Genomic DNA, 288,358 nt, shown 5'->3' with positions numbered 1-288,358 from the left:
AAAATAAATGTGTACAATATTATATACATTTGTTTAGTACAATATAAATTAAGAATTTTCCATAATATTATTGCACATATTATTAATGAACAAAAAAATTATTATTGTATCTCTCTTTGACTTTCGTCTTATGATAAATTACTCTAATCATGTCCACCATTATGTGTAAGTGTGTTACCATATTCAACGTGTTACCTGTTTCTTCAATTTAATTTTTGTCGCACTCAAAATCTAAAATCTTAAACTATGTTTGGCAAAATTGAGGGGAGAAAAAGGAAAAAGAAAATAAGAGAGGGGAAGAAGAGGAAATGGAACAGAAGTGAAAAATTCTATCTTTCATGATTTCACTTTTATAATTAAAAATCAAAATTTAAACTTTCTATTTCATTCACTCTCCATTTCTTCCTATTTGGAAGGAAAGTTAATAGTGGGTATGGAGGGAAACAAAATCCTTCCATTTCCTTTCTCTCCTCTTTAATTCCACCCATCCAAACAAGGGAAAAGTTTCTTTTCCCTTGCTTTTCCCACACTCCCTTTCCCTTCCACCTCTCTTCCTTTGAACCAAACATAAGTGTAAAAGTCTGACACAAGTACCAAGATTCTTATAGCTTAGTAGCACCATCTAATTCTCCTAGAAGAACTTGTCTTTGAATCTCCATCCCCTAGTTGTTATTATTAAAAAAACATTAGACAAAATTGACAAGGTAGTTTTCCTAAGTAGTATGGACACAAACACTGTCACAAAACACAACGACATGGCAATTCTTGAAAATTAGAACATGGCATGGTGGGTATGCGACATTAATTAATTAGTTAATATATATATTTAGGTATATTTTATTTATTTAGAGACATATTTTATGTTCATTTTCCCAACATAATAAGGACATACATGCAGAAGTATCACTAACGTGTCTAACATGGACATGCCAAGGGATTTGAAGTGTTCGTGCTTCTTAGCCTCTTGTCTGTTGCAATTTGCCGGCTCTTACTTTGTAATCATTATGATACTTAAGTCGTATTAGCCCACTTCAAATATGTCATAAAGTTTTCTAAGTATATGATCAATTGGAGTGGTTGGCTGTGTTTTAGATATCATTTAGAATTTAGCAAAAAGTCCATAAAGTTCTACTGTGTACCTAACAACTGTGAAAGAATTTGAATCTTTCAAGGCTCTGATTATTGTTTACCTTTGCATTTTGTTACAGGTAAAGTAGCTGATTTCAGTAATGCTGACATCGCTGTGGATGATTATCACCGTTATAATGTAAATCTACTCGATCCATTTTTGGTTCTTTTACTAGGTGAAATAATACTGGTTTGTTAGGATTCATCCCATGATAGCCAATCATGCTCATACATGGTTATGCACATTCAATGAGGGATTAGTCACTAGAGGATATAAGACTGATTTATGACCTTCTAGGATGATATATATCCTCTGTTTATATCATAAGAATGTTCTGATTTGAACTCAAATATATTGGCACATCATATGTCTCACTCAGTCTAGGACAACCTTGAATGTGCAAATGGTCAGAAACTAGACTTGAAAGAAGTGTGTGCATGCTTGCTTAATTTTTCAATTAGCCACATGAATGCTTCTGAGGCATATTTCAAGTACATTTTTTTTTATAAGTTGCTTAAAACGCAACCAAACCCGGTTTAGAAACGATTTTTTTTTTACTTGTTTCTTCTTGATAAAATGCACACATTTGTAAATTTTTTGTTTTTTGCAAACAGGAAGATATACAACTTATGAAGGACATGGGAATGGATGCCTATAGGTTTTCAATTGCTTGGTCTCGGATTTTTCCTAGTAAGTCTTCTTTGGAATCAACATCAGTGCTCATCTAGAACTAATTCATCAAGCAAATAAAGCCTTCAATTAACAGTTACAGTGCTTAAATAAAAGTAATCTTTGGATTGGAGATGGTTCAAAAATAAATTAGCTTACATGAAATGCAGGCTACAAGTGTCATATATCACTCAATCACACCATGCTTTAAACAATTTTTTTTATGAAAGAAATTAACTGCTTTATGCTTTGTCCATCTTTAATATGGTAGAATGTCCTGCCTACACTCATATCAAAAGATAGAAGTTAACCTTAGGTGCTTAGTCTCATGTGGATTATTTTATTACTTCCAAAGCATTGTGTAACTTGACCCAATGTTGGGAAATTTCAAAACAATTGTGTATTTATTTTTTATAATATAACCATTCAAGATCTTATTTATGTTTCACAATAGTTTTCTCTACAACCTTATTTAAGAGTAGAATTAAAAATGAAAGTTCTTATTGTGAGTTCCTTTCAATCAGATGGAAGTGGTGAAATCAACCAAAAAGGAGTTGATCACTATAACAACCTCATCAATGCTTTACTAGCCAAAGGTAAGCTTACATATCTATAAATTAGGCTAGCATTGATCTACACTATCAAGTCAAATTGAAACCCCTCTTTCTAAGGGTGAAGACCTTATTTTGAAACCTGAAACCAATTTGAAGACTGTAACCATTAGATTGCTTATAGCAACTTTTTTTTTTTTTTTTGATAAACTTGTTGATAGCAACTTTAATCATATCCAGTATACATTCCTATGGAGCTATGCTTATGCAATATAAGACAACATGTGTAGGAATTGAACCATATGTGACCCTCTACCATTGGGATCTTCCTCAAGCACTAGAAGATAAATACCAGGGATGGTTGAACCCACAAATCATGTAATTGATCCTACTTTTGTACTTTTCTCTCCTTTTTTTTTTTTTTTTTTTTTTTTTGGTAAATTTGAATAGTTTATATGCTGGTAGTTCAAGTAACTAATCATAGTTGGTTACAGAAAGGACTTTGCAACGTATGCCGAGACATGCTTTCAGAAATTTGGTGACAGGGTGAAGCACTGGATCACATTCAATGAGCCTCATACATTTACTGTCCAAGGGTACGACGTCGGCCTCCAAGCACCAGGGCGATGCTCTATCTTACTTCACATATTTTGTAGGGCAGGAAACTCTGCAACCGAGCCTTACATTGTTGCCCACAATGTTCTCCTTTCTCATGCTACTGTGGCAGATATATACAGGAAAAAGTACAAGGTATGATGACCGATACTATTTCAAATCAACATAACAAGGATGAAACATTATATGAAACACTCATTGGTACTTGGTGTACACTAACATATATAATCATGCTTGTATATGTCTGTGCATGCACTTATACATTGCTTGGCAACATTTATGATTAACTAGATATAAACAACACTGATTGATTCTTCCTTTTCCATTGTGCAGCAAAAACAACGTGGATCACTTGGAATAGCTTTTGATGTTATGTGGTTTGAACCAGCAACAAACTCCATAGATGACATTGAAGCTGCTCAAAGAGCCCAAGATTTTCAGCTCGGCTGGTAACTTTTAACTTTTATTTAGCTACACATTTTGGTTCAAAGAGTGCTTAGGAAGAGAAAAATAGGGTTTTTTTTTTTTTTTTTTTAAAAAACTATTATACTAGCATAATCATTGATTGTTTACTACTTATTCCAACAAATAGCTTCTGTTATCACCAGCAATTATGTTTTGATGTATTTTAGAGTGATGATATTATTACCATAATTTATACTACATAAATCTTGCAAACAAGTGTTAATAAATAAATAAAAGTAATTCAGAAAATTATTTATTATGTTGTTGATGTAGCATCAATCACATCAATTGTAGCATTAATTTGTAAGCCTTTTATGGTTTTCCTAGATTTTAAATTATGTTGTTACTTAGTGGAATTGTTACATTATATTTGCAGGTTTATTGAGCCTTTGATCTTTGGGGATTATCCTAGCTCGATGAGAAGTAGGGTAGGAAACCGGTTGCCAAAATTTTCTAAATCCGAGGTAGCTCTTCTCAAGGGTTCTTTGGATTTTGTTGGCATTAATTACTATACAACATTTTATGCAAGAAAGAATTCAAGTGATTCACTCGTTAAAATACTAAACGACTCCATTGCAGACTCTGGTGCAATTACCCTACGTAAGTTAATGGTGATTCCTTTCTAAAATTGCATAAACTTTAGTAATATTGTTTGGAAAACTTACCTAGTTAGAGATAATGATCTATTTGTTTTAACTCCGTATTCTACTTTTGTCATATTGGTTTTTGACTTTGTTTTCAGCATTCAAAGATGGGAAAGCTATTGGAGACAGGGTAAGTGTATCTAAAGCAACATATAAGTTTATATATAAGAGTGATGTTAATGATATTACAATATGATTAAATTCTAAATCGTACAAACTTATGTAGTGATGTGTCACCAATCACAAAAAAGTACTTATGAAATTTATTTATTTTGTTGTTGAAGTGGCACTAATTTCATTATTGTCACGTCAATTTATAAGTTTTTTGTACTAAAATTGATTATAGGTTTAACATTTTCTATATTCTAAGAAAGAAGGTGGCATGACATGATAGAGGGCCAAACAACACCAATCTAGCTTACATTGACCTTTTTTTTTCTTGGACTAGCTAGATTTTGGTGAGAGAGTGGAAAAATATAATGCCTCTGTAGGTCATGCAAGCATTGTGATTATGGTATAATTTGTCTACCTAAATATATATTGTTATCCCATAACAAATTGCAGGCAAGTTCTATTTGGTTGTACATAGTACCTGAAGGGATCAGAAAGTTAATGAACTACATCAAGCAAAAGTATGGGAACCCTCTGGTTATTATCACTGAAAATGGTAATCCTCTAAAAGACTCGAAGTTTTCATACCCTGTAAACTAAGTTGTCACATCTTAAACAGCATTTGAGGCAAATTCTGTGTTTTCAAAAGCAAATAACTCAGTACACTATTTCGATAATGGATTAAAAATAAAATAATTGTTTGGATTCTTGTTCAATTTTTTCAATAGTTATTCTATTTAACCTTGCTGATTTGTATACAAGTACTTATGATTTATTTCATAAATGAACACATTTCAATGGATATCCTAAACAATGAATCTCATGAAATAAAAATTTATCAGCAGTTAAGATGGCATGTTGTGATTGGTGTGCAATAAAAAGGAGTGTTAGTGGTGAGATCATGTGCAAGTGGTGTTGCACCAATCACAACTTGTAGCCTTTGTAATTTGTGAAAAAAAAAAATTTGTGAACCTTTTTGTGTTTCTAGCATTGCTTTATTCCAAAATGCGATTGAAATATCACCATCTGTAGTTTGAACATATTTATCCGCATCAATGTGCTATAGATATGATTAAAATCTCAATCTAAATCTTGTTTATCATGGTTGTATAGGGATGGATGATCCAAACAACTCACTTATCTCCATTAAAGATGCTCTAAAGGATGAGAAAAGGATCAAATATCACAATGAGCATCTAACCAACTTGCTAGCTGCAATCAAGTATGTAATAGTGTCTTCTATCAAGCAGGCACATATTCACTAGCCATTGTTGATAAGATCTAAATGATTACTTTGTTGATACTTGCAGGAATGATGGTTGCAATGTGAGAGGGTATTTTGCATGGTCTTTAATGGATAACTGGGAGTGGGCAGCTGGATATACTTCAAGATTTGGTCTCTATTTTGTTGATTATAAAGACAAGCTCAAGAGATATCCAAAGGACTCTGTTACATGGTTCAAGCAGTTCTTGACTTCAACATAAAGATGGAGAAAAATGAAGGTGCAGCAACCGGACTCTTCCAAATCAATGCATTGCATGCTGAATGTACAATTAGTGTCTGAAAGCATATTCTTACTTGTTCCATCCTGTTTTTTTTAGGCAGCTCATCCTAAGATATAAAGAAAATGTGTCCTTCATGTATTGATTTGAACATGTTTATTTCCAATAATCCAAAGAAATATGAAACTCTGGCTTACTTTGCCATTGGCCGCGAAATGAAATTGTTTTTCTTGCACTTTTCTTCTTCATTAGCAAAAAATTACACAACTTTTAGCACACAAAAATTACATCACTATTGACCCTCCTAGAAAAAATTCCTGGAGTTGCCACTGCTAAACTGCACCAGGGGCAACATTAGTTGTTGTATGGTTTCTCAAGTATCATTGTTCACAATTTATAGTTTAGTATTTACTATTGTTGAGGCCAATTGTTATGTGGTATGGCCATTCATACTTTCTAAAATCAATTTCCCAAGCCCAAAATCTAGGAAGAATTAAAAATCTTAAATTAGTTTACACATGGATTATTATCTAAATCACTGTGTAATAAGTTAAAGGAGATTAAAAAAAAAAAATTTGTTTGAAGACTTTGTTATTGTCAAAATGATTTAAATCTTTAATAGGTCTTTTTGTATTTTTAGAATTAAAACAGTAGACTAGGATCTTTCCTAGTCCTATGGTTACTTCTAAACCTTTTATCTAGGCTCTGGGATAATCCTAAGCCATGGGTTTTAGTTCCTAGTGATATCTCAAGAGATCTTTATTGATTATAAAAATTTAGAATAATACTTGAAAATTTCATTAGAGATATCTTGGCTTAAATTCCATAAATATTGATCTAGATATTGGGAAAAATATCAAAAAACTTAAAATTATCAATATAATGTAAGTTTTTTTTTTTTTTTTTTTAAAGAAAAAATATATAATGTAAGTTATTATATATAAACAGAAATGAGTTCCAGTTAGCTCATCTGGTAAAGTTTCTGATGATTGAATAAGAGATTTGACATAAACTATTGTTACTCTAATTATAACAAGTCATATTAACTTTTAAAGTATAAATTACTACAAAAAATAATTTTACTTATTCTTCTTCTTTTTTTATTTAGATTGTATGGGGGGCAAGATTCAAACTATAGATATGGGTACCATAAAAGAAGTCATTATCACTGAGCTATCACTTGAACCCCTCATTTGAAATTGCTCATAGTACAAAAAACTTAGGCACTAAATACCAAATTCAACAAACAATATTTTTCACACCTAAAGCTTTCATTTACAACACACAAAATTAAAATCTTTTTCAAACGTTGTAAAGGTCTCTTGTAAGCTGTAACTAACACCCTAGAATTGATCTTCCTTCTTTACTTCTTTTTGGTCATCCAAATAGGATTGGTAATGTGGCAAAAAGCCAACAGGGATCTGAGGATGTATCACAAACAAAACTGTTTTCACAACAAATTTCACACTTGCTGAATTAGCAAGTTATTGATTCTAATTGCTTACACAACTTTATTATCTAATATTAACAACTTGCCACCTTAAATAATCGTGAAATTTATTATAATTTTATCGTTCCTCTAGACTTATTGTTATTCAGTACTCTAAAAAATAGAACGATATGATACATTCTCCTTTCACATAAATGATAAGTCCACTAGTTAAATTCATAACTTGTAATGAGATCCATCGTTCATACAAGAATAAGAGTTTGCTTCGAACCACAAAAGCTCTATTATATTTATGCGATCCTAATTTTGAAACTTCTTTAGGACCACTTTCAAGAGATTCCTCCCTATAATAACCTAGTTTTAGCATGTGTTTGCGTACAGAGTTTTCCGCATTTTGCATTTTTTTAGTGGATCACATGGGTACTGTTCACGGACCACCAAGAACTGAAAATGCAGCCATGGGTTTTGCTACAGTGTTTTGCCTTTAAAAAATTATTTTGCTACAGTGTTTTCAGTTTTCAGCAAATAAGCGGTATCCAAACAAACCCTTAGTGTGTTTGGAATAGAAGGACAATTATATACTTGAAGAAACCACTAAAGCTCATTTATATTTATGAGATCCTAGAATTGAAACCTTTTTAGGACCACTTTCAGGAGATTCCTCAATGTAATAACCTAGTCTTAGTGTGTGTGGAACAGGATGACAATTACATACTCGAGGTATATATACCATTTTTTTTTTTTTTTAACTTGGCCACTATCGTATCATTATGAATGAATGTGGGCCATCACCCATACCAGGCCCATCAACAGCCCATCCTTCCAGTCTTTCATTTTCCTCTAAACCCTCAGTTCCACTGCGAGGGTTTTCGATTTTCCATTTTCACCGGACAAAGAAGATCACCATCCATCGTTGCTTTTTGCTCCCAAACTCGGTAACTAAATTCTCAATTTCATAGCTTCTTCTCTCTATTCCAAACCTAACTTATTCACATTCAATGCTCAACAATCATTCTCTGGTCATGTTTGGTTGTGCGGTTCAAACACACATTTTTACATTTTAAACAACTTTACCCACTTTTTCACCACATCTATATCAAAAACACTAAAAAAAAAATTTTGCAACGTGGGAGCATCCGATTGGTTGATTTGAAATGCTCAAACAACGTTGACTTGAAATCAAACGGTTCTCACTTTGCCACTGCAACTGCCAAATTTCATGGCAGCTCAATTGGGTTTTCAAATGCTCGCTTTTTAGGTTCCCTCTCCAAATTCGTATGTATTCTCACTCATTGTACTCTAATGTACTACCATCTTCAGCCTGATTATGTTTTTTTTTTTTTTTTAGTTTTGATTTATTTATTTATATATTTACTAGTGTACTAATTAGTGTTATATAAGCTAAGAATCATGGGCACGTTGAAAAAATTGGACACTCTTGTAATTGGGTTTAATCCAAATTAAATGGTTGTTAAATGTTAATTTGGAAAAATTTGTGATTTGGTTAAATCTGTCTCAGTAGTTATAATGCTTTGTTAATTTTTTTTTTGCTGATTTTGCTTAACATTTCTGTTGAAAATGCAGAAATTCTCTCTAAGTAATTCAACTACTTGAGTAAAAGTATCGTCTTTGGTACCTCGCTCATTGAAAGGGGTTTCGTTTTTTGGCGGGTCAAGTGTATTTGAAGGAAAAGAAAAGCAGACGAGACTCATTGAGTATAACTACTTAACTAGCACACACGAGAATTTGAATAGATGATATTCAAAAGAGAATTACCATCATATCAGCTAAAATAGGTAGATTCTGGTAGAATGGTATTAAAAAAATCCCGAGTTGTGATTTATTACATTATATCAAATAAAGAACACATTCCTATTTTCTATTGGCTAAAGACAGATTCAGAGACTACAGGGTCTTAGCGTCCATCAAGGATAAAACAGAAGGAAGAGAACATAAAACCCAACTCTAGAAAAAAGTAAAATTTGATTATCAAAAAAAAAAAAAAGAACTGTCTTAATAGTATTTAGTATCAGCCAATTTGGATATTTAGTATGGTTGATTAGTTGTTATAGGTTTAATTATGAGTAAAATATTGCTAAATGTTGGTGAACGCATAGAGGTTTGAAGCAACATTGTGCGTCTTTGTCAATCAATACATGTGTCAAACGTTTCTTTGATCTTGATGTTTTCGAGCTTCTTGTGATCATGAGATAATTGTTTCTCGTGAAAGCTTTTGTGTGGCATGTCGAGTGAAATTTTGTTGGTTATGATAATAAAGTGAGCTTGATGTGTGGAATAATGAGCGTGGATGGCACCCAATCTTTCAATTAGTGTGGAATTGAGTTCCAATAGGCATATGTACTGTTTTGGGGGTTAAGTGGTTGATTGTCTGAAGATTCATATCTTGTCTCTTGGATGCAATATGAAGATGCTACCAAAGAGCTCTAGCTCAAATCACTCTTCCCCTTGTAAGAGCAAGGTGGAGGGTGAAGTAATGATAATAATACACTGGGTGCATGTGTGAATACCACTATTAAAAAAAAAAAAATACAGAAAAGGCAATATAGAGATGCTTCAGGCAAGTATGTTACTGTTAACAGCTGCAAAAGTGACTGATAATAAATTATGATCTTTGTTAATGCTATTCCCGAAGATTTTCGGAGTTGTGTTCACCGGTTATTTGTCTTTTACTCCACCTCTGTGACTTTGAAATCTAGAGAATTGATACCAGCTGAACTTCTTTCACTTAACTTGCATTTTATGCTTACCAATTTGTGGGAAAATTAATTATTAACCAATGAGCTCTATGTGTTTCATACTTTGAATTAGAAAGGTGCAGTTGGGCGATTACTCTTCATGGTTTACATTGTTTAACATTTATTTGTGGAGGAAATTTTTTTTGGTGAATTATTAGCTATTATTTTTTCTCAAATCAAGACATCTTTGTATGATGTTTACAAATTTGTTCTTGCAGACAAGAATCGGCTCCCAAGCAGCTGTGGCAACACCATCTAATAATGGCATACCTTCAGTATCAGTGCAAGCAGAAGTTCTAGGCCAGGATTGTTACATTGGGCAGCTGTGCTACCTCCTTTCACTAGCAGATGCATTACAACGGTTGAAAATACTGTTGAATCGGCTTCACAGGATTCTTCTGCATCTATACCTGATGCAACTCCCAGGATCAAATTTAAGAGGCTCGATAAAACTGCCAAGCACATAATGCAGGCACGCATCTTTGTGTTGCTATTAGAGTAATCAATAGTATCATCTTCTTTTCCTCAATTTGATAATAATTGGTATTGTACTTCACAGATTTTAGATAAGGAAGCTGTAGAGGAAGTCAGGGAGAACCGAGAAATACCTGATATAAAACCTGGTTATATTGTGCAACTCAAAGTGGTATAGCAAATTCATTTTAAGAGGATGTTGTTGCTATTTTTATGTCGGTTAAGTAAATTTGTTCATTATGATCCTTCATATGAACAGGTAGTACCTGAGAACAAGTGACGTGTTTCAGTTCTGAAAGGCATTGTTAAAGCAAGACGTAATGCTGGTTTAAATACTACATTCAGATTAAGGAGGCTAGTGGCTGGGGTTGGAGTTGAATCTCTCTTCCCGCTGTAAGTATTTTGAGGTTCCTTTTTGCTCTTTAAAGTAAATATGGCCCTTTGATAAGCATTGGCCTTGCTGCTTTTGACTGGAAAAGTAACTTCCTGTTTTTTGCCGTGTGGCTTGGCAGCAACGTTAGATAGAGCCAGTAGTCGTCCACAGAAGCCTTCTCATCATTTTGTCAACATTAAATAGTTCCAGTAGTCATTTTTATATGCATAATACGTTGTTAATCAAATCTTGAAATACCACAGACGAGAGGATTATATTGAACTTGTGTATCTTAGACTTCCAAGTTCCAATATAATGATTGGCAATGTAATAAGTTGTTTCACTTTTATCTTTTCAATTAAGAGAAAAGGGGGTTGGAGGGGGTGGTGGGGGGAGTCATGCACAGATGTGGAGTCAATAATAAAAGCAGTAATCTGTAAAATTATTCTTTTAATAAGTGGATGTGGGGGAAAAGATTGGTGTTGTTTTTAACAAATCTTGTTGATAAAAGCATTAGCAGTTCTGCTGTTTTTAACAGATCTTGTTGGTACAAGTATTAGCAATTCTGTTGCCACAATATGAAGTGGATTCACATTCACTTGCGGTAAAGAAAAAATAAAAGAACAATTTATAAGTTTCTTGTCTAAATTCTGCACAGGTGTATTTTCTTAGTAACAACATTGTTTACCCAATTTGAAATTATGTGGTTGAATATGGATGTAAATAAACTATAATCAAATTTGAAACTAAGGTCAAACTTTTGGAGTTTCTTTACTAATTACCTCCTTATGCATCACATATATGGTTTTAGCTATCCTTATCGTTTGTTGTAATGTATGACAGATATTCACCTAACATAAACGAGATAAAGGTGCTGGACAAGAAGAAAATGAGAAGGGCCAAGCTTTACTATCTCAGGGACAAAATGAATGCACTTAAGAAGCAATAGTTGATAGCCATGCCAGTTGGAGATCAAAAATATTTTTCGAGAAAAATGGTAGGTTTGTTAACAATGTGATTCTGTTTTCTATTTATTAAGTCAGCTTTACCTACAGGATCTTGTTAAATGTTGAGGTCTGTGGAAGAAATGAGGGCTTCAAAGAAATACTGAGGAAATTGGCAATGCTATTAAATTTTTAATGTTCACAGCTATGTACGGGGGTTAAGCAATGTTGTGAATCTGTGCATCTTTTTAAAGGGTGCAGTGCTGGTGTTTCTGTACCAAATATAAAACGGACATCGTTGCCTTGGGGTCTGCTGTACTATTGATGGTTCTTAATAGAGGCAGTGGGGAAGAGCAAATAAATTGATCTATGCTGATATCTCTGTGATCATTAGCTTGATATCCTCATTAAGGTGGAAATACATGTTCAGTAGGTTGGTGTGCAATTTGGAAGTTACTCTATGCAGCATATTTTTTCATAGTTATGCACTATGGCTATGATTTGAATTATTTTTGTAAAATCACGTGGTTATACAAGTTAGTGCATGTTTGGAACAAATGGAGACAAAAGGAGAGGAGAGTAGAGAGGAAGATGTTCGGAATATGCTAAAATTTAGTATATTCCGATCACCTTTCCTTTTTCCCCCATCTCCCTTTGTCCAAACATAATGTTAGGCTTAACTTTATGAACTTTGCTAAAGACACTGAAAACTTAAACAAAAAATTTCATACCACTCTCACAGTTCACTTCACTTGGATCTACCACAATGTACAAGCAGAAAAAAGGTCTGAAATTTTTCTATGATTTCAGGGATATAGACTTTTCTCTTCTTTTAATCGTGGGATTTTCTCAAACTGTTTATCGTTGTTCTTTATTTTTATTTTTTTGGGCTTAAAAATAAAAGAGATGTGATATATATGGAACACGTTCTCTTTTGTCCTGAGGCAATGAAATTTTTCATGGGCTTGGTTTCAATGTTTGGCTTGGAAGTGGAAGTTTTATCTTATTTCAGGTGGTTCTCTCAAGTACTTCTTGTACCCCTTAAATAATTCAAGGATTATAGAATTTCAGTTAATATTATTTTATTAGATGTGAATTATGACAAATTCACCGATTAATTACGTTTTCTTCTTATATCCTCCATACTTGCAAAATTTTCAAAAAAATCAAAGACAAATAATTATGTCATGAATTAAATAGGGAGAAAATTGTTATCCCTAATCTGAAATGATTGTGTTGGAATCTTTGTAGGATTGGCTTTATTTTGACAATAACTTATGCTATTGAGCCAAAAAAAAAAATGTATAATTTTTTTATTATAGATAAAAATAAACTCACACAATAACGTTCTTTCATATGAATCGCCACATTTGTAGCGTATCAAATTTGACTATCAAATCAAACCTCACGAGATGCTTTCACACACCTCAAAGCATTGGAATGGTGTAGTGTCCACCGATGAATTGAGTGAACTAACTGGCATTTCATCAAAAAGCAGTCGGCAGAACAAAACCCGTTTCTAACTTATTCACAAAAGCACACATGTATAAACAAAAATAGAAAAGAAAAAGGAATTGCCAAATGCTAACGGTGTCTTTTTATGTCTTGGATAAGCACAAGAAAGGCACATGAGGTTGCTCACTTTTATAGAAACAATCGCCTAGCTATCTCGGAAAAGGCTTCGTAACTGAACACCTAGCTCTCAAAAAAATCACGCAGAGTATGTTGGTTTAAAAGTGATTAGATTAGACTGATAGATAAGGAATAAGCATCATTCATGAATTATATGCCAATATCATTTTCACTCAATTCATTCATTTCCTATACAAATCTAAGTAATAATGACATTTGTTTCCGTATATTAGAATTGTAGATCATTACAAGAAATCCAAAACTAGAAATAATCTATTTTACCTCTAAGCATACGCATCTGCCACATATATATGAGCTTAATCAGACTGTAGTGTGTGACTAAGATTGGTTATACTCACCTAATAAGAAGGGAAATGCATGGGCTATTTATATAAAAATAGGGAATCTAGCTAAAGGAGTCAATACCGTACCAGAAGTCGTTTTGGTTTGGTTATTGGAACAAAATATTTAGGTACCTGTTCATACCGATGTACCGTTTCGAAGTTACCGCTAATAATAATAATAATAATAATATTCTTAGAGTCTATACCTTTTATGTTGTTTATGACCTATAGAATTTGTTAATACATTTTAAGAATAGTTAAATTTTCATTTATGACCCATGTAATTTATTAAGTAGAGTAAATTAAAACTAAATGCCACTAGGAGTTGACACTTGCCCATCTAAGCAATTGACAAAAAAAAAAAGTAATTGAAAATTTGAAAGAGCAAAATAAGGGGAATAAGGGAGTGTTTGGTTTATTAATTTCCATAACTCATATTTCTGTTTTCATAACTCATAACTCAAAAATGGTGAGACTCATAGTTAGAAGTCCGTTTGGCACCACTATAACTCTATTTTCATTACTTAATTCTCTGATTTTTTAGTTATAAGTTATGGAAACTGAAAACACATTTTTGCTGTTTTTAGTTTTCATAATTCATAACTCAATGGCATTTTCGTAAATAATACTACGTGGAGGGACCCACTATCAGACTTTAGCCACAACTTTTGACCATTTTTTTTCTTTCTTCACTGGGTTGCCTTTCTTCATCTTCTGTTTCTTCATTGGGTTGTGTTCCAGACTTTAGCTGGCTTCTTCTTCTTCTTCTTTCTTTTTTTCTTTTTTTTTTTTCACTGGGTTCGGTGATTTGATCTGGGTTTTTCTTTTTTTCTTTTTTCACTGGGTTCGGTGATCTAATCTGGTTTTTTTTTTTTTTTTTTTCATTCAATATCATCGAACCGAACCCAATGAAGAAAAAAAAAACCTGCATAGTGTGACAGGTATTGGGACCCACAAACAGTGTGAAAAATATTAAGTAATGACAAGTGAGTGATGGTACCAAACAGATAGGGTATTTTGAATGATAAGTGATGAGTAATGAATGATGAGTAACAAAAATTAAGTGAAGAAAATTATCAAAACCAAACATAGCCTAAACATTCAACAAAAAGAGAAAAATAATAATAATAATAATAATAAGCATTAAGTCTAAGGAGAAGAGATAAGGAACAAGGAGTCACGTGAGTTTTGGAAAAAGCAAATAAAATAAAAGCGTTTTAAACTTTTGGCGGAGAAACCAAGAGAAAATAAGGTGAGCAGCACCACAGCTTGACTGGTACAAGTACAACATCAAAGTTAAACATAAAACATTCAAAGCCTGTGTACTGTGTAGAGAAAGAATTCAAGCAGAGCAGACGAAGGGAGATTACAGTGGCTCAAAAGAAGATCTAAGTGGCTAAAACGAAGAAGAAGATGATTTTGTTGATGATCTGGCATGGTGATGCTTCAATGATGGCTACAAAGTTTTTTCAAAAAAACCCATTTAAATTTGTACCGGCCGGAAATGCAAATCCCGCCGATCGAAAAGCTCCGAAATCCGCCGGAACAGTCGAAACGAGCCGGTACACCCCGGTATTTGGAGCGGTACAATTCAGCCTTGTTTCGGTACCGGAACGGAATATTTCGGCGGTACCGGCCGGTACGGTACACAATCGTCTTCCCTGCAATACAATTATACAAACACAGTCACTGTGACTAAGATTGGTTATATACTCACCTAACAAGAAAAGGAAATGCATGGGCTATTTATATAAAAACAGAGAAACACAGTCACTGTGACTAAGATTGGTCATATACTCACCTAACAAGAAAAGGAAATGTATGGGCTATTTATATAAAAACAGAGAATCCAGCTGCACTCAATTCAATTATACAAACACAGTCTCATTCCTTTTTTTTGGTTAGAGGATATTGACAGAATGACAAGCCCCATTATTCATGAATTATAAGGTATGTGATTTATGCGATTGCAAGACTCAAGGATTATGAGAAGAAGAATATAAGAAAATACTTAAGTATTTTTGGAGTATAGTGAAATGATGCTCTCTCTTTTCACATTTATGATGAACTTATTATGAATTTAATGAGTGGATCTTACCATAAATGTGAAATGAGAACACATTATTCACCGTGCTTCCGAGATACCTAAGAATTACTCGAGAATATATATGCATGTATTAGATAATTATTATTTGTTAATTGAGAATTCACTTTAGATGCAAAGTTTCAGCAAGTAAACAGTGAACAAAGGCCACTATTAGAGGAATATGCAATGCACGCTCCAAAATTGTTGAGTGGAATGAAAAATCAGACTTATTATGCGTTATTTGAATTGAATGAGATTTATTTTGGTCAATTTATACAGTTGTACCTTAAAAAAAATGTGAAACAGGACCATAATTAACTTAATGATGAGAATTCTTTGCGGTTATTATGGTCAGCCAACGTGAATAAGATACATTAAACAAAAAGAAACATGATAATATTAGTAACGCACCAATGACATCAGTGATCAGAACATAGATGAAAGCAAAGCAAAAGGGTATCGAAAAGCAATCCCATGGATAATGCTTGTTTATGGTGCAAAAACGTGTGAACTCAGGACCTAAAAAAACCAAAGCCACATGATGCACCACTTTAACACCATCATTTTTTTAGCTTTTACTCAATGACCGTATAATCTAAAACATTCTCTTCTCTCACTGTTTTACTCTTCCAATCCCTCTCTATCTATCTCCTTTAAATACAATCCAACCAAGTCTTAGTCTTAATACAAGTTGCAATACTTTCGTCTCTTTCTTCTTCCATATATCTCTCTGTCTCTCTTTCTTTTCTTTCTGTGAATCCAAACAAGTCTTAGTCCTCAGTACAGAAAATTATCTTCCTTTCTCTCTCATATCTAACAAGAATTCATTGAACAAACTATGAGGCTGAGAAGAATAGGCATTGCTTTGGTTACACTCGTGATGGTTTGTAGAATCCACATATGTTTGTCAGAGAATATTACCAGAGGAAGCTTTCCAAAGGGTTTCGTTTTTGGGACTGCCTCTTCTGCTTTCCAGGTTGGTCATGACCCCATTAACCAAGACCTTCTATTTATTTATTATTGATATCAATGATATTTTATCAGTTATGTCTGTGATATGCTTTTTGGGCCCCTCTAATGCAAGCTTTTTCTCTAGGAGAAGAGTCAAACAAAACTCACACAATTTTGTTTCCTTTTGTGGACATCAAAATTCAAAACAACTTCTTTTGTGTCCTGTTTGCACGTGAATATGAATATTTTGGTGAATTTCTTAAAAAGTACAGAAACACCAAAAAATTTTCATAATTTATTAAGGCTAGAAAGTTGTTGTTGGAACAATAATTTTTCCATAATAAACCTGTTACGTACTGTTAGGGATATTTGGGTTAGTGCAGATTACAAGGTGGGTTGTTGAATGATTGTAATGCAATTGTATCGTAGTTTCAGTGTCAATATTGTATAGTGTATTGAGATTGTGGTATACAAGTAAGTTAGTGAGGACAAGTGGCAGGGTAGTTATGACAGGGTGGCAAGTTAGGGAGTAAGAAGTTAGTTAGGAAATTGGGTTTAGTTGAAGTAATGGTTAGTTGGAGTAGTACCAGACACGGGGTTCGGAAGGCAAGGCATTAGTCAAGGGTATAAAGGAAAAGGTTGTACAGAAATATCAATAAGATGATTGTTCCCAATTTACATTCTCTTTATGTGTGTTTCCTTCTCTGTTATTTTCTCTTTTCCATTGGAGGACCAGCTGACCTTGAATCCAGCTAGAGAAACCATATCCATCCATTCCACTCATAACAAGTACTAACATTGTTATTGTGCACCAGTGCACAATAAGCACCCCAATAGAGTTACTGTTTTCTTAAAGCTGTTTTCCATGTATGAGAAAGTGCACTACAGCCACTCAACCACGATAAGAAAAGAAAGCCCGTTTGGTAGCCCATTTCAAGCAATTTTTTTGAGCATTTTAAACACACTTATACATTTTTTCACTCACAAGTATATCAAAAACATCCAAACAACATTATTCAAACTCCTCTACCAAACACCCAAAAACAGTGAAAAGTGTTGTGCTTAGTTCTTCATTTTTCTTTTTCTTTCTAAAAAATATTTGATTCTTAACTTATCTCGATCTTTCTTCATGAGTATCTGAAAAGTACTGGGTAATTTTTTTTTTTTTCTCTATCTAATATATTTGTCTCTGTCAAAAAAAATAAGAGCATATTTATCATTCCAACTTATTTCGCTTATGAAGAGGCGGGGATAGGCGACAAACTCCTTAAGATTCAAGAATACAGGGGAACCAATTATTCTGTCTATTTTTTAGAGAGATGCTACATTTACAATATATTTATAATATTTTTATAACAAATCACAAGTGATTAGTTGTTATTGGTTTAAATTTGAAACTAACACTAAGATTATTTTTTTGCCTCAACAATAACAACTAATAACAACCTGCCACTTAGGATTTGTTGTAAAAATGTTGTAAACATATCATTTCTCATTTTTTGGGTCAAAAAAATAAGGGAAATAACTAAAAATATACTTTTTTGACTTTTAAGCTTTAGATGTGGCGACTGAGTGAGCGAATGACTTGCATTTACAATCATTTGAGGAAATTCCAATAAAATCTATTTGTTCCTCAAAATTATATAGAAACTAGTAACAGTAGTTCTCTCTCTCCCCCCCCCCCCCCCCCCACCAAAAAAAAAAAGCTAATCTTTTATAAATTCACAAATATTCTTATTTCTTAGTCCATCATGGGACTATATAACCTCACGACACAAACATAACGACTAACCTTTACAATAATAATAATAATAATTATTGAGTACTCTCAGAGTACCGTAAATATGTACTCCCCCTCTCACATTACTGTGGGACTCATAATTTATATAAGGTGAGAGAGTACGCATTTATAGTACTTTCAGATTATTCAATATTTTTCCTAATAATAATAATTTCCTTCAAGTTTCATCTTTTTAAATAGATCCTTAGGTGAGTTACTCAACTCAATACCTTTTTTAATTATTTTTTGTCTTTCCTTTTTTATCCTTAGTAATGTTAGACTCACAAAGTTTTTCACAATGACTAATTTGGCAAGTGATTATCTTGTATTTTTATTTTTTGTCATATTTGCATTAGTTCGTGTAAAAATTTCAATTTATTTTAGTATAAGAACTTACTTTATTTTATTTTATATATACTTACTTTTCAAAACACTCAACATCAGTTTATCTATTTTACATTTCATTTCATTAAAATACTATTTCCTTTCTCGAGGCTACCTTTTCAAGGCCACGGCCACCATGGCTTGGCCTTGACTACTTACCCATGGGAGCTGCCATGGCCTTGGGAGCATGCATGCGGGCATGCCATGGCCTTGGCAGCCAAAGCCCAAGCAGCCTCCTTGGGCATGCTACCAACGCCATAGCATGACAGGTAATTTTTTATTATTATCCCAAATCATTTCTCTTTCTTCCTCTTTCATGGTCAAACCAAAACAAGTACAAAGAATTATTAAAATATTCATTTGCAAAGCTATAGTAATTATGTAAATTTACACATCTACTATAGCACAACTTTATTTTTCCACAACAATACATAAACTGGTGTGGGAGATTTTGGGAGTTAGTGAAAATGTGGGGTTTATTCTATTTTTATAAGGACTGATGTAAATGTTTTAAGGTTAGAGGAAAAAAAATTACAATTATTAACTTGACAATTTTCAATTGGAGTAATATTACTTTTACATGAGGTCACTGACACAACTTTTATTATCACTTTAGTAACAATCACAACATATCACCTCTTATTAGGAAAAAAAAAAGTGAAATATTTTGTGTTTTTAAACTTATTAATTTTATGGAGGCCAGTTCACTCATCATTGTAGATTTGACTTGGTGGAAACTAGCACATCTGTTTGGCAAGTCGAGAGAACAAGATGAAAATTATTGCATTTAGAATATTAATAAGATTCCCTTTTTATTTTTCTCATTAGTGTTAATGTCATGTTAGAACTTTCAGCTTAAATTAAAAGAGAAATGCTATGTCTACAACATTTCTACAATATTTTTACAACAAATCCTAAGTGGCAAGTTGTTACTGGTTGTTTTTGTTGGGGCAAAAAAGTAATCTTAGTGTTAGTTTTAAATTTGAACCAATAACAACTAACCACCCATGATTTGTTGTAAAAATGTTGTAAAAATATTGTAGACGTAGCATCTCTCAAATTAAAAATAGCATTATTATTGCTGGATTCTCTTTTTCTTCATTGGTTTATTCGCCTACGCCAAAAACCAAGAAGTGCATGTGATGTGATTTGATCATATAATCCATATTTATGCTGTTTTCTAAGAATTGCCCTCTGATCTATGCAGTATGAAGGAGCCGTGAAAGAGGACGGGAGGGGACCCACTGTTTGGGACACTTTTTCACATACTTTTGGTAAATATATATATTTTGGGTACAAAGTAAATCTAACATTATTAAAATTCTTAATTTTCATTTGAAAAATATAATCCCAACAAAAACAATATTAGGAAAATTCTTAGTTTATATTGTATTAGCAATGTAAGATTTACATTAAAAATGTGTATAATATTATACACATTTGTTCAATACAATATAAATTAAGAATTTTCCGTAATATTATTGCGTATATTAACAATGAAAAAAAAATTATCATTGTATCTCTCTTTGACTTTCATCTTATGATGAATTACTCAAATCATGTCTGCCATTATCTGTTAGTGTGCTGCCATATTCAAAGTGTCACCTGTTTCTTCAATTTAATTTTTTTCGCACTCAAAATCTAAAATCTTACACTATGTTTGGCAAAATTGAGGGGGAGAAAAAGGAAAAAGAAAATAAGAGAGGGGAAGAAGAGGAAATAGAGCAGAAGTGAAAAATTTTATCTTTCATGATTTCACTTTTATAATTAAAAATCAAAATTTAAACTTTATATTTCACTCACTCTCCATTTCTTCCTATTTAGAAGGAAAGTTAATAGTGGGTATGGAGGGAAACAAAATCCTTCAAATTCCTTTCTCTCCTCTTCAATTCCACCCATCCACACCCCCTTTCCCTTCCACCTCTCTTTCTTTGAACCAAACATAAGTGTAAAAGTAAGACACAAGTACCAAGATTCTTATAGCTTAGTAGCACTATCTAATTCTCTTAGAAAAACTTGTATTTGAATCTCCATCCCCCAGTTGTTATAAGCAAAAAAAAAAAAAAACACTAGACAAAAATGACTAGATAGTTTTCCTAAGTAGTATGGACACCAACACTAACACAAGATGCAACGACATGGAAATTCTTGAAAATTAGAACATAACATGGTGGGAATGCGACAATTAATTAATTAGTTAAAATATATCTTTAGGTATATTTTATTTATTTAGAGACATATTTTATATTCATTTTAAGTTTTCTAAATAAATAACAAGCATTAAAATATTTAAAACAAATCTCAAATTAAGGAACTTTTAAATAAATAAATTTTGTTCCCAACATAACAAGGACACGCATGCAGAAGTATCATTAACATGTCTAACATGGACACACCAAGGGATTTGAAGTGTTTGTGCTTCTTAGCCTCTTGTCTGTAGCAATTTTCTGGCTCTTACTTTGTAATCATTATGATACTTAAGTCCTATTAGCCCACTTCAAATATGTCAAAGTTTTCTAGGCTTTTGGCAATCAAACCATCATTCAGTATATGACCAATTGGAGTGGTTGGCTGTGTTTTAAATACCATTTAAAATTTAGCAGGAAAGTCCATAAAGTTCTACTGTGTACCTAACAACTGTGAAAGAATTGAGTTTTTCAAGGCTTTGATTATTGTTTACCTTTGCATTCTGTTACAGGTAAAGTAGCTGATTTCAGTAATGCCGACGTTGCTGTGGATGATTATCACCGTTATAATGTAAATCTACTCGATCCATTTTTGGTTCTTTTACTAAGTGAAATAATACTGGTTTGTTAGGATTCATCCCTTGATAGCCAATCATGCTCATACATGGTCATCCACATTCAATGAGGGATTAGTCATTAGATGATATAAGACTGATTTTTGGCCTTCTAGGATGATATCCTCTGCTTATACCATAAGAGTGTTCTGATTTGAACACAAATATATTGGCACATCATATGTCTCACTCAGTCTAGGACAACCTTGAATGTGCAAATGGTCAGAAACTAGACTTGAAAGAAGTGTATGCATGCTTGCTTAATTTTTGAATTAGCCATAGGAATGCTTCTGAGGCATATTTCAAGTACATTTTTTTGAATGAGTTGCTTTAAACATAGCCAAACCTAGTTTAGAAATGATTTTTTACTTGTATTCTCTTGATAGAAGGTACACATTTTTAAAATTTTTTGTTTTTTGCAAACAGGAAGATATACAACTTATGAAGGATATGGGAATGGATGCCTATAGGTTTTCAATTGCTTGGTCTCGAATTTTTCCTAGTAAGTCTTCTTTGGAATCAGCATTAGTGCTCATCTAGAACTAATTCATCAAGCAAATAAAGCCTTCAATCAACAGTTACAATGCTTAAATAAAAGTGATCTTTGGATTGGGGATGGTTCAAAAATAAATTACTTACATGAAATGCAGGCTACAGGTGTCATATATCACTCAATCACACCATGCTTTAAACAATTTTTTTATGAAAGAAATTAACTGCTTTATGCTTTGTCCTTCTTTGATATGGTAGAATGTCCTACCTGCACTCATATCAGAAGATAGAAGTTAACCTTAGGTTCCTAGTCTCATGTGGATTATTTTATTACTTCCTAAGCATTGTTTAACTTGACCCAATGTTGGGAAATTTCAAAACAACTGTGTATTTATTTTTTATAATATAGCTATTCAACATCTTATTTATTTTTCAAAATAGTTTCTCTACAACTTTATTTATGAGTAGAATTAAGAATGACAATTCTTATTGTGAGTTCCTGTCTATTAGATGGAAGTGGTGAAATCAATCAGAAAGGAGTTGATCACTATAACAACCTCATCAATGCTTTACTAGCCAAAGGTAAGCTTACATATCTATAAATTAGGCTAGCATTGATTTACACTATCAAGTCAAATCAAAACCCTTATTTCTATGGGTGAAGACCATATTTTGAAACCTGAAACCAATTTGAAGGCTGTAACCATCAGATTGTTGATAATAACTTTTTTTTTTTTTTATAAACTTGATGATAGCATTAAAAATGTCAGGCACATATCCGTTATACATTCCTATGGAGCTATGCTTATGCAATATAAGACAACATGTGCAGGAATTGAACCATATGTGACCCTCTACCATTGGGATCTTCCTCAAGCACTAGAAGATAAATACCAGGGATGGTTGAACCCCCAAATCATGTAATTGATCCTACTTTTGTACTTTTCTCTCCTTTTTTTTTTTTTTTTTTTTGTGAATTTGAATAGTTTATATGCTGGCAGTTCAAGTAACTAATCATAGTTGGTTACAGAAAGGACTTTGCAATGTATGCCGAGACATGCTTTCAGAAATTTGGTGACAGGGTGAAGCACTGGATCACATTCAATGAGCCTCATACATTTACTGTCCAAGGGTACGACGTCGGCCTCCAGGCACCAGGGCGGTGCTCTATCTTACTTCATGTATTTTGTAGGGCAGGAAACTCTGCAACCGAGCCTTACATTGTTGCCCACAATATTCTCCTTTCTCATGCTACTGTGGCAAATGCATACAAGAAAAAGTACAAGGTATGATGACTAATACTATTTCAAATCAACATAAGAAGGATGAAACATTATATGAAATAGTCATTGGTACTTGGTGTACACTAACATATGTAATCATGCTTGTATATGTCTGTGCATGCACTTATACATTGCTTGGCAGCATTCATGATTAACTAGATATAAACAACACTGCTTGATTCTTCCTTGTCCATTGTGCAGCAAAAACAGCGTGGGTCACTTGGAATAGCTTTTGATGTTATGTGGTTTGAACCAGCAACAAACTCCACAGATGACATTGAAGCTGCTCAAAGAGCCCAAGATTTTCAGCTTGGCTGGTAACTTTTAACTTTTATTCAGCTACACATTTTGGTTCAAAGAATGCTTAACAAAGAGAAAAATAAGGGTTTTAATTTTTTTTTTTTTTAAAAACACTATTATACTGGCATAATCGTTAATTGTTTACTACTTATTCCAACAAATAGCTTCTGCTATCACCAGCAATTATGTTTTGATGTAGTTTAGAGTGATGGTACTATTACTACAATTTATATTACGTAAATCTTGCAAACAAGTTTTAATAAATAAATAAAAATAATTTAGAAATTTATTTATTATGTTGTTGATGTAGCATCAATCACATCAATTGTAGTATTAATTTGTAAGCCTTTTATGGTTTTCCTAGATTTTAAATTATGTTGTTACTTAGTAGAATTGTTACATTATATTTGTAGGTTTATTGAGCCTTTGATCTTAGGGGATTATCCAAGCTCAATGAGAAGTAGGGTAGGAAACCGGTTGCCAGAATTTTCTAAATCCGAGGCAGCTCTTCTCAAGGGTTCTTTGGATTTTGTTGGCATTAATTACTATACAACATTTTATGCAAGAAAGAATTCAAGTGATTTACTCGGTAAAATACTAAACGACTCCATTGCAGACTCTGGTGCAATTACCCTACGTAAGTTAATGGTGATTCCTTTCTAAAATTGCATAAATTTTAGTAATATTGTTTGGAAAAATTACCTAGTTAGAGATAATGATCTATTTGTTTTAACTTTGTATTCTACTTTTGTCATATCGGTTTTTGTCTTTGTTTTCAGCATTCAAAGATGGGAAAGCTATTGGAGACAGGGTAAGTGTATCTAAAGCAACATATAAGTTTATATATAAGAGTGATATTAAGGATATTACAAATATGATTAAATTCTAAATCGAACAAACTGATGTAGTGATGTGCCACCAATCACAAAAGGATACTTATGAAATTTATTTATATTGTTGTTGAAGTGGCACTAATTTCATTTATTGTCACGTCAATTTATAAGTTTTTTGTACTAAAATTGATTATAGGTTTAACATTTTCTATATTCTAGGAAAGAAGGTAGCATGACATGATAGAGGGCCAACCAACACCAATCTAGCTTACATTGACCTTTTTTTTTTTTTTGGACTCGCTAGATTTTGGTGAGAGAGTTTTTTTTTTTTTTTTTTTTTTGGGTACTAAAATTAATTATAAATTGCAGGCAAGTTCTATTTGGTTGTACATAGTACCTGAAGGGATCAGAAAGTTAATGAACTACATCAAGCAAAAGTATGGGAACCCTCTAGTTATTATAACTGAAAATGGTAATCCTTTAAAAGACTCGAAGTTTTCATACCCTATAAACTAAGTTGTCACATTTTAAACAGTATTTGAGGTAAATTCTGTGTTTTCAAAAGCAACTAACTCAGTGCACTATTTCTATAATGGATTAAAAATAAAAGAATTGTTCAGATTTTTGTTCAATTTTTTCAATAGTTATTCCATTTAACCTTGTTGATTTGTATACAAGTACTTATTATTTATTTCATAAATGAACACATTTCAATGGATATCCTAAACAATGGGTCTCATTAAACAAAAATTTATCAGCAGTTAAGATGGCATGTTGTGATTGGTGTGTAATAAAAAGTAGTATTAGTGGTGAGATCATGTGCAAGTGATGTTGCACCAATCACAACTTGCAACCTTTGTAAGTTGTGAAAAAAAAATTGTGAACCTTCTTGTGTTTCTAGCATTGCTTTATTCTAAAATGTGATTCAATTATCAATATCTATAGTTTGAACATATTTATCCGCATCAATGTGCTACAGATATGATTAAAATCTCAATCTAAATCTTGTTTATCATGGTTGTATAGGGATGGATGATCCAAACAACTCATTTATCTCCATTAAAGATGCTCTAAAGGATGAGAAAAGGGTCAAATATCACAATGACCATCTAACCAACTTGCTAGTTGCAATCAAGTATGTAATAGTGTCTTCTATCAAGCAAGCACATATTCACTAGTCATTGTTGATAAGATCTATAATGGTTTGCTTTGTTGATACATGTAGGAATGATGGTTGCAATGTGAGAGGGTATTTTGCATGGTCTTTAATGGATAACTGGGAATGGGCAGCTGGATATACTTCAAGATTTGGTCTCTATTTTGTTGATTATAAAGACAAGCTCAAGAGATATCCAAAGGACTCTGTTACATGGTTCAAGCAGTTCTTGACTTCAACATAAAGATGGAGAAAAATGAAGGTGCAGCAACCGGGCTCTTCCAAATCAATGCATTGCATGTTGAATGTACAAGCAATGTCTGAAACCTTATTCTTACTTGTTCCATCTTGTTATTTTTTGAGGCATTTCATCCTAAGATATAAAGAAAATGTGTCCTTCATGTATTGATTTGAATATGTTTATTTCCAATAATCCATAGAAATAAGAAACTCTGGCTTACTTTACCATTAGCCGCAAAATGAAATTGTTTTTCCTGCACTTTTCTTCTTCATTAACAAAAAATTACACAACTTTTAGCACACAAAAATTACTACACTATTGACCCCCCTAGAAAAAAAAATCCTGGAGCCACCACTGTTAAATTGCACCTAGGGCAGCATTTGTTTTTGTATAGTTTCTTAAATATCATTGTTCACAATTTATAGTTCAGTATTTGCCATTGTTGAGGCCAATTTGTTATGTGGTATGGCCATTCATATTTTCTAAAATCAATTTCCCAAGCCCCGAACCTAGGAAGAATTAAAAATCTTAAATTGGGGGTTTCCGCAAGGTTGGGTGAAATGGTTAAGTAGAGTTATTGATAACGCATTTTACCCAATTCTGTTCTTTGATTATTTGAAATCGGCTTTCCTAGGTTTAGGTGGTAGTGTACCGAGAATCCTAGCCATAATAGTTTTGACAATTGTCCTTACTTATATGAACTATAGGGGATTGTCTATTGTGGGATGGCTGCTTGTAATTTTAGGGATTTCCTCACTTCTTCCTTTTGTGGTTATGGGGATTGTTGCATATCCGAAGCTAGAGCCTTCTAGATGGTTAGAGGTAAATCTACATGAAGTGGATTGGAATTTGTATTTGCACACTCTATTCTGGAATCTAAATTATTGAGACTCAATAAGCACAGTTATTGGTGAGGTGAACAACCCAAAGAAAACTCTTCCAAAGGCTTTGATTTATACTTTGATATTGGTGGTGCTTGGTTATTTCTTCCCTATTTTTATTGGTTTTGTTCCAGTCAATGATGAGTTATGGTCTAAGGGTTATTTCTCTAAAATTGCTAAAATTCTTCGGGGAAATTCATTGAGATGGTGGATCCATGCCGCTTTAGCAATGTCAAATATGGGCATATTTCTAGCTGAGATGAGCAATGACTGTAGCTTTTGGGTATGGCAGAATGGGGAATGTTGCCTAAGTTCTTTAGTAAGAGGTCTCACTGTGGAACTCCTATGATTGAAATTTTGATTTCAGCTTCTAGTGTGCTATTATTGTCATTGTTTAGCTTCCAAGAGATTGTAGCAGCAAAGAATATCCTATATTGTTTTGGAACAGTTGTAGAGTTCATCTCATTTGTATGGTTAAGAGTTAAACATCCTAGTACATCTCGGCCTTACAAGATACCTGTAGGAATAGTTGTAGCCATTATTATGTGTATTCCTCCTACCATATTGATCTGCGTTGGGTTGACCTTTTCCTCAAGCAAGGTGTTATTTTTATGTCTTTACACTATCATGGTTGGGCTTGTGATGTAGTCGTGTCTCAAATATATTGAGAAAAAGGGATGGATCAAGTTCTCCATCAATTCTAACCTCCCAGATCTTTCCGAAATTTTCATGCCATAATGATTAGGTTGATAGAGAGATTTAGAATGATTGTTTTGGTTTGGCCATTATTTTCTTTCTTTGGTTAGCATCCATCATAGGTAAGTAATGTTTGTCATCTTGCAATATTGAACTGATATGTTACTATCTATTCTTTATGTATTGCCAAATTTGGTTAAACATTTTGAATGTGCAGTTAAGTGGGTTTTTACCTTTACTTTGCCTGAAAATCTTCCTTTGCTTATGTTTTGTTTTCTGGTTCATGAATTGTTGTCACCTTGAAATTTTCAAGCCCATCCTTGTCCTTGATTTTAGATTCATTCAGCAAGATTTGGAAGATATATGGTCCTCCTTTGATCACTCAAACCATGAACCAGTCAACTGCTCTTGTTTAGGATATGTATTAGTTTGTTGAATAAATTGAGTTTGCATGTGTAGTTGAGTAGGTTTTTACCTTTATTTTGCATGAAAATCTTCCTTTGATTATGTTTTGTTTTCTGGTTCATGAATTTCTGTCACCTTGAAATTTTCAAGCACATCCTTGTCCTTGATATTAGATTTATTCAACAAGATTTGGAAGACATATGGTCCTCCTTTGATCACTCAAACCATGAACCAGTCAACTGCTCTTGTTTAGGATATGTATTAGTTTGTAAAATAAAATATGTTTGCTTGATAGTACTGACTTAACAGGAGTGGTTGGCTGTAACAAGCATCGGCTTTGTCAGGGTGCCAGACAGTTCCTAGCCATCCTGAGGACCAGATTGCCCACTTTCTCCGATATTCAACATTTGAAACTAACAAGTTGGTGCTTGTTATAGCCAACCGCTCCTGTTAGGTCAGCACTATCAAGCAAATACAATTTATTCTACAAATTAAAACATATCCTGAACAAGAGCAGTTGATTGGTTCATGGTTTGAGTGATCAAAGGAGGACCATATGTCTTCCAAATCTTGCTGAATAAATCTAATATCAAGGACAAGGATGTGCTTGAAAATTTCAAGGTGACAACAATTGATGAACCAAAAAATAAAACATAATCAAATGAAGTTTTTCATACAAAGTAAAGGTAAAAACCCACTTAACTGCACATTCAGTACTATCAAGCAAACTCAATTTATTCATGATGGTGTATTATAAAATAAGAAACTTCAAGCTCGTCCATGAAGGTCGTCCATGGCAATAATAAAGTGGACTGGGTAGAACCCTCATCCGTGACAAGGTTGTCCATCCAAAAAGATGCTTGGACGACCACCACATTCCTATTTCAGAGTTTACCAAGTAAAAATTTGGGTTCATCACTACAAACTGTTTCCAATGACAGTTATGGAAAACAAGACTAAAAAATATAACTTCTGTAGCAATTATAGAAGTTGACTCCAAATCTTTCGAGCTCCTCAATGATAGGAGAAGTTACTGGACAAGTAACTGCCTCAAGGACATGTTATATAAGCACTCATCTCAGACAAACAAAAAAAAGTATTTTCCCTTTATACAATTTCCATAAGTTTGGAGTTCTAAATTTTGAAGAGAGAAACTAACTTCATCATCGGAGGGTTTGTAGCCAGTTAACCCCAGTCTCTTTTGATTCTCTGTTTTCTCTTTTTTGGGTCCTTCAGAAACATTAACATCCACGCCATCCAGTCTACTGGTTTTCTGAGCATTATCAATTCAACAAACTAATACATATCCTGAACAAGAGCAGTTGACTGGTTCATGGTTTGAGTGATCAAAGGAGGACCATATGTCTTCCAAATCTTGCTGAATGAATCTAAAATCAAGGACAAGGATGGGCTTGAAAATTTCAAGGTGACAACAATTCATGAACCAGAAAAAAAACATAATCAAAGGAAGATTTTCATGCAAAGTAAAGGTAAAAACCCACTTAACTGCACATTCAGAATGTTTAACTAAATTTGGCATTACCTAAAGAATAGATAGTAACATATTAGTTCAATATTGCAGGATGACAAACATTACTTACCTATGATGCTAACTAAAGAAAGAAAATAATGCCAAACCAAAACAGTCATTCTAAATCTCTCTATCAACTTGATCATTGTGGCATGAGAATTTTGGAAAGATCTAGGAGGTTAGAATTGATGGAGAACTTGATCCATCCCTTTTTCTCAATATATTTGAGACACAGCTGCATCACAAGCCCAACCATGATAGTGTAAAGACATAAAAATAATACCTTGCTTGTGGAAAAGGCCAACACAATGCAGATCAATATGGTAGGAGGAATACACATAAAAATGGCTCCAATTGTTCCCACAAGTATCTTGTAAGGCCGAGATGTACTGGGATGTTTGACTCTTAACCATACAAATGAGATAAACTCTAAAACTGTTCCAAAACAGTATAGGATATTCTTTGCTGCTATAATCTCTTGGAAGCTAAACAATGACAATAATAGCACACTAGAAGTTGAAATCAAAATTCCAGTCATAGGAGTTCCATGGCAAGACCTCTTACCAAAGAACTCAGGCAGCATCCCCCGTTCTGCCATACCCAAAAGCTGGAAAGAGTCACTACTCATCTCAGCTGGAAACATGCCCATATTTGACATTGCTGAAGTGGCATGGATCCACCATCTCAATGAATTTCCTCGAAGAATTTTAGCAATTTTAGAGAAATACCCCTTAGTCCATAACTCATCATTGATTGGAACAGAACCAGTACCAATCAAAATAGGGAAGAAATAACCAAGCACCACCTATATCAAAGTATAAGTCAAAGCCTTCGGAAGAGTTTTCTTTGGGTTGTTCACCTCACCAATAACTGTGTTTATTGAGTCCCAATAATTTAGATTCCAAAATAGAGTGTGCAAATACAAATTCCAATCCACTTCATGTAGATTGATCTCTAACCATTTGGAAGGCTCTAGCTTCGGATATGTGACAATCCCCATCACCACAAAAGGAAGAAGTGAGGAAATCCCTAAAATTACAGCAAGCCATCCCACAATAGACAATCCCCTATAGTTCATATAAGTAAGGACAACTGTCAAAACTATTAGGGCTAGGATTCTTAGTACACCACCACCTAAAACTGGGAAAGCCGACTTCAAATAATCAAGGAATAGAACCGAGTAAAGTGCGTTATCAATTACTATTGGATTATTATCTAAATCACTGTATAATAAGTTAAAGGAGATTCTTAAAAAATAAAATAAAATAAAAAAATTGCTTGAAGACTTTGTCATTGTCAAAATGATTTAAATCTTCAATAGGTCTTTTTGTAATTTTAGAATTAAAACAATAGACTAGGATCTTTCCTAGTCCTATGGTTACTTCTAAACCTTTTATTTAGGCTCTGGGATAATCCTAAGCCATGGCTTTTAGTTCCCAGTGATATCTCAAGAGATCTTTACTGATTATAAAAATTTAGAATAATACTTGAAAATTTCATTAGAGATATCTTGGCTTAAATACCATAAATATTGATCTAGATATTGGGAAAAATATCAAAAAACTTAAAATTATCGATATAATGTAAGTTTTTTTTTTTTTTTTTGGAAACAATATATAATGTAAGTTATAATATATAAATAGAAATGGGTTCCAATTAACTCAACTGGTAAAGTTTCTAATAATTGAATAAGAGATCTATGGTTCAATCTCCGCTTACAACAAAAATCGATTGGTATATAAACAGAAAAATTATAAATATATATTAAAAAAGGGAAAAAAAATCAATAAGTCTTCACATCTGTTGACATAAACTATTGTTACTCCAATTATAACAAGTCATATTAACTTTTAAAGTATAAATTACCACAAAAAATATTGGTCATCGTTATTTATTCTTCTTCTCTTTTTATTTAGATTCTATGGGAGGCAAGATTCAAACTATAGATATAGGTACCATAAAAAAAGTCATTATCACTGGGCTATTACTTCAACCCCTCATTTGAAATTGCTCATAGTACATAAAACTTAGGCACTAAATACCAAAATCAACAAACAACATTTTTCACACCTAAAGCTTTCATCTACAACCTAGAAAGCACGGACGCGGCTGGGAGGGTGCCGCACTCGCGTCCAACGCGGCCCGACGCGGGACGCGGCGTTCGACGCGGTTGCCCGCACGTCGGTGTCGCGTTTGAGTTTTTTTTTTTTTTTTTCTCAGATTCGGGCCGACTCGGCTTGATTCGCGCAGACGCAGCTCGATTCGCGCCGAATCAGCTTCGATTCGCTCCGAACCGGGCTAATTCAGGCAAAATCGGGCCGTATTGGGTCGTATCGACCAGCAACCGATACAGCCGATACGGCCGAAACATGCCGGAAAAGGCCGAAAAAGGCCGAAATCTGCCTTGAATCTGGTCGAAAAATCCGAAATTCTCACCTCAGAGGCATATTAATGTGTTTCTTGCCTTCTTCTTTCTTTGTTTTGTGAATCAAAGCATAGTAATGTGTTTTTTAAAAATATTTTAATAGTAAAAATATATAGAAAATATAAATAAAAATATTTTTAATAATTTTTTAATCGCCGAGTCCTGCCGCACCCGCACCCTACTTTTTCAAAAATTGCCGAGTCCCGCACCCGCACCCAAGTCCCGAAACGCACCCGTGCTACATAGTCTACAACACACAAAATTAAAATCTTTTTCAAACATTGTAAAGGTCTCTTGTAAGCTGTAACTAACACCCTAGCATCGATCATCCTTCTTTTTGGTCATCCAAATAGGATTGGTAACGTGGCAAAAAGCCAACAGGGATCCAAGGATGTATCACAAACAAAACTGTTTTCACAACAAATTTCACACTTGCTAAATTAGCAAGTTATTGATTCTAATAAATAGATTCACGACTTACACAACTTCATTATCTAATATTAACAACTTATCACCTTAAATAATTGTGAAATTTATTATAATTTTATTGTGCCTCTAGACTTATTGTTATTCAATACTCTCAAAATAGAACGATGTGATACATTCTCCTTTCACATGAATGGTAAGTCCACTAATTAAATTCATAACTTGTAATGAGATCTATCGTTCATACAACTAGTCGCTAACCCATACGATGCACGGGAAAGCAATTGACTATGAAAAAAAAAATTCAACAATGAGTAAAGAATTTAAATTTATCTCATCATAGTCATAAGAGTAGTTTTAGGACCATATTATTTTACAACTTTTTGACACAACTTTGACGTGACAGTGGTAGAATGTTGTTTATGCACGAAAAATTATTTATAATAAAATTTAAGAAATTTAGAAATAGAAAATTGGGTCAATAATATGCATATTATAGACATTTTGCTAGTTAGTATTTAACTGCTATGCTTTTCTCAATCCTACTTAATCGTAGTAATAACAATATAAACAATTCAAAATATGAAACAATATTAAAATTATAACACCTAATTCTATTATCTTTTATGTTGAATCCGAACAATTAATCAATCAACCAAAAATCATAGCTTTAATTAAGAAAACAAAAAATCACATGAACCCAAATAAAAAGCATTTAAGGTAAAGAATTAAGATCAATCTACTGAGACGCAAATACCAAAAACCCCAAGACTTAAAACTTCGAAATTTATAGAATCCCCAAATTCTACTTCAAAATCAAATAAAACCCTTCAAATTCAAAAAATTTATATATATCATACCAAATAAAAATTCTAAACATAACAAAAGAATAAGATAGAAAGAAAAACTCAACAATAAGTCACATGGATGAAGAAAAACAGCACTAGCAATAGCCAGGGAATGTACCTACCACAGTCACCAATATGTCAAGTGATGAGCTACTCAATCTTCCTCATCCTCAAATCGCGATGTGTCATCTGAAACCTTCACCTCTATGTCTACCTCCATCTCTGTCTCTGCTGACTCCTTGCTCTCCAAATCCTCATTTGGTTGAGCAGATCCATCGTCTTTTCATCCAAAACGAAAAAAGAAAAAAAAAAGAACAGATGTCATAATATATCAAAGCTCAAAGCCTGTACCATAGAAGTTCACCAATAACAATTGGAACTGTTCTCTGATGATGTAATAAATGTAGAAAAATTGTCACATATCTTAAATCTCCAAACCAGATTAAAGAGTAGCAATGACATTTTACACATCGAACAAAAGACCCAAAAAATTGAAGCCACAAATTAGAAACACATACCTACGATGGTAGACTTGGCTTGGCAGCAGGCTGAGGGGCTATAGTGGCACCGTTCAGTTTGGAGTTTGGACTGAAGGTTTGTTTTCTCGATCTGGTTTATATGGTCAGGTTGTTGAAGGATACTTAGGGTTTGTTTTCTCGTCTGGGGTGTATATATGTGTATATATATATGGGTAAATTCCACTAATCACCCTTGAGGTTTGGGTTAATACAAATCAGGTCCATGAGATTTCAAAATTAACCACTTTAGTCCCTAAAGACAATTTTTTCCCTAAACACCGTTAGCCTCTGTTAGCTTCTCTCTTCTCTCTCTTCACGGTAGCCTCTGTTAGCTCATCTTTCTCTCTCTCTCTCTCTCCCCCTCCTGTGAAAATGCAAACTGAGCAAAGACAAACCCAAATCCAAAAAACCCAGCAAACCCTCACTTTTTTTTGTTGAGAGCAGAGGCCCTTCAATGTCCAATGCCTCCATCCCCTTACCCTCTCAAGCCTCACCACATATCAACCCCTCTCTCTCTCCCTAAATAAAAATTGATCAAAAAAAAAAAAAACAGAGCAAGAGAAAGAGAGAAAAAAAATGAAGCAGAGTTCACCTGAGGCGGTCTCATCGTCATCCTCTGCATTCGTCCAATCATCGTCATCCCTTGCCATAACCACCACCTCAGCTACAAAACCCTAAATCCAAAAAAACCCAACAAACCCACCACGACACCACCATATCTTAACCCACAACCACCATTGGCCAGAAAACTCAACCAAATCCACAGCAACAAAACCCAAATCCTTCAACAAAACTTAAATCCAAAAAACTTGTAGTAAACCCACCACTCCATCGGAACCCACAACCACCCCCACTGCAAATCGAACTCAGGCCACAGATCCATTACTTGAGACCACAACCACCACCTCACCACCATCACTACAAAGCCCACAACCACAAACCAAAACCATAAACCACCGTAGACCCACGCTCTGTGGAGACCATCGCCTTCAAGAATGTCGCTACGGTGTTAGGCTCGATGGAGAGTGGTGTGGAGGACCTAACTTGGCTGAACAAATTTGGAAAATTTGTGAAGGGACGGCGGATAAGAGAGGAGAGGTTGAACGAGAGAAAGAGAGAAACAGAGGGATGAGAGGGAGAAAGAAAAATAAGTAACAGAAGTTAACTCCGTTAGGATAAAATTTCCTTAGGTACTAAAGTGGACAATTTTAAAATCTCATAGACCTGGTTGGATATTAGCCCAAACCTCAAGGGTTGATAGTAGAATTTATCCTATATATATATATATATATATTATAATGATGAGTTTGAGTAAATGATAATGATTTATTTTTTAAATATTGTGGTGACGTTGTGAAAGCTTTAAAGCTTCGGTTTTATATAATATATATATATATATATATATATAAATATATATATATATATATATATATTTATATTTATATATATATAAAATAAGAGTTTGCTTCGAACCACTAAAGCTCTTTTATATTTATGAGATCTTCAATTTAAAATTTTCTTTGGACCACTTTTAGAATTTTTTTTTCATAATAACGTAGTCTTAGTGTGTGGAACAAGTGGACAATTATATAGAGGTCTATATATATATATATATATATATATATATATATATTTTTTTTTTTTTAAAAAAATTTATTTATTTACTTGGCCACTATTGTATCATTATGAATGAATGTGGGCCATCACCCATACCAGGCCCATCAAGAGCCCATCCTTCCAGTCTTTCATTTTCCTCTAAACCCTCAGTTCCACTCCGAGGGTTTTCCATTTTCCATTTTCACCGGACGAAGAAGAGCACCATCCATTGTTGCTTTTGCTCAGGGGTGGCCCTAGACATTTTAAGGCCTAAGGCGAGAACTAAAAATATGGCCTTTTTTATACTTATATATTAATTAAATTAATGTTTATTTAATATTTTTATATTATATTTTTCATCATTATTTTCATTTTGTTCTAAATTATTTTGAGGTTCATTATCAAGATTTGTTGTATTGCAAAATTGAACATCATTTTCTTCTAAATTATTTTGGTGAATTTCTTGTTCATTTGTGATATTTTCATCTAAATTTTGTGTTATATTTTGTTTATTACTAATAACAAATTTATTCATTGATCCTTTTTGAGACTCAATTAATTTTTTTTTTTTCTTTTTTTAAGTTTTTCATATCCAGATGCATATTTTTTAGTAGACATTTCTAATCAAACAATATATTTATAAAGACTAAAATAAAAAATAACTTTCAAGTGTAGAGCAAATGAGAAATAGAACTTGATTTATATAAAATGTATTGTTGTAGTTTCACTGAACAATAACAAGTTTTTAGCAATCTCAACCTGCATAAATTAAAAAAAAAAATTAAGCACAAGCATAACAAAAATTTAAGTACAACCATAACACTGACACAAAACTTATTAATAAGACCCACCCAAAAAAAAACAAAAAAAACACAAAACAAATCCTATCTATAACCCAAAAAAAAAAATGCAGGCTTTTAAAAAAAAAAAAAAAAAAACTTGAAGGCCCAAAGTTAAAGCCCAATCCATGGAGGGTCCAGGCAGCCATGATGATAAACTGATAAGTGATAAACAAAGTTACAAAAGCAGCCAGGGACAGGGAGGGCCCAAATAAACAAAGTAATCTTAAGTTCTTAACAAAAAAAATGGCCCAAATATTTATAATTTTACACCTGATTCCTGAACCTCAGAACCTGATACGGTGAGGTGAGGTGAGGTGAGCAGTTGAGACTTGAGAGAGGCGGAGAGCAGAGAATCAGAGAGAGGCTGAGGCTTGAGCCTTGAGCTGTTGTCTGTTGAGCGAACAGTGGAGACTGGAGACTAGAGAGAGGCGGAGAGCAGAGACTAGAGAGAAAGGTAAATTTTTTAGGGTTTTGATTTGTCATTGTTTTGTGGTTAATCTCTTAGACCGGATTTGTAGTTTATCTGGTTGTTTTTTGGTCAATGATTTTGTTTAGAACCAATGTTTAATAGGATTTACCAAAATTTTTGTTTTTTTGGTTAAAAATTATTTTTGTAATCAACAATCATTCTCTTAATCTTCACGAATGCAGATTTTTTTTTTTTTTTGAAAGAACAATGCAATCTCTACGTGGGAGCATCCGATTGGTCCGGAGGCATTGCTCAAACAACGTTGATTTGAAATCAAACGGTTCTCACTTTGCCACTGCCACTGCCAAATTTCATGGCAGCTCAATTGGGTTTTCAAATCCTCGCTTTTTAGGGTCCCTCTCCAAATTTGTATGTGTTCTCACTCATTGTACCCTAATGTACTACCATCTTCAGCATGTTTATGTTTTTTTTTTTTTAGTTTTGATTTATTTATTTATATATTTATTAGTGTTATATAAGCTAAGAATCATGGGCACGTTGAAAAAATTGGACACTCTTGTAATTGGGTTTAATCCAAGTTAAATGGTTGTTAAATGTTAAGTTGGAAAAATTTGTGATTTGGTTAAATCTGTCTCAGTAGTTATAATGCTTTGTTAATTTTTATTTGGTGATTTTGCTTAACATTTTCACTCTATTGGATATTTTGTCAGTTGAAAAAACATTTCTGTTAACTTGCATTTTCCGTCGTACCAAGCACCAGAAAATGCAGAAATTCTCTAAGTAACTCAACTACTTGAGCAAAAGTAAAAGTATCGTCTTTGGAACCTTGCTCGTTGAAAGGGATTTCGTTTTTTGGGGGGTCAAGTGTATTTGAAGGAAAAGAAAAGCAGATGAGACTCATTGAGTATGACTACTTAACTAGCACACACAAGAATTTGAATAGATGATATTCAGAAGAGAATTACCATCATATCAGCTAAAATAGGTAGAATGGTACTAAAAAAATCCTGAGTTGGGATCGATTGTTTGTGCTAAAAAATCCTGTGGAGCACCTGCTAATTTTTTGTCCGGTAGCTCATTCTTTGTGGATGTATATGCTTCAGTTGTTTGGGATAGATTGGGTCATGCCAGGTTCAACTGCAGACTTATTACTTTGTTGGTATCATTGGCTTGGGAAGCATAATTCTAATATTTGGAATTGGTTTTAGGCTATTTAATGTGGACTATTTGGATTAAATGGAATCGGCGTTCTTTTGAGGATACTGGGAAATATTTGGCTCAGTTGTTAGGTTTATGCCAATAGACCCTCTTTAATTGGTCTCGGTGTTGGGGTCTCTTGGATTTTTCTACACTTATGGATTTTCTTTTGTCTCTTAGAAGAGCTTAGTGGTTGCTTGTTACTTTTTTATTCTTTTTACTCTTTGTTCACTACCGTGAACTCTATGTATTTTTCCTACTATTCCTTTTTCAATAATATTTTCTTCTTACTTATCAAAAAAAAAAAAAAAATCCTGAGTTGTGATTTATTACATTATATCAAATAAAGAACATATTCCAATTTTCTATTAGCTGAAGACAGATTCAGAGACTACAGGGTCTTGGAGTCCATCAAGGATAAAACAGAAGGAAGAGAACATAAAATCCAACTCTAGAAAACAGTAAAATTTGATTATCAAAAAAAAAAAAAAAGAAAAAAAAAACTGTCTTAATAGTATTTAGTATCAGCCAATTTGGATATTTAGTGTGGTTGATTAGTTGTTATAGGTTTAATTATGAGTAAAATTTTGCTAAATGTTGGGGAACTTATAGAGGTTTGAAGCAACATTGTGTTATGCGTCTTTGTCAATCAATACATGTGTCAAACGTTTCTTTGATCTTGATGTTGTCGAGCTTGATAATAAAGTGAAATTTGTTGGTTATGATAATAAAGTGAGCTTGATGTGTGGAATAATGAGTGTGGATGGCCACCAATCTTTCAATTAGTGTGGAATTGAGTTCCAATAGGCATATGTACTGTTTTGGGGGTTAAGTGGTTGATTGTCTGAAGATCCATATCTTGTCTCTTAGATGCAATATGAAGATGCTACCAATGAGCTCTAGCTCAAATCACTCTTCCTCTTGTAAAAGCAAGGTGGAGGGTGAAGTAATGATAATAATACACTGGGTGCATGTGTAATTACCAATATTTAAAAAAGAAGGAAAAAAAAAAGGCAATATAGAGATGCTTCAGGCAAGTATGTTACTGTTAACAGCTGCAAAAGTGACTGATAATAAATTATGATCTTTGTTAATGCTATTCCCGAAGATTTTTGGAGTTGTGTTCACAGGTTATTTGTCTTTTACTCCACCTCTGTGACTTTGAAATCTAGAGAATTGATACCAGCAGAACTTCTTTCACTTAACATGCATTTTATGCTTACCAATTTTTGGGAAAATTAATTATTAGCCAATGAGCTTTATGCGTTTCATACTTTGAATTAGAAAGGTGCAGTTGGGCGATTACACTTCACGGTTTACATTGTTTAACATTTATTTGTGGAGGGAATTTTTTTTGGTGAATTATTAGCTATTATTTTTTCTCAAATCAAGACATCTTTGTATGATGTTTACAAATTTGTTCTTGCAGACAAGAATTGGCACCCAAGCAGCTATGGCAACACTATCTAATAATGGCATACCTTCAGTATCAGTGTCAAGCAGAAGTTCTAGGCCAGGTTTGTTACATTGGGCAGCTGTGCTACCTCCTTTCACTAGCAGATGCATTACAACAGTTGAAAATACTGTTGAATCAGTTTCACAGGATTCTTCTGCATCTATCCCTGAAGTAACACCTAGGATCAAATTTAAGAGGCTCGATAAAACTGCCAAGCACATAATGCAGGCACGCATCTTTGTGTTGCTATTATAGTAATCAATAGTATCATCGTCTTTTCCTCAATTTGATAATAATTGGTATTGTACTTCACAGATTTTAGATAAGGAAGCTGTAGAGGAAGTCAGGGAGAACCGAGAAATACCTGATATAAAACCTGGTTATATTGTGCAACTCAAAGTGGTATAGCAAATTCTTTTTAAGAGGATGTTGTTGCTATTGTTATGTCGGTTAAGTAAATTTGTTCATTATGATCCTTCATATGAACAGGTAGTACCTGAGAACAAGCGACGTGTTTCGGTTCTGAAAGGCATTGTTATAGCAAGGCGTAATGCTGGTTTAAATACTACATTCAGATTAAGGAGGCTAGTGGCTGGGGTTGGAGTTGAATCTCTCTTCCCGCTGTAAGTATTTTGAGGTTCCTTTTTGCTCTTTTAAGTAAAAATGGCCCTTTAATAAGCATTGGCCTTGCTGCTTTTAACTGGAAAAGTAACTTCCTGGTTTTTGCCGTGTGGCTTCGCAGCAACATTTGATAGTGCCAGTAGTCATTCCACAGAAGCCTTCTCATCATTTTGCCAACATTAAATAGTGCCAGTAGTCATTTTTATATGCATAATATGTTGTTAATCAAATCTTGAAATACCACAGACGAGGGGATTCTATTGAACTTGTGTATCTTAGACTTCCAAGTTCCAATATAATGATTGGCAATGTAATAAGTTGTTTCACTTTTATCTTTTCAATTAAGAGAAAAGGGGGTTGGAGGGGGGTGGGGGGAGTCATGCACAGATGTGGAGTCAATAATAAAAGCAGTAATCTGTAAAATTATTCTTTTAATAAGTGGACGTGGGGGAAAAGATTGGTGTTGTTTTTAACAAATCTTGTTGATACAAGTATTAGCAGTTCTGTTGCCACAATATGAAGTGGATTCACATTCACTTGCTGTAAAGAAAAAATAAAAGAACAATTTATAAGTTTCTTATCTAAATTCTGCACAGGTGTATTTTCCTAGTAACAACATTGTTTACCCAATTTGAAATTATGCGGTTGAATATGGATGTAAATAAACTATAATCAAATTTGAAACTAAGGTCAAACTTTTGGAGTTTGTTAACTAATTACCTCCTTATGCATCACATATATGGTTTTAGCTATCCTCATCATTTGTTGTAATGTATGACAGATATTCACCTAACATAAAGGAGATAAAGGTGCTGGACAAGAAGAAAGTGAGAAGGGCCAAGCTTTACTATCTCAGGGACAAAATGAATGCACTTAAGAAGCAATAGTTGATAGCCAGTTGGAGATCAAAAATATTTTTCAAGAAAAATGGTAGGTTTGTTAACAATGTGATTTTGTTTTCTATTTATTAAGTCAGCTTTAGCCACAGGATCTTGTTAAATGTTGAGGTCTGTGGAAGAAATGAGTGCTTCAAAGAAATACTGAGGAAATTGGCAATGCTGATAAATTTTTAATGTTCACAGCTATGTACTGGGGTTAAGCAATGTTATGAATCTGTGCATCTTTTTAAAGGGTGCAGTGCTGGTGTTTCTGTACCAAATATAAAACGGACATCGTTGCCATGGGTCTGCTGTACTATTGATGGTTCTTAATAGAGGCAGTGGGGGGAAGAGCAAATAAATTGATCTATGCTGATATGTCTGTGATCATTAGCTTGATTTCCTCATTAAGGTGGAAATACATGTTTGGTAGGTTGGTGTGCAATTTGGAAGTTACCCTATGCAGCAAATTTTTTCATGGTTATGCACTATGACTATGATTTGAATTATTTTTGCAAAATCATGCGATTATTCAAGTTAGGGCATGCTTGGAACGAATGGAGATGAAAGGAGAGGAGAGTAGAGAGGAAGATGTTCAGTATATGCTAAAATTTAGTACATTCCGGTCACCTTTCCCTTTTCCCCCATCTCCCTTTGTCCCAACATAGTATTAGGCTTAACTTTATGAGCTTTGCTAAAGACACCGAAAACTTAAACAAAAAATTTCATACCAATCTCACAGTTTACTTCACTTGGATCTACCACAATGCACAAGTAGTGAAAAGGTCTGAAATTTTTCTATGATTTCAGTGATATAGACTTTTCTCTTCATTTAATCGTGGGATTTTCTCAGACTGTTTATAGTTGTTCTTTATTTTTATTTTTTTGGGCCAGAAAATAAAAGAGATGTGTTATATATGGAACATGTTCTCTTTTTTCTTGAGCCAGTGAAATTTTTCATTGGCTTGGTTTCAACGTTTGGCTTGGAAGTGGAAGTTTTATCTTATTTCAGGTGGTTCTCTCAAGTACTTCCTGTACCCCTTAAAATAATTCAAGGGTTTCATGTTTTTTGTTTGACAGATGATACAGAGAATCTTGATTGAAATTGTTGAACTTTTTAACAAGTTAGGCCTCTAGTTGAAAATAATTCAAGGGTTTCATGTTTTTTTGTTTGACAGATGATACAGAGAATCTTGATTGAAATTGTTGAACTTTGTAACAAGTTAGGCCTCTAGTTGAAACTTAACTTTCTTTGATCATATCATATGTTGAGCAGAATCAAATCTATTTAACCACTACTCACTAATCAAGCTTATAACATACGCACTTGCATCCATGCGGATTAGAATCTTTGTAGTGTAATTTCTACCATAAAATTCTTAAATAGTGATTATGAATCATATAAATTTTGTCACAGATTATTAATAAATAGATGCGAAAATAATAATGGATCAAACATTTACCCTTAAAATTTATGAACTCTCATCCATACACAGATTAACGCCTATGTAGTATTAATTCCACTAAATTACTTCAATAAAACTTCAATGAGAATACATATATAATAATAACTTCAGGAACCTTGAAGTAATTATCCTAATTAGTGGCACCCGTTACACAATCAACACATTAACCACTAAAGGTTATCAACATATTGTAATTATCCCTTTAAAAAAAAATACAACTTGGATTTATAGGATTTGTATGCTTTTCAAAAGCAAACTGTTGAATTGCACCAAGCTGAGATTTGATCTAGCTTGTAATTCGTTTATAATGATGATCTTTCTTTTCTTTGTCATATAAAAAACTGATTCACGCCGCAGATAACGCAGCAAGTTTTTTTGTGTGTGTTTATATGTGAAGAAAATTCCGTATTCCATTTTTTGATTTTTCTCCTTTCTTAGACTTTCGTGTGTGATTTTTAGGCAGCTGATCCCTCCATTCTCTTGCACTGAAATTGACAAAAAAGTGAACAAAACTTTGAATCGAATAACACAAATTTGTCTGTATGTGACCCACAAATTGAACAAACTAGGGGCCTTCTATGAGGTAGGTAGTGCATCATTTGTGATAAGGACCTGTACAGTACCAAATTGGGAAGACAACAAAAATTATATTTCATATTCCACATGTAGGGACACAAAATCTTCAACGGCCCAGCGACGATGTTGGGCTTGCACCCGGAAGGTCCCTCATAATAGTATTTGTAGAGAGTGGGGTTAAAAGGCCAGCGTTGGATCACAGGATGACATTTCGGGCCGGACTTTAGATAAACCAACATGAGATAAAGCTTTGGGCTGGATATTCAGACCCTTCAATCTTGTATTTAGGAGGATCTGGCTCCTCGGATCGTGTCCGAGGAGCGATGGTGTTGTCCCCGGTTGCCCGTTGGAGGGTTTTTAGGTGGTGTCCGGCGTATATTCTCCAGACATTCTCTTTCATCAAGTCTTTTTTCAGAAGCTCCATGGGACCCCCCCTCTTTGGTCACATAACATTCTCTTTTATACTAACCTACGTTCGTTGTCCTTCGTCCACGTGTAGGGTCGATCTCTCCTGGACAGATATCTGTCCCATCAGTCTAGTCCAAAAATTGCTGGAGATGATCCATAAAGCCTAAGATCCCGGCTCTGTTAGGGGCAGTGTCATGTCAGGGAAGGGTATTAAAGACAACTTCCCCAGGATATTTTCTGATCTTTCTAGTGTACTCGTGTTTCATTCCTATCCCTGAGATTTTGGGCCTGCCGAGGACGAAACCGTCCTCGGCTATGTCTTCGGGCTATTTCTATGTTTCCTAGTTTCGAGCTTGGGCCCTGGCCTCCTTCAGTTTAAGACCGGTGGGCTTCCTATAAGCGTGTGGGCCGGACCCATAAATTATTGGACCCCACATTAGCCCCTCAAAATCCTGCTGTCCAACATCATGGTAGGGCAGGTGGATTTTGATGATGTCAAGCCCTTATTGCCGTTCACTTTCTTCGGATCTTGATCAACTCTGGCGACTCTTCCCCTCCACAAGGAACGCACCAGTCTACGAGGCGTTTTTCCTGGATTTACGCACGTTGCCGTTATGCTGCGTGGTTATCTGCAACGTGTCTTTAATGCCTTCCCATTTACGAGGCTTCCCAGATGCGACGGTTACTGATGGTGTGGGAGGATGAAGCGGCGCGTTATACTCTGGATTCCCCTGGGGATCTGAGCGCGTTGCATACCCCCTTCTTCGTTCCCTATATAAAGAGAGAAGAATGAGGGTGACACTCTCATATCTGAATCCCTCACGTTCTTCTCAGAATCCACTTCCTCCATCCGGTTACTCCCTATTCCATAATACTTCTCTCATAGTAATCCACCATGAACAGATCTTTCTTTTCCCAGAAATACCATGTCCTGATAAAACTTGAGATGGCCCGGTCGGGGCAAGGATGGCGGAGGCTTAAGATTTGCCTCCCCATTCTTTTAGCCAAAATCCGAAGCAGGGACTCGTCACACCCCATTTCTGGTGTGACTGAGTCGAAAACCTCCCTTGTCATCTCCATCCGCTCTCTCATGAGCATACCTAATATGGCTCCCCTTCTCCCTCTTTTGCTCCTTTTACTTTCTTTTCATTGCTTCCCTCTTCTTCTCCTCCTTCCCGCTCATGTCCTCCATCTTCTTTTTCCCTTGCATTCTTCAGTGACAAGAGCTTGCTGAAGTGCTTCCATGTCTTCTAATTCTTCTTCCTTCTCCTTCATTATTTTTGTATAAGGATCTTCTCCTGATATGAACAGTTCTGAGGCATAGATTTCAGAGAGACTTTGAAGGCGAGTTCAGAAGACACTTGATGGTTTACTTATTTGTGTTACGGATGTTGTTACTGTTTTAGCAGCTCAATTTTTTTTGTATAGGCTTGTTTAAGCCCTTCCTTGTATGTTGTAACAATTTTTCATATTAATAAAAGTGATTGTTACTCTATTTCGTATGTTTTGTCTATATATTTTAACAAATGTGAAAGCGCTGCTCGGCATAATAGTATAGCATTTGAATCAATAATAACTAAGGCCAAGGTAATCGTTCCTAAAAAGATGCCACGATAACTTTAACAAAATTATTATTCAACATGGCAATCCGACCAGTGAGGAATGAGACTTATCTTAAAATTGGCCGTGATGTGTATTAAATGCTCCGATAAGATGTGAGAAGTAGCTATCCGAGGACGTGTTACCCACCGGATGAATGGCCTTTTTAGGTTGACGATCATTAGGTTGTTCTGCTATTTTCATGATACGCGAGACTTAACCCTTTCCAGTATTTAAGCCGAGAAATTTCTTCATTCGGGCAGTTGATTTCCCAATCAGCCTGAGTCCGAGGACTTTGCAAAACCTGGGTTTTGTTCAAGACTTATGCGTTTTATCCTATGTACTTGACTTTTTCCCTTTAGGCTTGAGTCCGAGACTTGGGTCTTTATCGGTACTAGGTTTTCCCTTTTAGCTTGGATCCGAGGACCATGCAAGCCTTAGGTTCTGTCCGAGACCGATGTCTGCACCAGTACTTGGTTTTCCCTTTTAGCTTGAGTCCGAGGACCATGCAAGCCTTAGGTTCTGTCCGAGACCGATGTCTGCACCAGTACTTGGTTTTCCCTTTTAGCTTGAGTCCGAGGACCATGCAAGCCTTAGGTTCTATCCGAGACCGATGTCTGCACCAGTACTTGGTTTTCCCTTTTAGCTTGAGTCCGAGGACCATGCAAGCCTTAGGTTCTGTCCGAGACCGATGTCTGCACCAGTACTTGGTTTTCCCTTTTAGCTTGAGTCCGAGGACCATGCAAGCCTTAGGTTCTGTCCAAGACTTTGAGTTCAGATTTTCCCTTTCATTGAGCATTTCCCGAGGTGCCAAACAGGGTGTCAATGGGCCTTCACGCAAAGCGGGCCTGGGTCGCGAATTCAATGAGCCCGCGGATTAAGAGATATTTCTGCAACCTCTGGCCATGCAGTACTTTTCTGACGCCCCAAAGATCGAGGCGCGCCTTTACGAGGCTCCTTCAGTCTTTTGGCTGCAGTTGACGTTGGAAGTTGAGCCAAGACCACTTTGTTTGTAGCGCTCCTTGGGACGCCGCGTGAGTTGACTGCCACTATCTTGTCTTTTCAAATAAATAGGAGGGAGAGAGGGCTACTTTATATATACACCCAGCCTTTTAGTTTTCTCCCGCATCACGCTTCCCATACCCGGAGCTCTCCTTTCTTGGCATAACATGTCGAAAGCGAGGGTTGGGAAGAAAGAACTTCCTCCGCCGCAGGAGCGCCATGTCTTCATGAGGCTTATAACAGTAAGGTATGGGCACAAGAAGCACAAGTTCAGGAGAGTACTCCATCTCCACCGAGGGGGAAAGGAATCTTCCCCTCTTTTAGTCAAAATCCGAAGCAGGTTCTGTCCATGCCAGAGTTTTGGTGCGGCAGAAGAAGGGTTTTCCTCCATCAGCGCCTCTGCTTTGCGGTAGGCGTATATTTAGAGAAAGCCCCACCACCTCCAACTCCCTGCACCTTTTCTTCGACGGTGTCAGGTTCAAGTTGGGTCTTTTTGGCTGCCTGAGTTATGGGTAGGTAAGGGTGCGGGGGAAGAATAAGGTCTCGGAGCTGTAGCCAACCTTTCCTCCAACATACCTCCTCGGCTTTCTCCAGCTTTCTTGTATTTTTTTTTTTTTTTTTTTTTTTTTTTTTTTTTTTCTTGTGTAGTAAGCTCTGACGTAGGCTGACTCCAGCTTTTCGTTTGTACACTGTACTATTTCTTCATCGTAATGAAAATGGAAATTGATTTACATGTTTTAAGCGTTGATCTAGTGGGCCACACAACTTTGTGAACGAATGTGCTCCATGTATGTGTTGCTTTGAGAATATTTGTGATAAAGCTACTTTGAAGCATAATCTAATCAACTCTCATCTGACAGCACTATCAAGAATTATATCGATAACTTGTAATAAATCAAACTTAAGAAACTAACAGGGATATCAGTTGGATATTCTGTGATAAGCGCGTGAATATCGTCCAAGGCTGATGATTTATAAATATTCCATCCGAGCAATCGACTGGGAGTTAGGGAACTCTGATGGCGCCTTTGTGTACTTGGTTTCCCCACAGGCTTGGGTCCGAGGACCATGCAAGGCCTTGGTTCTGTCCATTACTTGTAAGATCTCTTTTTTGTACTTGGTTTCCCCACAGGCTTGGGTCCGAGGACCATGCAAGGCCTTGGTTCTGTCCATTACTTGTAAGATCTCTTTTTTTGTACTTGGTTTCCCCATAGGCTTGGGTCCGAGGACCATGCAAGGCCTTGGTTCTGTCCATTACTTGTAAGATCTCTTTTTTTGTACTTGGTTTCCCCACAGGCTTGGGTCCGAGGACCATGCAAGGCCTTGGTTCTGTCCATTACTTGTAAGATCTCTTTTTTGTACTTGGTTTCCCCACAGGCTTGGGTCCGAGGACCATGCAAGGCCTTGGTTCTGTCCATTACTTGTAAGATCTCTTTTTTTTGTACTTGGTTTCCCCACAGGCTTGGGTCCGAGGACCATGCAAGGCCTTGGTTCTGTCCATTACTTGTAAGATCTCTTTTTTGTACTTGGTTTCCCCACAGGCTTGGGTCCGAGGACCATGCAAGGCCTTGGTTCTGTCCATTACTTGTAAGATCTCTTTTTTGTACTTGGTTTCCTCACAGGCTTGGGTCCGAGGACCATGCAAGGCCTTGGTTCTGTCCATTACTTGTAAGATCTCTTTTTTGTACTTGGTTTCCCCACAGGCTTGGGTCCAAGGACCATGCAAGGCCTTGGTTCTGTCCATTACTTGTAAGATCTCTTTTTTTTGTACTTGGTTTCCCCACAGGCTTGGGTCCGAGGACCATGCAAGGCCTTGGTTCTGTCCATTACTTGTAAGATCTTTTTTTTGTACTTGGTTTCCCCACAGGCTTGGGTCCGAGGACCATGCAAGGCCTTGGTTCTGTCCATTACTTGTAAGATCTCTTTTTTGTACTTGGTTTCCCCACAGGCTTGGGTCCGAGGACCATGCAAGGCCTTGATTCTGTCCATTACTTGTAAGATCTCTTTTTTTTGTACTTGGTTTCCCCACAGGCTTGGGTCCGAGGACCATGCAAGGCCTTGGTTCTGTCCATTACTCGCTGGAGATCAGCCCCTAGACCATGGCGGGGGGGGGATTTGGCCTGAAGCCGGAAGCCCCTAGAGCTGTCCGCGCTGTTGACATTGCAGGGCGTAGCCCCTAGCAAAAATTCGGGTCGGAGCAACGACGGCATGTCGCCGGAGATGGAGGGAATCCCACAAACCTCAGCTGGCTAGAGAGTTGACTCAAACACCTCCTACGCCAACGCGCAAGCCTTTTCCCACAGACGGCGCCAATTGTAGGGACACAAAATCTTCAACGGCCCAGCGACGATGTTGGGCTTGCACGCGGAAGGTCCCTCACAATAGTATTTGTAGAGAGTGGGGTTAAAAGGCCAGCGTTGGATCACAGGATGACATTTCGGGCCGGACTTTAGATGAACCAACATGAGATAAAGCTTTGGGCTGGATATTCAGACCCTTCAATCTTGTATTTAGGAGGATCTGGCTCCTCGGATCGTGTCCGAGGAGCGATGGTGTTGTCCCCGGTTGCCCGTCGGAGGGTTTTTAGGTGGTGTCCGGCGTATATTCTCCAGACATTCTCTTTCATCAAGTCTTTTTTCAGAAGCTCCATGGGACCCCCCTCTTTGGTCACATAACATTCTCTTTTATACTAGCCTACGTTCGTTGTCCTTCGTCCACGTGTAGGGTCGATCTCTCCTGGACAGATATCTGTCCCATCAGTCTAGTCCAAAAATTGCTGGAGATGATCCATAAAGCCTAAGATCCCGGCTCTGTTAGGGGCAGTGTCATGTCAGGGAAGGGTATTAAAGACAACTTCCCCAGGATATTTTCTGATCTTTCTAGCGTACTCGTGTTTCATTCCTATCCCTGAGATTTTGGGCCTGCCGAGGACGAAACCGTCCTCGGCTATGTCTTCGGGCTATTTCTATGTTTCCTAGTTTCGAGCTTGGGCCCTGGCCTCCTTCAGTTTAAGACCGGTGGGCTTCCTATAAGCGTGTGGGCCGGACCCATAAATTATTGGACCCCACACCACAATTTAGGGGTGAGTTTTTATTTCGATTCTAAATTTTAATAGATTTTGAATCAAGCCCTACACATTTAAAAAACTTTCTTTGTGTGTGTGATTACAACAAGTGAGGAAAATTATTTGAATTGAGGTTCTCTCTATAGAAATTAGACAATGTCACTAAGTCATAAGGTTATTGACAAAGTCTTATAAAACTTAATTGCAAATATTGCATTAGTTTTAATTTCTCCATGTTGTAAAAGCTTTTTAAAGAAGTGACAGTCATAAACAACTTCAAAAATGGTCATAAGATGATAAGAGATTCAACAAGATTTTCTAACAAAAGAGACTCAAACAATTATTTATTTAATTTCATTTACTTGATCCAAGCCTTTTCCGATTCCACAAATGGTGAGTAATAAATAAATCCTAGAAGTACAAAACTATAACTTGCTCTATTGTGGACCAGTTTCATTAAATGGAATTTAAGAATTGAAGTCTTTCAAAGCCGCAAAACATAAATTCAGGCATATGTGGAGAAATGGTAAGATTCACACGATGGACAAGTGACGTGGTCCATTAAATTATTAAAAGACTCATACCTGTTTAAAATTATTAAGTTAGAAAAAAATTTTAAACAGAAACTAATTACTGACTCAGCAATTTTAAACAAATAAGAATTTTTTAATGAAATGGTGGACAAATAACATAGTCCACCAGAAAACTGTATAATTTCTCGCATGTTGTTGTAGTTGCCATTGCCCTAATGTCTTTTTTAAATAAATAAAAAAATATATAAAAAAAAAAAAATTGATAGGCATTGCCTTAATGTCAATATGGCATTAAATTAATTCGGATGTGTGATGTGAGAGTGATGCCATTGTATGACTTATTTGAATGGTTTACCTTGGGAGTTGGGAATCACAATATACCGCTTATCCTGACAGCCTGATACTAACGTAGTACATAGTAATTTAATATGATACATAGTACATACAATTTTTTAAGCAAATGGTACAATACTTCTTTTAATTTGCAATAATTTTATTTTATAAGATATGTAGGTGTATTTAGATATTGTTTATTTTGTTAAAGTTGAAAAATTATTATTGAAAGTACTGTAGATAAAGGTAAAAATTAATTAAAATAATATAATGAGGCCCATAAATAGTGTCAAAAAGTATATTTAAGCTTACAAATAATAGCAAAAATAAACTAAATAATGAAATAATTTTAATTTTTTATTTCAATCCAAACGCACACATAAAATATACAGAGAATTGAATAGTTAATCAATACGTAAGATATAGAATTACAATATCCCAATTTATTTAATGAATAGTTAAGTAGTGGGTTACTTTATTAACGTTTTACCGTATAAACTAAAATGTCTATCTCCGCATTATCTTCCTTGAGAAAGAGATATCATAAAGTCACCAATATGGAGAAAAGTTGAATGTGAAATTACTAGTATGAACAAAGTTTTCCTTCGGATTATTATGTGACAATTCATAAACTATTAATATGTGTTAAATTACATGACTTATTAAATATGACATAAGACTAAACCTTCGTTTGGATAGCATTTGCATTTTCTCACAGTTGGCATTTAGCGTTTTTGTGTGTCCCATGCATTGTTTATGGGACCTGAAAATATGGATTTCAACAAATTTTTATTTAAAATTAAGTTCCACAGCATTATTCACATATTTAAAATTATTTTGCTATAGTATTTTTAGTTTTCAACAATAAGATGTATTCAAACAGACCCTAAAAGAACACATGAATAATTATTTGAATCGTTTCACAGCTAATTGGAGAAATTTTTGCCGAAAGCAATTTGGAGGCCAACCATTATTATGATGTTTTGCTTCTCTTTTAAGTTATGATAATAAGAACTCGTTTGGTTATTAAAGATAGTCTGGTTATTTCTCAAAAAAAAAAAAAAAAAATAGTTTGGTTATCATGAAAACAGAAAGAAAAAAAAATGATGTAATGACAAATCATCAATGCTGTGATAGGACGAAATTTTTTTTTTTTTTTTTCATGGGATGGAATGATAAAATTGCTAGTTTTAATCAAATTAAGTATTATAAGATTTGAACCTTTCGTAACGATTGCATAGTACGCATAGGTAATAATAAACAATATTTACGGGTTATCATGTTACACAGTTATGTACAGTGAGAATTATTCATTATGAATAAAATTTCAGAAAAAGTCTAAGATTACAAAAATTTTCATAATTTATTATTACAACTGTGATATGATAGAGTGTAATTGATGAAAAAATAATAATAAATCCATATATAAATGATGACTAGCCACTCACGGTTTATCTTGTCCTAAAACTACTCTAAAATATTATGCAAAAATCATAAATTCTTTGAACTGTTGAGATTCCGTGGGTAAGGACACAAGCGGGCCTTTAAATTTAAAGCCTCCTTTATAATCAATTTATTAGTGGTAATGAACTTGTAGTGTCTCTTTACCAAAAAAAAAAAAAATCTTGTAGTGTCTAACACGTCTCCCAAATAATATCTATAAACTATAGTTTTTTTTTTTTAATGAATATAAACTATAGTATTATGAATTTGCATGAATATAATTCCTATAATATTGTTCAACCATACCATCATGCATCATTGAACTCAATTTATTCCAATTTAAATTCTCTAAAATGTTGTGCATATACTATTTTCTATTTTGTTATGGCTTTCATCTCACTCAATCCCTCTGTCCATGTGGACCAGAGCAACTTTTCTGCCATTTAAAGCTTTCTATACACCTTTTCATGATTAATATTTAAAATAAACATTGACATTTTATGAGAAACCCGGAAAACTTTTTTATGTGTATTTATGTTTGAGTTGCTTTGCATTTCAGAAAAGTGTTTTGTCGGTGCACTATTATTATAATCTCTTGGTTGGTAAAATACTATAGTTTTGGCATTAGTATTTTTCTTTCTTTCACCCTTAGATTAGAAATGAAAAAGAAACAAGTGAATCATTTTCATAACAAAAGAGAAAGTTGAATATAGAAAAATAAGCTAGGCATGGTAAAACACTTTCTTTATGATTTTTTTTTTTTTTGAGCTTATTATACTTAGAAAAATAAATTAGTCAAGACTTATACTCCGATTGTTTTGACATTAACTTTTTTTTAAAAAGTTATTTCATTTTTTTTATGGTTGGTTGCCACCTTAAAATAAGTTAGAAATTTATATCTTAACTTATCTTATTTAGTTTGGCGTGAGATAGAAATGTTTTCCGTAAAATTTTTATCAAAAAACAACTTTATCTCATGCCAAGTTAAGTAAAAAAAAGTCAATAAATAATTTTACTCTGATCTTTTTTTTTTATGATATTACCAATTATTAAAAAAATGTGAAAAATTATTTCACATAAGGTTCTACATCAAAACAAATTATATATAAAAGAGTAAGGCTTTAAAAGCTAAGAGCCCGTTTGGTCATGAAGTTCAAAAATTGTTGTTTAAAATGATGTGATTCTGTGTTTTTAGTGTTTATAAAACAAAAAAATGTGTTTGGTACCATGATTTAAATAACATGTTTCAGTGTTCAAAAAACATAAAAATGTGTTTGGTATGTGTGTGTTTGATTTTAAAAAAAGCTGACACATGTACAAAATATCAATTTTTTTTAAAAAAAAAAATTCAGGAGAGAGAATACATCTTATATTCCTGTTGCTCCTCTGTGTTTGTTCCTTCTTGTTCCCTTCTTTTCTCTGAGAGCAAAAAACGAAACCCACGCTCTTCATCTCTATCGACGCAGCCCCTTGATCCATGGCTGGACTTCACGTTCCTCGGATCTCCTTTCCACCTTTAGCACTCCAAGACCCAGTAATGAATCGAGCAAGGGGTTAATGTGAGCAAGGGGTAGAAGACGCTTGTTGGGATGGAATTATAATTCTGAGCAAGGGGTTAATGTGATTGATTAAGGTTGGTGATGTGGTGTAAGCTGAGTGTGTAGAAGACACTTTTGGATGGGTCGGGAGGATTTTTAATGGCGTTGGGTTGAGTAATCAACGGCATGGTGATCTGTTGTGAGGGAGAGACCTTTGACTACGGTCAGATAGGTCGGTGAGGGGAGTTATGGCGGTGGGTGAGATTAATGCCGCTAGGTTAAGCTTTGACTGTGTGGGTGAGATGAGATCTTGGTAGGTGTAGATGGATTTGGTGCTCAGAGGGTAGAGGATATCTATGAGAGGAAGAGAGGAGACAATACACAGAGATGTCTGACAATGTGGGTCCATACAGTGTTCAAAATAATTACCTAATTGCCACTGAACACTAGTGTTTGTTGTTTTAAAACAAGCCGGAGGTGATTTCAAAACCATCATTTTGAAAACCGGATTTTGAACAATGTTTTCCAAACAATCCTGAACACAAATGGATGACCAAACGCATTTTGTTTTTGTTTTTGGACACTAGTGTTCAATGTTTAAACACTAAACATTAATGTTTAAAATGGATGACCAAACGGCCTCTAACCTCTTAAATAAACTAAGAAAAGTAGTCAAACATTTTAGACTTTTATAGATTATGCAAAATTGTGTATTTCATCACCCATTAAAGTCTTCTTGAGCTTTTAAAGTAATTTGGTCTTTAAAAGTTAGAGTCCTATTTATTCATTATGAAATGAGTGAATTGAAAATTTTCATACCATCAAAAGTCTAAACTATCATTAAAAAAATAAAAAGTGTTATATCCACAACATTTTTACAACAAATTCTAGGTAACAGATTGTTCTAGGTTTTTAAGTTGAACTCATCACTAAAATTACTTTCTTACCCACCAGTAATAACTTGTAACAAATAATTTGTTGTGAAAGTGTTGTAAAAATTAATTTTGTGGATGTAGCATTTCTCTTTAAAAAAAATATGAGTTAATGTTCCTTAATTTAAGTGTTAGTAATGTAGTTACTCAAAAAAAAGTTTTTTTTTTTTTAAAGAGTTTCAACCTATGGTGTCCGCTCTTAATAATAGCTCTTTTTCATCAAATTAAGATATCAATCAGTTTTTGGTGTAGGCGAGAATTGAACTTTAAATCTCTTATTCAACCATCAAAAACTTTACCAGTTGAGCTAACTGAAAAAAAAAAAAAGTGTTAGTAATGTCTCTTCTAAAAAAAAATATATGAGTCAATATTTCTTAATTTAAGTGCTTGTAATGTCTTTCTCAAAAAAAAAAAAAAAAAAAGAAAGTGCTTGTAATGTCTCTCCTTAAAAAAAAAGAAAGTGTAAGTGATGTAATAAAATTCATTTAACTCAGTTAAAAAAAAAATTCATTTTAACTCGTTTTATAATAGAATGAGTATGATTATATGTAATATTATGGTCATTCAACGTCACAACACACATTTATTATTATTATTATTATTATCATCGTTTATTTTTAGTTTAATACATTTATGATTTTAACCATTCATTTATTATTATGAAATATATATTAAATAAAGTAATACCTTGTATTAATGGTTAACATTAACTAAGTATGGAGTGACATCTATTAAAAAAAAAAGAACTATATAAGTATGGTACATATATAAAAATGTGAGCAAGGTATAATTTTTCATGATATTAGGAATAAATTATTTCACGCAACTGATATATTTGATAATTACATATATCATATGCATCGAATAATTGTTACATGTTAAGAATTCTTTATTAATGTTATCTTAACAATTCTAAAGAATATCACACAAATCAATTATCCTTTCTTGCCTTAAAAAATGAAAAAAAAAAAAAAATCAATTATCCTTCCCTATTTAGAATTATGTATTTTTAAACAACAAACTAAAATTATGTAAGATTTAAAATTTATTCAATAAATTTTCACCATGAACTGTGAAATGACCGTTATGATTTTCATTTACAAATATTTTAAAAATAATTAAAAAAATTGTTATTCTAAACTAAAAATCAACTGGTTGGTGGTTAGTTGTAAGATCATGATTGGTGAGTGGCAAAATTGAAAACGTGTTGAACAGAATGGTCTAAATCTAAAGAAACGGTAGTGTGTTTTTATTTTTAATTTTTTTTAATTTTTTTATAATTTTTTAAGAAACAAGCACCTTGGTGGGGTATATATATGGAAGGCAAGGTCTTCCATTTTCCTCAGTCTTCTGCAGAAGAAAGAGATTTCTTTCCTTCATTTTTCTTCTGCATCATCAGATCTTCTATTTTTCTTTGCACAAAATCCAGTGATCATTAGAAAAGGTAATCCATTTTTCCCTATACTCAATTGGGTTGTGCTCTATTTGTGTTTAGCTGATGTGGGTTGTGCTTGATTTGGGTTATGAATTATGCTTTCAGTTTCTTTGTCAAATGCTTAAATTATGCATTTTTGGTTGTGGGTTTATTTTGTTTTTATGTTTTGGTGGGTTGAACTATTTGTTTATGGACAGATCTGCTGGTCTTGTCATGTTTTTAGTGTAGATCTGATCGATTGGGATTTTTGATTTTGTGGTATGTTATTTTTTGAGCTGTGAGAGACCCAAATCATATGAAATGAGCCTTTGCATTTCAATTGCATGTGTATAATACTGTAATCTCTTTTGCCTCTACTTGAAGTTCTGGATCTTCAACTTTTATAGTGCTATTCACTTTGGAGTCCATAGATCTGATTTCTATGTGTATGAGTCGATTTCAGTTTCAATTTTATCATTATAAAATGCAGAATTGACTCTCATTTTAATGAGTAATGCGATATCACTCTTGAACTGATCATGAATTTTGGTGTATATATGGTTCTCGTTTGATACAGCTTATTTTCAGCTTTTCGAAAATGATTTTGTTTTAAAAACTGTACCTTGAAAAAGGAAGCTTTAAAAAAGTTGAACTTTTATGATTAAAGATTGTTTGGGAATGATTGGTTAACTGTTTGGATGGTTTTTGTTCTCTTAAAATCTACCCCTGATTGTATGGTCAAGTATAGGAGTGATAGTTGCTTCAGACATCAAATGCTTAGAAATGTCTTATCTTTTAGGTATCATTCATTGGTCTGTTGAGGATCCATATCTGAATCCAAATTTTTTGGGACTTAAGACTTGGTTGTTGTTGTAGGCTGTTGAAAACAAACAAAAATGGTGAAGATTTGCTGCATTGGAGCTGGGTATGTCGGTGGGCCTACCATGGCTGTGATTGCACTTAAGTGCCCTGCAATTGAAGTAGCCGTGGTTGATATATCAGTATCACGAATTAATGCCTGGAACAGTGATACTCTTCCCATCTATGAGCCTGGCCTTGATGAAGTAGTGAAGCAGTGCAGAGGAAAGAACCTCTTCTTCTCCACTGATGTGGAGAAACATGTTTTCGAGGCTGATATAGTCTTTGTTTCAGTTAACACCCCTACCAAGACCCAGGGTCTTGGAGCTGGCAAAGCAGCTGATCTGACCTACTGGGAGAGCGCTGCTCGAATGATTGCTGACGTATCGAAATCTGACAAAATTGTGGTTGAGAAATCAACAGTCCCAGTGAAAACTGCTGAGGCAATAGAAAAGATCCTGACCCACAATAGCAAGAAGATCAACTTCCAAATCCTTTCCAACCCAGAATTTCTTGCCGAGGGAACTGCAATTAAAGACCTTTTCAATCCTGATAGAGTCCTCATTGGAGGTAGGGAGACCCCAGATGGGCAAAAGGCGATACAAGCATTGAAAGATGTTTATGCCCATTGGGTCCCTGTGGATCGTATAATTTGCACTAATCTTTGGTCTGCTGAGCTTTCTAAGCTTGCTGCCAATGCCTTCTTGGCACAGAGGATCTCTTCTGTGAATGCCATGTCAGCACTTTGTGAGGCAACCGGTGCAGATGTCACCCAAGTGTCCCATGCTGTTGGCAAGGACACAAGAATTGGTCCCAAGTTCTTGAATGCTAGTGTTGGTTTTGGTGGGTCTTGCTTCCAGAAGGACATCTTGAACTTGGTCTATATCTGTGAGTGCAATGGCCTTCCTGATGTAGCAAATTACTGGAAACAGGTTATTAAGGTGAATGACTACCAGAAGACAAGGTTTGTGAACCGCGTGGTTGCCTCAATGTTCAACACAGTCTCCGGTAAGAAGATTGCAATTCTGGGCTTTGCTTTCAAGAAGGACACTGGTGATACCAGGGAGACCCCAGCTATTGATGTGTGTAAAGGGCTGTTGGGGGACAAAGCTAAATTGAGCATATACGACCCACAGGTGACTGGGGATCAGATCCAGAGGGATCTTGCAATGAAGAAGTTTGATTGGGACCATCCAGTTCATCTTCAGCCACTGAGCCCTACTTCCGTCAAGGAAGTCAGTGTCGTTTGGGACGCTTACGAGGCAACTAAGGATGCACATGGTATCTGCATTATGACTGAGTGGGATGAGTTTAAGACGCTTGATTACCAGAAGATTTATGATAATATGCAGAAGCCTGCATTTGTGTTTGATGGCCGGAATATTGTGGATGTGGAGAAGCTGAGGGAAATTGGGTTTATCGTTTACTCCATTGGTAAGCCACTGGACCCATGGCTGAAGGACATGCCTGCCGTGGCATAAAAATGAGAAGCATAATTTCTGTTGGCTTGTGGTGAGCAGGGAATTAATTTGTGAGAGAGGATGCATCGTCCTACCAAATTTTACCTTTTTCTAGAGTTGGGTTTTATGTTCTCTTCCTTCTGTTTTATCCTTGATGGACTCGAAGACCCTGTAGTCTTTGAATCTGTCTTTAGCTAATAGAAAATTGGAATATGTTCTTTATTTGATATAATGTAATAAATCACAACTCAGGATTTTTTAATACCATTCTACCTATTTTAGCTGATATGATGGTAATTCTCTTTTGAATATCATCTATTTAAATTCTTGTGTGTGCTAGTTAAGTAGTTACACTCAATAAGTCTCATCTGCATTTCTTTTCCTTCAAATAAACTTTGACCCCCTAAAAAAAAACCCCCCTTTCTATGAGCAAAGTTCCAAAGATGATACTTTTACTTTTACTCAAGTAGTTGAGTAAGCTAGAGAATTTTCAGGACGTTTTTATTAAAACTTTTTCTTCATTTTCTGGTGCTTGGCAAGACGGAAAATGGAAGTTAACAGAAATGTTTTTTCGACAGACAAAAAATCCAGTAGAGTGGAAGTGCTTTTTGGCTCATTTTTAAGGGTAATTATTGGGTATTCTCGAAGTATTATAAATACGTACTCCCTTCTTACTTCCGAAATACCATAAATGCGTACTTACTTCTTTCCAATTTTTAAGGTCAAATAAACAAACACTACAAAACAAGTCAGTTTTTTAATATTTTCTGTTAACACAGATGGAGCATTAATTTGTCCATAAGGGGGAAGATGGGAGATTTTCAGGAAATGCCACACCATCACTGATTGCTTGTTTGGAACTTCTAGAATATGAAATGAGCTAAGCCCCCGAATAAAATTACATATGGGATGTATGTTTTGAGGCCTCAGGAGTTGACCAGTCACCCTACCTTCTTGCTGTTTACTGAAACCAGTCAAGTGGGCGAGTTGTATTAATGTACAATCCACATACAGAAACAGGAAAAAAAAATAATACCAAACCAAGCAAACACATAAACTGCCTCTTTCTGTGTGAGCACTAGCAAGAAATTGGGTAACTTGTCTTCCTCAGGAGTTGGTGAAGAACTGAATTTTGCCACCAGGTATCTACCTCTGGCCACTGCTCCAGTCTCTTCAGTTTTATGTGAATTCTTCTTGTTTCCTTCATCTGTTTAATGTTCATGAATAGAATATTAAAAATAAAAAAAATAAAAAATAAAAACCAAGAAGAAGAAGAGGTGGCTGCCCTAACTAAAGAGTTTGTTGGAAATGCCCTCTGATAAGTTAACTATGCATAAACCCTTCTTGGATCTCCTCTCTTCCTACTGGTGATTGCTAGAGGATTGGCACTTTTCATGTTGGCCTAGTCCCTGGTAGGACTTCGAGAAATGACACTATTAATGCCACGAATTAAAATAAGGGATAAAACTTAGATATGAATTCTTTAAGGATTACCTTAGATTCTCCAATTAAATTCAACCATATATATGGCTTATTAGCCAAGGTAGAACAACTAGCTTATTATCTTTAGCTAAACTTCTATGTGTATAGTTACACCTTTCAAGGTCACATGATTGATTTTAATTGGGAAACTTACGGTATAATACTTAAGAAATTGTATTTAAGTTTTACGATACCTAACTAATTGATTAAGGGAATTGTGATTTACTTAAAGTTAAAGCAACATTTCAGGCTTCAGATTGGCATACTTCATTTTTAAATTGACACATGAAGGAATTTTGTTTATTTTGTCCTGCCCAAATTAGTGTTTTCCTCATCAACAGTTCAAACTCCTCATTTGCTTCTTCAACTAGTGGAATTTGGAACACTGAAACCCAATTATTGTTAGTCCAAAGATAAGGAAGAGCTTTCTGTTATGAACTACTGTTAAGATGAGCAAGTACTTTGAAATCTCAGTTTGAATGATTTAATTATTCTCTCTGATATGTATTTTAGTCAATGTTAGTAATCTATGTTGCAACTTTACAACTCGATAGACAACAAACTAAGCCTTTTTCATTATTTGGGTTTCGTTTAATTGATTTGTTGATTCGCTGAAAGTGAGTAAAAGAACAGTTATATATAGAGAGGAAAAAAAAAAAAAAAAAAAAGCTTTAAAATTTTGATATGTTGTACTGTGCATTTGAGGGAAAAGCGAGGCCTTCTAGAAGGTCAATATTTCGCACGAGACTGGGTTTTGGAACATCATTGCTAGTCAATTTTAGACTACGGCAAAGTTGAAAACAAACAATGGGCTATGTTCTACCAAACAATGGGCCGTGTATGTGAAGACGAAGATAAACTTAGCTTCTGTTTTAAAGTTTATGCATAAGACTTCTGGTTAAAAATCATTTTGCCCCATCTATTAATAGAAAATTAAAAAAAAAAAAAGGAAATTGGGGAAAAAAAAAAGTTCCAATGTGCTTTGCTCTTTAAATCATCTTCTTTCACTCAAGCTTTCTCAACTTAAGTGTGTGAGTAAAGAGTAAGGTTGTGTGTTCAAAACTTACATGCTTGTTTAATAAACGAGTCTAACCCAAACAAAAAAAAATTAAAAAGTTCATGAATAGGCTTGTAAATATTGGCACTCAATACAAAACAAGCCGAGCCTAAACTTTTTTATGGGCTTAGTAATAAACTTGATTTGAGCTGGATAAATAAACACATATTTAACTAAGACTTTAATTAATTGGAAGTTTGGACCACTTTTCCAAACCAAATAGTCTTGATAATGTATTTATGTTGGATTTCAACCTTAAAAGTTTGACAATGAGCTCGTGTTTAGCTTGACTAATTAATCAAGCTGGGCCAAGCGAGTTCAAGCTTTTAGACTTTTTGATGAGATTAAGTTTGAATATTATTTATAGGCTTGATTTGAACTTGAGTCGAATTTGAACATTTTACTTTAGTTGTTGAACCAAGTTTAAACATTCACTACTTGACAAAATTCGGGTTATTTATATACTTAAAGAGCAGCTTAATGAATCAGAAAGTGAAAGAAAATACGTCATCATATTCATTGGATTTGAAAGGTGAAAATTGAAAATTAGCTTAGTTGGTAAAAAAGCATGTTTGTGATACACATATTAATTGAAAATCATATATAATTAATTAATAAAAATATAGTCTTTGATTTTGAGAATTAACTTATTTAGAAATTAAGAATACAATCGTCTACCAACCACTTCTTCCGAATCTCAAAAAAGTGAGTTTTATGCCACAAAAATTACTATATTTTATATTACATAGATTAAATATGACTAATATGAGTTACACCAAGAACTTATTTTGTTTGAATTTTTTTGTTAAATAAATATTTTATTGATCAACTAAAAACAGAGAACAACCAAAAGAATTGGGCTTGAGACTATCTCTATCCAAAGCCTAGACAATTCGAGACGATAAGAAGGAAAAGAGAATTAGCTCAGTTTATAACAAAAGGGTAGTCCATTGAGCTAAAAGATGGACAGTCACATTACTCTGTTTATACACAAAAGAAAAATTTACGATTGTGTTTGGCATTCACTGAAAAAGCCAGTTTTTTTACTATTCAACTTTTTTTTTCTACTATTTATAGGTTCCATTGTACTTTTAGTAATATTTATGGGTCCCACTATACTATTTCAGTTAGCTTTTAGATTTGCCTACAGTACTTTAGTAAAAAAATTTCAATTCCAGCTAAATAGACGGTTCTCAAAGTGAATGCTGCATTTAGAAAAGATATTAAGAATATCCCCCGTTATAGCTTTGCCGTGTGATTGGATAATCTTCAATTATCAGTTATTTAATTATTAGAAGGATTTGTTTATTCTTAATTTTTTTAATTAAAAAAAAAAGAAAAAAAGAAAAAGAAAAGAAGCTAGGTAAATGAGGACTTCATGGTAATTTCCAAAGGAGGCCGGTTTTGTCTATTATATAGGGGCCTGGCCAGTGAGTGCTATCGGGTATATGAACTAAACCCGGTTTTCTCAAATACTTCGAATTCGAACCGTCCCGTGTACGAACAAACAAAAAAATACACGTTTTCGTACATATTCTTCGATTTTCTTCGACATCGATCAATCGCAAACTACTTTCGATTCTCCTCTAGATCTAGCTCTGCTTTTCCTCTTATTTAACCTCAATAATCTTCGAATCAAATCCCTAATCTGTTTAATTCTTTCAATCCTCTATCGATTGATCCCCAAATCATCTCCACCCGTTGATTTTACTCAATTCTAGGGTTAGGGTTTCGATTCGGTCCCTTAGACCCCTCGAATCCTCTGAAGCTTTGTTCTTTCTTGTCTAATTTCGGGTTTCGTTCAATTCCCCTCTCTAATTCAGTCCTAATTTTGTAGGTATTCTCTCCCGGTTTGAATTTTCTAGGGTTTCGAATCGTTCGGTTTGGGTTTGTTCTTGTTTTCTGTAAATTTCAAGAGGGGTTTGATTGCTTTTCTGGTGCTTGATTGTTTCGTGCTATTTTTGTCCTTGATTTGGGGTTTTGATAGGCGATTCAGGTGCGTAATTGCTTCGTCTAGGGTTAGGGTTTCAGAAAAATTTGGGGGTTTTCTATTTGGTGGAATTAAATTGGGGATACGTATAGCCTTGTAGGGATATCATCTTTGGCGTGTGATTCAGTGAATATTTCATCCGAATTAAGGCTTCTAGGGTTTTGATTTTGATCTTCCTCTCTTCTCTTTCCTCTTTTGTGGTCCTTCGAAGTTTGAATTCAAGGAATTCGAGAGGTAAAAAGGAAATAATGTTGTTATGATTGTTACTGCATTGATAACCATATGTTTACTTATAAATGTCAATTTTTTAGTATTTAATTTATTTATATTGGGATTTTTACATGTTGGATTCCATTGCTAGCTATTTTTAATAGACATGATTGAATTTGAACTTCCATTCCATGATCATTATTTTTTATTGTCAGCACAAGACACCAATAGGACATTTTAATGTAGTTGGGATTCATTCCCCACCCATAAGGTAGTTTATCATTTGAGCTATTTAGAGCTCACTACCGCCAATAACTCTGTGGCATTGTTATATTGCTCAATTCTCTCCGTGTATAGAACTTGCATTCGTGTCCCCACTCCCCCCACCTGTTGTAAGAAAAAAAAAGGAACCCACTACAATTGTTCTCTTGTAGGTAGCTCACTTACTATTTCAATAAAGGACTACCTATTGAAACCTTTAATAACTGAAATGGGTAAATCAATTTGCTTATTATTATTGGTTTTCTCCATGTGTGTAGAAACTGTAAAACATGTAATAGTATCTGTATCTACAATCATAACTCATTGTTATCATTTTAGGAACATTTTTTTTCCTTGTTATGTATGTGTGTAAGCTCTAACAGAAAATTATACGTGGCTCTGTGCTTCATTCATTTTGAGGTTTTATATATACATATGCAAATAGATACAAACGCATACACACACACATCAGATACATTTGAATGATCTTCTTGATTGTTTTGCACCTTCAAATTTAACTCTTAGTTGTTCTTCTTTCAGGTTAACATGGGATTTAAAAGGTCTTTTGATGACGAGGAGTTCCCAGAGCTTCCTTGTAAGCACCCAAGGAAGCCTGATTATAGAAATACACGGACTCCATTTGCTGAACTTGTTCCTTGTAACAATGCCTACAATGCCCCACAAGAACCTATTTCTTCAGGTAAAAATAGGCGATCTGTAATCTTTTAGCTTGCACTGGCAAAGCTGGTATCATGTGCCATTAACCAGACTGAACCATCTTTATTTGCAAAATGTTTGTTGATGTTCAATATATTCTGCATAAAACAGGTGAGGTTGTGGATGGCTTTCATAAATTTCAGTGGCATGAGGAAAATGGAAAAGACACTGTTACTAAAGTTTCAAATTTAGGTGACAAGGATCTTGAGACTAATGAACCCTTGTCGTCGTTCTCCATCTGTTCTAATGAAGAAGATGATGGGTCTGGGGCATCAGCCTACTCATATCTTTCTCCAGAATATTTCGAAGTAGATTTCCCAAGGAGAACGTTAGTTCCATTTGAGGATGTCTCGTCTTCTTACTTGGATCGTTATCCTAGAAAACAAGTTCCTCTTGGTTCAGATCATCAAGCCAGTATTCCATTGTGGGGCAAGCATATAAATAAGAACAAGTTAGATCTGACAGAAAATTGTAATTCCAGCAGTAGCGATGGTGGCAGCAGTGAGGAGAAGCTGATGGGAACTTGTGTTATCCCAATGCCTGATATGTCAACAGACAAGGGCTACTATGCTGGATGTGGCAGGACAGCCTGTGACTGTCTGGATTCTGGCTCTGTTAGATGTGTTCGCCAGCATGTCAATGAAGCTCGGGAAGAACTAAGAAAAACCCTTGGGCATGATAAGTTTGTGAATTTGGGGTTTTCTGACATGGGAGAGGAGGTGGCACACAAATGGACTGAAGAAGAAGAGGAGATTTTTCATGAGGTTGTTTACTCCAATCCTGTATCCCTGTGTAGGAATTTTTGGAAGAAACTGTCATCGGTGTTTCCTTCTCGAAGCAAAAAGGAGCTTGTAAGCTATTATTTCAATGTGTTCATGCTTTGGAGACGTGCTGCTCAGAACAGATCTACTTTTCTGGACATAGACAGTGATGATGATGAATGGCATGGAAGTAATAGAGGCTCCCATGAGGTTGGGAATTCAGAAGAAGATGAAGACTCTGCTATTATCTCTCTTGCTGATCAAGATAATCAGGTAGATTCTTCTGAAGAAGATGATTGTAGTAGTGATGATGATGATGATGATAACGATGGTGATGATGATTGCAATGATGACAGTGGCAAGGGACATGGTAGAGAAGATGTCCTTGAAGAAGATGGTGGTGTGGATATTTTGCCAGAAGCACCAGTTTTGAAATTGCATGATGAGAACAAATTTGACCAGTTAGTTCAGCACATGGATAATACTCCTGGGAGTGATCAGGAGGATCTCTATGCCCAAGATGACTCATGCTTGTCATTTGATTGTCAAGCCAATATGAGTAGTTCCTGTGGTTCTGTTAACAATGGAGCTGCTTTACAGGTGCGTGGCATTAATAGTGAGCATGGAAAACGCAGTGAAGCCGATTGGTGTAGCGATGCGGGTCAATTCTATTTACTCGAGCCCTGTGATGCTAAAGTTTGGGATGCCAGGTGTACGTCAACTTCTTTAAAAAATTTTGATATTTTATCCCCATGGAACATGATCGAAGAGGTTTTTGGGGAAGGCACTTCGGATAACAAGAAGAGGGATGACTAAAAGGCATCAACTAGTGGCTCTTTGAGATAGTTGTATCAATTTCTTTGTACATATCTTATCTGGGTTTTTTTTACAAGGGCCAAAATTTTTGAGGCTTTGGCAGTTGTAACTGTCATGCAAGAACAGTTCTTCTAAAAGCCTTGGATATTCTGTTTTTCCATTTTCCTTGTGTACATTCTTTGGAAATCTCTTATTTATGAGCATATTAAAATGCTCTGGAGCAAACATGCTTTTTGTAAGTTGCTATGCTCTTGTATATTTAATATTTTATTCAGTTCCCACCATTTTATTGGGGTCGGAAACCAATTTAGCTCTCTCTAATTTCACATTGTAACTTTATATAACTTTAACCACAATTCCACCGCATATATCTATCATTGGCTGAGTACTGTGATCAACTGCCAGAAGCATTACATAAACTTTTACCATCAGAACAAATGCAGAGGTAAACATAGGACATAAGTCATGCTTCTGTAAGATGATCATAGTGCTCAGCCGGTTTAAATCTTCATATGGCTCAACTTTATATTGCAACTGGATAGCCAAATGTATGCAACACTAATACAACCTCAATTGCATCTCTCCCCCCCTTTTTTAAGCTTCTGAAGTTTAAAGGAAATGTGTAATCTTGCTCATCCTACCAACTACTAAGTTTTAAAGCTCTTTAAATTGAATTAACAAAGTAATGTCATGGCTCAAGCCTGCTTCAACAGTAAATTTAAGTGGACTGCTGTTTCACACTCTATCCGAGGTCTTCCCTGTCGAGATTAAAAAAATAAGAACTGATTACAACAACCAAAATAGAGGCAGAGTTCACTGCTCAGCCGGCACTTATTATGCCTTTGAAATGTGTCTGCATTGTTCGAAGTTCGAACAGGTATCTTCATTTATCAACACACCCTCTATCATGCGCTATGAATTGATTATAATAGCTTAATGAATATCTTATTCAAAGTCAATGCCTTCAATTATGATTAAGTTTATTAGTTAAATTGTCACATTTTGGTCAGCTAGTACAAAGACAATTGGTTAATTACTCAAAAAATAAATAAATAAAAAACCGCTTGAAGCTAACCAGCCATACCTGAAAGAACAAGAAAAAAGAAGAAGTGTTTTTATGAGACTTACCTAGAGAAAAACAATTATGTGTTTATAGATTGGGAACGAAGAAAGCAAGTAATTTTTTGGGTAATTACATTTTATTACCCTAAATTATACCCCAAATTACATTTTGCACCCTAAACTTTTAGAATGTACGGTTATCACTCTCAACTATAGTCCGTGTTACACTTTGCACCCTATTGTTAATTTTGCTGGATGAAAAACCAAACTTTTATAATTTCTTCTTTATTTTTAAGGGATTGAGAAGAGAGATAATTAAGTTTTTTCACATGGTGCTATCCAAGATAACGGTAGAATTGATGGTAGGGTGTAAAGTATAACACGAGATATAGTTTAGAGTGTAAACTGTGCATTCTAAAAGTTTAGGGTGCAAAGTGTAATTGAGAGTATAGTTTAGGGAGATAAAATGAAATTTCTCCCAATTTTTCCTTCAAACGGGATAAGAATGTATCTCTTATAACAAATATACCAAGTCATTCATACTTTAATTCAATAAGTAAATAGCACGTGGAAGGTTAGTGGATTAATTTTGACAAAAGGATTATAAAATTAATTCACATGACATTCATTTATTGGGTTGGTATATGGATAACTTCGTATATCTATTACAAAAGATACTTTCTTAAAAAAACATAAAAGAAAGCTACCAAAAGATACCAAAACTAGATTAAATTTCTTCACCCAATTTATTATACCTTCTTAATCAAATTATGTTCATAGTATCACATGAAAAATGAATCCCACCAAGGAAAGCGCATTATGCTTAACACTGAACAGAAAACACCTAAAATTAAACTCAACAATGTGCAAATAGTAAGTACTTTTTGTTCTAAATTAAGCATGGGATGACACTTTGGATTATGCCCAAACTCTTTTCCCCATGAGGAGAGTCACACATGCCACTGAATTATGACACCCTTTCCAGTTTCCACACTCAACAAAAGACTTATTAGGAGATCAATTAGCTCAAGCTACATTCAGAGATCTAAGTTGTTCTCATTGTTAATAAAAAAGGTAAGGTAAGTCCATTTTTTTTTTGTTAATTCTTGAGCACTCTAGCCAATGAGAAACCAATGAATCTAATACCTCATAGCCAAACTATGAACCAGTCTTTGCAGTTTACATTGCCTTCACTCCTTTTTCGTTTTTCCTTTTGCCATGTGACTACATATCCTTTAAATGAACTTGTCAATAAAATATTTTACAGAGATTCAATTTGATATATAAAACACAATTAAGATAAAGCTTTGAAAGAATTCGAAGGACCTTCATCAACAGTGACTGTCCTGTTTCAATGTATTACTCCAATTTTCAGCTATGGCTACTGAAATGGTTTCATTCATATTTCCCAGATCTGTTCCAATTATAGATAATATGTAAGGCAAAAATGGGAAAATGTTAAAGATTAATATCCACCTCCATATATGCAAAAAGTTCATGATACTATTCATTCATCCATTATTTAGGTGAATCTTTAGTCTTTGTTGTTTTTGTTGGTGCGCATTCTAGAAAATGCAAATAAGGGAAATTGAATAAAGAGAATCAAAATAGAATAATGCCAAGAATTTTTTTTTTCATAATAATTCAATTTATGAGTTGTGTGATATGAGAAACATCACTATCATATGGGTCTGATACTTATTAGTACTAATAAGAAGAACTAAAATCATGTGTTCTTGTGGGTTCCAGTTAGCTCAACTGGTAAAATCTCTAATGGTTGTATAAGAGATCTGGGGTTCAATCCGCACCTACACCAAAAACTGATTGGTGTCTTGGTCTGATGATAAAGAGTTATTATTAGGAGCGGACGACATAGGTTGAAACTCTCTAAAAAAAAAAAAAAAAAAAAAATCATGTGTTCCATTTTAAGTATTCTACTTTATTCTCCACCAATTGTAGTATGTCATGTGTTTGATTTCCCCCCCCCCCTATTTTATACTTTGGTTATTTTCAAAGGAAAATAACTGGTAATTGATAGATTACAAAATGGAGAATGGAAAGTAGACACGTATGATTTATATACTTAAGTAATGTCTTAACTTTTGTTTAAATTATTTCACTCCTTGCGCATGAGACACCCTGACAACCTTATTGACATATAGTATAGTAGATGAAATTTAGAACCTCCATATTCACAACGGGGTTTCAAAACCCAACACTTAAGTTTCCTTGAAAAGATGAAATAAAATATTTTTATTCCAATTACAATATACTATCTCAACAGTGACAGAAAAAAAAAATGTGTCTTTGTAAATATATATTTTTTCTTGGGTGGAGCTTGTGTCCAGTGGCACTAGCCATTGGACACGTTGCAATGCGGACACATGTTTAAGACTGAACACATGTTCGTATTCTATCAACTCCAGTGACCACTGGGCACAAGCCTAACTCTTTTTTCTTTGAATGCTTCATTTTTTTTTCTTTTTTTTCTGAATGCCTTGTGTCTTTTTATATTCATTCTACATTTATTGATCAGGATATAGTAACATCTGCCTAAATAAATATCATTTTCAATGGGGACCAGAAGAGGAGGGGGAGCTAAAAAACAATAACGGTTGGAGATATCAATCTTATTATATTCTGACCCTTCACTTTGTGTGAGCTTACAAGCAAGACAAAGCCAAGGCATAGTTTGGATGTTTCAGTTTCAGTTTGCCATATCTAGTACTCCTGTTTCCTTGGGATCCTGAAAACACCCCCACAAATCCTGACCGTTCAATCCTATCAGCTAAAGTCTCTCACCCGAGTACACGTGCTGCCTATCTTTTATACCCTTTTTTAGTCTTTTGCTACCATGCATGGAATTCTCCTCCAACTACAACACAAACAAAAAGAGAGAGAAAGAGAAAGAGTCATAGTTTTGCTTTGATTGTTCTTCATAGGCCTCTTCATCGCCATCATTAGCGAGGCCCAGTTTTGAATTATCTTTTCAAAACCCCATTAAATTTGTTTTGAACATTCAAAGAGTGAGAGAGAGAATAATGGAAAATGGAATTTAAAGGGACCCCTTTGTTTGGTTTGGATCTCGTACTTCACCGAACTGTCACATCTGACCCCTTTCTGATTCTTTGCTTATCATCACCACCAGAGAAAAAGCAAGAAACTTCCTGATCTGTTGCTGAACTTCTCGATCTGGGTGTGCTTCTTCTTACTGCTTATTCTTTTGCTTAAGATCATGGAATGTAGCAATAGCATTCTTGTGGATTTGAGGTAATAATACTTATATAGTTTCCTGGTTTTGTTTTTGCCCATCTTTTGGTTTTTACTGGTCAGATATAAAATCAATGGAAGAAGATCAGCAAAAGAAGTTTGTATGCAAGTTTTGCGCCAGGAGGTTTTCGTGTGGGAAGGCCTTAGGTGGTCACATCAGGACCCACATGAATAAGAATTCAGCTGAAGAAGAAGACGAAGTAGAAGTGGAAGCTGATGGTAATGTTAATGCTAATAATGTGGTAAAGTTTCAATCTTTGAATGGTGGAAGGAGGAGCAAGAGAGATTTGTCAGGGTTTGAAGCTGATGGTTTGGATTCTGGTTATGGTCTTAGAGAGAACCCCAGGAAAACTTGGAGGTTTGTGGATTCAAGTAGTGCTACTTTATTGCAGGAAAGGGTGTGTAAAGAATGTGGCAAAGGTTTTCAATCTTTGAAAGCTCTCTGTGGTCACATGGCTTGTCACTCGGATAAAGAGAAGCTGATTAGCAAATTTGAGGACAATTCATTGATGGATAGTCACTCAGACACTGAGACATCGGGTCCAACACAACTTAGGAGATCGAAAAGAATGAGGTACAAGGCTGTTGATGCTTACCCTTCTGGTTATACTATGGCAAATGGTTCTTCATCTGTGTCTGGGATTGAACAAGAACAGGAAGAGGTGGCTATGTGTTTGATGATGTTGTCTAGGGACTCTGGTCAAAGAAATGGTTTGAATTCTTTGGCAGAGTCTTCGGATAACAATTCAGTGGTTTTAGAGGCCAAATCATGTTCTATTGATGTGAAAATGAAAATTACCATGAAGAATAGTAGGGATTGTGCCTCTAACATTAATGAGATTGTGAAGCTTAAGAAGCAAATAGACAAGAAGTTGAAAACTTCTGAGATTAGTCTTTCTGACAATTCTGATTCTGGGTATTTTAGGAATGGACCCAAAAAGGCTGAATCAGATGTTTCTGTTGATGGGTCTTATTGGGGTGACGGATTTAAGAAGCCTAAAGTGTATTATGGATCTGGGATTGGGGGCTTTGATTCTGAATTGGGTAAAAGTTCAAGCTTTGAATTAAGGAAGGAGTTGATCAATGATGAAGGATATGGTCCAGTTGGTACGGAGTGTGATTTAAGAATGAAAGCTAAAAATGATTCTTTCAATGCTGAATTTTCAAAGGGCTCCAACAAGAAGATAAAAAATGATTCTTCCAAAGTTAAAGGTAGCAAGAATGCTCATAAGAGAGGCAAATATGAGTGCTTGAATTGTAACATGAGCTTCCACTCTCATAGGGCTCTCGGGGGACACAGAGCTAGCCATACAAAGAGCAATGGCTACTGTGAGGCTATATATGAGAGCGGCGAAAATAGCACAGGCACTGGTTCTCTTGCTGTTCCAAAACCTCAGAGTAAACATGTTGAGTCCTACAGTGTGAAAACCTCAACTAGTCAGAGTTTCTCTGGCCATTCTAAGAAAAGAATGGGGCCAAGGAAAAGCAAGGGGCATGAATGTCCAATCTGCTTCAGGGTTTTCCGGTCGGGCCAAGCTTTGGGCGGTCACAAGAGGTCCCATTTTATTGGAGGTTCTGAAGAAAGAACTTTGGTCCTCAAGCAAGAGCTCCCTGAGTTTCATGGTCTAATTGATCTTAATCTTCCTGCTCCCACTGATGAAGAGGCAAATGGGGATGATGCCCAGTTCATGCCATGGTAGGTTGCAAGCAGAAACAAGCAATGAGTTGCTGGTGGGTAACATTGATTTATATATTTTTATTTATTTTTATCAAACCTCCATGAGATGCAAGAGATGCAAAGGTGTACAGACAAGTTGGCCAATTTCTTTTCCTTTTTCACTTTGCTTCAGATTCAAGAATGTTCGGTTGAGGTAAATGTTCCATTGCTGCTCCTGGCCTGTACACAGCAGTCTTTCTTGCATTTGAAGTTCTTCATTTCTTTTAAGTTTATTCGTCTATTTCATTTGCAAACTGCCATATGTGCACCAAATTAGTTCTATATTTCTTCTTTAGTATAACATCTTCCCTGAAAACTACTTCAACTAGTGGCTTTAAACTGTGATTTTGGTCCCAATTTTGTCTTTGTGGAGACCCTGAATAAAGCTGTCTCTCTTTGCTACATTGGATGAGTAAAAATCACAACATTTTTCTTATTAAGCTTTCTTATCAAATTTTGTTGCCTTTGGACATGGACCAATGTGATATTCGATGGGGTGGGTTGAGGTAGGTCTTGGTTTCAAATGTTACCATTGAAAATTTTCTAATATCAGTCCCCAGCACATATGATTACTCGAACAAAATTCACTGTTGAAGCACTTTCTTATTTAAAATAGAGAATCGAGGACCACCTGCTTTTGAGGGGGCCTTATGATAAAGTTCCATTCTAAAGGTTGGAGGGAAGTTTCCTTTTGAAGTTCCAAGCCGAAATACTGTTTATTCACATTCATATAATACTATGTTAATTTTCTGTAAAGCTCCTAATCATTCTTCCCTGAAGTTGTGCATTTGGATTGGCTTTTGTTGAGAACCTATATGCTTTTTTTTGCTGAAAGTTGGCAAAATATAATTGTATCTGGAAAAAACCAAGGCCTTAAAAATCTGCATATAAGTAAATAAGCAACAAAAAAAGGAAGCTAAAAGTAAAAAATTTAGTCCACACAGATTAATGCATGTAAGACCTACTCTGATTGGTAGTATTTCTTTACCACAAAATTCTTTTGGGTTAGTGTTCTCTACCATAGAATATGGCATAGGGTCAACCCAATGAATTCTATTTATTCCGGACAAGGGCTACAATTTAGTCCCCTTTGCGAAACAGGATGGCTTTATTGTTAAAGATTCTCCATTTCACTAATTTTATAGGTCGGCAATGAAAGGGAATATATTGAGTGGTTGAGTAAAATTCTCGAGCTCAAAGATTGGTTAGGGATAATTAGTTTGTGGAATTATTAGGATTTAAAGTCGATGTACTTTTTATCATTCAGCGTGAAAGTGTAGATTGAAGTGGTTGTGTCGTCACCTACCATTAAAAACAATGCTATTTATATAACAATACTATGGACATAACTTTGTTTACAACTTACTAATGTAGCAAGTTGTGATCAAACTAGTATTACTTTCTCGTGGATCTATTAGTATCGTTATTTTTTATTATGTATCAATTACAACAAATCACGTAAACGATTGTGAAAATTCTCTCTTTAGCTTGACAGGGTGGGAGAATTTGTTTTTTGTTTTTTCCTTTATTTCCTTTACATTTGTTGCCGATTCCATACTTATTATCCTTTTGGGTGTGTGAGGGGACAACTTTGTTTGACATGTTATGGGCTCAAGTAAGCTTCTATATAAGGCCGAATCAAGAAGCACTCAAGGAGAATCAAACTCCTATGGGATAGAGAGAATTATGAATATGGGTTGGAGTCAGCTTGCATCATATTGAATCAAGGACCACTTGTGAATGAGCGACTCTTACGCAAACTGATTGAATTGGTTTGTGGAATTTTTCAATTGGCTTATATTGTCTTTTATTTTTAATAAATTCTTTCTTTTATTTTTTCTTTCTTTCTCTTTTTACTCAAACCTTAATTTCCTTGTGAAAAGGGGGACAAAGCAATTTAAAAAGAACTTTGTTGGGTCTGCCATTATCCTATCACATGTCCAAGCCCATTACTATTTTTTGACAAAAGTGGTGCTTGGATTAAAGAGGTTAAAGTTATATTTCAAATAAGTTTGAATGTCTAACAAGGCTTTGCCTTAACTTCTTCAAAAAAAGGCTTTGCCTTAACTAAACAAACATATTGTTTTAACATATGCAGAGTTAAACTTTAGTGTCTTGTAAAGCAAATAGGAAAGCCACAAGGATTACACTAAGGGAGTGAGTGAGGACTACTATTTGCAATGACAATAGAGACTTTAGTGCTAGGTAATATCTATGATATGTTTCCTAGCAAATAAGGTAGTTTGTTTCTAATTTTCCATTTTTTTTTTTGGCTTGGAATATACTCATCCTCATGCTCTAGCCTGCATTTTGCAATGTGGATTACAGAGTTCAAATAGTTTGTATATATATATATATATATAATGGGTGAATTGATGTGCTCATATTAATGAGACAAAATTTAATACTTGAGTAATATTCATTGGGGTATAATTATTAATTTGTGGTTCTAATTAGGCCAGCTAATAAAGTGCTTTGTCCTCAAATAAGAAATACATGTTCAAATTTTGGCTATACAAAAAAAGATACTAATCGGTATTTTGGGCTAATTGTAAAAAATAATCATTATTAAATACACCTCATAAATTTTAAATTCTATCTTATATATAAAATTAATTTTTTAATACTAATTTTATCAATCAAATATCTGGTTAGTACAAAATATTTGAAAGAACTACAGTAATTTGTTGTCAACAATTTATGACCTTTTTGGTGGCACAAACTTTTTCACGAGTAATGTGTTGTACTTTTTCCTCATACCAAATGCATTGTTAATTTCCTTTACCGGGCACCTGTTTGTTTATACAATGGATCTTAGCTTTTTAGTTTGTTCACTATCGATAGAAACAAGTATCGATCGCTATCGATACTTGTTTCTATCGATAGAAACAAGTGTTCACTTCATGGAGTAGTACACCTAACGCTAACATTACTTCATGGTATTTCTTTCCATTATTACCATAGTATATTCTTTATTAGCATGAAAATGCAATTATACTGGTCATCTATTTTTTTTTTTAAGGTGAGAAATCTTCATTAAAAAAAATATAGATGTTTGACATGTAATCCTTTTCTTTTTCAGTGTGATTGACATCTAATCCAGATAGTAATTTGATCTATCATGATAAGGCAATCTTGGAATTGTCAATTATGGACTGGACCTTACTTATTTGGGCATCACCTATCATTTTCCTTCCCTAAAATAAATCTAACAATGCTAAATTTATTTTTATGACTAATAGATAATAAGAATGGAGTTGGCTTGAACCTCCAGTGCACTGTATGTTGTATCCGTTGTGATGGCAACATGTGATAAAAAATGGATATATGTTATTATTTTAATGAGTCCAGTGTACTAAATCACTAGATCCAATCTTTGCTTAATAAAAATGATATTAATGATGAAAACTCATCTATACTATTGATAACAAGATTTTCTTGTTTGAGCTTGACTTTTTAACTGTCCCAAATTGCCATCACATGCATAACAGTTAAAAACTTAACAAATTGTAATTAATGGAGACAAGTCATATTTCTAATTTTCAAAATCCTTGATTTTAGATAAACTTCTTTTCTCCCTCTACACATATTCAAATTGAACATTCATCTGTTAGTTGAGTTCCTACTTGGGTTTCTTATCCTTTTTTTTTTTCTTTTTGAATCTCAAACTTATCGAAAAGTATTTGCATTTGTATGGCTTTTGTTGCTTTGTGATAATGGTTTCTTGGGGTTCTTGGTTTAATTCTGTTTTGAAACAAATTGGAATTAAGTTATATGCTGACAATTGGATATTTTTTATGTGGGCGTCTCTCTTAACATGTATTCCTTTTTTTTTTTTCTTGTTGTTGTATTTATGTGTGTTTTATGTTGTAGTTATTAGGATTTTTTATTGAATGGCTGGTTATTAGGAAGTTTGTTTCCCTTTTTTTCCCATTCTTTTGTGGGTATCTTTTACATGTCACTATGTAGTAGATGTTTTTGCTTTTGCATGGAGTTGGATTTAATTTTCAATTCATAAGGTAGTAAGGAATGCTTCAACCACAGCTGGCGAAGAAGGAAGTTGGACTCTTTCTGTCATGGCACCAATAACATTTCCTGAGTGGTCTCGCACAACAGCACCCAAACCAGCAACTCCGATCTTAGAGAAAGTGGCCCCATCAAAATTGACCTTGTACAATGGAAAGTTTGGAGGGGTCCAAAGAACAAGACTTACAGGCATCAGAAGGCTGTGCACTTTGCTCCCATTGACCTTCTTGAACTCATGGAGGAACTTCTCTGCCTTCTTTCGAATCTAATTAACCACAATGGAAGCCTCACCAACCCGAATTGAATTTCTTCTAGACTAGATAAACCAGAAGATCAGTGCCATAAGATTAATGTCTAGCTTATCCCTCATTTTCATTAACATTTCCCACAAATCAGCAAACACCACAAACTTGTACCTGAGTAGTTTAGTAGCCACTTCATTCGTCTCCCAAATCAAAGTGAGTGAGGCACAACCCCATAATGCATGTACAACATCTTCACATTCAGATTTGCAGCTCGCACAAAGGACTGAACCAACAACATTTCATTGCCAAAGGTTGCAAAGAGTAGGGAGAGAATTATGTGAGGCCTACCAAATCGTATGCTTAACTTTATGGGAAACAAGGAGTTTATAAGCACTACGCATTGAGAATTCACCTTGAGGGGTTGGGAGCCAAACCTACTTGTTAGGCATAACTCGGTAGCTTAGTAGAATCCCGAGGATAAGGCTTGCTTCTTGGGGGATGAACTCTGCTTTACCAAATCAACTTTCCAGGAATGGGACTCAGCATTTATCAGATCACTGACTCTAGCGTTTTGAGGTAGATTTAAAATAGGAGATACTATTTTTGGGCACAAAACCTTTGGCAGCCACCTATCCTTTCTGATCTGGATAGTCTTCCCATCCCCAACTCTCCAAACTGAACCCATTTCAATAACATGTCTTGCTTGGTAGAGGCTTTTCCAAGCATAGGACCCCTTATTTGCTAAAACACACTCCATGATGGAACAATGGGGAAAAAACTTTGCTTTGAACACCCTATGAAATAAGGAATTTTCCTGGGTATTGAGACGCCATACTTACTTGGTTAGAAGGGAATCGTTGAACTTGCTTAATTCTTGGAACCCCATACCACCTTCATTCTTTGGGAGACAGAGCTTCTCCCAACTAACCCAATGGATCTTCCTCTGCTCGCCCCTGTAACCCCACTAGAACTTCCTAATTAAGGTTTCAATCTCCTTGATAAGACCCTTGGGCAACTTAAAGCAAGACATTGTGTAAATCGGGATTGCTTGAATCACCACCTTGATAAGCATTTCCCTCCCCGCTTGAGACAACAACTTCTCCTTCCACCCCTTTGGTTTCTTCCAGATTTTTTCCTTTATATTGCTAAAGGACATCTTTTTATGCCTACCAATAAGGGACAGCAGCCCAAGGTACTGTTCATATGTCTGGATTACAGGTACCCCCAAGAAAGCTTGAATTGCTTGTTTGGACTAGGCTGAGGTGTTTAAGCTAAAGAAAATATTCGTTTTCCCCCTATTGATATTCTACCCCGATGCTTGTTCATATAGGTGCAGGATTGATTGAATTTTGACACATTCCGAGATTGTAGCTTGACAGAAAACCAAGCTATCATCAGCAAAGAGTAGATGAGACACATGTGGCCCAGCTGCACACAGAGACACACCCATTATTTTCCCATCTGATTCTGCCTTCTTGAGAAGGGCATGAAAGCCCTCTGTAACCAGTAAGAACAAATACGAGGAAAGGGGGTCTCCTTGTTGGAGACCCCTTCCCGAAGTGATAAGTCCATGAGGTTGTCCATTTAATATTATTGAATATGTCACAAACCGAATGCACATGGATATGAGACAGATAAATTTTTGGTTGAAACCCATCTTCACCATAATTTGCTCAGGAAAAGTCCATTCAACCCGGTCGTACGCTTTGCTTTTATCAAGCTTCAGAGCCATGAAACCCAATTTACCCGTTCTCTTTGACTTCAGGTAGTGAAGCATCTCATGTGCAATAAGGATATTGTCGGTGACGATCCTTTCCGACATAAAAGCACTTTGGGTTTCCGATATAACCTGGGGAAGAAGTGGTTTCAAGCAATTTGCAAGAATCTTTGCAATGAGTTTGTATAGAACATTACTTAAGCTTATGGGGGGAAATCAGTAACCCGACAACCACTCTTTACTTTAGGAATAAGAGTTAAGAACGTATGGTTAGGAATGTCAGGAAGGATACCTGAGTTGAGAACCGAGAGCACCGCATTCGAGACCTCGGACCCCACCTTATCCCAGAATTGTTTATAGAATAAAGGAAGTAACCCATCCGAACCTAGAGCTGTATTGGATTCCATCTATTGAATGGCAACCCTTACTTCACTTGCTTTAAAAGGTCCATCCAAGTCCTCATTCATGGTTAAGCTGACTCTTGGTTCAACCCCACTCAAAACCGGGTCTAGAGACAGGAGGTTTGAGGAAGTAAACAAACTTGAGAAGTAATTAACAATCATATCACTAACTCTGCCCTCATTTTCAATCCAATCACCAACTTCGTTCTCTAAGCTTGCTATGAAATTTCTCTCATTCCTTTCCAAGGATTGGCAATGGAAATATTTTGTATTTTGATCACCATACTTTAGCCAGTCCGACTTAGCTCTTTGATTCCACATACATTCCTCCAGCTTCATCAAATTTTCAATCTCCTCACTCAGGGACTTCACTCTGTCATGGTCTCCTCCCACCATAGACGAAGCCTCAGCTTTCACCAATTGCTTTCTTTTTTGAGCCAATAAAATGCGGACAATTCCAAAAACCTTCTTATTCCAAGTCCACAAAAGGGATTGACAGTTACTAACCTTCAACAGGACATTCTCCATTGGACCACTCGTTAAGCCTATATCCCAGGCAGAGTGGACTACTCCCTTACAACGCTCATCATTTAACCACATGGACTCGAACATGAAGGGTTTGTTTGGCCTATAGAAACGGTTCTGAGCATCATTAGTACATAACCAAATCAAATTGTGATCAGAGGAAGAGCCTAACAAATGGTGAAGCTGAGCTGTTGGGAATTTGAGCATCCAATCAGTTGAGACCATTGCCCGATCCAACCTAACCCAAATCATTGGACCATTGTACCGCTTGTTAGACCAAGTGAACGGTAGACCCATGAAACCTAAATCCTTTAACCTACAAACATCTAAACAATCTCTAAAACCTTGCATTTAACTTTCAGGCCAAATACACCCTCCAAACTTCTCCTGAATTCACGTAATCTCGTTGAAATCTCCGATACAAACCCATGGCAGATTCAGTTGAGACCCAAGGTGGTGCAGCACAGTCCAAGAGTCTTTTCGGTTGGCAACTTTAGGGGCTCCGTAGAAAACCGTCAAGCGCCAGGCGTCATCAACTCTTGGATTCACCACTGCATTGATATGGTGAGGAGAAAATGTACGAATGTGGAGGTCGAGTTCATTCGTCCAAAACAGAGCAAGCCCACCACTGAGGTTTCTCCGAGGAACAATGAAGAGATTATCAAAACTCAAATGACAATGAATCGTTTCCAAATAAGCTTTCTTCTTCTTCATCTCCATCAGAAAGACTACCTTGGGAGCCTTTGCTTTCACCAAGTCGGAAAGCTCTCGAACTCGCCGTGGGTTCCCAAGCCCACGACAGTTCCAACTTAAGCAATTCATGATGGTTGGCGGGGTTGGGGACCAGCCACCACCATTGAGTTGTTGCCGAGGTCAACATTTTTTGCTTCGTGATGAACACCTCTTCGTTTAGATACTGGGATATCTGAGGCTTTTGGTAAGAGACATTTTCGTGAAGGTTCTGGATTAAGAACTGTTTTAGAAAGGGTTTGGGACTCTGTATTATTTCTAACTTTTATCCTAAACTTTCTGGGCTTTATTTCAGTTTTCTGCCCAATCCCGTTAGTAATATCTTATAAGGGAATTTTGATTTTTGGACTTGACAGGCTGAAAGGAGGGGGGGGGGGGGATGGGAGTTTTTAATAGGCCCAGCTTTGCTTGGGTTCGACTTGGTTTGAACCTGAAGTGGGCCAATATTTTCCAAATTTCTCATGTTTAAAATAGGTGGGCCAAAGCCCACAGCTACACTTACAGGAGAACACTTTCTAGCACTTAAACTTCTCAATTCAAACTCCCTACCTTTTTCGTCCCTATTCTTACCCGTGACATCCTCAAACTTTCTAAGTTCACGATCAATTTCATCCAGTTTATTTTGGAAAAGATCATTGCTTCCAAACTAACCTGAGATCTTCTCTTTTCCTTTTGGCTCATTTCCCATTGACTTGAGCTTGCTGACACGCCTAAAGTTATGGGACTGTTGCCGACTATCTGCGCTTCCTTAAGGGAAAGTCACCGAGCTGATTTGACTTGCTTGAAGACCCCTCGCAGCCAGCTAAGACATCATAGTCATTTTGAGGCCCGGTTTTAGGGGGAAGATCTTCCTTATTAATGGCAGTATCATGGGTGTCCATTTCCACGTCGAGCTCAGTCATCAAAGGATGGTGGAGGGTAAAACCACCCACCACTGCAACTAACCCACCACCTAAGTTCACTGAATGTCTTGGCCTAGAATTGTCAACATTTTCATAGAACCCCAGAACAATAATGACGGGTTTGCTGTACGATCCATACGGCGGAGCATGCAGTGAGCTACTGAATTGTTGTTGGTCGATGGAGAGGGTTCCCTTGCTATTTATCCACAGCATACAGTCCTTGTCATCGTGATCAAAACAACCACACTAATAACAAATGTTAGGGAGACATTTGTATTTAAATCTTACCCATCTTTTCTCTCCATTTTCCAGAGTTATTAGGCGGCCTCAACACAGAGGAAGGGAGATATCCAATGTAACCTTCACTTCATAAAACTACCTCCTTCCTTATCAACCTCATCAATTAAGCGACACACCTTACCCACAGACTCACAAATCGATTCAACAACTATTTTATTCATGAATTTGATAGGTATGTCATGAACTTGCACCCAAAACGAAGCCTCATTGAACGGAATCTCCTGGATTGACCCATCACCCTCATATTTCTTCATAACTACTAGGTGCTTATCAAAGCACCATGGTTCACTTTGAAGAACATGATCAACATGAACCCTTTTTGGAAAACAAATAATATAATGTGATTATCAAGATTTCGGATTTTGAAACCACTAGTAGAATGCCACAGTTTCCTGAAGGTCCTACCCATTGCCTCCATATTTAAGGCATGTTTTGTCAAGAACTTAGCAGCAATGATAAACTCAGAGGATAGTAGTTGGTTTTTTAACGAAAAATTGGAACCTTCTCTATCATGGAGGGAGAGATTTTTCCAGTTTTTTGTTAAATCCTCCATTGGTAATAGCAGACAAGAAGAAAGAAATTGTTTCCCAAAAAGGCCCTAGAAGAAAGAAAAACCCACTAGCTCCAAGAGGCAAACTTGTTGACTCTAGAGAACAGACCACCTCCAGGAAGGAGGGCTCTTTTCTTCGCAAAGGAAGTGAGCATCTTTGAAGTTTCTGTTGAGTGTGATACTGAGGTCATTATTAAGGCCATACTAGCAGGTGACACAGCCAATCTGGAATATGGTCATGTGATTAGTGACATTTTGTCTGTAGTAGAGGATTTTCATTTTTGTATTTTCTCTCATGTAAAACATATAGGCAATATCGTTGACCATTTTCTTGCCAAGAAGGTTGTTTCTGGCAATGAGCTACAGGTTTGGATTGAATCCTTTCCTGATGATATAGCTCCTCTAGTAATTCGAGACTCATTGTAATCTGTTTGAGTTTTAATGAAATTTGCTTGGTCTTCGGGTTCGGTTTCTCAAAAAGAAAAAAGGTAGTAAGGAATGGTGTCTTTTGACAATGGTTTATGTTTGTTGGTGAATTGTGGTTTGTGAGGATGTAAATGATTTGATTTTACTGTAATGATTGGGTGGGTTAAGGAAGAGATGGATTCGTATTTATTTTATTTTGTGACTCTAGAATTTAGGCGAAAACACCATTTTGGTCCCTACATTTTTGGATCATAGTCAATTTGGTCCCTACATTTTGGTAGCGGACAATTTGATCTCTCTTATTTTCAATCTGCAATCAATTTGGTTTTTACCGTTAACTCACTAACGAAAAATGCCTACGTCACAAACGAATTGCACTGTTGGCATGTCTAATATTAAATAAAATGCTGATGTGTCTAAATTTTAGTGTCCACCTCAACACTTATTTATATATATAAAAAAAAGCCACTTCAGCTTTTTAAATATATATATAACAATTTATTTTTTATTTTTTATTTCTTACAATTTCTTTAATAAAAAAAAATTAAAAAAACACTCAAGAGTGCCCTCCGTCTCTTTGAGTCTTCTCAATCTTTAATCTCCATCTCTCCAGCTCTCAATTTCTTTTAGTCTTATATGTCAAAAGTTGAAACCAAAAAGCCCACTTGTCTCCTAATGAAATAGAGCACAATTAATTCCTTCCTTCGTGGTTATCTTATCTCCCTCTTCTCAAGCCACTCTCTGAAACAAAATCAGAATAAAAAATCCCACCATCAACTAACACCTTCATCTCAAAAGCTAACCATTCAAGATCCATAAGCCACCCACTAGACCTCCATCAACTAAAGGCCCCAAACTAACAAATGAAACCCATCCCAAAAGCACAGCTTGGTGTTTGGAGTTTAGATACAATCTAGTGCCACGACGCCGTATGACGAATCTACTGGGTATGACAACAAAAGATTTTTTGATTTGGTTGTGGGTTTGGTTTGGGTTGATTTACAAGTTTGATTTGGATGTGTATTTGAGTGAGCCTCTATTTGTTTGCTGAGAAAACAAGAGAAAAACTAAACAAAATGTCTGATTGATGAGATGTCAACGGTTGTTACTGCAAACGCTGAAGCTCTTCCACGAAGTTGCTGAAGATGGGTTTGTAGTTTATAATTTGTGAGAACGTTTAGATTTGGTTAAACTCCCCAACTACAGATTTTGGGCTTAGGGAAGAAGAACAATGAATGGTGTTGAGCCAAAAAAAATATTTGGTAAAGTAAATGATGAGGTAAAAATTTTGTTTGGTTAGTAATTGCAGATTCTGGGTTCGGGGGAAGAATAATGAAGAACATTGTGTAAAAGTAAAATGAAATTATCTTTGGTTAATGAAATTGTAAGAAAAATAAAAGATAAAACAAACAAAGGAAAAAATTGGAGAAGAAATTATAAAAATAATAAAAAAAGCTGATGGGACTTTTTTTTGCCATGTAAGCGCTGAGTGGTTACTAAAATTCAGACACATCAGCATTTTATTTAATATTTTAATATTAGGCATGCCAACAATGCAATCCGTTTGCCATGTGGGCATTTTCTGTTAGTAAATTAACGATAGAGATCAAATTAATTGCAAATTGAAAACAACAGGGACCAAATTGGCCGCTATCAAAATATAAGGACCAAATTGATCATGACCCTCAAATGTAAGGACCAAAATAGTGTTTTTGCCTAAAAATTATCAAGGACCCAGATACAATACAACAAAATTTAGTATATGAGGAGTTTCTTTTGGTACAACAATAGAAGAATTACAATATTAAAAGATATGGGTTTCTAGCCTTTAATATCCAAGTTTTTATTTTATTTTTTATTTTTATTGAAACTTAGATTTCAAAGTTACAACATATTTCAATTTTTGTATTAATGTTTCTAGAGATTTCAAGTACATAGTAGATTTTGTATTAAGTTTACTTTATTTAAAATTAATTTAAGGGATGATTACACTTTACCCACCTATGGTTTGTCTCTAATTTTATGTGCCCATCCGTGGTTTAAATTTTGACACTTTGTCCACCTGTGATTCTGACTGTGAGTGCTTCGTTACCCACCTTAATGTTTTCTGTTACTCTAACACCAAATAAGTAAAAAAAACACATCCCAAAACGGATCAAAACTTACTCTCACTTCCAAAACTCACTCACTCCCACTCGCTTGAGACAACTGTGGCAGATCCGAGTCGAGGAAGAAAGACACAGTTGCTCCTCTGTTCAGCTGTGGCAGATCCTACAATGGGCTTCGATTTGTGCATGCTCTTGGGTTTTGATCGTGGGTAGCTTAAAACTAATTCTAAAAAAAAATTTCTCTTATATATTTTTAGTTTTTACCACATATATCCTCTATACCTCAAACACATTAGTTACCCAAGAATGTGAGAGACAGGAGTTACTATCCTCATCTGAATGGAATCTCCTATATATAAACTAGCTAGACCCTACAGTCTTTTTCGACATAAACCAAATTTGCATGCAGCACCAAATGAGTACTAAAACATTGTTGAGAAATAAACTCAGTAAAGACAAAATTCAAGTTCACTAGCACATGCAATGCAACAACGAAAGGCAGAAAAATTGCCTCTGTCAAGTTACAACATAGAATGTAACTGGCTCATATAACAGGCTTGCATATATTAGCTTGTTCTTGGCAAGTTCAGGAGATTCTATTCACTTATTTGTTGGGTAAGGTCATTAATATTTGGGTTGCATAGCTCGTGATCCAAATAAAATGTGGAGAGCTAACTTTTATACTGACTGGATTTGCTTGTTCCTTTCTCACAATAAATGAAAAGAAATTCAAAAACATATCTCGTCAACCATCGATCCAATCTAGCATATGTCCCACGATCAAAACCCAGGAGCATGCACGATCAAAATCCAAGTTCAATACCCACGATCAAAACCCAGGAGCATGCACGAATCAAAGCCCATTGTAGGATCTGCCATAGCTGAACAGAGGAGCAACTGTGTCTTTCTTCCTCGGCTCGGATCTGCCACAGTTGTCTCAAGCGAGTGGGAGTGAGTGAGTTTTGGGAGTGAGAGTGAGTTTTGATCTGTTTTGGGATGTGTTTTTTACTTATTTGGTATTAGAGTAACGGAAAACATTGAGGTGGGTTACAGAGCACTCACGGTCAGAATCACAGGTGAGCAAAGTGTCAAAATTTAAATCACGGGTGGGCACATAGAATTAGAGGCAAACCACAGGTGGGTAAAGTGTAATTATCCCTTAATTTAAAGTACAAGAGTTTCAATTTTTGGATCAATTTTTTATTATTAGATTTTACAGTGTTACAACATATTTCAATTTTTGTATCAAATTTTTTTAAGAGACTTCAAGTCAATTTTAGATTTTGTTTCAAGTATCATTTAAAAAAAAAACTATTTTAAAATTCATTAAAAATGGTTTTAGTCCATTAAAGAATAAAATTTAAAGAAAATGTTAGAATGTTTAAAATGTATATTATGTTATATATATATATATATATATGAGTATTAGATTTGCATAATTGGATTACTTTTATTTGACAACAAATATAACAAAGTCAGTAAAAAATCAACTGAATTAAGAAGTTTTTAAAATAGCCTTACCCTTTAGTTAAATTGGCTTTTTTGAAAAAGTCAAACAGAGAATTAAAAAGTGATTTTATCACTAAACCAAAATTTAGTCAAAATTATCTCTTGACCTTTAAAAACTACGTCGAATTACTTTTTTAAAAAAAGTCCAAGTTCTTAGCACACATCTAACTATAAAATTTTTTGTTTGATGTTCTAACTACAAATTTTTAAATGATTCAAACTTATCATTTAGCAATACATGATATAGAGAGTAAAGAATTAAAAATAAATAGATAAATAAAGGAGCATGAAGGATTTGCTGTCCAATTTAATGTCTTGCCAAATTTGACCTTGCTAAATAGTTAAAAAAGTTTTAAAAACATAAAATAAGGAGGACAAACAAGTAAATTAATGGGTCACATTCAATTGAAAAAATTAAGACACCACCACCAAAGACAATCACTCAATTGAGTCAGTTCATAAATTTTTTTTAATAACTCACAAAAGTATAGTTGCATATTACATGCACACATTCAGTTATTATGAATTTCATCGCTCATAAAAAAAAAAACAACATACTTTGGATACCCTTTCATGTGATTAAGACATAAAATAACTCCATTGTTGCTAAATGGACACCATCCAGGGTTCAAGTCTCTTCACTTTCAACTATTGAATTATCAAAAATAAAAATATTAATCAATTATCTACATGAATTTTCATGTGAAATATTGGAGGAAATTAAAATACTCTCTGAACGAAAAGAGTTATTGAAAAAATAAAAAATTCCATTGCCGGGAATTGAACCCGGGTCGCCTGGGTGAAAGCCAGGTATCCTAACCGCTGGACGACAATGGATTATTGGTTTATTGAATTATTTATTTTAAGGATTATGTTATTTCTCATGAGCAGCTCACAAATTGGTAGATACAAGTTAGTGTGAATACAATATCAACTTTTTTCCCCCTATTATTGAAAAACTGTATTATATACAAATAGCTAAAATATTACAAAAAAATGTATCTCAAAAAATAAATTTGGAAACCTGGAGAATGTGCATAATATCTCTTATATTTTATTTATTTCAAAATGAATAGATAAAATTTTAGTAAATGATCGGGTTATGTTTATATCTTCAATTAGGAATGTCATGTTTTAGTGTTTTACCATCTAGTACTGTACAATAATCTGGTGTTATCTATTTGTGGACGGGTTGACATATAAGATGTGCTTGGGCTTTGAAACTTGTTAATTTGAAACTATACATTCATTGAACTCCAAATTTGGGCCTCTATTACTTAAAAGTTAAAACTAGCCTATAAATGAGGCCCTACAACTTTCCAAGCTGTTCAGGATTTCAATTTGTCGGTTGGAACTTGTACCATTTGGAAAGTTTTGGTTTATAGATACAAAATCTAGTAACTTGATTTCTTAAAAATAAAAAAAAAGGATTTTTTTTTTTTTTTTGAGAAACAATCTAATAACTTGATGAAACTAGTAACTTGATATGATTTACAGATTGAGAACCATGATCCATACATTAATATTACGGAGCATATACAATCTTTGTTTTATAGATACAAAAAAATTTTAAAACCCATATGGTATGTTACATATTAATTGTTTTTTATTTTTTATTTATTGAGAAAAAGGTAAGTAATTTTACTGAACTAAAACAAAATGGTCAAAGATATGAATGATATTTTTTATAAACAAAATTTGAATACAAAATCTTTTATTAACCATTTGGAACTCACTATGAAACACATAATTGATATCCGGAAAAATGTACATACATAGATTTTCTCTTCATATCTATTAAACTCACATGATGAAGAGCACCCCTATTACCCATAACATAAAAGTTGTTCCGTTTGTCAGTCATGTTACTAGGATTCAACTAGCTAGGACCCATGATAGAGCCGTGAGCTTCTTCATAGCAAATAAATTAAAGGGCAAACAATTTGAACACATGTGATTTGACCGAAATTTAAGTTGTCTACCTGTAGTTTGAAATTTGACATTTTACTCATCTGAGATTTGACCGAAATTTAAGTTGCCTACTTGTAGTTTGAAATCCCATGATGCAAGTTTCGCTAGATTATTTTTTATCTTATTTGATCTTGTACTTTTATATTTTTTGTGTTTTTGGAGAAAAGAGACATAAAAGTAAAGCAAAATTACATATTTAACCCTATTATTTTTAATAAATGTGGATTACAAAACTCTAACTGAAATAACCACAAATGGTAAATTGTCAAATTTCAAACTATAAGTAAATGACTTAAATTTCAAACAAATCATAGGTGGGTAAGTTATAATTTGCTCTAAATAAAAATAACCAAAATGTTGGAAACCTGTCATCATTTCCAATTGTGATTGCTTGTATTTTACATAATGTAATAAATGTGTTTTTTTTAATATGTAATGATAAATATTGTGACTTTACGTTAGAACCTTATTTCTTTCCATTGTATTTATTTTTCAAATAAAAATAACTAAAGTGTTGGGAAAAAAGAGAAATGGCTATCATCATTTCCAATTGTGATTGCTTGTCTTTACATTAGGTAAATCCGTAAATGTGTTTTTTTAGTAAGAGCATTAGCATCTGGGATGCAAAAAAGTTCTACTTTGCATCCTTAAAAACTTACTTTATCTATTTTACTATCTCATTTTACAACTCTTCCAACATCCTAGTTTTTATTTTTACATCCAACTCATTAAAATAATATAAACCATACAAATAAAAAAAAAAAATTATATCTCTTCCATTCCTCTCTTTCCTCTCTTTCTTTGTCTTTATCTCTCCAGTCTATCTCTATCTCCCAAGCAAACCAATCACAACCACCATTGCACCACTACACATGCCCAACAAGGTAGCAATCACCACCACCCCACCACCACCACATACCCTAGCAAGGCAGCAACCACCACCACCCCACCATCACACACATCCCACCAAGGCAGAAACCACCAACAAAATAGAAAAGAAAAGAAAAAAAAAACCAATAACCAAGCACAACCACCACCCAAACACCAAACCACCACTGATCCGACCACCCAAACACCAAAACCACTAATCTAGCCACCCAATCACCATACCAACACCGATTCAACCACCTAAACACCAACCCACAGCCCATCCCATTCCCACCAAGATCCACCAAAATCCACAACCCATTCGACCCACAATCCCCATGCCGCCACCATCGCATCGCCCACGACCACCAGAAACCCACAAATCTCATCTCCACCATAGCCCCATTTGACCTACAACCCACAGCCCACATCTCCACCACAGCTCCACCCGACCCACAACCCACAACTAAGAAAAAAAACCTCCAAATTGAGAGAGAAAGATGAAAAAAGAACAGAGAAGAGAGAAGAGTTGGAGAAGAAAAGATAGGGATCGGAGACAGAGAGTGAGAGTGATTCAAAAAGAAAAGAAGAAGAGAGAGAGGAGAGAGAGTCAGAGATTGAGAAGAAAGAGAAGAGAGAGGAAAGAAAAAAAAATATTTTATTTATCCATCCGTGCTATAGTAGGTTGTATATACCCATACTTAGGGTTCATTTGGATACAACTTATTTTTACTGAAACTGAAAACTGAAAATTGAAAATTGAAAATAGTGTAGCAAAATAATTTTTAAATGTGTGAAAAGTGCTGTGTGACCCATTTTTAATTAAAGTTTGGGTGAAAAAAGATGTTTATGGGTCCCGTAAACAGTGCATAGGACCCACAAACAGTGCCATTTCAGTTCAATGGGTGGACGTTCAAAGTGCTAATGGGTCCCGTGCATAGTGCACGGGACCCACTAGCAGGTCTGTCCCCCATTAGAGTTAACTTTTGGTATGAAAAAAAAAAAAAAAAAAGGGAAAACGTGAAAGAGCAAAACGTAGACTTAAATAAGCTCAATCCAAACCGCACCTTATTGTAGCAGGTTGAAATTTTTTTTTTTAGGTTCCCATACCTAGATGGAGCACATTTTTACGGGTTTAGTGTGTATAATAGCAACTGGGGGGTGTTTACACCCCCCAATATTAATGCTCTAATGATAAATATTGCACTTTTGTGTGTTTATTTTTCAAATAAAAAATGACTTTGTTAGCGAATACTTTAAGAAATATTTGTTAGTGAATTATTTTTTAAGAATTTTTATAAGAAAAGTAACCATAAAAAAAAGGACTTTTTAACTGTTTTATTTATTTATTTATTTATTTTTTATAGAAGTGATATCAAAACTCTTGTAAAATAATTTATTAATAAATATCCCAAAGACATCAAGAAAATAAAAAATAAAAAACTCCAAAGCCTCCTATTGACATTAACAGATTAACAAGAGAGCATGATATATATATTTTTTCCAGTCAAATCTTTATGATTATTAATTAGTAACAACAAATTCAGAAAAGTTTGTGTCTTGTTTCTGGTAAAAGTGGTTGGGCCCTATCAGATGCTTCCTTGAGATGACGGTTCAACTAATGCACCATATCCTATCTTAGTCAATAGCTATGATTAAGATGAACCAATGGGCTAGTCTAAATATTGGTACATATGGTAGGGATGTATAATGGCCCACTTTTGTGTACCCAATTCCAGAACCCTAGAATATATATCAATGCTTCACTCTAATCCCATCACTCCTTCAGAGTCCAGTCAAATCCTGTTCGAATTTTGGATTTTTTTTTTCTTTTTTAGAAATTTTTCCTAAGAAAAAAAAAAAAAAATTTTGTATACAACATTATCCGCATCAAAACCTAATAAATGAGAGATATTTGTGTAAAAATAATTACTCACTAATATGTTTTTCGTTTGTTAGTAGGGTAGTTATTTTTTGCTAACGTGTCTCACACTTATTAGATTTTGATACCGCTAACATTGTATCATTTGATACAAAATATGTTTTCCTAAGTCAGAGAGCTTAACTAGAAGGAAAATGTTAAGGAATGTCCTAAAGGCATTTATTAGTAAATTGTTTTAGAAAAGTTTTTAGGGAAAAAAAAAAGTAAGAAAAATGTTAAAAAAATACTTTAAGGATATTGGTTTAGGAATTATTTTTAGAAATATTTTATTGTAAAATGATAAAATAATTGATTTTGTTGAAAGTTTTTTATATTTTCTGTAAAAGTGATATCAAAATTTTCCTAATATAGTTTATTAACAATTTCCCTATGGGCACCCATTAGCATGACCTAAAAAGCAATTAATGTTTTGATAGTTTTTTCATTTTCTCATAAAAAATGGTATAAAAACTTTCTTAAAATAGTTTATTAACAATTACCCTAAGGACACCTGTACAGACTCAATTTGATCCATAGCCCAAAAGATTCGGACAATGACCTAATAGGCCCACAACAATAGATTTGTTAGAGAATGAGTTTGTTATTGAACATTCAATGAGTTAGAAGTAACTCACAGTAGGTTAATTAGTGTTGGAATGGCTAAAATGAACAAGTTGAAAAGAAAAAGACTTCTTTGTGTCTAAATATAAAGACTACAAGTTGCTTCTTTTTTTTTTTTGTGGTGGGAAGAGGCAACCACAAGTGACATTCACATTCACCAAAAAAGGCACAAAATTTAATACACCTATCATTTGCATAAATTCATAACTCTCACAAACTTTGATGTAGTTTATTTTATTTTGTTTTATAATTTTGTACCTCCAAAAAATAATAACACAACCAGAAAAATAACCAGTGGAGAATTTGTAAGTTTGATTAGCAAAAAGGTAGCTCATGAAAAATCATGGTGAGGGCACCCGCATCATATCATATATATTAATTTTTTTATTTGCTAAATTTAAAATGGTTTATTAATATATGTTCTATGAACACATGTTAATAAATCCTACGCTCTATATATATATATATATATATATATATAACTTTTTTGACCATTTTCCTATGAACAATAAATCGTACAATTCAACCGCACCAACTGCCTAACCTCCAGCGAGGAATTGCCAAAATAAATCTCCAAGGAGGAAACGGTAACGAGGCGATTAGATTTTGATCCCCGAAAATAGCGGCGGGCAAAGCGGGACTTTTTATGTCGCCGCGACAGAGGGGGAATCGTACGTTGCTGAGTCAAAAGACATGTTCGGTCGAAAAGCTAAACCACATGCTCAAATGGACATGGAATCATTATTATTTTTATAATAATAATAATAATTATTATTATTATTATTTTCACGCGGATTGCTTTGAAAATTGCAAATAAAGCCTATTATTATTGCACTGCTTGTGCTAATCTCTTCCAATAATCCAGCGAATAATGTAATTTACAATTTATTTTGCTTCTTCTAGAAACAACAGGATTTAATACGATATTTCATCATTAATCATTAAGTTAAAATATTAATAAAATTTTGATGTATTTAAAAGACCAATTAAGGTTTTAAAAAAACAAAATTAAAGATATTTATTGGAACATAAAGTGTTTTATCTATTAAACTAATTGAAATCCACATGCATAAATAGGTATAGATTATTCTTAAGTAAGAGTGTCAATTCGGATTAGCGTGTAAATGTAGGGTATTCGACTAAATACCTTAACTTGAACCCGACCCATTTAATAATCGTATCATGATCCTTCAACGTTAACTCAATCTATTAACAAAGCAGGTTGACAAACCCGATTCACTTGACACGCTTAGTAAACGGGTCGTGTTAAGTTGACATGAATATAACAGAACACATTTTAACCTGCTTAATATTAAATATGACATCCATACAGAAATATGTTCTTTACATCCCAAAAGTAATGTATACACTTCAAGTTTTCAACCTATATTCAAGATAACATAGAGTTCTAGGGTTTGTAAAATTTTAATTTACAATCATATCACTTATAAGTTTTTGTAATTACTCACTTTTCTTTTTAAGTTTAAAATATAGGTTGGATATAATTTTTTTTTGACAAATCTAAAATAAAATGAATATTTATTTGTTATATGAATTAAACAAGTTGTGTTAAATTAGTCATTTCAGGTTGATATAAATAAATTGACTTGTTTATTGTGGGTTGACCTGCTTATGACACGTTTCTTATAGTATAGCTTTTAGGTAGGGACGAAGCCAGAACTTAGAGTTTAAGGGGCAGCTTTGTTGCTGGTTGTGTGTAATAACTTTGGTCTCCGACTTTGCTGTTGCTTAGTTGCTGATAATTAATTATTTTTATTTTTATTTTATTTTATTTTTGTGTGTGTGTGTGTCTTTCATGTGTGCATTGTTGGATAAGAGAAAAATTATTTTGTTTAAATTTTTTTAAAAGGCCAGGTTGGTTAACTACACTTATTTTTTTTTAGTTTTACTATTGATAATTTTTTTTTTGTTGGACTAATTTTTTTGGGTTTGTATATTTTGTTTTAAATTTTAGATCTATAAAATTTTTTTATGGTCTTTAAAATGAGGAAAATGCTAGAGTTACAAACGTTTTTTTACAAAATGCTGATATGACGAGTGGTTATTGGTAAGTAAAAAAATCATGTAAGTGATGAGCCCGAATGCGAACCAATAAAAATTTGCTAGCTTAACAGTTTGTAAAAATGTTGTAGAAAAATTTGTGACTATAACAATACTCTTAAAAGAATCAATGATATTGTTAAGGGAACAAAAGTGTAATTTTATAAAACAAAATTGCTAAAATTATTACCCATATATATAATAATATTTTAAAAAAAAAAATTGGGGTGGGGGGGCATTGCCCCCCAAGTCCAACCATGGCTCTGTCCATGCTCTCGGGTTGATCCGTTTATGACTCAAACCCACTAAGGCTCAACCATAACTTTCAAAAACATGTGTCATATTCGTGGGTTGTGTTAAACATTGACACCCCTATCCTTAAGTGTATGTTTGGATGAACTTGTTTTTATTAGCTTTATTTATTTATTAATTTGATGGTTGGAAATGAAATATTTGAATCTTGAGTGTCTTTTTAGATATACTAAAAAATGTTAATTGCGTTACAAAACTCTTAACTCATTAGTTAGTTTGTTTTATTTATGATGTAAAAGTACAATAACTATACATTGAAAATGATGTTATTTAAAAAAAAAAAATTATATATTCCATTTAAGATGAAAATAAAATTTTCCAAACCAAACCATATAAGGTGTTTTTTTTTTTTTTTTTTTTTTTTTATAAAATTTTTTAAATACTACATATTTTAGTAAAAAAAAAAAAAAAAACTCATTCAAACTAATTGTCAGAAGACGTGACTATAATACCGACAGTCATAATAGATATCATTTATTGTAGGAAAAATTGTCACAACATATATAGATAGTATATTATTACGAGGCATGTCGGAAAGAAAAACAAGAAAGTGTGTGAATATGGTGTTTGAATGGAGCAAGAATTGACACTATATAAACATTTACGGGTGGTACGTACGAAATACGAATAACGTATACTTTTCCAAATGTTAAATGTACGATTTGATGGTTGCTGATAATGTTGGATAAAGGGTATTACTTTTCTTATAGGAGATGGCACATCAGGATTAATCAGGTGGCTGCCCTGGCCGTATGTTTTTAACTCATCCTAAAGATATGTACATTGTTTCGGTTGACAAAACACAGATATGAAGTAAATCACAAAGAAGGTCGTAATTAAGACTCATAAACTCATAAAAAAGAAAGAGGAAAGATAGAAAAAACAGAGGAACTAATGGTTTTGGCATGTCATGATTCATCAATAATGTACTCGAGGAAAACCTTTGTGATAGCCTGAACCATGCATATAATGAATTTCAGTCACCGACTAAATGATGGCTTTGATTCCCCATGAGTGCTTCACATTTAGAGGTTTATGTTCTTTTGAGATTATCCATGAAAATTAGTCAAAAACAACGATCATGTGGAGGTACCAGAGCATACAATTGCTCTCACACCCACATTCTTAAGAGGATTACTAGGTCATCATGTCATAGCCTAGCATGGTAGGTATATATTCTTACCCGTGAATCGTTTTTTGGCTTAACTTTCTTCAGTTTTTTGTAGCTAGCTAAACGTGTAGTCTGTAGAACTTAGTAAATATATCTTCTTCGTGTCCAATCTTAGCACACCATCAGAAAAAGACCATAACATAATGTTTACGTAGCACTAGACTGTAATCCCAACTGGCAACTACCCTAGTGTTTTACTCTGCACACAGTTCTAATGAAATTTATACAATTATATAAAATGAAATTTCTTTGTTAGTGTCTTCTTTTCCTCTCTTCCTTTCCTGTTTTCCTTTTATTTTCTTCTAAATAGCCCCTCTTATAATTCACTTCTAAATTTAAATATTTTTACATTTGAGGCCTTGATGGAAATAATAGAAAACTTTACTCATAAAAATACTGTTGGAAAGTTTACTCCCACAATCTTTTGACTCCGTATTCCAATGATTTGCCCATGTTTTACTCTTCTCTTTCAAATATTTGTGAGTTTGGTAAGCTAATTAAAACATGGTTTCGACTTGGGGCACAAGTTTCTTAAATTGGTTACCTCTCTCTCTCTCTCTCTCTCTCTCAAATTAATGAATGTAATTTTCTTTTACCTTTACTTTCCCTAAAATACTGTAAAACATTATTCATACGAGAGGTGATTGAAGGTGCTTAATTAGTGCTTAAGCATAAGAGCATTGTTAGCTAGTGATTAAAGCAATATACAGCAACTTTTACATGCACTCACAACATACAATTTTTTATTATGTGCAAATCATAGTATATCATCTCAATAGTTATGAAAAATATTGTGAAGAATTTTATGTCATTATGCTTGATCCATTATTGATTTGTCTATGGTAGACAAGAATGCTATGAACATTCGGTAAAAGGGTTACAATATGAAGAATCAATCTAGACAAGGCCATTTGTTTACACAGCAAGAATACATCTATAAAAGTTATGAATAGAAAATGAAAATGGTGTGACATTTGTTAGAGGAGAAACCCTCATATCAAATACAATATTCAATGGGTTTATCCTTTTTTAAAAGATAGAAGCATCCAAATCTTATAAGACTTGGATAGGCATTGTATAAATTGATGTTATTAATAATCAAGGACGGAACTAGGATTCAAACTTAGGGGGGTCGAAATTCTTTGTTCAAAGATTTAAAAAAAATTGAAATATCAATACTAAGGGTATGTTTAGTACATTGAATGGGGATTACAATAGGAATTGTAATCTTTATTACTAGGAATAAAATGTGTTGTAATGTAATAACTAAATATATTCATTAGTTTGGTTGTGAGTTATAATATTAGAATGAAACTTAACAATTATTTTAGGAAATTTCTTACTCATACAATTATATTTCCTTAAAAATTGTTATTTTTAAATTTAAGAGAGATATGTGTTATTTTTTATAATTTTTTATTTTTATAATTGTTAGATGTATATGGAAAGTTTGTTTATTTGGAAATATATTAAAATTTGAAATTATTGTACTTACTAAGGAATAGTTAATACAACCTTTTAAAGAGAAATAATTATTCCTCATTTTGAAGAATAGTTATTCATAAGGAATGATTATTTCTTGTAATAAAAAAATAACCAAATTAAAGAATAACTAAACCATAGGAATAACTATTATATTACAGCGCCTATTACAGTTTACCAAATATGCTCTAAAGGTTGACAACAACGCATTATTACCATTAATTTTTTAATTATTTGTATTTTTTATTTTGAAAAAAAAAAATCACAAATGACAATTTGTAATCAAGAGTTTAGTAAATTGTGATTTACAACTATGTTTTTTGTTGGCTTTAATTTTGTGTCAAATTTGATTATAATTATGTTCAATCATTTCCCTGTATTTTTGTAAGATTTAATGTAAGGGTTATGTGTGAGAGTTTAGTGAAGATTCTATGAAAATGAGGATTTCACGACTAGCTCGTGAGTGCCAACTCGCAAAATAGGCCACGTGAAAAGCATATGCTGAAATTTGAAGAGTCTTTGACAGGTTGAATTTCATGAGTCATTAGCGACTCAGGCCAAGTCGTGAGTGAAATATTCAAACATTGTAGTGTACCATTCATGAATATCAAAATCACGTAGTTCAATATTCAAATATTGTAATTTCATTTCTTTATTAATGAAAATGATGGGGATATGATGTTACTTTGATCAAGAAAGAAGAAAATAGCAATTAGAGGAACGCTGATCAATAAGTAAACATCGAGCATAGAAAAGCAAGTCAACGGAATTGTACCGTACCATGAGCAATAAGCTTTTAAGTCTTAACCCAACGTAGCAGTAAGTCAATAACAAAGAAAAAGTATTTTACTAGGAAACTTGGGAGGCTAGCTAGCCACAAAATATTTGGTCGCAATTTGCTATTCACAATCAAATGACACGGAGTTATGACTAAGTGGGTGGCTCATGTGTGATAAAAGAACCATTTTTCTACCAAATATTAAAAGCAATTTATCAAGGATGGAATCAGGATTCAAACTTAAGGGGGTTGAAGTTCTTTGTTCAAAGATTTTTAAAAATTTAAATATCAATACTAGAGGCTGACAATAATGCATTATTAGCATTAGTTTTTTAATTATTTGTATTTTTTATTTTGAAAAAAAAAATCACAAATGACAATTTATAATCAAGAGTTTTGTAAGTCAATTGGTATGTCCTAATATTTTTAAGGCCTGACCAAGATTAGTCTGATTTTTTATTCTATCGACATTATAAATTTTTTAAAAAAATTTATGTACTCTTTTCACATAATTCTATAACTAATAACTTCATAATGCTATATATATAGTTAAAATATTCTTAAAAGAAAAATACAAAAAACTATAGTTAAAAATTCAAATCTATGTCAAGCATTATATTAATAAAATAGATAAAATAATGGTTAATAATATCATGCATTAATATTCAGCGTAAAAAAGGGTAAGACAATTATTTGTGTCTTGGTAAGGTTGAGAATATTTCCTTTCAAAAATTGCAAGTTTGAAAAAATAGTAAAACAAAAAATTAAAAGAGATCTATTAAATAATCACATGATAATGGACAGTAACTTTGAGTCTTTAACTAAGTAAATAATAAAGATTTTCCCGTCATTACATTAATTTAGTTAAGTCACAAAATTTATTACCAATAGACTAATCTCACACATGCTTTGGTGGTAGTTTATGTAAGGCACAAAATAATAGATTTTTGTTGTTTCACACATGTATTACCATTTATGCATGCATACTAAGTGTGTCCCAAAGTTAATGAAACATTAAAAAAAAAAAAAATTCTACCATTCAAAAAATAGATAAATTTTTTCCATTGGTTGAGTTAAAGACACCAACAGATCTAAGTTGTTGGTGATTAATTGGTGTGTGGATGGAGCAATCAACAATATAAGAGTTGTCTCTGTGTCAATGAGGTGGAGTTATTTGAGAGAGGCATAGAGCTCTCAAATGAGAGGGAGAAATTAGGTAAAAGTTATTGGGTTTTTGTGATTTGTTTTGCTAGGATTTGTAATTGATTTGTTGTTATTGTTTTTGCTTAGACCAAATTTATGATTTGTCCAAAGATTTTTCTTATTATCCGGATATGTGTTTTATTTTTTTATTTAAAGATTTTTCTTGTTATCTATTTTTGAGATTTATGGGTCATCTTGTCAATTTTTTGGGGGAAGGGGGCCAAGTATATAAATTTTAGACCTTAATGTAATTTTTTTGTGTAAATATATATACTATAAGATTTTTTTTCGAAGGGGGGAGGGGGGGGGGGCGGGGATGGGCCCTAAGGCAGTTCCATCCCTGTTAATAATAGTTCAAACTTTGAACCTATTATGAACAAAATATATAACACTATACATAGACATAAGCATAGTTTATATCAACCAACGGTATTCTTACCTTAATTATGTATCAGAAGACTCTTGTTATTTTTATTTTTTAATTTCATATTTATCTGTTCTAGAGAACTGTGGTTACCAAAAAAAAGATACCAAATATTGAACTTTCATATATTGTTGACACCATTGTCAGATTCTTTAGCCCAGGCACAGTTTATCTTTGTCATATTATTTTTATTTACAGCAAAAAAAAAAAAAAAAAAAAAATATATATATATATATATATATATATATATAAGAGTATAAATGTGTCTATTTGATGTAGCTTGAACCAAATAAATTTATTAAGAATTGGGAAGGAGATTTATAGATTGTGAGAGCCATTCACCCTATTGTTTAATAATATTTTCTTTGAAAGAAAAAGCAAAAGAGAAAAATACAGTACTATATTGATATGTAGTTATGTACAACTTAGATCAAATTGCTAGCCAATGATTTTACTTATAACATGACCGGACTACAAGACCTTTTTCGTTAAATATATATCACTTTTACTTTGACATCGCATGAGAGAGAAAGAGGATCCCTTTCCCCCATAGAAAAACATTAAAAGAGTGTTCATTGTAAGTAGTACTAATTAAAAAGTGAAAACTGAACAGTACATGCTAATTGCACTTTGCTTATTTTAGGAACTTAAGATATTCTAAAGACAAAAAAAGGCTCCGGTGTAAGCTACCCCAGCATCATGGTAAATGGTAAATTGGTAACTTAACCCTGTGGAAAATATAAATAAAGGTGATAAAAGTAGGGAGTAAAAAACAAAAGCATTTGTCGGCTGACTCAGTCTGAAGCAACATCGAAGTTAACGCAACCGAGCCAACTACTGGTCCAATTCACAGTGCCTTTTTCTTTTCTCTATTTCAGAGTCACGTACAAGCCATGAAGAACTCGCAAAAGATAAGACCATCGAATGACCAAACAACTAAAAAAGCAGTACAACTCAAATGTATTTCTTCTCAAACGTACAGTATTCATATATTATACATATATATTAAAACTAAAAGGAAGGAAAGCAGTCACTTTTTTTTTTCTTCCTTAAAGCTAGTCAGGCTAAATATAAATATATATTATAACAAAAATTATGGATATGAATGAAGATGGGTTTTAAGGTTCACTTCAATTGCTAACTCAAGGATTGAAGCTGACAATCTAACGAAAAAAAATAGATAAAAGGTACCCTATACAGTAGCTTTGATGGAAATATCAAATAGTTATATACATATATATATAAATATATATATATATATATTATATATATGATGATGATCATCATCATCATCTTCTTCAAAATGACTATCTGAAATATATCTCATGCTCGATGTGAGAGTGGGTCTATGATTCAAAACCTGATACGTACGCCCATGAATATAGTGAGAGATGCAGACATTTAAAAAGGTTTGGAGGTGAAACCTGAGAGGACTCACTACCAGCTTGAAATTAATATTGCCTTAGTTGTTAATACTTGATGATAAGATGAATATTGTTTCCACTCTATTCCAGCTACCGCATGCAAGTCCTGTCCAATCGACCAAGTTTAATCAGCAATCCAACAGAGGAATTTGAGAAAGTTTTTGGGATATCATAAACAGTTTAATTAGTAATATACAACTGTACCATCATACACAGGGTTATCAGTTTGGGATCCACATCACGCGTGTGTTCCCTTATTTCATCATGCTTTCGTTTTATGAATGACATGTTGGTGAAAGTCTTGTTCATTAACATGTTTATTAGGCCCCTCTATTGGTGTGACATATATAAATACATGATGATATATGCATTTCCCTTTTTTGTTTTTGAAGTAAATGACATGTATATCACTCTCATAATTCCACTGTTAACTACTGCAATGATTACGCTAAATAATAATTTACTTTGGCTAATGGTCATATTCCATTCACTTCCATACTACATATTTCATGCAAAATGGCCAAAGAAAGATTTATGGAGAATTATGCTAGTAGCACATAATTGGACACAACTTGTCATATGATGAATTGTGATTGACAAATGTGTGTTTCTACATGGCCCACTGGCACATCTTTGCCAATCACAACTCGCCATGTGGCGAGTTGTAACACAAAATTGTGCCCAATTTTATAGTACTAGCATAATTCATTTATGAAAAAAATAGATGGAAAAGACAATACAAACCCATCCTAAATGATATTGTCTTTTCTTCAAAGACAATACAAACCCATCCTAAACGATATGAAAGATTAGATGGATAAGAAAAAAAAAAGAAATGAAAATAACTTGTAAGTAATAACCTAATGACAGATCTTCACAGTTTTGGATGAATTTCTAAGCTTTATCTCACTTTAAGCAACATAATAGTGACTACTAAAATCTTTTCGATAACTATTTGAAAGGGTCATCGGAGAACATTTTAGAAGTCATTAGAAAGCCCTTCCCTAAAGCTATTTATATTTCAAGTTTCAACCACAACCTTTTGTATAAAGCTGTTTGGATACATCATAAGCAAGCATAATAAAGTGGACATTATTCAAAGATAAGATATAGTCCACAAACACTAAATCTGGATTAATAGTAACGGATAAGTTTAAAGCCAATGAGAACTACATGATGTTGGCGATGGTGCATGGCCACAAGGAAACAATTAGTACACTGTAGTCATCACAAGCAAGACATTAGTTGTCCTACCATATTAGTATATCCATTACTATAGCACTCATAGTTGTTGCTCTAATAATTCATGAAATCGGTCTAAGGAATCTAGTGCTAGGTTTCTGGTCAAACAAAAAGCTATTCATATTTCATGCTGGTGGGGTTATATTTGTTGGGAACACCATGTTCAAAGGGGGTAGTTATGAATTGAAAATTTAACAACTGCGGTCCACGGAAGCAAAAGTTTTTTCAAAAGACAAAAGTAAAAGTTGTAAAATCACTTATGACATTAATCGATCTAGGACAAAACCTAGATATAATACTTTAGATACTGTTCCTTAAGTTTCATTTTTAAGATTCAGTTATGTGACTACTTAACTAAAAAAATATACTTCCATCCCATGTGAAAAAATCCACATGGTAGATATTAAGAGAGGAACCTAAGAAATAACATCTAAATACAGTACTTAAGTCTTATCCAAACAATCTAAGCCTGGAAGACTAGGACTACATCCAAGTGAACTATTTCAATGCATCTTTCTTGAATGAATAATGGCATTGTCTACAACAACAACAGGTATGATAATGGCTATTAAAATCTCAGTATAAATAACATTTTACAATCTCATAAACCTAGAACAACCTAAACCCTTCTAAAAGTTTATACTAAAAGTTTTCAAATTACTAGGAGTCCATCCTTTATCTTACATGTGTGCTCCCAAAAATATGAGATAAGGGGTAGTTGAAGTAACAAAAAAGAGAGTGGAAATAACACTTTCCTATTCACAAAATATCAATGGAAAGAATAAGGACTCTATCTTTAGGTTGCACTCCTAAAATGTATAGCTATGACATAATGTTATATGCACAACTGACTATTTTAACCATATTATAGACTCTTAACATTGTATATTTAAAAATGGAGTAAGTTTTTATTATGTTTTTCCATCATTACCTCTTAATTTAACAGTTTGTAAAATCCTATAAACCATGATTTGATTGTATGATTTGATTCCCAAGAATAATGCGTTGAAAACTTTTAACCAACATACTCAATTTCTTTGAACTACCTTTTAGAATTGATTCATGAAAGCCAATTAGCACATCATTGCACCTCCTTAAGTTGTGCGTACAGGACCTGGAAATGCAAATCTGAGGTAGGCTTGATTCAATGAATCAAATGTAGGACCAAAGCAATAATTATCACTCCTTTCTTTCAAAGCTTCAACAATTTAATTCATTATAGAACCAACATATAAACATTTCAGTCCTACTTCTACAAACAAAAGTAGACGCCCTTAGAACTTAAAAGTTTATCTTGGCTCAAACTCATGCAGCTTTGTGCACTAACATGCATTAAAATAAGTATGGTACTCCACTTGGGTAAGTGTGCTAAAATGCTCTCACAGATGCAGGTTTTACATTGAATTCTCTCCCTATCTGTCTCTCTCTCACACATATACACATGCACAGACAGCTGCTCACAAAGAAACAAACGCATATATGCACTAGAGATAAAAGGAAAATAAATTCACTTATGTTAAGATATATGTAACAACATTGTAAATTGAATTTACTTGTGAGAAATAGAGTGAATTAACCGTGTTACCTCATCATCTGTTACGCATGTTAGGAGGCACAATATCCCCCAGAAGTCCTTCATCAGTAGGAGGCTGTGCATTTGTTTGGGGCATTACACGGGATTCACCAGCTGCTTCGCCCGGTGTTTGCCGAGTCTGTGTTATAAAGAATGGATTTTCTTGAGGTAACTGATGATGAACTGTTGGATAATAAAATTGTGAGATCGGAGGAGCCAACTGTCCAGCAAAGACTTCTTGACTAATGATTCCACCACGAGGGAATCCGATCGTGTGATGACAATGTTGGCCTTCATAGGTAGTTATTACAATAGTGGGATCGTCTGATGAGCGTTCCACCCTTTTCTTTACAGTGCATTTGCTATTTGTGCAGCGGTAGTAGCTCCTGCCACAGTGAAAACTTCTACTGTTATGCTTAAAGTTTGATTGCCTTTTATAACATCAAATTTTCATCTTCTTATTGGGGTTTCAAATAAAAAAAAAGGTTGCATTTTACATTTTCAGTCTGTACGTTGTGAGAAAAGAAATACAAGGCATGCATGTATGATAACTAGGCAGATTGTTTGTAATGCTCATTTATTACACAATGAAAAATGCTAAAACTACATACTATCAATTTTATAGACAAATCACTTGTAAATTGACATGACAATGAATATAATTGACTACTATTTCAAGTTTCAAAAACATAATAATTAGATATTTGAAGTAAATTTTTGTCATAATTGATAACAGGTCAATTTGTAAAAATTATGTATTCAAATTTGTAATTTCCCTAATACGCAATTATGAGCCAAGCGATAGGATAAGGGAGCTCAAAAGCTATGAGATATAATATTATTCAATGGCTTGGCACGCGTGACATAGATGGTTTGGATACAAAAGAGAGCTTGAGAAGCTATAAAGTAGTATTATAATATAATAGATACAATTCAACTTTTTTCTAATGGGTGTTATTCACTTTAGGGACTTCACATATATTTTGAGCATGCTTGGATGCTTTTCATAATTGGAAAGTGATAACCTGGAAATTAACATGTCTTACTATGTAAGCTTATATTCTTTTACTGGATACAAAAAACTAACATGAATTAACTAAACTGGAATAAACAGAGTAAGTTAGAAATGATGATGGAAAAAGGAAAAGGTTTAAATGACAACATTTAATTATTTCATGTTTAAATCAAATATGGGAAGGTAATTAATTTCTTTGGTTAAGTAAAGAGAGAGAAGCTATACAGACCTAGGAAATGGACTGTTTTTAACAGCCTTCTGTCCATATTTGCGCCATCTATAGCCATCTTCAAGATGATCAACCTCACTCTTTGTCATAAATGCGAAACGCGGCTGCCGGATTCGCTTTTGTCCCTTCTTTCTGACCTTGTTCCTACCAAAAAAAAAAAAAAAAAAAAAATTCATCTAGCCACAATTAGCAAACAAAAACAGCATATCCTAAAACAAAAATATAAATGAATCCATACCATTTCATTAGCTATAGGGACCAATATATATATTATAACATGTGGTGAAATGTATCCAAATGTTTTGTAGCTAATTAATAGTGAAAACTAAGAAAATGTAAAGGTAAAAGAGAATATACATGAAGCTTCAGATGTTCAGCATAACTAGCTAGGGTATACATTGAGCTATACTCTAGGAGTCTTTGCCCCACAAATAGATGTAAAACTAACTATAGAAGTTTCCCAATCCATTATAAGATGGCCAACTGCATCTATAAACAAGAAGAAAAAGAAAATGTGAAAAGTCAATCTCTAAAAACAAATGAAACTCAATATTGGGAAAAAAACAAATGAAACTCAATATTGGGAAAAAAACAAATATGGGTAATTTTCTTTTGGTTCAAACAACATATATTAACTGAAGTAATGGTTCAAAAAATTTAACTTGATACTGATTATGTTGCAACAACCCCATTTCATTTATAATAATTTGGTAGTGAAAAACGAATCTTAAAAAAAACACACACACACATTTATAGAGAGATTGATATATGGAGCTAGCATAATAAAAAGAAGAAACCCACTTAAGAAAACAAAAAATCTAACACTTTCTGGAGAATATAGTATAGAGATATATAGCATTATGTCATGCAGCTTATCAAATTTGATTACGTAAACGATGCCAAAAGCCAAAAGCCAAAATCCAAATGCTATATAGATAGTGCACTCATATTCTTAGCAAATGAATGAATGAACAACATTAAAAAAAAAAAAGAAAAAAAAAAGAAAATAAAAGGCAAAGTTTATTAGAATCTCATCTAGAAGCTCAAAAAGTATAAGGTTTTTACTTCTTTTTGAAACGCTATATTCTCGCTATTAATTTTCATTGTACTATATATATATATTTACGTGATTATATTTCTCAGTACACAAAATTATTCCCAAAATGGAATTAAAAAAAAAAAAATTTAGGCACGCCATTCCCGCCGCAATAACGGCGGTGCTGTTGTAGGAAATGCCCCCTCCACTTCAGTGAAATTACGAAACTACCCCCACATCCCAACTTGCATGGGTATCTAACACCGTAACACGTACGGACACAGACATTGCACTCTCTCACAGTCACACCGCACCTAAATTCCAAACGGAAAAATCTCCATAATCGGACATGGAGTTTGATTTTTTTTTTTTTTTTTCTCAATTGTTTGAAATAATTGACCTGTCATTTGCCCCTAAAAATTGAGTTAATTACGGATTTAGCCAATCACACGGAGAACATGTTGAATATATAAAAATCTATATAGAGAAAATTAAAGAATGTATTCGCAGAACCGACTCACGGTATCTCGGGCGGTTTTCCGCCGGAGCCCGTGGATTTCTCCGGCGGATCCTCGCTGGAGGTCGAAGAAACCGAAGGATTATTCGACGTTGTTGCTTCGCCGGCTTTACTTTCAGAACCGGACGGAACTGCCGGGTCGGAGCTCTGCAGAGCGCTGCCGGTGGTGGTATCTTTGTTTTGATCCGGAAACACGAAGCTTCTAGTGAAATCGGAGGCGTCGTCATCGAGGCCGCCGATCCGGTTCGGATCGTCGCTTTCGGGCCGGAGATTCCACCCGAACTCGCTGAGAATCGTCGTGTCGTCCTCGCCTCGGCGGCCTCCGCGGTTGTTGTTGGCGAAGAAATACACGTTGTCCGAGTCGTGAGGACCGAGTGGCCAGCTGGAGTCGCTGGCGAACTCGGTTCCTGGATCGGATTTGTCACCTTCTTCCATCAAATCGTACTCGGAATTCGAATTCTCAGTTGCAAATTCAGCTCAAATTTGTAGCAGAAAGAGAGAGATAGAGCGAGAGAGTGCGAGAGTGTGAAAGAGAGAAGCTAGGGTTTTGGAATTGGTAGTGTTCGTTGCGAGATGGAAAGGACGCGTGGTTTTTGAACTTTTAGAAGGGTTTGAAAGCTTTGTCTCGTCATTGCACAGTCACAGAGAGAGAGAGAGAGACTGAGAGAGAGAGAGAATAGTGGGAAAGAGAATAAGAAAGAGAGAGGGAATAGAAAAGAGATAAGTTAGAAAAATCGCCGTCAAACCTCTAATCGTACTGAAGGATGATATTTAAGCATGGAGCGGGAGGGGAGGGAGAGTAGGCCCCACGCGCATGAATTGAGTGAGTGAGTGAGAGCTAGTGAGACCTTTCCGACAAAGACCTCACCATGCTTCTCTATGCCCTCTTGTAATGGATTCTCTCTCCCCCTCTCTCTCTCTCTCTCTCTCTCTCTCTCTCTCTCTCTCTCTCTCTCTCTTTATATGAGAGGACGGGACACAAGAGTGATACGTGGTTGTTGTTCTGAGTTACGTGTTGTATACTGAATGGATATGATTAGTACCACTTAAATTCAAATTATTTTAACCCACTAAAAGTGTGGGAATTGTGGATTCGACTTATAACAAGTTTGATGCTATCATGATGATTGTTTTTATTATTTTCTTTTTTTCATTATATTCTTGTTTATTTTCAAAGGGATATCACTTATCTTTTATATATATATATATATATATATATATATTTATAAAAAGAAATTATGTAAGCCATTTTTTGGCTTATTATTTGCCATATAAGCTCAACTATGCATTTCTTACACTAAACACAAAGAATACAACAGAAAAGGTTGAGATCAATATTAAATACACGTGACATCCTAACTAGTGTGTTGAATCAATAATCTCACTTTCTAGCCTCCTTTAAAAAAATTTGAGATGTCATATAATCTAAAAACCGTGAATGATTTTAAATGAATTATTCCTCTATTATAATGATTGTGATGAATAGGAAATAAAAAGTATTTAACACAATAAATATTAGTTTGATGATAGCACCAGGAAAAGACCAATGCCAATAACAATATAGCTTCTTCTTCTTCTTCTTTTCCCTCCAAAAACATCTTTATTTAGTTTCATTAAAATAATCACATTGATTTAACAAAAACAATAATTTTTGGCAAAAAGAAAGGGGAGGAAGAGAAAGGAAAAAAAAAAAAAAAAAAAAAAAAAAATAGAAGAAAAAGGAAATAAATTTTCTATCAAAGTGCTAAGGTACAGGAAAATAACTTTCTCTTGTGAATTCCACTCCCAAAATTATTTTTTCTTTTCATTTTTCTCAATTTAAAAAATGAGATTCAAATGATAGTCTAGTGGTAATGACATACTTTGTGGTGCATAATGTTTATGATTCGAACCTTGCTCTCTTATCTCCCATTATTGATCTATAAAAATATGGACTATGAAGAAAGATAAATCATTCCATTTTTTACATCATTTCTTCCTTTCCTTATTCTTTCTTCAGTTTCTTTCATTTTTTCCTCTCTTTTCTGAACTAAGCATAATGGAGGAGAACAATGGATTTTGATGAGATGCATGAAAGTTCTTGATTCTTTATAGATAGTGGGATAAACAAGCAAAACCAAGTAGTATATTGGAAGTTCAGGATTAATATGTTCATGTAGTTTTAATTTGAATAATAGCTAAGGTCCAACTCATCAACAAATTAGACATGTTTAAGCTTAGTTCATTCTTTTATTGAACAAGTTCAAGTTTGTTAATAAGCTGCATCCGGTTAACGGGTATTTTTAAAGCATTTGTTACAGGGACAAACCCTGAATTTTATGCTAGCGGGGGCGAAATATAAAAGAAAAAGAAAAACTCAAAATAGGTATCTATATAGTATTAAAAATTTTTAAATACATAAAATCATTATTTCTAAATACATTAAGATGCAACCATTTACTAAAAAAGACAAAATAAAAAACAAAATAATGTTTTTTTAATACTAGGCTTGTTAGGATTTTTTTTTTTTGGTTGAAGTTAGAGCATTTACAGTGGTAGTGCTAAAAATTTTAGTTTTTAGTACCTGAAAAAACTACTTTATCTATTTTACCACCCTACTTTACAATACACCAAATATCAAATGTTCTATTCTTTTATCACTTCATTTAAAATAATATAAAAAACTTATTAAAATAAAAAAATGAAAAAAGAGGATTTGAGTTTTTTAATTGAAGAAAGAGATAATCTTAATAAAATATTATTTTATTTTTAATAACTTGTTACAGTCAATTGGTATTTATACCAGTTTACTATAGTTGCAAAAAAAAAAAATTTAGCTTTAACTTTTCCAATAACACATAATTTTTTGGTTCTTTGGGGGTAAAATAGTTTTTTTTTTTTTTTTTTTTGTGCTACCGTTGTGAATGTTTTTATTGTTTTTGTAATGTTTTTATTGTTTTTGTTAAGTTTTTGGATTGGATAGTTTTTATTTGAGTTAGGCTGATTGGAGAGAAGGGAGGCCTAAGGTTTTGGAAAGGGAATCCAATTACAAAAATGAAATATATAATAATTATAAGAAAAAATTTTGGACCCAAGGGGGCTCGGGCCCCCACCTAGGTTCGTGCCTAATTTGTTAATAGTCTATTTTAAGAAAATTTTGATACCACTTTTATGAAAAATATAAACATTTGTCAAAAAAATTAGTTGCTTTTTTCTTTTCTTATAAAAAATTTGTAAAATTATTTTCTAAATCAATAACCTTAGAACATCTGTTAACATTTATTTTATTAAAAAATAGTGTGAATATGAGTGGAACTTCTTGTGAAAATGCTATAGATGTTTGCTTAGTTATGTAAATTGAACAAAACCTATGACCATTGTCTAATAAAAAATTACCCACTAATAATTTATAATAATGATTTGACAAATTAATAATTATTAAAAGCATGGGACAGAGTATTATTTTTAAAACTTAATATTGAATTAACTTCTCAAATAAAATTATTATAAAAAAAAAACATATAGAGAATATTACTAATTTATAGACACTAAATTATTAGAGGGCCTATATGATTGGTCCCAAATCTATTTCACAAAGAATCTAGCTTATTTTATATTACTAAAATTCAATCCAAGCCCTTTAATCTTGACTGGACCAGTCGTTTGTAAACAGTCACCTACTAAATAGATATGCCCACAGAAAAGAGAGAAAAAGAACGTAAAAATCTGTATTAGAGTACACAAATTAATGGTTAATTACTGATCCGAAAAAGTACATGAGTAGTTGGAATAATGCTTTGTTATGTTCATATCAACGATACAAATTTGTGGGTAATGGGTTGATCTTTTCAATTAATTGATTTGTATTTGTGAATAATGAGTTGATCTTTTCAATTAATTGATTTGTAGGCTTTGGCCCACCTATGATGTGGATCACAAAATTCATTATATATAATAAAAAAAAATGATGTGGATAGCAAAACAAAATTATTGGATTCGTGTATTTGAACTTATTCAAAAAATGGGCATCTCTAAAATACATAGAAAGAAAACCACTTGATTTGACAAATTTAGTGATTAACTATGTTAATTTCAGAGATGGATCACTAATTACATTTACAATATCTTATATTAAAAAAAAAAAAATTACACTTACAATATCTCAGTTTCCTTGAAATAATTGGTATATCTAAACCACTTTTGGGTTGCTACCATTAATGTTGGTGTTTAACAAATTTAAGTACTTAATTATGTGTCACAAGTGACAGAACTAGCGCCATGCTTTTATATAAATTAAGGTCATAATTTTTTAACCTTTTTAACAACTTATTAAAGTAATAGATTAATGTAATTAGAATAGAATCACTTTCTCATTGGTCCACTATTAATTAACATCATTTTATTATACATCAATCACAACAGAGTATCTCAACAATCGTGAAAAATTCAGTATCCCTCTATTACTTTTTTTTTTGATAAATTAAGCTTTCTTAACAAATTCATTATCAAACAACTTATCAGTTCATATAAAAATTAGGTCACAAAAAAACCTATGAGCACTCATTTTACTATGAAGGTTGTCTTCTTCTTCTTCTTCTCCCTTTTTTGTTTTTGTTTTTGTTTTTCATTTCTACTTAACGAAAACAATGGTACAGGTCTTTTTCCACACGAGTGATGGCTTGCTCGTGACAATTAATTGTTAGGGGAGACATGTTGTTAAAAGCAAAAAAATTGCTGGGCCATGCTAATTTTGCTTGCAGAAAGCATGGAAGCCTTCTTGTACGTTAAGGTATCTGGTCCAACATATGTCCATGCATGTAGTGTTCAACGTGGAACTCTTATGTCCAATTATCCATATATAGGCCATAAAAAAAAAAAGAGAAAATATATATGTACCCACCGTGACTGATTACAACACTTGCTTGCATTAAATGCTTGCTTATAATTTAAGAAAGGTAAAAATTATAGTAAAATTATGGTGGTTTTTTTTTTGGGTTGGGATTGTGTCTAAGCACTGGACACATTAGAATGTAGACTCGTGTTTAGTTTTGGATATATATCTATATCCTGACATGTGTCATATCCTTACTTTTATACATTTTCACAGCACCTACCTGAATTAACATTAATAGTAAAATTTTAGTGGCAACCTAGTTGAAAAAATCAATTTCCTTGACCAATTTACAGATGATGTCCAGATTCCATAGCAACACATACACAAACATGAATCAATCAATCAAGTACCAGACTGAAAATGGTGGTTGATGATTTACTGCTTCAATTTAATGCCCTAAAAGATTGACATGAATGGACCATCAATTAGGGTACCACAGACGTGGTCCAATTCATTCTTGTTAGAGGTTGTGACTGTTGCTTGTTGATAGATGTGATAGAGTACTGTAGCGCGCGGTTTAGGAGGCGCGTCAATATTTTTCCTTTTATTGCAAGCAAAAACTAAGACATAAATTATCACAACAGTTAATGGAAAATCTTCACATCATATTGGGTTACAAGATCACCTCCATTACAAAATTTCTATAATTAGTGTAATGATATTAAACACAATTTGTCATGAATCTCTCTGTAAGAGCTTTTTGTCATTGTTTTAAGACTGCATATCAATCATCTCTTTCAAACCTTGTTAAAGTGAAAATTCTGACACTTAATACAACTTTTTTTAAGCAAGGTTTTTGGTGTAGTTATTTGATACTTCTATATTTTTTTTGCAGGTAATAATTAAATCTCAAAATTTTTATATATATATTTTTTATATATTTGATACTTTTATTGATTAGGGACAATGTAAGTATCCACATCTCTCTCCCTTATATTTATGAACAATTTATGAATCTAATGGGGGGCTTTAAAGCATTATGATTTACTTTCGCTAATAATTAACATACCATTTATGCTAACATAATCATTCTTGTCACAATATTGTTTGATGAATGAATTAAAATTATGATGAAATCAATTTAAGAGGTAATAATTGTCCTTTTTTTTTTAATTGTTGGTTTTCATTAGTTGGTGACGTAATGGGTGTCTATAGTAACCCAATATCCAATTGGCAAACAAGATTACAAATAAGTAGGCATCAATTAGCGCATACATAAAGAAATGCTTTCTTTTTTACCTCCCAAAAAAGAAGCATTTTATAAACAAACACAAAGAAATGCTGAGTGATCCGAATCTCTTTATTTAAAAGCTAACTTGATTCTTAAGCAACAATGTCATTTTCAACCGAACTTCATGAAGATTTCTTTAACATTAGACTAATAAAAGAAAACAGGATCACCTCTTCTATTTGTTTTTATATATAAAGAAGAAAAAGAAAAGAAATAATTTGCTGTGACGTGTTGCATCATACAAGTATTTAACGCACCGATTTGTAGAACAAGCTAGGGCCCTCTCAATATACAAATGACCAATGAGATACGTACAGTGTGAATACACGTGTGTTATTAGAAAGAGAGGACCCCAGATACCCAGTGCGTCATTTCACGAGATCTTATAGATATGAATCATGACAATGGTGGGGTAATGAGATCAAAGGGCTACAGTACTCACACATGCAAGTTGAGCAATCTTTTGAATCGTCCACTTCTGAGATATGAAGCTTGAATAGCCATCTTGTGTGAGTATAGCATTTATTGGATATTTGGATCACAAGGCCCTGCCAAACAAGTAAAAACATTGCTACATTTGAAGGAGGATCTTTCTGTACAAAAATGCATTTCCTTGGTAACCATCATGTTTTTTTTTTTTTTTTTTGAGAAGTAATTGTTGTGTACATGTGTGTGTACAAATTGGTGATAATTTAAGGAGAAAAAAGAAGAAAGAATTAAATACCCTTTTGATATGTTGCAAAAGAATAGGAGACTATGTTAATATATATCCACCTCTAATGATTTATGAAGCAAATTGATCAAAAAATTGTGTTTTGGGAGCGTTAGAAAAATGGTTAAGTAATTAAATTTATCATTTTTTATCAACTTAAACTTTTGTGACAAGTGATAGTTTATCATATTATTAGAGAATTTGATTTTGGGTAATTAAATTTACCCTTTTCTATAATACAGTTTATTATTAGTGTTGGTTTAGAATCATGTGAAAGTTACAAAAGTCATACCAAATTGCACACTGATCATCCTAAACAAAATGCATTTTTTTTGGGTAAACCTTAATGTTTTGAGAAGTAATTGTGGTGCAAGTACCATGTAGGTGTACAAAGTTGGTGATAATCTATGGAGAAAAAAAATTAAGTCCCTTAATTTCATCTGTTACTAAATAATATAAAAACAAATATGTTACATATTCACATACTTCACCTTACCTGTAAAATAGTTGGTGTCACACATTAATGATTAATTAGGTTTTGTAGACCAAGAAGGTTTTTGTTTTCTTGTGAAAGTTGCAAAAGTCATACCAAATTACACGGGTTTGAGTCCCAACATATATTATAAGCTTTGAAGTCAGAGTCTTGTGGATCAAAGTTGAAAAGAATTTGAAGCATGCAAGTTTGGTATCAAAAAAAAGATTATGGAAATTGTGGCATTTTATGATTATCTTAGTGTCAAATGGAATTTATTTTCATCTTGCTAAGCAAATGGAGCATTAAACAACAAGTTAATGAAGACTATTATATTTATAGCATCCAAAATTTAATCTTGATTAGTCAATTCGAATTGGTTGCGGCTTCATCCTCAGAATACAGTGTGGACCCTCATCATCCCTATATTTTGGCCAAAACTTCCATAATAAGGTCATTTATTACTTTTTAGAACTATTATTATATCTCATCCAAGTCATAATCATACATATATATTTTTTAATAGGAGCTAGTCATAATCATATTTTTATCAGTCATTTAATAATAGATAAGAAAGTCACGAGAGCCTTACCAATATATATTTAGACTGGATTTTGTGTTGCCTATTGGCTATGATGGAGCAAAGTTACCATCCCATTTTAGCCAAAGCTATATAGCAAGGTAGTGTTTAACTATCTGACAAAAAAAAAAAAAAAAAAATTTCAATAAATAAAAAAATTTTCAGAAATATTCTCTCAGAATATCCTCTTTGCCAAAAGAATAATGTAATTTTAATTTTGCATTTTGGTCTCGTATTGGACTATATAAATGCATTTGTTATGGACATTCACCTATGACTTTAGAGTTGGTGAAATTTTAATTTGTTTATTACGAAAGAAAACAGTTTAATTAGCCATATTATCTTATTTATGGTCCGAGGATTCAAGTCCTTCTCAATCTGAGCATTTGGCCACTAATTTATAAGGCTTTGACTGAAAAACAAACAACTCTTACCTTAATAGTTAATACTAATTAGTTCTTTGCTTACAAATTCAATTCGATTTGGTCATGTATGACAACCATTTTGATAGTAATACGAAGTTGTTGACAATGATACGGTGTTAATTGGCTGGGGCATGAGACAATGAGATCGTGGACTTTCTCTTGTGACAAACAATGTTTTTTAGTTGTTGTTACTTGTTAGAAATGTTGGCTTGGATTAATATTCAAAATGAGTATGTCAAATTGTCAATATATACTAGCTCGATCCAACCCATTACTAAGATTGTGTATCTCGATTTCTTGCCCTTTACCAAGAGTTTCCTCCTTTGGTTTCTTACTAATTGAAACAATAATTGTCTCCTTTGGTTGTCCAAAAATAGGGAATGATGACTTATTTTTGCACATCTTTTGAGTGGTATGAGAAAGAACATCACATACAGAAATCTCTACAAATAAGGGCATGTTCGATTGGTTATATTTTTTAATCTTTAGAATTTAAAATTCCCATGAGTTTAAACCTCTGGCTAATTGAATTCAAAAAAAAAAAAAAAAATCTTAGTGTTCAATAGGTCCTGAGAAATTAGTTTTAAAAATCTTGATTTTTTTTTTCTTTTTTACAACAAATAAATATAAATTTATCAAGGTTTAAACAGACCCATGTGGTTAGTATTGTAGGTGAGATCTAATAAGGAAAGTTAAGTACTTTTATGGACGTAGAATATATAAATTTCTAACTCTTAGTTGAGATTTTAGAATTTATAAATATAAATTATGGGAATTGAGATTTCCAAACTTTGATAATATTAATCAACCGAACACCCATAAATTTAGTAATTCTTGAAAATTTTAAATTTTTACCTTAATTTCCAGCAAATCGAACACAACTATGTGAATTAAGTTGTGAATTCAAGATCGTACAAGTGTGTCAGTGAGGCGACAGGTGAACAAATTAGCATATGTATTAGCTCAATATGTCAATGATGTTGCTAATTTTGTAACTAGGATAAAGGAAAATCTTAACATGATAGAGTCTCATTGGCTCAAGATGTATTGAATTTCTCTTTTTCTTAATGAAAGTTATATATTTCTTAAAAAAGAAGAAGACAAAACTGTGGATACGTATTTTCTATTATGTTCTTGCAATAAAAAATACCACCCATGTGAGTATTTCATGAGAGGAATTACGTGACATGTTAAACATTTACAAAAGATCTTTTTGTTTGTGGGTTTGATTCAAATAGATGAAGGTACCGAAGGGGTAAAAAAAAAATTGTGTTTTATATTCTTCATTATGTATTCGAACAATTACAATTACAATAATTGATATTTGGACAGTGAATTGGCTCAAATGTTTTCCAACTGTAATTTGTGGAGGTCATTCAATATTGGCGAGTACAAAAGACAAAGTCAAATACACCGCCATGACACAAGAAGATGACCTACTTACTAGACCATGATAATCAATTAGTTCTATTATTCCCAAGTGACTGTGAAAGATTTTTTAGGAGTAAATTAATCATCTTGTGCAATGTTACAGGTTATATTAAAATGAAAAGGTAAGTAAAAGATTCTAAATGACAAGTTTGAAAACAACCATGACACCCAAGCTGATAAGGACTTGGATTTGTTTCTGTAAAGTCTCTGCATATAAATTTACCTTTTCTAAACAGGCAAAACAGTGAAAAAGATTTTGGGAGGTATTTTTATTTTTATATTGAGTCCCACAATTTTTCTCAAATAAATAACATTCTAGAGGTCTTAGAAGTTAGAACCAGCGAACATGGATAAACCTAGCCAACTAGGAGAATTTGATACCTACCAGCTGTAGGCTGATGTAATGGAAAACTTGGATGAAAGCACCAAAAAATATTCATATAAATATGTTTTTTTTATTAAGTTATAAAAAAAGCTTTCATTCACATTGGAAAGAAGAACATACATGATTCTTGGAAGGTTCTTCCAAACTGGAAAAAAGAATTTTACTTCTTATTTTTTATTTTGGTTACTGTTTCCTTCATTTCAAATTGAAGACTTGTAAGTTGTAAAAGTCAAGTGTTTTTACTCAGTCGAAGTTGTTACAAGGTTGAAAGTGCTGATTTAGAAGTAGAGATCTTCAGTTCAAGACCTAAAATTTGCCTCTGCCAGCTTGCGTGAAAGTCCTATTTCCTTGGCCAAACACAAAGAGTCGTAACCATGGTTGTCATGATTTTACAATCACACCTTATTAAAATGTTTAGGATCACACTAGAATCATAAGATCGTATGAGATCCTACCGATTCTACCGATCCTACCAAAACATCAGTTTTTGGTTTTTTATTTTTTTATTTTATGGGATAAATTTTTGGTTTTGATAAAACTTTAAGGGGTTTTTTTTTTTTTTTTTTTTTTTTTTTTTTTTTTTTAATGTTGTGATGGTATGCCTTTTTATTTTATTATATATATATATATATATAGAATTATATTAACCTAAACAGATGTTTTCTAGTTTCTAGTTCACTTGTAATCAAAATAAAGGAACACTTTATCATTTCTAAATGAAAAATTTATATTGGTTTTGCTACATTTTAAGCTATAATGTTGTTAAATTTGTTTGATCAATATACTAATTTGTGTTCTAATATTACTAAAATGTTTTTCTTATATATAATTTTATTAGTATGCTTGTATTGAATATTGATTGATTGATTTTTTTGAGCATGCTCTATAATAGTTGCTGAGCGGTATAACTTGAATAGTTGAGTGTGAAGTTGTATCTTGGTATTTTTTGTATCTCTAGTATATAAATATACAATGTCTACATAGATGATGAACTGGATGATGATGATTAGGACAATGGTTATAAGAGTCCTAGAATGAGAATAATTAAATGTTCATTTCATCTTAATATTGATCTTGCTTTTGGATTTCATATTTTAGTTAGCTAGTTTCCATTTGATAACTTATTTTGGATTTTAAACTTGAAACTTAGAAAATATTTCCATATGTGTTGATAAATATTTTGGTATTTGGTTGCTAATTAAACATTTATTGAACCTTTTAGATATATTGGGTTAAAACTTAAATATATTTGTTTCGTTAGTATAGACATAGCGATGTATGATATGCAAATTGCATTATATGATGCAAATCTTTTTTATTTTTTTTAATTTTTTTAAATTTTAAATTTTATTTATTTTTATGGATAAAATCACAATTTACATGATTATTCAACATACAAAGTCATTATTAATGTGTTTTTTTCTTTAAATATAAAGATATGTAGGATCTTACGATCTACGATTATATCCTACGCTTCACAATCCCACCTACCTCCCACGATCTTATATAGGATCCCGATTTTGACAACTTTGCATGATAGTATGATACACCTCATAACTCTCAATCTTAATGTATGTTACACAAAAATTTATCTACATCAGGCTATATAACTCATACACTCTTGAAATTTAATTGAATCTTGTTTATGCCAAAAAGAAATATATTAGTGAATTGTATCTTATTAAGTTAAATAGTTGTTACAAAATATTTATATTTTGTCAACACCATTATGATTTATTTTTCCATTATCATATGATTTTTTTTTATAGAGTTTCAACTTATAGCATCTGTTTCCAATGATAGCTTTTTTATCATTGAACCAAAATATCAATTGGTTTTGGGTATAGGCGGAGATTGGACCCTAGATTTCTTATTCAACTATCAAAGATTTTATCAATTGAGTTAACTGGAACCCACGTTATTATCACGTGACTTAATTTCTCATATCTGACTTACAAGTATTTTAACTCCAAAGATAAGAGTCTTATAACTCTTGAAATGTATACATAGAATGTGAAAGAAACTTATTGGGTAAAACATATAGAGAGTGCGTTTTTCATGTATATAATATTGTGGGTAAAACCGTAGTGGTGTTTGTTTGGAGGAGCTTTTGCTTTATGCTATAAACCTTTATAATACAGGCCCATATAACCAATAACATGTACGGGTTGGATTGTTAATTGTATTTAGTGGATGCGCATTAGTGAATTCATTGCACTGGTGGGAATGTACGTTAAGATTTCTCTTACAGAGAACGAGATATATTGTACCTCATCAAAATTTAGGTAGGTGATATATATTACAAAATTTATATTATCTATTATAAAATTTTTATATTATTTTGAATTATTAAATCTAAATATAAAAAATCTACGATATGTAAAAAAATCGAAACATTTTACTTTTAGTTGAACTCATAAGATGTTTCCGAGACTTCAAAATTTTACACATCATTATTCTAATATGAATTTTTCAATTGAGTTTAATTAAATTCTATTATATATTTAATTCATTAGAATTTTGACATCTCATATTTTCTTTAAATTGAAAATTATATAGTTTCATATGCAAACACAATCAAAATAAATATGCGTGAATAATTATCATAATTATTAAATTTCATATTCAAACAAAAAAATACAAAAAAAAAAAAAATATTAAACCTTTTCGTACATTGTATAGATTACCGACTAGTTATCTATTATTTTCAAAACTCTAAAAGCCAAAGATAACGTGTGCCTTTTTTGTCCAAAGATGATGGAAAACAAATATAGTAGCACTTTTTCTTGTATTTATTGTCTTCTAGTAATTTTCCAACAATTTTAACAAAGAAATGGATGCACGAAAATACCACATTTCTGTTTATATAGTCTATACACGTTATAGCTGTGCTGTGTGTGTCAATAGCATCGAGTCTGGACCAAATGGACCGCTTTATAAGTTACAATAAGTCTCCCTAATGGCAGGCATGCATGCATGCATGCATGTGGTCCACATACATTCCCCATAAATTGTTTTAGGTCAAGTTGTTTAAATCAAATTATGGGTAAGTCTCATTCAGTATCTTTATGTAAAAGTAAAAATATATAAAGCACCTTTCTTTAGCCAGAGAGATTTTGCTGTCCTTGTACTCTTTGGGAGGCATACCCAACTAACTTTGCGTACTTTCTTACTAGCTATTTGACTTGGTCATGTATTTTCAATATTTACAACTATAATGACACTATATATCTTTTGTTTTTTGTATAGGCAAATCATAATACATGTTCAAATTAAGCTAGTAACAAGCTTCAAGATATATCTGCCTTTTGGCAAGAAACCAATCCATGAAAAAGCTGCATTAATATGGGACACTTGCAATACAAAGCATAACAAAATCATACACATCTCATAAATATATTTATCATCTCTCTCACGATGCGTACATGAGTTATAACGGTGTAAATTCCACATGTTGTGAGAGAGAGTATACATTCGTCGTTGGATGCACAAATACATTCTCTAGTCTAAGTTAGCAGTGCTTAATTAACATTTCAAGGTTTATAGTATAAAATATTTACATGACCTAGCTGGGTATATATGTAGATTATTTTCACCACAGAAACTTACCTTATAACCAGAATTCAAATCATTTTTGTATAATTAAGTAGACCCAATTGCCTTCATCAGTTTCCTAAATATATGGTTTTCTCTGGGCTTTCATAAAATGATAGACACTTAATTAAATCATCTATGATGATAATTAATAATAAGACTATGATGATTAAGAGATCAACGGTTGAGAAGATCTAACCGACACCGACTAAACAGTTAAGGATATACGATGAAGGAAAAAAAAAGTGGGGCCATGAATTGAGGGTTATGATAGAGTAAGCAGAAGCATTGAACCTTGATGAAAGCATGACAGTAGGGGCAGCATCATTAATAATATTTTTCTGTTATTAGAGCAAAATGTCATCATTACAGATAGTGGGGGCAAAGCCATGATTCTTGAACAACCATTTTGTGTTCCCTTTGGGAAGCCCTTAATGAAAGTGACATTTATGTAAAACCATTTGCACCCAGATTTTTCTGCACCAGGTTTTGTTTTGGTAGAATCTCAACTGCTCTCACTAAATGTGAGTGATGGAGGGGACAATCTAATAGATATGCATATGCCTTTTTTTTTTTTCTCCAAAAATTACTGTGGGTTTTACCCATCCACTTTTGGGTTTGGAATAGAATTTACATGTGTGTGTACGTGTGTGTGACGATAAGTATACATAAAGTATATTATCATCTCAGTTTGTAAACTTTTTATGCTAAAACTTTCTCTCATTCGTTTAGGTTTAGGTTTAAATTACACTAGTATAAGTCTTTATATTTTACATGTTTGACCATTAAATTACATTATCTTCTTATCCTCTACATGTTTACAAAATATTATGATGATCCAAGATCAATGACCATTCCATCATAAAATATTTACATTTCATTTTTTTATGACTTTAATCAATGAACATTTCATCATAAAATGTTTATATTTCATTTAAAAAAAAATTAAAATTAGATGCAAAACAATGAGTTTGTGGATTAAATAGTGAATAAAATCTTATTGACATCAAATTTAGTGTGAATATTAAGAATAATAAAAACATGTAATCCAATAATAAGATTTTTTAAATATTAATTTGATACAAAGTTGTAGACTAATGTAAAGTTGCAAAGAGTTAAACATGGTACAACTCTCTCTCTCATGTGAAAGTTGTGCTGCTTTTTTAGAGAAAGAAAAGTTACAGGCTTTCCAGCTTATTGGCATTAACAAAATAGGAATTGTTTGATATGGGGTTCGCGCCTTTTATGTAAATAGCTGTTGTGATTAAACAGCTCAATCCCATCATAAGCTCGCACCGTCGCACGTGTATGTAATGAGAAATATTTGTTCTCTTTAGAGAAAACTCCAATAAGAAAAGGATAGTTTGACCTTATATAAATAATTCATGACGTCCTAATACTTTAATTTCAAAGGTTTTTTTTCCCCATAAGAAATGAACAAATAAAGGATGCTACTTAATCTATTTATGGAGATGGTATCTCATACAATTGCAAAAATATAATGTTCTTCTTGGAAAATTCTCTTGCGCTCTCTCTATATATATATGACTATGGGACTTGCATGTGAAAAAGATATTACATGATATAAAGATTGTGAAAAATAATTTTTGCTATTTACGAATAGATTATGGTTAGGGTGCATTAATATTTTTGAAAGGACACATTTATGATCAAACACCCCAAACCTACAATTACGTATATTCGTAAAAAAGAAAACAAGTTAGAATTATCTTGTATAGATATGATTCGAACTTATGACCTTACTAAAGTTCATAGGCACCGCCACACTTCTCTCCCCATTCTCAAAATAATAATAATAATAATAATTATTATTATTAGGTGGGGAACAGGCCCAATAGGGACCAAAAATGCACATTAATGGTCTAGTGTTAGGTAATGTAGAGGCAAGGCAGTGTGTTCTTGTGCATGAAGTGGATTGATCACTCATTTCATTATCAAACTTTGTTCTTGTTTTTTACTTTTGCATCATGATTGTAGTGGGAATGGACCAACATTTGGGCCATCCCTATGAACTACAGGATATAGATGAGAGAGATTAGAGAGAGAGAGAACATGAAATGATAAAAGTATTACTACTAAATTAGCATTAATCCTATGTGATTCATAATATTTTTTTTCTATACCAATTTGGTAATTTTGTGTATTTTGTTTTAAGTGTAAGTTGCTTGACCTAACAAAAATAATAAATAATAAAAAGTTAGTATAAAGTAAATAGAGATTGCCAAGCCACTTGAATTTTGTGTTCTTAATTAAATATACTAAAATGCTAAATAATTTGCATATTTAAAAGAACCTTTTTAGTATGGATTGTAAATTAAATGTGTATATACTATATAGGGATTGATTTAAAAGTATCAACTAACTGAGTTGTAGTATTTGTTCTGTGCTTTTTTTAACTAAACACAATAGAATTTTGATACAATAAATTTAATATTTTTTTTAAAAAAAGATAATCGATTCATTTAATAGTTATTAAGTACAGTCATTCTAAGGACAAACCTAAAAGAATATTAATGAGATTAATCAATGAGTCGCTAATAAGTAATATTATTATTTCAGCAAAAAAAAGGTACTAAATTATTATCATACTAACTGTCCTATTTAGATACGAATTAAAACGCGCACACAAAACTTATGTGAAGTAACTAGTAAGTTCAAGTCTTTGCATTATCACGTTTCATACAATGAACAATTTAAAGGTTAGCTTTGGCCTTTGGGTACTCAAATATTAAAGAAATAAGCAAACTTTTAAATCAAGTCTAATCTAACTTTTTATCTGATTGAAAGTGGTGTTGGTTGCTCGATCTGCTGAACTATAGGGATCTAGAGACTCTAGGTGATAGGTGAGTTATTCATGTCAATGTGACACTGAGAAAGATAAGCTTTGAAAGCTACTTTCTTTTGTGAAAGGAATCATATTCCAAGGCATTTTACAATGTATAATTTCCCAAGAATGTTAGGCCAGTTTCAATCCACTTTAAATGGCAAACACATATTTCCAGGGTTCCTAAAGAATTTTAAATGGGGATCCATGGAATCACTTTCGCAAAACAAAGCATATAATTAAAAAAGAAAATGCCTTTCTTCAAAATAAGAAAAAGGTTTTAATAATATTAATAGCTAGCTCAAGCAAATGAAAACTCTAGACAAAGATAGGTTCATCTGGGGTAACAACTTTGCCAAGTTATGTTAAGTTTTAAATAGGAGTCTAATCTTTATTGGTAAAAGTTCATTTTAACAAGGAGATTGATGTTAACTGCGCTGCTACCAAGTGAAAAAGGGGTTGGATCAATTACCTTTAATTACGTCAATTGGAGATGACCCTACTAATTAGATTCAAATCAATGTTCTTGGGGTTTAGTTAAAGAAAAAAGGGACTCCTTTGAAAGTGTAGGGCGTGGAAGTTAATAGTGGTTGATAACTAAACACTTTCTTTGCTTTGAGAAAGAGAGAGAGAGATTCACCTTATTGCCTAAATGTTTGGATGACTATAGGTCACTATATGCGAATATTGGGTTTTGATGTAATCATGAATGCTTGGATGGAAGATGTGTCGGAATTTTTTAGCTTTAGTGCTTGTTTAGAATAACTTATTTGTATTGATTTACTTTGCTTCAAAAATAAGTTGGAAAAAAGTACATTTGTACCTTTTAAAGAGTGAGACTTTGAAAATTATACATTTTCTATTATAGTGGGACTTGATTGAGATGTGGTCATTTCTATTAGTGTGCTCATTTGGTATAACTTATTTTTATTGATTTTCTTTACTTAAAAAAAAAACTTGGACAAAAGTACAATTGTATCTTTAAAAAGTGAGACTTTGAAAAGCTATACATTATCTTTATAGTGGGAAAACAGAGAGACTAATAAATGGAATACTTGATTGAGATGTGGTCATTTCTATTTAGTGCTCATTTGGTATAACTTCTTTTTATTGATTTATTTTGCTTCAAAAATAAATTGGATAGAAGTACAATTATACCTTCAAAAAAGTGAGATTTTAAAAAATTTTACAATCTCTCTTAGGGTGAAAAAGAACAGTGATGTAAGTGAAACAAAATCTTCCAAATTTCCATAAAATTGATCTCTTTCATAAAAAAAATTCATATTAGAGTGATATGTGGTCATTTTTGGATACATGTTGTACCCGTGTGACATGTAATACTCGAGTGCACTGGACAGCCAAAAATTCTTCATACCAAATTGGTTGCACTATGGACCTTCAATCAAAGTGGTTCATCCACCCTTACTTTTTAAAGATCTATTCATACTGGACAGGCTAAGCCCAGTGCTTGAATTTCATATAATACTTCATTAGTCGTCGTTCTGGACACTCAATCAAGGTGGTTCATCCACCATCACTTTTTAAAGATCATTGAATACTGGACAGGCTAAGTCCAATGCTTGAATTTCAAATGAAACTTCATTAGTCATATCTCAACTACTCCTACATGAAATTAGAGAGTAGGCGCGCAAGCCGTGTGAAGTCAGCTTCAGAATTTGACATTGTAGACAAATTCCTTCTAGCAGGTAAAACATTGATGATCACCTGAATTATCACCTTCAACAAGAGCCAAACTTTTAAGGTGAGAAAATGGTCATGGGCTGCTTTTGCTTGCATCTTGTCAGTGGGCTGTATAAAGTTTTTAAGCCTGGTCTTTAGCATGAAAGCCCATTTGGTCATGCTTGATATGGAGAAGCCTATTAAGAGCATCTCCAGTAGATTAGCCAAATTTTTGTTGTGTTTGGACAATGAACAGTGATATTTAGCTTTTACCTACCTACTTTTTCAAATACACTTTCCAACAGATTCTCTATTCTTTTCTCTATCTTATTTAAATATTATTTCTTCATTTATTCTTTATTCATTCTTTATTCTTTTTTTAACAACTACACATCTTCAAACATTTTTTTATTATTCAATACCTAATTATTGTAATAGAAAAAAATATTTGAAAAATGAATAGTAAAAGCTATAGTGTTCTCTATTTATAGAGAAGCACTGTAGCAAAGCTAATCTAAAAAATGGAGATGGAGAATCTGTTAGAGTGTGAATGAAGTGTGAACAGTGGTGTTTTTGCTCCAAAAAATAGATATAGAGCATCTATTGGAGATGCTCTAAGATGATTGTGCTTTTTTTTTTTTTTTTTTACAACTCCATGATTTGGCTTTTTATTAATCCATTTATAAATATTATTTTAGTAAACTTTCTTATACATCACAAGGATTAAGATCTAGTAGATATGCATAAACCCTTTTACTTTTCCAATAAGTCTAGAAACCAAACAATTTTTCAATTTTTAATGGAACATCAAGATTTCAAGTTCCTAGCTGACTTAGCAACAAAATGGAAGCTGGCCTGGCCCCCCCAAAAAAAAACTGTATTAGTGGGTGACTTACAAGAATACTTAATTTCACCATTGAAAAAGAAGAAAAGAGATGCAGAATTTATGTGGAAAACTTTTGTTTCACATGGAGTACAATTTACCAATTTATGGCAATACAACAGGTTCGATGCCCCATATGTCTCTCGCATATTCATGAATTGTTCGGTCACTGCTAAACTTGAATGAACCAGCTGTGTTCAAGATTGACATCTTTGTCCATCTCTGTCTCAATAAGACAACCATTAGGTAAAGCTAAGAATAGAACTTTGGCATTAGTAATGCCCTCATAATTAGTACCATACACATAAGCATTTATGTGAGGCTTAAACCTAAACTTAGTTACCAAAATTTTTTGTAGAAGGTGTATGCAATTAAAAGTATATGCATGTAAGGGGGCCATGTAGTATGCATAAATTGTGTTAGCAACATAGCAAGAACCTTTATGCAAGGAAACTTGCGTATGATTATGCCACTCCTGGAATATAAGGCCTAGAAATTGCTATTCAGCTCCTAGTTATCAGTTGGTACATCAGGTACATGAATTATTCAGGTTCAGGAAGGAAATTTGAGCCCAGAGTTGTAGAAAAACCTCACACAAACTTGACTACCTAAGCTAACTGGGATCTTTAAGACCTATATCATGATTGTCTATAACCCTGATAGCCCACATAACTTTCAATCTATATGTATCTGAGCATGTAGATTACAGGTTCAAGACAAAACTACATGATAGGCAAACAAGGGTGTGTGTGCATGCCTGTTGGTGTGTATGAGGTAGCAAACATTACTCACTTTTTGGTCACGATATGCCTCATCAACCTTCTCTTGGCACTCTATGTAACTAGGGAAGTCCTTGCCCACAAGGAAATAATCAGCACGGCCATAACCTTCATTTCCCTCTAGTGATCCCATAAGTTCTTCATAGTTGTAGGGACCAAAAACGCCTCTTCTGACAAAAGCTTTGACTTCTTCAAAGCGAGGATCCGGCACAAACTGTGTATAAGATCAAATAGATCAAATAAATTGGAATGGAAAAATGCTAAACATACTACCAATTTAACTAAAAAAATCTTACAAAGTAACATGACAATAAATGTGATTGGTAACATATCAAAAACATAATATTAAAAATTTGTTAATTTTTATTTTTTGTTTCAAGTCTAAAAGTTGACGCATAAGTTTGTAAGGCACATATAGTAATATTTATAGTATCTCTAGCATTAATCAACTGGGAATATATTTGATACAAATTTTCTTCTGTATTATTGAACACAACCAATAAAAAAATCAATCCACTTCTGGATTTCAGTTGTTTATAATGTGTGATGCTTTCCTTCATTATGTATTTGAATAGACATGCCACAACATTAGAAGTCAAATCCAGGCTTATCAGAAGTCTCTACTGGTTTGTAAGCTTACCTTTCCCTCAGACCTTTCTTTCCTTAGTCCAGCAATTTCATGAGCTTGTGCACCAAAGAGGAAGAAATTATCCTCTCCAACCTCTTGCCTTATTTCAACATTTGCCCCATCTAAGGTTCCAATTTGGATACAGCCATTCATTGCAAACTTCATATTGCTGGTTCCACTGGCCTCCATTCCAGCAGTGCTAACCAAATTGAGATTGAGAGAGAGAGAGCAAGGACCAGTCAGCAACAAAGATTAAAGTTAAAAATGCATTTTACAACACAACATACTGCAGGATTTGGCATCAGGCCATAAACACTCATTTCAAATACTTCTAATTCATTTCATGTCAAATTCACCTACCACATTAAAAGCATATATATTTGGCTAACTTTGAAGTTCTAACACTTCAGTTGCATTCATTTTGTCCCCTTTTTTCCATATTTTTCTCCATTGAGGGATGAGTGGAAGAACTCCAAGAAATAAAATTCACAAATCCTACCAAAGTACCTGATATGCTGGGACAATTCACTGCCAGGAATAAGCACTTCTGCAACACTGACATTATAATCAGGAACAAAGACGACCTGAAAAAAAAAAAATATATATATATATATATATATATATATATAAGATCATGCTTACAGATGATTATCAACTTCCAGCTAGCAATTAAGTTGTATTATCATTTTATTATTTTGTCTAAGAAAAAGAAGTCAAGATGATAATATTGACCCAACAAATAGCTACTTTCTGGTGGCCCCTATCTAATTTAGAAAACAAGTCAAGATGCTATGCTATGTCAAAATGCTTCAGTTCCAAAGTAGAGAACCCAGAATAAGAAGATAAAGTTACAATCAGCTGATCAGATTACTCCTTTACATGTAAACTAGATAGCGTAAAAATAATTCAGGAGACGAATATTGGACCAAAAAACTGTTAATCACAGAGACATTTTCACATCATAGTCGATGATGCCAATAATGTGTCTAGAAAAAGAAACAGTATAACATTGAGGTTTAGGTTCATGAAAATTTATGGTAGCAAGGTGCTTTACAGAAAATAACTAGTACTTCTTTTCTTGTTTCCTTTTTTCATTTTCATTTCAATACTTTTTCTCCAATCAATATTGTTTTACTCAGTTATTTCCCAGATAATGTCAAAAGATTCATTTATTTGTTATACTTTCAGAGTTCAGGATTTTGAACAGAAAATAAATGATAAACTTAAAAAGTTTTAGCCTAGTCAATTAAATTTAATGTTGCTCAGTAGAGGTAGTTCAAACATAAAAAAGGAATATCAAACTAATATTGTTACCTTATTCTCTTAAGTTCTTCATATTGCTGATAATGCTGTAATGATTCCATTCAGATATTTAAAATATGAGTAAAGTGCATGAAGTATCTTGGATAATCAATCAGTGAAGCCATACCTTCAAAAGATCACCTATCTCTGGATCATGATTTACTGTAGCTCCTACATCTGTGATAAATTTCACAATTCTCTTGGCTTGGACATATGTAGCAAATGCCTTTCCTCCAAATATACATACCCGAGGAACAAACTTTATTTTTCTTTCCTCAAGACTCATTTCTTTCATTTTTTTATAGCGATAAACGATTCCCATGATGTTCAATAACTGCCTCTTGTATTCATGGATACGCTTCACCTGAAAAAACACGGTTAGATCTACTGTTTTCTAGGCTAAAATACAGCAGAAGAATCTGTAGATGCCACCATGATTATTTCATATTATAGTATGAGTTGTATGAACAAAACTAAGCTTAACGCTATTTCCCTACTCAAAGGTAATCTCCAAAATTTTGATAATTCCTTATTTCTCAGTTTCTTTACTTGGCATGATGTCATATTCAGTTGAAACAGAAAAAGGCCTAAAAGAACAAAGAAAAGAGTTCAGAATCAGGGAATAACCTGTACATCAAACATTGCATCAGGGTCAACAAAATAGCCAGTTTTTTCTTTGAGGAAGGAGGCAACCTTGATCTTGTTTCTTCTTTTTGCTTCCTTCCATTCAGATTGGAGTTCTTCATTATCAGCAAACTGCAGATAACTGACACAAAACCTGTTAAAATATGACATGCACACAGCTGATATAAAAGTCATAGATAGTGAGGAAATCACCATAGAAAACATGCGCATAAAATATAGTGAGAGTGACCCTCAAACTCAACAATGACCAGATAAGTTTTGGCTGTTTTGAAGCTTTTTATGGTAATTATATGACTATCATTGGCTAATGCATGTGGTTAAACTTGAATGCATCATACCATTCCATTCAACAACCTTTCTTATTTACTACACTCAAACTAATTATTCTAGACACTCAGGTAATGAGCTATAGCTCAGCTAGCACTTCCTTCTCCCATAATAACGGGGATGGAGGGTAAGGTCGTGAGTTCATGTCCCATTGGGTGCACGTGTAACTTACCAATAAAAAGGAATTTGAGATTAAGGTGATATCAGACATGAATCACAGTGTTCATGACGTGAACTACAAGCATTAAATACACATTGGAAAAAGAAAATACATTCTGTTTTTGGAAGTTTCAGGTTTGATATAATGAAATGAACAACTATAACTGACCAATCTAGACATTTGATGGACTATAGGATTGGATATGAGATTACCTTTCGAAGTGTCACCAATTTCTCAGTGTCCACAACCCAATCTTCAGTTCCAATCCACTTGGTTATAATTTTACTTAGATCTGGATTGCAAAAACGAATCCATCTTCTTGGTGTCACCCCATTTGTTTTATTTTGAAATTTCTCAGGCCATAACTGCCAAAAAAAGGTAATGCATTAGCAGAGAAAGAAAGTTACTATCTATTGGAATGTTCATGTATGAGTGGTGTGGTTAGTAAAGTAGTGAAGTCTCACATAGGATAAAAATGACAAGAGTGAGTAGTGTTTTTTTTTATACATCAATAGCTAGGAGTGCGGGGATTTGAACCTTGGATGTTTCGTTGGAAATATTAGGAGGTGCTAACTAGTTGAGCTACAAGGCTCTTGGAACAAAAGTGAGTTGTTAATATAATATAATTGGGTCTAAACACATTAACTTAAGCTTTTGGATTAAGTAGTGTCCCTTTATGTTATAATTGAGTCTCCCCAAGGTGTTATATCCCATTACATTAAATTTAGAATGGTCCTACAACAATAACAGTGATGAAAGGAAAATATACTTAGATCATTGACATAGTTACCTTATAGAATTCATTAAAAACTTCACTTTTGACTATTTCACTATGAATCTCAGCAACCCCATTCACTGCATACCCACCTGCAACACAAAGATTAGCCATGCGGACCACCTTTGGCAGTTTTGGAGCTTCATCAACTGTCACCTCTTTTTTGTTCTCAGTATCCAGTCCAGATTCATCTTCTTCAGCAGTAGGCTTATTTTCTTCAACAGAAGATTCAATTTCCTCAGCAGGATCAACAGCAGAATTTTCTTCTGATTTAAAAAGCAATTCTGCAACGGAGTCAGGCAACTCCACATTATCCAAAATTCTCATTTGTTTCAATTTTTGTTTCAACATGTCAAGATCCTCCGTGTCGTACTCAGCAATTATGGTATGAATCAGCTGGTTAACCCGTTGAATACATAGCATTAGAGTGAAAACTAAAAAGGACTATTTCAGAGAGGAAAATTGTGCATGTATGCATGGATCCAATGGTAAGGACAGAGCATGATTACTAATTAAAGTTTGAAGCTAAACATCACCAAATTATCACTATTTTTACCTCCTCATCAATCCTTCTTATGATCTCAACATGTCGAGGAAGCAATTCCTGCATAAGCTCTAGACTCCATTTCTCCAGTGCCTCAGGCAAAACTGTGTGGTTTGTGTATGCAACAGTTCTAGCAAAAAGGTCACAGAACCACGAAAAGAAATATCAGGTACTGCAACTTAGAGGTAATAAAAGTTACCTAATAGCAAGGAAACTACCTTCTGTTGAGCATCAAAGTGATGCATATAAATGTTTCATTATGATAGAGCTGTGACATTGTGTGGACCATGTTAAATGTGTTATGTGTGTGTGTTTAGTTAACAAATGCATGTACTGTATGCATACATATGCATGCCAGAACGCCCAGCACCACACATGAACACAATGGCTCATGGAATCCAAAAGAAACCAAAGAAGTGTAACATACAACTGTGTGATCAATCACCACAAACATGTTTAAATATTGTTAAAGGAATTACCTTCGAGTAATATCCCAGGCTTCCTTCCAGCTCAAACCCTTTACATCCATTAATATTCTTATCAACTCTGGGATGCAGAGCGTTGGGTGAGTATCATTCATCTGCACTGCTACCTTTTCAGGAAAATTCTCCCATTTCACAGGCTCTCCTGATCTCCTTTCAAAATGTGCAATAATATCTTGTAGAGAAGCAGAGCAAAGAGTATATTGTTGCTTCAATCGAAGAGTCTTTCCCTCCAACGATTCATCCCCAGGGTACAATATGTAGCAGATCTGATCAAAATATAACATCAAAATGACCATAATTAATTAGTGTTATACAGACCACTTATGTCAGTTTTCAAAATGAAGGAACATAAGCAACAATAGTTTATGAAGAGTAGGAGCAGATGATTGCTTGTAGTCCTACTCACATCTCTATGTTAAAGTACAGTGGTGAAGAAATCAAGGATGAAAGATATAAATAGATGATTTCTCAGAGAAAGAGATGGGTTCCAGAAGTACGAAGTTAGATATAATCAATAGTCTTTAGAAGAAGTCTGACAAAGAGAGAGGGGGATGGGGAGAGAAAGAAAGGTAGGTGTTGGATGTAGTAGCTTAAGGCAGGGACAGTGAAGCAATGGAATGTTTTATATTGGAGATATGCAATGGCTAGGGGATTGCTATTATCTCCTGGAGGAAAGAAAATTAAGTTTTGTGATGTTCTTGAACAGCCAAGTGTTCAGATAGTATAATTTACTGTCTTTTTGGTGCTGTATTTATGTTTGCTTGGGTCTCTTAAGGGCTTAATTTGCAGTTTATTTCTTGTGTGTTTAAATGTAACTCTTTCATTAGCTATGATTAAAATCTATTCATCTGCCATGAAAAATGTTTCAAGTGTGTTTTGAAGCAGCAGCACAGATGTTGGAGAAGGTGCAGAAAAATTCTGTGCACTTTCTTATTTCTATGGTCTGCACCTTGGTTTTGTTGTTGGGTGAATCAGCAGCATACAGAATTTATAAAAAATGTCTTGAAAGTTCTTTAAAAAATGCAAATATGTTTATAAGAAAAGGAATCATAAAAATTGAAAGAATTATCATGAACTCTAACCTTTTCAGCATTCTTCATAGCTGCATATGCTTTGGCATGATCTCCAGCATTAAAAGCTCTTAAATCAAATTCTTCTGGTGCAAGTTTTGTGGACCACAGTCGAAGGTTTATGGTGGTTTTAGTTTTGTATCCTGGTATGGGGACATCATAGGCAAGAGCCACTACATTTTCCCCCCCAACCCATTGTTTACTTCCATCCGCCCCTGAAGTAACTTCACCATAGAATTTCACAGGATAGGATACATCATTTCTTACAATTTCCCAAGGATTGCCCATCTGCTAGGATATGCTTTAATCAACCAACAGGTAAACAAAGTGACCATATAACCTCAAACATTTCATCACCCTTAAGTAGATATGGAAAGCAAAGCTTCTACTAAGTATTAAGTATTCTAAACCATGATGAATAACTCACATAAAAAAGGTTGTTACTTAAAACTTATACTGAACACAAATACATCATACCTCAAGCCAACTTTCAGCAACTTCCTCCTGCCCGTCTTTGGTAATGTGCTGTTTGAATAAGCCATACTTGTATCTAAGTCCATATCCCCATGCAGGGTAATTTAATGTTGCCAGTGAGTCCAGAAAGCAGGAAGCAAGCCGCCCTAATCCTCCATTCCCAAGTGCAGCATCTGGTTCCTGTCAATAATCAACTGACAGAATTTGGGCACTCAAAAAGCAGCTAGTCCATGTTAGATTAATTTAGCCAAGGGAATGCACATTTTAGATATGTTTGTGTGTTTGAAAACCACCACTTTCAAATTTCTATTAGAAGGTCAATTTTGGAGGTTTCTAAGTCGCATATCTAGTCAGTTGTTTTAGGTAATATTTGAGGTTCAATTAGCTCAGAAAAACTTTTTATTATGACAGTAAGTCAGTAATTTCATCTCTGGTTGAAATTGGACAAATTGTAACCTCTTTAGCTTCTAATGGATCAACTGAAACTATATATAGTAAACTTTGTTTTTCCCTTTTCCAAAATTACCATCATGTCAGTATCAAACAACCAAATGTCATGAAACTACGATGAATTTTCAGATACTCAATTAGAAGCAGTCCACGAGAGGAGGTTAATTAGAGGATTATTGAACTATCTTACCTGCCTAGCAACATCCTCTAGATCATGCCCTAGCTTTCTCAAAGCCTCTGCATAAGCCCCTGAAAGCTCTAAATTTCCAATTGCATTTAGCAATGCCCTACCCTTAAACAATTGAAAAAATAATATTTTAAAAAAATCCACTAACCAGTAGTATGCAAACAAGAATTAATTTCAATGGCTGGTACAAACAGAAAGCTGGGACAAACCTGTAGATACTCCATAGAAAGATAATATGCCTGCTTTACATTCATCAGTTCATAGTAATCATAAGTAGCATTCCAATTTATGATAAGGGTATCGCGAACACTTTCTGCAGTAGCAAAGTATGCCTTAGGGAGCTCAAATTGCTCTGTAGAAAACGATGGAGTGAACTCTGCGTGGTATTTAATACTTGATGCTATAGATGCTGAATCTGGAATAAAGGTGCCTAGATCACCTGCAATACCTAAAGCAAAATACCAAATGTGTTAAAATTTAGGAGTGCATCAATAAGTGAGTGCATTAGGCATGCTTGTCCAAAACAGAAAGGAACAAAATGTTATGCACACATATGTAATCGGCCAACTCATAACAATCACAATGCAGTATGACTCAAGCATGAACATGGGGATAGGCAGTGTTTTCAAATAAAAGAATTACACAATAATTACAATAAAGCAGACTACAAGATTTCAAAAATTAGTTAAAAGGAAGCCTTGCCACATGTGCATGCAATAGATATGATTAGATTCAGCTTATTACTGCTTGTAATTTGACCAGATAGGAGAATAGCAAGACTTTCAAGAGCACTGAAAGCACGCCAGCACTATATCTAAGATAATTATCCAATCAGTAGGCATCTCAAGTTGGGGATTTTTTTTTTCTCTATTGTAAGAGAAACCTTGCCACTAGTTTCATCAATTTCTCCTGATTACAAAGGATAGAGCCTAGGTTATAAAGTAAGATAATTTGATCATATTCAACCATACCATTATACCTCCAAATATTTCACAATACAAAAGTTTGAAGTATACATCAAAAAATAAAGATCAATATGTGAATGAACTCCAAAATTGGAACTCCAACTATGACACAAAACATGAAAAATTTGAAACTTCAGCCTAGACTCCTTTGAAATGGGAAAAACTTGGGTATAGCTGCTTGGGTACTATACCTTAGGTTCTTCAATTAAATTTAATCATGTTGCTTAATTAATCAATGTGGCATATCTAAATGAACTCCAAATTCCCACTACTCCTAAACACAATGCCAAAAATGGAACTCCAACTATGACACTAAACATGAAAAAGTAAAAAATTTAGCCTAGACTAATTTGAAAATAGGCAAAACTTAGCAATAGCTTCTTAGGTACTGTACAGTGGATTTTCCAATTAATTAATCAATGCAAATCTTTTTTGTAAAGACAATTAAACTCAACCATCTGGATTTTTGGTCAATGCAATCACATGATTGAATTTAATTAAGAACCCATGATACAGCACCTAATACATGTAAAAAAGTTGTACCCTTTAAATGTATACATATAAGGATTTCAAAAGACACTGTTAGCTAAAAGATATTCAAGAAAAGAACCTCCTTCTTGTTTAACAGAGTCCTTTAGCTTTTGCTTTGGATTGCTGGCAACATTCTTGACAGAAAATTTTCTTCTTGAATAACTGGAACGTGGGGTTCTGATCAAGAACATCTCCGGATTATGGGTTATGCGGTCGAACCCCATGAAGCCTAAGATAAATTTGGAATGTGAAATGGACATTGATTGAGCACTAGTTGCTGAGAATGGTAGAGTTGCCATTGTTCTCTCTCTCAGAGCAAAAGTGCGAGTGATGAGAGAATGAGTTCAGTGAAAGATAATGTGCTCTTATCTACCTACTCTCTCGCTATTTCATGGCTTGATCAACTCTTCAACTTCGTGGAATCATGTTAAACACACGAGCAAAGTGTTTGGTTTAGTTTTTTACCTGTTTGTGTGGGACTAGAGTTCTAGTTGAACCTTGTGATTGAAATGGACAAATAGCGGGTAGATATTTTTCTCTAATATGGACAAGTTTATTGTCACCAAGATGCCATTTGTTTTCACCCTCCACCTTCCATGCTGGTGACTTTTTAGGAGTGAAATCAAGGTGGTTCATGGACCACAAATCCACCATGATCTTGCTTGAATAAGACGTCTTTTTTGTGGAAAAAAAAAAAACAGGGGGCTCACGTGTGTAATCATCACCCTCACGTTCCATGATACACTGTCACTTGGGCTTTTTGGTATGTCTATAAGTACCACCATCGCACAATACAACATGCCATGAGTTTTGCATATTAGGGAGTGAATAAGAAGTATCTAATATGTATAAAGTTATGATGAAAACAAGCGATTATATGCTACTTCTTTTCTTTTCTTTTCTTTTTTAATAAAAACTTCTTTTCTTTAAATACAAACAAGCAATATAGTTTATTTTGTCTAAAAAATAAGTTTGACAAAAATATAGATTCAACACGATTTTTAAAATGTTGGAATTGGGGATTAGGAACAAGCATATTCACATGACAATAAGTAAAAACATTCACATAAGATAATAATATTTAATATGTTTTGGCTAATTCCAAACCTATATCCAAGAGCATCACTAACTAGAAATCCAATTTCAAAGATATGGATTACAATCACCTCAAACCAAACTAACACATTAAAATCGAAGCTAAGAGCCAAACTCACATTAGAATCGAAGCTAAGAGAAAGTTTGCACCTTGACCACGGTAGGCAATATGATGCAGCATTTTATGGTTGGTTTTGGTCAATTAAGGACCTTTAGGTGTGGTCATGCAATCAAATAGGATTTTCTTACGGTCCTACTAAGAAATTATACCACCCTCGTTATGGACCACATTATTACTTGTTTACCATTCTATTAAAAAACTCTTCCTATATAAAATTACTAAGGGTGTATTTGAATATCGTTTATTCTGTTGAAAACCGAAAACTGAAAATACTGTAGTAAAATAATTTTTAAATGTGAATAGTACTGTAAGACTCATTTTTAATGAAAGTTTTGCTTAAAAAAAAGGTTTCACGGGACCCATTGGAATACCATAAAAGCCACAGAAATGCGCTTCTAAAAAAAAAAAAAAAGCAGATATAGACGCTGACCTTTTCATTAGTATCCAAATAGGTACTTAATCAATTTATAATAATAAAAATAAAATAAAACAAAAATTAACTTCCTTTTTAAACTGATTTAACAATTTTAAACAAGTAAATTTTTTTTAATAAAATAGTATACAAATAACATAATCTAAGTAAGTATACTTTCTTCTTTTCTTTTTTCTTTTTTTAATAATTTTTTTTAAGGGTAAAGAAAGAGTAAAAACACACACATCTAGGCCCAAACCTGGTATGATCAGCCCATATTCAACTGCACATCATGAATACATGTAAGCCCAATGACCTAAACGGGTCCTCGATAAACGTTCCATGCATCTGGGTCCCACATTTCCACTATTATCGTATTTTTGCATGAAACAAACTTTCAAGTTACAACAAAAAAAACAAATCCAGAATTTTGAAAAAGGCAAGGGATCCCAGATTCCCAAATCCCCAACGGTCTAAAATTGTTGAAAGCACTCAAAAGCTGGAGATAGAGCCGTACAGTTCTCTGCTTTTTCGCAGCGCCTCCCATCTGTTTGTTTTTTTTCCTCTGAGACAGAGGCAGACCAAAACACACACAAATTGAGGGAGAGAAGAGTTTTCAAAGAGGACCCTTTTATACTCCCATAATAACAAAACCCATATTAGACAACATATTCGGTTCGTGTGTGAAGCTTTTTTTCTTGACGAGACGCCAAGATCAACATTTTTTTTTCATCTCTGGTGCTAAATTTCAATACCCATCTGGTACTTTTTCTTTTCCTCTTAGTTGCGGAGAAAAGTTTGTTAATTTTTTTGACTCAAACAATACCCAGAAATTTTATAAAACTTTGGAAAGCAAAGTTACCATCTTTGTATTGTTTAGTCTTTGCATTGGCATACATACACATAAAGATCTGTCATTTTTAATTTTCCTTTCTTTTTCATTTTTGGGTCTTAGGTTTCATTTCTAAATTTTTGTATTTTCTTATCTATCAATGGCTATTCATTGATTTCTCTGTGGGTTTTAATTATAACATGTAGTTTTTGATTCACATTGCTTTGTGCCTTCTCTATATGCTAGATTTATTGTCTGTGTAAAGATCAAATTCTGTACCTGTTCATGTTTTAGCCCTCTTTTGCTTTTGTCACGAATTGAGTTCAAATTTGTGAAATTCTCTGTATTGGATTCATGGGATTTCTCTCTTTATTATATTGATGTTACCTGTAAAAGGAAATTTGATTAAACATTATGGATCTCTTTCTAGATCTCTCACCGAGTTGTTTGCCGTGAGAGATTTTTTTTCCCTTATTTTCTTTTGATTATCACTTGCACCTACCATGGATAATAATATAAATGCCTACTAATATATATGCATTTTTAACACTTTTAGGTACCACAGTTGAATAATCACACAGATTCATACCATTCTTATTAAATGACATTGTTTGTGTTTGTAGGTACAATCATTGAATCGTTGCATAGATTTCACTAAGACGTTGGACTAAAAAATATTCGTGTTGATATATAGGAATTTTAGTATATTGTCAAAATGTTTGGGTTTATGAAATCACCTGTGAACAAGGTTTTTAGGCAGAAATCAGTGGAGCCTGGATTTCCGGCTTCTTCTAGTTCTAATCCTTTTGATTCAGATACTGAATCTGATGCCACTCATACTAAACCTGCAAAACGAACCTCTTCCGAACCTATGTTAATAACCCCAAATTTTAATACCAACCCTTTTGATGATGATGATGATGGGAGAAGAGGGGCTTCTTCATCATCATCCTCATATTCTGGATCTGCAGCAGCAAAAGACAGATACAGAAATGATTTCCATGACTCAGGAGGATTACAGAACCAGAGTGTACAGGATCTGGAGAATTATGCTGTGTACAAAGCTGAAGAGACAACAAAGACAACTAACAATTGCCTGAAGCTTGCAGAGGAAATAAGGGAGGATGCTACTAAGACCCTTGATATGTTGCATCATCAGGGTGAGCAAATCACAAGAACACACCAGATGGCTGCTGATACGGATAAGGATCTGAGTCGGGTAAGTTCGTCTATGTTCTTGCTTATGAGAAATGCTTAAGTAGGTGTGCAGCCTAGGAAATGGTTTCTGATGTTGTATACCAGAACTTTTCAATATCATGCCTCTCTTTGACTTTGCGATTCTCGAATAACTTGTCCGTCTAGGTTGATTCTGCTTTCTTGAAGATGCTAGAAAGTTATATTGTGGGGCCCAGCACTCATGATATCTTTGCACAATTTAGGCCTATCCAATAGGAGTAGGGATGAACCACCTAGGAAAACATATTATTCAGAATGCATTGGTTTACACCAGAAACTCCTAGTGAATGTATGTGAATATTCCTAGATTATTGTAGAAGATGTGTCATGGATTTCATATCTTTGGAATCTCTTATGTTAGCCTGCAGGTTCCATGTAAAGAAGCCCAAGTATGAAGCTACTATGCATGTCAACATGTTTAACTGGAAAATCCTATGAGTAGGGATGAACTGCTTAGGAGAAGAAATAACCAGAATGCAGTGATTTACACTGAAAATCCCTAGTGAATATATGTGAATATTTCTACTTATCAAAAACAAAAAAAGAATATGTGTGAATATTTCTAGATTCTTGTAGAATATATGCATCATGGTTTTTTGCCATGGGATTCTGATATTTTGGAAAGTCAGCAGAATACGGATACTATGCAAAGAAACTCAAGTTTGAAGCTTGTATGCATATCAGAGTGGTGGTTTATAATCTTTCAGCTTCACTTAACAAATCGTAAAAAGCTCAACTAAAATTTATTAATAAAGATTATCTAATGGTGTTTTGCTATGGCATCTTCAATGTGGGGTCTGATGGGTTCCTACTTTATAGTTTATTAAGGGCTGATGTTAAACATGTCAGAATCTGTCCTAGAAGATCTCCATGTACCAAGTTAGAACTAGTTTAATTCAACTTGAGTTTCAGAAGGCAACTATATAGTGCAATTGGTAGGCCGTCAGACCAAATTGACCTCAATCCAACTGACCACAATGTTCAATGACTAAACTTATCATAATCTCTTCAATTTAAAGTCCAGTATTTTTTTCATTATAAAAGGGGTGGCAGTTTTGGGTCGAAGTATAAAACCCAAAGCAAATCTCATTAACCTTGTTCATCAGCTTGCTTTTAAAGCCTTGCCACTCCCATTCTATCAACTTAAGAACCAAAGACTGAAACTAGCCAACCTGGTTAGGTAGAGATCAAGGGATGCACAGAGCTCCTTTCCAGATGGAGTATCTTGAAACGCTGCCGTAATCTCACTGCCTATCCAACACGAGGATAAAGAATAGATGCTAGTAATGCTGGGGCATGACTGGTTGGACTGTTGGAGTCCCTGATGTGAATTCTGTATATTCTTCATATAAATGTGTGGCAGTTTTGGAAATGGTTGACCAGCCTAAATTCATTAGCCTAAAGCCACCTCATTGCCACCTTAAGATGCAATGTGACAATCATTGAAAGCCAAGCTTGTATTTTCCTATCTGATAATTAATGAATTCAGTATATTCTTCATATAAATGTGTGATAGTTTTGGAAATGGTTGACCAGCCTAAATTCATTAGTTCAATGCCACCTCATTGCCACCTTTAGATGCAATGTGAAAATCATTGAAAGCCAAGCTTGTATTTTCCTATCTGATAATTAATGAATTATTACTTACTGCTACCTAAAAGTGGACTGCTGTCTAATTATTTATCTTTCATTGTATTCTCTTCTTTCCTCAAGTGTTTTTTGATCATGCATTATTAATATCAGGGAGAGAAGCTTTTAAATAACCTTGGTGGCATGTTCTCTAAGACTTGGAAGCCAAAGAAGACCAGGGAGATTACAGGGCCTATAATTACAGCAGGTTTTAATCTAAGAAAATTGGCGTCCTTCAGTCAAGATTTCTTGTTATTCCTTTAATATATCAAAATACATGGAGCATGGTGATTGCAGTTATTTTATATTTATTGTGTTGGCTGAACAGATAATTTATCCAAAAGAAGTGTAAACCACTCAGAGCAGAGGGAAAAGTTGGGTTTAGCTCATGTACCCAAAGGACGGTCAGCTTCTCGAACAACTCCTCCTGAACCAACAAACGCCTTGCAGAAAGTTGAGGTTTGTGTTTGTGATTATCAATTAGGTATATAACATTTGCTTTTGGATTTCCTAATATGTGTTGCCAAAGTCAGGTGGAGAAGGCAAAGCAAGATGATGCCCTTTCGGATCTAAGTAATATCTTGGGTGATTTGAAGAGTATGGCAGCTGACATGGGAGGCGAGCTTGACAGGTCAGTTGTGTCCCTCCTACCACGAGTGAACATTTTCTATCTATATCTATAGTCATTACCATCTTGAAGCATCTGAAAGTAAAAAATGGAAAACTAGACTCTAGATCAGATTTTAATTTACTTTGCCTTTTTGCTTGACAACCTACTATCTTTTAGATATGACATATTTTTCTGGTTTAAGGGAATCAGTAGGTGCTATTGTTTTGTAGGAAAACCTTTTATGCTTCACAATGCAGCCAGTCATGCATCCATGCTGCTGCAGTATTCCAAAGGCTTTTTATTACAAGCACCTTGTAAAATACTTTTGGCACCATTGGTTCCATTGTGGTTTTTCCTTTACAAAGTCACATGACATAACCAGATTTTTTGGCAGTGGAAAATTTTCTAGAGGATTTTATCTATTGTAATTTTTCTTGCCAAATTACTTTATCATTTTTATACAACTATTCTCTCTCATGAATGTTGAATGTAATTTGGTGATTTCAGGCAAAATAAATCTCTTAATCATCTTGATGATGACGTGGATGAGCTGAACCACCGAGTGAAAGGTGCCAACCAACGTACACGCCGTTTGCTTGGGAAGTGATGGTTGATAGTGGTTCAATCACCCAGCTTGTTCTTTCAACTTTTCTACTGTCATATTTTTGTTTTTCCCCCTTCTGGTTAATGTTGTCCTTATTGATATTTCTAGTTTTCTTCCCATTTGTATTCAAGCAATTATGAGTTTTTTTATTTTTTATTTTTTATTTTTTACCACAATGTTACTTTTCTTTGTCAATTCCTTTGAATCTTGGTGCCCCCAATGCCTAGAAGAATTAATACAATTTACATATGATGTCATGGCTATGTAGGATAAAATTGTTTGTTTATTTATTTATGGGTATCCATATGCATATCAAATAATATACATTTAATTTTGAAAAATTAGATGATTTCATCTACTCGTGCCCTAGATGCTGTATTTAGGCCTTACAACATGAAAAATTCTCCATTTATAATTTGTATGGCATTTAAGTACGTAAGAAACTAGTTAATGGTGTCAGCCTTGGGAGTACTTGGTTTTCTCTCATAAAAAAGAACTTAGGTTCAAATCCCCTCTTATTTGTTGTAAGCAAAAAAGACAAACTACATAATACAATCAAACACTCATGAAGAAGGGGGAAATAGGTGATAATTGGCTGACTCTATCCTAATGTGGCAATGACCAAATTGGCTGTATATTTATTCTTCCTTTTTTAAGGGGTAAGAAGGTTTGAATGACTTACCAAGAAAAGAAAGATTGACATTTAAAAATTTAGGATTCCAACTTAGAAGAAAAATAAAATGATTCTAGGACCACAATCAATTCCAAACCTATATTCACAATTATCATGTGTGGCAAACTATGTAATTGGTTACCTATCAATCTCACATGGACACTTTTAAAAAAAAAAAAAAAAAATTCAATCAAAATTAGCTACATAAGGTAGTTTTTTTTATTTTTTATTTTTTTTATTTTTTTTAGAGAAAAAGTCAGCTACATAAGATAGTTAGTTGTGAAAAAACTCATGAAGAAGGGGGAAATAGGTGACAATTGGCTCTATCCTAGTGTGGCAATGACCATATTGATTGAATATTTATCCTTCTTCCTTTTTTTAGGGGTAAGAAGGTCTGAATGGCTTACCAAGAAAAGAAAGATTGACACATTAGAAATTTAGGATTCCAACTTAGAAGAAAAATAAAATGATTCCAAGATCACAACCAATTCCACACCTATATTCACAATAATCATGTGCGGCAAATTATGTAATGGTTACCTATCAATCTTACATTGACAATTTTTTTTTTTCCAATCACAATTAGCTTCATAAGATATATTATATATATATATATATATATTTTTTTTTGGAGAAAAAAGTCAGCTGGATAAGATAGTTAGTCGTGAAATTGGTTGTGATATATTTTTTATTTTTAGAATATATGCATATAAATTTCTTATCCCATAAATAAATGAATAAAAAGTAGGGAGATTACAAATATTATCTTACCACGATTTTGGGTTGATGTGAACCAAAAGTGCATGACGAAATCTATCATCAAACGGCTCTTTTAGTTCAATCAGTACACGTGCACGGCGAGCAATGTACCATTAGCATTAGCTCCCAAGAGCAAAAAAATTTTTAGCCTGCTCTCCTAAGACGCGTCTTATACCTTCCTCAAAAAAAAAAAGACGCGTCTTATACTAATACAGTAATTACTAATGTCAGATTTTCTTTCCAAAGATACCTCTTAATACGTTTATAGGAGACACATAAAATAGGCCTTTATACAAGTTAATGTATTATTGGAAAATTATTAGGTATTTTATTTAAGATTACAAGAGTCGTAGATTTTCAACATAAATTAATTAGTGGTACTCGTTATTATTATTTTAAGACGGAAAGTTATACTACATTGTTTGACTCTTGGAATACTGAATAATTACTCTTGGTCATAACCCTAATTGAAATTTCTGGAGTTATTAGGTAGCTATATTGTAGGAGACCTATAAAGTAAGCCTTGATTCCATGTATGGTATGACTGTAATTGAGAATTTTTAGGTGACTAGAGAGAGATCTTCAAATCTTATCATTTGTTTGTATAGACTATAGAGTATAGAGATAGAGAGGGTGGTGATGATGGAGGGTACAAGTTTGAGAAAATTGGTAGTGAGCATAGTAATAGTGATGATGATGGTGGAATTAACAAAAGCTGAATTGCATTACGTTGGAGGTAATAAGGCTGGTTGGACACCAAACACCAACTTCTCGGAGTGGACAAGTCATGAGAAATTTCTAGTTGGGGACTGGCTTTGTATGCTCTCTCTCTCTCTCTCTCTCTCTCTCTTAATGTCTTTTTTTTATGAGCTGTTTGGGTGATGAGAAAGTGTTAGGAAAAAGTGGATATCATATTTTAATCGTTGGTTTTGCTTGTTCATTATTTCTTCTCTTTTTTTCTTTTGAGTTAATTATACCATTTTTTTTTCTCCCTTGATGAAATCCATGTTCTTTTGACTGAAGGATTAATATTTCCACTAACTTTGATTTTTAATTTCAAGATATGATTTCGTTATTTTTACCAGTTATAATGCCTGTACCTTATTTCTTGAAAATGTATTGAGGGGAAAGCATTCGATTTGATAGAGTTCCTCCAAGACTCTTTTGTTGCTTTCAAGTTGTTATGATTCATAGGTATAACTTAACTAGTAATTTTTTCTCTAATAATGAAATGGATGGTGAGGTCATAGCCTTATCGGTTCAAGATCTATTGGGTGTGTGTGTAATTTACAATAATAATAACAATTGCATCCAAGTCTTAATCTGAAAATTTTGAGGTCAACTATAGATTCTTCACAATCAAATAAAGTTTACTTCTTAAATTAACATTATTTTGTTGTCTCTTCTCTACTTTTTTACCGGTGTATTAATCATTATTTTTTGAATATGACCAAACTATCTTAAGAGGTTCTCGCTTATCTTTTTATCAATGAGGATCTGTCTTATCTTTAAGCGAATTTCCTTATTTACGTTACTTTCATTATAATGATTTTATAATTGTTTTTATGTGTATTATAGCTCTACAAACTGCATCTAATGGCGTAACATAGTAAGAAGGAGAAGAATATATATATTTTTAAACAGAACGAGAACATGATAACAAAGGAATAGAAGAATATGATGATGATGATGATTTTGTATGCATGTCTGATTTTAAACAGGAGAGAGGGGGGAGGGGGGGGGGGGGGGGTGGGGGGTGCAATTCAAACAGGCAACGCACAAATGCATTATGGGGAAGGTATATTTGATGGATTTCTCCAACTCCTATTCTTGCTTTTCCACAAGCTTTTCACTTTTTCACTTATTTCTTTCTTTCAACAAGCTTTTCGCTACTCACTTATAATGGGTCATAGCTATAGATTAATTATCACTTCCTTCTTTCACAATAATGAAATGGATGATGGGTCATAGTTTTAAAATTCGTTTTGTACATTTGTAACTTAACAAAAAAAATAAGAGGAAAAAAAACTTTTTATGATTAGTACATTGTTGAATCTCAAAATCCCACATTTTGTGCTTTAGATAAGATTGGAGGTTATTTGTGGTCCTTAAATATTGGGAAGCGATTCAGTTATAATGAGACTGATAAAATGCTTAAATTTCTCTGCCAAATACAGACATGTGTATTGGTTTTTAATATCTGTTTTTCTTTTTTTAATAAAAATTCAACTGTTGAAGTATATTATCTTTGAATAAGGGACTTGAATTCAAATTCCTGTAAAATATATAATATAAAATAAAATAAACAATTGGTGTTTTGACTGGATGGTAAGAAAACAATCATATAACGGAAGTCACAGGTTCATTCATATTGTATGTAAAAAAAAAAAAAAAAAAAAGAACAACAAACACGCGAGTTAAATCTGAGTCTCTGAATTTATAATCTGCATGGCCCTGATATTGTCCTCATCTTTATTTTGCTTTTCTCTGTTCTTTTCTAAATTATCGTGTTGCCTTCTTCAGTTTTTGGATTCAACAAGGCACTGTATACTGTATTTGAGGTGAATGAGACCAGCTATGAGAAGTGCATTGTGGAGGACTTCATAAAGAACATAACAAAGGGTGGACGTGATGTATTTGAGCTAACTGAGGCAAAGAAATATTACTTCATTTGCAAAGACTACTGCTTTGGGGGAATGAAAGTTGCCATCAATGTCCAAGATATCCCAGCTCCAGCACCTGCCCCAGATAAAAATGCTTCTCCATCAAATCACAGCATTCAAGTTACCCCAGTTATGGTGCTTGCCATTGCTATGATTTGGGCTTTCCTCTTCAAGTATTATTAGCTAGTGAAAATAGACCAGACGAATTGGTTTGTATGATTACAAAATCAAAAGGATTTTCAGTAGGTATTTTTGTTATTATTAAACCATGGAGTTGTGGATTGTATTAATTTCAGTCTAGGTGTTATCATTATAAGCTTTTGATCAAATGAAAGGTTCTTGATTGCCTATGATGTCCAGTTATATTACTCTTTTTATAAGAGTGAAAAGAATAGTCAACCAAACCAATTTAGAAGAAAGTTTCTACAATCCATTATGTGACTACTCAAAAGACTATTCACTTTTAATTTATAGTCATGTGACTTGTTTGATGATTTAATGAATCATGTGATATAATACACGTGAATGGTATTATAAATCATTACTTAATGGGTTAAAGAAAGATTCCTCCAACTGAGTTTGTAGGAAAACTGTCTTATAATTACTAATTACTACTTAAAGCCCTTTCTGCATTACTTGTTGCTGCCTCAGTGGCAACTTAATCATTTCTGAATGCTTGTATGGCAACTTTGTGGATCATGATACCCCTGCAACTGAAACATAAGTATAATGTGGTGTTTCATGTCAGTTATAAAATCGTTCTATTAATTAGAGAGAAGCATATGCAATTGATGTTTGATGGGGATCTAAATTACAACAAATATTGTTCTCATTTTGGTCAAGCAGAGTTAAGGTTATTGCACTGGGAAAAGACAAAAGGCATTCTATAATAGATCAATAAGCTATATACACACAAAAAATTTCACAACTATTAAAATTGCATGTTGTGGTTGACGCTAAAAAAGTGGTGTTAGTAGTGAACCCATGTGATATTGATGTTGCTCCAATCAATTACGTAAGTAGCCGTGCAAAAGATGGTAACAATTTTGTCTCCCTAACATTACTCATTAATCATTATAGATTTGTGGCTAGTAGTCTTTTCCAGCAAATGTGAGGACCTGCAGATGATAAACATAACAGAATGTTCCAACGCTCAATCCCAAGCCCCCTCATACACACTAACCCGACAAAACTTATTATATTGATTCCCAACAAAATGCTTTATTTGCAAAAATAAGCTTGATATATTTTCAAACCCTGATGTAGTATAGTTTCAGACTTATTTTTTTAGCATCTTAACTGGGGTTAGGGGATTCAAACCCTAGACATCTAGATTGTAAACACTAGGAAATATCAATACACCAAATGGTCATTGGCAATTGGTGGCTAAAAGGGTATTCTGATGTTTCCCACAGAGTAAACATACAAGAAACGAATCCATAATTCTCCTAGCCATGAAAGTTACAATAATAGGAAAAAATAATTGGAAGGCACTTCAAGAAAAATAATTGGATTTTTGGTGAGAGGATCAGAGGAGGATTAGGTTCATAGAGTAATCATAAAATATCTTTGCAAAAGAAAACGAAAAGGTGAAAAATAAAAAAGGTTTTAACATGCAGATTCTTGGATCAACCTTTTAACGCACAGTAGGTGATTGGTTCAATAATATCTTGAATTCAGGGGAGTTACCACAGTTCCTCAACTAGAGATGCTCATTAATATCTCCAATATTAAAGTAGGTCTTTTCTCCACACAAGAGTACTCACAGAGGTAGGCAACAGAAATATGACAGTACCTCCAATGGCACAAAATGCTAAGATAAGATCATATCCATGCATCAATAAAATAGTCAATGGAAATTCCACATTTATTTGATAAAGCATATGAGTTTCAACTATATGAAGCCCTTTATATAAAGTGTTGAATAGCATAAATTACATAAGGAAAATTGCATAATTGAAGTTACTTCAGAAATACAGATGAACCAAATTTTGGAAACTAAACAATGTGCTTCAATGCAATTTCAAGTTCAAAGATCTTCTGTCTTCACGGGAATCCATCTATTTTTTGAAGTAGCGTCTTTCTGGGAACGTGAAAGGAAACCAAGAACATAGCCTACAAAAGCCACAAGCACTAACATGATCACTCCCTCAACCAACAATGAAGATTTGGACCGAGCCGCCTTGCTCCCGGCACCGGCACTAGCCCCACTGCCACTGAGAACTTGTCCAGATGCTAGAATCTCCACCATATCATGCACTTCTCCATCATGGTTTCCTACATAAGAAAGCTGAAGCTTCTCCTTTGTAGCAACCAATCTAGTGTACCCAAACACACCCCCGCGGTACAAAGAGCGCTTTGGTTGTGGGAAGATTGGATCATTTGGGTGGTCAGGTCTAGGCTCCCAGGTGGATTGCGCGTCCTGTCCTCCCATCCCAATAACAATATGGACTGGAAATGCCTCCCAATCCTCCCCATCCAGACCCATGCTTCCACAAGTAAAGTTATTCATTGGACAAAACCTCTCATATCTATGGACATGACCCCACAAAGCAAGGGTGACCTTGTTTTTCACAAACAAAGGTTCCAAGTGCTCAAGCATCTTCTCCCTCAATGGGGCTTCTCTAGTTTCATTGCTTGTTGTATACATCGGCCGGTGCCCTTGGACTACCACAAAAGGGGTTTTATTTCTATTAACTGACTCCAAATCATGCTTTAAGAAACTATATTGGCTGCTCCCTGGAAGGAAATTGGTCTCAGTTGACAAGTATACAAAATGTACTGCCCCCATATCAAATGAGTAGTAAAGGTTCCTAGTGTCCAGGGCTCGGGTTCCAGTTGGCTCTAAAGAGTTTCCAGGCATTCTGAACCTAAAGCTGAAGGGTACACCGCATTCACCACCCCCATCATTTCCATAAATTCCCGCAGACCACTCAGGTCTCCAAGGCTGTGAAGGCCAGTTATACTCATGATTACCAATGCATACATGTTATGCTACTTTGGATGCAACAGGTTCAATCTGAGTAAAAAAATGATCCCACAACCATGAATATCCTCTTGCATAGCTGATGTCCCCAATATGTGAGATAAACGCTGGCTTGTCACCCAAAGCCTCAATATCACGGAGTATCCACTTGATGGTCGCTATGCTTTCTTCTTCTGTACGGAGAAAGGTAAGAGTATGGTGTTGCAGTTCCCATGTCACCGAACAGAAAAGCTATTGTTTCATCAGAGTCCTCATTCCTTGACACAAAGCTGCGAGTTGAAGTCCAACCTCCAGCATCACTTCCAACCTATCATAGAGAAGAACAACAACCAAGCCTTAGTCAAACATTTTGGGGTCAACTAATTTATAATAAAGTGACTCTAGTTTAAATAATCTTTAAAATTACTCTAGATGTCTTATTTCTTTGGGCTCGGGGCCAACTATGTACAAAATATATGACATTAAGCACAAGCACAGCCATTGTTATATTCAAACCATGCAATGTCGGGCAAAAATAGTTTCTCATATGAGTTCCCTTTATCAAGTTTAATCATACAACTAATTAGACATTATATACATATAAACAAATAATCAAGCCAGTAGTTTATAAAAACACTTTTTTGTAACTATGGATCACCATGAAATCTATAGACACTTAAACTAAGACATTCATTGGATGCTTTTCTTAGACATGATCATGCAAATGAGATTCAAATGATTACAAGGACACATGGAAGAAAATGCTATAATAAAATCCAAACTATTGTGAAATATTATGAATTGAACGATAGTACAACTACAACAAAATTTACCACACAAGCCTTACAAACTAATGCGCCTAACTTTTCAACACAAAACCAAAAGAATGATTCTACATCTACTACAAAATTTACCGCATAATATTAGAAACAATTACTCCTTTTTATATATGAAACAAAAAAGTAATTCATAAATGAGCAAAACTTTGGTACAAATTAGGTTTTCCAATTGAATTCAACCACATAGCTTTATTAACCCCTACAACAAAAGTAGTGCTATCTTTTCTAAAGACGATTAAATTCAACCATATTCATTTGTCAATGAAACCAAATTGTTAGGTTAATGAGTACCAAAGTGCATTATTGGTTAGAGTTGATTTTTTTTTTTAATTTTTTTTTTACTGCAATCGATCAATGTTTCTAGGAAGTCACACAACATTCTACTCAAATGGCCATTTATTTATTAGCTTTTGCTACTTCAACCTATTAACAAAAGCCATTTATTCATTATGTTCTTGATAACTTGATGTGACATGGATCACATTTATTGTCATATCAGTTTGTAAGTCAATTTTGTTTCGTTTATAACAAAATTGATAGTAGCTTTTGGTCAAGTTATTGAGTCACAATCATTTTGATCAATCTAAATTCTAAAGTATCAAAATTTGCAATTAACAATGTTCCAAAACTAATGACAAATTACAAATATCATTTACTAAACTAAAAACCCAATTAAACAAAAAATTAACTGATAATAATACCTGACTCCTTTCTTCAAATTCTTCATAACCCCATCATGAATCCAACCCGGGTCTCTCCACCCGACACTCAAATTCGTCGGCTCGTCGCACACTTGCCACCGTCACACAGTCGAGCTTACCCTCTCTCACCCCAAACCTCACTCCCCTCTCCTTAGGATCCCTCGTCAAGAGCATCACTCTCATCTCATCCACATTCTCCGTGAACCCTAGATGGATCTGCTCTGACACTGACTTGACCCGAACTCGACTTCCACCGACTTCGCCAACAAATGGGCCGTGCTCGGCAACGGATTGTGCTCTTGGTTGAGTTTTTTCGGGTCGATTTTAGACTCGCCCCATTGGAAGACTTGGAAGGAGAAGTTGGATTGGAGGTTGATGAGAGGGAGTGAAATGGAGCCCGATCGGGATTGCCACTTGGTGGAGGAGTTAAGGAACACATAGCCGATGAAGTTCTCGTGAGCGGAGTCCGGGGGAGAGTAGATGCCAAGCCAGTCGAGCTTGGATGGTGAGGCGATTCTGGACCATTAGGTTCGGACCGGGTTGCCCGATTTGGCTAAAACGGTTGGGGTTACAGAGAGAGAGACTTTGGATTGGGTTGACGGGTTAAAGCGGCAAATTTCAAATCACAACTAGACAATTTAAATTTCGGTCAAACTATAGACGGGTAAATTGTAATTTGCCTAAAAATAAATAAATAAACAAAAGAAACCGGTGAGTCATTATAAAGTAAGAGTAGATGCCGAGCCAGTCGAGCTTGGATGGTGAGGCGATTCTGGACCATTGGGTTTGGACCGAGTAGCCCGATTTGGCTAAAACGGTTAGGGTTACAGAGAGAGAGAGAGACTTTGGATTGGGTTGACGAGTTAAAGCGGAAAATTTCAAATCACAATTAGACAATTTAAATTTCAGTCAAACTATAGACGCGTAAATTGTAATTTGCCTAAAAATAAATAAATAAATAAAAGAAACTGGTGAGTCATGATAAAGTAAGCAAAAAAAAAAAAAAAAGTTAGAACATGGCCTTGAGGGAAATATAAAGTGGACCGAAAAGTTTTTATTTATTTTTATTTTTTTTAACATTTTAATTTTTGGATAAGTTTGTTTTAAAGACATGGATTAGTAGGAAAGTGTCTTATTTTTTAGACATTTTACGTGAAATTTGAGATATATTTTTGGATTCAGATCTTCTAGATTTCCTAGGGTACTCTACCAATAGATTTCCTTAAATCCTAACAACTCTTTTATGATTTAAGAGTCTAGATTCTGCCATGTCAGCATTCCACTATCAATACTCTTAAAATAATGTTATAAACAAAACAATTTAGATTATTGTTAGTAGAATGCTGATATGACAAAATCTAGACCATTAAATCATTAAAGAATGGTTAAGATTTAAGGAAATCTATTTGGTAGAGTACCCTAAGAAATTTAGAGAATCTAAATTACCAGATGGTCTTATAAAATTTAAAAGGTGAAAAATCACTTTACTCTCGTTTATTTAATTACTTAAACAAATCACATGATCATCTAGTTAAAGTTAAAAGAATATTTGTATAAAATTTAAAATATTAGATTTGGAGTCATATTTAATATAATTACATAGGAATTAGGAAACAAATGATCTATTTCTTAATTAAAATAATCTATTAATTTCAGACTATTGGTTAACGATTGCAAACCATAATCTGTGAAAAAAAAATGCCTTATCCACAAAAATTGCCTTATCCACAAAAATAATTAAGAGGTTGTGTAACACTTTGGAAGTCGTGATCTAATCAAATTATAGAAACTAATATGTAACCTGTGTGTGAATTGTAGTGGTGTTATTGATATTAGCTTGGGTTATAAAACATAGAACAAGACTTATGTATAGTACTTAGGTATTGTTCCTTAAGTTTCCCTTTTAAAATTCTACTATGTGGATGTTTTCTTATGAGATGGAAGTGTATTTTTTAATTAAGTAACTACATGACTGAATTTTAAGAGAGAAATCTAAGAAGCAGCACTTAAGGTACTGTACCTAAGTTTTATCCTAAAATAGTTTGACCAAAACATTTGGAGGTATTAAAATAGTTTTTTCTTGCAATTTTCATTATATTAGTTATGCCAAGTTTCTCATTACACTGCTATTATGTATATAATTTTAAAAATTACTATTAGATATTACATATATAATATCAATTCACAATCATTTTTTGCGAAATTCTACTAAATACAATACAAAATAAAATAATAAATTGGCCCAATAGTATCTCCTAAATTGAATGGGGATAGGTGCATGAGATTGTTTAGCTCAATTACAATTTGTTACGTTCAAGATTCTGGCATACAGCTGAATAGAAACAGTATAAAAGATATGCTTATTAGTTTAGAGAAAAAATAATAGAAAAAATTTAAAGAATTTTATTTGTATGGAAAGCTAATAAAAGCAAAATTCAATTTTGAATCTAATTAGTAATGGACTATATATAGTTATAGTGTGTGTGTATATATTAGGTTTTTTATGGTTTATTTATATTGAATTCTTCGTTTTCTACATTGAATTAACCTACGTGGTACCAAATTTTTTTAAAAAAACTTACATTAGATGAGATACGTAGCGCAAAATTAAGCTCTAATTGAATTCTAATTTTTACATTGAATTAACTAACTTAACACAAAAATTTATAAACTTCGATTAGATGGGACATGTGACGCAAAATTAGAGTCTAATTGAATTCCAAATTGAAATCTTGTTAGATTTTCTCTTAGCTTAATTCAAATTAGAATTCCAAATTAGAGTTCCAATTTTGCACCATGTGTCTTAAATTATATATTTTGAAAGAGTTTTATTTCTTAATTTTAAAATCAAATGTAGAACCACATCATAAATATTCATTCAAGTGAGTTATTAAGTATAAAAACCAAAAAGTCTAGAATAAATAAATATTAAAAAAAAAGTGCTTCACAATAAATTAAAAAAAAAAAAAACCGTGGACTTTCATATTTTTTAAGTTTTTAAATTTTTGTGTCCAGTGAGTTAATTTAATATAAAAATTGGATTTCAATTAGAGTTTAATTGCACGACATATCTCATCTATGGGAGGGAGATTTGTCTCAGACCCCAACAAAGGAATTGTTCGCTTTGGGAATGGGCCGAGGAGATCGATGCCACCCTCACGAATTTGATCTATCCCACATCGGGGAGAGACGCCTCCTATACATGCCTTATAGGCTTGAGCCTAAGACACATGTGTACCACTATTACACATGTGGAGCAAGTCTCAAAAACTGCCATATGCTTATACATAGTGTTGGAAATAAAGGAGAGATAATATCTGAATTTTCCTTGGAAATTACACAATTTGATTTTACCAAAAGAGGTGGCAGAGATGAGGTGTGGACCAAGTCACTGTCTTGAGACAAATCGTGCCGTCTACGGTATATCCGATATAGTTAGACAAATAGTTTCTGCACGTTGCTCCCAGGATACAGCAGCCCAGCCACCTTTACTGATTATCTCTGCGAGCCTACACTGCTCGTAGGATATAAGCTCTCTATAGTACTTTCTTTTCCCAGAAAATTTTGTAAAAGATAGAATATTTTTGTGAGTAGTAAAAAGCTATAGATGATAAGTGTTTAGGACAATAAAAAATTGTTTTTGAAAGATTTTCAGCTTTGTAATTCAAAAATAATGTGTGTCTACCACCTTTATTTCTTTCCATATATATATATATATATATATATATATATATATATATATAGCCGGACCTTTAACTTGTCCTTAGCCAAAAAATCAAAAAGATTTGATATCAATTAAATGGTCATAAAGGTTTTTTTTTTTTTCCTCAAAAAAAAAAAAAAAAAAAAAATATATATATATATATATATATATATATATATATATATATATATATATATATATATATATATATATATATATAAACCGGTCAAACTATTTGCCAAAGTGTATGTTGAGGTGAGGTAAGTTAGTAGACAAATCAAGTTTGTCTTGTAGTGTAATAACTTATAATGCCATTAAAACAAAATTTACAGCCCCTAATGTGGCTGTGTTTAAGCTGTCAAATAATGCTTTTCTTTGAAACTTTGACTATACACCATAATTACAACCAAGAATGGAAAGTAATATATAATGCTATAACCCATCAATAGTAAATTATATAAATATATAGTTGTACAATATCTGATACTTTCTATCTATAACGTTGCTATTAAATATATTAAAAGAAACGTTTTAAAGAAAAAGTTTATAAAGGGAAGTATACTAAAAGTTGGCAATATATGGTATTAAAATTCACATTAATCTTTAGAGATTTCCTAATTAAAACCATTGACAATAGCTATTCAAATTTTGAATTATATTTGAATTTTCAAAATTTAGCAATCAACGTATCTAACATTAAGGGATAATTGATTTCCTCAATTCACATAAATGAGTATTAAAATAAATATGATATTTTTTATAAAAATATCCAACACGTAGTGCACTCGGGTGGCATCGGCCTTAAAGGTCTAGTCCCGGGGAAGGTGGGGGTTTCCCCTTAGAGGTGTAGTAGTGGTACACATGTGTCTTAGGCTCAAGCTTATAAGGCATGTGTGGGAGGCGTCTTTCCCCGATGTGGGATTGAGCAAATTCGTGAGGGTGGCATCGGTCTCCTTGGCCCATTCTCAAAGCGAACAATTCCTTTGTTGGGGTTTGAGACAAATCTCCCTCCCACACCATCTAATCTTTAAAAAAAATAAATTAAATTTTTGTGCCGAAAAGTTAATATAGTGTAGAAAATGAGGAGTTCAATATAAATAAACCAAGGTAATATATGTATTAAAATCAAATCTTAGAGAAAAATTGATTAGAATCAAAATTAGATTTTGCCTTTGTTAGCTTTTTATACAAATTAAATTATTTAATTTTTTTTTGGAACTTATGGGTATATTTTATATTGTTTCTATTTAGATATCTTATATGTGAAGATCTTGAACATAAAAAACTGTAATTGAGCTAAACGATCACATGCACCTATCCCCATTCAATTTAGGAGATATAGATATTATTGAACCAATTTATTCTTTTATTTTATATTTTATTTAGTAGAATTTTGCAGTCAATGATAGTGAATTGATATTATATATATAGTGCCCAATAGTGATTTTCAAAATTATATATATAACAACAGTGTAATTAAAAATTTGGAGTAACCAATATCATTAAAATTGCAAGGAAGAATCATTTTAGTACCTCCAAATATCTTGGTCGAACTAATGTCCTATATATTTAATAACCCAAACTAACATCAGTTGTACCACTACAATTTATCATTCATGTGTATAAGTACAAGTTACATACTAGTTAGAATAATAATAAATGAATATTTCTTTTTCTTTTTATTCTTTCTTTCCTTTTGTAATGGAAACAAATTTCATAATTGTCTGGTTTAGTAGAGCTATAAACTTACATTCTTTTCTGAGTATCCAAAAAACAGAACTCAAATTCAATTTTGAAGATATTTTCCATTCTTTTTGCTTAGGAAACTATATATATACCAATAAAATTCTTGTGTATTCCAGTTGCATTCTCATCCCTTGTCAATGAAACATTTCTGAAGCCTTTTTAGTAAGTCGAATTTAGATCAACTATTAACAAAAATTGAATTGTTTTCACTTTTATTTTGCTTCATGCTAAATCACAAGAGCTACTTAGTACTCAATCTTTTATATCTAATCAGATTGAAATGCCAATTCTATAACCAGCATATAATCTTTTTTAGACTGTAGCAAAATTATTCAACATTTGATGCATTAGGCATATGCTCGTTGCCTACTCCCTGCATCTCTAATGTGAGCAAGAAAGCAAGGAGGGGACCTCGAAAATGCTCAAAATCTTTTTTTAATTTTTTTATTTATCATTATGTAAAACTCATGTTTCTTGTTATTTGGTGAGAGTGCAAATAATTTACTTTCATAATTACCCTTAAGGTATTATTATTTGTTACATAATGGACGGCCTTTCTCTAAATAGGTATACATCCATATGTAATATTTTAATTACAACTTATTGGGGGGATTTGGCTTAGGGGTAACAACTAAGATAAGTTTTTTGTATGAGAGAAAATGATATCATTCATTTTTTAACTCATTGATATGTCAAATTCCTTCAACTTTGAAAATGTGTACACTATTAGGAGTCTTTTTATTTTTTTATTTTTTTTTGAGGAAACACCATTAGAAGATTTTAATCATATTAGTGTTTTAACAAGTCTTTGATCATTGTTTGGAACTTTGAAAGACTTCGAAAATTTAAGTCTCAAAATTTTTTTTTTTCTTTGTCCGCTATAGTTTTCGAATTTTGGACTATATAAGAATTGTTTGATGCAAATTGCAAAGTTATAGACAAAATATGTGGAAACTCATTAACATGTAATAATCATGTTATCTAAATAATTTTTATGTCATTCATATGTTAGATTCCTTTCAACCATGAAAACGTGCGACACTATTACAAGTCCTTTTTTGTTGTTGAGGGAAACACCATTAGAAGAAATTAGAAAACTTTAATCATATTAGAGTTTCAAGTTTCGACAAGTCTTTGATCATTGAATTATTAATTAAAGCATTATAATTTACGCACATGCCAAATGCACAAATAAAAATAGCCAGTAAGCAATTGGTTTAAAGGGAAGTTTACATTACCAGAGTCAAAGCACTTATGAAAAACACCCTTAGGAATATTGTATCTAAGATCATTGTAATAGCAGAAAAATTTCTTAATAATCTCAGCAAAAAAAAAAAAAAAAATCTTTATAAAAGTTGAACATAAAATGATAACTTCTAGAGGGTCCAATTTAGTAATGGTATAGTCATGCATTTTTGGATTGCTCTTTCGTAACATGGACTAGCTTTTTCTAAATAGGCATACATACATTTTTAATAGTTTAATAATTTACTAAGGGGAGAGAACTTATGGGGAAGACAGAGTTTTCCAAAATAACAAGTAAGAAAAGTTTAATTAGTAGCTTTATCTCTTAATTTTTTTTTTTTTTTTTTTTTTTTTTTTTTTGGGAGAAAATAATTGCAGCTTTTTTTAAGTCATTGATATGCCAGATACCTTTAATCATGAAAATGAATGACACCACTAGAAGTCTTTAATCTTGTTAACATCTCACCAAGTCTTTTTTCACTGTTCAAAACTTCCAAAGTCTTTTGGTTATTGTTTGAAAATTTCAAAAACTTGAAAAGTTATAGTCTTAAAATTTTGGACTATATAATAATTGTTTGATGTAGATTGCATAATTGATAACTAAGTGTATGGAAATTACCAAATGTGTAGCAATCATGATATTCGAGTTAGTTGTACATCATGATATTCGAGTCAGTTTTACATCATCCATTACTTTTTCTCAAATAAAATAAAAATAAAAATGGATTGTAATTACATATCTAGTTTTCTACCCATTCACATCCCATGTAATGATCAAGAAATTTTATTTTTATATAAACAAGTTTAAACTCCAAATTACATCCTCCAACTTTAACTTATTTTCAAATTAGTCATTTAAGTTTTTTTTTTTCCAATCCCTAACTTAAATATGTTTTCAGTTTAGTCATTTTGTCAATATTTTCCGATCTTGCTATTAGTTTAATATGGTCCAATGTGGATTAGATGGAAGGAATATAATGAAAACAAATGAAAGTTAAAGGATTGAAATGATAAAGAGTAAAATTTAAAGAATCAAATTAAAAATTAAGTCAAAGTTAGAAGTGTAATTTTTAATTTAGCCTTCATTTAATAAGTATTAATAAATAAAAAGTCAATTAGAAACCTTCTATAGTAGAATATATATATTAATTAAAATTTGTTCAAGGAAATTTAATGAAACCTAAATTAAAATTGATTTAGTGTTAGGTTGCTTTATATATATATATATATATATATATATATATATATATATTTATATCCAATTAGATTTCAAACCGGAATTCAATTAGAGTATAATTTTGCGTCATATGTCCCATCTAATCTAAGTTATTAGAGTATAATTTTGCGTCATATGTCCCATCTAATCTAAGTTTTTAAACTTTTGTGCCATGTTAATTAATTCAATCTAAAAATTGAAATTCAATTAGTGTTTAATTTTGCCCCACATGTCTCATTTAATGTAATTTTTTTAAATTTTTGTGCCAAATGAATTAAATCAATGCAGAAAAATGAGGAGTTCAATATAAATAAACCATAAAAAACCTAATCACATATATATACCATGACTATATATAGTCCATTGCTAACTAGGTAATATATATATATTTATATCCAATTAGATTTCAAACCGGAATTCAATTAGAGTATAATTTTGCGTCATATGTCCCATCTAATCTAAGTTTTTAAACTTTTGTGCCATGTTAATTAATTCAATCTAAAAATTGAAATTCAATTAGTGTTTAATTTTGCCCCACATGTCTCATTTAATGTAATTTTTTTTAATTTTTGTGCCAAATGAATTAAATCAATGCAGAAAAATGAGGAGTTCAATATAAATAAACCATAAAAAACCTAATCACATATATATACCATGACTATATATAGTCCATTACTAACTAGGTAATATATATATATATTTATATATAACCAATACTTAGAGAAAATTTGTTTAGATTCAAAATTGAATTTTGCTTTTGATAGTTTTCCAGACAAATTAAATTATTTATATTTTTATTGTTATTTTTTCTTTGAACTAATGAGCATATTTTTTATACTGTTTCTATTTAGATATTTTGTATGCCTGGATCTTGAACGTAACAAATTATAATTGAGCTGAACGATCCCATACACATATTACCATTCAATTTAGGAGATACTATTGGATCCAATTTATTCTTTTATTTTTGTGTTGTATTTAGTAGAATTTTACGAATAGTACTTGTGAATTGATATTGTATATGTAGTATAGCATTCAATAGTGATTTTTAAAATTATATATATATATATATATATATATATATATATATATATATATATATATATAATAGTAGTGTAATGAGAAACTTGACGTAGCCAATATCATGAAAATTGCAAGAAAAAACTATTTTAGTACCTCCAAATCTTTTGATCGAACTAATATTCTATATGTACATTTTTAGACCCCTTAACACAAGTTGTTTAACCTAGTTATTTAGTCAAGTGATTACTTATAGATATATTATTTAGATCTAGGTTAACACAATAAAATCATATCATGTAAATAATGCGAAAATATAAAGAACATAACGATATGATAATCTAGGAAAACCTAATAGGTAAAAAACTTGGGGAGGATTTAACCTAACTATCCTCAAGGTAAAATGCAAATTCACTATGAAAGAATTGAAGTTTGTACAATAGAACTTAGACCACTAACATCCTATTGCTACCTCGAATAGAAAACTTACTACTACGACCACGTGACAGCTCTGAGTCCATGGACTACTTCTTTCCTTGATCTACTGCAACCGCAAATTCTCCTATTTGTGACTTTGAGACTCCACTCAAAAGTTTCAGATCTTCTTTAATTTCTTTAAGCAGCAACTGAAGAGATCAGCAAGCTCTTGACATGAATCTTGATCTTGATAACCCTAAGTGTGTGTATGAAGATAAACACCTCTAGATTTCACAAAAGATTCAACACACAACCACCAAAAGACCTCTAAAACATAGCTAGGGTTTTTCCTTTTATACATGGAGTAAAACACAAAACCTTACACGTCAAACGGGCCTGGACTGAATTGGAAATTCTGCAGAAAAATAAATTTTCCTGAGGTTCGATTGATCGAGCCTAATTTTTGATTGATCGAGCCTTGCAGATTTTTTCCAAAAAAATTCTACAATCACTCGATTCCAATTTTACAAATAAACACACTTTAAAAGCCTAAACTAGACTCTATGTTTTGATCATGGTTTGCCAACATAATACAAATTGAAGTTCTAATACATTTAGTTCCTAAAGTCTAAGAACCTAACACTATATGTTTTATAACCCAAGCTAACATCAATAGCACCATTACAATTCATCATTCCTATGCGTAAGCACAGGTTACAGACTAACTAGATATAACTATCAATGGACATTACGGATATCAATCTTCCCTCTTCCGTTATAACTATCGAATTAAAAAACACAAACAAACTTCAAAATGTGTGGTACTATTAGAGAAGACTTTAATCCTAATAATGTTGCAATGATTCTTTGGTTGGTGTTCGTAAAATAAATTTAGATTTGGAAAGTAATGGCCACGTGGTACCACTATCGACTAGCGTGACATTTGAGCTATATAATTGTTTGATGATACACAACTACTCTTTTCAAGTCATTGATTCTATGTGTTTCCAACAACAACCAAAAAAAAAAAAAAAAAAAAAAAACATTGATTCTCTAAACTCATTCAAACTTGAAAACTTGTATTAAAGAGGAATATACTTCAAAACTTGTGCCAAGATTTTTGTAGCACAATTAGTTGACACCTCCTGGTATCAGTGGTATCTCCATGATTCAAAGCCTCCCTCATTTGTTATAACTATTGAATTATCCAAAAAAACTTCAAAACATGTGGTTCTGTTAGAAGACTTTAATCCTAATTACATTGAATATGTCTTTGGTTAAAGTTTAGAAATTCAATTTAGACTTGCAAAGTAATGGTATCATGGTTTAGCTATTGACTAGCATCACTTTTAGACTATATAACTATTTGCTAAAGATTCATGCTAGATTGAACTAGGAGAAATTGTGTTAATTATCCTGGTAAGTTTCAAATTAGTGTTTTAATAAGATATCTATGGTGAGCCAAACACAATACTTTCTTTGAATGGAGAAAACTAACACTAGTCTCACTCTTCTTCCAGTAGTTTTTCGTAATGAATTAATTTCTAACCTGTTCAACCCAGCGGGAGACCATAACCACGATTATCAGCCACAACACAATTCAAATCCCTAGTGTTAGCGTACTTTATGGGTTGGGGGCTTTAATTTTCTTTACCTTATTAGCTCTCATTATCTTAGAAAAGACTTTAAGCCAGTAAAATGTTTCAAAAAGTCTTTGGCCCATGACATGGAAAATTAAGGTCTCGTGTCTCCTCAAAAAGACAAAATTAAAATCTTGTGGGTCTCTCTATTAACTAGCGTGAATTGTGGTCTGTGGAGCTATTGTCACTTGTCAAAGACATGGAAAATTTCTTAATAATCTCAGAAAAAAAAAAAAAAAAATCTTAATAAAAGTTGAGCATAAAATGATAACGTCTAGAGGGTCCAATTTAGTAATGGTATAGTCATGAATTTTTGGATTGCTCTTTCGTAACATGGACTAGCTTTTTCTAAATATGCATACATACATTTGTAATATTTTAATAATTCACTAGGGGGAGTGGACTTATGGGGAAGACAGAGTTTTCCTAAATAACAAGATAACAATTATTTTGTGGGAGAAAATAATTGTAACTCTTTTTAAGTCATTGATAGGCTAGATACCTTTAATCATGAAAACGAATGACACCATTTGAAGTCTTTAATCTTGTTAACATCTCACCAAGTCTTTGTTCATTGTTCAAAACTTCCAAAGTCTTTTGGTTATTGTTTGAAAATTTCAAAAACTTGGAAAGTTATAATCTTAAAATTTTACACTATATAATAATTGTTTGATGTAGATTGCATAATTGATAACTAAGTGTATGGCAATTATCAAATGTGTAGCAATCATGATTGTTAGGTTCTAAAGACTTAGGTATTTATGTATTTAGAACTCTAATGTGTATTGTTGGCAAACCATGACCAAAACAATGTGTTTAGAAGTGTTTTCGTCTTGCTCAAAGTTGTGTATTTTGTGTAAAGTTGGAATCGAGCTAATGCAGAAAGAATTATGCATTTCGGCCTAGCTCGATCGATTGAAGCTTAGGCTCGATCGATCGAATCTCGGGCAAAATGTTTTTTTTCTGTAGATTTCCAACTCAGCCCTAGTTGTTTAAAATGTTTTAAGGTTTTCTAATTTGTCCTAAGTATAAAAGGCAAACCCTAGCCACGTTTTAGTGTTACTCATATTACTGTTTGTGTAAATCTCTTGTGAGATCTAGAGGAGTTTTCCTTTACACAAACTTAGGGTTTTCAAGGAGAAGATATTTTCTACACCTTGATGATCAACTTGGTTGCTGCCATTGAAGCTTAAAGAAAACACAAGCGGGTGTGCTTGTATTTGGTGGTGAATCCAAGAAAGAAGGAGTCCGTGGATTCGGAGCTTGCATGTGGTCGTGTCAGTAAGTTCTACTGGTGGGTAGCAATAAGAAGTCGAGCGTGGGGGCTTGTAAGTCTTATTGTATGAACTTTGATTCTTTCAAAGATAGTGGATTCTAGTTTATCTTGAGGATAGCTAGGTCAAATCCTCCCCAGGTTTTTATCGGTTTGGTTTCCTGGGTGATCATATCTTGTGTTATTTATCTTTCCGCTGCTTTGCATGATATGATCTTTGTAATTGTGATAACCTAGATTTGTTAAATTGGACTAAGTAACAATTTGGCTAATTACTTAGGTTAAATCAATTGTGTTTTAAGGGGTCTAAAAACTATCAATGATATCTGAGTTAGTTTTACATCATCCATTACTTTTACTCAAATAAAATAAAAATAAAAATGGATTGTAATTACATATCTAGTTTTCTACCCATTCACATCCCATGTAATGATCAAGAAATTTTATTTTTATATAAACAAGTTTAAACTCCAAATTACATCCTACAACTTTAACTTATTTTCAAATTAGTCATTTAAGTTTTTTTTTTTTTTTCAATCCTTAACTTAAATATGTTTTTAGTTTAGTCATTCCGTCAATATTGTCCAATCTTGCTATTAGTCTAACATTGTCCAATGTGGATTAGATGGAAGGAATACAATGAAAACAAATGAAAGTTAAATGATTGAAATGATAAAGAGTAAAACTTAAAGAACCGAATTAAAAATTAAGTCAAAGTTAGAGGTGTAATTTTTAATTTAGCCTTCGTTTAATAAGTATTAATAAATAAAAAGTCAATTAGAAACCTTCTATAGAAGAATATACATATTAATTTTTGTTCAAGGAAATTTAATGAAACCTAAATTAAAATTTATTTGCTGTTAGGTTGCTTTTTATATATATAAATCCAATTAGTTTTTAAACTGGAATTCAATTAGAGTATAATTTTGTGTTATGTGGCCCATCTAATCTAAGTTTTTAAATTTTTGTGCCATGTTAATTAATTTAGTCTAAAAATTGAAATTCAATTAGAGTTTAATTTTGCACCACATGTCTCATCTAATGTAATTTTTTTTTTTTTTAATTTTTGTGCCAAATGAGTTAATTCAATGTGAAAAATGAGGAGTTCAATATAAATAAATCATAAAAAACCTAATAACAGATATATACCATGACTATATACAGTCCATTACTAACTAGGTAATATATATAACCAATACTTAGAGAAAATTTAATTAGATTCAAAATTGAATTTTGCTTTTGTTAGTTTTCCATACAAATTAAATTATTTATATTTTTACTGTTATTTTTCTTTGAACTAATGATCATATTTTTTATGTTGTTTCTATTTATATATTTTGTATGCCAGGATCCCGAACATAACAAATTATAATTGAGCTGAACGATCCCATGCGCATATTCCTATTCAATTTAAGAGATACTATTGGATCCAATTTATTCTTTTATTTTTGTGTTGTATTTAGTAGAATTTTATGAACAATGATTGTGAATTGATATTGTATATGTAGTATTCAATACTGATTTTCAAAATTTTATATATATATATATATATATATATATATATATATATATAATAGTACTGTAATGAGAAAATTGTCGTAGCCAATATCTCGAAAATCGCAAGAAAAAACTATTTTTGTGCTTCCAAATCTTCTAATCGAACTAATTTTCTATATGTTTTTTTAACTCAAGCTAACATCAATAGCACCATTGCAATTCATCATTCCTTTGCATAAGCACAAGTTACATACTAGTTAGATATAACTATCAATGGAGACATTACGAATTTCAATCTTCCCTATTCCATTATAACTATTGAATTAAAAATCACAAACAAACTTCAAAATGTGTGGTACTATTAGAGAAGACTTTAATCCTAATAATGTTGCAATGAGTCTTTGGTTGGCGTTCGTAAAATAAATTTAGACTTGGAAAGTAATGGCCACATGGTACTACTATCGACTAGCGTGACATTTGAGCTATATAATTGTTTGATGATATTCAACTACTCTTTTCAAGTCATTGATTCTATGTGTTTCAAAAAAAAAAAAAAAAATGAAGAAGAAGAAATCATTGATTCTCTAGACTCATTCAAACTTGAAAACTTGTATTAAAGGGGAATATACTTCAAAACCTGTGCCAAGATTTTTGTAGCGCAATTAGTTGACACCTCCTGGTATCAGTGGTATCTCCATGATTCAAAGCCTTCCTCCTTTGTTATAATTATTGAATTATCCAAAAAAAACTTCAAAACATGTGGTTCTATAAGAAGACTAATCCTAATTACATTGAATGAGACTTTGGTTAAAGTTCAATTCAATTTAGACTTGCAAAGTAATGGTATCATGGTTCAGCTATTGACTAGCATCACTTTTAGACTATATAACTATTTGCTAAAGATTCATGCTAGATTGAACTAGGAGAACTTGTGTTAATTATCCTTGTAAGTTTCAATTTAGTGTTTTAATAAGATATCTATGGTGAGCCAGACACAATACTTTCTTTGAAGGGAGGAAACTAACACTAATCTCATTCTTCTTCCAATGGGTTTTTGTAATGAATTCATTTCTAACTAGTTCAACCCAGCGGGAAACCATAACCACGATTATCAGCCACAACACAATTCTAATCCCTAGTGTTATCGTACTTTATGGGTTGGGGGCTTTAATTTTCTTTACCTTATCAGCTCTCATTATCTTAGAAAAGACTTTAAGCTAGTAAAATGTTTCAAAAAGTCTTTGGCCCATGACATGGAAAATTAAGGTCTCATGTCTCATCAAAAAGACAAAATTAAAATCTTGTGGGTCACTCTATTAACTGGTGTGAATTGAGGTCTGTGGAACTATTGTCACTTGTCGAAGGCATGGAAAATTTAATCTATTAATTGGTTAATTTACCCAAAGGGTCAATACATTCTTGGCCTATCGCTCCACGTAATAAAGACAATTAAAGAAGGGAGACAATCTACAAGCAAATCTTGTTGGAGATGAGTGTGTATTATTATAAATGAGTGTGTAGTCAAGTCTTCACACAGCAGTGTTCTTGTTCATCTTTCTTTTTTCTACAAGAAAGAAGAAATTACTACTAAGGCCATGAACACCTCCGCAATGACCAACTCTTCACCAAGATGGCACTCACTGCCATGGTTTCTCAACCTTTTCTTTCTTTCCACCACCTTCCTTTTCATCTCTGTCACTTTCTCTGCCTCTCAAGATACTTACTATGAGCAATGTTCTTCAACTGTCGCAGGCTCCAACTCCAAAGAATTTCCACTCCCAAAATTGCCACTTCCTCGAACCCATAATGGTTACTACACTGGTGGTGATGAACTCCACACCCAAAACTCGTATTCTTACTCTCCCACTTTCTCAAACTCCATTTCACTTCGCACCAGAGCTGTTCATGAAACTGATATCCCAGGCTTGTTCAAGGTTGAACTGAGTTTGACATTTCGAGTCTCAAATATCTACTACCAAGATAGGCATCGAAGAAATTCAGTAACTTTTAGACTACAAGGTTACTGGTCAGAATCAAAGGGGAACCTTTGTGCGGTTGGAACAGGTTTTACTTACTCCAAAGAAGATTATTTGCTCAAGCGTTTTGCTGTTCTGAAGCTCTCTAATCTCACAAAGTCAACTAATATTACTAGTTTGATTACTGGGACTTTAGAGAGTCTGAGTTCTGATAATGAAGATTCCTACTTTGTTCCAATTTCCATGTTGTTGTTTCCTCAAATGAATTACAAGTACTCATATGTTTCCGATGATTCCAAAGATCGTTGTTCTGGTGGAAGTGATCATCTTCCAAAAGGCTTGTCACTTAGTCCTCTGCAAACACGCAGTTTCTGTTCAATAGTTGCAAGGGCAGTCAATCAATTCAATTTGAAATATTCAGGGGCGTGCGTCTCTGCAAAGAACTGCAGCAATCCTTTGGATAAGAGTATTGGATATGTGCCAAATCTTATGTCTTTGAGTGAAATTGAATGTTCTGAGGATAAAGAAAGGACGCGAGTCCTGGTGGAGTTTGCTAACGGGAGCTATATTGATTATTACCGGCATTTCAGTCCCAACATGACTCTCGTTGGGGAAGGATCATGGGATGAGAGCAAGAATCAGCTCTGTATTGTTGCTTGTCAGTTTTTGGGCATGACACAATCTTTTTCTGATGCTCATCTTGATAATTGTTCAACCATGTTGACCTTGAGGTTCCCTGCAGTCTGGTCAATCAGAGGTGCTAGTAGCATGGTGGGACAAATTTGGAGTGTCAAGGCTGGGAATGAATCTGGTTACTTCGATAAGATCATGTTTCAAAGTGATAGGAATTATATGCGAGGGGATACCGGTGTGTCTAGTGCGAAGTATGAGTATTCCAAGATTGACATAGCGAGGAAGTCATGCTCAAATCCTGCTAAAACCGAAGGGAAAGTTGTTGAAGTGGGCCGTGTGTGGCTTGAATTGCCACAAGCCCACATCCTCATTGCCTAAGTCGGTCACTATTTGACCAACTCCTATTTGGAATAGTAACCCACCACCTTTTAGCCGACTTTGATATATATATATATATATATATATATTAGGTTTTGACAAGAAAAGGTGAAGCCGTGTGAGAAAAAGAGAGAAATCTTAATTAACCAAGTGAGCAGCCACATGAGAGAAAATAGAGAAAAGAGAGGCAGTCAGCTTCTATTCTTATTTTTTATGTGAGAGAGTGCTAGGGTGTAATTGGGATTTGGGTTTCTTGAGAGTGTTCTTGTGCACTATTGTATTTTCCCTGATAATAGTGAAATCCCTGCAACTCCGTGGACGTAGGCAAATTGCCGAACCACGTAAATATTGTCTTGTGCGTGTGATTATTTTATTTGACGTGTGTTTTCTCTATTTGTTTTGTTTCTCACAGGTTGGGATTTTTGGTTAAATTCCCTACAACTGGTATCAGAACCTAGGGTTAGGTTTGAGTGGGAGCAATGGCAGAGGAAGCAGGAAAGGCGTCTGGAATAGAAAAGTTTGATGGCACAGACTTCGCGTATTGGAGGATGCAGATTGAAGATTATCTCTATGGGAGGAAATTGCATCTGCCTCTTTTAGGGACAAAACCTGAGGCTATGAAGGCTGATGAATGGGCTCTTCTTGACAGACAGGTACTAGGAGTTATCAGGTTAACTCTGTCTAGGTCTGTTGCACACAATGTTGTAAAGGAGAAAACCACAGCAGATCTGATGAAGGCTTTGTCTGGTATGTATGAAAAGCCGTCAGCAAACAATAAAGTGCACTTGATGAAGAAACTGTTCAATCTGAAGATGGCAGAGAATGCATCAGTAGCACAACATCTGAATGAATTTAACACTATCACAAATCAATTGTCGTCTGTAGAAATTGACTTTGATGATGAGATCCGTGCACTGATCGTTTTGGCTTCTTTGCCAAACAGTTGGGAGGCAATGAGGATGGCAGTAAGCAATTCTACAGGAAAGGAAAAACTCAAGTACAATGATATACGAGATTTAATTCTGGCTGAGGAGATTCGCAGAAGAGATGCAGGTGAATCCTCAGGATCTGGTTCTGCCCTAAACCTTGAAACAAGAGGCAAAGGTAATAACAGAAATTCAAACCGGGGCAGATCAAAATCCAGAAATTCTAATCGGAATAGAAGTAAATCTAGATCAGGCCAACAAGTACAATGCTGGAATTGTGGGAAAACAGGTCACTTTAGGAATCAATGCAAAAGTCCTAAGAAGAAGAATGAAGATGATTCTGTTAATGCTGTAACAGAAGAGGTACAGGATGCATTACTTCTTGCAGTAGACAGTCCACTTGATGATTGGGTTTTGGATTCAGGAGCTTCGTTTCATACCACTCCACACCGAGAAATCATACAGAATTATGTTGCAGGTGATTTTGGTAAGGTGTATTTGGCTGATGGTTCAGCCTTGGATGTTGTGGGTATGGGAGATGTTCGAATATTGTTGCCCAATGGGTCTGTTTGGTTACTGGAGAAGATTCGACATATTCCTGACCTAAGGAGGAATCTGATTTCTGTTGGACAACTTGATGATGAAGGACATGCAATACTATTTGTTGGTGGTACTTGGAAGGTTACAAAGGGAGCTAGGGTATTGGCTCGTGGAAAGAAAACTGGTACTCTGTACATGACCTCAAGTCCAAGAGACACAATTGCAGTTGCTGATGCAAGTACTGATACAAGCCTATGGCACCGAAGACTTGGTCACATGAGTGAGAAAGGGATGAAGATGCTGTTGTCAAAAGGAAAATTACCAGAATTGAAGTCCATTGATTTTGACATGTGTGAAAGTTGCATCTTAGTAAAGCAGAAAAAGGTGAGCTTCTTGAAAACTGGCAGGACACCGAAGGCTGGAAAATTGGAGTTAGTACACACTGATTTGTGGGGGCCTTCTCCAGTTGCATCCCTTGGAGGTTCAAGGTACTACATCACTTTTATTGATGACTCAAGCAGAAAGGTATGGGTTTATTTTCTGAAAAATAAATCTGATGTATTTGAAACCTTTAAGAAGTGGAAGGCCATGGTTGAGACAGAAACAGGTTTGAAAGTAAAATGTTTGAGGTCAGATAATGGAGGAGAGTACATAGATGGAGGGTTCAGTGAGTATTGTGCTGCACAGGGAATTAGGATGGAGAAGACCATTCCTGGGACACCACAGCAGAATGGTGTGGCTGAGCGCATGAATAGAACTCTCAATGAGCGTGCTAGGAGTATGAGGTTGCATGCTGGACTACCAAAAACTTTTTGGGCTGATGCTGTTAGCACTGCAGCTTACCTGATAAACCGAGGACCTTTAGTTCCCATGGAGTTCAGACTTCCTGAGGAGGTATGGAGCGGTAAAGAGGTAAAGTTTTCACACTTAAAAGTTTTTGGTTGTGTTTCCTATGTTCATATTGATTCTGATGCTCGTAGTAAACTTGATGCAAAGTCTAAAATATGTTTTTTTATTGGCTATGGTGATGAGAAATTTGGCTATAGGTTTTGGGATGAACAAAACAGGAAAATCATCAGAAGTAGAAATGTGATATTTAATGAACAGGTTATGTACAAGGACAGGTCAACTGTAGTGTCAGATGTTACAGAGATAGATCAAAAGAAATCTGAGTTTGTCAACTTAGATGAATTGACTGAAGGTACTGTCCAGAAAAGGGGTGAAGAAGATAAAGAGAATGTAAATTCACAGGTAGATCTAAGTACACGTGTAGTTGAAGTCCGCAGATCTTCCAGGAACATTAGACCTCCACAGCGTTATTCACCCACTCTAAATTATCTCCTGTTGACTGATGGTGGTGAGCCAGAGTGTTATGATGAAGCCTTGCAAGATGAGAATTCAAGCAAGTGGGAGTTAGCCATGAAGGATGAGATGGATTCCTTGTTGGGGAATCAGACATGGGAACTGACTGAATTGCCAGTAGGAAAGAAGGCTTTGCACAACAAGTGGGTATACAGAATAAAGAATGAGCATGATGGTAGCAAACGTTACAAGGCCAGATTAGTTGTTAAAGGGTTCCAGCAGAAGGAAGGCATTGACTACACGGAGATATTTTCTCCAGTTGTGAAGATGTCAACAATCAGACTGGTATTGGGAATGGTGGCTGCAGAAAACTTACATCTTGAGCAGTTAGATGTGAAGACAACATTCCTTCATGGTGACTTGGAGGAAGACCTTTACATGATTCAGCCAGAAGGGTTCATTACTCAAGGACAAGAGAATTTAGTCTGCAAACTGAGAAAGAGCATGTATGGCCTAAAACAAGCTCCTAGACAGTGGTACAAGAAATTTGACAGTTTTATGCATAGAATTGGATTCAAGAGATGTGAAGCTGATCACTGTTGCTATGTTAAGTCTTTTGACAATTCTTACATCATATTACTGTTGTATGTGGATGATATGCTTATTGTAGGGTCTAGCATTGAGGAGATTAATAATCTGAATAAGCAATTGTCCAAACAGTTTGCAATGAAGGATTTGGGAGCTGCAAAGCAAATCCTTGGTATGAAAATCATTAGAGACAAGGCTAATGGTACATTGAAGCTTTCACAGTCAGAGTATGTGAAGAAAGTTCTCAGCAGGTTCAACATGAATGAAGCTAAACCAGTGAGCACACCCTTGGGTAGTCATTTCAAGCTAAGCAAAGAACAATCACCGAAGACAGAAGAAGAAAGGGACCATATGAGCAAGGTGCCTTATGCCTCAGCTATTGGCAGCTTGATGTATGCTATGGTGTGTACAAGGCCAGACATTGCACATGCAGTGGGAGTTGTAAGCAGATTCATGAGTAGGCCTGGAAAGCAGCATTGGGAGGCAGTCAAGTGGATTCTGAGATATCTGAAGGGTTCATCAGATACATGTCTTTGTTTCACAGGTGCAAGTTTGAAACTGCAGGGTTATGTAGATGCTGATTTTGCTGGTGATATTGATAGTAGAAAGAGTACTACTGGGTTTGTTTTTACTCTGGGTGGTACAGCTATATCATGGGCTTCAAATCTACAGAAGATTGTTACTTTGTCTAGTACAGAAGCTGAGTATGTTGCAGCAACTGAAGCTGGAAAGGAAATGATTTGGCTACATGGTTTCTTAGATGAATTGGGTAAGAAGCAGAAGATGGGCATTCTACACAGTGACAGTCAGAGTGCAATCTTTCTTGCCAAAAATTCGGCTTTTCATTCAAAGTCGAAGCACATACAGACAAAATACCACTTTATCCGTTATCTTGTTGAAGATAAGCTGGTAATGCTTGAGAAAATTTGTGGATCTAAGAACCCGGCAGACATGTTGACTAAGGGTGTCACTATTGAGAAGTTGAAGCTGTGCGCAGCTTCAATTGGTCTTCTAGCTTGAGGACAGGAGGATGAGTTGTAGGGATAAGAGACTATGTTATGGAGGATTGTGGCTAATGTTTGCAGCTTGTGAGCCCTTAAGGGCTAAGGTGGAGCTGATGGAGGAGTTTTCTTGTTTAGCTTGATCAATTCAAGCCAAGGTGGAGATTTGTTGAAGTGGGCCGTGTGTGGCTTGAATTGCCACAAGCCCACATCCTCATTGCCTAAGTCGGTCACTATTTGACCAACTCCTATTTGGAATAGTAACCCACCACCTTTTAGCCGACTTTGATATATATATATATATATATATATTAGGTTTTGACAAGAAAAGGTGAAGCCGTGTGAGAAAAAGAGAGAAATCTTAATTAACCAAGTGAGCAGCCGCATGAGAGAAAATAGAGAAAAGAGAGGCAGTCAGCTTCTATTCTTATTTTTTATGTGAGAGAGTGCTAGGGTGTAATTGGGATTTGGGTTTCTTGAGAGTGTTCTTGTGCACTATTGTATTTTCCCTGATAATAGTGAAATCCCTGCAACTCCGTGGACGTAGGCAAATTGCCGAACCACGTAAATATTGTCTTGTGCGTGTGATTATTTTATTTGACGTGTGTTTTCTCTATTTGTTTTGTTTCTCACATGTTGGGATTTTTGGTTAAATTCCCTACAAAAGTGTACCCAAATGCGTTTTCTTATGAAATGAGATTCCACATGTCAGTGAAAAATTCCAAAGGAAATATAGGTTGGGGTTATTCTGCCCCAATCTCTGTTGATAATCAGCTCTATCAGTACTCAAGCTATGTGGAGTCTGAAGAGCGAGCGAATTTCAACAGCAGTGGTCCAGTCAATATCAGCTACCAAATAGGCCTCACAGCGTACTCGACGATCTCTCCATTCAACACATCTTCCACATTGTGTGAGAACTTTGAGATCTTAGCTGAAGGGTTGTATGATGCTGAAACAGGAATCTTGTGTATGGTAGGGTGCAGAACTCTTGGCTCAAACCATTCTCTGGATTGCGAGATTCTTGTCAATTTTGAGTTCCCTCCAACAAATAAAAGAAATTCAGGTCGTATCAAGGGAAGCATTAAAAGCACGAGGGAAAAATCTGATAGTCTTTACTTTGAAGTTTTAGACTTGTCTACAAATACTTATTACAGGGATGAAGCCTCCATTTGGAGGATGGATGCAGAAATCATCATGGTACTTATCTCCACAACACTTTCATGTGTGTTTGTGGGACTCCAACTCTTTCATGTCAAAAGGCACCCGCATGTGCTTCCCTTCACCTCACTTGTCATGCTATCAATTCTCACTCTGGGACACTTGATACCTCTTGTGCTCAACTTTGAAGCTTTGTTCCTGAGAAATTCTCGTGGGCGAAGTATATTCTTTGACAGTGGTGGATGGATTGAAGCAAATGAGGTAATTGTAAGGGTGGTTGGAATGGTAGCTTTCTTATTTCAATTCCGTCTTTTGCAAAGAACATGGTCCGCAAGAAGGGGTGATGGTAATCAGAAGGCTTTGTGGATTGCTGAGAAGAGGGTTCTCTTTGTTGTTTTACCTTTATGTGCAGCTGGGGCTTTAGTCGCTGTGATAGCCAACTGGGGAAATAATGAAAATGATGTTATGATGGATACTTATTCCTTAAGAAGTACCAATCCGCGTACTCTTTGGTGTGACTTGAAATCTTATGCTGGATTGGTCTTGGACGGTTTTCTTTTGCCTCAAATACTGCTGAACCTGTTTTGGAACTCCAGAGAGAGAGCTCTCTCTTGTGGATTCTACATGGGAAACACTTTAGTCAGATTGCTACCTCATGCATATGATCTTTACAGGGCTCACAATTATTGTCACCAGTATGATGGGTCATACATATATGCAAATCCTGGTGCAGATTTTTATTCCACTGCTTGGGATGTTGCTATCCCTCTTGGTGGTTTGGTTTTTGCATTGATCATTTACTTGCAGCAGAAGTTTGGTGGTCGGTTCATCTTTCCTCAGAGGTTTAGAGAGATGGAAGGGGATGAAAAGGTGCCTTTGATTAGTGATGCATAATTGCCAGAGGAATCTTACAATACCCATCTATGGCCTTTTGCATATATTGAGCATGTTGTATGTTTTGTAAGTTAGCTGGATGATCTCTTTTACATATATCGTTCTTGCCTCTTTCATTACATATTACTAGCTTGTAATTAACTTCATGCGTGTATACACTTAAAAATATACAATAAGATGCATTATATAATTTAAATATCATTGATAGTCATTTTTATATTTTGTTAACTCTTTAAAAAAAATTTGTAAGTATATTATTAGGTATAAAATGTAAATTGTCAATTTTTTTTAAAGACTTTTTTTTATTTTAGATTCTTTAGTTTTTGTACACAATAACTCATTTGAATGGATATTTATGATAAGATCCCACATTTGATTCTAAAATTAAGAAATAAAACTCTCTCTAAAAATAACTAATTTAGGACACATGGCACAAAATTGAACTTCAATTGTAGAATTTAATTGGATCTACTCTAAACTTTACCTATTAATATATATATATATATATATATATATATATATATTTATAATTTTTTGTGCCAAATGAATTGTTTTTAGTTATAAAAAAAGGCTCTTTAATATAAAATTATTCAAAATCTCTCTTCCTCTAGTTTTATATAAAGTGTTAGATATATGATTATGTTTTTTATAATTTATTTATATTAGACTACTTGTTTTCTACTCTAAATTAACTCATTTCGCATAAAGATTAAAAAATTTCGATTAGATAAAACATGTGCCATAAAATTAAACTCCAATTGAAATCCAATTTTTACACTAAAATAACTAACTTAGTTCAAAATTTTAAAATTTTTTATTAGATGGGATACGTGACGCAAAATTAGACTTTAATTGAATTTTGATTTAAAAGTTAATTAGATTTTCTTTCAGCTTTACTTATATATGTGTATACATATATATGTAGATGACTTATAAATTAACTTGAATTGTTTTTAGTTCTAAAAAAAAAAGGCATATAAATATAAAATCATTCAAAAATTAAGTTTTTTATAGTTTACTTATATTGTACTCCTCTTTTTTATACTAAATTAACTCGTTTGGTACAAAAATTAAAAAACTTAAATTAGACGGGACACATGTCGTAAAATTAAACTCTAATTGAAATCAAATTTTTACATTGAATTAACTCACTTGGCACAAAAATTTAAAAATTTAGATTAGATAGGACACGTGGTGCAAAATTAGACTCTAATTGGATTTTCTCTCAACTTTACCTATTATTATTATTATTATTATATGTTAATCCCTTAGTCCGCTAAACATTTCTAATTTGAATCATTAATCCTTTTTTTCTTCTTGAAAAATTATTTATTATTAATTCTATTATAACATAATCTAAGTGTATATGTGTGTGAAGCTCCCTCCTGGAGATTTGAACTTTGGTCCTTGCCCCCCATACCCCACAAACACTTAAAAACCAATTTAGTCCACTAAACATTTCTAATTTTTGAATCATTAATCCTTTTTCCTTTCTGAAAGAATCATTAATACTTTAGACGTTATGTTTTGTGTGATAGTTTAGTTCATGTATTTTATATATAAATGCCAATTCAGTCCACTGAACATTTTTTATTTGAATCATTAATCCCTTTTCCTCTTTGAAAGAAGGAAAATAGTAACGGGCATCGTAAGGTGTTTGTTAAAGATGATTTATTATAGAGTCCACTTAATAAAAATTAGTATAAATTGATAAGAAGACTGAAAATATTACTAAAGTAACAAGCGGAATATCAAAAGTTAGCTATTGACACAACACCCTTAAAAGAATTATTAATACTTCAAACATTATGTTTTGAAATACGAATAAAGATGAAGCACATATAAATAAATTCATTACTTATATTAAAAAAAAACTTTAATAACATAAGAAACATTAAATTTTATCAAAAACCTATCAATATTACGCTAAGAATGTGACATAATTATTAATGAAATAACCATGGTTTTAAAAATTGGTACAGTCAAAGAATCGGTTTGTGCTTGATTCCCAGTTCAACTCAGTTTTTTGACCGATTTTCATTGGTTTTGAGGAATTTTACCATGCCGGACTAGTGCTCGATTCTCGGTTGAACCGGATGGTCTGGTCCAGTATTTAATACAATGGAAATAGCTCATTTTTCTACCTGTCTTTCCTCCCAAAGCATCTCCAATGGGCTGAAGTGGATTAGACCAAAATGGACCAAAGGAGACTGAAATGGACTGAACTAGATTAAAGTAGGCTAAATAGACCAAAATGCTACGCTAATATAGTGCAATAGAAGTGTAGTAATAATAAATGTTATGCTTCAATTTTTAGATATTATATAAAATTGACTCAAATTTAAATAATTTTTATACTTACCAGAGATGTCTTTTTTTTTTTTAGTCATGAACAAAATATATGAGCATAAACACAGCCAGAGTTAAATGAATTCACTTTACCGAGTTTAATCATACATCTAATTAGATATAATATATGTATGAACAAACAATCGAGCCAGTGGTATATAAAAGCACTTTTTGTAACATAACTATGGATCACCATGAAATCTATAGACATTCATAAAATTCTTTCTTAGACACGATTGTGCAAATGAGATTCTATGATTACAAGGTCACAATGAAGAAAATGCTAAAATAAAATCCAAACTATTATGAAATATGAATTGAGAGATAGTACAACTACAAAAAAAATTTACCATACAAGCTTTACAAATTGATGTGTCCAAATTTTCAACACAAAACAAAAGAGTGATTCTACACCTACTACAAAATTTACTGCATAATCTTAGAAACTATTATTCTTTTTTAGACATGAAACAAAAAATTAATTCATAAATGGGCAAAACTTTGGTACAAATTAAGTTCTTCAACCAAATTCAACCACGTAGCTAGATTAACTACTATTACAAAAGTAGTGTTATCTTCTCTAAAGACAATTAAATTCAATCATATAGTTCATTTGTCAATGAAACCACAATATTAAATTAAATTTGAGAATCTAAGGTATAACAATTAATGAATTATAACTAAATTTTACATTTCATAAATATCTTTAGCATCCAGTTAACGAGTGCCAAAGTGTACTAGTTAGGTTTGAGTTTTCTCATTGAAATCGATAAGCTTTTTTTAGGTAGTTGCACAACATTCAAGTTAAGGGAGTTTTTTTTTTTTATTTTTTTATTTTTTTTTTTTTATGGAACATGTTAATAGATACCTCAAGGGCATTTGTTAATGAACTAGTTTTAGAAACTTTCATGGGAAAAGAAAAAGAAAAACAATTAAATTTTTTTACTACTTTTTATATTTCTCATAAATTGATATTAAAACTTTCTTGAAATGGTTCATTAACAAATGCCTTAAGGGCATTTGTTAACAGGACTCACTCAATTCTTCTTATTTATTGAGTGCAATCAAGCACCCATTAACAATTTATTATGTTGTTAATGTGACATCGCATTCATTGTCTTAGTTAGTCTTTGGTCAACTTATTGTGTCACTGTCATTTCGATCACTCTAATCTAAACTAAGAAACGAAAACCAATAACAAAATGAAAAGAACAAAATTTTACTTGTATTGATAGAAACCTAGGATATCGGAAACCATAGATTTTGTGAGAGTTGCTCCTTGAGTTCAACAAAAGAGGAAGAGAAGAGACTGGGTTTTTTCACACCATGGAAAATAGAGAATGTGGTTTTAATTTCATTGTCTCTTTCAAAATAGCCACATAGCTTAATTTTAGAAAGGAAATCTAAAATACAACACATAAAGTACTATATCTAAGTTTTGTTCTTTATAATATGCTTATCGGTTTTCAACTGTCTACAAGGTTTTCAACATCAAATTTATTGTGAAGGCAATGAACTTATATTAAGTTGTTTGAAAATTTCATAATATTATTTTGAGATAATCTTATTTAAAAACTTCCTTTACATATCTTGGGATCAAGCACTTTGTGAACCAAGTATCCAAAGTCTAATAGTAGGGACATGTAAATGATGTAACATTGAAATTGTGAATTTTCACTTGATTTGATGATTTGAGAATTTTGGACATGTCTTTTGAATATGTTGGATGGAAGTTTTGGAAATGGATTCTATTTTAACATATTTGCGATTTTGTCATAGCCAACAGGGTTCAATTTATTGGCCTTTGAAACCAATGCTCTATATGCCGCTATCAGGGGAGTATGTATACCCGTATATTTGTTTTTGCTGAAGTATGTATACCCATATATAGGGAGTCTGTTTATGATATATTTATGCCCTTAAGAGTCTAGTGCCCCAACCAATGGGGGAGTCTATTGTGTCTCTATCCATTATGATAGTTTCTGCCAACAAAAGTTTGTTCTATCATTCAAAAAATATGTATTCTAAATCAATTTTCTCGGTAAATATCTATCATTTATTAAGCATGTTACTATTCCATTGATAAATTTATAGTTTGATATGTTGTAAGCTCTATTATGATCTCCTTTATATATAATCTCCTTTATAAAAAGACTTCCAATAGTTGATCCTATTCCAGTGTATATTATAGATAGATATACTTATTCAGCTCACCTCATTCTAATATTGTTCAGATTGAGCGTTGAAGCTCTGAAAGAAGATTTGAAGTAACCAGAAATTTGTGGATTCGCAATGACTTGTTAACTAGCTATTAAGTAATGCTTGGAAGTTTGTTTGTACTTTGGAGATTGTTTTCATTAGAGGTTTGTTTTTTTCTTGTAATATTATTTACTAGTTGAAGTTATTGAGAGTGGAACTCGTATATTTGAGACTTTTTCATTTATTTTTTATTTTTTATATAAGATAGAATTTCTACTCTAACCTAATCTAAGTGTATTTGTGTGTGAAGCTTTCTCTTGGAGACTTGAATTCCAACCTTTGCCCCCCACATTCCACAAGCATTTATATTTGTGGAGTGACCACCGCGGCACCACACCAAGGGTGCGCGGTGGTGAGATATGTTTGATTAGGGAGGTATTCTTATCTTAATTATTATTATTATTTATAATTAGGTTTAGCTTGATAGTTTTTAATCATGTTCTTGATTTCACAAAGATCATGTAGATTTGAGTAGTGACACATGGTGGTGACACATGGCATCAAGTGTGTGGTGTTGATGGTTGGCAAATGCATATATGTGGGCACTTGTTAACGTGTGATGATGCGTATAGCCCCGTATGCTAGGGTTGTACACGATGCGGTGCGGCTGGTTATGGGGGGAATTTTTGCACCACACCTATAGGGTGCGGTTTTGAACCTAATAGTAAAATTTTAAAATGGTTCCAAAATGGAGTCATTTTGAATCAGATTTTAAAAATAAAAAATAAATAAATGAAACGGTGTCGTTTCTAACTAAATTAACCTAAACCCTATTTTTCCTTCTTCCTTTGCTTCTTTCTATTTCATGCTTCTCTCAGTTTCACGCCAAACTGGTTCTCTCTCTCTCTCACTCTCCCTCTCAATTTCTTTTTATTTTAAAATTGATGAATGATTATATATTATATATGTATTTTCTAGTCCCTGAGCTATGAATATATTTCAATGTTTGCTCAATCTAATTGCTAAGCGGATGACCTAGATTTGACATGTTAAAAGTTGGCACTGAGGGTTTTTTTTTTTTTTTTTTCCTTGGTAAAAATGCAAAAATGTTCATGTGTTTAGGTGGTGCCAATAATATTCTTAAGATAAATAAAAAAAAATTTATTGTAAAGAATTGACAACAGGTTGATAAAGACCTGAAAATTCGTAACTATGACTATTTTTTAAAGGAAATTAGATAAGTGTAAAGAATTGAGCTACTCTCAAAAATGAGAAGAACAAAAGAAAATATTAAATTAAATAAAAAGGGAGAAAGTTCTTTCTCCCTTTATGTTTGAAATAGTTCATAATTCCTCATTTATCTTAAAAACCAATCAATTTCCCTCTCTCTATGTTTGGGAAATGCGCAAATATTTAAATCATTTACTTTTTAAGTTAAATCTAACACAGGATAAAGTGGCATTTGAATTAGAAGAGAATGAGAGTGTGTTTTAATGTGCTTTGTTGATTCTTTATTTGCTAGAAGAAATGTAGAAAAAGAGCGGAAAGAAGGCGGAAAGTGAAAATAAAATTTGGCGAAGTTGGAACCGTAAAAGGACACATAAAACTTTGTTTGAAAAACTAATGTTTGAAAGCTGTCAATGAAAGGAGGAGGTATCTAATAAAAATTTACATGCTCTTGTCATAGAGTGCGTGTAGACTTTGACGAAAATTATCTACACGAATTTTTTTTTCTTCTTGTTTATAAGTAAATTGTGAATGAGGAGCGGTCTCTACTATGAATTTAAACATTTTTGCATCTCTCAAATGGTTGGGGGCGGAAAATATGAACTTTAGATGTGGTTTTAGAAATTCCCAAAAATACGAAGAGATCAATATTTTAAAAAATCTATGTTAGAAAACCTTGAAGTATGTTTTGAGCTATTGTGGAATGCTTGGAGTTCAACAATGGTGAATCGAGAAAAGAGAGAAAATGATTTCACTTTCACATATGCATTAATATACAGAGGCACTGTTCTTATTTAGCGGAAAAGAGGAGCAATAACTAACTAGAAACAGACTGAAAAGAATCAACCAATAATCTACATACATCTGGCACCAAATCAGTATAAGTAACAGAAAATATACAGTATAAACGACTTGCATTTTGTATATATACAAAAGAGAAATGACTTGTAGCTGTGCTTCTTCTTCACCTAATCAGTATGGGTTAGCTAAAGACATCAACAACAACTTTAGCATCTATGTTTACTTCAACAGTAGCAAAATTACAATTAAAAGGCCATCTCAAGGGGCCCAAAGCCCTGCTAAAAAACCCCACAACCCAAGTCCTAGCTCATTCTGGGTTCATTCCGTCACATTAAAGGGCCATCTTGAAGGGGCTCAAAATGCAAAATACGTATCACTACTCGCCAAAAATGCACAAAAAACACCAACATCCTGTGAGCAAAAATGCAACCCAAAAAAAAAAAAAAAAAAAAAAAAAATTCATTTCACTTGAGTGCTTATGTATATTTGCTAGCAACATGCATATATATTTTTTTCTTTTTTATTCTCTATCTTGTATTGTCTTTCTTTCTGTCTTCTATATCTGACTTTAACATTTAAAAAATGGGGCAAGGAATAGAAAAGTGGAATAATAAAAGAGATCTAATTGGTTGGGAGGATTGGAAACTAGAAAGATGAAAAACTCATTTGTTTAGTTGAAAAAAAAAATGAGAAAATAAAAAATGAAGTTGGTATGAATTTAGAATTGATAATAATAATAACTCAAAATGAAAAGTGTGCTGAAAATTTGGTCAACACATAGGTCTTGACCCGACCCAACTTACTCGAGTTTAGGTCAACCTGTTTTTTATGATCCAAAAAAAAAAAAAAAACAATCCATACCCTTTTTTTTTTTTTTTTAACGGGTCTAGTTGTCTAGATATAATATTTTTAGATCCACATTTGATGGCAATCTTTTATTGTCAAAAAGATATTTTGGTGACGGCTTTGTGCAACCCTCACAAAAGTTGCGTAATTAAAGGGATTTTATTTTATTTTTTGGTATGAAATTGGGAAATGAGAAAATGGAAAATCCATACAAAGTTTAATGTCAACTTTCACAATCAAATTTAATAAAATTCCTTTATGTCTGTATTAAGGGAATCTATGTGATAAAACAGAAATTTCAGTAATTATTTATTTGGATTTGAGTATGTACTGTAACAATTATTTAATAAATAAAAAATAGTTCATTGGAACTATTTAATGGATAATTATAAAAAAAACCAGCATTAACATACTTATAAGTACATAGTTATTATACAATAATGCCTTTATCGTGCAACCATATTGGAAATGGATAACCCATATATTGAATAATTTTCTAATTCTTTCTCACATATATGCGCTTCAATTGCTTTTCTAGCTCTAGAAAATATGGGTTTTTCAGGGGAAGGTAGTGTCAAACTATCATTTGCCAACATAGCTATAACATCTGACATTGTTGGTCGATCAATTGCACTATCTCCTACACATAGGAGACCAACATGAATGCATCGAAACATCTGATCCTTAATGAATGAATCACTAAGTGTTGGATCCATTAAGTCTAACATGGCATCTTCTTTCCATAATTCCCATGCCTGAAACAAGATAACAGAGTGTCAGAGATACTCACAGTAAATATCATAAAATCATCCAAGCTGATTCATTTTTCACATACATATCCAACAAGATTGTCCAAGTGCTTAGTGTGGTAGAAATTGTTGCTTTTCCTACCACTCATGATTTCTAGCAATAGAACTCCAAAACTGTAGACATCAGATTTTATAGAGAAAACTCCCTCCATGGCATACTCAGGAGACATGTATCCACTATAACATCAAATCATAAAACAAGTTTTAAGTGTAACATCATTATATGGAAACAATAATATTTAGCATAGAAAGTGAAACAAGTATAAGAAGGTATGAATTAGTTTACTTACTATGTCCCCATAATCCTCCTAGTATTTGCTTCCAATTCATTTTGTTGGAAAATTCTTGCCATACCAAAATCAGATATTTTGGGGTTCATATTTTCATCTAGGAGAATATTACTAGCTTTCAAATCTCTATGGATTACTCTCAATCTTGAGTACTTGTGGAGGTAAAGCAATCCTTGAGCAATTCCTTCAATTATGCTAAAACGTGTAGGCCAATCTAACATTTTGCTTTTGGTTGAATCTATAAGATAAAAATTGTAGAATAAGACTAGTTATTTACTTTGAGCAAAATCATATAAATCAACAAATTACTTGATGGAAAAAAGAAAAAAAAGAAAATCAAGTGTTATATAAAAGTGAACGTCTTCCTAACCAAAGAGAAAGTAGTCCAAGCTTTTGTTTGGCATGTATTCATAGATTAACATTCGCTCTTCTCCATGAATGCAGAAACCTAGAAGTTGAACAAGATTCATATGTTGGAGTTCAGATATAAGTATCAACTCATTCTTGAACTCTAACATTCCTTGTCCTGAATTTCTTGAAAGTCTCTTTATAGCTACTTCTTGCCCTTGTGAAAATATTCCCTGATGAAAGAATCAATAAGTCATCACACAATGATTAACAATTCAATCAAAACATCTTTCATCAAAGAGGGTTGTAGACCTAACCTTATAAACAAGTCCAAAGCCTCCCTCTCCAAGCTTGTTTTCCAATGAGAAGTTATTTGTCGCAGACATGATGCATTTATAACTGAATATTCTCAAATCATTCCCCTGCTTTCTATCATTTTGAAGCTCATTGACAGTGGTAAACGTATCGGAGTTCATTAACTCAAGCATTCCATCGTCACTCTTTGCATCCATCTCCACTATTTAGATCAACACAGAGCTTTAGAGATCATCTCGAAATTCTGAATACTTTCGAAATTCTGAATGTTACTATGTGAAGCATTTACCTTGAAGAAATACATTTCTCCTTCTTGATAGGTGGCACAAGATGCAGAAGAAAATTACAACTAGAGGAATGACACCTATGGCTATACCAATAACCCATATCCATTTCTTTGTACCTGCATTCAGTGATTGTCACTGGGTAAAAGGAGGCGTGCCAGGGGCAATTTCTTACCATCCCCCTATTTTTTATTAATAAAACTTTTAAATTATATATAAATTTTATTAAAGGACCCCCTTCATATTAAGAAATGTACAAACAGTCATTTAAAGTATTATTGTCTCTTTTATTTTCATTAATTTTTAATTTTTTTTCATATATAACTCTAACTTCAGAAGCATTTATCGTTTCAAAAAATAAATAAATAAATAAATAAATAAAAACTTCAGAAGCATTTATATATATGTTCATAAAAATATATAAGTAAATCCATGTAATAAAACTCTTTTTTTCCCCAAAAGAAACTATTTTTCATTATGCGTCTAGAGAGCTAGCAAGTGCATGAATATACGGATTTTTTTTTCCCATTTAAAGAAAAGAAGCTATGATTTTTATGGTTCAAACCGTGGGATATACTCTACTTTATCCTACGTAAACAAAAGAAAAGTTTTACATTTAGATTTACCATTATATATTTATCTTATACGTACATGACATTACATGTGTTGCTTCTTGATCAATTACATTATACTACTTTCTCAAAAAAAAGAAAATTACATTATACTATATATGTTAAGGCATATGAAGTATATTTATTATTTAATTAATTAATCCATCCAAAATTAATTCATTTGTACACATTTTATTTTATCTAAAACTATTGTTATACTCTAATATGTAATTTTTAGTTTATTTAAAAAAAAAATTGATTTAAAATGTTTAAGAAATTAATATTAATTATGATTAATATAATTTAAAGAATAATTATACATGACCTAATAAAAGAAAATATTTTTCTTGGTTTATATAAAATGGACTTCGCGAATTTTTCTTATATATGAAGAAACAATTTATATATATATATACTCCCTCCGTCCCACTTTGTTTGTCCTCTATTCCATTTTGGGATGTCCCAAAATATTGTCCTATTTCTAAAAATAAAAGTTATTAATATACTAATGTTCCTATTATACCCCTATTAATTTACTAATTCAATTTTTTGATAAATTTATTTAAGGGTAGTTTTGGAAATTTATACATTTTTAAAAGGTAAACAAGACAATAAATGATGTCCCCTTAAAAAGTTTGACTTTTCAAACAGGACAAACAAAGTGGGACGGAGGGAGTATATATATATATTTATTTATATAAAATACATCGTATTAATTAAAGACATGTTTTTTTTTTTAGAGGAACGACAAGACATGTTTCAAGCAAGGGCGGAGAAATGTTTGCATGTGTGACTACAACCAAGGTATGGAGGAATTGTGAAGAATGCTAATTAATAACGCGGGAGGCTAAGTTCTAAGAAGTAAATATCTTCGATTCAAAAAAAAAAAAAAAAAAAGAAGTAAATATCTTCTTTCTTTGACTTTTCTTCTCCATTATTTCAACAATTGCAACTTTGTAGAATAGCTTTTAGGTGGAAGCATTTAATGCTTTGTTTTGTTGTCTCTTTTGTAAGTTCTATATAAGGCTAGCTACGGTTGTATCAAGACATCTAATATATAATAGAACCATTGTATCCAATCTAGCAGGAGAGAAATAGTGTGGTGTGTGTAGCAAACTATGTGTAATGTATTAAGTATCAATAAAAGCTTCTATTTATTGATAACTTTTTTGTGTATTCTATTTGAGCGTGGTGAGATTTATCACAAAGTATTTGACAAAATAATTCTCTTTTGAGTGTCATTTATTTTGACAAAACTTCCGCAGTGATAAATCTTTACAAACTCTACCTTCTAAATGAACCAATAAACAATTACAAGTCCTCCACTAACATGCCTTACACAAATCTTGACTCTGCCACTGGTTTTAAGTACGTGTTTGTACATAGAACAAAAAATTTGGTTCCACCACTATTTTTCATGACTCATGAATCATTTGCTATTGACTGTTATGTTGAATCACAATTACAAAATATGCATATCAACAATCAAACAATAAGAGGGATATGAATTAACTTTGATGTATTCATAGATCATATCGTTATTACTAAGTTCTTATTAATTTTTGTATATAGTATAATGGAATGAGATTCACTCATTTTATGTTGTCTTCATTTTGTCATTTTATAGTTAACCTTTTATTCTTTAGATTTGTGAATATATATATATATATATATATATATAATCATGTTATTTAAAAAAATTTCCCTTAAAAAAAAATCATTTAAAATTTTAAATAATGTGATAATTTATAAACCTTTAAATTTAAAAACTTTGATGTAAACCATAGTATGCATCCAAATGGAAACAATCATTTTCCTAGTATAAGTAGATGGAATTAAAGTGAAAATTTCTCAAGGGTTTATTAGCTTTAGAAACATACCATTTTGAGAAGACTTTGGTATTAGAACATAAAGAGCTGGAATTATACCAGAGAGGTCTTGGAAGAATTCCCCCTTTTTCTCCCAAAATTTGCATCCAGTCTGATTATCATATAGGAAAGTATAGGCATCACAGCCACAGAGGTTCCAGCAAGTAACCCTGCAATCATTCATGGTATGTTTAGTGTTATAATCGAAGGAGCTAGGTTCAGGCCCTTGTATGAAGTAACCAGATCTTTTATCAAACATGTCATCACGACTTCGACACGATGGTAGCCATCTCATGCAGCCTCCATCAGTACTGTGTCCATTACAGTTTTCCGTTTCTGCAATATAGGATCCATCAAAACTGAGAAGTTTCCCCTCAAAACTTAGAAACCACGCTGATTGTCCACCTTGGTTTATATTATTATAAACCAAGTGTTCTTCATCCTCGTTAGAAACAATGGTGAAATTATACATGCTCTTGTATTCATCTGATATGAACTCAAATTTGCCACCTTTCAAGACCCCACTAGTCCAAAACTCCACCCCTTGTCGCCGAATGATCAATTGGCGACCCTTGGGATCCCACTCTAGAGAAAACTGCCCTGGAACTGGGACAACCTCGTTCAACCATGAGGTAAGTGACCAAGGTCTTCCATTCTTGTGGTTGACACCTAACTTCATCCCCGGCAGAAGTGTGTCTGTAGGCTCATCAAAACTTTGCCACAAAACCTTTTGCGTAGTTCCATTGGAATCCAACTCTTGCAGGACAAAATTCCCTGAATCCAATAGAGTTGCAAAGAGAGTGTCTGTGTAGTTGGTTGCTTGATGAGAATACAGAGATATTGCATCTCCACCTTGGGGCAAAATTTTGAAATTTCCTTTGGTCTCTAACGTAAGAACCGCAGCAGTGTTCACAACAGGTGCGTTTCTGTTGCCAACCCAAACAATTCTTTTAGGGTCATTGGTGAACCATATTCCCAAGTAGATGTTGCTGGTACTTCCAGAGTGGAAGAACCCCAAAGTGAATGCTCTTTTTGTAGAAACTAGATAACTTGAGGAATTAAGAGTGTCGCCTAATTCGAGGGTGTCTCTTGCAGCAGCAAAGGAAATCCACAAGCATGATAACATTAGCAAGAACATAAGTTTGAGATGGTTTTCATTCGTAGCCATGAATGAGCACTGAATTTCTCCAAAGGGAAAGCACTTTGCTCTAACTCAAACTTAATAGGCAGCAAGATATTTGGGGTTTGGAGACCATATTTCTTTACCTGTCTTTATAAACATGACTTAGTGCCCGTTTAGATTGGGTTTATTGCCTGCATTTTGAGTTTCACTCTTTTTTTTTTTTTTTTTTTAGCGTGTATGAACGGTAATAACACTGTTCATTCACATGAATTCAATGTGTCGAAAATAAAGTACATTGTTCATGAAACCCACAATCATTTTATTAAAAAAAAATATTAAAAATAGGTCTTACGGTACTATTTACATATTTAAAAATTATTTTGCTACAGTTTTTTCAGTTTTCAATTTTTAGCAAAATAAGCTGTATCCAAACGGACCCTAGTGTGTGTTTGGCAAAAATTATTTTTGCCAACTTATTTTACTATTCAGCTTATTTTTACTACTATTTATGAGGCCCACTGCACTTTTTAATATTATTTATGGGTCTTATTGTACTATTTCAGCTAATTTTTACTTTTATATATAGTACTTTTAACAAAAAAATTTCAGTTTTAGTAAAATAAACAGATCTCAAACAGACTCTTAGAGTGGTTAACATGGTTTCAAAGTACACACATTTATTACGATGATTGCAGGCTGCTTAACGTATTTAGGGCCTAAGGCGAAGATTGAAACTATGACATTTAATATATTTAATATGACTTTAAAAAAATTAAGTATTACTTAAGCTCTATTATTTTATTTTAAATGCAATTATTTTACTAATTAACATGAATTAGACAAAAATTTTTAAATAGATACCCAAAAATTTAAAAAAAAAAAATTGACAAAAATTTTCACACATATTGATGCAGTAGATTGATATTGGTAAGTTTGTCAATTCAACTATTGTGAAAAATTTTGTGAATTTTTTTGTGTATTACTTTTTTTTTTAAAATGCTACTTTTACAATATTTTTCACAATAAATCCTAGTTGTTAAATTGTTATGGTTTAATTTGAAACTACGAATTATTTTTTGCCATCAATACTAGCTTGTAACAATATGCTACTTATAATTTGTTGTAAAAGTGTTGTCAAAAATGTTGTGAACATAATATTTCTCTCTCTTTTTCCTTATTTTTCATTTGATAAAAAAAATATTATTTTACTTGTTGGCTAATATTTGGGCTAAATTAAATTAAAATTTGGGGTCCTTTTTTCTACTTGGGCATTAGGCGACCGTGTCAAAAATTTTTTTTTTTTTTTTGGTGGTTGTCTGGCCGGATTATTTTGTTGGCTAAAAATTCAGCAAGTCAAGGTTCAGATAATGACTCAATGGTAGTGATACTTTTAGTGGACGTTTGTTGTTCACACCCATCCCTCCTACCCACCATCTAATCAGAAAACATAGCCTTCAATATATTTTTTTCTTTTTGCAGTTTCTCTCATCTTTCCTTACACATTCTTTGGAAACAAACAGACAAAAAAAATTTGAAAACCAAATATTTAAGCCTCATCACCCAAAGAAGACCCAATCAAAGGCTGCCACCTCACCCTCTCTTTCTCTCCAACCACTCCTTCCTCATCATCCTCCTCCTCCTCCGCTTGCCAATGGCTCTCCCCTCAAATAAAACTAACAAATTAAAAAATTAAAGGGAAAGAGAAAGGAATATGGCAGAAAAGAATTTCGACCATTTGTCCAGGATAAAGAAATTCAACAATTAAAAAAAAAAATGACAAAAAATGTATTCAACAATAAGATTTACAAGCAGGGCCTACCCTTCCACTAGGCCAATTAGGCAATTGCCTAAGGCCCCCAAGTGGAAGGGAGGCCCCAAAATTTTAAAAAAGAAGGGGTAGTAGGGAAAAAAAAAATTTGGTTTCAAATGAATCTAAAAAAATCCAGCACATTCTTTTGACCAAAAAACAAAATTTCTATTATACCCGGTTAAACTTTGGTAGCACAAAATTTTTTTTTTGATCTAAATAAAATCAATTGTCCCAAAAGTAACATCATTATCCTCTAGACAAACCAAAATTCAACAAGATAAACTACAAATCTGGTCTAAGAAATTAACCACAAAACAATCAATAATTATCCACAAAAATTACCTTATCCACAAAAATAATTAAGAGGTTGAGTAACACTTTGGAAGTCATGATCTAATCAAATTATACAAACTACTCCCTCTGTCCCAGTTTATTTGTCCTCTATTTCATATTGGGATGTCCTAAAATATTGTTCTATTTCTAAAAATAAAAGTTATCAAAGCCAGGATTTTGGTTTAGAGGGGGCAAAATTAAAAAACATCATTTAAAGTGAAATTAATCTAAAAAATATTAATCAATAATAATAACAAAACAAAGAAACAATTATAAGAAAATAAATATATTTCATATCATTAAAATAAATAAACAAAAATAACCAATTCATAGTTACTACAAAATTTACAACAAAAAGTTTACAAATTGATGTGGTAAAAATGTGATTAGTGTTATATAAACAATATAATGATAGATGTTTATAATTATTTTTTGTGATTGGTGACATGCTAATTTGTAAGATATAAATAGTAAAATTTGCAATATTTTTAGCATCATTTAACAATAAAATACTGCAAAAAGTATCATTAACAGTGAAAATAATGATAGAAATTAAAAACGAAAAAAAGTTGTGAAATAATTATCAAACGTGGGACAAGACAAAAGCTTACAAGAGTAGTAAATTAGGTGAAAAGGATTTGATGTTTGAGAAAACTTTTTTTTTTTTTTTTTTACTTTCCTTTTCTTGTGTCAGAACCACTTTCAAGTTACAACCAATTGGGAGTTATTTTTTTTCTTTCTTTTTCTTTTTCTGGCTCCACCACTGGATATTAGATATAATTATTCTAAAACATATAAAAAATCACTTAATACATATGTAATCACACCTTAAAATCATTCGAAAGCACATACAGATAGTTGATCAGAGCATAGTATCGCATATACACATATCACATATTCTCACATACAATCCTGTGAGTGGATACCAACATCTAACCCCTACTGTTGAGGGATCAACATTTATTCTCACATACAACCCTATGAGTGGGCTTACATATATACTTGATCACTTCTAAAAACACTTATTTTGAGTCACATATCATAAAAGCAAAGTTTATACAAAATAGAATAATTTTCTTAATATTAACCATTTTTCCAAACATAAAGGCATATCAAATATCACAATGACAACTTGAACATAAATCAAAGGATGCTTGACTCTTTTGGAGAACGAAGAGAAACTGAGGAGTTTATATAAATATTTTTACAATTCTTGAGTAATTTTGAAAATTCAATTTGCTAAAAGAAACATTTTAAATACAATTTGGAAACTAGGAATATGAATTTGAATCACCTGGTTTTAAACAAATTTAAAGAACAAGAACTTTTTTAGAAAACTTACATTGAAACTCAATTCTTTTTGGAAAATAGTTTAGTTTAGAAATCATCTTTTAAGTGAGGTTTAGATATTCAAAACATTATTTAGAATTCAAAGTTTCTCTTTAAAACATTATTTAAAAATTAAAGTTTCTCTTTCAATGATGTAAAAATGATTTTGATAAACTTTAGAAACTATAAGTTTGAAATACATAACTTTTGAAAACTTTTAACTTCTAAGAACCTAATGGACAAAAACTTGTGCATATTATACATAATTACTTACAGAGCTTGAATCACTTTGAAAGTCTAGTTGAAACACTCTCCAAAATAGTCTCAAAATACTCTTAAATATGACCTATAATCAATCATGGAAATTACTTAATATCCTCCACAAAATATAAATCTTATTGCATTATACAAATTGACTCACTAAGATTATACTTTGTTGAACTAAATGATAATACTAATGCAAAGCATCTCTACCCAAAAATATGTTTCCTTGAATTTTATCAAAATTCAGAGCCAGCTGCCAATACTTTCGGTTTAGGATTTAATATATGTCCTAAACAAAAAATAAAACCTTAAACATGAATTAGGCTTTATAACCATAACTTTGTTCTAGAATACACTCTATTGGGCAAACTTAGGATTTAATATATAACTCCAATGGAAACCGTGTGCCAAATCTAATATGACTTTGTTCATGGACTTAATATCATTGACCCTAATGGATTAATATCTAAGCATTTTGGGATGAAATTAGAATTTGGATAAAAACCAAGTCTGTCATTATCCTTTAAAACAATTGTAGAAGTGTTGAACCTGGATGGTTCATTGTGTTTGGACTAGTCAACGTCCGGGCAGAGACTATCAATGCCATCAATCCATCAATCAGAGAAATTGGACTTCTGTGTGGGGTCGGGTATAAACTGTCCAGCAAAAGCGAAAGAACTTTTTGGTATATATCAGGATATATGTGTGGTTATCATTGCAGGCCCAAAACTCTTACAATCTTATGAAAACGTGTGACACTATTACAAAGTCCTTTTTTGTTGTTGAGGGAAACACCATTAGGAGACATTAGAAGACTTTAATCATGTTAGAGTTTCAAGTTTCCACAAGTCTTTGATCATTTTTTGGAACATCCAAAGACTTTGAAAATTCAAGTCTAGGAATTTTTTGTTCTTATGAAAACGTGTGACACTATTACAAGTCCTTTTTTGTTGTTGAGGGAAACACAAGTTTTCACGAGTCTTTGATCATTTTTTGGAACATTTTTCAAACTTTGAAAATTCAAGTCTAGGAATTTTTTGTTCTTTGTTTGGTGTAGTCTGGGAATTTTGGACTATAGAATAATTGTTTGGTATAGTCTTGGAATTTTGGACTATAGAAGAATTGTTTGGTGCAAATTGTAGATTTATAAACAAATTTTGTAGAAACCAATTAACATGTAGCAATCATGTTATCTAAATAAGTTTTATATCATTCATATGCCAGATTCCTTTAACCTTGAAAACATGTGACATCATTAGAAGTCCCTTTTTTTTTTTAAGGGAAACACCATTAGAAAGTCAGAAAATCAGGTTATCCAGTTTAGGTATATATAAAAAGCTCATCCTATCTACTATTTTTCAAAAATAATAATAATCCCATAAAAAAATACTTTAGATTTCAATTCACTCAGTCTGATTCCTGTAGTGGAAATTTTTTTATTAATATATATTATGTATATATATTTTTTTTTTCTTTTCATTTTTAGGAAATGTCTTTGCCTATTTAGGACCATCAGTTTATGGAAATAATTAACTTATTATTATGATATTTATGCTACACATTTAGCATATTGTCAAGGACGCAGCAAAAAAGACAAAGGCATCCTCTTGGCATAATTATTAATTAAAGCATTATAATTTAGGCACATGCCAAATGCACAAATAAAAATAGTCAGTAAGCCATTGGTTTAAAGGGAAGTTTACATTACCAGAGTGGAAGCACTTATAAAAAACACCCTTAGGAATATTGTATCTAAGATCATTGTAATAGTAGAAAATTTCTTAATAATCTCAGCAAAAAAAAAAAATTCTTAATAAAAGTTGAACATAAAATGATAACGTCTAGAGGGCCCAATTTAGTAATGGTATAATCATGAATTTTTGGATTGCTCTTTCGCAACATGGACTAGCTTTTTCTAAATATGCATACATACATTTGTAATATTTTAAGAATTTACTAGGGGGAGTGGACTTATGGGGAAGACAGAGTTTTCCAATATAACAAGTAAGAAAAGTTTAATTAGTAGCTTTATCTCTTAAAATTTTTTGTGCAAGAAAATAATTGCAGCTCTTTTTAAGTCATTGATACACCAGATACCTTTAATCATGAAAATGAATGACACCATTAGAAGTCTTAAATCTTGTTAACATCTCACCAAGTCTTTGTTCATTGTTCAAAACTTCCAAAGTCTTTTGGTTATTGTTTGAAAATTTCAAAAACTTGAAAAGTTATAATCTTAAAATTTTGGATTATATAATAATTGTTTGATGTAGATTGCATAATTGATAACTAAGTGTATGGCAATTATCAAATGTGTAGCAATCATGATATCCGAGTCAATTTTACATCATCCATTACTTTTTCTCAAATAAAATAAAAATAAAAATGGACTGTAATTACATATCAAGTTTTCTACCCATTCACATCCCATGTAATGATCAAGAAATTTTATTTTGATACAAACAAGTTTAAATTCCGAATTACATCCTCCAACTTTAACTTATTTTCAAATTATTCATTTAAGTTTCTTTTTTTTTTTTTTTAAATCCTTAACTTAAATATGTTTTCAGTTTAGTCATTCCATCAATATTGTCCAATATTGCTATTAGTTTAATATCGTCCAATGTGGATTAGATGGAAGGAATACAATGAAAACAAATGAAAGTTAAAGGACTGAAATGATAAAGAGTAAAACTTAAAGAACCGAATTAAAAATTAAGTCAAAGTTAAAGGTGTAATTTTTAATTTAGCCTTCGTTCAATAAGCACTAATAAATAAAAAGTCAATTAGAAACCTTCTAGAGTAGAATATACATATTAATTAAAATTTGTTCAAGGAAATTTAATGAAACCTAAATTAAAATTTATGTAGTGTTAGGTTGCTTTATATATATATATATATATATATATATATATACAATTAGATTTCAAACTGGAATTCAATTAGAGTATAATTTTGCATTATGTGTCCCATTTAGTACCTCCAAATCTCCTGATCGAACTGATATTCTATATGTTTTATAACCCAAGCTAACATCAATAGCACCATTACAATTCATCATTCATGTGCGTAAGCATGGGTTACATACTAGTTAGATATAACTATCAATTAAGACATTATGGATTTCAATCTTCCCTCTTTCGTTATAACTATCGAATTAAAAAACACAAACAAACTTCAAAATGTGTGGTACTATTAGAGAAGACTTTAATCCTACTAAAGTTGCAATGAGTCTTTGGTTGGTGTTCGTAAAATAAATTTAGACTTGGAAAGTAATGGGCACATGGTACTACTATCGACTAGCGTGTCATTTGAGCTATATAATTGTTTGATGATATACAACTACTCTTTTCAAGTCATTGACTCTATGTGTTTCAAAAAAAAAAAAAAAAAAAAAGTCATTGAGAGAAGACTTTAATCCTAATAACGTTGCAATGAATCTTTGGTTGGTTTTTGTAAAAAAATTTAGACTTGGAAAGTAATGGCCACATGGTACTACTATCGACTAGCATGACATTTGAGCTATATAATTGTTTGATGATATACAACTACTCTTTTCAAGTCATTGATTCTATGTGTTCCCAAAAAAAAAAAAAAAAAAATCAATGATTCTCTAAACTCATTCAAACTTGAAAACTTGTATTAAATGGGAATATACTTCAAAACTTGTACCAAGATTTTTGTAGCACAATTAGTTGACACCTTTTGGTATCAGTGGTGTCTCCATGATTCAATGCCTCCCTCCTTTGTTATAACTATTGAATTATCCAAAAAAAACTTCAAAACATGTGGTTCTTTTAGAAGACTTTAATCCTAATTACATTGAATGAGTCTTTGGTTAAAGTTCAAAAATTCAATTTAGATGTGCAAAGTAATGGCATCATGGTTCAGCTATTGACTAGCATCACTTTTAGACTATATAACTATGTGCTAAAGATTCATGCTAGATTGAACTAGGAGAAATTGTGTTAATTATCTTGGTAAGTTTCAAATTAGTGTTTTAATAAGATATCTATGATGAGCCAGACACAATACTTTCTTTGAAGGGAGGAAACTAACACTAATCTCATTCTTCTTCTAGCGGTTTTTCGCAATGAATTAATTTCTAACCAGTTCAACCCAGTGGGAGACCATATGCACGATTATTAGCCACAACACAATTCCAATCCCTAGTGTTAGCATACTTTCTAGGTTGGGAGCTTTAATTTTCTTTACCTTATTAGCTCTCATTATCTTAGAAAAGACTTTAAGCCAGTAAAATGTTTCAAAAAGTCTTTGGCCCATGAAATGGAAAATTAAGGTCTCATGTCTCATCAAAAAGACAAAATTAAAGTCTTTTGGGTCACTCTATTAACTAGCGTGAATTGTGGTCTGTGGAACTGTTGTCACTTGTCAAAGGCATGGAAAATTTAATCTATTAACTAGCTTGAATTGCAGTCACTCTATTAACTAGCTTGTAATCCCATGCATATGCATAGATATACTTTAAAAATATATATTAAGGTGCGGTTTGGATTCGCGTTTGCATTTGTGCGTTTGCATGTTTTGCGGTTTTTTTTTTTTTTTTTTTTTAGCGCTTATGAATAGTAACCGGCACTGTTCATGCACGTGATTACACTGTGTGGGAGACAAAGTTACTGTTCATGCATAGTTCACGCATTGTTTATGAGACCCACAACCACTTTATTAAAAAAAAAAATATTAGAAATGGGTCTCACAACACTATTCACATATTTAAAAATTATTTTGCTATATTATTTTCAGTTTTCAGCAAAATAAGTTGTATCCAAACAGACCCTAAGATGCATAGTATAATAATTTTACATATATAATTTAAATATTATTGATAGTTATTCTTTTTTTTAACTCTTTAAAAAATCCTGTAAGAATGTTATTAGGTAAAAAATGTAAATTGTCAATTTTTAAATATTTTATATTCATTAATTCTAAACTCTTTGGTTTTTGTACACAATAACTCACTTGAATGGATATCTATGATATGGTCCCACATTTGATTCAAAAATTAAGAAATAAAATTCTCTCTAAAAATAAATAATTTAGGACATACGGCGCAAAATTGGACTTCAATTGTAAAATCTAATTGGATTTTCTTTAAGGTTTACCTATTAATATATAGATATATATATATATATATATATATATTTATATATATATAATTTTGGTGCCGAATGAATTGTTTTTAGTTATAAAAAAAAAGGCTCATAAATATAAAATCATTCAAACTCTCTCTTTCTCTAATTTTATATATAGTGTTAGATATATGATTATTTTTTTATAATTTATTTATATTGGACTTCTTGTTTTCTACTCTAAATTAACTTATTTGGCAAAAAAGATTTAAAATTTTCAATTAGATGGAACACGTGTCGTAAAATTAAATTCTAATTGAAATTTAATTTTTACACTGAACTAACTAACTTGGTTCAAAAATTTTAAAATTTTGATTAAATAAGACACATGATGCAAAATTAGACTCTAAGTGTGAGTTTGGGAAGCGCATTTCCCACTGAGTGCTTTTTTTTGGTGGGTTCTGTGCACTATTCACAAGATCCACAAGTATTTTTTCAACAAAAACAACTTTAAAATTGGGTCCCATGGCACTATTCATACATTTAAAAATTATTTTATTACAGTATTTTCAGTTTTCAACAATAAGTAATATCCAAACAGATTCTAATTGAATTCCAATTTAAAATCTAATTGGATTTTCTTTTAACTTTACTTATTAATATATATATATATATATATATATATATAAATAAGATGTGTTCAAGTTACACCTTTAATGGACCATTGATTATTATTAGATCTAAGGGTCAAAAAACACTCATAGTAATGTTATTATTACTCCCTAAAAATTAGTGATTTAGGCATTAACTCTTATTATTTAAAAAATAATAATAAAAAATAAAAATAAAAAACCAGCATTGGGAGGCAATCTAAACAAGAAGTCTCCCTTCCTTTTAATGTGACCATGTGAGAATTCAAATGCATAAATAAAACCATAGTGTTTTTGTCATACTGATTTTTCTTTTTTGGGGGCCAGATATAACTTTGACATCAGAATTAAAGATGAATATATGCGGTAAGATAAATAACCAGAAGTATTCACTCATTTCATAACTCAATTCTCCTGAAACAGTATCCCTTGGTGTCAAAATGTGGCTACATAGGCCGATTGGAACTTCAGCCATCAATCTCAAATTATGGGTACGACTTCAAGCTTGAAAACTTCCCAGGAGGATCAAAAACATTTGAAATCATTTTAAAATTCTGTTATGGTCTCCCAGTGGACTTAAATTCTGTTAGAGAACGATTGTTATTTTGTTTATTAAAACAAAATAAAGATAGCTTGTATTAACAATTTAATCTTGAGCATTTTATGAATGGTGGAGGCCTGAAAGTATAGTGCAGAAAGAAATATGGATGAAGAAGATGATGATATGGAAGAAAAAAAAAAAAAGTTAATGCTGTGGCTTTTTTTTTTTTAACAATAAGAGTTAATGTCTAAATCACTAATTTCTTGAGAGTAATAATGACATTACTATGAGTGTTTTTTGACCCTTAGATCTAATAGTAATCAATGATCCATAAAAGGTGTGATTTGTGAAGTTACACCAGGTGTAACTTGAACCCATCTCTCTTTCTCTCTTTCTCTCTATATATATAGATGACTTATAAACTTGAATTGTTTTTAGTTCTACAAAAAAAAAAAAAAGGCTCATAAATATAAAATCATTCAAAAATTATGTTTTTTTATGGTTTACTTATATTGGGCTTCTCGTTTTTTACACTAAATTAACTTATTTGGTACAAAAATTTAAAAACTTAGATTAGATAAGACACATGTCGCAAAATTAAAATCTAATTGAAATCCAATTTTTATATTGAATTAACTCACTTGGCACAAAAATTTAAAAACCTATATTAGATGGGACACATGACGCTCAAAATTAGACTCTAGTTGAATTCCAATTTGAAATCTAATTGGATTTTTTCGCAGCTTTACCTATTATTATATATATAGATATATAAATATATGTTAATACCTTAATTAATTGCCAATTTAGTCCGCTAAACATTTCTAATTTGAATCATTAACCCTTTTTTTCTTCCTAAAAGAATTATTAATATTTAATACATTAGACATTATGTTTTGTGTGTTAGTTTAGTTCATGTATCTTATATATAAACGCCAATTTAGTTCACTGAACATTTCTAATTTTTGAATCATTAATCCTTTTTCCTTTTTGAAAGAATCATGAATACTTTAGAAGTTATGTTTTGTGTGATAGTTTAGTTCATGTATCTTATAAATAAATGCCAATTTAGTCCACTGAACATTTCTGATTTGAATCATTAATCCCTTTTCCTCTTTGAAAGAAGAAAAATGGTAACAGCCGGGTACCGTAAGGTGTTTGTTAAGGATGATTTATTATTAGGTCCGCTTAATAAAAATTAGTATAAATTGATAAGAGATTTGAAAATATTACTGAAGTGACAAGGGGAACTTCAAAAGTTAGCTTTACTAACACAACACCCTTAAAAGAATTATTAAGGGGGTGTTTGGTACATGCACTTAAAAACATGTGTTTTGTTGTTTGAAAACATGTATGGAAATACATATGGGTGAAAAAGTATGTGAAAATACATAAAATATTGTTTAAAAATTGAAAACATGTGTTTGAGTTACCGTACCAAACAAGGCCTAATACTTTAGACATTATGTTTTGAAATACAAGTATCAAATAAAGGAAATTGGTCTCAGTTGACATGTATATCAAATGAGTAGTAAAGGTTCCTAGTGTCCGGGGCACGGGTTCCAGTTGGGTCTAAAGAGTTTCCAGGCATTCTGAACCTAACGCTGAAGGGTACGCCGCATTCACCCCCCCCCCATCCTTTCCATAAATTCCTACAGACCACTCAGGTCTCCAAGGCTGTGAAGGCCAGTCATACCCATGATTACCAATGCACACATGGTATGCAACTTTGGATGCAACAGGTTCAATCTGAGTAAAAAAATGATCCCAAAACCCTGAATATCCTCTTGCATAGCTGATGTCCCCAATATGTGATATAAAAGCTGGCTTGTCACCCAAAGCCTCAACATCACGAAGTATCCACTTCATGGTCGCTATGCTTTCTTCTTGTGTACGGAAAAACGTATTGTATGATATTGCAGTACCCATATCACCAAACAGGAAGGCTATTGTTTCATCAGAGTCCTCATTCCTTGACACAAAGCTGTGAGTTGAACTCCAACCTCCAGCTAAAGTTATTTGTCAAAAATATTATTAAATATTCAATCATGAGTTGGCAATGCACAAATTTTTTTAAGAAAAAAAAAGGAAAAAAAAAATCACACACACTTTCCAATAATTTATTGATTTATTGGTACCAATTTAGTGTGAATGTGTGATAATTTGTACATGATTTGACTTTATTTGAAAAGAGTATAAAATATTATTTAATAATTGTTTTTAGAAAAAACATAAATTGATAAAATGTATTAATATAGTCTTGTTCTCCCACTATTAACAATTGTGTTGCCCTAATAGATGGTCTTGTGAGTCAACTAATCCATGGTATATAAATAATTAAATTACAAGCAATTGTCTTCACAGTCTATAGTCTACACCATTGAATTATTTATTCATATTGTCCCATATGGTGGTACCAAATATATATTCATTATAAAATGTATTGATATGGTCTTGTTCTCCCACTATTAACATTGTGTTGCCCTAACAAATAGTCTTGCGGATCAACTAATCCATGGTATATAAATAATTAAATTACAAGCAGTTGTCCTCACAAACTCTACACTCTACACCATTGATTTATTTATTTATATTATCCTATATAGTGGTACCAAATATTTATTCATTATAAAATGTATTGATATGGTCTTGTTCTCCCACTATTAACAATTGTGTTGCCCTGACAGATTGTCTTGTGGGTTAATTAATTCAACGTATATAAATAATTGAATTACATGCAATTGTCTTCAAAGACTCTATAGTCTACACCATTGGTTTATTTATTCATATTTCCTATATGGTGGTTCTTACCCTGCTTGGAACTTTCAGAAAAGAAGTTGAAAGTGGATTTTTTTAATTATTATTTAATAATCAGGTTATTGAGTGTTACTTAACACTTTTAAAAAAAAAAAAAAATTTATACAAATTCTAATATAATCTAAGTGTATATGTGTGTGAAGCTCCCTCTTGGAGACTTGAACCCCGGCCCTTGCCTCCCACACCCCACAAATACTTATATTTGTGGAGTGATCATCACACCAAGGGAGTGCGGTGATGAGTGTTACTTAACACTAAAATGTCATCATTATGACAGAGTACTGGTATCTTTAATCATTTGATTTAGACGGACTTAACACTAAAATGTCATCGTGATGACCGTATTCATTGGTTTTGACTTAAGTAGACTATTTTAATTCAGAGCAAAAAGGGACTCTATAGATACAATAATCAATGGCAGATTCCCTATTAATCTCTTAAAATTCTTAAAGTTAAGTTGGGTTTTAGTTAGTTCAACTAGTATGTTTTTTGTAGTTGTCGTTAAATAAGATATCACTCCAAAAAAATTAAAAATTAAAAATTAAAAAAAAAAAGTTTTATTTATCTATTTTAAAATAAATATATTACAGGTATAAATAGTATTTGACTATTATTATTTTGATTTCTATTTAAATTATAATAAAATAACAACAACAACAACAACAACAACAAAGATTTAGTCCCAAAATTTTAGAGTCAGCTATGAATTTTCAATTGATTTGTTAAGATCAACCACGTGTATTATTTTCCTCAATTTTATTTAAATTATAATGATTTGGAAAATTTTAATTCATTTGCGTAACTAAATCTGGAGAGATCTAGACTAGATCTGATGAGATCTCAACAAAATTCGATGAGATCCACCAAGGGTGTGCGGTGATGAGTGTTACTTAACACTAAAATGTCATCATTATCACATTATCACCATTTTCACTAGTTTTTATTTAAGTAGGCTACTTAAATTCAGAGCAATAAGGGCCATACTATATATATATATATATATATATATATATATATATATATATATATCCTTAAAACTTTTATTTATCAAACTTTCTAATAAAGCAAGTCAATGACAGAGTACTGGTATCTTTAATCATTTGATTTAGACGGACTTAACACTAAAATGTCATCGTGACGACCGTATTCCTTGGTTTTGACTTAAGTAGACTATTTTAATTCAAAGCAAAAAGGGACTCTATAGATACAATAATCAATGGCAGATTCCCTATTAATCTCTTAAAATTCTAATAGTTAAAGTCGGGTTTTAGTTAGTTCAACTAGCTAGTAAAGTTTTTTGTAGTTGTCGTTAAATAAGATATCACTCCAAAAAAATTAAAAATTAAAAAAAAGTTTTATTTATCTATTTTAAAATAAATATATTACAGGTAAAAATAGTATTTGACTATTATTATTTTGATTTCTATTTAAATTATAATACAATAACAACAACAACAAAGATTTAGTCCCAAAATTTTAGAGTCGGCTATGAATTTTCAATTGATTTGTTAAGATCGACCACGTGTATTATTTTCCTCAATTTTATTTAAATTATAATGATTTGGAAAATTTTAATTTATTTGCTTAACTAAATCTGGAGAGATCTAGACTAGATCTGATGAGATCTCAACAAAATTCGATGAGATCCATCAAAATCTCCATCAGAAGTATAGCTCCACCATGATCGACAATATCTCGACCAGTTCTTGTGATTTCAACCAATCCAACCATTGGAATAGTGAAATCATGGCGGTGAAAGACCCATATACCCATGGTCGATGACAGGTGGTGCAATTCCAAACTAGAGTTGATAGGATTGAGTGGCACTCTGACCCTAAACCCGACCCATGGACACTCTTACTTATTTTATAGTGGATAAATAAAATTTAAATAAATTATATTTGAAATCACTTTTAAAAACTCTAAAGAATCTTAACCAAAGAATCTTAACCAACTCCCAAACCGTGTTACATTTTTGGTCTAGTTTGTTCAATTATCAATGCTTGAGCTTAACCTACTTTTCATTTAATATCAAGGAAAACTATTTCATAAGCTAATTAAGCTAGCAAAGTACCACATGTTGGCTTTCAGATATTGATCAGGTAATTTAATGAGTCTAGGTTATTAATTAAGTTTCAATGAGGGTGAACTCGAATGGTTTATTATGTATATGTTGAGGGCCAAACTCACTCTACACAAAAAAATAAAATAAAAAATAAAAAACGAGAATAAGAAGAAAGAAGAAAAAAAAGAGAAAGAAAGATCACCATCTATCGTTTAAATCCAAAAAAGAAACAGAAAAAAAGAAAAAAGAAAGACCACCCCAAAATGTCTAGATAGCTGCATGAAGCCCACCAAGTAAAACCAATTGGACTTAGGAAGTTTCGTGACTCAGTCTTTATTAGATTTACATTTGATAAGTGTCATTCACGTTGCAAAATCACCTATTCTCTTTTGCATCTTGGGTGGATTATTCACTTATTCAGTATTTAGTATTTAGCACTAACAGATCATAAAATCATCCAAATCCAAATTAGATAATTCTACAAGAATTTTCTGTTTTGTAGACAAATTGCAACAAAAAATAATAAATAAAAAAGAAAGAAAGAAAGAAACTGTATTATGCAAAATGTATGTTGTTTTCAGATCCCTTATTTTCCTATAATTGCGTCCACTCTCAGTATAAATAAATAAATAAAGCCACAACTTACTTTTGAAATGAAAACCAAAATTCGAAAGAACTAATCTGACAAATTATTAGTGATGATGCCGTAAAAATCACCAATGAGCCACACAGTCCTCGCACACTCAAAGCAAGACTTGCACAACAAAAAGAGAAGGCCTAACAGAGAGCACTGGTGTGGTGCCGGCCAAATACCCTCCGAAGGTCAAGTTAGAACTATTCTCACAACTCTAGAGTGCTAGAAAGGAGTAAATTATGCGTACCTGTTTTGTGAGGGTCTTTGGGTTTTTATAGTAGTGTAGAATCAGACTCCTATGCTTGCATAACAAGTCTTTTCCATATAGGGAAGATCCTTATTAATGGGCGTATTTTCAAGAATCCTCTTTGTGTTAGAATTCTATTCATGATGGGATTATACAAGTTAGGGTCAATTGTGAGACGCAAGTCGTTTCCTTTTAAGATTCCTTGGAGACCACATAATGAACAAATTAGCGCCACGTGGCCCATTGGTCCGTCCACTCCGGCTCAATCATACTGGATCCGTCCACATACCTTGACCTGTTAGGCCCATACAAACGGACCCGTCATCCATAACTCTAATCCGTCATCTTCACTATTCTTCCTCTTCAATTGCCCCCTCACCCCGTGAGTCCGTACTCTCTGAGTGGAAGGACACGCGGGGTGACGGTTGAACTTTTGACGAATGCCCCCTAGTCTGGACAGGTTGGCCTAGGGTAATTAATGATGGACGCGTGGTGTTTGCTGAATGGTTGATCACGAGAATCGAAACGCCCCTTCATCTTCCGTGCCGTTCTCCCTATATAAACTAAGATTTCTTCTGTTCATTACTTTACTTTCACCAGAAACTCAAGATCAGAGCGCACCTGTCACTCTTGTCAAAAGCTTGTACCGTTCAACCATTGCATCAGTCAACATTACTTGTCATCATTTGAATCCGTCCTAGTAAGCATCTCATCCTTTTTACTTAAAGTTTTTATGCATTTACACTTTTCTGAGACACTTACATGTCCGTCAACCATTATAGTATTATTAGTCTTAGGCTTTATCGTCACGTGTAGGTCATGTCTAGTGCATCAAGTAACCAGTCGTTTGTCCGCGATGGAGCGGGCTACGATGAAGTGTACCCATCAAGTCACAAAGACCATGACAGTCCCAGTGAGAGGAGTCCGTCAGCGTCCTCTTCAATGGATGAGGATTCAAAGATTAGAGAAATCAAACGCTGACTCTCGTGATGGTCTGATGAATATTGATCCTCCGATCCAATCCATCATAGGACCTGATGGGCTTAGAGAGTTCATCCTTCTACCCTTATGGACGGTCAACGACTTTAATTCCAAAAGCAAAGAAACACACTTTAAAACACTTAGGGATAAGTTCCAAATACCCGACAACATACCTATGCATCTACCTTACAAAACTGAGAAGTGTTATTTTGAGGGTCTTGAAGACTTAGGGGTTTATGAGCAAATGCTGAAGGCAAGGCTCAGGTTTCCATTAAGCACTCTTCACCGTCGTCTCCTCCAATATCTTAGATTGTCCGTCAACCAAATTTTCCCTAATGCTTGGAGGTTTTCCTTAGTGTGGAGGTCCTGTGCGGCGCTATGTCTGACGGGGCATAGAGGTCGACGATGGAATAATTCTTCAACTGATACCGTCCTGCCGAGATTACCCAGTCCAAGGGCATGTACAACTTCACGCCCAGGAGCCCGTTATTAAGGCTTATTTGTGAGAATCCTAACTCCAACAGAGATTGGAAGAGTCGTTATTTCTTTTTTGAGGGTGACGGGTGGATGTGTCTCCCTGGTGACACTAAATTCATGCTCGTTGACAAAACATGGGGCATAATGCCACCGTCGGGTATGCATCTGTCAGCAAACATTTGTTTATATTTTAACAATTCTGCAATGCATAACTATCCATCTTCCTATGTAGCTCAGGACCGTCCTTCAGTCTCAATTGAGCAATTCAGCTTCTTGGAGAACATTTTTAACAAAACCAAACTTGAAGAGAGGACGTGGGCCAAATTGGTCAACCTAAACACGTTCAATAGTATTGTGACGGACTAGAACCAACCAAAGCCGCCCTTCGATATGAGGCCTAAGTCCAAGCACGCAAGTCCGTCACCTTCAGCTTTTTGTCATGCTTATTCAATCTTCAACATTCGTCCTTTATTTTTTTACAGAAATGGATGCTGCTAAGAGAAGGGCTTATATCAAGCAGTAAACTGCCATGCAAAAACAATAGGGGGGGCAGACCGAGAAAGGATCAGGTTCAGCCAACCCGTCTTCCAAAAGGCAACTTGAGAAGACTAACCGTCAGCCCCTGAAGTAGCCCAAAGATGTTCCTGAACCTGTCTTAGGGTTAAAAGCTGAGGGGAAGAAGACGGTTTCAAAACCCGTTCACGACAAGGGAAAAGGACTTATGACGGGTTCTGTTCCTTCTGCTAAAAAACCACCCATCCTTCTCCGTGAGGACTCGAAGTATGCGTTGGAGCAATTTTTGTCCATCATAACGGTTGACAATTATGAAGACTTGAGCAACCACACAACCGAGGCCATGGGGGAGACAGGTCTCTTCTGCATCACTCAGGTAACTTCGCAACCGTCTGCCTTTCTTCCCGTCAACATATCTAGCTACTAACTTCCTCCGTTTTCAGGCCATGTTAATAAGGAAAGGGCTGATGGGCCGTGCCTTAACCATAAGATAACTTTAGACCGTCTACGGGCAAAGGCAACTCTAACAAAGGATGAGCTTAATGAATTGAAGTCTTGGAAGGTGGTCCAGGAGAAAAAACTTGCTTTGTCTGAGGAGGTTAAAGGTGAACTTGAAAAGTAGACAGAGTTGTTGAAGAAAGCCCTAGCAGATAAGGAAAAGGAAATTAAAGATGCTAATGACCGACTCTGTCAAGCAAAAGAGGAAGCGATACGTGAGTATCATGATTCTGATGCCCTTTGGCAAAGCTTGGAGGTTCTTTTGCTGAAGGCTTTGATGATTGCCTTCGTCAGGTCAAGGCTTCTTATCCGGATCTGGACTTATCCTGTGTTAACTTGATGCTCTAGCCCCGACCTCCGTTCAGCCTATCCTATCTGAGAGTATAGATGAGTTATTTGCTAATGATGTTCCTGGTAGTGGAGAGAAAGTTCAAATTGAGGACACTACCCGTCACCCTGCTGTGCAAGAGGAGAACGAGCAGAATTCCCTTGTTTAGCAGTAGCTTTTTTTTTTTTTTTTTTTGGTAAACATCCTTGTAGAACGATGTTAACTATTCTATTTGTCATATGTGTACATTTCCCTTTAAGGGCTTTTATTTATTTTTACTTGCTTATTATTTTGCTTGCAAGCTTGTTTCGTAATTTTTTGCAATGAGTTTGTCTTGTTTGATCTGTCTATGTTGCCAATGATTATTTATGCCTTTGAACTCATTTTGTGGATGATGGCTTTGAACCCGTCTGCCTTAGGCTTTTAAGGCTGTTCATGCTGTTTGTCAAGTCATGACTCGGTTTACTTTTAGATAGACCCGTCCGTCTTGGATGGTTTGTCCATTCTATGGACTTAGTGAGTTTCCATCCTTTTTGGATGATCCGTCCATTCTATAGACTTAGTAAGTTTCCATCCTTATTGGGTAGACTGTCCTCATTGGGGATTTTGATAACGTGTCCGTCCTTCTTGGATGGACCGTCCACTCTATGGACTTTGTAAGCTTCCATCCTTTTTGGATGGACCGTCCACTTTGTGGACTTTGATAATGTATCCATCCTTCTTATAGGGACCATCCACTCTGTGGACTTTGTAAGCTTCCATCCCTTTTGGATGGACCGTCCACTTTGTGGACTTTGATAATGTATCCATCTTTCTTGGATGGACCTTCCATTTTGTGGACTTGATAAAATTCTCACCCTTTATGGATGAACCGTGGACTTCGTAGAATTTTCATCCTTCATGGATGAACCGTCCACTTTGTGGACTTGAATACAATTTTCATCCTGTGGACGAACCGTCCATTGGACTTTGATAAAATTCTCATCCTTCATGGGTGAGCCGTCCACTTGGTAGAGTTTTCATAAAAAGACTAGTCATATCTGAATATTCCTCGTATTATTAAACCAAAAATAATTCTTTAAAGGAGAAGCTTAAAAACTTAAAAAGCAAAAATAAACTGTCTAGATAGTAAACTAGAAAACCGAAGAATGTTGCAAAAATTAAATTAAACTAGCAAAATGTAAAAAAACTGAGAATCTGTTGAATGTCGCTTTCTACTAGTAGTACTTTCTTAGGTGCTCGGTGTTCCATGGATGGGATAGCTTTTGCCCATCTAGTGTCTCGAGGTGGTACGTGCCTTTCCTCTGCCACGACGTAATTCTGTAGGATCCTTCCCAGTTTGGGCCGAGCTTCCCTTAGGTAGGATCTCTACTGGAGCCCATTACTTTCCTTAGGACGAGATCTCCAACTTGAAAGTCCCTGTGCCTAACTCTGGAATTGTAGTGCTTGGCCATGAGGTTCTGGTACCATGCCAATCTCTGTTCAGCTGTAGCCTTGACTTTATCTAGTAAGTCTAGCTGCAGGCGCATGGTCTCGTCATTCCTCCATTTGTCATGATTGTCTACCCTGTGACTTGTGAGTCCAACTTCGGCTGGGATGACTGCTTCACTCCCGTACGCTAGTTGGAACGGTGTCTCCCCGGTGGGTGTTCTTGCTGTTGTCTGGTATGCCCATAAAATGCTCGGAAGTTACTCCGGCCAGATGCTCTTTGCCCCCTTGAGCCAGGTCTTGATGATCTTGAGCAAGGATCAGTTTGTAACCTCTACCTGTCCTTTGGCTTGGGGGTGGGCGGGCGGGTGATGAGTAATGGTTCTTGATTCCAAGCTCTGAACAGAAGTCCCTGAACGCGTGGTTGTCAAACTGCTTTCCTTTATCAGAGACAAGCACTCTTGGTATCCCATATCTGCAGATGATGTTCTTCCAAACAAAACTCCGAATATTCTTCTCTGTGATAATGGCTAAGGCTTCAGCTTCCACCCATTTTGTGAAGTAATCGATGCCAACTACCAGGAACTTCAACTGCTTAACTGCTGTAGGAAAGAGGCCCATGATATCTAATCCCCATTAAGAAAATGGCCAAGGGGCCGTCATAGGGGTTAGTTCCTCGAATGGCTGTCTGATGGTATTGCTGAACCTCTGACACTTGTCGCAGGTTTTGACATAGGCTTGTGCATCCTTCTGCATGGTGGGAAAATAATATCCTGCTCTAATCAGCTTATGTACTAGTGATCTTGCCCTCGAGTGGTTTCCGTAAATCCCCTTGTGAACTTCTCTCATGACATATTCTGCCTCCTCGGGGACTAAGCATCTCAGATATGGGCGGGAGAAGCCTCTTTTATACAAAACATCCTTTATAATAACGAATCGCGAGGCTTTGACCTTTAACTTCCTTGCGACGTCCTTCCCGTCTGGTAGCATTCCATCTTTTAGGTAGGAGATCAATGGCACGGTCCAGTTGTTTTCAGTACCTATCTCCTGCACACTTGTACCCTCATCAATAAGCGAGGAAGTTTGGACGAAAGATAATACCTGATTGGGGACAAGCATGTGTTCTGCTAAGGCAACCTTAGCAAGTCGATCGGAGCTTTCGTTCTCTTCCCTTGGGATTTGAACGATCTTAACTTGGAGACTACCAATTCGGCCCTTCACCTCATCGAGGTATCTCTTCATTCTTTCATTCTTGTATTCGTAGCTGTCGTTGACCTGATTGGTCACGGCTTAGGAATCATAATGTATGATCGTGTTTTCAGCCCCTGCCGCTCTTGCGAGGTCTAGTCCTACGATCAAGTCTTCGTATTCTACCTTGTTATTTGTCATATGAAATTCGAGTCGGATCATGCATTCTATCTTATCTTCTTCTGGGGAGAATAGCACTACACCGGCCCCACCTGCTTGCCTATTAGAAGATCCATCCGTGTAAATATTCCACAGGGGAATCTTTTCTGCCCCCTGGTCGTCCATGAGAGTGAACTCGACGATGAAATCAGCTACAACCTATCCCTTTACAGCCGTCCTCGGCTGGTAATGTATGTCGAATTCACTCAATTCTACGGCCTATAAAACTATTCGTCCTGTGGCTTCAGGGCTATTCATGACTCTTTTCAGAGGCTTGTCCGTTAGGACCACGATGGTATGGGCTTGGAAGTGCAACTTGAGTTTTCGTGCCGCAGTTACCAATGCCAAGGCCAGCTTCTCCATTTGGGGGTACCTCTCTTCTGCTCCTCGAAACACTTGGCTTGCGAAGTAGACGGGTCTCTGAGCTCCATCTTCCTCTCTTACCAAAGCGGCACTGACAGCGGCTTGTGAGACGGCTAAGAATAGGTAAAGCTCTTCTCTTGGCCTGGATTGGCTAAGTAACGGGGGAGATGACAAATATGCCTTTAGGTTTTCAAATGCCTGTTGGCACTCGTCCGTCTATTCAAATGACTTCTTTAATGTTCGGAAAAAGGGGAGGTATTTGTCCGTCGCCCGTGAGACGAATCTATTTAATGCCGCTATTTTGCCATTCAAGCTATGCACCTCCTTGATCGTCTTTGGTGGAGCTAGCTCCATTATGGCCTGTAATTTCTCTAGATTGACCTCTATACCTCTTTGAGATACCATGAATCTCAAGAACTTCCTCGCAGTGACTCCGAATACGCACTTGCTCGGATTTAACTTCATATTGTACATTCGGAGTGTGTCGAAAGTTTCTCGGAGGTCACTTAAGTGGTCGTCTTCCCTTACGCTTTACTAGCATGTCATCTACATAAACTTGCACATTCCTCCCAATTTGGTGGACGAACATCTTGTCCATCAATCTCTGATACGTCGCGCCTGCACTTTTGAGTCCGAATGGCATTACTTTGTAGCAGAAAAGTCTCCGGCTCGTCACAAAGGAAGTTTTTTCTTGATCTGCTTCCTCCATTCTAATCTGGTTGTAACCAGAAAAAGCATCCATGAAGCTCAGAAGTTCATGTCCTGCGGTTAGTCTACCAAGGCATCTATCCGTGGGAGTGGGTTATTGTCTTTTAGGCATGATTTGTTGAGATCCGTGAAATCAATACACATCCTCCATTTTCCATTGGCCTTTTTAACCATAACCACATTTGCCAACCAGTCGGGGTAATACACCTCCCAAATGAAATCTGCATCAAGCAACTTTTGAACTTCTTCAGCTATAGCTTTGTCTCTTTCCTGAGCAAACACTCGTTTTCTTTGTCGGATGGGAGGCGATGAGGGCGACACATTCAAACTGTGTACTATGACTAAAGGGTTAATCCCTGGCATGTCCTCATGACTCCAGGCGAACACATCTTGGTTGTCCTTAAGGAAAGTCGTGAACACTTGTCGTACCGTCCGACTTGATAATGTACCCATCTTAGATCAAGGGTTATTTCTTCTAGCTTCTCAACCGGCTCTGCTAGTGCCCTTTGTTCATCTATGCATAATGCTTATTGGTGATTATCCATTTCTAGCATGGCAATGTAGCATTCATGTGTAGCCACCTGATTTCCCCGCAGCTCTCCTAGTCCCTAATCTGTAGGGAATTTGATCATTAAGTGGTAGGTTAAAGTTACAGCCTTCCATGAGTTGAGGGTTGGTTGTTCGAGAATGGCATTGTAAGCTGATGAACAATTAACCATGAGGAATGTTACGTTCTTGGTGATCTGCTGCGGGTAGTCGCCTACCGTTACTGACAATGTGACGGCGCCAAGGGGGAAAACCCTTATGCCTTTGAAACTAACGAGGCGGCATTTATCGGGACCAGCTGTTCTCTGTCAATCCTCATCTGCTGGAAGGCCGGGTAATACAGGATGTCTGCTGAGTTGCTGTTGTCGATCAAAACCCGGTGCATGTTATAATCTCCTACTCGTAGGCTGACGACGAGTGCGTCGTCATAAGGGTGGTGGAGCCTTTGAGTGTCTTCTTTTGAGAATCTGATTACAGGGTTGTCGATTCGTGCCATCTTAGATACGGAGCCTGTCAGCTAGATGTTCTGGACATTCTGAAGTAGGTCTTACAGGCTTTTTTGGACAACCTGGTTTCGGCTGTGCCCCCTACTATCATTCTTATATCTCCAATTGGGGGTCTAGGGCATTCATTCTCCCGTCGAGGGGCGTGCTCCTATGGTGGATCCGTCCTTTCCTTATGAACAAACCTTTGCAGTTTCCCTTTATTATAAGAGTTTCTATCTGTTACTTCAAATTGTAGCAGTCGACTGTGTCATGTCTGTGATCACGATGGAACCGGCAATATTTATCCCTTGACCTCTCATTGGGATCTCCCTTCAGCTTGTCGGGGAACGTTAGAGCTCCTTTGTCTTTTATCTACATCAAGACTTGGTCTGTCGGGGCCGTCACTGGTGTGAAACTTGCGAATTTCCCAGCGTGAGGTCCGGAGCATCGGTCTTCCCGTCGTTCTCCGGTTCTATCCATCTTTCGACACCTATCCTGTCGAGCGTCTTCTTGTCTTTCCCTCTTTCTAGGCTTCTCTTCTCAGGCCAATAATGCATCCTCCACGTTCATATATTTGGTAGCCTTGTAGATCACATCCGACATGGTTTTTGGATCATTCTTATATAGAGAAAATAGAATTTTCCTTACCGTAGGCCATTAGTAAATGCTGCTACGAGTATTTTGTCGTCCGCTTCATCGATTGAAAGGGCCTCCTTGTTGAAACGAGTTATGTAGGACCTCAGCGTCTCGTCCTCCCTCTACTTTATGTTCATCAGGCATGCAGTAGACTTTTTATACCTGTATCCCCCGATGAAGTGCGATGCGAATTGTGCGCTTAACTCCTTGAAGGAACTAATGGAGTTGGGCATTAACCTGCTGAACCAGACCCTTGTGGGGCCGTTCAGTGTGGTGGCCCTACACATGATCACGTCCGGTATCCCTTGAAGGTGCATGAGGGTCTTGAAGGACTCCAAGTGATTCAATGGGTCTTTGTTTCTGTCTTAGTTTTCCACCTACGGCATACGAAACTTTGGTGGAAGGGGGAAAGAGTTGACTAACATGGTGAATGGTGAGTCGGTTCAGTAGACTAGATCATCGAGATCACTGGACACTCTACCCTTGAGTGCATTCATCATGAAGTCCATCCGTTCTCTCATCATCTGCATCTCCGCGACAATGTGGGGCAGAGTCGTATCGACAGTTGATGGACGACTCATATCCTGCCTTTTAGGTCTGCTTGAGGCATTACTTCCTTCCGACCCCACCCGGTCTCTTTGTTCAGCACTGGTACCTTCTTGATCCTCCTCTTGGATACCCATGGCTACGTTCTTCTGCAGTAGCTGCTCCTCTAGAACTTCATTTTATTTGGTAAGGCGTTCCACCGCTTCTGTGAGGGTTTGGACCTGTCTCTCCAGGGCAGTGGGTCACAGCTCATCTCCTTGAACGTTGTTGGTAGTTGCCATCGAGCGAGTAAGTACCATGCAACTCTTTGTCCAGGAAGCGTTTGTATGGCTTACAAATCGTTGTCGTTTCCCACAGATGGCACCAATTGATGATGCCGTAAAAATCACCAGTGAGCCACACAGTCCTCGCACACTCAAAGCAAGACCTGCACAACAAAAAGAGAAGACCTAATAGAGAGCACCGATGTGGTGCCGGCCAAATACCCTCCGAAGGTCAAGTTAAAACTATTCTCACAACTCTAGTGTGCTAGAGAAAGGTAAATTATGCATACCTATTTTGTGAGGGTCTTTAGGTTTTTATAGTAGTGTAGAATCAGACTCCTATTCTTGCGTAAATGGGCGTATTTTCCAGAATCCTCTTTGTGTTAGAGAATTCTATTCATGATGGGATTCTACAAGCTAGGGTCAATCGTGAGACACAAGTCATTTCCTTTTAAGATTCCTTGGAGACCACATAATGACCAAATTAGCGCCACATGGCCCATTGGTCCATCCACTCCGGCCCAATCATACCGGATCCGTCCACATACCTTGACCTGTTAGGCCCATACAAACTGACCCGTCATCCATAACTCTAATGTGTCATCTTCACCATTCTTCCTCTTCAATTAGTATATTAATTCCTATACAAAATCTTTCTATATATATATAGCATGCCATAGGCATCCTCTTGTATCATCAAATCAACATGTATTCATCTTCACACTCAATTCGAAGTAACCTCTTTATATGTTGAGATGATAATAATGGGGATATACGTTTTTAGACCCCTTAAAACACAATTTGTTTAATCTAATATTAAGCCAAGTTGATTAACAAGTTCATTAATAAGATCTAGGTTAAACACATTCAAATCATATCATGTGAATAGTGCGGAAAAGTAAATAACACAACGATATGATAACCCAGGAAAACCAAACCGGTAAAAAACCTAGGGAGGATTTAACCTAACTATTCTCAAGGTAAAACAGATCCACTATGAAAGAATTGAAATTTGTACAGTAAGACTTAGACCACTAACATCCTATTGCTACCTCGTGTAGAAAACTTACTACCACGATCACACGACAGCTCCGAGTCCACGGACTACTTCTTTCTTTGCTCCACAACAACCACAAGTTCTCCTACTTGTGTTTTTCTTTAAGCTCTTGAAATAGCAACTGAAGAGATCACCAAGTTCTTAACATCAATCTTGATCTTGATAACCCTCAGTGTGTATGAAGGTAAACACCTCTAGATCTCACAGAAGATTCACACACACAACATATCAACAACCTCTAAAACGTGGCTAGGGTTTTTCCTTTTATACTTGAAGCAAAACATAAAACCCTACACATCATATGGGCTTGGGCTGAGTTGGAAATTCTACAGAAAAAACAATCTGCACAAGGTTCGATCGATCGAGTCTAATTTTCGATCGATTGGGCCTTGCAGGTTTAGTCCAATAAATTATGCAATCACTTGAAGTTTTGAGCAGTCTACATCTAGACTCTAAGTTTTGATCATGGTTTGCCAACCCATTACACATTGAAATTCTAATACATTTAGTTCCTAAAGTCTTAGAACCTAACAAACTCCCCCTTTGGCAATCCGTGACAAAACACATAACAAAATTGAAATGCTCAAAGTTACAAACAGCCCATTTAAAAATTAACAAGCCCAAAAGCAATTCAACCTAACTTCTATCTATCAATTGCCAGTTTAGACAGCAACACGGCTGAATAAACTTGTAACCTGTATCTTCCTGAAACACTCAACAAACACATAAACGCATGTGTGGAAAATATAAGTAAAACAAAATAAAATTCTTGATTTCACAAAACAGAAAATAAAAGATAAATATCATGAATAACCTCATAATATAAATCAATAACCAATGTAGCACATGTGAAACAAGAAACAATAAAAGAAACATAAAACAAAGTGTCTCCCCCTAACATATACAACCCATAAAAAATAAATACATCAGGATCAAAACAAATACATCATGAGCCAAAAAAATATACATCATGAAACTCCTAGATAGAATCTAACAAAAAAAAAAAAACTAATCCTATCTCCATCAACATGTACTCCCCCTTTTTGTGACGAATTGCTAAAAGGCAATCAAGGCTCATCATCAAAAGGAGGTGGTGGAGAAGACTGCCAAGCACTCGCCAAATCTGCATGCAATGCCTAAAGCTCCATGAGCACATCCACCAAAAGCTGTCCATATGCCGCCTGAACGATCATGACAGTATCCAACATACTCCAAATGGATGAATCACCCGAAGAAGAAGGTGGAGGATTAACAGCGACAGTGGGATCAACAAACTGCTCAGCTGTGGGGTCACTTGAAGAAGGAGGATGAGATGCAGCGCCTGTGGAAGACTCTACTCGAGGGTGTTTAGTGCTAGCTTTCATTTGAGCTACTCTTTTCCTAAGGAATGTGGCACCTATGGGAGCTATGATATGAACAGGCTCAGATGCAGGAAACTCCTCTAATCCTAAATATAACAAAATCCTACGGATAAAAACAGGGAAGAAAAGACCATGTGACTTAGAACTACTCCTATGGACTTCAACTAAAGAACAAATGAAAAGAGAAGGAAAACACATAGGAGCATAAGTCACAAGAGCATACAAATAAGCACATCTCTCAATAGGAATGGTGTGCAAATGAGAGATAGGCCAAATCGAATGACAAGAAATCCGGAAAAACAAGTAATTGAGCTTAGTAAGCTTATGGGAGGTGATACGAGGATCAATACCCCAACTAATGGAAGTACCGGTGAGATATGACATAATGTCATCGAGAGGAGGTGTCTCAAAATAAGGGTACACAGGCTGTCATACCAAAGGTACCCCAAGAGTAGAGGCCACTACTAAAGGAGTAATGACATACTCTTCACCCCTTATCTAACTCATCACATAGTGAGTGTTGGAATCATTGGAGTGGACAGAGAGGTTCGAATAAAACTCTCTTATCAAGGCAGCTGGAGGAGGGTACTCTATATCCATAAGAGGTAACCAGCCCCTACACTTAAAATTCCTCCTAATCTCCCCACCAAGCTCATCTAAAATCACCTTCCGCTCAGCCCATACAGACCTAAATATATTAAGCTTCTCATAGGTCTCTTGGTTTTTCTCAAACCTAAACCTCTCACTATTGAAAGCCGAGGTAGAGGTGGTGGTGGTGGTTTTCTTGTTGGCTCTAGTCTTCCTAACCATGATGCTAAGGGTTGGAAAGGAAAGACAAAAACAAAAACCAAAGAAAAAAAACAAAGAAAACCCAAGGCAGACTACATTAGAGAGGGTTAGACAAAACAATAATAAAAATAACAGTCTATATGGTGCATGACATGAATGCACATATGATGCGTGCCCTAATGCATTGAAATTTGTTCAATTATACATTATAACCCAACAATTCACTTGAACATAGAGTTTTAGAACAAAAACCCCAGATTTTGAAAAACCCAATTTCAAAAATCCCAACAAATTGATCAATTTATCATTACACTAGTTAGATAACATCATATAATGACATAATCAATCAATAACACAAGTCAATTTCATCAATTTTAGCCCAATTGAACAAAATCCCCAATTTCTTAAACTTTCAAGCCGTAGAATTTCAAAATTTTCCCAAATCACAAAATGAATCAAATTAACACATGGGAATCATGTTAATAACATCTAGAGACAAAAACCCAATGATCAAATGTGAGAGAAAACAACTTAAAATTCAAAAACCCCATAAAGTATGAGTTCGAAAATTTCAACTAAAATGCATGAAAAATGTGAATAAACTGAAAAAGAAAGGGTAAAAGTGACTTACAAGCACAAGAAGACAAAAACCCTTGAGAAATTTTAGGAAAAAAATGACAAATTTGGCTTGGATTGGATTAGTCGAAGAGGAACAGTCAATGAGCTTTTGAAAAGATTTGAAAAGTGTGAAGAATATGTGAGAGAAAAACCTTTTTAAAAACTCAGTATGAATTTCGATCGGTCGAAAATTAGATTCAATCGATCAAAAATCAATTTCAATCGATCCGGCATCAATCGAGCCAGGCAAATTCAAACCTAAATTTTAATCGCATTTTCGAACGATTGAGCAACAGGTTCGATCGATCGAAAATCTAGAAAACTCAGATTTTTGAAAAACATAGCATTTTAATGCAGAAACTCCTTAAAGCACATTGTTTTATAAATGAAATGCATGGGTATGAGATGAAAAGTTTTTCAAAAACACTTGAATTCAATCCAGATCTCCCAAAAACAAGTTTTCAACCAATTTGTCCTCAAACCTCAACCATTAAACATATTTTGTATTAAAATCAGGGCACATTTAATCTTGGATGGCCACAACAAGATCACACACAATATTATGTACTAAGTTTAGTAAAGAATAATTTGTGTAGTGTGTACAACTAACAATAACTTGAAATACATATGAGGTGATATGTAGATAGTAATCAATCACAATTTCTACAAAATTCATCACATAAGTTTGAAAGAGACTATCACATAAGTTAGATCACACACAATATTATGTACTAAGTTTAGCAAAGAATAATTTGTGTAGTGTGTGTAACTAACAATAGCTTGAAATAGATGTGAGGTGATATGTAGATAGTAATCAATCACAATTTCTACAAAATTCATCACATAAGTTTGAAAGAGACTATCACTTAAAGAGTTATATCATATAACTCTCACATCTCCTAGAAAACAAGCTTGCAATCATGTAAGTTTCTTGTTTTTGCTTATAATGTACACACCAATTTTATTTGATTTGGAAATTATTAAAATAGCCAAGATAATGTACACACCAATTTTATTTCATTGTGAATTGATTATAGCCCAATAATGTACACACCAATTTTAGCATTAATTTGAGGCTACATCTTATGTTCTTTAATGCATGTGCTACACTTTCTCGAGCACAGAATCTTATGATATGCATTAAGGTGTTCATGATTGGCTAGTAAACAGTGGTGAGATGGTTATTTATGCCTTTCTCATTAAGTTCAAGTCCAAACAATCAAAAACATGTGACTTCAAGATCAAGATCAAGTGATCAAAAACTATAAACAACTCCTACACTACATGCACTACAAAGCTAAAACTAGTAACGTGCAGAAAAAAAAAAAAAAAAAAAAAGCTCATCCAAGCTAAACAAGATACATAAACATATTATGTAAAGATAATATGACCAGCCTTGATTACAAGACCAAGAATAATAATGCAAAACACATTTTTCCTTCCTTTTCCTATCCCTTTAAATAAATAAAAAAAGAATAACAAAACAACCTATCATGAAATGCATGAATGTTATGCAATGTAAATCCTAAAAACAAAAACAAAAATAACAAAGAAAAATGGTCACAAAGAGAAGAGAAATAAAGCACAAGGACCATGTCAGAAAGACTCAATTAGATTGAGCATCTCATCCAAAGCCTTTTAGATGCAACTCTAGCATTGGAGTTATTATTCTTATTAGAATGATGAGCAACTCCAAGATTGGAATAAAGTTTTAATGCCTTTACCAACTCACTAATAAATACCATAGGATCTTGTGCTTGAGGCAAAGGTACTTTTGGCTTATTTGCTCGCCTTGCAACTTGAAACAATTTGGACGAATATGTCTAATCTTTCCACAAAAAAGACAAACCCATAAAGGTCTATCATGCTCCTTATCCATAGGGAGAGTGGGATTCTTAGGCTTAGACTCTTTAAGATCGACTCTAATCTTCCTAGAAGATGTAACTTCTACTGGTTTGACAATCTCACTCACGGGGGGTTCAGAAGAAGAAACAAAGTCTGTAGAATGAGTTTTAGACATAGAGATGTTATCTTCAAAACCTAGACCAATTTTTTCTAAGGGAGACTTTTGAATACTCAACATGTGTTCAAGTTTAGAACTAGCAAACCTATTTGTTTGTTCTCTAGCAATAGATAATTTAAGTTTCAAATTCTTAACTTTATCAAGTAACAACATGTTTTTAGTTTTCACCTTATCAATCAATTCATTAGCATCAAACAATTTCAACAACAAATTTTTCTTATCAAGTTCAAGAGAAGTAATTTTCTTTAAACCTAAGTCAACATTCATAGCATTCGTTGCAGCAACCTTGCAAAGTTTATTATAAACTTCTTGTAAATCAGCACATTCAAAGAGTTCCCCATCAGAAGGGTTCTCATCAGCAACAACACTTTCATCAATTACAGTAGTAGCTGTGAAAGTAATGAAATTTCTATCTTTATCACTACTAGACTCATGATCAGAAACTTCATCATTACTAAGGGTTACAGCTATAGCTTTACCCTTTGATCTCAAGAATGTAGAACATTCTGATTTCACATGACCATACCCTTGACAACCAAAACATTTTTGTCCCAAAGAATTATTAGAGGTTTGACCTACTTTCTCTTTAGATTTATTTGTTCACTTCAATGGGTTCATTCCTCTTAAAATTCCTAGGTTCAGCATTGTTTTTACCTCTTACCCTTCTATTGTTGCTCCTAAGAAAGTTTCTAAAGTTATTGGCAAGATATGCAATCTTTGTAGAAGAGAGTTCATCATCAAATCCATTCCCATCAACATTATCAACTAACTTAAGAGCCATTGATTTGGATTTGTTTGTCTTAGGTAGGTCTAGCTCATAAGACTAAAGAGATCCTACAAGCTCATCAATAGGGATGGAATGCACATCCTTGCTCTCAGTAATAACAGTCACTTTGGGTCTAAAATTTTCAACCAAGGATCTAAGAATCTTCCTAACAATCTTAGGTTAATCATAAATTTCACCCAAATTATAAGCAGAATTAACAATATCATTAAGCTTAGCATAGAATTCATCAAAATTTTCATTATCAGACATCCTAATTCTTTCAAATCTAGTTGTTAACTGTTGCAACTTATTGATCTTAATTGCTTTTGTGCCTTCATGCACAATTTGGAGAATATTCCATGCAGTATGAGCAACCTCAACATTTGAGATCCTCTTGAATTCCTCCATAGAAACAGCATTAAAAATAGCATTCATGGCTTTGCTATTAAAAGCGGCTGCTTCTTTATGAGAAGTTTGCCACTTGCTTACAAGAGTAGTTGGTTTCTCCCATCCATATTCAACGGAATTCCAAACTCTCTCATCAATTGATTTTAGGAATGCTTTCATCCTTACTTTCTAGTAGGCATAGTTGTTCCCATCAAAGTGAGGTGGGATCACAAGAGAGTGACCATGTTCTATGACAACAGGGGTCAATGAACAACTCTTAGATCAAAGGATCTAAATACTAGAGCTAACCCGATATAATACCACTTGTACATTTTTAGACCCCTTAAAACACAAGTTGTTTAACCTAATATTAAGCCAAGTTCATTAACAAGTTCATTAATAAGATCTATGTTCAACACATTCAAATCATATCATGTGAATAGTACGAAAAAGTAAATAACACAACAATATGATAACCCAAGAAAACCAAACCAGTAAAAAAACCTAAGGAGGATTTAACCTAGCTATCCTCAAGGTAAAACAGATCCACTATGAAAGAATTGAAATTCGTACAATAAGACTTAGATCACTAACATCCTATTGCTACCTCGTGTAGAAAACTTACTACCACGATCATGTGATAGCTCTGAGTCCATGAACTACTTCTTTCTTTGATCCACAACAACCACAAGTTCTCCTACTTGTGTTTTTCTTTAAGCTCTTGAAACAGCAATTGAAAAGACCTCCAAGTACTTGACATCAATCTTGATCTTGATAACCCTAAGTGTGTATGATAGTAAATACCTCTAGATCTCACAAAAAATTCACACACACAACATATCAACAACCTCTAAAATGTGACTAAGGTTTTTCCTTTTATACTTGAAGCAAAACATAAAACCCTACACGTCATATGGGCTTGTGCGAAGCTGGAAATTCTGTAGAAAAAACAATCTACACGAGGTTCAATCGATCGAGTCTAATTTTCGATCGATCGAGCCTTGCAAATTTAGTCCAATAAATTATGCAATCACTCGAACTTTTGAGCAGCCTAAATCTAGACTCTAAGTTTTGATCATGATCTGCCAACACATTACACATTAAAGTTCTAATACATTTAGTTCCTAAAGTCTTAGAACCTAACACACTTCAGTTTTTAGATATTATATAAAAGTGACTCAAGTTTAAATAATTTTTAAACTTACTAGAAATGTCTTTTTTTTTGGGGGGGGGGGGGGGTGAACAAAATATATGGCATTAAGCATAAACACAGCCAGAGTTATATAAGTTCACTTTACCGTGTTTAATCATACATCTAATTGGATATTATATACGTATAAACAAACAATTGAGCCAGTAGTATATAAAAGCACTTTTTGTAACTATGGATCACCATGAAATCTATAGGCACTCAAACTAGGACATTCATAAAATTCTTTTCTTAGACATGAACATACAAATGAGATTCTATGATTACAAGGTCACAATGAAGAAAATGCTAAAATAAAATCCAAACTATTATGAAATATGAATTGAGCTATAGTACAACTACAAAAAAATTTATCATACAAGCCTTACAAATTGATGTGTCTAAATTTTCAACACAAAACAAAAGAGTGATTCTACACCTACTACAAGATTTACTGCATAATCTTAGAAACTATTATTCTTTTTTAGACATGAAACAAAAAAGTAATTCATTAATGGGCAAAACTTTGGTACAAATTAAGTTCTCCAACCGAATTTAACCACATGGCTGCATTAACTACTACTACAAAAGTATTCTTATCTTTTCTAAAAACAATTAAATTCAACCATATTGTTCATTTGTCAATGAAACCACAATATTAAATTCAATTTGAGAATCTAAGGTATAACAAATAACAATTAATGAACCGTAACTAAATTTTACATTTCATAAATTTCTTTAGCATCCAATTAACGAGTGCCAAAGTGTACTGGTAAAGTTAGAGTTTTTTTTTGTTGAAAGCGATAAGCTTTTTTGAGGTAGTTGCACAACATTCAAGTTAAGGGAGTATTTTTTTTTAATGAAACATGTTAATGGATGCTTCAAAGGCATTTGTTAATGAACAAGTTTTAGAAACTTTTATGGGAAAAGGAAAGAAAAAAACAATTGAATTTTTTGACTACTTTTTATATTTTCCATAAAAGTGATATTAAAACTTTCTTAAAATGATTCATTAACAAATACCTTAAGAGCATTTGCTAATGAACCTGCTCAATTCTTCTTTATCGAGTGCAATCAAGCACCTGTTAACAAAAACTATTTATTTATTATATTGTTGATGTGACATTGCTTTCATTGTCTTGGTTAGTCTTTTATAACAAAATTTATATTAGCTTTTGGTCAACTTATTGCGTCACTACCCTAGGGTTGGGCTTGCTGTATCTCTTTCTTGTTTCTTACTTGCAAGTATGAGTACAAGAATGGAGAAGATGTCTGCGATGGGGGAAAAGTTTTCGCTTTTGGAGTATGAAGGTAATAAGTTTGTTGTTCAGGATGAGACAATGTTGGAGGAATATCTTATCGCAGCAAAGTTCTTTACCAAACGTGCTCTTAACATGGAGGCAATCACAAAGACATTCAAACTGATTTGGAGAACAAGGAAAGGCTTTGAGGTGTGAGACATGGGCAATCATCTTGTCCTGTTCGCTTTCAAGGATGAAACAGATGTGGCTAAGGTTTTGATGGGTGAGCCATGGTCATTTGACAAACACCTTGTGGCTTTACAAGAAACAAAGAGAGGTGAAGCCATCCAATCCTTGGAATTTAACTCTGCGTGTTTTTGGGTACAAATACATGATTTTCCCGTGGGATGCATGTTAGTTTCAACGGCAAAGGGAATAGGATCAGTGATTGGGACTGTTGTGGAAAGCGATGAGGACGAAGTTAATATGGGAGGTTTCAATTATATACTGCTAAGAATCAAGGTGGACATTCTCAAACCTCTTTGTCGTGGTCGTAAGCTGTCCTTGTCAGGAGGGAAAGAGGGTTGGGTGAGATTCAAATACAAGCAGCTTCCCATTATTTGCTACTGGTGTGGCAAACTCACACACAGTGACAAAGATTGTTTGATATGGACCCCAAGCAATGGTATGCTGAAGGAGGGGGCTCAACAATTTGGTTCGTGGTTACGGGCATACACTCCCAATCCTTTTCGAAAAATGGTCATGAAGGTGGAAGGCTTGGAGGATGATACTTCATGGAATGGTCAGAGTGAGCATGACCATAATGAAGGGGGGACCAAAAGAGAAGGCACGCAAGGGGCTAATCATGGTGGATTGGAGCTAACAAGGATGGCAAATCGACGACAACCACTGTTGGATGACGTTTGCCTCAAAGCTATTGACTCTGACACTTTCCCTAAGGAAACTCCATGTTTGCAGTCAATTGTCATGGTTACTCCGAAAATTACGGGATCTTCCCAAGTTGAGCAAAATGGTGTGGATATGGAAAGGAAATTCAAAAAAACTGACTTTCAAGAACAATTAAAGGAAATTGATTCTGCTCTCACTATCTTTAATATGGTGATGCAACCCGTTAGTCCAATGCAGGAAGTTGGGCTTCCATGTGGCCCAAATTCAATTGAGCTTGTTAAGGAAGGCTTTTCTTTTACTTTAAGTGAGCCAAGTCGAAACTTAAACCCAAGCCCACGAGGAGGATGAACTCGGGCTCATGCTTAGTATACTACTAAGCCTAGTCAAGGGAGTGGTGAATCCAGAGTACTTGGAACTAAACGCAGTGTTAGGGTTGCTTTTGAAGAAGAAGAAGAGGAACGTGACAAGGAAAAGAAACAAGCAATGGAAGATGCACAAATCCAAACGGCGGAGGCTGATTGTTAGCCCCATCGACACCAATGCTTTCCTTAGCTTAGAACTATTAGGGGCTTGAGAATCGCCGGACAGTTCGAGAGCTTGTGGAAATCGTGCAAGCTGAAGGTCCCAAGATTGTGTTTCTCTCTGAAACTTGGTCAGGTAGGAAGCACATGGAGAAAGTGAAGAGGGAGTTGGAGTTTGATGGTCTGTTCATCGTTCCTAGAGATGGAAGGGGCGGTGGGCTGGCGTTGTTGTGGAAATCGGAGGTGGCGGTGTGGGTAGATAATTTCTTGAAATTTCACATTGATGCGATTGTAAACGGTGGATCAAAGGAGGCATGGCGGTTAACTAGGTTCTATGGGGAGCCCGATAGAGATAGAAGGGAGGAGGGATGGAATATGATGAGGATATTGAGCTCGAGGTCGGACTTACCATGGTGCTGTTTTGGGGACTTCAACAAGCTGCTGAAAGTTGAAGATAAACGGGGAGGTACACCACGGTCACAGAGCCAAATGCAGCAATTCAGAGATGCCCTTGATCATTGCGGGTTTGAGGACCTTGGCTTCTCGGGTCCTGCTTTCACATGGAGAGGTAGGCGCCAAGGTGAATGGCTGTGGGAACGATTGGACCAAGGAGTCACAAACTACGATTGGTTAGCGAAATTTCCAACAGGTAGGGTCCGAAACTTATCATGTTTTTCTTTGGATCATTTTCCAATTTTGCTAACATTGGATTCAGAAGGAGAAAGGCAAAGGTGGAAGAGAAAGCCTTTTAGATTTAAGGCAATGTGGCTCACTGATTCAGGGTGCCATCACACAGTCTCAAGAGCCTGGGGGTCTAATCTGATTGGTACACCAATGTATAGGGCCACAAAGAAGCTGAAGAAATGTAAGAAGTTGCTGAAAAAATGGAGTAAGGCACAGTTTGGTAGTGTTCTAAGCCGAATCAGGGAAACTAAAATGGCTCTATGGAGGGCAGAAGAGAAAGCAATGCAGGGAGGTGATTATCAAGAAGTGGTTTGGCTGAAAGCTGAGCTAAACTTGCTGTTGGACAGAAAGGAGCAAATGTGGCATCAACGAGCACATGTGAAGTGGGTACAATGTGGTGACAAAAACACCAGGTATTTTCATGGTATAGCAACCCAACGAAAAAGGAGAAATTTTATTAAGGGCTTAAAGGATGACTAGGGGGTGTGGCAAAAGGAGGAAGAAGCTATCTCGGCCTAGCTCATTGATTGCTATGGAAGCCTTTTTACCTCATCAGACCCACATAATCTGGAGTCATTTTTGGAAGGGGTCCAAGCAGTGGTTACTGAAGACATGAATGCTAAGCTTGTTGAGAGGTACACAGCAAAGGAGGTGGCAATAGCAATCAAAGAGATGGCTCCATTGAAGGCCCCCGGACCTAATGGTATGCCACCATTGTTCTTTTAGACCTATTGGCCAGACATAGGTATGGACATAACTAAAGTAGTACTTTCTTGTTTGAATTTTGGTTCTTTGCTAAAGTCTATAAATCATACATTTATTACCCTAATTCCAAAGGTTAAAAATCCTGAAAGAGTAACTGAATTCAAGCCTATTAGCCTTTGTAATGTGATTTATAAGATTATTAGTAAAGTCTGTTGGGAAATTTAGACCCCGGTTGATAGAATTAACAAGTTTTTAATCCAAGTTTGTTAATTAGATTTACTAGTCGCTAACCCGTGCGATGCACGAGAAAACTATTAGAAAATAATAAAGCATGCATATATTGAAAATAATAAAACATGCATATTTTAAAAACAATTTAAGTTCATGTGTGCTTGCAAGGGATACATACCTATATAGTTCTTGCGGTAGAAATAAAAGTCTTATCTTTGAGATAAAGAATTGATGTAAACAAACTAACCTTACATAAAACAAATTTAAAAAAAAAAAAAAAAAACATAAAATTGATGTCACGGGAAATTCAGCCACATAGTAGTAATATATAAATCTCTTAAAACCTAAACCTAAACGTAAGGACTAAATATTTATGCGTCTTCTCTTGCTTTCCTGATGTATTTGGTTAAAAACATAAAACTGATGTCACAGGAAATTCAGCCACATAATTGTAATATATAAATCTCTTAAAACCTAAACCTAAATCTAAACGTAAGGACTAAATATATAAACAAACTAACCTTACAAAAGTTGAACTTTATAAGCTAAAATCTATACCGTGAGTTGTAGATCTTGAATGCTATACCGTGCGTTTAGGGCTTCCTACATCTGGAGAGAGAGAGAGAGTTTGCAGAAACCAAAGAAAATCTCTCTATAACTTAAGAAACACAATATACTAAAATCAAAGAAATAAAATTTTCAGAGGACAAAATATTATAAATAATTTAAAAGAATTTTGGTTTAATTCTTGAACACCGCAACTCCATAAAATTCATACTAATAATAATATTTTATGATAGCGCAGTTAGAATTTTGGTTTAATTCTTGAACACTGAATTGGAAATTGATTATATGAGTATTCAATGGTGAACAAAGTACTATGTATTAATTAATATATAAACAAAACTAACCTTACAAAAGCTGAACTTTATAAGCTAAAATCTATACCGTGCATTGTAGATCTTGAATGCTTTAGGGCTTCCTATGTCTGGAGAGAGAGAGTTTGCAGAAACCGTGGCTTTATATTTCTTAACTTGAGAGAGGGGTAAGGTTGCTAGGGTTTTGTAGATCTTGAATGCTTTAGGGCTTCCTACGTCTGGAGAAAGAGAAAGTTTGCAGAAACCATGGCTTTATATTTCTTAACTTGAGAGAAGGGTAAGGTTGCTAGGGTTTTGTAGATCTTGAATGCTTTAAGGCTTCCTACGTCTGGAGAAAGAGAGAGTTTGCAGAAACCGTGGCTTTATATTTCTTAACTTGAGAGAGGGGTAAGGTTGCTAGGGTTTTGAGGAGTTATAATTTTTATTTATTTATTTATTTTTTAAATATTGTGCTGACGTGGAAAATTGTGGTACTAGCAAAGGTTTCGGTTTTATATATATATAGATTATGAATAAAACTTGTTAAAACAAACAAACATCAATATCATGTCAAAATCATGCAGTGGAAAAAAATAAATAAGACAAGATATGATGACTCAGGAAAACCAATGAAACAAACTAGTTTCACAGTAAAAAAACCTGAGGGGAAACCTTCCCGAAAAGTAATCCACTATAGTAAAGAGAAGTTTCAGATCTAGTACAAAACCTTTGTCCCTAGACTCTACAATCCTCGTAGATGAACTCACAGCAGAAACCTTCTATTACTTCAGAAACTCTAAACTCTTCAATATATGAACACCACCCTTTGATGACGGATCCCAGTACGTGACTAACTCCTTTGCACGAATCCCAGTACGTGACTCATTCACCAACTTGAGGAAGAAAAATGTTGGCTGCAAAGTTCTTCACTTCATCAACAATAAAGATCAAGAAGCACTTGGTTACAAAACTCTAAGCCGCAAAGATGCAGTAGCTTCTTTCAGAGAGAATAAGGCATCGGTCACCTTTTGCATATGTTCTCCTTGTATTCTCTTATGTGATGGCCTTTAAAACAAGCCTTATATAGGTCTAGGGTTGTGAGAAAAGAAACCCTGCACATACATGTCATCATGGGCCGAAAATCGGATTTGAAAATCTGAATTCCCGTAACCTCGATCGATTGGGAGTTGTCAAGCTTTAAACTTCAACAGATACAGCTATCGAGAAGCTATCAAGGAGCTGTCGAGGAGACAGGAGCTTTCTCGATCGATCTACCTAGCTATCAAGAGGTGTCGAGATTGCGATAACAATTAACTGAAGAGCTCGATAGATAGCCTAGCTGTCAAGAGGTGTCGAGAATCTGTCGAGCTATCTGTTTGCAGGTGTTGAGCTATCTGTCCAACTTTAATGAACAGTTTTTCTTCACTTGTTTCTTGGTCCAATCTTCATGGCTTTAATACTAGACTTGAATAACATGTTTCTTGAAGTATTAAACACATCCCAGATCTACCCAAATACAAGTAAAGTGCGTTTTGTCAAAGAATAAGCCAATTATATAAAATAGTGACATATGTTCCTAACAGGTGAATCATATATGTCCTAACAAAGTCATAGCAAACAGACTTAAACCACTGCTTAACTCTGCTATATTAGAAACACAAAGTGCTTTTACAGCTGGCAAGTTGATCACAGATAATGTCTTGATAGCGTTTGAATTGATGTACCATATGAAAACTAGTTGCCTTCAAGGAAAAAAAAAAAAAAAAAAAAAAAAAAAAAAAAAAAAGGATTCATGGCACTCAAGCTAGACATGAGTAAAGCATACGACTGGGTGGAATGGGTCTTCCTGAAGAATATATTGTTGAGATTGGGCTTCCAACAATCTTGGGTTAATCTGGTTATGGAGTGTGTGACAACGGTTTCTTATTCTATTCTATTGAATGGAGAACCAAAAGGAATGATTTTTCCGAATAGAGGTATAAGGCAAGGGGATCCTCTTTCCCCTTACCTTTTCCTTTTCTGTGCTAAGAGATTGAATGCCATATTAAGGAAAGCTTCCATTTGCTGGGGAAATTGAGGGGTTTTCTTTATGCAGACAGGGGCCAAAGATTACCCATCTTTTTTTCGTTGACGACTGCTTGCTATTTTGCCATTCCACCTTAGTTGAATGTGAGAAAATTCAAGAGTTGCTTGCTATTTATGAAGCAGCTTCTAGTCAGATGGTCAACAAAAATAAGACTACTTTGTTTTTCAGCAAAAATAAGGATGAAGAGTCACAGGAAGTTATAAAACGATCCCTGGGTGTACTAGTGATTTAGCACTATGAAAAGTACTTAGGGCTGCCCTCCTTTGTATGGAAAAACAAGAAATCTTGTTTCACATTAATCAAGGAATGAATTTGGGCACGTATGAAAGGATGGAAGGAGAAGTTTCTCTCCCAAGCCAGCAAGGAGATCATGATCAAGGCTGTCATACAATCGATACCTACCTATTCCATGAGTGTGTTCAAACTGCCTACAAGCCTATGCAAGGACATTGAGGCAATAATAAGGAAGTTTTGGTGGAGGCAAGAAGAGAAGAAGAAAATCCATTGGGTGAAATGGAGTTCCTTGTGTTCTTCGAAGTCTATGGGTGGTATGGGGTTTAGGGATTTTCAGCATTTCAACAACGCTTTATTGGCTAAGCAAGTGTGGCGGCTTTTTCACCAAAAGGATACCCTTCTCTATAGGGTGTTTAAAACAAAGTTCTTCCTAAGTGGGAGCATTTTTTATGCTACTATACCTACAAAATGCTCCTATGCTTGGCGAAGCATATTGCAGGCTAAGGAGGTTGTATAGAAGGGTGCTATTTGGCGAGTTGGAGATGGACAATCCATAAAGGTTTGGGAGCATCGTTGGCTACCTGATCCTGCAAATAGCAAAATAGTGTCTCCAAATTTGAATCATGCTATTTCACGGGTTAGTGATCTCCTAATGCCCAATGTCCAATCTTGGAATGTGGAGTTGATTGATCAGACTTTTATGGGATAGGAGGTTGAAGAGATTAAACAGATCCATGTTAGTGGAATTGGTCAGGATGATGCCTATATTTGGCCATTCACTTCAGATGGGGAATACTCTGTCCGTACTGCATACCACTTGCTTGACTCGGGTTCACTAAAGGCTGAACAAGCCTCAACCTCATTAGCGGATCAAAAGGTTTGGAAGAGCATTTGGCGTATCCGAGCTCCTAATAAAATTTGCCATTTTATATGGAGAGCTGTCAGGGACTCTTTGCCAACTAAGGAGAATCTACATAAGAGACACATTCCATTAGATGTAACTTGCTCTCTTTGTGATGAACAACAAGAAACACTTATGCATGCTCTCTGGATGTGTGATCAAGCCAAGGCGGTTTGGAAAATCTGAAGTAAATGTTGCTGTGATGTACAAGACCAAGTTTCGTACTTTCATGGATCTCTTTGAAGTGGTACTGGGTAGAGGGTTGGTCTTCCACATGGCCTGGTTCTCTACAATTGCTTGGAGCTTATGGCAAAGACATAATAGGATTCAAGAAAAGCAACCTTCTTGGCCCCTTCACGGAGTTAGTAAGTGAGCGAAGGACATGGTGACAGAATTTTTTGATATCCATAAACAGCCACCTAAACTCAAGAGGAGAGTAGCTCCGATCCGCTGGCTACCTCCACCAGATGGCGTGTATAAAGTCAATTTTGATGCAGCCCTTTTTGGCAACTTGGGAATGGTAGGTATTGGAGTCGTTGTTCGTGACAGTGTGGGAGAAATAATTGTTGCCCTTAGTCAGAAAATCCGTGAGCCTTATTTAGTGGATACTGCCGAAGCTTTAGCATGCAATCGAGCAGTTACTTTTGCAAAGGAGCTTTGTCTTTTTTCTGTGATTGTTGAAGGAGATAGCAAGCGGGTTGTTCAAGCAGTCACCAATACGGGGGAGAATCTGACAATGTTTGGCCATGTGATTAAGGAGATTCAAGGATCATGTTCTAGCTTTACAAGGATTAGTTTTCAACATGTTAGGAGGGAGGGAAATAAGTTAGCTCATGCCCTTGTACGTAGAGCAGTTGTATCTGCTAACACTGATGTTTGGGTGGAAGAACTACCCACTGATTTGGAGGATGTATTCCAAATGGATTTGATTAATTAATAAAACTTTGCTTACCTGATTCTAAAAAAAAAAAAAAAAAAAAAAAAAAAAAGAGTATCATTATTTGCAATTAACAATGCTCCAAAACTTCTGACTTATAATCATGATTTTAAAAACCGAAACGAATCAGTCGATTTGATAGTGAACCAGTTAGTAGTCTATTTCAATCATGTAGAAAAAAAAATGTTAATAAAAAAAAGTAAGAACAACCAGTAACTGTCGGTTCAACCAGTAAAACTAGGAACTGTAACGATTAAACTAGTTCAGAAGTAAATAAAGAATAATGCTTGCCATGGGTGTTGGAAGTTTGCCATTGTTCTTTGATCTCGCCATTTTTGGATGGGTGGATGCTTCTGCAACCTGAAGCTTTTGTAAAGGCATAGTGGGAATGTCGTGTAGATGGGTGGTTTGATCTCGTTATGTGGAGTGTGTGTGCGCTTGTGTCACAGGGTCAATTTTTCTCTAAAACTCCTAACAGCTTGTGTAGTTCTGCGTTTACCACTCTACTACCATGTAGTTTTTTTTCCTCTTTTTTAAAGAGAAAGAACTAAGAAAGACTAAAAGAGACGTGACTTAAGAGAAGAAAAAGAAGTTGGATTTTATTAACAAATGTCCTAAGGGCATCTTAAGAACACTTTGCATTTTAAGTAATTTTGCATCTAATTAGAGTCATTTTAAATTAGAATAATTTTTGACAAGAAAAGCCTATCAATCCTTAATTATAATATATTTTTTTTTAATTTTATAATTTTAAAATTAATAATTAAATGAATCGTGACGTCACTAGCTCGACCATTAGTTGGACTCCAATCAGACTAGAGAAGTGATAATCAATGCTTTTTCTAGTTTTTAGTCCAGTTTGGTTTTTAAAACTATGTTATCTTCGCACACCCTTGGTGTGATGGGCACTCTACAAGTATAAGTGCTTGTGGAGTGTGGGGGGCAAGGACCGAGATTCAAGTCTCTAGGAGGGAATTTCACACACATATACACTTAGATTAGGCTAGATTAGAATTCTATCTTGTATTAAAAAAAAATGTGTATAATTACAAATTACAAATATCATTAACTAGACTATAAAAACCCAATTAACCCTTTTTAAATTAGCAATTAAGAACTTAAAAAGAATTACCTCATAATAATACCTAGCTCCTTTCTTCAAATTCGTCATAACCCCATCATGAATCCAACTTGGGTCTCTCCACCCAACACTCATATTTGCTGGAGCCTCACTAGACATGGCAAAACGGGTCAGACTCGTTTGACCCGACCCGTTTAACCTGCAACCCGTTTGACCTGTAACTCGATTGACCCGCGACCCGATTAACCCGACCCGAACCCGACACGACCCTCCCATTTTGCCACGTCTACCAACATTGAGTAGATTGAGATTGAGGTGTAATTTTTATAAAATATTTACTTATTTTTCTTTATTTAATATGTTATGTACTCCATTATAGTTTGTCATTCTTTACTTGCCACCTTCATTTTCTCTTCCTACTTTAAATAGATCGAAGATTATACCAAGATTAGTTTCTAGAAAGCTAGAACAAGAGTTGCACCAAATTTGGGTATCAAGTCAAGTGTTTAGTGGTAATTGGTAACAATATCACCAGTGAAAATCTAATCACAGTTAAGGAACTCATAAACAATTGACAGATTGCATCTATTTCAAAAAAAAAAAAAAAAAAAAAAAAATTGTTTGAAAAATACGAGTCAACTCGACCCGACTCAACCCGCAACCCGATTGACCCGTTTAAAAATGACCGGCGACCCGTTTGACTTGCAAACCCGATTGACTCGACCCAAACTCGACCTGACCCGCCCGTTTTGCCACGTCTAAGCCTCACATGTGCTCCCTCTCATACCTCTCCACATTTGCCACCACCATTTCATCAAGCATATCCTCCCTCTCCCCATGCCTCACTTGCCTTTCCTCATGATCCTTAGTCGAACACCACTCTCATCTCATCCTCATTCTCCAAAAACCCCAAATGGATTTGCTCTGGCCCACGACTTATCTCAAACCCAACTTCCATCGATTTCTTCAACAAATGGGTCGTACCCAGTAAGGGATTGTGATCATGATCGTGGTGTTTCGGGTCAACTTTGGATTCAACCCATTGGAAGATTCGGAAAGAGTAGTTGAACTTGGATCAGAGGTTGATTAAAGGAATGGATATGGATCCGGATCCGGATCCAGATTGCCACGTGGCAGAGGATGAAAGGAACACATAGCTGATGGTTGACGTGAGAGGAGTTTGGAGGATTGTAAATACCAAGCCAATCAAGCTTGGTGGGTGAAGAGATTCCAGACCATTGAATTCGAATTGGATCGCCCGATTTGGCTAAAATGGTTGGGGTTATTGAGAGAGAGACTTTTGGTATGTGTTTGGATTCCACGTCCATGGCTGCATTTCGCGTTTCATGCGTTTTCTTTTTCTTTTTCTTTTTCTTTTTTTGGTTCAACCCGCAATTGTTGACAAGTCAATTGTGAACAGTGCACCCGTATACTGTTTACAGATCCCACAAGTTACACTTTTCAGCAACTTTTTCATTAAAAATGGGTCCCACAGTACTATTTACACATTTAAAAATTATTTTGCTACAGTGTTTTTAGTTTCAGTTTTCAATTTCAACAAAAATAAGCTGTATCTAAAAAAACCCTTAATTGGGTTGATTGGGTTGATGGGTTAAAGAGAGAAATGATTGTTATGAAGAGAATAAAATGTGTGATTGTGTTTGTGAGAGAATTCTTCGTATTTGGACATTCAAGACGGTGAAAGAATGAAGATGGAGAAGGTGGAATTATTGTTTTTGTTTGTAGAGAATTTGGATTTGGGGTTTGCTTTGGAATGAATGAATAATTAGGCATATTCTTTTCAACATTCTAATGTCACACTGACATTTGTTTCTCAATATGTTAAATTTAATCCCGGATTTTTTTAGCTTAATGATGATTATGACTTCAACTGGAGTTTTCCTTTTATCTCTTCCTAACTATGATGTCATTATGCAAGTCATCAAGTGATATATGAATTTAATTTATTGATAGGTAATTTGCACCTGTATCCCGAATGTTAAGTTTGGATTTAAATCCGTCTGTCACTGTTTTGTGATAAGGTGTTTGTTAAGTGCTAATTAAACCCAAAACAAACGTTGTTTTCTGATTCAAAACTAGATTTTATTTTATTTTATTTTTTCCAAAAAAAGGTATCAAAATCTCTTTGAATATCTAACTATTCTCTCGTTTTGAACCTTAATTATTAAAGGCATGTCATATATTATTTTGACTAGATCTACAATTTACACTCTTAAAAGTTTATGATAATTCTGACTTTGCTCCATGAAGTTTCAAATTTGGATTCAAAAAACTACGTTATTTTGAGTTATGGCACTTAACTTACACTGTTTTAGTAAAAAAATCAAATGTTAATTAACCTTGGTCTCTTAATTATTTTTTGTCACTCGAGGTGAATTAGCTCAAAGTGAATGTCTAACTTCAATGACTACTTTCTCAAAAAAAAGAAAAAAAAGAAAAAAAAAAAAACTTCAAAGACTAGGGTATGGAGTCCGAAAACTCCTAAACGTAATAAGACTTTTTGAGAAATACGGTAGTTAACAATGAGAATGAGCAATCCTAAATGATTAAGTTATGAGCCTAGGTTACCAACGCCTAATAAGTTAATAGAACTAAATCGTAGTGAATCATCTCAAAGTAAAGTATTCCAGAGCAAATCATCTAGAATTAAAGTAAAAGGCAAAAAATGTAAAGGATTTTTAAGTCTACTTGACTTAAACAAATACTAAATTGCTTCAAAATAAACAGGAAATTTGATAAAGCTTAAATTAACCACTAATCAGTGCATCAAACTTAAATACTTGATTGAAATAAGAACACAAGTACAAGGAAATAAAGTTACAAGAATATGATGTTCTACAAGCCTAAATGACTAGTTGAATGCCTACAAACTACTTATCTCCAGAGCAATTAATACATATTATCTCAAACGTGCTCAGGTTTGTGCTGTGGTTGTGCTCGGTGTCTTTTTCTTGTAGCATAAACCCCCTATTGAAGAAGCAAGAATTGCATCCATAATTCTCCTAGCCATTCAATTTACAATGATAGGAAAAAAAATAATTGGAAGGCACTTCAAGAAGAATAACTGGATTTTGGGAGAGAGGAGGATGATGTTCATAGAGTAATCCTAAATTATCTTAGTAAAAGAAAAGGAAAAGGTATAAAATAATAATAACAAAAATAAACCAAAAAAAAAAAAGGATTTTAAAATGCAGATTCTGGGATTTTCTCTACTAAGGATATTGCAGTTTGCTCATGTGGGTTATCTTAAAAATGAGGGGAATCAACTCACAGTATAACATCTTGAATTCAGGGGAGTTACCACAGTTCCTCAACTAGAGATGCTCATCTCCAATATTAAAATAATAGGTCTTTTCTCCACAGTAGAGTACTCAAAGAACTAAGCAACAGAAATGTGACAGTACCTCCAATGGCACAAAATGGTAAGATCAGATCATATTCATGCATCAATAATACATGCCGTGACAATTGCACATTTATTTGACAAGTACATGACTTTCAACCATATGAAGTCCTTTATACAAAGTGTTAAATAACATAAATTAAATTAGGAAAATTGCATATTTACAATGACAAAAGTTACATAAGCATTTATGTGGTACATATTATCCCACCTTCCTAGCTTCGGCATCCATCCAAACAGTAGGGAGAACATCAATTCACAACACAACTTTGATGCCTAATTGCAGCTACATTTTAAATTCAGATGAACCAGATTTTGGAAACTAACCAATATGCTTCACTGCAATTTCAAGTTCAAATATCGTCTGTCTTCACGGGAGTCCAGCTATTTTTTGGAGTAGTCTCTTTTTGGGAACGGGAAATGAAACCAAGAACATAGCCTATAAAAGCCCCAAGTAATAATACGCTCACTCCCTTAACCAACAATGAAAATTTGGACTGAGGAGCCTCACCCCTGGCTCCAGCACCATCAACAGAACTATCCCCACTGCCACTGAGAACTTGTCCAGATGCTAGAATCTCCACCATATCATGCACTTCTCCATCATGGTTCCCTACATAAGAAAGCTGAAGCTTCTCCTTTGTAGCAACCAATCTAGTGTACCCAAACTCACCCCCACGGTACAAAGAGCGTTTAGCTTGTGGGAAGATCGGATCATTCGGGTGGTCAGGTCTAGGCTCCCAGATGGGTTGCCAGTCTTGTCCTGCCATCCCAATAACAATATGGACTGGAAATGCCTCCCAATCCTCCCCCTCCAGGCCCATGCTTCCACAAGTAAAGTTATTCACTGGACAGAACCTCTCATATCTGTGGACATGACCCCACAATGCAAGGGTGACCTTGTTTTTCACAAACAAAGGTTCCAAGTGCTCAAGCATCTTCTCCCTCAATGGGGCATCCCTATTTTCATTGCTTGTTGTATACATTGGCCGGTGCCCTTGGACTACCACAAAAGGAGTGTTGTTTCTATTAACTGACTCCAAATCATGCTTTAAAAAGTTATATTGGTTGCTCCCTTGAAGGAAATTGGTCTCGGTTGACATGTATACAAAATGTACTGCCCCCATATCAAATGAATAGTAAAGGTTCCTAGTAGCTGGGGCTCGGGTTCCAGTTGGCTCTAAAGAGTTTCCAGGCATTTTGAACTTAAGGCTGTAGGGTACACCACATTCACCACCCCCATCCTTTCCATAACTTCCCACAGACCACTCAGGTCTCCAAGGCTGTGAAGGCCAGTTGTACTCATGATTACCAACACACACATGGTATGCTACTTTGGATGCAACAGGTTCAATCTGATTAAAAAAATGATCCCACAACCATGAATATCCTCTTGCATAGCTGATGTCCCCAATATGTGAGATAAAAGATGGCTTGTCACCCAAAGCCTCAATATCACGGAGTATCCACTTCATGGTCGCTATGCTTTCTTCTTGTGTACGGAGAAAGGTAGAGTATGGTGTTGCAGTTCCCATATCACCAAACAGGAAAGCTATTGTTTCATCAGAGTCCTCATTCCTTGACACAAAGCTGCGAGTTGAACTCCAACCTCCAGCATCACTTCCAACCTGTCATAGATAACATTATCGTTTTCTCAGACCACACAACAACAACAACAACCACCAAGCCTTGGTCACACAATTTTGGGGTCGACTAATTTATAATAAAGTGACTCAATTTTAAATAATTTTTAAACTTACTCAAAAAAATTCTGATGTCTTATTTTTTTGGGCTTGGGGCCAGCTATGTACAAAAAATATGGCATTAAAAACAAACACAGCCATTGTTATATTCAAACCATGCAATGTAGTGCAAAAGATTTTTCTCATATGAGTTCACTTTATCAAGTTTATCATACAACTAATTAAATATTATATACACAAACAAATAATTGAGCCAGTAGTTTATAAAAACACTTTTTGTAACTGTGGATCACCATGAAATCTATAGACACTCTAACTAAGACATTCATCAGATGCTTTTCTTAGACATGATCATGCAAATGATATTCAATGATTACAAGGTCACATGGAAGAAAATGCTATAATAAAATCCAAATTATTATGAAATATGAATTGAACAATAGTACAATTGCAACAAAAGAAGCCTTACAAACTAATGTGTCTAAGCCTAACTTTTCAACACAAAACAAAAAAGAGTGATTCTACCATTTTGATCAATCTAAAGTATCAAATTTTGCAATTAACAATGCTCCAAAATTACAAATTACAAATTACAAATATAGTTGATAGAAATGTGTTAAATTACAAATATCAATTACTAAACTAAAAACCCAATTAAACAAAAAATTACCTGATAATAATACCTGACTCCTTTCTTTAAATTCTTCATAACCCCATCATGAATCCAACCCGGGTCTCTCCACCCGACACTCGAATTCGCCGGCTCCTCGCACATGTGCTCCCTCTCATACCTCTCCACACGTGCCACCGCCACGTGGTCGAGCTTACCCTCTCTCAACCCATACCTCACTCGCCTCTCCTCATGATCCCCCGTCAAGAACATCACCCTCATCTCATCCGCATTCTCCGTGAACCCCAGATGGATCTGCTCTGGAACCCGACCCGACCCGAACCCGACTTCCACCGACTTGGCCAACAGATGGGCCGTGCCCGGCAACGGGTTGTTATCGTGGTCGTGTTTTTTCGGGTTGACTTCGGACTCGACCCATCGGAAGACCCTGAAGGAGTAGTTGGATCGGAGGTTGATGAGTGGAAGCGAAATGGAGCCCGACCCGGATTGCCACGTGGCGGAGGAGTTGAGGAACACGTAGCCGATGAAGTTCTCGTGATCGGAGTCCGGGGGAGAGTAGATGCCGAGCCAGTCGAGCTTGGACGGTTCGGCGATTCCGGACCATTGGATTCGGATCGGGTCGCCCGATTTGGCTAAAACGGATGGGGTTATAGAGAGAGAGACTTTGGATTGGGTTGATGGGTTAAAGAGAGAAATGATTGTTGTGATGAAGAGAATGAAAGCTGTGAGAGAATTCTTCATTTTTTTTTTTTTTTTTTTTTTTTTGGGATTTTTCAAGTCGGTGTAGAATGAAAAGAAAGTGAAGGTGAGGGTTTTTGTTCCTCTGTTTATTTATGTAGAACTGGATTTTGGGGTTTGCTTTGGATTGAATAAATAATTAGGCAAGTTTCAAAAAAATAAATAAATAATTAGGAATATTCTTTTTTCCATATTCTAAATGTCACACTCACATTTGACGTTTGTTTCTTAAATTTTTAAAATTTAATCCCAGATTTTTTTTTAGCTTAATGATGATTAAGACTTTTATAATTGAAATAGCCTCCAGCACGCAAAAGACTTTTCTATTTTTGTTCGGTAGGAGTTAATAATTTGTATTTAGTATAATTTAGAAATATTTTTTTTTTATTTTTTAAACAAATAAAAATGATAAACTTTAAAGATAAGCCGTAGTTGTAATTTTTTTTTTTATAAGATGTAATTTTTTTTTTGAACATGAAGGGGGAAAATTTTCTAAATTTTAGGAGTTTTCTTTTTGAATTAAAAATGAAGTTTGTTATTTAACATTTATGACCTTATTTCTAAGTAAAATTTGTTTTTTAAACATTTATGAACCTATTTCATTAATGAGGGTATTTTTGAACTACATAAAAGTCCAATTCAAAGAAGATAACCATCCTATATATGGTATAGGAGTATAGATGATGAGGTGTTTATTAAGTTTATTAAGTGTTAATTAAGCTCAAAACAACTTTATTTTCTCATTCAAAATAATGTCATTTTGACCCCTATTAAAGGCATGTCATATACGGTATTATTTTGACGAAATCTACCGTATGCACTTTAAGGTTTAGGACAGTTTTTTTCACCTTATCTCGTGAAGTTTTAAATTTTAGATCTATAAAATTATGTTGTTTTAAGTCAAGGTGGCATTTAACTTACATTTTATTATATTTTTGAACTACATAAAAGTCCAGTTCAAAAAAGATAATCATCTTATATATAGTATAGAAGTAGAGTAATACTACAGATACAAACTATTTTACAACATTTTTACAAGCTGCTGATTTGACTTTAGTAATTTTCAAATAATTATTGGTAAACATAAATGTGATGTTAGTAGTGGACCTATATTAGAACTAATAAGAATTTATCACGTCAATAGTTTGTAAAAATGTTATGAAATAGTTTGTGACTGTAACATTACTCATAAAAGTATAAATGATGAGGTGTTTGTTAAGCCTTAATTAAGCTCAAAACAACTTTATTTTCTCATTCAAAATAATGTCATTTTGACCCCCTATTAAAGGCATGTCATATACTGTATTATTTTGACTAAATCTACCGTTTGTACTTTTTAAAGTTTAGGACAATTTTCACCTTATCTCATAAAGTTTCAAATTTTAGATCTATAAAATTATGTTGTTTTAAGTTCAGGTGGCATTTAACTTACATCTTATTATGGTGCATGGGTGGAAGGGTTTAAATCCAAACAATATGTAAATTTTGGGGTGTCATATGAATCCAAATTTTGAAACTTTAAAGAACAAAAGCAAAATTACCCTAAACTTTAAAGATGAAAATTCACTTTACTCTAATTTATTTGAATACTTAAACAAATCACATGATCATCTAGTTTTTCTAAAAATAAAATCATGACCGTCTAGTTAAAGTTAAAAAATATTTGTATAAAATTTAAAATATTAGATTTGGAATCATCTATACTATATATAAGAGGGTTCATTTCTTTTAACTGGACTTTTATGTGGTTTAAAAATGCCCTCATTAATGAAAGGTAACTTCATTTAGAAATATGGTCATAAATGTCAAATAACAAATTTTATTTTAAATTCAAAAAAAGAACTCTTAAAATTTAGGATTTTTTGTTCCTTCATGTTGAAAAATTATTAGGTCCACCAGGAAGACTACTGATGTGGTCTTCCTTAACCTTCCAACTAATAAAATGTTATTATTTATACAAATGTGACATCATTGATAATTTTTATTTTTTATTCCTTGTATTGATTAGGAAGCTCACACATATATTTGCATAGATGGCATCATCTTATTGGTCAAGGAGGACTACATCAGCAGTCCTCCCGATGTAAATAATAATTTCTCCTTCACGTTTAAAAAAGAAATTACAGTTACTGTTTATTTCTAAAGTTTATCATTTTTATTTGTTTGAAAATTTTAAAAAAAATCTAAATTATAATAGATATAAATTATTAACATTTACTAAAAAAATGATCTATTTCTTAATTAAAATAATTTAACAAGAACGTTAATTTCCTTTTATCTCTTCCTAACTATGATGTCATTATTCAAGTCATCAAGCTATGTATATGAATATTTTTTTAAAATTAATTTATTAACTAGTAATTTGCACCCTTAAAATTTGAGATAATTTTGATTTTATTTTCTAAAGTTTCAAATTTTGGATCTATATTCTTAATATTATGTATCTATTTGTTAGTCCATTGTGATGAGGTGTTTGTTAAATGCTAACTAAGCTTAAAAAAATGTAATTTTCTCATTCAAAACTACGTCATTTTGGTTTCTATTAAATACATGTCATAGATTATTACGACTAAATTTATAATTTACACCCTTAAAATTTTGAGTAATTTTGATTTTACCCTATAAAATTTCAAATTTTGGATTCATAAAATTGTTGTTTGAGTCAAGGTGGCAATTATAAACACCTCACCACGATGCATGGACAAAGGGGCTTAAGTCCAAATAATATTTAATGTTAGGGGTATAGTATAAATCCATAATTTGAAACTTTAAGAAATAAAATCAAAATTATCTTAAACGTTAAAAGGTGAAAATTCACTTTACTCTCATTTATTCAATTACTTAAAAAAATCACATGGTCATCTAGTTAAAGTTAAAGAATATTTGTATAAATTTTAAAATGAGAGGTGTTACATCCACAATATTTTTACAATATTTTCACAACAAATTATAGGTGGTTAGTTGTTATTAGTTCAAATTTGAACTTAACACTAACATTATTTTTTGAGAGATGCTACGTCTACAATATTTTTACAACATTTTTACAACAAATCACAGGTGGTTAGTTGTTATTGGTTCAATTTTGAAACTAACATTAAGATTACTTTTTTGCCCCAACAATAACAACCAATAATAACCTGTCACTTAAGATTTGTTGTAAAAATGTTGTAGACATATCATTTTTTTTTTTGTGCCCACAATAACAACTTACTACTGTTTCTCAAAAAAATAAAATAACAACTTACTACTTAGAATTTATTGTAAAAATGTTGTGAACATATTATTTTTCTTTTAAAATATTAGATTTAATTTTTTAATTAAAATAATTTAATATAAGAACATTAATTTCGGACTGATGGATAACGATTGCAAACCATAATTTGTGGAAAAAAAATGTTTTTAAATTTTTTAATGACAGAAGGCATGCCTTATCCACAAAAATAATTAAGAGGTTGTGTAACGCACTTTGGAAGTCGTGATCTAATCAAATTATACAAATGTCAATCCCTTAAATTGCCAATTTAGTCCCCTAAACATTTCTAATTTGAATCATTAATCCTTTTTTTCTTCCTGAAAAAATTATTAACATTTAATGCTTTAAACATTATGTTTTGTGTGTTAGTTTAGTTCATGTATCTTTTTTCTTTTTCTTTTTTTTTTTTTTTTTTTTTTTTTGAGATGAGTTCATGTATCTTAAATAAATGCCAATTTATTTGGCATTCATGTATCTTAAATAAATGCCAATTTAGTCCACTGAACAATTCTAACTTGAATCATTAATCCTTTTTCCTTTTTGAAAGAATCATTAATGCTTTAGACATTATGTTTTGTGTGATATTTTAGTTCATGTATCTTATATATAAATGCCAATTTAGTCCACTGAACATTTCTAACTTGAATTATTAATCCTTTTTCCTTTTTCCTTTTTGAAAGAATTATTAATACTTTAGACATTATGTTTTGTGTGTTAGTTTAGTTCATGTATCTTATATATAATATAAATGCCAATTTAGTCCACTAAACATTTCTAATTCGAATCATTAATCCTTTTCTTTTCTTCTGCTAGAAAGAATTGTTAATACTTTAGACATTATGTTTTGCATGTGAGTTTAGTTCATGTACATTATCATTATAAGTGTTAGTTTTCTAAGTTAATTTCCTTAACATTATGTTTTGGAGTGGGGAAAAAAAAAACGTAATGGATTCACCTATAAAGAATAGAATAAAATGGAATATGTTATTCTTTTTCTTAGAATGTTTAAGAGTTTATAAATCAATTAATTAATAAATATATTTATTTATTTAAAAAACATATAATTTTATTACGAGTATTATACTTTATACTCTTCATTCCCCCCCCCCCCCCCCTCCCAAAATATAGGATAAATTGACATTTCACCTCATTTCATTAAAGAAGGGAACAACAAGCTGTCGATAGCTCTATCCCCTTGCATCCGTACCAACGAATTGATCAAACTCAAACTTGCATCCTTAGCAATGAATTGAGCAAAGGCGAAGCAAACTTGGATAAGTTAAAAAATTCAGCAACCGTTAATATGTTTATATAAACATTAATACAAAAGAATAACATAATATATATCCTATGCATAAATAAATAAACATTCAACGAAATTCTTGTCCTCTTGCATTAGAGATTTTTAAAAAATAAAAAATTGATACTACCTCTCTAAGGGAAATGTCAATTACTCCTCCTAATTTCACAGTTTACTCCCTCTTGATGTTTTGATTTATGTGTCAAATATCCTCTTATGACCATTTATGTGTCATTACAGAATTGCGTTAAAACACATAATTTTCAAATTAAATTCCCATCAGTAATAATCTCAAAACAATACTTGATAACTATACAGGTTATAATATGATTAGAAAAATCAAGAAAAATAAAAACCATACAATTTTTTTTTTTTTTTGTTATTTTTCCAAACCTTAAGAAAAGTTTGGGGTAATTTACAACCCCAAATATAAACTTCTAGTGGCCCAAAATTCTAACCAAAATTTTCTTAGTTACAAAATTTCTTTAGACAGGGGTAGGTATTGGAGGGTAATGTAGTCTATCAATCCATTTCATGTCTGCATCTAGAGTCCACTTGATAGCAACTCATACATGACACAATGAAGCGATGTACCACTTTCTAATTCTTTCTTCTTCTTCCTATTCTTATCTTCTTGCTGGACTTAATTAATTACCTGAAGAAAAATCTTCTGCTGGTAGAGCACAGTATTAATTATTAGGGGCGTGCTATAGCTATTGTTATTATTGTATTATTCGTATGAAAAGTATTACTACCTCCTAATAAGTCTAGGGCCATCCCCACACACACATATATACGTGACTCATGTGATGAGACATAGTAATTGCCGACTACCCCTGATGGCTCTAATGGTGTCCCCCCAATTTTCTTGGCAATAATATTCATTCATGTGTCTCTTGCTTTGCATTAAAACTCTCTCTCACTACTATCACCATCTTCCATATTACTCTCTCTTTTCTCTTCCTAATAGACCTTTTCCACAATCACAAAAATAATCCCATCATCTCTCTTTGCAGCCATGATGAAGAGCTCTCCCTCTTCAACCACAAGCTCCTTTTTCCTTTTCTTGAGGCTTCTGATATTGATCATCATAGTTTTCCTTCTCTTTGTGACTTCAGCCTCTGGTCTCTCCAACCCAACCATGCATGAAACCTCTTCAAGAAACTCTCACAACCATCACCGTCACCATCTTTACCCTCGCATCCATTCTTGTGGCTCTCTTTCTCATGAAAGGTCACGTTCTTTGTGCATTAAACTTCAAAGAAACCACCAGTATCAAACTCTCCCACCACCACCACCACCCTCAGAGCTTGATGAGATTGACCCAAGATACGGTGTGGAGAAGAGATTAGTCCCCTCTGGACCAAACCCTCTTCACAACTGAGAGCAAAACCATCGCCTTTAACCTACCTTCTGTTTCTTTCTTCTAATTTAGCCATATAGCTTCCTCTATATACTAGTAAATTTTCAAGGTTCAAGTCATGATAATATAGTGGTTCGAAGCCCATAATTCCTTTTTTGGTTTTCACCATTTCTTTGCATCTTTTTTGATGTCTAGCCCCTTTTCTTCTTTCACTATATATGTATACCCAAGAATCAAGGTTTCTTGGTTTCACTTTTTTTTTGGGATGGTGATGATTCACTGATTCGGTACTGTTCTATTGTAAACGATGTTGCTATTTCCATTATTGTTTTTGACTCTTTTTGTCCTCCTGTGGAAAAAGGCAAAAACAAGCATGGAAATGGTCTACCTTTTGTTGTATTTAGTGAGACTGCAGTTTGGGAGAGGTGGGATTTCAAGAGAAACCCATGAGCTTCATTAATTTGGAGGTGTTATTAGCTAGCTGGGAGATGCCGAATTCAATGGACTCAACTCTTTTCTGAGGGTAAAATGGACTTTTTCGAAGTACCATTTTGGTCTGCTTCAAATTTATTTTATATATTCATGTATAGTTATGTGTTTAAACTTCAAATCTATGAATATGACAAGGTTGAGATTTTCCTTAATGTTTTTATCCTTTCTTGAAAGCATTGTTTCCTTTTCTTTTTTTCTTTTTTTCTTTTCCTTGTTTCTTTCTTTCTTTCTTTCTTTCTTTCTTGGATAAAAGTTGTATAAGTCTTGCTGCTAGTTCCAAAATCCAAATCTAAATTCATTGCAACTAGTTGAATTGTATCTTATGTGTCATGTGGAGCAATTTTCCTCATGTGAATCTTGGGAGTACTTACTTCCCAATGTACATAAAAGCACTGAGTTTTGAACTGGGAAAGGCCGTGAATCTCATGGGCATATCTGATTGTCAACGACAATAGGCGTAGTGGGGCATAATGTATTGCAGAGAAAGTTGCAATTGCTTTTCTATTCTCGTGACAACTTACAAGTATAATGTAGATCATGTTCTAAACAGAAACCAGCAATATTATTGGCAAATGGCCATTGGGAGCACCAAAGAAATCGGTGCGTTTGGAAGAAAATATATACACTTTTATGTTTATGGGGGATAATCAAGCTGTTAATTATAGAATCAAGCCAAGAGTTTCGTAACAATTATTAACAATTTTTTTCTTATATTAAATTATGAAGTTCTTAATTAGTATTTGTTGATGCTAATTTGGTTCAAGTCATGAATCCCCTTGTAGTATCTTTGTGCATGTGTGTGCACGGACCACGGAAATGCATTCTAACAATGGCATCTAGAGCTCTCCTTCATATTAGTTTACTCCTCTAAACAATTAAACTATGTGCATGTGTGCATGCACTCTAACAATGGTATCTAGAGCTCACCTCCTTGTTAGCTTACTCCTCTAGATAATTAAACCATAGAAAATTAAGGAGTTCTTCCAAAAAAAAAAAAAAAAAAGGAATTATATATTCTTGCACACTTTATATTACAGTACTGTATGTATTTTTATGGAGATATATCAAAGCACACACCAACCAAAAAAAAAAAAGATTTTATACTTTCACTAGCCAAAATAGTATAATATTTATTACTGAACAAATAAAACAGATAGCCCTTACATATGGGACAAATTTTATTATTTAAAACATAGTTTCCTAAGATAAATATTTCAAAGAAAAAATTAAGTATTATACCTAGGGTGATGCATGACTTGATTAAGAATCAAAGACCATAATAGAAGTAGGTTCTAGTTAACTCAACTGGTAAAGTCTTTGATAGTTGTATAAGAGATCTGACGTTCAATTCCCACTTACACCAAAAATTGATTGGTGTCTTGGTCTGATGATAAAAAGTTATCATTAAAAGCGAACACCATATATTGTAAAACTCTCTCAAAAAAAAAAAAAAAAAAAAAAGACCATAATAGAATCCCCTAAAAAAAAAAAAAAAAAAAAAAAAAGAGACCATAATAGAATCCCCTAAAAAAAAAAAAAAAAAAAAAAAAAGAAAAAAGAGAGAGAGAGACCATAATAGATTATGATATAATTAAAAATAAATAATGAAATTCCTTTCCAATTCTTCAAACTTTTGATAATTGAGTTTAATTTGAAGTAGTATGTTAATATCTTTCAGGACTTCGACAATAAAGATTCACCTAAAGTGAACTATATAATAATTGTAATTTACTTACAAAAGTATTCACATTAGTCTAGACAAATTTTAATTAAAATTGTAGTCAAAAAGCCAAAAAAAAAAGTCCTATTAATTGCATTCAACTTTCTATTCTTTCCCTATTTCCATTTTAATATTCTTTTTATTCAATTTTTTTTCTCTCCAAAATAATAATTTTGTAATCAATTCTTCACTCTTGGTCAGCCCTTATTATCATTCTTCTCTGCCAACAACAAATCACAATTCACATAAATAACATAAACTCAAATAGTAAATAAAATCATTCCAAGACTTGCACACTTAACTCACCATCACAACTCACATAAACTCAAATAGAATTTAAAACCATTCAAGACTCCCACAATCAAATGAAATCACTAACTATTGCCCCATACTCCACAATTTTGGCCACCTACCACCAATTACTGCCACCCAAAATCCACACTTAGATCACCCCCACCAACTTCATTCCACTATTGGCTAAAGCCAAAATCCAAGCAAACCACATAAGGCAATATCACTAACCTGCAAACCCAATCGTCCTAAACCTCCCTTAACCATCATGGTTACACCATTGTTATTTGTGGGGCCCTTTTTAGGACAGTTCACTGGCCCAAGCTTGATATGAATCTTGGGTCACTAAAAAGGGCCTGGAATGTGTTTCAATGTTGCGTGAAATGGGTTCGACTCATCGCAACCTATTTGGGTTGTTATATAAACCAATCTGTACACAAGTTAAATGAACTCTAAAAAAAAAGATAGAACAATATATATATATATATATATATATATATATATATATATATGGGCTTAGCATGACAGCGAATACAAAAGATATGAACAATTAACTAGAATGAATAGTAATATATGCAAAAAACTTAAGAGGCTTTATTAATTAAGTCAAGTATCAAAAATATATTTAGTCCTATATTGTAAGGATACTTCACAAAGCCTAATAAGCCTCAAAGGTCACAAACTTGGTTTATCCTTTCTAGGTTCACAAGACTTGTGAAATTTAAGTCCTGTTGATCCAAATGGCCCCTTAAGTGTTACTGAAGTACCTTTTACAATGTTTCTTTCTTGCTCAATGAACTCGACTTAAACCCTGAAAGCTCTCTTTTGTATCTTTTTAGTCTCTTTGCATGTCTAATGTTTGCCCTTGCATCTCTCCCTTGCTTCCCTTTATACTACTCTTAAGAGGCCTTGACTTACCATTTTCTCCCTTTGTTTTCTTGGTAATGGATTTATCTCCTTTGTCTGACACATTGGTGGCCGCTCCTTTCCTCATTTTCTCTTATTTTATCTTTCTAGGAACTCATGTCTGAAAGCATCATGGTTGGCCTTCTACTTGTAGAAGCCATCTCTTTGGGATAGGTCAGATCCTTCTTTGAGTTCAATGAGGTAAGATATTCTTTCAAGGCTTAAAAGGGAAATTTCGAAGGTCTTAGAACCTTGTTGAACCTTGTCAGATCCTTCCTTGTTAGACCTTTTCCTAAAAATGGTATAGATTCTCCTTTGTGGTGGGTGAACTTGGAAGGCATCTGATCAAGGTCTCTTAGTTCCTTCACACTGGTCTCTGGTCCTGAGAGTATTACTTGTCCCTTTCACCTTTCTCTATCTCCTAGGAATTTGATCTTGACAGGTCATCCAATGTTTTCTTTCCACCTTTCTTCCTTTAGGGGAGTGTGACCCACTCTCAAGCTAATCTTGGGTCATTTGTAGCCTTTTTGAGATTTTCCTATCATAGATGTTACTTTCCCAAGGACTCGTTTCTCATGGCGTGAATGACCCGTTATTAGGCTAAGTTTGGGTCATCTACTCCCTTCCTTGGACTTCCTTTCATTTTCTCATTTTTCTTTGGATTTCTTCCCCCCCTTTTTCTTACTTTGCAAGGCCTTTAGGTCTATTCAAGGCCTATGACTCTTCCTCAATTCTATGGACTGGTCTTCTATTTTTCCAAGGTCCACATCCTTCTTCACCTCCATGTGTTGGGCTCTCTCGTTGTACCTTTTGGACCTCAACATTAACCATGTCAAATCCAATCATTATCAACCATAGCCCATCCCATTGAGAGGCTACATTATTACCCAATTGTTGTTACAACTTTAATCAACTACAACCAAAGACCAATGACGTTGTGATTTGAACTAGCTATTTTATTCCAAAGAGAATTTATTTATCAATAAAACAAATTGAAACCCAAGACATAAATTAATAGTAGAAGGACCAAATTAAATTTTTATTTAATAAATAAATAAATAGCTAAAGAACCAAAATTCATAATATAAGCCCAAATCCGTTTTCCTCTTTCCCACGGTTCTGGCCCAAAAAAAAAAAAAAAAAAGTTCCCACCGACGGCAAGCAATAGCATTATTACCTTCCTTCCATTTCCGTGTTATTTTAAGATTTAGAAGTGACTTTAAAAAGCTATAAATTATTAATAAAATCTCTCTGTCTCTCTCTTCTAAACTGGTAAACTCTAACTAAACTAGCATTAAACTGGAAAGATCTATGACTCTGACTTCAAAATTTCACTCCTTATTTTCATAGATTACATTCATACATACATACATAGATCTGAAAATGGCGCTACCGCGTCTTTCATTCTTTGCATTCTCTCTCATTCTCATTCTCACTCTCATTTCCTCTCCTCTCGCTCTCTCCAAAACCCTCAAACGCGACGGTACGGTTTTCACCCTTAAACCAACGATTCTGTCTCCGATCCGATCCTCTCCGATCAGATCCAAATCTCACTCTCTCTCTGTTTTTTTGGCTGCAGTGAAAGCTTTGAACGAAATCAAGGCGTCGCTAGGGTGGAGAGTGGTGTACGCTTGGGTTGGAGACGATCCTTGTGGAGATGGAGATCTGCCGCCGTGGTCCGGCGTCACTTGCTCCACTCAAGGCGATTACAGAGTCGTCACCGAATTGTATATGATTCTTTTGTCTCTTTTGGAATTTTCACAATTTGATGAATTCTATTCAAATTTTTAGAATGTGATTGTGTTTTGAATTTTTGTGTAATTAGGAGCTTGTTTTTAAGCTAAATTGGATTCAATTTTGCAGAGAAGTATACGCGGTTTCGATCGTTGGACCTTTCCCTACTGCTGTGACTAATCTCTTGGATCTCACTAGGCTGTAAGTTCCTTTGTGCGTGTGTGTTGAATGAAATGTGTATTTGTTTATTTGGTTTTGGAGTATTTATATTTTAGTGTTAGTGAGCAGATTTTAATGTGAAAACACTGATGGAAAAACAATTTTGGTTGTAGTGATTAGTGAAAGTGCTGAGTTGGATTAAGTATTGTAGTTTGAGATGAACTTATACCGTGTCGATTGCTTTTCATATGTATACTAGTCGATTTTTTTTCATATGTATGTGAGAGAGTCGCTCGAGATGGTTTGGTTATCTGTAAAGGAGTGATTAATGCACTTGTGAGGAAGATTTGATTTGATTTGATTCAAGTCAAGGAAATGGAAAGAGATAGATGAAGAAGTAAAAAAATACTAGTGTAAGTAGTTTTAACTAAGGATGTGACAAAGGGTGTGGTTTTGGATACGATAGAGGAATTCATGTGAATGAACTCGATTAGTCTCTAGAGGATCCATAGCTGAAAGATCATCTTCCTCTTTATTAGAAAAATATAGATGGGATTCAGATTTGTTTATCTATTTGGTTTCTTCAAGGGTTTATGATGTTTATGATTGTTCACATTACAGGGATTTTCATAATAACAAGTTGACTGGCCCAATTCCTCCTCAGATCGGACGGTTGAAGCGTCTTAAAATACTGTACAGTCCTCTACACTTTTTAAGATCGCAATTAGCGATTCTGATGTTGTTTTTGATACTTTTAACTAACACATGTATTGTATTTGTCATGTTTTTGTAATATTTCTCCTGCTTAAGTTTCCATAGTCAGAATGTGATTTTGTTGAATGTCCCTTGATAGTGGACAAATATAACAAGAGATTTTCGAGTGACTTGTGCTAGTAGCAGCTGTTAATTTTTGGACAACAGATGCTCCTTCCATCCCAAAAAAAAAGCTCAATTATTTGTTTCAGTTAATGTTTTGATTTTTGAAAGCTTTGGTTCGTTGACCTGATCTTTTGTGTTCTATGTTGATTTTTTTTTCTTAGTAATTTGAGGTGGAATAAACTACAAGATATCATACCTCCTGAAATTGGTGAACTGAAGAGTCTAACTCATTTGTGAGTAACTTAACTTTCATATGGCCATGAAATTAAGTTTGTGGAGTTTCTGTTAATACTTTTGTTTTCCCTATTTAGAGTTAATATATCATTTGTTATAACTTGCACAGATATCTGAGCTTCAATAGTTTCAAGGGTGAAATCCCTAGGGAGCTTGCGAACCTTCCAGAGCTTCGGTATCTCTATCTACAAGAGAATCGTCTTATTGGGAAAATTCCTGCAGAATTGGGAACTCTTCGAAATCTTCGGCACCTGTAACAATTCATATCCTCTTCAGCATGTCTTGTTTTAGGCATTCATCTCCATTGCACTGCTAACATGTTCATTTTATTTTGACATAGGGATGTTGGTAACAATCATTTGGTGGGTACCATAAGGGAACTCATACGCATTGAGGGATGCTTTCCAGCTCTTCGCAACCTGTAAGTTAATTCAATTGGTGAATTTAAAGATATTCTGCTTTTATTTTGCAACTATGGCCTTCAGTGAAATGATAATTTTTAATAAATCTCTATGTGAATCTGATATGTAGTTATCTAAATAATAACTATTTAACTGGAGGAATACCAGCACAACTTGCAAATTTGACCAACTTGGAAATCTTGTAAGTATTGCTTCTCTCCCTCCCTCCCTGCGTGCGCGTGTGTGTGTGTGTGTGTGGTTGATTAGAACGTTGCTCATCATTGTAAACCATATATTAGAATATTATCTTAGCTATATGTATGAGGTTCTGATTGTTGATTATTTTGGTTCTCACAGTTACCTCTCCTACAATAAAATTTCTGGATCTGTACCAACTGGACTTGCTAATATTCCTAAATTGATCTACTTGTGAGTTCTCTTTCAACACTTTTATTGCTATATTTGATTGGTTATCGTTAAGGGGTTGACTTTCATAGAGATGGGATTATGAAAGACCTATTGCCCTTTTTGGTAGTAAAAACACATTGGCAGCCTGGGGCCCTGGTTGCTTCTCTCTCTCTCTCTCTCTCTCTCTCTCTCTCTCTCTGTGTGTGGGAAATGGTTAGGTTGTTTAAGAGATTAGATTGGATTAATTAGTGTTTTTCTGACTTGATTAACTTGACCCTGGACCTATGTATAAGGTTATATATTCTTCTTATAAATGAAAAGAAATAGATGAATCTTTTATCTTTAAATTTGATTTTACATTTGTTATTGCTGCCTTGCTGGTGATGCATCATTTTAGCCGGAATTAACCTTTTGACATAATGTTCTTATGATTAATATAAATGCTGTTTTACGTTTTGTAATATTCAGTTTGTTACTATTTTTGCTTGCTTGCTATTGGCAACCAAGGCAATGTATTATCAGACAAGAATGATAATAATTAAATTTAATGGGAATGTCTGCCACACTTCAGTCTGTTCAGAATTATCCACACTAATCTTCCTAACTTTGTGTCTTGGTTGCTGCCTTCATTAGGATATGAAATCCTCACTTCAGTACCATTACATGCATTGTTTAGATGATTCATTAATCCATTATATGGCTTTAATGCCCAATTCTTAAAGTTTGTAGAATATGACTTAAGATATTAATCTTTTGCCTCTCTAAATGTGGAAAATCGAGATACATTTTGAAGACTTTCCGTGGCTTGTTTTAGCTACACCGAACTTGCATTTCTGTCCTGGCATGCATCTTTTAGTTGGCAATTAATGGAATGCATTTTCTTTCTTCATTTAAATTTTTTTTTTTTTTGGATAAATGCGTCGTTGGATTATGTTTTCATTGTTGATGTCTATGGACAGGAAATTTTCTTGGTATATAGTCTAAAGGATTCCTTGATTCAATCTCAGGTACTTGGATCACAACCAGTTGACAGGGAGAATTGACTCTGAATTCTATAAACACCCTTTCTTGAAAGAATTGTGAGTTTTCTTTACCACTCAGATCTAGGAAAGTCATCAATTCCTGAGCTTGAGCATTGAATTGGGTATTCTGTTGTTAATTAATTGTTTTTAACAGGTATATTGAGGGTAATTCATTCAAGCAAGGCGTAAAGCCAATCGGTGTCCACAAAGTCCTTGAGGTTTCTGACACTGAGTTCCTCGTTTAGTTAAGAAATCAACTTATTCTTTACTAGATTAGATATTGTAATTGTATATTGCCAAAGCAAAGGGTTTATGTACTCTGGGAAATAGTTAATTTTGTCCGTCTCTTATTGTCATTAAGGAACTTCAGTTAAAGTTTATCGTTGACGATTACTCATTCTGCTAGAGAGTTATTTATGATGTAAGTAAATTTAATTTCATAGTTGCACTTCAATTAGGATTTGATGGTTATTTTTGAATCATTGCATGAGGATGTAGTAGTAATATACATAAGAGGATGGAAAATTGTTTCGAAGTGCTGTAATAACAAAATCATTTTTTTTTTTTTTTTTTTGAGGAGTTAGCTATGGATTCTCAACAGACTAATTAGTTTTGTTATAATTGTGATTTAAAAAATGCACAACCGACTCTTTTAGTGATGAAACTCACCCAAAAATAAATATGAAGAGTATTAAAATTAGGGTTAGTTACTCCTTAACTATTAGGTCAATGCAATCTCCCTCAACTATAAAAGTGAGTAATAACCATCATAAATATTTTTATCATTAAGCAATGTACCTCATTATTGATTGCCAAACTCCCTCCTAAACTATTGGGCTAATAATCTCACTCCTTAAATTGCCCCATGTCGTTGGTAAGATATATTAAATTCAAATGGAAAGTAATTTGTTGGAATCTCATTTTCCTTGCCATTGCTTCTTCAAAGGGTTGCTTGAACTGGCATTCTTCACAGTATTTCCTTGCCTTCTTCAATACTCATCCGATCTCCTTAACTATATCCGTGTGGATTGAATTTCACTATATCACTGAATCCAAATTCCAACGAGATCCCAATTTAGCCTAAGAACAGAGAGTGGTTACAGATGTAGCCCCAAATACCCAGACATCATCTCACTATATCACTGAACCCAAATGCCAATGAGATCCCAATTAGCACAAGCACAAAGAATGGTTACAGATGTAGCCTCATATACCCAGAAATCATCGCAATTTTTTTATGAGAACGTCAACAAAGAACGATTTTTTCATGTCAATCTCGCACTCTTTTTTGCACCTAAAATCATGGCTATTCGTGACACAGGACTTATACTAGGAATTTCATTAGAGTACAGTAATGGTCAATCAAGGTATCCCAAAAAGAATATTAAAAAAAAAAAAAAAACTAATTTAAAACTATATCCGAGAACTAACTTTCCTATAAAATAAATTTCCAGCTTCGCACACAAGGCATGGCATAATTAACAATATAATATGTCATTATTTTCAAGTTCATATCTTTTTCCAGACAAACTCCACTTGCAGTTGAAAAGCAAGCTCCGGAAACGTTGAAAACAATATGCCCACTTTGCTAGATTTGTATTGTTACTATAAATATAAAATCACTTTCTCTTCCCAATTTTGTTATCCAACAGAATAAAATAAAATAAAATAGTGCAGGTTAGAATATAATATTATATAAGAAGTTAGGCACACCCCAAACAAAGATGCTTTCGTAGCTCAGTTGGTTAGAGCACCCGTTTAGTAAGCGGGAGGTCTTGAGTTCGACTCTCAACGAAAGCATGTTTTCATTGTTCTGACTTCTGTCCCTCTTTTGCTTTTTAAACAATTTTGAGAAGCCGAAAGTGGCAATGATTCCAATGAATAATGCTCAACCAAACCAAGCAATTAACGAATACACATCTAATTCTCAAATGTTCACTCATCTTTTGACTCAGGCACTTTGTACCTCTACAAAAGTAACCAAAAAAAAGAGATTAGATTTATTGTGTCGAACACAGAATTTTCATTTTTGAGCCTGAAATCAATAAGCCTAAATACCTCTTTTTTTTTAACAACCATTAAGGTTACAAGTTGTGAATAATAGGTAATAAAGTAGTATTAGTAAAGCACGAATATGAAAATCAATAACAAGTTAACAACTCCCAACTTTGAATAGATTGTGAAAAATGTTATATCTGTTGCATTTCTGTGATTTGGGCTGGTTAAAGTTGTGAGAAATATATGCAACTACGAGCAGTGCACTTGGGTTAAAGTTGGCCATTCACTCATTTTCAAGCTGGTTCTGGTCTCTATTTCTTCAGTATACTGTTTCCACAACCAGTTGGCACAAAATGTTAATAAATTCTTTATCTTCACTCTCCACGTGTAATCAATTCTCACATTTGTATTTTTAATTTCGAAGTCCACTAGTGAAGGGAGGAGACAAAAGGTTTTGTATGCCTAGCTGCTGCTGCTTCTTTTTTAAAGGTTAAAAGTAAAACTATTGAGGAGATTTGATTCTGAACATATCTCTATATTGGAAATGAAAGTACCAATCAACTTAAAGGTTATTAGCATATGCCCAACTTCCTTAAAAATATTTTTTTTTAAAAGGAGCTTCCAATTCAACCCAAAAAAGAATCAGCAAAAAGGTTTAGCTATACCATGAATTATCCACTAATTTTAGTTTTTTTCTTTCTTTCTTTTAATTCTTTTAAAATTCACTAGAATGATGTCTATTTTTGGTGTCCTTTAATTACCAACTTGTCTTTGCAGGAGCAGGGGAACAATCTAATCTAGCTAAAGCTTTTATATATGCATGTTGTCTCCATAACTTCAATTTTTAAAGGAAATTAAGGTTACTTTTTATCAAAGTTTTCAGATCATGAATGTCTAATATATCTGCTCATTTGGGAACTGAGGCCACGACACGTAATCAGATTTGTTTTCGCAATGATTGGACGGTCCTGATTGGTGGAGTAGATTACATGCTAGGCATATTTGTAACAACAATCATGTAAGTTTTCATATTGAAAGGGTAAAAAAAAATGAGGATAAGGGTAAAGATCATATATTACCGGCTTTCCACATTGAAAGTAAAGCATCAAGGGAAAGAAAGAATACTTTTCTTCATTCCATTGAGATTCAAAACCAAGCGTGACAGCAAAGCATTCCCAACTTTGCTTGCCTACCCTGCACTAACGGCACAGCCTAAGACCAACCTTCACAAGCATCTCTATCTTTTAGCATGCTTCTCCTTCAAATAAACCCCAAAGCCATGGATTGCAAATCATCTCTGAAGCAGAAGTTCCAGAACAGGCTTTGTCTTAAACCATGGATTCTTTGGTCAAACAACTAAGGTAACTCTGGTTCTTAACTATGAAATACTTAACAGTTTATATAGACATAGCCGAAAGGCTTGTTGCACGTGCATGTTTTACATTGTTAAGAGTTTTGTAGTTTAATGACATTACCTAATTCTTCTAATAAGGAGAACTGAGGTTCAAATCCCCCTTCCATTTACAACAAGGGGAAAAAAATTGCAAGTCTTGCAAGTTCAAGAGAAAGAAAAGGGGAAAAAAAAAAAAATCATTGCCTTTACATTTTTAAGAAATGATTCTTTGGAATTTATCACCATATGGGAAATTAAGATTATTTATAATTAATATGTTGAGCTGCTGTTAAGATTTTTAAGAACTGAATTCTAGAAGACGTATGGGATATTTTTAATCACCATATAGGCAAGTGAGATTATTTGTAATTAATATGTTTGAGAAGCTTTTGAAATTTTTAAGAACTAAATTCTTGAAGATATATGAGATATTCTAAAATTCCGCTCATATGGATTTCTACTTTCTGAATTATCACAAATGTAACTCTCTCACCATCATCATCACTCATTTGGGTTTATAATAATTGTTACAATTTGTGATAGTTAAATCATTTTTCTATAAGTTTTGACCTAATGAAAGTGAAGATTTGGACTAATGCCCTTTACTTCATGAGGCGTGGTCTTTATCTAATTATGTTACCCCTTATCCGATTATGCTATTGAATTTGGCAGCGTTTTTTTGCAGTAAGCTTATTTGCTTAAAGGTAAAATAAAAGGTGACTTTAAACAAATAAACCAGTTTGTTTATCGGAAGCCAGGTTATTTGCTCAAAGTCACCTTTATCTCATTTTTAAACAAATAAGCTAGCCAAATGCACATAATTCTCATTAGTTGTGTAGGTTGAAAAGCTTCAAATGTAAATAAGTAACCACTTCTATTAGGGGGAGATTTTCTGGCATACAACGCCAAAATACAGAAGAGGCTGGCAGCATCAGGGATGGAAGAATACCACTTCAACAGACTCAGAGTTTCAAAGGTAAAATAAATAAATTATATATATATATATATATATATATATATGATGAAGGGTGACTCATATGGATGAGGCAACAATCAGAAACCTTACTGGTGTGTTTTACAGAGAAGAAGAAATCCCAGAACTGGTTCCAGAGACAGTTCAATAGGCAAATGAGTCAGGATTATGATTCAAGCAAAATAATAGAGCATGCAACCGCAGTGGCAGCTGCTACATATGCCATCGCCACACTTGAAGAACCAGGCATCCCGGATCAGAAAAAGACGAGTGAACGCCCTGAAACCTCTTTTATCAGAAGTAAGAGCAAAAAGGAGGATACAACACGTTCAGCGCTAGAACCTGGTAGAGCATCCAAGCGATTCTCAGGTAAAGATGCAAAGCATGAGAACTGCCAGTTATCTATGAGTTCCTGATCATACTATTTCAAACAAAAGTTTATGAGATGGGTTTTATTAGGTGAAACTTCAATGAGACTTCCTGAAGGCAAAGATACCAAGGTGCCAGAAACTGCTGCAGCAACTGGAAAGACACCCCAAAAACAAAAGTCCATAGGGCCTGCGCCTTCAATGAAAAAGACTCCAACTTTTGCTGAGCACTTGAAAAAAACTGACAGTATACAACCTGAAAGTGCAGCACCAAAACCTGATCTGCCTGCCACCATTAATCTAGAAATGCCACCAACTGAAACTCAAAGGCAGAGTTCAATGAGAGCTGAAATCCCACCAACTGAAACTCGAAGGCAGAGTTCAATGAGAGCTGAAATCCCACCAACTGACTCCGAAGGCCAGAGTCCAATGAGATTTAGAGCAGAAGAAACAGAAGCAGAAGTTTGGGAGAAAGCTGAGTTGGCTAAGATCAAAGAACGGTACTTATTCACTTTGAGAGTGGTCTACTGAACTATATAATTTAAAGCCAAAGTGAATATGAAACAAATCATCCTGAGTTAACAAGATTGTATGGTAGACATTACATCCAAGCAAAAAATAAATAAATAAAAAACTATAAAAAATAAAATTATGTGCTGAAATTTTTGCTGCAATGCCTATGTTAGAAGCAATTAAAAATATGAACACTAACAGAAAAAATTTCAGGCACGAGAAGATGAATTCCACAATACTTTCCTGGGAGGAAAAGAAGAAAGCAAAAGCCAGACGCCGACTAGATAAGACAGAGGTTTTTCTTCATTATCTTTTCTTTAGTTAATTCAAAAAGAATAAATAGGGTCTGATAATCTCTTCTTGGATGCAGAGTGAAGTGGAACGAAGAAGACTTAAAGCTTTAGAAAAATTTGGCACTGAGATGGAACATATTAACCAGGTTTCAAGAGGAGCAAAAACGCAGGCAGAAGAAAGGCGAAAGAATGAAGAGTTAAAGGCAAAAGAAAAGGCAAACATAATTAGAACTACAGGGAAAGTTCCTAAGACATGTCTCTGCTTATGAATTTAACCAGTTTACCTGGTTTTTCAGGGACAAAGGCAGTCTTTGAAGTTCAACAAATGTAATTATTTATTTCATAATTCCTTAACTAACTCAAAGTGTAAATTGTAATACACTGGAAACTTCTTTATAAGATTTGTCATTCCATATCAAAGAATCATTACACAGATTCTAATTTACTAATCCATGATTACAACATTATGTCATTCATGGACAGCGGAAAATCTCTAGTGATGTCGAGATTCTTGAAAATATCTTTTTTCTAACAACGACGGATTTTTTTTTTTTTTTTTCTCATTTAGTACCAAATTCTTGCGAGGGAACTTTAAATTTCCATTGCAAACCAGCCGGAATGACATCAAGTGGCACCATGGACAGGAAACGAAGTATGGAATCTTAATTTGTTGAGTAGGGAATTTCAAGACAGCCAATTGAAGCCCTAGGACACAATTCTTGCAGAGAGTGTGAACACACCATAAGACATAGGGCACATTCTCAACGATGTTGAAAGATTCCCAGCATATTGGGCATTCCAGTCCTTCGTCTCGGCTAGCATTCGAACACACCTCATCATCTGAGCAGTCTTGAGAAGCTCGACTTGACTCTACTAAGTTTTTCCCTGACTTTTCTTCAGTCCAATACTTGCAATGGCATTTGAGGCAAATTTCCAAATCGTGACAGAAGAAAAAGGTCTGATTAGATAAGAGCATTAACTGCTAAAAATGCAGAGTTTGACATTCTCCTGTGAAAGAACCCCTATGCCATGAAACTTAGCCTCAAAGATTTCTATCCAGGTTAATTATAAACAACTCATGTTGCTCACATCAAACCTGTAAATAGTCCATATTTACAAGGTCAATAGCACTCTATGTAATGTGATAGTAAACTGTTAGAAACTGAAGTTAGACTGAAGTAAGATTGATGAAGCAATGCAAGTGTGTAGTTTCAATTTTATTACTGCTTAAGCTACTTACAGTTTAGTTACTAATATTATATTAGTGTACAGAACGGCATGTTGTTTGTACATAGAGTAGTTGATAGTTAGTTACATAGTAGTGCCACTTGTCATGTTTAGATTGGCTAGATAGTTGGTTATTCTGTTATGTGGTTTCCAGCTCCTCTGTTTCTACTATATAAAGAACAAAGGTAGATATTTATCAATACACAAAATCATTTCACAAGCTTCACAATGTTCACTCTCTTTCTCTCTGATTCCATTTCCTCCATTGTTAAACCCTTGAGCTTGTATGTGATTTCAACATGGTATCAGAGCTGAACTAGTTCAGAGATTCATTCAAGTTTGGTATTCTCTGATTCTTCCTAGTTCAATTTCGTTTTCTTTGATTTCTTGGTGCTTCTTCAAATCAACTAGAAATTTTCTTCATTGTGTTTTTGTTGATTCTTGCACTAAGTTCATCATATTCTAGGTCTTGATTTCTTTAGGATATTGAAATCTTGATTCTTTTTCTCATAATGGCATGTCATTTGTACATAGAGTAGTTGATAGTTAGTTACATAGTAGTCCCACTTGTCATGTTTAGATTGGCTAGATAGTTGGTTATTCTGTTGTGTGGTTTCCGGCTCCTCTGTTTCTACTATATAAAGAACAGAGGTAGATATTTATCAATACACGAAATCATTTCACAAGCTTCACAATGTTCACTCTCTCTCTCTCTCTGATTCCATTTCCTCCATTGTTAAACCCTCGAGCTTGTATGTGATTTCAACATGGTATCAGAGCTGAACTAGTTCAGAGATTCATTCAAGTCTGGTATTCTCTGATTCTTCCTAGTTCAATTTCGTTTTCTTTGATTTCTTTGTGCTTCTTCAAATCAACTAGAAATTTTCTTCATTGTGTTTCTGTTGATTCTTGCACTAAGTTCATCATATTCTAGGTCTTGATTTATTTAGGATATTGAAATCTTGATTCTTTTTCTCATAATTGGAAATTGAAAATTTTCGATCTTACGGTTTTTCAATTCCTGATCTATAGCTTTCTGTTGTGATTTCATTAAGATTGTAGATTGTATGTTGATTTGATTTGTTTTCTCATCATATCACAACATTCATCACTTGTTCCTTGATGAATTCTCTAGAAAGTCAATTCTTGATTTTCGTTTGCTAGTTCTTGTTTGGGACTCTGAATCTTCATCATTTTCTTGATAAAATTGCACTAAGTATGACTAAGAGTTCTTCTGGTGCTACTGCCCTCGCTGTTCAACCTTGGGAAAATACTTCTAGTCCCTATTTCCTATCTAGTGGTGATAATCCTAGTGTTTCATTGGTGGTTCAACCTCTCACTGAGGAGAATTATAGCACATGGAGTAGGGCAATCCTTATTTCTTTAGATGCCAAGACCAAACTAGGATTCATTGATGGTTCAATTCCTAAACCTCAATCTGTTGATCATCCCTATTACACAGCTTGGTGTAAATGTAACAGCACAATCTTGGCTTGGTTGCTTAATTCTGTTTCTAGAGATTTACAACCAAGTATAGTTTATTTCAAGACTGCTAGAGATGTATGAATTGACTTGTAGTATAGATATAGACAAGACAATGGACCTAGAATCTTTGAGTTGAGAAAGGAGATTAGTTCTTTGACTCAAGAAAATTTAACCATCAATGCGTATTACACCAAATTTAAGGGACTTTGGGATGAATTTTCCAATTATAGGACATGTACTTGTGGACATCAAGTAGAGGAGTGTACCATGTCTTTTCTAATGGGGTTGAATGAGACTTATGCAGCTGTCAGAGGACAGATTCTTCTTATGGATCATGTGCCTCCCTTAATCAAAGTATTCTCTCTTATAATTCAAGATGAGAATCAAAGGAAGGTAGGTGCTACCAAGAAGATGCAGCTTGACGTAGCAATTGCCTTAGCATCAGCATTAGCAGCAAAGAATGTTAAGAAAGGTAGGCCACAATGTACTCATTGTGGTGCTATGGGTCATGTGGTTGATAAATGCTTTAAGTTGCATGGATACCCTCCTGGCTATAAGTTCAAGTCTGCTAAAGGCCAAGCTGTAGCTGCTTTACCACCATTTGCCAACAATGTGATTGCTTTTGAAGATGATGCAAGTGAAGGTGTTAGCCTTACTAAGTCAAATTATCAGGAGTTACTTGGTTTGTTGAACTCCAACTGCCATTTTGGTACTCAAGGACCTTCTGAGGGAGCTGCAGATACCCATCAGGTTGCAAATATCATCACTCAGCCTTCATTTGATCTTCAAGAGCATGAGATATCAGGTATATGGTTTGTTCCTAATAGGCCACAAACTGAATGACCCATTGTGATAGAAATTAATTCATTAATTAGCCAAGTTATTAATTAATCAATTTATCATGCAAACGTGTGGTAGCACAAAAAAATCACCAATAAACTAATAATGCAGCGGAAAATAAATAATACAGTGATTTGTTTACGAATGAGGAAAATCTAATGGCAAAAACCCCACCGGGTGATTTTCAGGTCACCACTCCCGAAACTCCACTATTATCACAACAAGCGGTTATAAGTAAAGGAATCCAAGTACCTTACCAACCTACAGTTGAACCCTTACCCCAATACCCAATTGGACTTGTTCTGTAGTGACAGTTCCCCTTTCAGATGCACGACTCCCAGTACGTGACTAACCAATTACGTGGATCCCAGTACGCGACTTCAATCACCAACTAAGAAGGTTGTTGGTTGCAAAGTTCTTCAGTTCATTCACACGATGAAGATCAAGAAGATGCTTGGTCACAAAACCCTACGGTGCACATACACAGCAACTTCTTCAAGAGAAAGAGATGAACTAGGGTAAGAACTTCGTCTCCGGTCACAATTTGCTTGAATAGAATTTGCTTAAAGCTTGTACAACTTGTGAACACTTTAATGACCCTTAAACTGGTCCTTTTATATGTCTAGGGTTAGGAGAAAAGAAAGCCCAAAGACACATTCAAGGATCCCAAGAAAATCATATTGGAATTCTGACAATCTTAAATCTCAACAGATAGAAGGTGTCGAGCAGGTGTCGAGCAGCTGTCAAGCAGGTGTTGAGCACACCGAATGAAGAACAGCTTCCTTAAGCTCGATAGATGCAGCTGTCGAGCCAGTTGTCGAGCTTTAATGATTTTGCACTCTGAACTTGTTTTCTTGAGCAGACTTGAAAGTTTCAATACTTGATCTTGAAACAAGGTTTCTTGAAGTATTTAAAACATCTTAAATCTACCCAAATATAAGTAAAGTGCGTTTTGTCAAAGGATAAGCCAATTACATAAAATCATGACATATGTTCTTAACACATGAAACACATATGTCCTAACAGTTCCCTCTCTTTAATACTCAGTTTTTTCTTCTTCCATTAGTACTTCTCATATTCAGTCCACTGATTGGATTCTTGACAGTGGACCCATTGATCATATGATTCATTCTTTAGCAATTTTCACTTCAATTACTTTTATAGTACAAATTTTTGTTAGACTTTCCAATGGTGACACGGCTAAAGTTACACATATTGGAACTGTGCAACTATCATCTACCTTAGTTCTTGACAATGTGCTTTGCATACCTAGTTTTTCTTTTAATCTGATTTCCATTAGTAAACTGACCCAACATCCTTCTTGTTGTTGTATTTTTCTTTCACAATACTGTTTCATTTAGGACTTACAGCTCTAGAAGATGATTGGGTTTGGTAGAAATCAAGGTGGATTATACACATTACAAAGCAGCTTGCTAGATAGTTTGCCACCATGTGTTTCTGATGCTCTTTCCAAGCTTTCATCTTCTTTTCCAACTGTACCAGCTCTCAATTCTTGTAATGTGAATTCTGTTGATACTACTTGTTTATGTCATTGTAGATTAGGCCATCCCTCTGCCAAAAGACTTGACTTGTTACAATCTGTTGTACCTACTATCATTTCTTGCAATAATAAGACATTTGATTGTTCTATCTATCCACTAGCAAAGCAAAGGAGATTATCATTTCCTACTTCTGTTTCTCATTCATCTGCATGTTTTGATTTAATACATGTTGATATCTGGGGACCTTATTCCACACCATCACTAAATGGTTCTAGGTATTCTCTCACCTTGGTGGATGACTATAGTAGGTGCACTTAAGGTCTTTTTGATGAAATACAAGTCAAAGGCTTCATCTTTGATTCAATCCTTTTATAATCTCATTTTTTACTCAGTTTAAACTGCCTATTAAGGTTAGATCAGATAATGGACTTGAGTTTGCTTTGAACTCCTTTTATGCTTCTAAAGGGATTATCCACCAACTATCTTATGTGGAAACACCTTAACAAAATTTAGTTGTTGAGAGAAAACAACTGAAGAGGTTTGGAGCCGTAAAAAGGTAAAGTTTTCCCATTTTAAAAGTTTTTGGTTGTGTTTCTTATGTTCCTATTGATTTTGATGCTTGTAGTAAACTTGATGCAAAATCTAAGAACCCGACAGACATGTTGACTAAGGGTGTCACTACTGAGAAGTTGAAGTTGTGAACAGTTTCAAGTGGTCTTCTAGCTTAAGGACAGGAGGATGATTTGTAATGATGAGGGATTATCTTTGGAGGATTGCGGTTAATGTTGGCGATTGTACTAGTCTCCAAGTGGGAGATTTGTTGGGTTTAATGAAGCCTAGTTGTGTTTGATCTGGATTATGTCCCGATCCGAAATAATGTTGTTACAGTTTTTAATGGGATATTTTCTGAGACTTAGTCCATGGAGCGGAGGCTTGGGCCGATAGGCCCAAGCCGTAGCCCATTGTGAATCCTGTGTACAGGATATAAAAACTGTTGTTTTGGAGATTAGGGTTTTTTTTTTTTTTTTTTTTTTTTTTTTTTTTAGAAAGAGAAAAATTGTACTGCTGCACTTTGTATTTTTCCCTGAGAATAATGAAATCCTTGCAACTGCGTGGACTTAGGCAAATTGCCGAATCACGTAAATACTGTCTTGTGTGTGATTGTTTCTCTTTGGCATATATTTTTTCTCTATTTTTGCATCTCACAAGTTTGGGAATTTGTACATATTCCCATCAAAGTGTTCATATTAAAGACATGAAGATTGATCTAAGAAATTAGTGAAAAAAAGATGTTTCATTAAGTCTCTACAGATACTGCTATCGAGACTAAATGAGAAGCTCGATCTATCGAGAATTATGATTTTCAAATTTCCAGATCTGAAATTCGGGTCAAACTTATGTATTTGTTTAAGGTTTCTTTTCTTACAACCGTAGACATATATAAGGCTTATTTTAAAAGCCGTCACACACGGATATAGAGACCTAGAGTTTATTTTTCTCTCTGAAAAGCTACTGCGTTTATACGCCTTAGGATTTTGTAATCAAGTGCTTCCTGGTCTTCATTGCTAATAAAATGAAGAACTTTGTAGCCAATAACATCCATTCAAGTTGTTGGAGTTAGTCATGTACTGGGATCCATGCAAAATGGGTAGTCACAAATTGGAGATTTATGCATCAAAGGAAAGGAGGCTACTACAAGATTAAGTCCAATTGGGTATTGGAGCAAAGGTTCAATTGTAGGTTGGTATTTCAAGATAGGCCAGGGTAGTGGTAAGATTATTTATACTTGTAACCACTTGATTGTTGATTAGTGGATTCTTGGGAGTGGTAACCTAAAAATCACCCCGGTGGGGTTTTTGCCTTGCGAGAAGTTTTCCCCATTTGTCCACAAATCACCGTGTCAATTTAATTTCCGTTGCATTTAGTTTAATTGGTGATTTGTTAGTGCCTTCACGATTTGCATGCAATTTAACCTAATTAATCAACTTGGGTAATTAAATTAATTAAATGGGGTCAAGCTATCTTAGCCCAACAACAATCACGTAAGTTTTCACATTGAAAGGGGAAAAAAAATGAGGATAAGGGTAAAGATCAGCTTTCCACATTGAAAGTTAAGCATTAAGGGAAAGAAAGAATACTTTGCTTCACTCAAAAGGTCATTGAGATTCAAAACCACGCGTGACATGCAAAGCATTCCCAACTTTGCTTGCCTACCCTGCACTAATGGCACATCCTAAGTCCAACCTTCACAAGCATCTCTATCTTTTAGCATGCTTCTCCTTCAAATAAACCCCAAAGCCATGGATTGCAAATCATCGCTGAAGCAGAAGTTCCAGAACAGGCTTTGTCTTAAACCATGGATTCTTTGGTCAAACAACTAAGGTAACTCCGGTTCTTAACTATGAAATACTTTAAGAACTAAATTCTTGAAGATATATGAGATATTCTAAAAATCCGCTCATATGGATTTCTACTTTCTGAATTATCACAAATGTAACTCTCTCACCATCATCACTCATTTATTGGGTTTATAATAAATGTTACAATTTATGATAGTTAAAATATTTTTCTATAAGCTTTGACCTAATGAAAGGGAAGATTTGGACTAATGGCCTTTACTTCATGAGGCGCTGTCTTTATCTGATTATGCTACCCCTTATCTGATTATGCTATTGAATTTGGCAGCAGTTTTTTTGCTGTTAGCTTATTTGCTTAGAGGTAAAAAAGCTAAGTTATTTGCTTGAAGTCAGCTTTATCTCACTTTTAAACAAATAAGCTAGCCAAATGCACATAATTCTCATTAGTTGCATAGGCTGAAAAGCTTCAAATGTTAATAACTAACCAGTTCTATTAGGGGGGGATATTCTGGCATACAACGCCAAAAGACAGAAGAGGCTGGCAACATCAGGGATGGAAGAATACCACCTCAACAGACTCAAAGTTTTAAAGGTAAAATAAATAAATTATATATGGCTACATAAATTACTGCCACATTTGCATTTAAAAACACCAAAACCTTGTGACTTTTTGTTTTGTGGTTTATGTAAAATGTTTTAATATTCTTAGTACCATTGGGCAGTAGTTATAGGCAAAAAAAAAAAAAAAAAAAAAAATTATTTAAAATAGTGACAAATCAGCAAATAAACCTTTTCATAAAAAAATTATTAAAAAAAAATAAAAAAACCAGCAAATAGGCCAAATCAATTAGTTTTAACCTCACCATCCCCTCTCCCCCCCCCCCCCCCCCCCCCCCAACACCGTTTCAGTGGGTAACCACTTTATTGTGTCTATATATATATTCAACTTCTCTTCAATTTTTTACTTCTCATGCCCCTTTTTCCTCTATGAAACTTCACTAGCCTGCCGCCACCGTCAGCCAACAAACGCATTGCCGGAAAAACTGACCTCTATTGTTTTTCCTTCTCAATTGTAGTGCTTGGGATTTTCTTTCTTATATTCTTCTCCTTTGGGGTGAATGTTTGTGTAATTTTGGTGGCTCGAGTAGAGAGGAGGAGAGTAGAGGGGAATGATTATCCTCCATCTTGTTTAAATGTTTTTTAAATCAAGTAAGGGGAGGTGAATAATTAGCATTTTCATAGTTTGTAATTTTGTTAATATGGTAATGGTAAATTTGGTAATTCATTTAGTTAAGCATTCTATACTCTGCTCTCCCTCCAAATCTCTCCAATTTGGGAGAATTAAAAATGAGAGGTTAGAAGAAATTAAAACCCCTCCAAATTCCTCCCTCTCCTCCCTCAAAAAATATCCAAACAAGGTAATTTAACTTACTCTTTCTCCCTCTACTCTACTTCCCTCTACTCCCCATTCGTCCAAACAACCTATTAGTTTTGGTTAGAATCTGTATCTATCTACCCAAGCAACATTGTAACAGTGACTTGAATGGTGCCCACTACAAGTCTATGCCTATGACCCCTTAGTCCCACCGGATGCTCTTCTTCTAATTTTTTTTTAAGACTCTTTATTATGTAATTTTGGATAATACTTATTTCATGAAGGTATCTGTGTGTGAGCAATTAGCAATGTGGGTTTAAAGGTTTTCTCTTAGTTCATTGTTATTGACATCTTTGTGTTTGTTCTCTATATGTTTGTTTAAATTTCCCCAATGAAGAATTTGATGTTGTCCTAAATTATCTTAAGAATTCTTATCATTTTTGTTGTTTGATTTTGGGGTACATGAGAGAGTTTGAATGTTAAAGATGATTATAACTGCTCTGTATTGATTTTGATGTTGGAAAAGTAAGTAGACATGATGGGGACTCTTATGGCAGTTATCACTATATTAGTTACATCGGTTTTGCTAATAAAGGATCTTCTTCCAATTGTTAACTTTGTGTATTTAGCAGTTTCAATTTGTCTCTTTATTCTTCACCAATTGTTTTATTTGTATCAATACTTTGTTTCATAAGTTTGTTCCACCTAAGCAAGAAGGCATGTGCTTGTCATGTGTAATAGGATTTCGTTAAACATAATAGCAAAAATAACACTAGGGTGCAAAGTGTAATGAGTGTGATAGTTTAGGGTGCAAAGTGTACATTCGAATAGTTTAGGATGTAAAATGTAATCTAGTGCATAGTTTAGGGTGGTAAAGTGTAATTTCCCCAAAAAATTAGCACAACCTCAGTGTAAATTTTGATTTGTTTTTCCCTTAGTTTTTCAAAGGGATTTCCTTCCCTTTGTAAATTTGAATTTTTTTTTCTTAGGTTTCTATTTAGGCACTGATCTGTGAGCCTTTGATTTAGAGATATATTCAAACTTTGAAAGGAAGTTTTAGATTATAATTTTTATTGGGTTCCATAAGGGTTTTCAAGTTTAAATTTGATCCAAGTTATAATCACTTAATATGTATACAAATATAATTGAATTACAATAGTCTTTGAGATTGTGTATTTGAAAAGTTTAGGGAAAACTAAAAAATAGGTATGACTTTTTTATGATTCATTTATGGTGGGTTTGTACATTGACATTAGAGTTTGGGAATTCTTAATTTGCAAATTTGAAAATTTTCATTGAGAATGAATTTGGGTCTAATTTAGAGGTGGCTTGGTGTTCTTGAACATAAATTTTGAAATGAACTAGGTCTGATTTGATTATAATTTATTTCATGGTGGGTTTGTGCATTGGGATTAAAATTTTTTATTTTCTCTGCAAATTTGAAATTTATCATTGAGAGAGAGTTGTGGGTTCAGTGAAGTGAATGAAGGGGTTTAAGAAGAACATGGTATTTTGATAATCTTATTTTGGGTTTTAATTTCGTCTTTGCATTAAGTATTTTCAGTTTAGTTGGATATAAAGTTTCATATTCAATTAGACTTGATAAAATAACTGATGTAAGTAATTTTATATTACATTTAAATAATAATATTAAACATTTTTAATGTGCCTTATACATATCATAATACATTTCACACCATTTTAATTCTATTAACAGTGTTATATGAGTGATGCTACAAAAGATTCTATCAACAACTTACCAAGTGAAGAAGATGGTGATTCTGTTAAATTTCAAAAAGTAGGTGATACAAGTGAGGTACAACACACAGCTAAATCTGCAACTATGAAGAACCAAAAAAACTATTCATTGACTTTTGCAGATTAACAAAAGAGGAAGAGGAAACAAAGAATCCTTTAAACTGTTAAAACTTGTGTTACAAATCATTTTTAATCTTTTTTACAATAATGTAATCACCATTAGAAGGTATTCTCTATTGAGTTGAGAATACATTGCTGACCTTACAAAATAAGTGCGAAGGAATAGTTGATGTAATGTATATAATTAAATTCTGAATGGTGTTTGCCATAAAGGCATGTATACTTTTTTTACTAATACATGTATTGCACTATTAGTGTGATGTAGATAGTTTTGATTATGGAATCTATATTGGTTCATTGTTCTGTTTGCTTGCTAAATAAAAGAAAAAAGAGAAACAAAAAATGACTCTTCTGTTGTTAGTATATTTCATTTTAAAAATTTTTAAAAAGTAAATTTAACTCAGCAAAGTTGTTAGGCAAAATAAAAGTTTGTTGCTTAAGAGTCTTTGATTTTTCAATAACTCATTGTGAGAAGATAAAGTGTTTCTTTTAAACAGTTGGAACATATGTTTTATTGTGCAGCGACTGTGGCATTATTACTAATCCAATGGATATTACTTTCTAGAGCAGCTGAAACAGAGACTTTGACAGGTAAGATCTCTTTCTCTTTCTCTCTCTCTCCAATGTGAGTGGCCCATATTGTTGTAATGAATTTTAAAGGGATAGAAGTTTTGAGTATACATTTTTGTTTGAAAACCTTTGAGATTACAATGTATTATAAAGCCACTTAAAACACACAATTCTTGTCAGACTATTGCCGAAGCACACAATTCTTTGTGTTTAAAAGTAAGCATAATATTTTTCCCTTTCAATTAACTTAAAAAAGTTTTTTTGCTACTCATAATTTGTTTCATACTCAGAATGATAAAATTAAGCTATTCTTCAATCGCACAAAGTTCAAACTTTTCTCAGAAACAATACTAATTTTGTTAATGAGAAAGAAAGGAAAAACAACTACAGTACATTATTTGTAAAGGAAAAACCAAACAACCTGACAACCCAATCTGTTATGTGTTAGACACCACCTTTAAAATAAAATACCTGACTATTTTGTTCTAATTCCAGAATTTGATTGATTTCTGTACAGTGTCCATTATGAAGATCTAATGAATGGACACGTATTCTCCTTTCTACAGTATATACACAGTTTGACCAGGGTTAATAAATTAGCAAAAAGTTTTCTTCCTTTTTCAACCATACCTCACACACAAAGGTATAATGTACCTGTTTTAAAACACAGTCTCTACTAGACTATTGGTTCTCCCTATTACTATATTTAGTGGAATATAGTTTTTTATTAAAAAAAAATATAAACTATTATTAGATAAAGGAACCCAATAGTAGGCTATTGAAGATCAATATTGAAATTTGAACACAAACTCTGACTTAAGGAGAAGCTACAACATATTTTTAGATTCCATAATGCTTAATCATGAACAAAGGCCTAAAAATTTGGGTAAACAAAACACATGTTTTATTATTGAGTATATAGAAGCTAATTGGCCTGAATTCAAGCTTGACTCACATGTTTCATCAACCTCAGTGTGTCTAATTTGATATCCCTTTTAGATTTGAATAATTTAATGTTGAAGCATTCCCACTGATTGGATTTGTTAGGACTTAGGAATCGTTATTTTAGGATGCATGTTAACTGATTTTTCTCCAAGGAAAAATTAAGTTAAAACATTGTGATATGACCTTTTTGGCTAATTAGTAAGAGGGTTATTTTTTGCATTTTAAAGTTGTAGCTTATCATGTAAAATTATGCATGACTGTCCCTTCTTAGGCTCATACCACTATATTTTCATTAAGAAAAAAAATGTGCATTTTAGTTTTGCATAAGGATTTTATGACATTCATTTTCTTTTCCCTTAAATTTGATAATAGTTTTCCCTTTTCATCATAGCCTTGATCTGTAGGAGAATATCTCTCTGTCTAGTTGACAATGCAAGGTTTAGAGAGTTTTCAATTGTAATATGAAATGACTCACTGGAGGAATAAATTTCATGTTCTGGAGAATAAAAACTCTCTCATTTGGATTTTCATTTAGAAGAAAATACGCATCTTTAAATGAGGCTCAAAATTCGTGTATGTTTATAAAATAAAAGAAATTTGTGGAATACTTAGAACATTTCCAGCAGCTTCAGTAAATTTTTGTACTGTTTAGAGAATGAACAGTGATATTTAGCTTTTACCTACACACTTTTTCAAATACACTTCCAACAGATTCTCTATCACATTCTCTATCTCATTTAAATATTATTTCTTCATTTATTATTTATTCTTTTTTTAATTATCATTTATTCTTTTTTTAACAATTATATTTTTCAATGAGAAGTGTTATGTTCACAACATTTTACGCAATAATTTTACAACAAAATTTATGTAGAAAATTGTTACTAGTTCTAATTTAAACCTACCACTGAAATTATTTTTTTACTCACCAATATTAACTAATAATAATAATCTGTTACTTAAAATTTATTGTAAAAATATTATTGTAGTATTTTTCAATTAGAATTTTTTATTTTTTATATTATTTTTCATCCTTTCCTTTCATTTTCATCCACCGTTTCATTTCTTTTTTCTTTTTCTTATTTTTCTTTTCCACACAAGACACACAGCCCCCTTCTTTTTATTTTCTTATTCACCTCTCAAGAACATTCCAGACTTTCCAGTGCTTCACATCAGAGAGAGAGAGAGAGAGAGAGAGATCGGCTTGGGCCTCCACCGCTGCTCAGCATCTCCACCGCCGCTCAGCATCTCCACCGCCGCTCGTCGTCCTCCCCACCGATCGGCTTGGGTCAGATCGGCTTGTTTTTTTTTTTTTTTTTTTCATATTTGCTTGTTCTGATTCAACTTTATTTTAAGAATTGGATTTTGTTTTGTGTTTTGTGTTTTGTGTTTGGATTAATTATTTTGCTCATGAACAGGTCTCTCTCTTCTCTTTTTTCTTTTTTTTTTTCTTTTATTTTTCTGATTTCATTTGGTTTATGAGAAAAAAAGAAGCAACGGCAACAGAGTGAATGAGAGAATGAGAGGAAAAAAAAGAAGAAGAAGGAACGGAGAGAATGAGAGAGAGAAAGAAATCTGGGAGAGAGAAAGAATTAATATAATAAGTACTGTTCTAATATTTTATTCAAGAAATTTAATAGTAATGAACAGTAGCCCATCAGACCTGATGGGCTACTGTTCATTAGCAAAAAAAAATCGAGGAATAGAGAAGCTGCTGGAGTAGTGAACAGTAGAGATTTTGAGCAAATATTAGCTATATTTTGGCTATGCATATGCTCCTGGAGATGCTCTTAAGGTACCAGATTCCCATTTTAAAACAAGTTTAATCAAATATTTAATTAGAGAGCACCAAAAAAAAAAAAAATGTAAATTATGTTTGAATTGTGAATTAAATTCATAATTTTTTGATTGCATGATTTAAGAATTGTCATAGTGGCAGTTTAAGTTAAGAATTTATTTGGAATCAGGTGAATAATTCATGTTTATATTATTGTCACATTACATTTGATAGGTTTTACCTACAAGACAAGGTTTTGTTCAGGCAATAACCCAATGTTTATCTCTCTTTCTTTATAATATAATTATTGTTTTCTTATGAGTTGATTTTAATTAAGCTTTTGATTTATAATTAGTTTCCAGAAGCCTTTTCTGTTACCTCTTCTTCATCTACTGCAATTCCAAAAGGTTGTTTATTTAGTTTGAAAAAAATTGGTCTTTTTTGGTTTTTATTTGTTCTGATAAACATGGAATATTTGTGCTTATTGTTTTTAGGCACACAAAACAGTTCGTTTAGGCTATTATCGGATTATCCTCGAACTCAGACTCATGATTTGAATTTTTCACAAAGATAGTGCTCAATGATGGCATTACACATTGAAATAATATGTAGTAGATGCATCTTGATTCAATCAATATAAAGTCCTGTTTTTGCAAAACATGGAAATAATATGTAGTTACCTATCAAAAAAAAAAACATGGAAATAATATGTTGTTGATGCATCTTGATTGAATATGAGAGTAAGATATATTGTATACGTATTTTAGGATATTTCTATAAAATCTACATTTGTTTTATATTGCACTAGATTAATGAGAATTTATTGTTAGTACTGAGTGAAGATCTCATTTATTTGGTTGTTGGTGATGTTTGAGCTCAAATCCTTCTCATTCTAATGAATTATGTGTATTCCTTTGAATATTAGTGCCATAATTTTTTTTTTTTTTTTTTTTGAAAAACAACACTGTAAATTTATTCAAACATAAACCGAATCGACTTGAATTACAGAAAAAAGATGGGGAGGAACATCCTCCATCCACACCGAATACTCACTAACATGTCTTGCATGTCTAGCAATGTTATGGGTTGCACTATTCTTTTGTCTCAATACATGATTGAATTCAATATACATAAAATCCCTAGCAAGCTCTTTTGCTTCATCAACCAAGTGTCCATATTCTGTCAAAGACAAGTTCTCACTTGCTAGAGCATCTATAGTAATCTTGGAATCTCCTTCTAGCACAATAGAGGGCAAACCAAGATCATTTGCAAAACGGAGAGCTTTAGTTGCAGCTATGATCTCCACTGCTATCACCGGAAAAGGCAGTGGGAACGTTTCAGCCATAGACACAACCACTTGCCCATTCATGTCTATGAATCCACATTCATCAACTATATCCCTAAACAGCTGCATCTGAGCATGACCCCGACTACTACTACCATTAACCATTTGTATAACTTATTCCTTAAAATCCATAGCGAAAAGGTTCATTTATCTTAACTAAATTTCCCTCAACCATCCAAAAACATTATTTAGTCTTTTGGATACAAATTAAATTATTGTATTCGGCTGGTTCATTTATCTTAACTATATTTCTCTTAACTGTCCAAAAACATTATTTAGTCTTTTGGATATAGATTAAATTATTGTATTCAGCTTTTAACAAGATCTTTCTAAAATCACCATTAATAGTGACATTCATTTTCTCATTGAATGGACCCAAAAAAAAAAAAAAAAAAAAAAAAACCATTTAATTTGATAAAATAAATTTTAGCATTTCTAAGAATTTTCTCATACATCGCACGGGTTAGCGACTAGTATGTGTATATATATATATGATGAAATGTGACATATAAGGATGAGGCAAAAATCAGAAACCTTACTGGTGTGTTTACAGAGAAGAAGAAATCCCAGAACTGGTTCCAGAGACTGTTCAACAGGCAAATGAGTCAAGATTACGATTCAAGCAGCATAATAGAGCATGTAACCGCAGTGGCAGCTGCTACATTTGCCATCGCCACACTTGAAGAACCAGACATCCCAGATCAGAAAAAGACGAGTGAACGCCCTGAAACCTCTTTTATCAGAAGCAAGAGCAATAAGGAGGATACAACACGTTCAGCGCTAGAACCTGGTAGAGCATCCAAGCGATTCTCAGGTAAAGATGCAAAGCATGAGAATTGCCAGTTATCTATGAGTTCCTGATCATGCTATTTCAAACAAAAGTTTATGAGATGGTTTTTATTAGGTGAAACTTCAATGAGACTTCCTGAAGGCAAAGATACCAAGGTGCCAGAAACTGCTGCAGCAATTGGAAAGACACCCCAAAAACAGAAATCCATTGGGCCTGCCCCTTCAATGAAAAAGACTCCAACTTTTGCTGAGAACTTGAAAAAAACTGACAGCATACAACCTGAAACTGCAGCACCAAAACCTGATCTGCCTGCCACCATTAATCTAGAAATGCCATCAACTGAAACTCAAAGGCAGAGTTCAATGAGAGCTGAAATCCCACTAACTGAAACTCGAAGGCAGAGTTCAATGAGAGCTGAAATCCCACCAACTGACTCCAAAGGGCAGAGTCCAATGAGATTTAGAGCAGAAGAAACAGAAGCAGAAGCTTGGGAGAAAGCTGAGTTGGCTAAGATCAAAGAACGGTACTTATTCACTTTGAGAGTGGTCTACTGAACTATAAAATTTAAAGCCAAAGTGAATATGAAACAAATCATCCTGAGTTATCAAGATTGTATGGTAGACATTACACCCAAGCAAAAATAAATAAATAAAACTATAAAAAATAAAATTATGTGCTGAAATTTTTGCTGCAATGCCTACATTAGAAGCAATTAAAAATATGAACACTAACAGAAAGAATTTCAGGTACGAGAAGATAAATTCCACAATATTTTCCTGGGAGGAAAAGAAGAAAGCAAAAGCCAGACGCCGACTAGATAAGACAGAGGTTTTTCTTCATTATCTTTTCATTAGTTAATTAAAAATGAATAGATAGGGTCTGATAATCTCTTCTTGGATGCAGAGTGAAGTGGAACGAAGAAGAGTAAAAGCTTTAGAAAAATTTCGCACTGAGATGGAATATATTAACCAGGTTGCAGGAGCAGCAAAAGTGCAGGCAGAAGAAAGGCGAAAGGATGAAGAGTTAAAGGCAAAAGAAAAGGCAAACATAATTAGAACTACAGGGAAAGTTCCTAAGACATGTCTCTGCTTATGAATTTGACCAGTTTACCTGGTTTTTCAGGGACAAAGGCAATCTTTGAAGTTCTACAAATGTAATTATTTATTTCAAAATTTCTTAACTAGCTCAAAGTGGCAATTGTAATACACTGGAAACTTCTTTATAAGATTTTTCGTTCCATATCAAAGAGTCACCTGTAGGAGTTCAGGTAATATACTGCATCTATTAATTACACAGATTCTAATTTACTAATCCATGATTACAACATTATGTCATTCATGGACAACGGAAAATCTCTATTAAAAAGGATTTTTTTTTTCTTATTTAGTACCAAATTCATGCAACCATGATTATTAGTCAAGCTTTTAACAAAATTAAAGGATATCTGTACAAAAGAGAGGTCATATAGAGATAGAAAATCTTATAAAAAGCTTCCCTATATAAAGCATCATATGCACTCTCCCAAAATACTTGTATGTATTTTAAAAAGAATATAAAAATATGAATCCATATAAATCAATAGCTGCCCAGTGCTATCGTAGGCAATGATTAACAACTACTCCTGGCCTAGTGTATGGCAAAAGAAGAACATTACTCTCATATGTGAGATGCTTCAGCACCCACACCAATAATTAATTCCATTTTCAGGACAAGATCAAAGCAAAGTGGAGAAAAATGCTCACCCAAAGATTCTTGTGTAGTTTAGTTGTATACAAACAACAATAGGAGAATATCAATATGCTACACTTCAAAAGACCTTTTCCTTTTCTTTCTCTATTTTTTCAAATGTTGTTCTTGGAACAGAGTCTGATTTTAACAGAAACTTGGTCCATTAGTCTAGCAGATTAAAGATTGAAAAACAGTCATTTAAGCTTGCATTAAACCAAGACTACTCAAAGAAGTAACAAAAATTTCAGAAATCACCAGATTCACCACCAGAAGCACACTTGGGAAATATATTTTTATGCACATTCAAGTTCATAACAATTGGTTCTCCACTTCTATTGAACAGTGGTATTTAATCACTGACAACTGAAACTCAAAACTTACAAATTCAATACAAAACCATGCCTCTTAGAAGCTTTCCACAGCATCACAAAACCATAGGACAATCTGAATAGCCTCACAACATTGAACTGTCAAATTGTCGGAAAGTGGAGTAGTAGACTGACCAGTTTCAGATGCAAAGCAGTGGGGTGATTTTAGAAAAGAAAAGTTGCAAGTACAAGTTTTTCGGGGTTTACTGAGGCAAGTAACCAACCACATCTCATGTGTTTATTTCTCTTACCAGCCTCTCCAAAGTAGGGTATGCAAAATACAATACCAAGAAAGATGGGATAGCAAACACGACTGTGAGTATCAAGTAGATGGCCAAAATGACTGCACAGCCAAGTACTACAGAAAAGGCAATCAGAAGAAATATGATGACCAAAGGGAACTTGGATGTAAAGTGAATGAAAAAATCCAGAGATTTATGAAGTGAAAATTGGCGTCTCTCCACATTACTACTACCATTATCATTGCCAGACCCCAGATGTCCAGGGCAATGAGGAGGGGCCCTTCTAGGGTTACCATTGGTAGCTTGATTTCCAATAGCAGAATTGCATCTTGGAGACCATATTGATTGATTTTCCGCACTGGAAAAAGCAGACTTTGACCGATCACCATTCAAGCTCTCAACCATCCATAGAAGAAAGAAGTTCTTGCGAGGGAACTTTAAATTTCCATTGCAAACTAGCCGTAATGACATCAAGTGGCACCATGGACAGGAAACGAAGTATGGAATCTTAATTTGTTGAGTAGGGAATTTCAAGACAGCCAATTGAAGCCCTAGGACACAATTCTTGCAGAGAGTGTGACCACACCATAAGACATAGGGCACATTCTCAACGATGTTGAAAGATTCCCAGCATATTGGGCATTCCAGTCCTTCGTCTCGGCTAGCATTCGAACACACCTCATCATCTGAGCAGTCTTGAGAAGCTCGACTTGACTCTACCAATTTTTTCCCTGATTTTTTCTTCAGTCCAATACTTGCAATGGCATTTGAGGCAAATTTCCACATCATGACAGAAAAAAAGGTCTGATTAGATAAGAGCATTAATTGCTACAATTGCAGAGTTGGACATTCTCCTGTGAAAGAACCACTATGCCATGAAACTTAGCCTCAAAGATTTCTCCTCCAGGTTAATTATAAACAGCTCATGTTGCTCACATCAAACCTGTAAATATAGTCCATATTTACAAAGTCAATATCCTTCTATGTAATGTGATAGTAAACAAAGTCTAAAACCAAGGACACATTGAGATACAAATAAAACTTTTGGTTGCAAAAAAGCGAGATAAACTATATTGTCATTTGTTCCAAAGTGAATTGAATCATAAATTACATACTCCTACAAGTGCAGGATTCAATTTATTTAAGGGGGATTTATAGCAAGTGTGGCATATAATGGGAACGACACAAGAGTCTGCCCAAAAACAGTGATGTGAATGACAAGTAGGAAAAATCCTTGACTCTAATTTTTGAAATATTCTTTTATTTCTTTTATATGCAAATTTTCACAACCCCTTTCACATAGCATATGCAAGAAAAATTAAAATACCCCATCATAAAAACCGGATTACCCTTAATAGAATTACAACTTATTGTTCATCAAACCGCTAAACTGTTCGTCACAAGTTTACAGAAAAACAATCCTAATGCAATAACTGGCCAAAGAAACATAGACAAACATATATTTATGCATTGCACAAACCAAAATGTCAAACTATTATTTTCCTCAACAAAAAAGAAAAATATCAAACTACTACACATTTTGACCATTTTTTTTTTTCCAACCCCTGCTACACAAACAAAACAACTTATACAAAAACTCTCTTAAGGAATTACACGCCGCATAATAACACATGCCTTCAGGCTTCCACATCAATCCATATAAAAGCTTTGAATTTTTTTTTTTCTTTTTTTTTTCCTATAAGTAAAGAATTTCCCTTTCATTATAGCACGCATTGCACACACGCGCATGCACACATATATATATTATATACACACACACACACTAACATCAACTAACATGAGAAATGATGAACACAAAATTTTCTCTTTCTACTAATTGTATTGGTAATCACACAATGACGCATCCAGTAAGTGTATATGAACACAAATTTCAATCTTTAATTGGTAATTACAATTCACCTTATATATCAAACCCAAATTCTCTCTTATTTTCTTGATTTCATGATCACACTCACATACTTATAATTCAGGAATCAGAAATTAGAATCGTGAAAAAGAGAATTTAACGATTTTAAGGGAAAGGGGGGGAAAGTGATGAAATTTTTATGGAAATTGGGAAAACAGAATCGTTTGTTTTTGTTACCTTTGTTCTCGGTTTGTGTGGGAATTTGGAGTGGGATTTGGAAAAACGAAGGATCGGCTCTTTCCATCTCTCTCGTTCTCGTTCTGGTTCTGGTGTTCTCTCTGGATTTCCAAAACCGTACCGATAAACGGTGGTGAGCGTGTGCACAATATTGCAGAAACGGTGTCGTGCCGATTTTAGTTTCTCTGCCAGTTGGGAATTCCTGTTTTTACAGAGAAATTCAAGGTTTTCAGTCAAAATGAATTGTATTAGTATTACTAATAAAATTACGGTTTTGCCAAGATACCCCCAACCAAGATTCAAAGGAGGATTTTTTTTTTTTTTCCCCTGTTAACGGTTACTAATTACAACAATCCTTTCAAATAGGACGGACAGGTCCACGTTTGTGGGGTCAATCCCATATTATTGGAGATATTATTAGGTTCATCGGAAGGAATACTAGGATAGTCTTTCTAACTAGTGAAGTCATGCCATTTATGTAAATGTGTGACTGGGCTTTTTAATCAACACAAAGAATAAAAAAAAAATTAACAAGTAATGTCATCAGAAGGATTTTTTTTTTTTTTTTTTTTTTTGGTTAATGGTTACTAATTACAACACTCCTTTCGCATAGGACGAACAAGTCCACATTTGTGGAGTCTACTCCATATTAAAGGAGAAATTATTAGATTCACCAATAAGATTGCTAACATGGTCTTCTTAATCAATGAGACAATGTCATCTATGTAAATGTGTGAGTGACCATGACAACATTTTAATGGTTGGGAGGATAGGAAAGACCACGTCAGTAATCCTTTCAATGGACCTAATAATTTCTTATATTACAGCGGAATTTTGTGTGCAATTATCATAGGATAAAGTATGGTTAATATCCTTAAGGTTTTGACTACTGCTAAGCAGGTTCAAGACATTTTTAAATTGTCTAACTTGGACCCTAAACCTAGCTTGGTCTCTAAATTGTTATTCATTGGCCAGTTTTGAAAAGTTTTAAACTAATGGGCATTACTCCAAACCTCAAGAGTGTGAAAGTCTTTAGATATAAAAATTTGGTAAAAAAAAAAATAATAAATATGCTAATGTGAAATTATTAGTGGTAGATTAAATAGTGACGTCAACTGTAGGACCAAATAAAAATGAGTAAAAACTTGTGAATTCAACTCTTATAGAATTTTTTGCTTATGTAGCATTATTCTATGAAAAAATACCAACTCAGAATGAGAATTTTTTGAGACCTTAGTCATGTAGCCATATAGGTGGTCCTTAGAGATTGTAAATAAGGTGGCTCATGCATTGGAGATGGTATTATGTGTAACGTTTACATGCAATATCACAGGTGGTCCACCTGAGGTGGATCACGCATTTATGGGATCCATCCACTAGCAGAAGGATGGGGTCATAGGGCCTTGACTTTTAAAAATTCCCTCACCTCCTTGTACAATACAACAATAATTAACAAAATGTGTTTTATAGAAAAACTTATGGGAGCTTTCAAATTTCTCATACTAAAATCAACATATTCAAAGATATAAAATATTTCTCATAGTTGTTTTGTTGATATGATGTATTATAATTGATGCATGATAAAAGTGGCATCAGTAAAGAGACAGTTTTTTTTTTTTTTTTTTTTTTTGTGTTTGTGTCGGATATATACATCATTTTTCTTATACACATAATATGGTTGTTTGGAAATACAATCTTGTTAGCAACATTGCAAAATTTATTCAGTTTTTCACATCTTACTCATAACATTTGAGATAATTCTTGATTGGGTCTATTACAATACAAAAACATATAAATGGTGTGCAAAAGCTGGTGATCAAGAATAAATATTTCAACACAACGTACCAATTAAATAATAACAAATATACCAAGTAGCACATGTTAAAAATATAATAAATGCTCAATTATGAATAGTAATGTACATTTTTCAATGAAGAAAAAATACTTGTTAATAATTAATTGGCTTATATGCATAAATTCATTAGGATTATGTGTACCATTTATGGATTTATTAGTATAATTTGATTTAAAATTTTAAATATATATAATATTATTTAATAAAGAACTTAAAAAAACCTTATGTAATACCAACATTCTTTAGAAAAATTATAAAAAAAAAATGCTCGCAAATAATTTTTCATAATATCATAAGATCTTAGATATGTGGATGGGGTCATGCCAAAAAAAAAAAAAAAAAAAAAATCTAACAACACAAATTATTATACAATTTTTTTTACCACAAATTTGAGTGGCGAAGAAAAAATGTAGATCCATAGCAAATTACTCCTAACATATCACGTCATAATTGTAACAAAAAAAAAATTGTAGTATAATTTGTAGTCCAAGAATTGCTCCCGAAACAAATATTATTGATTCATAAATGATCACGGACAAAGTGGGTCAGTTGGAAACGTGTAATCCACGGGGATCAAACGAGTGAAGCTGCGAAGGAACACGCTCACCACATTCACATTGTTGAAAGGAAAAAGCTACCCCGAGTTGCAACCTACCTTTATATCCACCAACAGAAAAGGTCAAGTCTTCATTATCTTCTTTATCTCCAAGTCCAACCACAACAGCCAAAACCTCTCCAATTCATTCAGATTCTCTCAACACAAGCAATGGACTTTCTTTCAGATCTTCAAAAGAAAGCCAACAGTTCTTCTGGCACTCACCACCCTGAAAAGCATGAGCAACACCAAAGCCAAAACCAGCACCAACACCAACACCACCAGCCATCAAACTCTGAGCTCATGGCCAGTGCCAAGTATTTAGCTGAGGCAGCCCAATCCACTTTTAGCCATGAAAGTGACAAGCTTGACAAGGCCAGGGTAGCTGCAGCAGCTGGTGATGTTTTGGCAGCTGCCTCTAGCTATGGAAAGTTGGAAGAAAAGAGCTTTGGCAAGTATGTGGAACAGGCTGAGACTTATCTCCACCAATATGGCCACTCCTCCTCCCAATCCCATTCCACCACCACCACCACCACTTCTAGCCACTCCTCCCATTCCACCACCACACACTCAAAACCACACTCTGCCGGTGGTGGTCATGAAAGTGAAGGCCATTCTGAAAGTGGGTATGGGGATTACTTCAAGATGGCTCAAGGTTTCTTGAAGAAATAAGCATTTGAATTCACGTTTCCCCATCTGCTTATGCTTTGTAATTTCTTCAATTTGGTGTATCTTTAATTTCATAACCCCCTTGTTTCTGTGTTTTGTTGTATCTTGTGTTGAATGTTCTATAATCTGTTTGTTCTGTATTTGTGCTTTCTGGGTTTAATTTAGCTTTTAGATTGTATAAAATGGCTGAAGCAGATTTAGATCAACTCTGTCAATAAATTATTAATTAAGAATAAAATTTGTGCAGTGTGCTATAAACATTGATTCCAATTTCCCAACTGCTTATGCTTTGCAATTTCTTTAATTTGGTGCATCTTTAATTTCATAACACCATTTTTTTTTTTTTTGGGTCTTTTGTGTTGTTTGTTCTATAATCTGTTTGATCTGTATTTTTGCTTTGTGGGTTAATTTATCCTTTTTAGATTGTATATAGTGGCTGAAGCAGATTTAGATCAACTCTGTCAATAAATTACTAATTAAGAATAAGATTTGTGCAATGTGCTATAGCTTATAGCCTAGGACATGTATCCAGTAATAAAATTTGTGCAATGTGAAATTAGGGAAATTGAAAACAGAGTCTTTACCTTTGTTCTCAGTTTGTGTGGGAATTTGGTGTGGGGTTTGGAATTGGAAGAAAAACGAAGGGTCAGCTCTTTCCATCTCTCGTTCTCGTTCTCTGGATTTCGAACCGATAAACGGTGTACGCACAATATTGCAGAAATGGTGTAAGTTTGTCTATCGTGCGTCTTTAGTCTGTTCATCAATTTCAAACAGCATATTATTCAAACAATTCACAGTCCCTTGATCTGATCCGGTAGCATACAATGGAAAGTCTTAATTAATAACTATATTATGATTTATGTCCAATACTTGTAAAGGGGAACATAAAATATATATATATATATATATATATATATATTTAATAAAAAAAAAAAAGTAGTTTTGAAATCGATCAAAGAGAGAAAAACCATTTGGCAGTTTTATAAACCTTGTTGAAAAACGAATACCAATTAAATACCAATGGAATTTACGACTTGGGAAGTTAAAAACAGCAAGGCAAATACCAAATAAATTCAAAGAAAGCACATCCATTGAGACCTTTGTGGACGTGATGGTGCGTTTGCCGCTCCTGTGTGTGTTCCATCTTAATCGTGTATGATTTCATTTTGAAAAAGTAGTCAACTACAAAGGTCTTCCGGATTTGGGTTTAAATTGGGGAAAAGGAGTGAGTTTGGATTTTAATTACATGTGTGATTTTTTAATAAAAAAATAAGTTGCCATAGGAGAAAAAATAAGTGCCATGTCAATGTTCCATTAGACACATGAGCAAGAATTTAATGGAAGTTAATGGAAAGACCAATAACACTCATTTTTTAAACTTCAAGAACTAATAGTGCTTACTCGAAACTTAAGAGACCAAAAAATAGACAAATTTCAAGGACTAACATTATATTTTCATCTTTCTATTTTTACAGAGAAATTCAAGGTTTCAGTCAAAAAGATGACTATTTCTTCTAACAGCTACTAATTACAACACTCCTTTCATATAGGATGGACAGGTCCATATTTGTGGGATCTACCCTATATATAAGTGAGGGATATTTTGTCCAATTATTATAGGGTAAAATCGACTAATTGGCTCATAAATCTAACTTGGCCCCTAAATCGATAATTATTGGTCAATTTTGAAAAGTTTTGGATCTCAAGTGTTAATTGTATTTTACCCATTATTATTATATAAAAGAGAAAGTCTATAGACATGAAAATTTTAATATAAAAAAATGTAAATATGCTAATGTGGCAGATTATTAGTGGTAAATTAAAAAGTGACATTAATTATAAACCCAAATAAAAATTAGTAAAAACTTGTCAATTCAACTATTGTAGAATTTTTTGTATATTTAGCATTACTCTATAAAAGTACCAACTCAAAATGAGGATGTTTTGAGACCTTAGTATAGTAGCCATTTGGGTGGTTCGTAAAGATTGTAAATAAGGTGGCTCATGCGTTGGAGATGGTAATATGTGTAACGTTTACATGCAAAATCTCTTTTACATGGGGGTAAATCACTAGCAAAAGGAGAGGGTCGGAGGGGCTATGGGTTTAAAAAATTCCCTCATCCCCTTGTAATTTTTATAGAAAAAATAGAAAAAATAAATTTACTAATTGGCATCCCAATTTATTTATTTATTTTTACTCTGCCATTGAATTAATCTTATATAAAAAGAAATTTTTACAGAACTGTTATACAAAATAATAAATCCATTCATGCATTTGTGCTAAAAGCTTTTTGCAATGAAACATTGAGGATTGGGGAGACTTCCGTATATAAAGAATACTACATATGTAAACCATTTTCCATAAATTAGTAAAAATTTTAAGTCGACTTGAGTTCAAAAAAAAAAAAAAAAAACTCTAAATAAATCATCACAAAGGCAAACTATCATTGTCTAGCCTAGCCCAAGATTGAAAGCTAAATCGAAGAACTTAACCAATTAAACTACTAGAAATCCAAAGTTGATAATGTTTTAATTAAAGTAACCTTTGACACTGATATTTTGAATTAAGACCTTCATAATCAAATTCCTCCTATCTAATTATAACTATTGAATTATTAAAATAAATAAATAAAAATAAACTCAACCCAACTCTCAAGTCTTATAGTCTTGTAGATTTGAAGCCAGTATCAGGTTTTTGTAACGTCACTACAAAACGCAGGGGCCTTGGGCCGCGTTTTTTAAGCCGCGGCTATAAAAAACGTGGCCCAAGATAGACTAAAGCTGCGTTTTATAAAAACGCGGCTTAAAAAAACCTTAAAGTTGCGTTTTAAACGCGGGGCCATAGAAGGGTTCTGAGGCTGCGTTTTTTTGAGCTAAAAATGCGGCCTAAGGACCTCCGTATTTAATTTTTTGGCAAACTTTTTTTTATTTTTTTGTTTTCCTTAGCTGTGGCCGCATTTTTAAAATGCGGCTCTAGCATACCTGAAGCTGCGTTTTATAGACGCGGCTTTAAATTTGGTCTGAAGCCGCGTGTTTAAAACGCGGCTTCAAATTTGGTTTGAAGCCACGTTTTAAACATGCGGCTTCAGACCAAATTGGGGCTGCATTTCTTAAACGTGGCCTCAGATTTTGCCTATAGCCGCATGTTAAAAATGCGGCTTTAGGCTTTGTTTATATGCGATTGCTTCAGATATTTTCAACCCTAGCCTTTCAAGAGCCCGATCTCAATCCTAACTCTCTAAGACTCGATCTCCGATCTCAACCCTCACCCTCCATCTCCAATCTCACCCTCACCCTCCATCTCTCCGATCTCTAGGGATTGTTTAGTTATAAAGAACCCTCTCTCTAATTCAACAAACCCTCTCTCTCTCTCTCTCAATTTCTCGCTCTCTCTGACTAGCTAGGGTTTCGGCTTTCACTGGCAACGAAGGACACCAAAGGTACTACAATTTCTAGGGTTTTTCCTTCTCTCCATGCCCACAATCAACAACCTTCCTTCATTTTTTTTCTCTGATCGTGGAAACCTCAATTTGAATTTTCTGCAACAACGCAACAAATTTCTGCTTTTGAGCTGGATCGTCGTTCCGACCAGAATTTCGTTGTCGATTACATTCAGGTTTTTGCTTCTCTACTTTGATTGTTTCATTTTTTTGGTTTTGGTTTGAAATTGGCTTTAGCTAGGGTTTAGCTGCATGTCTTTCTGAACTTTCGTGCTGTTTGGGTACTGAGAAAATGCGTGGAATGAAATACGAAAAATTACTTTTGAAATATTTTGGGTTTTTCTTTTTATAGAATATTAATCTATTAGTTAGTGCTTGAGGCATAATAAAAGTGGCATCAATAGAGATATAGTTTTTTTTTGGATATATATATATATATATATATATATTTGTGTGTGTGTGTGTGCGTGTGTGTGTGTGGTGTTTTATAGAAAAAAATTATGGGAGCTTTAAAATTTCTCATATTGAAAACAATATGCTCAAAGATATATAATATTTCTCACAGCTGTTTTGTTGATATGATGTATTATGCTTGAGGCATAATAAAAGTGGCATCAACAAAGATATAGTTTTTTTTTTTTTTTTTTGGGTATATATATATATATGTGTGTGTGTGTGTGTGTGTGTGGCGCGCGCGCGCATAAGAACTAAAAATGTAAAAGCCCAAGCCCACTTAGAATAGTGATGCCTGGATCTTCAAACCAAGCTCAAACAATGAATTTTTAATAGAGCGAGATTCTAAGTCAAGTACAACACAGAGATCCACCCAAGTCTAAAACTAATAGAACCTAAATGATAAATAGGAGTGAATGGACCAATAATTCAGTGATAGAAAGCTTCCTCGAGCGAGTCCAAGGATAGATCTTATATTGATAAATAAGGATGATATTTCTTTATAGGGTATTTCTTTGTTTTCTCACTTGTTCCTTTTTTCTTGGAAAATGTTTATCCCATTTTTCTTGGGGGGTTTCCTTCCTTATATAGCCCCTTTCCTCGCATCCCAGCCCTCCATCTATACGTTTCAAGGGATCCCTTAGGATACTTGTCCCATCAGGACCTTTCTATAGGTGGTAGAGAGAGTTGTTAGCTATAAAGTTGCTGTTCAGGGGTCATTTCCTCATAATGCAGCTAGTTAGGTTGGTGCAGAGTATTGAATGTGAAGGTGGGAGGTGTTTTCTTTAGGAAACTTCCTCCCACCACCCCTGCAGGTCTTGTACCCTCCCATTGCTATCCCTTCCCTTATCCTTGGGCTTTTAAAGGATGCCAGTCGTCCTTTGGCTCCCTTCCACTCCTCGGGTAGGCCCAGTCCTTGGAGTTTGCCAACCTTTCATTGCTTGGATTGAGCAAATTCATCCTCAAATTGGACTCCTCGGTCCTCACCCCCACCCCCTCCCCCCTCCCCACAATATGCATGCATCATTTTTCTTATACACATATTATGGCTGTTTGGAAATACAATCTTGTTACAAACATTGCAAATTTTTTTGAGTTTTTCACATCTAACTCACATAACATTTGAGATTATTCTCAATTGGGTCTATTACAATACAAAAACATATGAATGGGGTGCAAAAGCAAATGATCGAGAGTAAATATTTCAACACAACTTACCAATTAAATTATGAGCCCGAATTTGGTAAGGATGGTTTTAAAACTCATGTTTTACACCATCCAATAAGAGATTGCCAAATCAACATTTTACTTAAAATTCAATACATCCTATTACATAACATCTCAATAAACTCCTAATTTGGTTGGATTTATATATGAGTATTAGAATTGATTGATTGTTGTTGTGCTTATTCTTAAATATGTAATAAGATGATGTAAAATGTTGGGATTGGAGAGGTAAAACATAAGTTTTACACCACATCCTTACAGAATTTAATCTCATTAAATAAAGGGTCTTGGTAACAAATGCACATGTTAAAGATCTAATAAATGCTCAATTATGAGTTGTAATGTATACTTTTCAATAAAGAAAAAAAAACACTTGTTAATAATTAATGGGTCATGTTAATGGATGCTCTTAGGAAAATTGTTAATAAACCATTTTAGGAAAATTTTGATACCACTTTTATGGGAATTAGAAAAATCTATCAAAATATTAATTACTTTTTTTTTTCATAAAAACTTTTCTAAAATAGTTGCCTAAAAAATGCCCTAAAGAATCTGTTAACTTTTCCTATAATTAATTAGTTTATATGTATAAATTCACTAGGATTACATATGCCTTTTATGGATATATGTGTACAATTTAATTTTATTTTTTTAAAATATATTATTTAATAAAGCACCTAAAAAAACCTTAAACATTGCCTTTAGAGCAAAGAAAATCTACCATACACTACTGTGGGTGGCACGTGCTACCTCTTGAGTGAGAAAATTAAGGTAGAATTTTTATTGAAAAAAAAAAAAAAAAGAAACTATTGTCATACAAAGTTAATCTCATTTGTATAAGAATTTTGATACCTATTTGCTAAAGGCGATATCTAATTATTAAAAAATTCTAAGAATGATAACGAATATTATTATCTTCCAACAATAAGTAACTAAGTTTTGCTAAAATCTTGTCACAATATTTAAATTTTCGTAATAAATGATGTCATATGCTACAATTGAAATTTTTCATCAAATACCTTCAACCATACACAATGAAAATTTTGTCATCCATACTTTCTTCTTTATAATTCTACATGAGTCTAGGTGCAATCTTTAACTTAATTAGTTTTTAATTAGCACCCATTTTAGGCAAGAAAAGAAAAGAAAAATAACAAAAGCCATGTGTCATCGAATTTTCCATTAGATAAATTAGTTTTGAAAATTTAAACCTAGAAAATTGATGTTCTCTAAGTAACAAATAAAAAACCTTATATTACCATTCCAACTTTCTAAGCATTACTATCATCTAAAATTCAAAATACGTGAAAAAAAATTTTGGGATGTTAAAATTTAGTGGGAGTATTTTAGACATTACACAATATAATATTTTAAGAATCATAAGCTTTCATTTGGGTTTAATTGAGAGAATAACAATATGATAATTTTTTTTACAAACTATTAAGGGGAAAATTACTTGATTTTAAAGTTTAAAGAGAAATTGTGAACTACCCAAACATAAAAAGATAAAAACTGTTTTAATCCTAAGTTTTTGTTTTTGTTTTTTTGTTTGTGTGTGTGTGTGTGTAAAACTATGTGTTTTTACTTAAAATGGTGCATAAAGAAAAAAAATAAAATACAAAATACAAAAATTCAACTCAAGAAAACTATATGTGAAACAGTGAATTTTGGTTCAACAAAAATTGACTGATAAAAAAAAAATTCTAAAAACACAAAAAATGACACAATATTTTCATAATACCTTTATAATTTTGTTATATTTTACTTTGACTCGTAAAGAAATGACACCTTAGCAATTGTGAAAATATTGTGTCGACAACAAGAGATATCTTAACATTTTCACAAAAAAATGCTATGTACACAACATTTTCATTACAAATCATAAGTAGTAGGTTGATACGGGTTGTTATTGGTGTGAAAAAGTAATTTCATACGTAAGTTTAAATTAGAATAACAATTTACCACTTAAGATTTGTTATGAAAATATTGTGAAAAATGTTGTGGACGTAGCACTTATTTTTTCATAATATTTTTATTTTTTGTTGTGATTGGTTCTAGAATGATATTTTATTTTGACATATAAATAATTAACACCTCAATAATTGTGAAAATATTATGACAATTTGTTGTGTTAAAATTTTATTATTATTATTATTATATAAACAAGTTCAATGGATGATTTTACCACCAAAAAAAAAAAAAAAGGAGAAGAAGGCAAGTGTAACAGTGGAGATTGGACAACTCTTAAACCAAAACACTCTATCATTATCACCACATATAAATATTTAAAAAATGTAAGACTGGAATGAGCAAGAAAACTGGTATAAATGGTAATACGTTTTAAAAAATAATTAAAAAAAAAAAATGAAGGCCAACTCTCGTGAAATTGTGAGTTTATGCTCACCAAAGGCCAAAATTACGGTTGAAAGATCTTTACTCTATATCAAGTTTTGTTTTGTTTAATGGTTGCTTTTTTCTTTTTCAAAAAGCCCATTGATTTGGCTTAGAAAAGAAACAAAAACTTGACTAAACCAAACTAAAGCACTGTAGATAGGAAAATTATTAGCTACTCCCGAAGTACCATAAATGCATACTCTCTCCTCTCACATGAATGGTAGGTCCCACCATGAATTTAATTAGTGGGATCCATCATTCATGTGAAATGAGGGGCTAAAGGTGATATCTAATTATTAAAAAATTCTAAGAATGATAACGAATATCATCATCTTCCAACAATAAATAACTAAGTTTTGCTAAAATCTTGTCACAATATTTAAATTTTCGTAATGAATGATGTCATATGCTACAATTGAAACTTTTCATCAAATAACTTCAACCATACACAATGAAAATTTTGTCATCCATACTTTCTTCTTTATCATTCTACATGAGTCTAGGTGCAATCTTTAGCTTAATTAGTTTTTAATGAACACCCATTTTAGGCAAGAAAAGAAAAGAAAAATAACAAAAGCCATGTGTCATCAAATTTTCCATTAGATAAATTAGTTTTGAAAATTTAAACCTAGAAAATTGATGTTCTTTAAGTAACAAATAAAAAACCTTATATTACCATTCTAACTTTCTAAGCATTACTACCATTTAAAATACAAAATATGTGAAGAAAATTTTTGGGATGTTAAAATTTAGCAGGAGTATTTTAGACATTACACAATATAATATTTTAAGAATCATAAGCTTTCATTTGGGTTTAATTGAGAGAATAACAATATGACAATTTTTTTTTCCAAACTATTAAGGGGAAAATTACTTGATTTTAAAGTTTAAAGAGAAATTGTGAACTACCCCAAACATAAAAAGATGAAAAAAATTTTAATCCTAACTTTTTGTTTTTGTTTTTTTGTTTGTGTGTGTGTGTGTGTTTGTAAAACTGTTTTTTTTACTTAAAATGGTGTATAAAGAAAAAAAATACAAAAATTCAACCCAAGAAAACTATACGTAAAACAGTGAATTTTGGTCCAACTAAAATTGACTGAAAAAAAAAAAAAAAAAAAATTCTAAAAACACAAGAAATGACACAATATTTTCATAATACCTTTATAATTTTGTTATATTTTACTTTGACTTGTAAAGAAATGACACCTTAGCAAATATTGTGTCGACAACAAAAGATATCTTAACATTTTCACAAAAAAATTCTATGTACACAACATTTTCATTACAAATCATAAGTAGCAGATTGATATGGGTTGTTATTGGTGGGAAAAAGTAATTTCATTGGTAAGTTTAAATTAGAATAACAATTTACCACCTAAGATTTATTAAGAAAATATTGTGAAAAATGTTGTGGATGTAGCACTTTTTTTTTTTCATAATATTTTTATTTTTAGTTGTGATTGGTTCCAGTATAATATTTTATTTTGACATATAACGAATTAACACCTCAATAATTGTGAAAATATTATGGCAATTTGTTGCGTTGATGGTTTATTATTATTATATAAACAAGTTCAAAGGATGATATTACCACAAAAAAAATAAAAATAAAAAAAAAATAAAAAAGAGGAGAAGAAGGCAAGCGTAACAGTGGAGATTGAACAACTCTTAGACCAAAACACTCTATCACTATCACCACATATAAATATTTAAAAAAGGAAAATCTGAAATGATCAAGAAAACTGGTATAAACGGTAATACGTTTTAAAAAATAATTAATAAATAAATAAAACGAAGGCCAAATCTCATGTAATGGTGAGTTTATGCTCACCAAAGGCCAAAATTACGGTTGAAATATCTTTACTCTATATCAAGTTTTGTTTTGTTAAATGGTGACTTTTTTCTTTTTCAAAACAAAGCCCACTGATTTGGCTTAGAAAAGAGACAAAAACTTGGCTAAACCAAACTAAAGCACTGTAGACATAGGTATTGATACTTTTTACATAGTTAATAGATCGAAATAGAAATAAAAATAAATACGGTGTATATAATACCATTTCCTTCTAACATTCTTTAAAAAAAAAAAAGTTATAAACCTTAAATAATTAAAAAAAATGCTAGTTTTTTTCATAACATCATAAGATCTTAGATATATGGTTGGGATTAAGCAGAAAGAAAGACAATATATATAAATATATATATATATATATATATATATAGTAATACAAATTATTAGGTAATTTTTTTGTCATAAATGTGACGTTAAAACAAAGTGTGAAAAGTGAAGAAAAGTAGATGTGATAATTAACTATTCACAAATTAATGTCATGTTGTCTTGTAAATATTGCAAAAAAAAAAGTTGTTGGTATAGCTTGTAGTCCAAGGATTGAGATCAGGTGCAATATTTAGGATATTGCACTTGATGCAATACTATTGAATGGGGAGATTAAAAGTTACAAAAACTAACTTTCAATCTCAACTATTAAATAAAGAGAAAACATTGGGTCAGGAGTTGGCGTAAAACCTGTGTTTTATACCAGCCAATCCTGACCCGCCACGTCACCATTTTTTTTTTTTTTTTTTTTAGCAAAAACATTAAGCCTTAAGCCTCTCTCCCTCTCTTTCTCTTCTCTCCTCACCTGATGTCTCCATCTTTGAATCAAACCCACAACCTCCATGGCCGGAGCTTCAAAGCTCAACACAAGCCACCAATCTCATAGCCTGAGTTTATTGCCCAACGACTCTTTCTTTTTCCCTCAGCCTCTGCACTCTTCTCTTTCCTTTCTCATTTCTCTTTTTTGTCTTTATTCACTCATTTGCTTTTGTTTGTGCTTAGTGGTTCAGTGATTATGGTCTGGCGACTGTTGTCAAGAGACACAGTTGTGGTTCGGCGATTGTAGTCATGAGGCACGGTGGTGATGTGGGTCTAATTTGGTGGGTTTCGTGGGCTGATTTGGTGGGTTTCACGGGCTGATTTGGTGGGTCTTGGTGGTGATTGTGGTCCGACGATTCGTGGGTTTGATTTGGTGGGTGAGTGGGTCGGTGCTAGTGGGTCTTGGATGTTTGTAATGGAGGTGCCTCGGCGATGGTGATGATGAGTCTCGATGGTGTTATTGATGGGTTAGTGGCATGGTGGTTGTTGATGGGTTGTTGAGAAGTGGAAGAGGAAATGGGGCGACAGTGGAGGTATTTTGGTTTTTTTTTTTGCTAGGGCTGGATTGTTGATGGATTGTTGGGTTGCTGGGTTTGATTGTTGGGGCGATGGTGTTGTGGGTTTTTTTTTTTTTTTTTTTTTTTTTTTTTTTTTTTTTTTTTTTTTTTGCTTTTGCTACTATGGTTTGTGGTTGTGGTTGATGGTGGTTCAAACTCAGGCTGCGAGACTGGTGGCTTGTGTTGAGATTTGAAGCTCCGGCCATGGAGGTTGTGGGTTTGATTCAAAGATGGAGAGAGCAGGTGAGGAGAGAAGAGAAAGAGAGGGAGATAGGCTTTAAGGCTTAATGTTTTTGCTGGAAAAAAAAAAAAAAAATGGTGACGTGGCGGGTCAAGATTGGCTGGCATAAAACACATGTTTTACGCCAGTTCCTAACCCAATGTTTTCTCTTAAATAAAAAAATATTAAAAAAAATAAAAAGTTAAATTTAAAAGTTAAAAATGTAAAAAAATTTGTGAAGGAA

The 288,358-nt window shown here is 33.8% G+C and overlaps 21 protein-coding genes, 2 non-coding genes and 4 pseudogenes across 38 annotated transcripts in view; 18 read left to right on the top strand and 9 right to left on the bottom strand.

The window, feature by feature from the left end:
- LOC126718969 (beta-glucosidase 40-like) overlaps window positions 1-5,922 on the top strand; it is a 9,882-nt gene extending 3,960 nt beyond the window's left edge. The window contains exons 3-13 of one of the 2 annotated variants that reach the window (XM_050421400.1): window positions 1,209-1,267; window positions 1,744-1,819; window positions 2,323-2,394; window positions 2,640-2,727; window positions 2,844-3,099; window positions 3,307-3,413; window positions 3,806-4,029; window positions 4,172-4,203; window positions 4,638-4,740; window positions 5,298-5,406; window positions 5,495-5,922. In XM_050421400.1, the coding sequence (XP_050277357.1) occupies window positions 1,209-1,267; window positions 1,744-1,819; window positions 2,323-2,394; window positions 2,640-2,727; window positions 2,844-3,099; window positions 3,307-3,413; window positions 3,806-4,029; window positions 4,172-4,203; window positions 4,638-4,740; window positions 5,298-5,406; window positions 5,495-5,669 (1,301 nt within the window). In that variant the 3' untranslated portion in view covers window positions 5,670-5,922. Of the gene's footprint in view, window positions 1-1,208; window positions 1,268-1,743; window positions 1,820-2,322; window positions 2,395-2,639; window positions 2,728-2,843; window positions 3,100-3,297; window positions 3,414-3,805; window positions 4,030-4,171; window positions 4,204-4,637; window positions 4,741-5,297; window positions 5,407-5,494 lie in introns of both variants that reach the window. The other variant, XM_050421399.1, reaches the window with a different exon arrangement.
- Window positions 5,923-8,178: 2,256 nt separating this feature from the next.
- Window positions 8,179-41,094, top strand: LOC126718972 (uncharacterized). 6 transcript variants are annotated; one of them, XM_050421404.1, is made up of 7 exons: window positions 36,396-36,588; window positions 36,807-36,972; window positions 39,191-39,445; window positions 39,533-39,619; window positions 39,707-39,840; window positions 40,620-40,768; window positions 40,921-41,094. In XM_050421404.1, exons 2-6 carry the CDS (start codon window positions 36,811-36,813, stop codon window positions 40,723-40,725), a joined length of 744 nt encoding a protein of 247 aa, XP_050277361.1. In that variant the 5' UTR covers window positions 36,396-36,588; window positions 36,807-36,810; the 3' UTR covers window positions 40,726-40,768; window positions 40,921-41,094. The 6 variants fall into 6 exon arrangements, with proteins under 6 accessions (XP_050277365.1, XP_050277364.1, XP_050277362.1 ...); XM_050421408.1 differs by lacking the exon at window positions 36,396-36,588 and adding an exon at window positions 8,179-8,342 and having other exon boundaries at window positions 36,897-36,972; window positions 40,620-41,094; XM_050421405.1 differs by having other exon boundaries at window positions 36,395-36,588; window positions 36,786-36,972; window positions 40,620-41,094.
- Window positions 9,446-11,990, top strand: LOC126719967 (50S ribosomal protein L19, chloroplastic-like; annotated as a pseudogene).
- On the top strand, window positions 16,312-26,224 carry LOC126718971 (beta-glucosidase 40-like). 2 transcript variants are annotated; one of them, XM_050421401.1, is made up of 13 exons: window positions 16,317-16,722; window positions 20,069-20,135; window positions 21,560-21,618; window positions 22,088-22,163; window positions 22,664-22,735; window positions 22,986-23,073; window positions 23,184-23,439; window positions 23,638-23,753; window positions 24,150-24,373; window positions 24,516-24,547; window positions 24,939-25,041; window positions 25,596-25,704; window positions 25,795-26,224. In XM_050421401.1, exons 1-13 carry the CDS (start codon window positions 16,585-16,587, stop codon window positions 25,967-25,969), a joined length of 1,515 nt encoding a protein of 504 aa, XP_050277358.1. In that variant the 5' UTR covers window positions 16,317-16,584; the 3' UTR covers window positions 25,970-26,224. The 2 variants fall into 2 exon arrangements, 1 of the variants encoding a protein (XP_050277358.1); XR_007653152.1 differs by lacking the exon at window positions 24,939-25,041 and having other exon boundaries at window positions 16,312-16,722.
- On the top strand, window positions 25,972-27,585 carry LOC126719966 (probable polyamine transporter At1g31830; annotated as a pseudogene).
- Window positions 29,622-31,926, bottom strand: LOC126719965 (probable polyamine transporter At1g31830; annotated as a pseudogene).
- A 13,793-nt stretch (window positions 41,095-54,887) lies between the features above and the next one.
- Window positions 54,888-57,628, top strand: LOC126718968 (UDP-glucose 6-dehydrogenase 1-like). The gene is made up of 2 exons (XM_050421398.1): window positions 54,888-55,054; window positions 55,901-57,628. The coding sequence occupies exon 2, from the start codon at window positions 55,921-55,923 to the stop codon at window positions 57,361-57,363; it is 1,443 nt and encodes a 480-aa protein (XP_050277355.1). The 5' UTR covers window positions 54,888-55,054; window positions 55,901-55,920; the 3' UTR covers window positions 57,364-57,628.
- A 3,701-nt stretch (window positions 57,629-61,329) lies between these two features.
- Window positions 61,330-64,942, top strand: LOC126718967 (uncharacterized). Its single transcript, XM_050421397.1, has 3 exons — window positions 61,330-62,105; window positions 62,883-63,042; window positions 63,171-64,942. The coding sequence occupies exons 2-3, from the start codon at window positions 62,889-62,891 to the stop codon at window positions 64,634-64,636; spliced, it is 1,620 nt and encodes a 539-aa protein (XP_050277354.1). The 5' UTR covers window positions 61,330-62,105; window positions 62,883-62,888; the 3' UTR covers window positions 64,637-64,942.
- Window positions 64,943-68,447: 3,505 nt separating this feature from the next.
- LOC126718966 (uncharacterized) lies at window positions 68,448-71,087 on the top strand. Its single transcript, XM_050421396.1, has 2 exons — window positions 68,448-68,894; window positions 69,032-71,087. The coding sequence occupies exon 2, from the start codon at window positions 69,043-69,045 to the stop codon at window positions 70,666-70,668; it is 1,626 nt and encodes a 541-aa protein (XP_050277353.1). The 5' UTR covers window positions 68,448-68,894; window positions 69,032-69,042; the 3' UTR covers window positions 70,669-71,087.
- Window positions 71,088-84,909: 13,822 nt separating this feature from the next.
- On the bottom strand, window positions 84,910-84,981 carry TRNAE-UUC (transfer RNA glutamic acid (anticodon UUC)). The gene has a single exon. It is a non-coding gene; the product is annotated as a tRNA-Glu (tRNA).
- Window positions 84,982-97,892: 12,911 nt separating this feature from the next.
- LOC126718965 (probable WRKY transcription factor 57) lies at window positions 97,893-104,891 on the bottom strand. The gene is made up of 4 exons (XM_050421395.1): window positions 103,996-104,891; window positions 102,439-102,582; window positions 101,207-101,580; window positions 97,893-98,485 (listed from the first exon to the last, which is right to left on the bottom strand). The coding sequence occupies exons 1-3, from the start codon at window positions 104,424-104,426 to the stop codon at window positions 101,211-101,213; spliced, it is 945 nt and encodes a 314-aa protein (XP_050277352.1). The 5' UTR covers window positions 104,427-104,891; the 3' UTR covers window positions 97,893-98,485; window positions 101,207-101,210.
- An 18,066-nt stretch (window positions 104,892-122,957) lies between these two features.
- Window positions 122,958-132,945, bottom strand: LOC126718964 (alpha-1,4 glucan phosphorylase L-2 isozyme, chloroplastic/amyloplastic-like). Of its 4 annotated transcripts, XM_050421392.1 has the most exons (16): window positions 132,504-132,945; window positions 131,138-131,376; window positions 130,932-131,033; window positions 130,295-130,471; window positions 129,830-130,105; window positions 128,742-129,013; window positions 128,275-128,392; window positions 127,734-128,114; window positions 127,156-127,308; window positions 126,439-126,567; window positions 125,939-126,175; window positions 125,017-125,093; window positions 124,522-124,708; window positions 123,895-124,095; window positions 123,204-123,324; window positions 122,958-123,074 (listed from the first exon to the last, which is right to left on the bottom strand). In XM_050421392.1, exons 1-15 carry the CDS (start codon window positions 132,721-132,723, stop codon window positions 123,208-123,210), a joined length of 2,886 nt encoding a protein of 961 aa, XP_050277349.1. In that variant the 5' UTR covers window positions 132,724-132,945; the 3' UTR covers window positions 122,958-123,074; window positions 123,204-123,207. The 4 variants fall into 4 exon arrangements, with proteins under 4 accessions (XP_050277349.1, XP_050277347.1, XP_050277350.1 ...); XM_050421390.1 differs by having other exon boundaries at window positions 122,958-123,324; XM_050421393.1 differs by having other exon boundaries at window positions 122,958-123,324; window positions 131,138-131,367; window positions 132,504-132,917.
- A 1,524-nt stretch (window positions 132,946-134,469) lies between these two features.
- LOC126718963 (putative SNAP25 homologous protein SNAP30) lies at window positions 134,470-139,226 on the top strand. 2 transcript variants are annotated; one of them, XM_050421389.1, is made up of 6 exons: window positions 134,470-134,790; window positions 135,508-136,103; window positions 137,864-137,957; window positions 138,078-138,208; window positions 138,283-138,380; window positions 138,867-139,226. In XM_050421389.1, exons 2-6 carry the CDS (start codon window positions 135,600-135,602, stop codon window positions 138,964-138,966), a joined length of 927 nt encoding a protein of 308 aa, XP_050277346.1. In that variant the 5' UTR covers window positions 134,470-134,790; window positions 135,508-135,599; the 3' UTR covers window positions 138,967-139,226. The 2 variants fall into 2 exon arrangements, with proteins under 2 accessions (XP_050277346.1, XP_050277345.1); XM_050421388.1 differs by having other exon boundaries at window positions 134,470-134,814.
- Window positions 139,227-142,177: 2,951 nt separating this feature from the next.
- On the top strand, window positions 142,178-143,241 carry LOC126719964 (uncharacterized). The gene is made up of 2 exons (XM_050422459.1): window positions 142,178-142,193; window positions 142,919-143,241. Exons 1-2 carry the CDS (start codon window positions 142,178-142,180, stop codon window positions 143,239-143,241), a joined length of 339 nt encoding a protein of 112 aa, XP_050278416.1.
- A 1,846-nt stretch (window positions 143,242-145,087) lies between these two features.
- On the bottom strand, window positions 145,088-146,525 carry LOC126719963 (probable inactive purple acid phosphatase 2). The gene is made up of 3 exons (XM_050422458.1): window positions 146,451-146,525; window positions 146,193-146,351; window positions 145,088-146,005 (listed from the first exon to the last, which is right to left on the bottom strand). The coding sequence occupies exons 1-3, from the start codon at window positions 146,523-146,525 to the stop codon at window positions 145,088-145,090; spliced, it is 1,152 nt and encodes a 383-aa protein (XP_050278415.1).
- A 16,405-nt stretch (window positions 146,526-162,930) lies between these two features.
- LOC126719962 (uncharacterized) lies at window positions 162,931-164,307 on the top strand. Its single transcript, XM_050422457.1, has one exon. The coding sequence runs from the start codon at window positions 162,931-162,933 to the stop codon at window positions 164,305-164,307; it is 1,377 nt and encodes a 458-aa protein (XP_050278414.1).
- A 5,050-nt stretch (window positions 164,308-169,357) lies between these two features.
- On the top strand, window positions 169,358-170,716 carry LOC126719961 (uncharacterized). Its single transcript, XM_050422456.1, has one exon. It carries the CDS (start codon window positions 169,358-169,360, stop codon window positions 170,714-170,716), a length of 1,359 nt encoding a protein of 452 aa, XP_050278413.1.
- Window positions 170,717-178,506: 7,790 nt separating this feature from the next.
- On the bottom strand, window positions 178,507-183,929 carry LOC126718961 (G-type lectin S-receptor-like serine/threonine-protein kinase CES101). 3 transcript variants are annotated; one of them, XM_050421385.1, is made up of 7 exons: window positions 182,676-183,929; window positions 180,190-180,303; window positions 179,903-180,102; window positions 179,608-179,818; window positions 179,238-179,475; window positions 178,974-179,124; window positions 178,507-178,893 (listed from the first exon to the last, which is right to left on the bottom strand). In XM_050421385.1, exons 1-7 carry the CDS (start codon window positions 183,829-183,831, stop codon window positions 178,585-178,587), a joined length of 2,379 nt encoding a protein of 792 aa, XP_050277342.1. In that variant the 5' UTR covers window positions 183,832-183,929; the 3' UTR covers window positions 178,507-178,584. The 3 variants fall into 3 exon arrangements, with proteins under 3 accessions (XP_050277342.1, XP_050277343.1, XP_050277344.1); XM_050421386.1 differs by having other exon boundaries at window positions 182,724-183,929; XM_050421387.1 differs by lacking the exon at window positions 178,974-179,124 and having other exon boundaries at window positions 178,754-178,893.
- Window positions 183,930-185,332: 1,403 nt separating this feature from the next.
- Window positions 185,333-228,650, bottom strand: LOC126719960 (probable inactive purple acid phosphatase 9; annotated as a pseudogene).
- LOC126718960 (uncharacterized) lies at window positions 219,500-221,119 on the top strand. Its single transcript, XM_050421384.1, has 2 exons — window positions 219,500-220,255; window positions 220,325-221,119. The coding sequence occupies exons 1-2, from the start codon at window positions 219,754-219,756 to the stop codon at window positions 220,768-220,770; spliced, it is 948 nt and encodes a 315-aa protein (XP_050277341.1). The 5' UTR covers window positions 219,500-219,753; the 3' UTR covers window positions 220,771-221,119.
- Window positions 228,651-230,753: 2,103 nt separating the features above from the next.
- LOC126718959 (probable inactive purple acid phosphatase 2) lies at window positions 230,754-233,931 on the bottom strand. Its single transcript, XM_050421383.1, has 2 exons — window positions 233,120-233,931; window positions 230,754-232,374 (listed from the first exon to the last, which is right to left on the bottom strand). The coding sequence occupies exons 1-2, from the start codon at window positions 233,819-233,821 to the stop codon at window positions 231,100-231,102; spliced, it is 1,977 nt and encodes a 658-aa protein (XP_050277340.1). The 5' UTR covers window positions 233,822-233,931; the 3' UTR covers window positions 230,754-231,099.
- A 10,417-nt stretch (window positions 233,932-244,348) lies between these two features.
- On the top strand, window positions 244,349-248,385 carry LOC126718958 (probable leucine-rich repeat receptor-like protein kinase At1g35710). Its single transcript, XM_050421382.1, has 11 exons — window positions 244,349-244,626; window positions 244,723-244,870; window positions 245,007-245,078; window positions 245,658-245,729; window positions 246,077-246,148; window positions 246,259-246,402; window positions 246,490-246,570; window positions 246,681-246,752; window positions 246,908-246,979; window positions 247,966-248,037; window positions 248,135-248,385. Exons 1-11 carry the CDS (start codon window positions 244,527-244,529, stop codon window positions 248,223-248,225), a joined length of 996 nt encoding a protein of 331 aa, XP_050277339.1. The 5' UTR covers window positions 244,349-244,526; the 3' UTR covers window positions 248,226-248,385.
- Window positions 248,386-249,706: 1,321 nt separating this feature from the next.
- On the top strand, window positions 249,707-249,780 carry TRNAT-AGU (transfer RNA threonine (anticodon AGU)). Its single transcript has one exon. It is a non-coding gene; the product is annotated as a tRNA-Thr (tRNA).
- A 1,260-nt stretch (window positions 249,781-251,040) lies between these two features.
- Window positions 251,041-253,933, top strand: LOC126718956 (remorin 1.4). 2 transcript variants are annotated; one of them, XM_050421378.1, is made up of 6 exons: window positions 251,041-251,339; window positions 252,253-252,347; window positions 252,453-252,713; window positions 252,804-253,212; window positions 253,439-253,520; window positions 253,596-253,933. In XM_050421378.1, exons 1-6 carry the CDS (start codon window positions 251,314-251,316, stop codon window positions 253,785-253,787), a joined length of 1,065 nt encoding a protein of 354 aa, XP_050277335.1. In that variant the 5' UTR covers window positions 251,041-251,313; the 3' UTR covers window positions 253,788-253,933. The 2 variants fall into 2 exon arrangements, with proteins under 2 accessions (XP_050277335.1, XP_050277337.1); XM_050421380.1 differs by having other exon boundaries at window positions 251,047-251,339; window positions 252,057-252,347.
- Window positions 253,934-260,792: 6,859 nt separating this feature from the next.
- LOC126718955 (remorin 1.4-like) lies at window positions 260,793-270,855 on the top strand. 2 transcript variants are annotated; one of them, XM_050421377.1, is made up of 7 exons: window positions 260,793-260,954; window positions 261,427-261,521; window positions 264,705-264,773; window positions 269,373-269,633; window positions 269,724-270,132; window positions 270,356-270,437; window positions 270,513-270,855. In XM_050421377.1, exons 1-7 carry the CDS (start codon window positions 260,929-260,931, stop codon window positions 270,702-270,704), a joined length of 1,134 nt encoding a protein of 377 aa, XP_050277334.1. In that variant the 5' UTR covers window positions 260,793-260,928; the 3' UTR covers window positions 270,705-270,855. The 2 variants fall into 2 exon arrangements, with proteins under 2 accessions (XP_050277334.1, XP_050277333.1); XM_050421376.1 differs by having other exon boundaries at window positions 260,797-260,954; window positions 261,418-261,521.
- A 741-nt stretch (window positions 270,856-271,596) lies between these two features.
- LOC126718957 (uncharacterized) lies at window positions 271,597-274,345 on the bottom strand. The gene is made up of 2 exons (XM_050421381.1): window positions 274,052-274,345; window positions 271,597-272,890 (listed from the first exon to the last, which is right to left on the bottom strand). Exon 2 carries the CDS (start codon window positions 272,767-272,769, stop codon window positions 271,936-271,938), a length of 834 nt encoding a protein of 277 aa, XP_050277338.1. The 5' UTR covers window positions 272,770-272,890; window positions 274,052-274,345; the 3' UTR covers window positions 271,597-271,935.
- Window positions 274,346-276,556: 2,211 nt separating this feature from the next.
- Window positions 276,557-277,440, top strand: LOC126718954 (nodulin-related protein 1-like). Its single transcript, XM_050421375.1, has one exon. The coding sequence runs from the start codon at window positions 276,673-276,675 to the stop codon at window positions 277,171-277,173; it is 501 nt and encodes a 166-aa protein (XP_050277332.1). The 5' UTR covers window positions 276,557-276,672; the 3' UTR covers window positions 277,174-277,440.
- Window positions 277,441-288,358: the final 10,918 nt, after the last annotated feature.

Source organism: Quercus robur, chromosome 3 (assembly GCF_932294415.1).
Source record: "Quercus robur chromosome 3, dhQueRobu3.1, whole genome shotgun sequence".
Lineage (NCBI taxonomy): Eukaryota > Viridiplantae > Streptophyta > Magnoliopsida > Fagales > Fagaceae > Quercus > Quercus robur.
This window is presented reverse-complemented; position numbering and strand designations above follow the sequence as displayed.

Bases quoted from the DNA above. Each gene is read 5' to 3' on its own strand.
- LOC126718971 (XM_050421401.1), top strand. From the start codon at position 16,585: ATGAGGCTGAGAAGAATAGGCATTGCTTTGGTTACACTCGTGATGGTT. The intron at 23,074-23,183 runs GTAATTGATCCT...AGTTGGTTACAG, and splicing joins TGGTTGAACCCCCAAATCAT to AAAGGACTTTGCAATGTATG. The intron at 24,548-24,938 runs GTAAGTGTATCT...TATAAATTGCAG, and splicing joins GGAAAGCTATTGGAGACAGG to GCAAGTTCTATTTGGTTGTA.
- LOC126718972 (XM_050421405.1), top strand. From the start codon at position 36,811: ATGCAATCTCTACGTGGGAGCATCCGATTGGTCCGGAGGCATTGCTCA. The intron at 36,973-39,190 runs GTATGTGTTCTC...TTGTTCTTGCAG, and splicing joins TAGGGTCCCTCTCCAAATTT to ACAAGAATTGGCACCCAAGC. The intron at 39,620-39,706 runs GTATAGCAAATT...TCATATGAACAG, and splicing joins ATATTGTGCAACTCAAAGTG to GTAGTACCTGAGAACAAGCG.
- LOC126718968 (XM_050421398.1), top strand. From the start codon at position 55,921: ATGGTGAAGATTTGCTGCATTGGAGCTGGGTATGTCGGTGGGCCTACC.
- LOC126718967 (XM_050421397.1), top strand. From the start codon at position 62,889: ATGGGATTTAAAAGGTCTTTTGATGACGAGGAGTTCCCAGAGCTTCCT. The intron at 63,043-63,170 runs GTAAAAATAGGC...TGCATAAAACAG, and splicing joins ACAAGAACCTATTTCTTCAG to GTGAGGTTGTGGATGGCTTT.
- LOC126718966 (XM_050421396.1), top strand. From the start codon at position 69,043: ATGGAAGAAGATCAGCAAAAGAAGTTTGTATGCAAGTTTTGCGCCAGG.
- LOC126718965 (XM_050421395.1), bottom strand. From the start codon at position 104,426: ATGGAAGAAGGTGACAAATCCGATCCAGGAACCGAGTTCGCCAGCGAC. The intron at 102,583-103,995 runs GTGAGTCGGTTC...TTTTTTTGGTAG, and splicing joins GGAAAACCGCCCGAGATACC to GAACAAGGTCAGAAAGAAGG. The intron at 101,581-102,438 runs GTCTGTATAGCT...TCACTGTGGCAG, and splicing joins AAAAACAGTCCATTTCCTAG to GAGCTACTACCGCTGCACAA.
- LOC126718964 (XM_050421390.1), bottom strand. From the start codon at position 132,723: ATGGCAACTCTACCATTCTCAGCAACTAGTGCTCAATCAATGTCCATT. The intron at 130,472-130,931 runs GTAAGATAGTTC...GATTATTGACAG, and splicing joins TAGAGGATGTTGCTAGGCAG to GAACCAGATGCTGCACTTGG. The intron at 123,325-123,894 runs GTGAGTAATGTT...TTATTGAGACAG, and splicing joins AGGCATATCGTGACCAAAAA to AGATGGACAAAGATGTCAAT.
- LOC126718963 (XM_050421389.1), top strand. From the start codon at position 135,600: ATGTTTGGGTTTATGAAATCACCTGTGAACAAGGTTTTTAGGCAGAAA. The intron at 136,104-137,863 runs GTAAGTTCGTCT...TATTAATATCAG, and splicing joins CGGATAAGGATCTGAGTCGG to GGAGAGAAGCTTTTAAATAA. The intron at 137,958-138,077 runs GTTTTAATCTAA...TTGGCTGAACAG, and splicing joins AGGGCCTATAATTACAGCAG to ATAATTTATCCAAAAGAAGT.
- LOC126719963 (XM_050422458.1), bottom strand. From the start codon at position 146,525: ATGGCTGTGCTTGTGCTTAATGTCATATATTTTGTACATAGTTGGCCC. The intron at 146,352-146,450 runs GTAATTTTAAAG...TCTCTATGATAG, and splicing joins AAAGAAATAAGACATCTAGA to GTTGGAAGTGATGCTGGAGG. The intron at 146,006-146,192 runs GTGGATACTCCG...TGGCCTTCACAG, and splicing joins GAAAGCATAGCGACCATCAA to CCTTGGAGACCTGAGTGGTC.
- LOC126719962 (XM_050422457.1), top strand. From the start codon at position 162,931: ATGACCAACTCTTCACCAAGATGGCACTCACTGCCATGGTTTCTCAAC.
- LOC126719961 (XM_050422456.1), top strand. From the start codon at position 169,358: ATGAGATTCCACATGTCAGTGAAAAATTCCAAAGGAAATATAGGTTGG.
- LOC126718961 (XM_050421385.1), bottom strand. From the start codon at position 183,831: ATGGCTACGAATGAAAACCATCTCAAACTTATGTTCTTGCTAATGTTA. The intron at 180,103-180,189 runs GTAAATGCTTCA...TGATCTAAATAG, and splicing joins GAGAAATGTATTTCTTCAAG to TGGAGATGGATGCAAAGAGT. The intron at 179,125-179,237 runs GTAAGTAAACTA...TTGATGTTATAG, and splicing joins AGGAGGATTATGGGGACATA to TGGATACATGTCTCCTGAGT.
- LOC126718960 (XM_050421384.1), top strand. From the start codon at position 219,754: ATGGAGAAAGTGAAGAGGGAGTTGGAGTTTGATGGTCTGTTCATCGTT. The intron at 220,256-220,324 runs GTAGGGTCCGAA...TGGATTCAGAAG, and splicing joins GTTAGCGAAATTTCCAACAG to GAGAAAGGCAAAGGTGGAAG.
- LOC126718959 (XM_050421383.1), bottom strand. From the start codon at position 233,821: ATGAAGAATTCTCTCACAGCTTTCATTCTCTTCATCACAACAATCATT. The intron at 232,375-233,119 runs GTAATTTTTTGT...TATCTATGACAG, and splicing joins GAGTCAGGTATTATTATCAG to GTTGGAAGTGATGCTGGAGG.
- LOC126718958 (XM_050421382.1), top strand. From the start codon at position 244,527: ATGGCGCTACCGCGTCTTTCATTCTTTGCATTCTCTCTCATTCTCATT. The intron at 246,980-247,965 runs GTGAGTTCTCTT...ATTCAATCTCAG, and splicing joins ATTCCTAAATTGATCTACTT to GTACTTGGATCACAACCAGT. The intron at 248,038-248,134 runs GTGAGTTTTCTT...TGTTTTTAACAG, and splicing joins CACCCTTTCTTGAAAGAATT to GTATATTGAGGGTAATTCAT.
- LOC126718956 (XM_050421378.1), top strand. From the start codon at position 251,314: ATGGATTCTTTGGTCAAACAACTAAG. The intron at 252,348-252,452 runs GTAAAATAAATA...TGTGTTTTACAG, and splicing joins ACAGACTCAGAGTTTCAAAG to AGAAGAAGAAATCCCAGAAC. The intron at 253,213-253,438 runs GTACTTATTCAC...AAAAAATTTCAG, and splicing joins TTGGCTAAGATCAAAGAACG to GCACGAGAAGATGAATTCCA.
- LOC126718955 (XM_050421376.1), top strand. From the start codon at position 260,929: ATGGATTCTTTGGTCAAACAACTAAG. The intron at 269,634-269,723 runs GTAAAGATGCAA...GGTTTTTATTAG, and splicing joins AGCATCCAAGCGATTCTCAG to GTGAAACTTCAATGAGACTT. The intron at 270,438-270,512 runs GTTTTTCTTCAT...TCTTGGATGCAG, and splicing joins GCCGACTAGATAAGACAGAG to AGTGAAGTGGAACGAAGAAG.
- LOC126718957 (XM_050421381.1), bottom strand. From the start codon at position 272,769: ATGCTCTTATCTAATCAGACCTTTTTTTCTGTCATGATGTGGAAATTT.
- LOC126718954 (XM_050421375.1), top strand. From the start codon at position 276,673: ATGGACTTTCTTTCAGATCTTCAAAAGAAAGCCAACAGTTCTTCTGGC.